At 50.2% G+C, this 243,793-nt stretch overlaps 26 protein-coding genes across 61 annotated transcripts; 12 read left to right on the top strand and 14 right to left on the bottom strand.

Moving 5' to 3' along the window:
- Nucleotides 1–858: 858 nt before the first annotated feature.
- On the bottom strand, nt 859–5,968 carry LOC128769294 (HERV-H LTR-associating protein 1). Its single transcript, XM_053882879.1, has 13 exons — nt 5,866–5,968; nt 5,648–5,776; nt 5,454–5,507; nt 4,271–4,351; nt 3,979–4,062; nt 3,839–3,922; nt 3,634–3,774; nt 3,495–3,572; nt 3,356–3,421; nt 2,600–3,280; nt 1,580–1,718; nt 1,417–1,499; nt 859–1,006 (listed from the first exon to the last, which is right to left on the bottom strand). The coding sequence occupies exons 2-13, from the start codon at nt 5,709–5,711 to the stop codon at nt 963–965; spliced, it is 1,599 nt and encodes a 532-aa protein (XP_053738854.1). The 5' UTR covers nt 5,712–5,776; nt 5,866–5,968; the 3' UTR covers nt 859–962.
- A 776-nt stretch (nt 5,969–6,744) lies between these two features.
- Nucleotides 6,745–21,636, bottom strand: kcnq3 (potassium voltage-gated channel, KQT-like subfamily, member 3). Of its 2 annotated transcripts, none has more exons than XM_053882877.1 (16): nt 21,376–21,636; nt 20,656–21,096; nt 14,231–14,321; nt 14,037–14,163; nt 13,797–13,969; nt 13,552–13,725; nt 13,331–13,441; nt 13,171–13,266; nt 13,012–13,106; nt 12,908–12,958; nt 11,735–11,931; nt 11,556–11,661; nt 11,229–11,360; nt 11,064–11,159; nt 10,861–10,948; nt 6,745–10,681 (listed from the first exon to the last, which is right to left on the bottom strand). In XM_053882877.1, exons 2-16 carry the CDS (start codon nt 20,964–20,966, stop codon nt 10,049–10,051), a joined length of 2,481 nt encoding a protein of 826 aa, XP_053738852.1. In that variant the 5' UTR covers nt 20,967–21,096; nt 21,376–21,636; the 3' UTR covers nt 6,745–10,048. The 2 variants fall into 2 exon arrangements, with proteins under 2 accessions (XP_053738852.1, XP_053738853.1); XM_053882878.1 differs by having other exon boundaries at nt 12,908–12,934; nt 21,376–21,634.
- Nucleotides 21,637–21,744: 108 nt separating this feature from the next.
- dnaaf11 (dynein axonemal assembly factor 11) lies at nt 21,745–27,295 on the bottom strand. Of its 2 annotated transcripts, none has more exons than XM_053882881.1 (12): nt 27,088–27,295; nt 26,813–26,980; nt 26,518–26,595; nt 26,210–26,382; nt 25,817–25,983; nt 25,610–25,747; nt 25,091–25,165; nt 24,183–24,248; nt 24,024–24,093; nt 23,645–23,740; nt 23,495–23,583; nt 21,745–22,272 (listed from the first exon to the last, which is right to left on the bottom strand). In XM_053882881.1, the coding sequence occupies exons 1-12, from the start codon at nt 27,095–27,097 to the stop codon at nt 22,101–22,103; spliced, it is 1,302 nt and encodes a 433-aa protein (XP_053738856.1). In that variant the 5' UTR covers nt 27,098–27,295; the 3' UTR covers nt 21,745–22,100. The 2 variants fall into 2 exon arrangements, with proteins under 2 accessions (XP_053738856.1, XP_053738855.1); XM_053882880.1 differs by having other exon boundaries at nt 21,749–22,272; nt 25,610–25,750.
- Nucleotides 27,296–27,436: 141 nt separating this feature from the next.
- LOC128769296 (zinc finger protein 432-like) lies at nt 27,437–29,213 on the top strand. 2 transcript variants are annotated; one of them, XM_053882882.1, is made up of 4 exons: nt 27,437–27,840; nt 28,031–28,104; nt 28,162–28,243; nt 28,305–29,213. In XM_053882882.1, exons 1-4 carry the CDS (start codon nt 27,645–27,647, stop codon nt 29,030–29,032), a joined length of 1,080 nt encoding a protein of 359 aa, XP_053738857.1. In that variant the 5' UTR covers nt 27,437–27,644; the 3' UTR covers nt 29,033–29,213. The 2 variants fall into 2 exon arrangements, with proteins under 2 accessions (XP_053738857.1, XP_053738858.1); XM_053882883.1 differs by having other exon boundaries at nt 27,442–27,840; nt 28,320–29,213.
- A 147-nt stretch (nt 29,214–29,360) lies between these two features.
- On the top strand, nt 29,361–31,512 carry LOC128769019 (zinc finger protein 26-like). The gene is made up of 3 exons (XM_053882249.1): nt 29,361–29,825; nt 30,048–30,114; nt 30,176–31,512. The coding sequence occupies exons 1-3, from the start codon at nt 29,541–29,543 to the stop codon at nt 30,841–30,843; spliced, it is 1,020 nt and encodes a 339-aa protein (XP_053738224.1). The 5' UTR covers nt 29,361–29,540; the 3' UTR covers nt 30,844–31,512.
- Nucleotides 30,995–32,460, bottom strand: epdr1 (ependymin related 1). The gene is made up of 3 exons (XM_053882252.1): nt 32,157–32,460; nt 31,492–31,700; nt 30,995–31,320 (listed from the first exon to the last, which is right to left on the bottom strand). The coding sequence occupies exons 1-3, from the start codon at nt 32,393–32,395 to the stop codon at nt 31,127–31,129; spliced, it is 642 nt and encodes a 213-aa protein (XP_053738227.1). The 5' UTR covers nt 32,396–32,460; the 3' UTR covers nt 30,995–31,126.
- Nucleotides 32,461–32,571: 111 nt separating this feature from the next.
- Nucleotides 32,572–34,093, top strand: nol7 (nucleolar protein 7). The gene is made up of 9 exons (XM_053882251.1): nt 32,572–32,667; nt 32,757–32,899; nt 32,981–33,041; nt 33,120–33,175; nt 33,252–33,274; nt 33,333–33,390; nt 33,476–33,597; nt 33,669–33,746; nt 33,823–34,093. The coding sequence occupies exons 1-9, from the start codon at nt 32,626–32,628 to the stop codon at nt 33,906–33,908; spliced, it is 669 nt and encodes a 222-aa protein (XP_053738226.1). The 5' UTR covers nt 32,572–32,625; the 3' UTR covers nt 33,909–34,093.
- Nucleotides 34,094–34,414: 321 nt separating this feature from the next.
- Nucleotides 34,415–41,648, bottom strand: ranbp9 (RAN binding protein 9). Of its 2 annotated transcripts, none has more exons than XM_053882243.1 (14): nt 41,073–41,648; nt 38,533–38,644; nt 38,202–38,254; nt 37,674–37,841; nt 37,502–37,524; nt 37,055–37,239; nt 36,854–36,966; nt 36,677–36,785; nt 36,453–36,607; nt 36,238–36,391; nt 36,043–36,161; nt 35,797–35,948; nt 35,141–35,252; nt 34,415–35,066 (listed from the first exon to the last, which is right to left on the bottom strand). In XM_053882243.1, exons 1-14 carry the CDS (start codon nt 41,287–41,289, stop codon nt 34,936–34,938), a joined length of 1,803 nt encoding a protein of 600 aa, XP_053738218.1. In that variant the 5' UTR covers nt 41,290–41,648; the 3' UTR covers nt 34,415–34,935. The 2 variants fall into 2 exon arrangements, with proteins under 2 accessions (XP_053738218.1, XP_053738219.1); XM_053882244.1 differs by having other exon boundaries at nt 36,043–36,158.
- A 498-nt stretch (nt 41,649–42,146) lies between these two features.
- On the bottom strand, nt 42,147–44,398 carry rnf182 (ring finger protein 182). Its single transcript, XM_053882250.1, has one exon. It carries the CDS (start codon nt 43,933–43,935, stop codon nt 43,159–43,161), a length of 777 nt encoding a protein of 258 aa, XP_053738225.1. The 5' UTR covers nt 43,936–44,398; the 3' UTR covers nt 42,147–43,158.
- Nucleotides 44,242–50,691, top strand: retreg1 (reticulophagy regulator 1). 3 transcript variants are annotated; one of them, XM_053882245.1, is made up of 9 exons: nt 44,242–44,828; nt 45,191–45,297; nt 45,362–45,386; nt 48,973–49,090; nt 49,206–49,290; nt 49,421–49,543; nt 49,678–49,748; nt 49,892–50,015; nt 50,087–50,691. In XM_053882245.1, exons 1-9 carry the CDS (start codon nt 44,509–44,511, stop codon nt 50,548–50,550), a joined length of 1,437 nt encoding a protein of 478 aa, XP_053738220.1. In that variant the 5' UTR covers nt 44,242–44,508; the 3' UTR covers nt 50,551–50,691. The 3 variants fall into 3 exon arrangements, with proteins under 3 accessions (XP_053738220.1, XP_053738223.1, XP_053738221.1); XM_053882248.1 differs by having other exon boundaries at nt 44,806–44,828; nt 45,362–45,634; XM_053882246.1 differs by having other exon boundaries at nt 44,806–44,828; nt 45,362–46,735.
- Nucleotides 50,593–71,090, bottom strand: LOC128769015 (disco-interacting protein 2 homolog C). Of its 9 annotated transcripts, none has more exons than XM_053882234.1 (37): nt 70,896–71,090; nt 61,172–61,243; nt 60,698–60,802; nt 60,497–60,622; nt 60,132–60,434; nt 58,921–59,082; nt 58,733–58,852; nt 58,388–58,585; nt 57,754–57,845; nt 57,581–57,691; nt 57,359–57,485; nt 57,175–57,284; nt 56,848–56,950; nt 56,727–56,791; nt 56,565–56,658; nt 56,386–56,505; nt 56,196–56,310; nt 55,956–56,113; nt 55,761–55,897; nt 55,491–55,699; nt 55,298–55,412; nt 55,028–55,229; nt 54,070–54,179; nt 53,928–54,008; nt 53,724–53,847; nt 53,498–53,619; nt 53,243–53,354; nt 52,989–53,098; nt 52,789–52,919; nt 52,521–52,722; nt 52,242–52,412; nt 52,110–52,171; nt 51,989–52,046; nt 51,858–51,932; nt 51,623–51,797; nt 51,417–51,540; nt 50,593–51,321 (listed from the first exon to the last, which is right to left on the bottom strand). In XM_053882234.1, the coding sequence occupies exons 1-37, from the start codon at nt 70,972–70,974 to the stop codon at nt 51,069–51,071; spliced, it is 4,833 nt and encodes a 1,610-aa protein (XP_053738209.1). In that variant the 5' UTR covers nt 70,975–71,090; the 3' UTR covers nt 50,593–51,068. The 9 variants fall into 9 exon arrangements, with proteins under 9 accessions (XP_053738209.1, XP_053738212.1, XP_053738211.1 ...); XM_053882237.1 differs by having other exon boundaries at nt 54,079–54,179; XM_053882236.1 differs by having other exon boundaries at nt 56,727–56,788.
- Nucleotides 71,091–71,727: 637 nt separating this feature from the next.
- larp4b (La ribonucleoprotein 4B) lies at nt 71,728–87,668 on the bottom strand. 4 transcript variants are annotated; one of them, XM_053883372.1, is made up of 17 exons: nt 87,166–87,668; nt 83,430–83,564; nt 80,965–81,097; nt 79,700–79,864; nt 79,539–79,617; nt 79,324–79,460; nt 78,926–79,029; nt 78,689–78,799; nt 78,443–78,496; nt 77,958–78,164; nt 77,782–77,888; nt 77,451–77,714; nt 77,098–77,143; nt 76,836–77,009; nt 76,564–76,751; nt 76,250–76,361; nt 71,728–76,121 (listed from the first exon to the last, which is right to left on the bottom strand). In XM_053883372.1, exons 2-17 carry the CDS (start codon nt 83,508–83,510, stop codon nt 75,807–75,809), a joined length of 2,277 nt encoding a protein of 758 aa, XP_053739347.1. In that variant the 5' UTR covers nt 83,511–83,564; nt 87,166–87,668; the 3' UTR covers nt 71,728–75,806. The 4 variants fall into 4 exon arrangements, with proteins under 4 accessions (XP_053739347.1, XP_053739348.1, XP_053739349.1 ...); XM_053883373.1 differs by having other exon boundaries at nt 77,098–77,122; nt 87,166–87,667; XM_053883374.1 differs by lacking the exons at nt 83,430–83,564; nt 87,166–87,668 and adding an exon at nt 83,042–83,261.
- Nucleotides 87,669–89,628: 1,960 nt separating this feature from the next.
- gtpbp4 (GTP binding protein 4) lies at nt 89,629–93,854 on the top strand. The gene is made up of 17 exons (XM_053883079.1): nt 89,629–89,790; nt 90,369–90,539; nt 90,602–90,705; nt 90,776–90,912; nt 90,977–91,077; nt 91,149–91,241; nt 91,400–91,591; nt 91,736–91,801; nt 91,871–91,960; nt 92,033–92,143; nt 92,253–92,330; nt 92,399–92,450; nt 92,528–92,628; nt 92,706–92,903; nt 93,003–93,068; nt 93,222–93,365; nt 93,508–93,854. Exons 1-17 carry the CDS (start codon nt 89,743–89,745, stop codon nt 93,658–93,660), a joined length of 1,905 nt encoding a protein of 634 aa, XP_053739054.1. The 5' UTR covers nt 89,629–89,742; the 3' UTR covers nt 93,661–93,854.
- A 314-nt stretch (nt 93,855–94,168) lies between these two features.
- Nucleotides 94,169–100,936, top strand: LOC128769982 (WD repeat-containing protein 37-like). Of its 2 annotated transcripts, XM_053884170.1 has the most exons (15): nt 94,169–94,313; nt 94,864–95,058; nt 96,277–96,373; nt 96,438–96,533; nt 96,646–96,710; nt 96,987–97,073; nt 98,250–98,385; nt 98,450–98,521; nt 98,600–98,644; nt 98,709–98,779; nt 99,032–99,272; nt 99,376–99,517; nt 99,583–99,717; nt 99,772–99,886; nt 99,942–100,936. In XM_053884170.1, the coding sequence occupies exons 2-15, from the start codon at nt 94,924–94,926 to the stop codon at nt 100,071–100,073; spliced, it is 1,569 nt and encodes a 522-aa protein (XP_053740145.1). In that variant the 5' UTR covers nt 94,169–94,313; nt 94,864–94,923; the 3' UTR covers nt 100,074–100,936. The 2 variants fall into 2 exon arrangements, with proteins under 2 accessions (XP_053740145.1, XP_053740147.1); XM_053884172.1 differs by lacking the exon at nt 96,987–97,073 and having other exon boundaries at nt 99,942–100,935.
- Nucleotides 100,121–105,162, bottom strand: LOC128769981 (double-stranded RNA-specific editase B2-like). Of its 2 annotated transcripts, XM_053884169.1 has the most exons (9): nt 105,085–105,162; nt 102,901–103,541; nt 102,699–102,810; nt 102,386–102,554; nt 102,070–102,221; nt 101,850–102,003; nt 101,587–101,768; nt 101,242–101,423; nt 100,121–101,153 (listed from the first exon to the last, which is right to left on the bottom strand). In XM_053884169.1, exons 1-9 carry the CDS (start codon nt 105,137–105,139, stop codon nt 101,010–101,012), a joined length of 1,791 nt encoding a protein of 596 aa, XP_053740144.1. In that variant the 5' UTR covers nt 105,140–105,162; the 3' UTR covers nt 100,121–101,009. The 2 variants fall into 2 exon arrangements, with proteins under 2 accessions (XP_053740144.1, XP_053740143.1); XM_053884168.1 differs by having other exon boundaries at nt 101,850–102,221.
- A 1,373-nt stretch (nt 105,163–106,535) lies between these two features.
- LOC128769892 (solute carrier organic anion transporter family member 5A1-like) lies at nt 106,536–114,330 on the top strand. Of its 2 annotated transcripts, XM_053883950.1 has the most exons (11): nt 106,536–106,608; nt 106,772–106,886; nt 107,647–108,841; nt 111,306–111,438; nt 111,504–111,724; nt 111,786–111,950; nt 112,018–112,216; nt 112,285–112,444; nt 112,531–112,775; nt 112,841–112,905; nt 112,981–114,330. In XM_053883950.1, exons 3-11 carry the CDS (start codon nt 107,905–107,907, stop codon nt 113,487–113,489), a joined length of 2,634 nt encoding a protein of 877 aa, XP_053739925.1. In that variant the 5' UTR covers nt 106,536–106,608; nt 106,772–106,886; nt 107,647–107,904; the 3' UTR covers nt 113,490–114,330. The 2 variants fall into 2 exon arrangements, with proteins under 2 accessions (XP_053739925.1, XP_053739926.1); XM_053883951.1 differs by lacking the exon at nt 106,536–106,608 and having other exon boundaries at nt 106,639–106,886.
- Nucleotides 114,331–114,559: 229 nt separating this feature from the next.
- stard3nl (STARD3 N-terminal like) lies at nt 114,560–117,657 on the bottom strand. Of its 3 annotated transcripts, XM_053883952.1 has the most exons (9): nt 117,536–117,654; nt 117,029–117,092; nt 116,708–116,952; nt 116,059–116,136; nt 115,718–115,795; nt 115,337–115,390; nt 115,151–115,268; nt 114,877–114,975; nt 114,560–114,725 (listed from the first exon to the last, which is right to left on the bottom strand). In XM_053883952.1, exons 3-9 carry the CDS (start codon nt 116,903–116,905, stop codon nt 114,673–114,675), a joined length of 678 nt encoding a protein of 225 aa, XP_053739927.1. In that variant the 5' UTR covers nt 116,906–116,952; nt 117,029–117,092; nt 117,536–117,654; the 3' UTR covers nt 114,560–114,672. The 3 variants fall into 3 exon arrangements, with proteins under 3 accessions (XP_053739927.1, XP_053739928.1, XP_053739929.1); XM_053883953.1 differs by lacking the exon at nt 116,059–116,136 and having other exon boundaries at nt 117,536–117,657; XM_053883954.1 differs by lacking the exon at nt 114,877–114,975 and having other exon boundaries at nt 117,536–117,656.
- A 519-nt stretch (nt 117,658–118,176) lies between these two features.
- Nucleotides 118,177–126,546, bottom strand: zmynd11 (zinc finger, MYND-type containing 11). Of its 5 annotated transcripts, none has more exons than XM_053884327.1 (16): nt 126,253–126,546; nt 125,051–125,186; nt 124,824–124,983; nt 124,485–124,508; nt 122,652–122,813; nt 122,500–122,577; nt 122,347–122,439; nt 122,131–122,218; nt 121,995–122,050; nt 121,853–121,930; nt 121,622–121,740; nt 120,310–120,631; nt 120,157–120,231; nt 119,735–120,013; nt 119,481–119,666; nt 118,177–119,415 (listed from the first exon to the last, which is right to left on the bottom strand). In XM_053884327.1, the coding sequence occupies exons 2-16, from the start codon at nt 125,179–125,181 to the stop codon at nt 119,293–119,295; spliced, it is 1,974 nt and encodes a 657-aa protein (XP_053740302.1). In that variant the 5' UTR covers nt 125,182–125,186; nt 126,253–126,546; the 3' UTR covers nt 118,177–119,292. The 5 variants fall into 5 exon arrangements, with proteins under 5 accessions (XP_053740302.1, XP_053740301.1, XP_053740303.1 ...); XM_053884326.1 differs by having other exon boundaries at nt 120,301–120,631; nt 126,253–126,544; XM_053884328.1 differs by lacking the exons at nt 124,485–124,508; nt 124,824–124,983; nt 125,051–125,186; nt 126,253–126,546 and adding exons at nt 123,029–123,192; nt 123,260–124,245 and having other exon boundaries at nt 120,301–120,631; nt 122,652–122,928.
- An 862-nt stretch (nt 126,547–127,408) lies between these two features.
- On the bottom strand, nt 127,409–136,139 carry vipr2 (vasoactive intestinal peptide receptor 2). 2 transcript variants are annotated; one of them, XM_053884332.1, is made up of 14 exons: nt 135,908–136,139; nt 135,522–135,833; nt 131,733–131,835; nt 130,955–131,068; nt 130,402–130,493; nt 129,877–129,974; nt 129,541–129,673; nt 129,332–129,482; nt 129,203–129,263; nt 129,040–129,109; nt 128,830–128,921; nt 128,551–128,680; nt 128,447–128,488; nt 127,409–128,385 (listed from the first exon to the last, which is right to left on the bottom strand). In XM_053884332.1, the coding sequence occupies exons 4-14, from the start codon at nt 131,049–131,051 to the stop codon at nt 128,221–128,223; spliced, it is 1,131 nt and encodes a 376-aa protein (XP_053740307.1). In that variant the 5' UTR covers nt 131,052–131,068; nt 131,733–131,835; nt 135,522–135,833; nt 135,908–136,139; the 3' UTR covers nt 127,409–128,220. The 2 variants fall into 2 exon arrangements, with proteins under 2 accessions (XP_053740307.1, XP_053740306.1); XM_053884331.1 differs by lacking the exons at nt 135,522–135,833; nt 135,908–136,139 and adding an exon at nt 133,480–133,723.
- Nucleotides 135,604–147,646, top strand: esyt2a (extended synaptotagmin-like protein 2a). Of its 4 annotated transcripts, XM_053884322.1 has the most exons (25): nt 135,604–135,729; nt 136,552–136,929; nt 138,364–138,405; nt 138,763–138,897; nt 139,482–139,558; nt 139,640–139,712; nt 139,787–139,876; nt 140,402–140,457; nt 141,381–141,501; nt 141,561–141,737; nt 141,810–141,892; nt 141,964–142,012; nt 142,080–142,169; nt 142,229–142,324; nt 142,533–142,634; nt 143,408–143,470; nt 144,487–144,561; nt 144,645–144,731; nt 144,799–144,948; nt 145,022–145,404; nt 145,470–145,568; nt 145,632–145,763; nt 145,841–145,946; nt 146,168–146,217; nt 146,276–147,646. In XM_053884322.1, the coding sequence occupies exons 2-25, from the start codon at nt 136,582–136,584 to the stop codon at nt 146,319–146,321; spliced, it is 2,730 nt and encodes a 909-aa protein (XP_053740297.1). In that variant the 5' UTR covers nt 135,604–135,729; nt 136,552–136,581; the 3' UTR covers nt 146,322–147,646. The 4 variants fall into 4 exon arrangements, with proteins under 4 accessions (XP_053740297.1, XP_053740298.1, XP_053740299.1 ...); XM_053884323.1 differs by lacking the exon at nt 143,408–143,470 and having other exon boundaries at nt 146,276–147,645; XM_053884324.1 differs by lacking the exon at nt 142,533–142,634 and having other exon boundaries at nt 146,276–147,644.
- A 134-nt stretch (nt 147,647–147,780) lies between these two features.
- On the top strand, nt 147,781–172,151 carry LOC128770078 (receptor-type tyrosine-protein phosphatase N2-like). The gene is made up of 23 exons (XM_053884319.1): nt 147,781–148,055; nt 149,415–149,465; nt 150,609–150,722; nt 150,979–151,093; nt 151,177–151,312; nt 152,006–152,255; nt 152,323–152,604; nt 152,665–152,705; nt 152,785–153,134; nt 153,341–153,427; nt 154,635–154,714; nt 160,884–160,948; nt 166,353–166,565; nt 167,356–167,553; nt 168,673–168,820; nt 169,466–169,539; nt 169,616–169,693; nt 169,756–169,875; nt 169,939–170,105; nt 170,901–170,954; nt 171,115–171,179; nt 171,264–171,337; nt 171,424–172,151. The coding sequence occupies exons 1-23, from the start codon at nt 147,977–147,979 to the stop codon at nt 171,493–171,495; spliced, it is 2,913 nt and encodes a 970-aa protein (XP_053740294.1). The 5' UTR covers nt 147,781–147,976; the 3' UTR covers nt 171,496–172,151.
- Nucleotides 172,152–172,658: 507 nt separating this feature from the next.
- On the top strand, nt 172,659–175,035 carry lactb2 (lactamase, beta 2). Its single transcript, XM_053882358.1, has 7 exons — nt 172,659–172,842; nt 173,252–173,412; nt 173,482–173,602; nt 173,753–173,931; nt 173,989–174,137; nt 174,198–174,285; nt 174,395–175,035. The coding sequence occupies exons 1-7, from the start codon at nt 172,721–172,723 to the stop codon at nt 174,433–174,435; spliced, it is 861 nt and encodes a 286-aa protein (XP_053738333.1). The 5' UTR covers nt 172,659–172,720; the 3' UTR covers nt 174,436–175,035.
- Nucleotides 175,036–175,148: 113 nt separating this feature from the next.
- Nucleotides 175,149–188,734, top strand: LOC128769066 (nuclear receptor coactivator 2-like). Of its 4 annotated transcripts, XM_053882350.1 has the most exons (23): nt 175,149–175,543; nt 177,174–177,230; nt 179,639–179,746; nt 179,811–179,983; nt 180,336–180,439; nt 181,055–181,232; nt 181,302–181,487; nt 181,558–181,659; nt 181,844–181,984; nt 182,769–182,916; nt 183,040–184,084; nt 184,153–184,336; nt 184,404–184,523; nt 184,590–184,763; nt 184,832–184,937; nt 185,791–185,944; nt 186,002–186,277; nt 186,348–186,410; nt 186,475–186,844; nt 187,008–187,188; nt 187,265–187,388; nt 187,447–187,515; nt 187,685–188,734. In XM_053882350.1, exons 3-23 carry the CDS (start codon nt 179,658–179,660, stop codon nt 187,694–187,696), a joined length of 3,999 nt encoding a protein of 1,332 aa, XP_053738325.1. In that variant the 5' UTR covers nt 175,149–175,543; nt 177,174–177,230; nt 179,639–179,657; the 3' UTR covers nt 187,697–188,734. The 4 variants fall into 4 exon arrangements, with proteins under 4 accessions (XP_053738325.1, XP_053738326.1, XP_053738327.1 ...); XM_053882351.1 differs by lacking the exon at nt 177,174–177,230; XM_053882352.1 differs by lacking the exons at nt 175,149–175,543; nt 177,174–177,230 and adding an exon at nt 177,547–177,706 and having other exon boundaries at nt 186,475–186,691.
- Nucleotides 188,735–190,307: 1,573 nt separating this feature from the next.
- LOC128769068 (ATP-dependent 6-phosphofructokinase, platelet type-like) lies at nt 190,308–197,614 on the top strand. 3 transcript variants are annotated; one of them, XM_053882357.1, is made up of 23 exons: nt 190,308–190,563; nt 191,716–191,789; nt 191,849–191,926; nt 192,060–192,249; nt 192,470–192,635; nt 192,701–192,745; nt 192,802–192,910; nt 192,985–193,080; nt 193,151–193,243; nt 193,353–193,478; nt 193,566–193,630; nt 193,715–193,784; nt 193,862–194,008; nt 194,358–194,428; nt 194,495–194,582; nt 194,886–195,038; nt 195,736–195,888; nt 196,242–196,406; nt 196,484–196,545; nt 196,607–196,718; nt 196,806–196,905; nt 196,966–197,071; nt 197,140–197,614. In XM_053882357.1, the coding sequence occupies exons 1-23, from the start codon at nt 190,455–190,457 to the stop codon at nt 197,294–197,296; spliced, it is 2,535 nt and encodes an 844-aa protein (XP_053738332.1). In that variant the 5' UTR covers nt 190,308–190,454; the 3' UTR covers nt 197,297–197,614. The 3 variants fall into 3 exon arrangements, with proteins under 3 accessions (XP_053738332.1, XP_053738331.1, XP_053738330.1); XM_053882356.1 differs by lacking the exon at nt 194,886–195,038 and having other exon boundaries at nt 190,309–190,563; XM_053882355.1 differs by lacking the exon at nt 195,736–195,888 and having other exon boundaries at nt 190,313–190,563.
- Nucleotides 195,682–203,867, bottom strand: pitrm1 (pitrilysin metallopeptidase 1). The gene is made up of 27 exons (XM_053882354.1): nt 203,703–203,867; nt 203,123–203,228; nt 202,937–203,043; nt 202,714–202,865; nt 202,506–202,620; nt 202,343–202,439; nt 202,122–202,282; nt 201,927–202,053; nt 201,765–201,853; nt 201,574–201,702; nt 201,400–201,513; nt 201,041–201,137; nt 200,374–200,508; nt 200,157–200,295; nt 199,970–200,086; nt 199,769–199,898; nt 199,576–199,696; nt 199,412–199,488; nt 199,183–199,348; nt 198,999–199,099; nt 198,819–198,939; nt 198,704–198,754; nt 198,529–198,641; nt 198,345–198,467; nt 198,141–198,286; nt 197,980–198,082; nt 195,682–197,913 (listed from the first exon to the last, which is right to left on the bottom strand). The coding sequence occupies exons 1-27, from the start codon at nt 203,732–203,734 to the stop codon at nt 197,820–197,822; spliced, it is 3,063 nt and encodes a 1,020-aa protein (XP_053738329.1). The 5' UTR covers nt 203,735–203,867; the 3' UTR covers nt 195,682–197,819.
- A 26,806-nt stretch (nt 203,868–230,673) lies between these two features.
- On the bottom strand, nt 230,674–239,971 carry LOC128769991 (Krueppel-like factor 6). The gene is made up of 4 exons (XM_053884180.1): nt 239,745–239,971; nt 235,904–236,471; nt 234,744–234,867; nt 230,674–234,026 (listed from the first exon to the last, which is right to left on the bottom strand). Exons 1-4 carry the CDS (start codon nt 239,844–239,846, stop codon nt 233,975–233,977), a joined length of 846 nt encoding a protein of 281 aa, XP_053740155.1. The 5' UTR covers nt 239,847–239,971; the 3' UTR covers nt 230,674–233,974.
- Between the last annotated feature and the right edge of the window lie 3,822 nt (nt 239,972–243,793).

Genomic DNA, 243,793 nt, shown 5'->3' with positions numbered 1-243,793 from the left:
AGTTCAGGACCGCTGGGAGGTCCTGGAAGACGGAGTGGAGCCAGCTGAAGCGAAGGCCGACGCAGTCTGAAGAAGAGGAGCAGCAGCAGGTGTTGAGATCCCTTCACTTCATGACAGAAGAAGCAGGAGAGAACCTCACCAAGCACGTGGTCTTCCTGCGGCTGGGTGGTCCCCGTATCCAGGCAGAAGAGGGAGCCAACTGCAGCGACTGGAGATCACGCAGATGATGATGATGATGATGAAGGTCCTAACAATGACTTGACCACATTATACAACCCAGCAGCTCCACTAACCTTGAGGCACAGAGCTCAGCAGGAACCAGAGCAGCAGCAGCAGCATTGTGTTGTCCACGATAGCGGCAGATCACAGCAGTCCCAGTTAGTGTGTGTGTTCAGAACCACACTCCAGTGGACTCCAACTCCTCCTGGTCCACTCACTCTGGACTCTGGTCCTGTTCTCTGACTCTTGAGCAGCTGCAGCGCCTCACTGCACTTCCTCTGATTGGCTTCTGCCCGACACCTGAGCAGGTCCAGAATCTGGACCACAGAGTAGTCTTTGTGTGATGGGGGGGCCCTGAGGGGGTTTAGGCAGGTGACCCAGCACAGCCTTATCTGATCCTTGGAAGACTCAGGGTCACTGACTGGAAGTGGGATGGGCCACTGACAATGAGGGGGAGCAAAAGTGGGGTCATTGTGTGGGACAGGTGCATGTGGAAGGGGGGGAGGGTGTTTCCCTCCACAAGAATGAGAAGCACACACTCGCACAAACACACAATTGAGCTGTTGATGTTTTTATTTGCAGCAGAAAGATACCTGCGCTCCATGTTGGTTGCCTCTAAACTTTTTGTGCGAATCCAAAAAAAAACAGTGTCGAGTGTTTGTCAGCAGGAAGTCACATGACCACCTAGTCACTGGAGCGAAGATGATGATAGCGGTGAGGATGAAAAGCTCTTTGTGAGTTGGTCACAGCTTATCGCACATTTTCAGCAAACACCTTTGCTTCAGGTCTGTGGACACACACACACACAGAACAGGAAGTGACATCAGAGCTGCAACCCTGAGAAAGCTGGCTCTCAGGACTAATGAGCGGTGTGTGTGTGTGTGTGTGAGAGACTGGTGGTCGAGGGGGTCACTGGCACAGCAGCAGACTTGTCAGACGCTGTGAGAGAGGTGAGTCTCAGTGACCTCTCCAGTCCGTCAGTCCCGAGCGCACTGGCGAGGAGAAGCTCTAATGAGGTCGGATGTCACGCTCACGTCAGTGCAGGTGAAGGACGGAGCCAATTTACTGGCGCTGCCACGCCCTCGCCGCTTCCTCATCCCTCTTCTCCCTGTCTGCAGCGCCCCCCCCCGAGACCTTCCAGACTATTCTGACCCTCAGCCCTCTGCGGTCTGAAGACATCACAGAGCAGAGACTCACTTCTGGAGACGGAGACCCTCCTGACACGGTGGCAGACCTCCAGCGTGTGTTTCTCATACCAGAAGTCGCTGTCGTCGCAGTATCTGCAACACAGGAAATTCAGACAGCGTGAAGCGATCCCCGCCTTCCACAGGAAGTTGCTGCCTCCTCTGAAATGTGGTACCTGCTCTTGGCGGCTTTGGAGTCCGGGCGGCGGCAGAGGCACTGAGCGAAGAACCTGCAGAGCTCCAGGACGCACGGTTGCAGGTTGTGGATGGCGGTGTCGGAGGCCTTGCTGAGTTTCACCCTCTTCCACACACAACCTCTCGACACAGAACAGAGGTCATGACCCGAAAGACTGACTGGCCTGACTGCTACAGACAGTTGCTAGCACCAGTCACTCAACTGAACATCACAAGTGAACAACTTGAAGGCAGACTGAACTCTAGCGACACAATGGTGAGGCAGATAACTGCAAGAGCTTGCGGTTCCTCCTGCTTACTCAGATATCAGTCAAGTCAGTCGCTGAAAAAAAGGACCTTTTGGATAATATGCATAATGTTGTTGAATGTTGAGTGCAGATTTGTATAAGACCATCAGCAGAACTGATGAGCAATGGCCACTCGCAGGTCAAAGGTCACTGACGGACATCTGAGGAACGTTTGAAGAAACGTTTGAAGACTCTGCAGCAGGACGCTGAGTCGCTGCTCGTTTCTGCAGCTGTTGCTAGGCAGAACATCAGTCCGCCTGCTGCAACCAGAACAACCAGAAGAACTTTAGCGCCATCTAGTGGCGTTGTAAGGACTTGCACACAAGTGAGTGTGTGTTCCTGAGTGTGTGTGTGTGCTTTCACTTCCGACTTAACCCATCAAAGCGCCACATTAAAAGGAGCCGCACCTGTGTTGCCATGGTAACACATTGATGCTAAATTTAAACACGAGTGAATCTTCAGATGAGAAGTCACGTGTACTTCTCTGGTCTCTGCCGCGGACTGACCGCAACTAAAGCACCTGGACAATCAATGGAACAATGGTTCTGGATCCCTTCTTGGTGACGTCACTGTAGAGTTGACAAGGGTTCAACTGGGATTGGAAAATCACCATCACCAGCACTAGTGCGGTAACCTGCGCTTCATTTGCGAGCCACTGAAGGGCGCTGTTGGACCGTGGCGATGGACCCACTCCGTGGACTTTCAGGTTCTTACCTGTCTCCACGGGGGCCTCCGTCACCTCGCTCGCTGGCCTCGTCAGGTGCTGAGGTCTGACCGAACCAAGAGTGGACACCTCAGCTGAAGTTGGTGTGGAGGGATGGCGCGCAGCTGTGGTCATCTGGGCAGGTGGAGAAGTGGACCTCTCGGGCGTCTTCAGATTCAGGTGGAGTTGTCTCTCTGCAGTGGGAGCAGACCTTGAGGGCGTCGGCCTAATCCACAGTGATGAGGTGGCAGGTTCAGAGACTGTAGCTCTGGGCTCCTGTGGAACCCACTCAGCAGAAGGTCTGGTCGATGTGAAGGTCTCTAATAGGGTTGAATGTGGGAGGACCTGAGTTGATGCGCTTTGGACCTGGTGTAGCTCAGGTGTGACGGTTTGAAGAAGGGTCACGTGAGTGGCACTAAACGGTGGGGTGTCCCTTGAGGCAGAGCTAACCTCTGGTGGGACAGTACCTGGCTTGACTGTAGAGGTCCAGTGAGTGGGCCCAGGTGCTGGAGTGGTCCAGGAACGGAGCGTTGAAGGTCCAGATGGGTCAGTAAACCCAGGATAAGATCCTGTTCTCTGGTCTGAGGTTGTCTTTGGTGGACTGACAGCTGCAGTGAGAGTGTGGACCATCAGTCCTGCTGATGTCTTGGTTCTGAGTGTGGGTGCAGGTTCTTCCTCAGTCATGGGCGAAACTGCAGAATCAGAACAAATGTTCTGGATCACCTTGTCCCCAGGAACTGGAAGGCAGACTGGGGTTCTAGACTCACCTGGCACTGTGGAGTGAACTCTGCTGGACCCAGACCAGGTCATGTGACTCATGTTGAGTCTCTGTCCTGAAAGATATCAACAAGAGACAAAACATGTTGCCATCCATCCAGCAGGGGGCGACAAACTCGGGCTGCTTACCCGAGGGGCGACCTTCGATGACGGTCTGGTTGAAGAGCGGGGTGACGGAGCCGACGTCCCAAAGCTGCTGCAGGTGTCCTACACACATACATGCACCTGAATGGCCTCAGCAGAGACTCCCCGTGGTCACATGACTCACCCGTGCGTCCGGCCATCACGCATATGTAGATGCACTCTGAGTTGTTCCTCTGACTGACCGACAAGATGGAGGCCGACTTGAAGATCTCATGCAGGTGGCTGGATGAGTTCCCCATGACGTCCAGAAGGACGGCGGTGAAGTCTGCGACAGCCGTGGTGGTCAGGTGACCTGAGCAGAACCATTCATTCCACTGGGTTTGGCTCACCTGTCAGGTCGTTGGTGTCATTGGACACGCAGTAGCAGAATCGTCTCCTGAACACGTCGCGCTCCACGGTTCTGAGGCTGGAGACTGAGCACACGTCTGTGAGTGTGTGTGAGTGTGTGTGTCACCACGACTGTGCTCACTGTTGTAGACGAGCAGTGTGAGTTTGTGTAGAGCCACTGAACTATACGACGTGACGCTGAGCAGTGAGAAGAGCTGCCGGGACCCTGCAATGACAGGATGTCGGTATCTGGACCAAACATGGCGGGTTCACTAGAGGTCGCCTGACACCTGTCGATACACCTGATGTTGGTCGTGATGTAAGGCAGGTGGTCACAATATTAAGGCAAACCTTCAGGTGAACCCAGCAGGTTGGACCCTCGCAGCAGGACTGATGACATCATCAAAGAGCGGTCAATCGTTATGACAACGTACCCGATTGGCTTGAATTTATTAAGGTATTGACAAGCGGCGTGAGATCGATGGCCGCGGGGTCGATGAACTCTGCAGGGAGTTCTGGGAAAACAAGCACAAAGAGTCAGCGGTGGAGGTTTAATCTCCACGAGCTGAGTCGGCAGATCGAGACCAGAAGCACATTATGAGCACTATATCCCAGAGTGCACATGTCCCGGGAGCGTTGAGCCTGGTGAACCGTGTTTCTGAGAGTGGCGCCCCCTGCTGACTCGCTATGATAGCAGTCTCTCTAACTAGAATTTAATCAACAGTTATCTGTGTGTGTGGCTTGTTTATCCTCGTGGGGACCAATTCTTGACAACACACTATCCTCGTGGGGACCTCTTGCCGGTACCCACGGGTCCAAACCCCAATTCGAGGAAGAAGACTTCAAAATAACTGGGTCATTTTAAATAGGTTTTAGTTATGTTAAGGTGAGCCATTTATTTTGAATGGTCAGGTTTAGGTTGAGAGGCTGGGGAAAAGGTTATGGTGATGAGAAACCTCACAATGTCCCCACAGGGGTAGCAATACAAACATTTCTCTCTGTGTGTGTGTCCACTCTAGTTGTTCAAATCTAAAATATTAAAAAATATTTTAAAAAAAAGGAAATTGAGTTTTACTGTTGTTAGCAGATGTTTTACCTGTGTACCTGATATCATTTGGCATTATAGGCCTTTAAACTATTTATTATTATTATTATTATTATTATTATTGACTCTTTAGATGCTCTGACACCACCTGAATGCAGCAGAAGTAAAGAGCCTCATCGTCTGCTGAAAAGACTCTCCTTTACCATTATACCGTATTACTTTAAAATTCTGGTTGCTGATATCTTGAGTTATCCTTATTTTTTATTACAACGGACTCGTGTATTTTTGGCTGTCATTGGTTTAGCTTTTCAATGCGTCTCTTTTTGTTTGTTTGAGGATTTTTTTCCTGGTATGAACAAGTCTTAGTCTTTGTACATTGTGTCTTGCAATACCTGTTTTTCCTTCTTTTTGTATTATCATGGTTTTTTGTTTTTTTTTTTAAGGGAGGAAAATGTTCACCTTTTTTCCATTTGTATATTGCTCTTATATTATTGTATATTGAAGAAAATCGAATAGAAAAGTGAAAGTAAAATCGTGACGCCAAGGAAGAGTTCTAGAGCGACAGACAGAACCTTCAGAGTCCAGCGGGTTTCCGGTGCTGGTCCAGTTTGCTGGGCTGCTGGAGGCTGGTGACGGAGAAATGCTGGTGTCAAACCTGCTCACGAAGCACCAGGTAAAATTTACGCTCACTGGTGACGTCACTACTCAAGACAGGTACTAGCGCGAGTGCCTTTAACTGACCAACAGGGGTCGCTAGAGCGCTCACCTGGACTGAGCAGGACCCCGGCGAGGAGCACGAGAACACGGCAGACCTTTTGGACCGAAGCCATACTGCTGTGGACCTGATGAGCTGAGACGACTCACCTGTGGAAGACTTGTGAGAACTGGACTCGAACTGGACGCCACGTCGTCGAAGGAAAACAAGAGCTTCATGTGATCACAAGTGAGGTGACGGTGCAACCCAAACATCAGATTTAAACCCACCAACTTGTGCAGAGTGGTCACCAGCTTTCAATCCTCTTCCGTCGCCACATCTAACTGACAGGCGGTCAGGTAACATCCCCACAGACCCCCCACTGGTGTGGGAGTGAGCCCCGGTGGCCCTCACACACTGTAAAAAATATCAGTCGTGGCTCTGTAGGTCTAGCATCCAGCAACCTTGGAGAGCTGGTGCCATGAGGAAAAACTGGACTTGCGTGAAGACCAGGTGAGTCATCGGATGGTGAAGTTGCTGACCCATGGCCCTGCTGACCTCTGCAGAAGAGTTCTGACAGAAGTTCGGATCCGATATCATGGAGCCACTTTGGACACTCTGCTGGGTCTGACTCTGTGAGGCCACCCATCATAATGTTGCTCAAAGAGTTGGAGCTCCTTTGGTCTTGGACGACTGGAGTCCTCACACACACAGACCCACACTGGAAGTTCACCAGTGTCAGCAGCTCAGGTGTCGCCGTGGCAACACTGTAAGAAGTGAAGCACAGCTGAAGCGGAGACAAAGGTCTTTTCTTCCCGTGTGAGTCGCAGAGGCTTGTGGGGATCTGCCACTGAGACGACCTGGACGGTGTCGGAGCAGCGCTAGCCGCGTAGCTAGCTGGTGTGATGTGACACGCCTTATATGCACACACCTCTAGCCTGGTTTCCATGGTAAGAACAACTGATGTTTTGTTTCAAGTCTGATGAAAGTGTCCAGCTCAATAGAAGCTCCACCAACTGCTTCAACTTAATTTTCTTCCTTGAAAAACTTTTTTTTCATCTCATGTTAGCATTTGAGCTAGTGATGTCAATGGAGTGAGGCGTTGACATGATGTCATCATGTGTCAAGGAAAGTGAGGGAAATCAGACAAGTGCAGACGGGGTGGCTGAGATGTCGTCAAAGTAGCACTTTATTGTTGACGGTGAATCGGGATGGGAACAGGTTTGCATATTTACTGGTTGAAACGAAAGGTGGTCGGACGGAGACAGACGTGATGTTTGAAGCTCAGAAGGCCACTCGTGTAAAGTTGTCCGACAACTTTTGCTAAAACAACTTTGAAATTTTTCCACCGCTGACGGCACGCTCGGGTCCGCCTGTCTGGAATATCGGGGCTTGCTGTCGCTTTTGTTTTGGCAGTTGACTTCCTGCCAACAGCAGGAAGTTGGAGAAACGTGGATCTTTGTGCTTCATTTTACGTGTCAGATAGCGTTAGCACGTGGTTAGCTGGCACGCTCGGCTGTATTTTTGGCACAAGTTTGTTCTTTTATGTCCGAACGTTCAGGCACATATGCTAATGTCAGCTAGCTTTTTAGGTTCAATAACAAACCAACAAGTTTTACGTAAAGTTGCTCTGTTGTCGGCTATTTGTTCTGCATTTGATGTCGGCTCAGTAATCAGAAACTGACGTTCCCATCTTGACGTTTGTCTGAATAACAACTATATTAGCCATAATAAATCAGAAACACATTTCAGGACAATGCTAAGAGGCTAAAACCTTGCACTGATGTTAAAACAGCAGACTGAAATATTTGCCTCCAGAATTGTAAAAAGGAAGCGGGACATCATTGATATTTTGCAGGTTGCGCCAGATTAACTTTGCTAGCCCTTTGAATCGCGTCTGAATTAAAGCGCCATTTGCTGTTACGGAACGTTCCAGGCTCCAGACTTGATGCACAGATGCAGCTCCGACAACAGCTAGCATGATGCAGATCCACCTAGTTGTGTCGACACACGACTTTCCGCGCAGATATTCCAGACAACAGAACAGTGACACACAAGAAACACAAAAGTGGGAAAAAGGCACAAAAATCAGCTGCAATCCAAACTTCTTGAACGTGGCGGTGCGTCCCTTGCACGGACAGAACAGCGACCCGCGGACGACAAACACACTCTCCCACTGCACCTTCAAACATGCTCAGTGGCACACACACACTGTAGAGGGCGCTGAAGCTTCAGATCATTTATGGCTTGAGATTCAGAGAGGCTCAAACTAAAGGTTTTACAGCTGTCAACTCTGACGACCCCAGAAGAGTTTAATCTCTCAGATTATCCAGACTGTAACGGTATTCTTAGTCGGCAGGACGTGTAAACCAGATTAACAGTATGAATCCGATTCAGTCCCGGTGTAAACAATAATCTGATTAACCAGATTATACCATGCATCGCAGGATTATTAACCAGATTATTTCAACACATGTAAACCATCTTTTGTCACGGTAATAAATCAGATTTTGAATGTGAATCAAGTCAATATTCTGGGATTATGTAACGTCAGAAGGTGAAACCAGGCGTAAACCAGATTAGGTCCATGCTTTGAATCTGACGGAACAAACTTGAGCCCAAGATGTTCTGCAGCAGACGGTTCTGGTTCTGGCTTGAATTCCTGAGGATCCCTTTCAGGTTAACCAAACATTGTGACTGGCGCCTTTCCTCTCTGACGGTGGGGAAGACGGACGTGGGAACATCAAGTCTGAGGACCAGAGAGAAGAGACGGACACGGTTGGCCGTGCTAGCTCTGTGATGACTCAGTCAGATGACCATCTCCTCAGCCTCCAGTTTGATGTTCTCCGAGCTGTCAGAGTCCAGTTGTCCAGGACGGATCCTCGCACCATCTCTCTCTACACACAGACAACAACAACCCGAAACAAACTTTACAAACCCGCTGCTGAAGTCCAAAACTAAGAGAAGCCTGATGTGCTGAGGGGTGGAACGAAGCCGTGGAAGGAAACCAGATTTTGTGGCCTTGCTGCTGTTGGTATGTTTCAGAAGATAAATAGTCCACTAATAAAGATTATAAGATTATCAAGAATATAATTGTCTGCATCATTTCCCAGTCGTGTCATAGCTTCCGTGCCAGACGCCTCCCTCGACTAGTTCCCACTGTCGCCAGCAGGGGGCTCAAATTTACTGGGTGTGACACCGTTCCTAGCTAGCTGGGGGTCTGCGTCTGACGTGGAAGTTCAGGACCAGACACTGAAGCTGTGCACATGCTGCAACCGTCAGGTATATCGACTGATACGTAAATGCAGGACTGTTCTGCTCTAAAGTATGAAACTCAGATCGGCTCTGGTGAAAAAATCGTCTGCCGTTTGAAGTGCTTCCTTTCTGATCTTGGCTCAAACATCCGACAGTGGCGACTGGGTCTCTGGTCTGGAGGGTTTTAAACTTCATCTTGGGACTTGTGTGGCGGAGGCTGTGAGCGGCATCAGCTGGAACTAAACATGTGAATAAAATGAATTTAGTTGTTGAGGAAATTCCAGAAGACGACAAGAATGTGATTCGTTCTGGAGGCCACCAAAGTCAGGAGCTGGATTCGCTATAACTTAAGGTGCTGGCAGAGATAGCTGAGTCATCACTAAGCTCACAAGCTAAAGCTAGCATTTTGCTATGCTACACAATATAAGGTACTGATCATAGAGGCTATCTAACTTAGAGTTAACAATGGTTAGCTTAGGGTTAGCAGTTGCTAACCTCCAGACTGACCACATGAGATCCAGGACATATGAATGTTGTTGAGCCAGACGGTCAGCAAACCCAGTGAGATGTCACAAAGGACCAGAGAACCTTCGAGTGTCGACTCCACTGTCGTGTTTGAGGCAACAGAATCGCCAGTTGTTTCTTTTTTTATGGAGACACAGTTCAGCGGTGAGACAAAAGATGACACACACATACAGACACGTACCCACACACGCACACAGGAGCTCCCCCTCACTCGGACCGGGTGGTCATGCAGGCCATGCACTAGGATGGAAATGTGTTGGTATAAAAAAAGATAGAAAACAGTCATGTTTCTTCCTGAACTGGAGTCCCGGCGTCACAGGGGCGCTGGAGCAGGTGAGAGACACAAATACAGTCAAAGACCAGGTGGTGGGAACCGAAACAGATGTGTGCACCAGTGCCTGTGCGCCCCCCGTGGCTCTGGGCAGAGTCTAGTCTAGAGATCGCATGCGTTTCCATGCAGTGCAGCGATAAAGCTTTCAGGTGGTTATAGTACGTGTATAGTCCCGGTCCCCCGGGCGACCCCCGTCCCCCGGGTGACTGGTGCGGCCGGTCTGCACCGGGGGACGGGTAAGACTCTGCAGCATCAAGGCAAATTACAGCAGACCAGATCACCCCCACGCGGTTCTGGATCTGACCCTTGTTAAAGGGAGGCGTTTGGTCCGATCTGACTTCCTGTGCAGGTTCCTGCCTTTGTCACGGCGGCGTGTTCCATACGGTATCAGCGAATCCCTCGCCTGTTGAGGAGAGCGGCAGAGGTCCAGCGCTCGGTGTAAAGGGATCAGTGTCTGTGTCCGTCTCCCCTTCGGCCAGGTAGCTGGGTCTTGGTCGGGTCCAGCTGCCCTCTCCACCAGCAACTGGTGCCCCCATAGAGGAGTTCCCCCCGTCCTGTCCTTCCCGCTCGCCCGAGATGCTGAAGCCGCTTGGAGAGCGCTCCAGTTCGTCGTGGTTGACCGACAGCATGGACAGCGGCGAGTCGGCACCCCGACCAGGACCGGTCCGTACAGGCCCAGACAAGTCCTGTAGGGAGCTAATGGGCAGCACGGTGGGGCGCTCGGTGTAGGTTGGAATCCCGGCCAGGGGAAGACCTGGCTCCCGGTCTCCCCGCGCCGCCGTGCTGTAACATGGGTTCGCTTTAGGCACCTGGTAGGACATGTGCGGGAACGCCTCGGCGTAGTTATAAAAAACCCGGCGAATCTCTCCATCGACCGTCGGGTGGCATGTTTCCAGGGTCATGTGGGCCGTTCCTGCTGAGTCCACCTGCAGATGCTCAGAGTGCTGGATGTGCATGTCAACCAGGAAGTCCAGCTTCTTCTCCATGTCTTCCACCTGCAGCGAAGGACCAGACAGGATGGTGACAACCAGCCATGAAAACATCACGCCCAGATGTTGAGGTGATTGTGGTTCTGTAAAGAACCTCCTTTTTCATCTCTTCATCTCAAACATCAAGACTGCAGCCTAAACCAGCTGTAAGTGGAGTTTAGGAGCCGCTCAAGTTTTGGTCCCACCTGTCTCTCCACCCGGACGAACCTTCCCATCATGCTATGGTCCTCTGCATCCTGCATTGCAGCAGTTTTGCCTGGGTCGGTCTCCAGCCTGGAAGAGATGCAGAAGGGTGAGAAGTAGTTCAGAGGGTCCCTAAAAGCTTGCCTCCTCAGCACATAAACTGCCTGAAGAGGGGGACTGCTGCCCTCTGGCTCAGCTCTGTTACCTGGGTGACTGGTTCGCTGGGTCGGCAAAAGGCGCCTTCTGAGTTTTCTTGTGTTTGGGTGTGAGGAGTGGGCCTGGGGCAAGGATCATGTCAATCCTGCGGAGAAGAGCAGGATGCCTGAGTTAGACGCGTGTGTGATCGTTCAGTTAGGTCACAAAAGTTCACCTGGTTTGGAGGTACTTGATCCTGCACAGCATGTCCAGGTGCCCGGCCGAATACTGCTCGATCACGTCCTTCACGTCGTATGGCCTCAGAGTCTCCTTGAACCTCTTCTTGTTCAGCAGGAACTGCATGATCCTGAAGACCACAAACCATGTGTATCATATCATACAGAACCATCCAGTCGCCATCTGACCACTGAACAATATGTTGAAAATCTTCTCCCATAGTTTAAAGCCCAGAGAACAATGGCCTCAGATTCAGAGGAGCTAATCCTCTCCTGTTTGAACCAGTGGACATGCTGGCTGGGCAGCAGTTTGAGGGGAGTATTACCTGACCGCCCGGATGACCAGCTTCAGCGTTGGGATCATGTCCTCCATGAGGATGTCGGGGGGAAAGCCCCGCTCCTCCAGGGCTTGCTCAGGCAGCGCACCAGCATCTGTCATGGAAAACAGATTCATCAGAACCAAGAAAGCCAGAAGAAGAATCGAGAATTGCCATGATGTCATCACCCTCCGAACTCTGGCGCAGGGTGTACGCCTTCATACGGAACGCCGTGCGGAAACGCTCCCTGTTGCTAAAGCCGGCCGGTTTGGGTTCTTTGGACGGACTGTCCTCAACAGACTCGTGTCCCGACAGCTTCTTCACCGACGATACCGACTGCCGAGCGTTCGGGAGGCGAACACGCTCCAGCAGACTCAGCTTCTGACTGCAAACAGATGAAGAGGAACATCAAACAAGAAGACCTGTGACTGAGCTGGAAGCAAAGTGTCTTCAGATCAGAGGACAAGTGAATAGTGGGACAGGACGACTTCGGCAGGTCATCAGACCCGTGATCCCGGAGCACAGTGGGTGTCTGAGCTATGACTGTGAGTCCCGGGACACCAGAGAGGAGAACAAGAGCGCTCCGTGCTTGAGGAGGTAAAGAGGCTGGGGGTGGGGGGCTGGTTTTGGATTGGGGGTAACCTGAGCCTGCGAAGACCGCAGGGGTCGCAGTGACTCCCACAGACTAACAATCAGAGGTCTATAACAGGACCAGTTCTGCTCCGGGCCCGAGACCCGGGCAGATAAAGAGCAGAAATTAGGAGTGATAATTACACACAAATACACACAAGTACACACACGCACGTCTGTATTTCTATCCTTGTGTGGACATTGTGAGGATTCTCATTGACATAACCCTTTCCCCAGCCTCTCAACCTAAAGATAACCATCCAAAACAAATGGCTCACCTTAACCAGGACCAAACTGAAACCTAATTATAATGACCCAGTTATTCTGCAGCCTTCATCCTCAAGTTGAGGCTTAACCTCGTGGGGTTCAGCCAAATGTCCCATACGGTTGTGTTTTATCAAGAATCAGTCCCCACAAAGTAGGCTAAACAAGCCCCCACACACACCTGTCCATTGGTGTTCAATTTCTGGCTGAGTTCCAACTTGTCACTTGTTTGTTCACCTCAGCTCTTCTCTATCTGTGAGTGTGTGTGTGTGTGTGTCAGCACAGAGTGGATCCCGCTCTGAACAGTTGGAGGCGTTGGCGAGAGACACTCGGCTGTAATGTCCAGCATCGGCACCAGGAGGTCCAAACGTAGTTGCCTTGGAAACATCAACCTTTCTCCACAAAAGAAGGTTGTGGCCCAGGCCAGGACTGGTTTGACAAATGGGACGGTCTTGTTTGTGTCTCACCTCACGATTACCTCCAGCTGGTCCTTCCTGGAGTCAGACAGAGAGACAGTTCTGGCTCATGAGTGTTCCACGCTGGTCAATACAAATGTTAGTGTGTGTCTTACCTGAAGCAAGGCAGGGAGATAATGGTCTCGTAGAACCTCCAGGTGGCGATCAGGTCCTCTCTGATGGGGTTGGTGGAGTAATACCTCCACGCCGACTGGGCAGAGAAGAGCCGTCAATCACCAATGGACTCCACCCTGCAACCGAGACTTGGATCTCACCTGGATGAGTCCGGCTGCTGGGTGTCTGCGTTTCTCAAAGTGCTTCTGCCGATGTTGCTCCTGGACCTTCAGGGCCAGACCAGAGCCTAGGATCCCCTGAAGAACAGGACCACAGTTATGAGTCCAGCTGGTGTCAGGTGACCTACGACTTAAGACTCACTGCGGGAAGAGCGAAGAACGAGACACCGATCAAGGCAAAGGTTCCAGCCAACAGCCTCCCTGCCCAGGTCTTGGGGGTCTTGTCCCCATAGCCGATGGTGGTCAGGGTGATCTGCAGAGGCACAGTGTCATGAACATAGATTTGAAGGTGACTCCAGACTGCCCTTTCCCAGGCCACACTTGCATCCATCACTGCATGACATGGGACCTGTGCAAACCTACCAGTCCCCACCAGAGGGCGTCAGCATAGGTGTCAAAGTCCTGAGACCTAGATGCAGCAGATGGACCATCCTGTTGGGACACATCCATCGACACATCATCCTTCTCCACTAGGTAGACCAGGAAGGATGCCAGGATGAGGGACAGGAAGCCAATGTACCAGGCTGTGATCAGTTCCTACGCTCGAAACCAGAACCAGTTCAGTGACCATCCTCCATATAAACAAACCAGGACAAAGGTGGTCCCACCTTGCTGTGAGCGTAGATGGCCGATCCCAGCAGCTTCCACGTTCCTCCTCGACGGTCCATCCGCAGCATCCGCAGGATCTGCAAGAAGCGCAGGCTTCGCAGCGACGTGGCCAGCACGTTCCCCTGGTTCCTCACCGCCACCACCGGCACCGACGCAATCAAAACAAAGATGTCTGCCGAGGAGACAAAGTTCAGGCCCAAAGACTTGACCTTCATGAGGATCTCCAGAGGTCACTTTACCCAGGATGCATAGCGGCTTGCGGGCGAACTTCAGTCTCCCTCTCCATCCTTTGTAGCGACAGCAGCAGCCAGCGGCCCAAACACGAAGAGCAAACTCAGCGCCGAAGATGAAGATGGCGAAGGTCTCCTGAGGAGGACAACACAAACAGGGATGATGCTGGTGGTGGCGATGAAGAGGAGGAGGGAGAACTCACCAGGACCACCAGCCAGTGAGCAGAAACCTTCTCGTGCTCTCTGAATGTGGTCAGGATGGCGAGGATCAGGCATCCGAGGACAATCAGGAAGCTGTGGAAACGCAAGAGTTGTTAGTGACCAGCAGGGGGCGCCACCGCTTGTTCATGCTTTGTTAATGATCAGCATGGCAGATGATGTCAGGGAAAAGTTGACAGACGTCAGTTTTAAAACCTGTACTTCAACTGAAAGTTGCCCCCTGAACTCCCCTGCAGGTGATGGACTCCGCTGTCTCATCTGGAGCAAGTTCCCAAGATAGAACACCTTGTCAGGGTCTCAGTGATGGGCAGATTTACAGACCAGCGAGGACCTGACAGACGGTCATGTTATACAGTGATGGATTACCCCCCCTTCTCCTGCCACCTCCCGAGAGAGGACAGCTCAGCTGAAGGAGACCGAGGTTGAGATTTGGGATCTGCTGACTGAGCAGAAATGTAACACCAGCACGTGAGTGTGTGACACTGTGTGCACATCTGTTGTGTGCAAGTGCTTCACTGCGTCGACGTGTGTATTGACGCGAGAGTTTAAAAATAGTCAGTGTGATTGTGTGCGAGTGGTTTTGCAGTGTGTCATTATGTGTGCGAGTGTGTTTACATGTGCAATACAACACGTAGTGTGTCTGCATGATTGTTACGTGTTGCACGACATGAAGAGACACTGATATTCGTTGTTTGAACACAACAAACATGCTTGTTTTACCTAACCATCGTGGAGACAGGAAGTTCTGATGCTTCACACTTGCTGGCAGCCAGAGACTCTGGCGCCACCTTCAGGTGAGAAACATCACTATTTTGGTAGCAGTGTGAGCAACATTTGCTCAGTTGACAGATAAGTTGAGAAATATTCCACCAAAAAGAAGGCATGACACACAAGCGTCTGAGCTGCTAGACGTGTAGCTGAGGTCTCATCCGAACACACACTCAAACACTCTGGTGAGCTGCCCTTGGTATCACATCTCCAGTGGTAATTAAGTGGAGATCTGCCGGCGTGTAATGAGGTGCTCTGCAGAGCCGCGTGGCCTCAGCGTGACGAACACTTGAGATGAATGCCGTCACTTTCTGGAAAGTTGCAGTCATAAAAAGACCCAGCAGAGAAGAGCGTGTCACTCAGAGGCAGGATAGATGTTCACTGGCAGGATGAGGAGGCCAGAGAGGAGCTGTTGTGGAGGTGGGTCGTGGAAAGAACCGCGGGGAAGTGGTACTGTGGTAGGTGGTCGAGTCAGAAGGTACTCAGACCTGAACATCTCAGATGCTTTTACAAACCAACTATGATGAAGAGTGAAAGAGAAGTGAAGGAGTCGGAGAGGGTGTGGGGGGGTGACACCTTCCAGAACACTCATTAGCGTGAAGCTGAAGAGACGAGGACGTCGGTTCCCGGAGGAAATGACGGGATATTAAATATGAACCTCGCTGGTTGTAGTCCAGCGTGAGTCATTTTAATAACACCGTCACGTACAGCATACGCGGGTCATGGACGCCATGTTTCTCACCTGCTGCTCTCTGAGGAACTCAGCTCACACGAACGCAGCATTGTTACAGTTTTAGAAACACAGCCATCCACCACTGAAGTTGTGCACAGACCGTGCTGGGTCAGGACCTCCAGCCCGATGAAACACACCATCACTGCTGCACTGGCACGCATCCTGTCGCCATGGCAACAACTGCTCATCCTCATGGTGCATCGTCACATTACCATGACGACAAGCCCCCTTCAGTCAGGGATCACCTCAGATATCTCATCTACGTGTGTTTCCATGGCGACGCAGGAGCAGCTGGGACTGGCTTTCTTAAGCACAGTGGGTCTGTAGCTCCAGGACCACGCATCAGTCCCGGCCAGCCGAGTCCACCTGAGTCCAACCGACGCATCATCCAAGTCAAGTCTACAATTCAAGGACATTAGGGTCCTAAAGTCCACTGAAGCTGCGGACCCAGCTCACCAAACGATAACAACACAAAAAGACAGAAATCTGATGGTTCTAAAAGCAAATTTTGGAAAGGAGTGTTTAAATATAAATACAAAAATCATCATCTGAGTTTCAGTCGTTTTATTTCCAACGCTGTTGCCGAGCAACCGAGAGTTTTCTATGTCTGTCTCAAACACACACACACAGCTCTCCACGTCAGCTAAAAGATGACAGAACCGGAGAGAACACAGCGAGTGTACCCAGACCAGTGCCATCCAGAGGAGTTACCGTGGCAACTGTCACATGGTTCCTGTGGTAGCGGTGTGAGTGCAGCAGGAGCAGGTGGAGTGCCCTCCTCAGGACACAGATCATGACCACGGTGGGCCAGTTTTCAGTCACCCTGCGGACCACGGTGACCAGACCTCTGGACTCAGGCATGAAAGGGACCTGAGTGAAGCCTGAGAGGAGGAGGACAGCCATGAGGAAGCAGAGGCGTCACAAGCACACAGAAAAAAAAATGTTCGTCCTTCAAAAAATGTTTGAAGGAAAAAAACGGCGACTCAGCACTCTCGTGTCCCACGGCGTCCAGCTGTGACGTCCTCCTTCGTCCTCAGATGTGAGGCTCCATCTTCTCCACAGATTAGGATGATTTATCCCGGGATGATGAAGAGGAACGTCCTTCTGAGCGACTTCATGGTCACCTGAGTCCATCAGAGCATGCTCTGCAAGGTAGCAACTGTGGCTACAAGGCAGGATGTCAGTGAAGTCACCAGTGCCACTAACGCTTTGTAACCCTCCTCCCCACCAGCTCCTTGGGGTAAACACCCCTGTTCTTCAGAGAAGGACCGGCTGAGGCCAGTCCTCCGCCTCTGAGGTCACAACATGGCCGACAAAAGCGGCATGAAAGAGACGAGGAAACATTCCAGCATCGTCTCCCAGGCGTTCAGCCACTGCTCCATTACAGCCCAGAGAGTGTGAGAGGAGGGGTGACGGGGGTGAGGAGGAAAATGTTTCCTGGTGCAAAACAAACATGAATAAATGATGAGAGAGTTCACGCAGCAGCTAAGTGCACTGTCAGCTCCGGGAGCTCCACCAGAGAAGCCCACCAGTTCACTCACTTCCTGTTCTGAAACGCTGAGGCCACGCCCCCCACTTCAAGGCCACACCCCTGAACAAAGGATGGACGACAACCTGGCAACGATGCAGCAACTGGACCACAAGCAGGAGTCTTTCGTTTGAGACTTAAAAAAAATGATGACTCATCATTTTCAATAATGATCACATAGAAATGGGATCTCGACAATAGCGCCCCCTAGTGAGCAGGAAGTGGGCTTTTTAGGATTGACAGTGAGTCTGGACACACAAGTCGACACATCAGCGACGGAGGCTGTTCAGTAAGAAAAATGTGACGCACCTGTGCGTGTGTTCTAGTGTCGTGCGACTCGTCGACTAGCGCACACACACACACACACACACACACACACACACACACACACACACACACACACACACACACACACACACACACACACACACACAAACATTACTTCAGGGCCAGCTGACTTGGCTGCTTCCTTTATTTCCCTGCAGCTTTGTTGCGGTCGTTGTGTTGGTAAATAAAGTCTGTAGCAAAACAAAAGTGATGAAAATGAAGTTTCGCTGCGACGTGTCAGCAGACAACAGCCTCAATCACTGCTAACAAGCTGCTAATGAACTCACGACTCATTGTCTCACACACTCTCCCACACACACACACACACACACTAACTTTGTTAGGAGTCTCTGCTCGACTCTGATTTGAGCAGCAGCTCGTCCATCACCAGCCAACTACGTCGCCAGGTGATGACATCACACCGTTTACGGCTTGTGTCAGAGTTATGAAAAGATTAGATTTAGCTTTGTTTTACCAACGTTTCCTCCCAAAGTTCTGATCTGATGTTATGTGACCACAGGGGTCGGGGGTCGGAGGGGGGCGAGGGATGGTAGACAAACCTATTCCACAGCCGGATCTGCTTTCTGCAGCCAGTAAGTTCATCCTCCTTAGGGTCCCCCTGCTCCCCCACTATTGATCTGTGCGAGTGTGTGCGTGGATGTGAGTGTGTGTGAGGGAGTGTGTAAGTCTGTGTGATCAAATTACGTTGCCTGTCATGTTGCTTCTGATAGATATCAGAGATGTGATCTGTTTACTGCTGCAACTCTGCAAGAGTGGGTGAGTGAGTGAGTGAGTGAGTGAGTGAGTGAGTGAGTGAGTGAGTGAGTGAGTGAGTGAGTGAACAGTAGGACTGAAGTGATGCCACAGACATTCTCTGACCCGCCACATGATCCAGATCTGACGGTGATTCAGGCCAGATCAGTCAGAACTCCATGTTCCTCGGTCGCAACTCGCTTTGCTCCCAATTATTTCTGCCAGAGTCATGATTCACCACCAGGTGAAGGACTCTTGATTTATAAAGCTGAACTTCGACACGTCCGCTCGTCCATCACCCTCGAGGTCAGCCCACTGGCTCCGCCTCTCCCTCGCCCAGCCTTCACCCTGGACTCACACCCTTCCAGCTGCTGGACCACGGGACACAGGCCAGAACGAGTGTCTCAGACTTTAAAGGACACAGAAGTCTCAGTTGAGTCTGATCTGAAACTGAGCTGAACTCATACACGCCCCCTGGTGGACAGGAGCCACGGTTCCTCTTGAGCTTTTTAATGTGAGAGACAATTTTTTTCAGGTCATTCTTCTCAAACGGATCTCTGAACCCGGCGTTGCCGATTCCCATCCATGACCCCGTCTCCAGCAATCATCTCCAGCTGTTCCCTGAGGTCCAGCTTGACACGTCTGTCTTCAGCAGCGATCTGTTTCCGGGAGGGTTTCCATCTGCAGCGTCTGCTCACACAGGCGCTAAAAAAATCATGAGCTGTTCAATTATTAAGTCTGATGTTCTTGTGTCCATCTGAGCCCTCTGGGAACAAAGGAACCAGATTTGGTTCTGCTGCCACTTGGACTTCCAAGGTCTCCAGGTGATTCGGACCAAGGTTCTAGGAGGATCATGCCACATGCTGATTCAGTAGATACAGAGAAGACTCAGACTGGACCCAAGAACCCGATTCACCTGTTCACAACTGCTCTACAGGAGAACAACATGAGGCAGCCATGTAGGAGGACTGGACTGAAAAGTGAAGACGCATGATGGTTCACTTAGCCTGAACACACACTGTGGCGCTAGTGACATCACAGAGCCCACCACTACAGTGACCTTGAGAGCGCTGCAGTCGCAGGTTTGAACAGATGTGTTCAGTCATCAGCGCAGCGACATTAACGTTTATCGCAGCAGCGAAAATAGCTACTGCTGATTCTGCAGATTCCCTCACACAGCCGAAACTCTGGTCACATGACATCACTGTGGCAATGTAAACAACAGTGCATGAGGCTGGCGATGGGGTCAAATGTCCAGGTGTTTTGAGTGGAGCTCACCTCACTTTAAGGCTTTTATGAAGGACGAAATAGGACTCAGGTCCAGCTCAGTTCACACTGAATACACAGATTTGAGTTTGAATCTCTTATTGCCCTTGAGCAATGCTTCAGCTCAAACGCTGACTCACGCTCGCCGCAGAGTCAACGTGGGAATGGCGGTGCTGGACGAAGCATCTATCAGACTGGTCTGGATGGCTGGAGGTCAAAGGTCACCTCCAAGCTGCAGCTGAAAACGCTGACTCGGAGGACCGCGGCGACTCGGCTCCCAGCCTGCATCAGGTTTCACACATCGTCATGGAAACCAGAGCCGTTCGGTAACGTTGCCGAAATTAACCTGTCAGCATCTCGCTGACAGGAAGTGATGTCAGCGCGATCTGTTAGATCGCAACACTCGGTGGGAACTTTTGAGAGTTGTGTTTGTTGTTGTGTTAAGATCAGCAGTGATGACATCATCAGCAACCTCACAGGAGCGCGGCACTGAGGTCGCACTCGGGCAGAGACGTGACAGCACACAGATGGAGCAGCCATGTTGGATCACGCATGTGTTGCTCTTCGCTGCCGAACGAGAGGATGGCTCGTGTGTGTGTAATAGCACAATTATAAACCGCTCACTCACTCTGACACGCCACGTGTGTGTGAGTGTATGAGTGTGTAGATGATTTAGTGAGTGTGTTTATCTGTGCGTATCCTTGTGCACATGTGTGTCAGAGTAAGAAACATCTACAGGGGTTGAACACCTTTAAGGTGTTTCCATTATTTTGTTCAACCCCAAACAATGTTTTAGAACTGCGTGTATGTGAATGTTTGTTTTGTGTTCCTTTAAAAATGTGTATATCACTCCCATTGCTGTTGAATAATAAGCATTTTTAAAGTTTGTGTACATTAAAATGGTTCTACAATTTTCGTGTTTTCCTTCAGTAGTTTAAATCTCAGTTCTTTGTTGGGTTCAGTATCTCAAATATGACTTGCGCGCACACACTCACGGTCCGAACCCGAAGTTGAGAGAAAAAGTTTGCACTCACACGAAGGCGTGGTACAGCAGTGCCCATCCTCGCGGACGCTCCAGAGCGTCGTACAGCTGGTTCTGGATCCTCCGCCTGCGGATGTTGGTCCTCTTGGTGGGTCTGCTGTAGTTGAGCGGGGTCTTGGCCAGCAGCCCGATCGTGAGACCCTGAGAGCCCCGCTTGTATTCATGGTGGCCCGGAGCCACCAGCAGCAGAGCTCCATCCTTGTCCGTGGGTACGGTTCCGTGGTCCGGCGCGTCCCCCGGCGGAGGAGGCTGCTTCCTCAGCTCCTCAGAGCCGCTGGCGACGGTCCTGGACCGGAGCCCCATCCTCAGTGCTGGAAGCCCGCTGTGGGCAGCATGCCATGGTCCGGGGGCCGGATCCGGAGAAACCCCCGTCTGGTTCTCAGCCGCAGGTCATTTGAGGATCCGGACCCGGTGAGAAGGGAGTCGCTCAGGACTGGTTCGGAACCAAGAGGAGGACGCGGGGATGGATGGGAGGAAGAGGAGAGACGAGCGTTATTTTGGGAAGCTCCGGCTGCGAGGTGCAGACAGACAAAAGCAGCGGCGAAAAACACCGAGTCATCCCCGAGTGGGTCCGAGTCATCGGCGACACTAAGTAAAGTCTGCGGGGCTGCGTGGCCCGTTACATCTCGAACCCACAGCAACAACTGTCCACACGCGCCGAGGACAAAGAATTCGCGCGCGCGCGTACACCACGCACGCGCAGACAACTCACCGGTAGCGGCTGCTCCGGAGCTCGCCTCATGTCTGCGAGGCTCCCATCCTCCATCAGCCCGCAGAGGCAGCGAGGAAGAGGAGCGGCGGGAGGAAGAGGAGGTCGGTGTGAGCTGAGGAGGAGCGGCGAGAGAAAGAAGCTCTTCACGCGACGTGCGCGCGCACGACGGGAGCGTGAGCACCTGTCTAGAGAGGAAAAACAGATGTCGCCAGGGGCGCGCGTGAGCCTGGTCACGAACACGCGCGCGCGCGCCTCCGGGCTCCTCAGTTCATGGCAATTTTGGTTCGATAAATATGACGTCAACGAAACGACGGTTCAGACGCATCTGACGCGCAAAAAACGGGCGTTCAAAGGCCCGAGAGACTCATCGCATGACGTCAGTCTTGATATTAAAAATTCTCAGACAGAAAATTCCACCAGAGCAACTCCAGCAGGACCCAAAGCACCAGTGAAAAGTTGATCATCAGCATCGCTCAAACAAGGGTGTGAAGATCTGAAGAACCAAGCTCATGATCACAGGCAGAAGAAGATGACAACTCTGAGGGGCAAGGTTTATTCTGGGAGGCTGGTATGGCAATGTTTTCATATACGTGTGTGTGAGTGTTCTGACCCACTCTGGTCATAATGTCAAGTAGTATGGTGAAAGAGCTCTAGTTTTGGTCTGACTTTCATATTTGAAGTTTCTTCAGAGCTTGCTCCTCCTGGTGTCCTGGCAAGTACCTGGCTCACATAAGCGGCGGGACCTCAGGGTCGTCCAGAAACCCCTCACTGTTGGGTCCAGGTGGAGCAGGTCTGGAGAGCTGGAGTGGACCTTCCCTGGTCTTCTGTCGGGGGACCACGTGGAGGTCCACGGTGGTGCGACAGCCCGGGTCCACTTCCAGGGTTTCCACTGTTCCTCTGAGGAAGGAAACAGCCACAGAATGAATGATACTATCCTTGTACCCTTGTGATGAACCAGAACCCGTCGGATGGGAGGCAACTGGATCCATTGCCCTGAACCTCCCCACCAGGACACTGTCCAAGCACTCGGCCAGATCGATCGCTAAAGCATCACAGTAATGAGGTCGCATCATCGATCGCTGATATGTTTGATCTGCCGTCACATGACTGGCACTGCTGCTGCAGACGCCCGGGGCCCCAGGTGACGGGACACGTCCTCGGTCAAAGACTGGAACAAGATTCAGTCCTCCCGAAGGACCCTGAGTTGCTGATGCTCATGCTGGCTGCTGAAGGACTCGCCGGTCAGAAGCAGGTCCGGTGAGGGACGGCGGTCATGTGATCATCAATCGACTTCTTCTCCACTTCAGAGTGAAAAACGAGGTTCTGGTCCAGGATGGGTCTCGTGTAAGCGCCTCACGGGACGGATGGCGTGATTAACGTGAGGATCCTCGCTGCTCCATCAAAGCGTCTGAGGTGCCCGAGGGGGGCGTTGCCCCGTCACAGGTCCAGAAACGTTTTAATGAGCCTGCGGAGAAGTGCCGACGCAGCAATATCGACCAAATCATCTCCTGGATACACGGCGAGGTCGTCGGAGGGGGCGGGGTCAGAGTTCGCGGAACAAACGTGCTGCGTCGGACGAAGACAATATGAGGTGCCCAAGGGCACCAGTCCAGAAGCTGGCCTCCAGCCAGAACTGCAGTGAGATTCAGGTGGTCATAATGTTATCACCATCATCTCAACATTCACTCCTTCATCCGCAGTGATGGTCCTCTTGGGTAGGAACCCGCGGAGCTGCCAGGAGTCAGCAGGAGTTGAGGATTTAGAGTCCAGGTGCTGCAGCGTCACTACAAACCCCAGATTTACTGCAGTCGCAGCAGATTAATAATCCCAGAGAGACCCGTCCAGATCCACTTCATCAGAGCCACTGCAGCTGTCAGGGGGGTGCGAACTCATGTCCTGCTGACAGGACGCGCTTCTCTGACACCAGAGAACTAACTCCTGAATAATTTTCTTCTTTGAATCAGAGATGATTCGGCTTGTTTGTGACTCAACTGAGCAGATATGAGTCTCCAGGAAAGATGATGTAAAATAGATCAGAGGCTCCTCAGAGAGCGTCACCGATGAACGTCTTGGACAGGAAGTCCGCTCTTCTGCCCATAACAATGCAGAAGTCAGTTACCTCTTCCAGTCCAGGGTCGAGCTGCTGCGGTCCCGGTCCTCCCGGGCAGCAAGGGAGACGGTCTTAGTCCTGGTGACTCTCCCATCAGCCTGAGAAACAGCCCAGTGACATCCATGTTCTCTGAGGAGCCAGAACAGGGTCCGGACCTACCCGAGGCATGGTGAGCAGCAGGTGTCCGGTGGTCTGGGAGCGCTGCGCTGCCGAGCTGTCGGGTTTCACTTCAACCGGCAGAACAATCTGGAATATCTGCAGAGTCAATTATCAAAGTTTAATTAGCAAGATTAGCGCCACGCTGATCCGCCGGCGCCGCTCGCCCACCGAGTCCAGCGACTTTAATCAGTCGCTCTTTTTTTAGACACACTCAGCGGACTGGTGCCGACGCTTCTGACGGAGAACATTCACGACCCGACCGCGCCTGCTGGAGCAGCGCCAAGCAAGCTCAGAACTTTCAGACTGGAAAACCAGAACCAGTCCGAGAGAGAGAGACGCGGGTTAAATGGAACATGAAGAGTGTCATGTGAGGACCGACCTTTCCCTTCACCGTCACCCGTGCGTACGTGGGCTGGACGTCGACGTCCAGCAGGGACGTGTCCAGGTGTCTGTGGAGAGGTGAGACAGACCCACGGTCAGGACTGAGTATCCCACTCAGACCTGGAAGTAGATTAACTGTTTCAAGGTGATTTCTCACCGGAACACCTGCAGCTCCAGGACCACCAGGCCCCGCTCGTCGTCTTCAGTCAGACTGAAGTCCAGTCTGCAACACAAGAACAATCGTTTTTTACTTCTCAAATGAAGTGTCAGTATCCAGAGCCTGGAACACACAGCTTCATCAGCAAAAGTTCACCACACACATCAAAAGAACACTGGGCCACTTTTGAACCGAACTCCATTTTTCAAGGACAGTGGATCAGGTGTGGGTCCTGGTTGTGCTGCAGGTCCAGGCCAGGCACGTGGACCCTCCAGAGAGAGCTGCTCAGCTCGCTGACAAATGAAGTCTGGCTGTGTTTGAAGGCCTTGACCCGCTGCGGCCTACACACGCTTATACACCGGATAATGGAGCGGCCCCTGGCTACGTGGCCCCCCCCTCATCACTGTGCCCCTCGCTCATTATGGCAGGCGGACCGATTCATAGCGACCTGAAGGCCATACGGGTCAAACTGTGAGTTGGTCATCACGGGTTTATGATCGCCGTCGAGTCAACAATGTCAACATTAAGGTGGTGTGTGTGTGTTTGTGTGAGTGAGTATGTGAGTGTGTGTGTGTCTGTGTGTGAGAGAGTGTGTTTGTGTGTGAGAGTGTGTGTGTGTGTTTTTGAGTGTGTGTGTGCATCTGTGTGTTTTTGTGAGTGAGTGTGTGAGTGCGAGCTTATACTGCATCAGGGGACCAATTCCTGACAACACAGGATGAAGACTTCAAAATTAATGGGTCATTATAATTAAATTTAAGTTTGGTTCACAGTCCTGGCTAAGGTGAGCCATTTGTTTGGATGGTTAGGTTTAGGGTGAGAGGCTGGGGAAAGGGTTATGGCAAAGAGAAACCTCACAATGTCCCCACAGGGATAGAAATACAGACGTGTGTGTGTGTGTGTGTTCATACTTTGGTTCATTGACATTCATCACTCGGCCATCAGCAGTTATCAGAGTCCTTCTCTTTGGCTCCTTCTCTTCCTCCCTGCAGAGACATGACACCGAGCCGAGGATGAGTGTTAGAATGGGGGGGGGCTCTCCTTCACCCCAAACTGTCATACAGTCATTTCTCTCTCTCTCTCTCACACACACGTTTTCTGAAATGGGTTGAGTACAATTGGATCCGCCCGGACCTTCTGCGTGAGTCTGTTACTGACACTGGAGCCCCTGACAACACAACCATGACCTGGGCGGTAATGGAGCCATTAACCTGGGACACGTCGGCGTCGAGCCGCTCCATTAGACCCGTTACTGGACCACCATAAAAGAAGGCAGTAAACACGTGTGGCTCAAAGGTCAAGGCAGACGCAGGTGAGCGTCTATGATGACATCGCAGAATCGCCGTCTGGGTGGTGGGTTTAGTGGTCCTCCTACTAGTTTGCTTCACTACGTAAGATTTGGGACGTGGAGTGGAACAGGTTCGACTTACTTCTCATTGGACTTTCGCGTCTCCTCCAGGTGGCGGTGAGTTTCTAGGCGCGACTCAGGGGTGAACAAACATGGCGTGTGCCAGAACTCCCTCTCCCGCTCCTCCTGGTTCCTCTCCAGGGGCTGCTCCGACGTCCTGCTGCTGCAGCCGAACAGATGACACCAGTGACACCTCAGCTACATGAGCCTGACAGTTTCTCAGTCCCACCTGCAGGTGTCGCCATCCTCCCATGCCTCCCTCTGTGACTCTTCCCTCTGCTTGGCCCTCTTCCTCAGATAGTCCCGCTCCTGGACCAGGACCTGCCTCCGGACCTCATCCAGTCCCTGAGACGCCCGGATCCTCTCAGAGCGGCTGACACGGGTCCCATCCAGCCACTGTGAATCACAACCAGAACTTATATTGCTTGATTACCTCTGTCCTCACCACATCACTCATTCACATCCTTCCACTCACGTATCCACGCACGCAGCCATCCAGCAAATCACGCATTCATCCCATACAGCGCATCTCTTTATAGTTGGCGCCATCTAGTGGTGAGTTATAGTATCACGACTGGTTTAGCGTTACAGTTGTGCTTTTTGTGGATGTCTCTGACGTCACCTGTAGTTGCGGCAGCGTGGCCACCACGTAGCTCCGGTAGCCCTGGAAGTCGGTGCAGGGGTTCCCCACCAGGAAGAGCTCGCTCAGGTGCAGGTTGGCCCTCAGCGTCTCCACACTGCTCAGCTGACCCACAAAGTTCACCGTTAGGTCCAACTTCTGGAGACTTTCACAGCCTGCCACATAAACATTCACATACATTATGACCACTCTGCAGTGGTCACTAGCCGGCGATCTTGTCCAGACACTCAGAGCGTCTCAAGAAGGTGGTCATAATGTTTTGACTGAAACAAAAAAGAAGAGCGACTGACCCTCCAGGTTCTCAATGACTTCGATGTTGTTAAGCGCTAGGTTCAGGTACTGTAGCTTCTTCAGACGGCCCACGTTCTCTGGAGGAGACCAGGAGAGTTAAGAAGGTTCCACAAAAAATCAGAAGGGCAGAGAGGGGCTAAGTTAAGGGGTCATCTCTCACGAGCCACTGAAAGAAGAGCTGAGCCAGAAGGGATGCACCAGATGTTAATGCTCATTGACCTCCTTTACTGCTGTCCAGACTACAGAGTAGAGTTTCCTCTGTTCAGGACGTCCTGCGACTTGTCAGAGACTCACCAATGCGTGGGATGAGGTTGTTCTGCAGGTAGAGGATCTTCAGGTCGCGGCACCATCGCTCAATGTGCTTGATCTTCTCGATGTCCTGCTGGTGAAGAGACACTTCCTCCAGAGAGAAGATCTCACACTCGTTGTGTTCTGCTCGCTTACGGATCAAGTCCTCTGTAACTGAAGACACGCACATACACAAATGGACACACACATACACGGTCCAAACTCACACAAGTACACAACAAGCATCGTTGTTTAAATTCAATTCGTTGTCGCTAACTTACTGTAAACCATGTTGGGCCTCGCGTCGTCATGGAAACACCTGTTCTTCTTCTTCGCTCGGATGTGTCAGACAACAGCGCTGCCGTACTTCACTGCCACCTAGAGGAGCCGCCATACTACGTTTAGTCAACTAATTCAATTTAACACCGACGAAAAACATTCTGTAAACGCGAGGATTGTTTTCGTAAGGTTGCGATGTGCGGAACAGAAATCTTCGTCCGTTGTTTCTGCTCGGACGGGTGACGCCAATGCACTGTGACAGTTTTGATATTAAAGTAAAACACTTTTGAATTCTTACCACTGCAGCAGAGTTTGTTCATACGAATAGGACTTCAAATGTCATTAACGGGGATAAAGTAACCGTTGTGAAATACTTCTTTAAGACGGAAGTTAATGATTTACCGTAGAGTGAGTCACAAACGACGAGGGTTTATTTTGATGTTTTGATCCGGAAGTGACGTACGGCCCTTTCGCTCGATCAACACAGCATCTTTCCGGTGTTAGGCACAGGTGGACCTGACCCGCTTCTTCAAGTTAAGCGTCTTTCGACTCTGCCACGATGGCGACCTACAAGTCGTTGCAGGTCCAGGTGACTACCATCATGGAGGCTCTGACCAGAGCTGCCGTGACGGAGATCTGCGGGCTGCTGGACAGCAGCTACGCCGTGTTGCAGCTGGAGGTCCGCCGCAGCCGCTCGGAGAACGAGGAGCTGAGACGGAAGCTGCAGCTGCTGGAGGGAACCCTGGACCCGGCAGGTTCCAGTGTCCTTTAGTACATTACAATTACACTTGACATGTATGTGAGCTATATTGTATTGCTTCCGCTACATTACATATACGCTAGGCGACATTTCGACCTACATTTCAGACATACTGAAAAGGAGCAGACTGTTGAACAGTTCTTGCAGTTCATATATGTATGATCTGTTTCCTACGTTCTCACCAGGAAGCACAAGCCAACAGAAGGAGCCTGAGCGAGGACCTGGACTCGAGACCTCAGCGAAGCGGGCCACCGCAGAGGTGAGATGTCGCTCTCGCTCCATTGGCACATTAAACACTCGGGTTTGTTCCCAGTAGAGATTGCGAGGAGAGACACCATGCAGCGAAGGCGGCTTGGTCTTCATCAAGAAGGAGGTGATGACAGAGGAGGATCAAGACGGTGAGTATGGGCACCTGTGATTTTTATCCCCAAGAGGGTCCAACCCCTGTATTTGGTACAGGTTTAGTTTCTGCAGGTTCGGAGGTCCGGTCAATCAAAGATGAGGGAGACGATGGACCTTCTATGACCATGGAGACGCCAGCTTTGTCAGCAGACCAATGGGAGAACTCGGCAGATCAAGTCCATTCTCAGCGGTCCAGAGACATCACCAGTCCTGCAGGAGGCGCCGCTGAGGTTTCACCCAAAATAGAGTTTGAGAACACGTCAGACTCAGGTGGAGAAGGTTCGTCCGGGGCTGTAAGGGAAGGTTTCAGATCTGAACAGGGACCAGGCGACTCGATGAACAGCACCATTGTTTATGAAGACCACGTCTCACCGTGGACCAGTACCGAGCAGCTCAGATTCCTCCCGGCCTCCCTGTGTCAGAACCTGAAGCCAGACCGCTACTTGTCGGACCGTGCGCTGGGCGTTGGTCCGTCCACACTGAACGTTGTGGACCTGGGAAGTTATTGCCAAGAGCGGCGTTTTGGATGCCGGTTCTGCGGCAAGCGCTTCACGTCGTCTCGGATCCTGGAGACGCATGTGCGAGTGCACACAGGCGAGCGGCCGTACAGCTGTGCGCAGTGCGGGAAGCGCTTCACTCAGTCAGGTCACTTGAAGACGCACCAGAGCGTCCACACCGGTGAGCGGCCGTACGCCTGCCAGCACTGTGGCAAGAGGTTCGCTGCCAAACAGAACCTGCGGATCCACCAGCAGAAGCACCACCCGGCTCAGCCTGGCGGCATCTAGAGCCGGGGGCGGTCCACAGGACGTGTAAGCTGTGATGCCAAAGATAATCTGGAGCACCGAATCAGTAAAATCAAGACAGTTCATGTCTGACCTCCAGAACCTTAAGTCCAGACACCAGATCTCTGCATTGTGTTGAGTTGTATTCTGGAAATTAAAACTCATCTTTTGTTGGGAGTTTCAATTTTTCTTGATAAATCTCTAAACAATGGTATCACATGGTGTGCTGGTTCCAACCCAACACAAGCCTGTATAGGTCATTTTCGTCGTTACTACGCTCACGAACTAAGACAAATGTCGACTCATCTCAACTGCCTTTTTTCACCATGTAGTTCTTAGAGTACTTCCCTAACCACAATGACATGCGGTTTTCCTCCGTACCACGCGGGGGCGGTCAAGCTCACCTGCAGTCAGACGAAGAAGTCGTCCTTCAGACTCTGGACCGCCAGCTTTTCTGGTTCGGTTTGGAGCTCATTGTTTCCACCAGGAGAGGCTCGTGTCCGGCAGTGGGATGTCCGTTTTGACCAGTCAGACTCTTCGGGACCAGCTGTCCGGGATCTTGGCCGCGCTAACTCGAGCGGCCGTGGAGGAGATCCTCGGGCTGATGGACGAGGGCTACGCGGTGCTGCAGACGGAAATCGCCCGGAGCCACAAGGAGAACCAGGACCTGAGGAAGAAGCTGCACCTCATCGAGTCCATCATCGGCCGCGGGACCTGCGGGGGTCTGCTGGCCGGGCCGACGGTCGTGGAGAAACAGCCTGAACCGACGAAACCTCAGCGGGCGGAGGAGCCGGAGGTAAACCTCACAAATAATAGCATGTAATCCTGATTTTGTTGTTATGTTACACAGAGTAGCGAAGCTTGATTTGTGTGAACTGGACTGAGGGAGTAAACTGGAGTAGCCGGAGTAACCTCCACTCAGATAGATTATAACAGTAAAGACAAGGACAAAACAACACAACATTGAAACAGAAAAAAAAAATTCTAGCGGTGCTGTACGATGTTCTCACTCCTGCAGCTTCCAGATGTGGTGTTGATCAAAGACGAAGACACGGACACGGACAGCAATGACGGCTTCAGCCAAGGTGAGTGAAGGAGAGCGACTTGGTCACCGACAGTCCAGTCACTGATGAACCCGTGTTTCAGAGCCGACACACTCTGACTCTGCGGTCAAGACCAAACCTGCCGAAGGAAGGAAGTCGCCGACTCACACCTCCACACCTGTCTACCAAGTGGACTCCCCTCGAAGTGAGCCCAGCTGCTCCACACCGCTCTGCATGGACACAGCGGGGGCGAGCCAGCTGACTCTGCACGGCAGTCAGATGGACTCAGTGATGGAGCCGTGCTCGGAAGGAGCGGAGCTGGACTCCACGTGGAGCAAGCCTTCCCAGAGTCACGTGACCTTCCCGCAGTACGGCCAGAGCGAGGACGGAGAGTCCTTCAACCTGGTGATCACAGGGGTCCGGGGCTCAGGCTCCCAGGAACCGCAGCTGTTGGAAAACACCACCTTTCAGTATGAGTTCTGCCGCGACTCCAAGTTTGGTGACTCGAGGACGCAACGCTTCGTCTGCGCGGTCTGTAACAAGACATACGCTACGTCGCAGAACCTGGCGGTGCACATGCGGACCCACACGGGCGAGAGACCCTTCTCCTGCACACAGTGTGGCAAGAAGTTCACGCAGTCGGCTCACCTGAAGTCGCACCTGAGCATCCACTCAGGCATGCGGCCCTTCAACTGCTCGCTCTGCTCCAGAGGCTTCATCTCCAAATACTCGCTGAGGCTGCACATGAAGAAACAGCACTCCAACATCTGAGCCCAGGACTCGGCCCACCTCAAGCCCAGCTCCCTAGTGAGCAGCAGCACCTTTTTTAATATGTTTTTAAATTTGGATGAGAAAGCTATGTTCATATCAACAAGCCCTCAGTTTAGCTCTCAGAAACTCAGAAAAGATTTTGTCCCACAGATTGACCCTCTCATACTTTTCTTCCGCCGGTTGTTTATTGTGATTTTACCGAGGGTCTGACTCCCAGGTAACCAGCTGAAGTGCATGTGCTCAGTCTGAATCCACTGAGCAGGAAGACCTCCTCCCTCTGGGGTCAGCAGTGGGACTGGACAATCAGGTGGGGCAGCGCCTCCTGGCAGGTGCTTGGTGGCGTAAAGACGTTGGGGTCACTGATGCCCAGCTGCAGGCTGAAGAAGCGCGTGGAGGTGACCAGGCTGCTGTTGAAGCTGTAGGTTTCCTGGACCGGGTAGCAGTCCTTCAGGGTGTAGACCCCCACCCAGGTCTCGTCTGAGGAGAGAGCCACAGGGGTTACAGCAGAGGCTGCGTCAAGAGTGATTATTTTCTCCACAATCGTGCTCGCTGTAAATGATGAATAAAATTTTTGAGACCTGTCAATCAACTATTTGGGAGCGCAGGTAGACTTCGTCCCCTTCAGGTGAGGCAGGGGGCGGGACTTACGTTTGCGTGCTGGCTTCCTGTCTGACCACTCCTGGACCTCCACACTGTCCCCGGGCCCCCCGATGAGGTACTGGTCCTCGAAGGTGGAGTTCAGTGGGATGTCGAACGGATCCCAGGCCTCAGTCAGTGCCACCTTGGAGCACTCCAGAGTCTTCTGGTCGATCTGGAACATCACCATGCTCTGGTACAGGTAGATGTATTCGAAGAACCTGAGCAGAAGCGGAGAGGTGGGAAACCGTTACACGGGCACGATTATTGTCATGCTGCATCATCGCCACCTAATGTTCAAAACCAGTACTGAAGTCAATCTCTTTCCAGTTATTGACTTTTTGAAATCGGATCAATTCAGCGTGGAGCCAAACTGGTCACGTGGCTCACTATTCCCTGCAGGTTTCTGACCGACGCGTTGTTCGAGACTCCTCTGGCCACTGACCACTGCAGGATCGGAACCCATGAGTGGAAGGGGTCACAACGTTTCGGCTCAGACCTACACGCTAATGTGCGTTTACATGAATAGTTTCGTTGAAGTGATGACGTCATCAACGCGTCTTGTTTGCTCCGGTCGGACCTGAAAACAAGTTTGTGGACCTGCAGGTGTTTACTCATAAACGTTAGAAACATAAGTGACGTCACAGCTCAATCTCAGCAAGCGGGTCCACACGAACCTCTGACACGGGGTGTGCTTCTTGTGCTGCTGCAGCACTCGGATCCTCTGGTTCTGGGCGTCGTAGGAGACCGCGGCCCGTCTGTTCCTCCCGGTACTGTGGTCGTACTGGACCCACCTGCCCTCCCACTGCAGCGGGGCTGTGCACGGATCGGCAGTTCGAGGCGCCGCCAGCGCCAGCAGGCCGAGAAGGAGCGGCCCTGCGGCGGCAGACATGAGAAGGAGCAGCAGTCGTGGCATGGTACGTGGTTCGGCAGCTCGGTTCTGTTGACCGATGATAAGCTGCCGAAATCCAAGTGCAATGAACTTCCGGGCGGCCCTTTCACAATAGAGGCGGGGTTAATGTAAAGTAGAAGGTGTCGAGAACGCAGGACACAGACAGAGCAAGCGTATTCGCCTGGCTGCAACAGAACCGACGCGTGCATCTCAGTTTTCGTGGCAATAATGTTTTAAATGATTATGAAAAGAGCATGCAACGACGACTCTCACCAGTAGGAGGCGCTTCAGCTGCGGTAAGCCAGTTCCGCGTCCGCCACGCACGAGACGAAGAAGAAGCAACATGGCGAAGAAACAGCGTGTAAAAACAAAAACTTTCATTCAGAAAGACCAGAACCGAGCTACGATGAAGGACTTGGACGCAGAGCTCGACAACAGCGACGACGAGGCGCCGGAAGAGGTGACGTTTGAGGACGCTAAAACCCAGGCGTTAGAAAGCGTCAAGGCGGCGCTGGAGTCGACGCTCAGGTAAAGAAGGCAAGAACTGGACCGAGGCCAGAGTCCAGAACTCTTATAGAACCTTTGCGTGTTTGGTCTGGGTGTTTCCAGAGAGAAGGAGCTGCTGAAGGAGAAGAGGAGAAGAAGAAACGAGCTGTTCCAGGAACAGAAGGTAGTCAAAACACAGCAGCGACATCGCGTGACACACAGCCGTTTATTCAATTCCGCACTTTCGTCTCCTTGTGTCCAGAAAAGGAAACTGCTGTCCGCGGAAGTCCTGGAGGAGATCGCCTCCTCCACTCAGAAGTGAGTTGTGATTTCGAGTGTGTCGCGACAATTGAACGTGGAACTTGAAGATACTAACCAGGTTTCTGCTTCACAGAAAGAAGAAAAAGGACTCAGAAGGTAAGCAGCCACGCTCAGACGTGTGTCGTCCTCATGTCCTACATCGTGTCACTCTTAGCACCTGGAAATGAGGCGCCAATACAGAAGAAGAGCAGCGTAAAAGCAGCATCCAGAAAGTATGTGTGATTAGCCCCGCCCCTCGGTGATTGACTGATGTGACGTCACAGCCCTGCTCACCCCAGTTTCTGCTCTTTGCTGCAGTCTGAAGGGAAACTACTCGGTCAGGACACTGAAGGCTCCAACGTTGGCGTCCCTCCAGCAGAAGGCAGCGGAGGACTTCATCCAGGCCAGACTGTACGGACCCGGGACCTGCAGAACCACCAGTGAGCGTGTAGTGGAGTTATGTGGCACATCATCTGCAGGTCGGTTCTTGACCCTTGACTTCTGCTTTCAGGCTGCGAGCTGCTGTCCCTGTGCAACAAAACGGCTCAGAAGAAAAGCGCAGCGGTGGATTTTGTAAAGAAGAGCTGGGGTGAGTCATGCTGTGCTGCTGCGGCAGCGCCTCCTGCTGGACTAGAACATCAATCTGAACCAGTCGTGTGTTGCAGCTCCCGCACTTAAAGCCAAATCTCAGAAGGAGAAGAAGAGATGGCTGCACAACCACCAGATTGCAGGACCTCATGAGGACCGCTGAAGAAGTCAAGCTGAACTTTTTTAAATTGACACCAGTAGGATGCCACTTCAGTTGCTCTGCCACTGAACCTGAGTCGGTGTTGCTCCTTCACCTCATGGTTCCTGGACTACTGGGCCTGAGCAGTGTGTGCTCTGGACTTGCTTTTTTTCCCTCAGTGTTTAGTTGGAGAAAATAAAAACAAATGGTCAGACTTTTCTTTCCTGCCTCTAGCTGTCACTCACCTGAGCTCAAACCACCTGATCTAAGGAGGCAGGAGGTGCTTTCAAGAGCTGTCAGGATGGTAGGAAACACCAGGGCTGACAGTTTTGGTTCAGGACACAAGAGTTGGAACTGACGTGAGCTGGTGGTTGTGGTCAAGTAGAAGGTTCTTCCTCCACTGTGAGAGCTGCATCACGCTCCTCTTCCTCGCAACACCATGACAACACTGTGTGAAAGCGCCTCCAGTCCAGCATGTTTGCATGCGGCGCGACTCTAGCTCAGAAACGCTGACACACTCCAGCAGGCGGTGAAATTGGGATCTTTATTTTCAGAAGGTGGAGCTTGCTGGCGTTCAACAAATATACTGTGTAAGCGGGTAACAATAATTAATATGGTCGTTATAAATCGTCTGCACGATGAAATCACCTGAAAACCCTAAAAACAAAAGTTGGGCGTTGCCCCCTTGTGGCCGCCGTCTTGAGAAAGGGAGTAAATTAAAAACGGAGCCGCTGGCTTCCAGGCTTCCGCAGAGTCCACCACGTGCACACACAAACCTGCCAGGGTACAAAGTCAAAAGGGGGAGGGGAGATGGGGACGCCATGCTGCTCGCCGTCTTTTTTCACATCAATGTAACCTGTCCCGAGTCACCCTGCGGGGCTGCCAGAAGTTCATCAGTCAAAGCAGCAGGTGGCGATAGCGAGGCCAACTCAGGAACACTTGATAAGGGAGGGGGCTCTTGACGCGGGAAGTGAGACACGAGGAGACCTTCAACTGATGAAGAAGCTGCTCCTGAGGAGTGTGTGTGTGTGTGTGTGTGTGTGTGTGTGTGCTAGTGCAGGTAATCCTCCACGGAGGCGAAGGCGCAGGATCCACTGCCCGTCCGTGCCATGATGGAAAGGCACTGGGCGGCCTGGCCGACAGCTTGGGCAAGGGGGGGCTGCTTGGGCAGGTTGTGAGTCTCTGCAGGGCAGAAGGCAGAGCAGGATGAAGGATCTGGGTCGGTCAGGGCAGCGAGGCGTGAGGAGGTCACATACCTAATATTGCACTGTTGAGGATGGAGCACACCGGCTCCCTCTGGATGGCGTCCAGCTGGAAGCCCACCGGGCTGCTCCAGGGGTCCGAGTAGGCCAGTAGGCTGAAGGCATCCTGAGGAGACATCAACGTCACTTGGGTCCACTGCGCTGTGCTTGTTTATATTGCCTCGTGGGGACTAATTCTTGACAACACACTATCCTCGTGGGGACCTATTGTCGGTCCCCACAGGTCCAAACCTCAATTTGAGCATCAAGACTCATTATAATTAGGTTTCAGTTTGGTTCTGTGTCATGGTTCAGGTTAACCATTTGTTTTGAATGGTTAGGTTTAGGGTGAGAGGCTGGGGAAAGGTTTATGGCAATGAGAAACCTTGCAATGTCCCCACAGGTATAGCAATACAAACATGTGTGTGTGTACTTTTACTTCTGTCTTTGTGAGGACATTTTGGCAGGTCCTCACTTTGTCAAGCCTCAGTTTGAGCTTTAAAACTACAAAATAACTGGGTTATTATAATTGGGTTTTACTTTGGTTGAGAGTAAAGGTTAAGTTTAGCCATTTGTTTTAGATGGTTAGGTTTAGGCGAAGATGTGGGGGAAGGGGTTATGTCAATGATGGTCATCACTAAGATAGGAAGACAAACGTGTGCGAGTGTTACCTTCAGCATCTTCTTGTTGGTGGAGTTCTTCCCACACTCGCGGCGCAGCTGCTCGCTCATGCTCTGCAGCTCTCGGCCGAAGTGGATCATCCTCTCGATGGCGGCCTGGCTGCCCCCACACAGCTGCCTCTTGGACTGGACCGACTCCACCTCTGCAGGAGCAGGTCAGTCATAAGGTTGCTGAACTAGTGTGGATGGAGCTTCTGCTCCGACTCACTTCACACTGACCGTCTCTCTCTCACTCACCCATGTCGGCGTCACAGTCGTCCAGCTCGGCGTGTTTAGAGCTGCCATTGAGAAAGCCATTCGAGGAGGACTCGGACACGCCGTTGGTGAAGTGATCCACCTCCATGTCTACATCGCTGCTAAGACCAGAGAAGACCAGAGACTCGCGTCACTGTGTGTGTGTGTGAGACAGGAGGGGACAGGTGTGACTTGTACCTAGACGTGGGTAGCTGGCTGTGGCTTCCATTTAGACTGACGTCAGCGCCTGAGGAGGCGGAGCCAGAGACCGGCAGGCCTGGCTTGTGACCATGAGGTGAGGAGGCGTGGCTCTTGTTCGTCGTTACGCCGTTGCAACAGTTGCTGTCGAAACCTGGAAGCAGAGCGGTGTCGAGTCATGCTGCGTTCCAGGTCAGAGGTGAAGGTGCTCCTACCTGTGAGGTAGGACTGGGAGCTACCGCCTTTGTGGCCCGGGCTGCTGAAGGTCCGCGGCGAGCCCGGGTAGCTGTCCTGTGACTTGGGGCTGCGACCCCCGAGACATCTCACCTCGCTGTCCGTCCCGTTCACCATCTCAATGAACTGCCTCACTCTGGCGGGCAGAAGATGAGCGACAACATCAGCGCCTGCTCTCGGGAGCCTCCTCAGACGGGTGGCTTACTTGAGCATGAATAGAAGGTCGGGGTTCCTCTCCAGGAGGTTGGGATACAGCTGCTGCGTGGTCTCGATGGCCTCGCCCATCCTGCCCGACAACACCAGCTTCTGGATCTCTGCAGGGCAGCGGGAAACATTTTCAGCCGCCGTGACTCAAACGTCCACAGCGGAGATGCACACTCACTCTGCCTGTTCTTGATGGAGGCCAGCTCCTCGTGCACGGCCTGGTCCGTAGACTTGGCGAAGGCTTCTGCAGTGGCACAGTAGCTGTGGTGCACCAGGTAAGAGGCCACCATCCTGAGGGGGGCGCCGGAGAGAACACAGAGGTGAGCTCAAGCCTGATCACATGGTTCAGCTGAGCCTCTAAAGCATCCGCGCTCCTTACTTCTGGATCATGGACTGCCACTCGCCCTCGCGCTCCCCGATGGGGAACCTGTCCACCTGTGCCTGAATCTTAGTCCTCCACTCTCGCATGTAGTCCTCGATGTCGAACACAAATGGGTGCTGGCCGAAGTTGGCGTCCACCACCTCGCCTGGAGTCTGCAGACCCACTGTCGGGTACAAGTTGGGCTGCAGAAGGAACAAGGGTGAGACTGAAGCTCAGATGGATCAGTTAACCAGACACATAAAACCAGTTCAGTTTCTCATTTAGATTCTTTTCACGCCAAGAACATTGAACAAAACAACAACATTCATAAACTCAATACAACAAACTGACTTTCATCCCTTTAACAAGCGTATAACATTTCATTCTCATTCAGTTGTGTCACAAGCTCAAACGTGTCAGTTCTGACTGAGGCTTAGCAGCCCACAGGTGTGAGGAGAGACTTACTGGAAGATCCGTGAAGGCGATTCCTGCGGACACAGAGAGCAAGAGTCAGTGGCCGACGACACAACTTCACTTCAAACACGAGAGTCAGTCTGAGCGGCAGCTAAATCAAGTCATTTAACATGAGTTTGAGTGACCACTTTCTCAGGTGTCAGCTGAGTTGGCACCGGCTCACCTAGGCTGTGTCCGTTCTTGGTGTAGAAGCAAGTGTTGTTGATGAGGTTGACGCAGCAGCCTATCACGTCGCCGGTCGTAAACGTGGGTCCATACGGCTGCCCGGTGCCGGACGAGCAGAAGGAGTGGCCGTCGTCGCCGTGGTAACCATACGAGTGCTTGTCCCAACCTGCAAGGTGGGCACGTGGGATAAGCGACCTGAATCAGCAGAGAGTCAAACACTCGCGTCCAATTTGTTATCGGCTCCTCCATAACATGAGTCTAACTTAGGAGTGAGGTGGGTGGAGCCAGCGACGGTTCATGACAACAGGGGGCCGAAGCTCAGGACTTCAGGAACCACTGGCATCCAGTGGAGCCTCAGAGCAGAGCGTCTAGTGCTGTTCACTACAAGGACCAGGCCCTGGTTCGCCTCAGAGGTAAAGGTGGAAACACAACACCAGGTCTGCTCCTGAACTACCCGTGATCAGATCTGACGGTCAAGTCTGACCAAGCAGGAAACACATCTGCGTCTGGTCACAATGAGCCTTACCTGGCAGTCTGTTCATGTTCACACCCTGAGCCGAGAGACCAATGCCCATGTACCTGAGAGACAGACAGACAGGCCGTTCAGTGAGACACAAAAGTGCAGGGCGACTCATCCAAACTAGCAGTCGCCATTTCAGTCATAGAAGACGCAGAAAAACAAGACACCAGGAAACTCATGTGTCCACATATCGTGGGAGTAGAAGAGCGAGAGCACATCAGTTGATATTGGTGTCTAATGCTCAAGGTGATTTGTGGTGGCAGAAGTGAGTCATACTAGGAAGTTCTCTCCCAACACAATCGTCCAGGAACTTGTGTCATCATTCAGCTTGACTTACCCGTCACGTCCTTTACTGATGATCTTCACCTCGAAGTAGTAAACCCCGCAGGCGGCAGGGATGGGGTGAGTGGCTCTGACTGACGCAGCATCTTTGGGAGTTTTTCCGTGACCTGCAGGAGCACAGACTGAAATCAGACACTTGGAGAAAGACTCCCTGAAGGCTGTGGAAGCTTCCGACACGTCCTCCTGCAGCTGGCCAAGGCTGCAGTATTGGGGCTACCTCACACATACAGAAGTCTTCCTTCATCTCATGCAGAAACAGCTTCTCATGCATCCAACTGAACCCAGACCTCAGAGCTCTAACTGCTCACCTCAGTCTGTGTTTACAGCACAGATTAACCAGAGCTCCCTCTATCTGCTGTACAGGGACATTTCTACCAACTCAATGACGGCGGGAAGCTTTTTCAAATGAATATCTGTCTGTGAAGTGTGGACATAAAAGATAAGAAAACCCTTCACCTATCTCACGGAAGCAAAGGGAGGGACGACTCCACGGGCCAAAATGTTCAAGCCGTGACACACAGACTTAAAAACCAGCTGCCTGACTTTAAAATTAATTAATAATTATGCACCATACAAACCATATAAGTATATGATCAGGAATGAAATTACTGCATAATGATATGTCTCTTCAGCTGTAGGAGGAGAAGACTGAATGTATTGAACACACCAGAGGTGTATCTGGAACTCAACGGCTGCTCACTAATGTTTGCATCACCTGGCAACTCCCTCCTTGTTTTCAGTTATACCTCAATTGAGGCCGTCCAATAGTGCCGAGTCATACCTCACATCTACGCTCCTCCCATCACCCTCAGCTCTTCCTCTTCCATCCAATTCACCGTCCACCCAGACATTTGAAACTTATTAACAATATTATCACGATGCTCACCACCACCAGAACTGATGGTCCCAGGACAGAAGAAAGCCTTTATTTAAGCGTTTATTCTCAGATCCGCATTAATTAAGGTGACTTTCTCAAAAGCCAGGAGGGACGGGATTCTCTGGTGACATGCGTGAAGCAGGGCTGTGAAGCAGTGCCAGCAGTGAACAAACTCTCGATTCACATCCTCCGCTAGTTAGTCCACAAGGATCTCTCAATCTGGATTGGAAAACGTTTGATACTGAGCCAGTCAGAGAAACTGTCTCACCGTATGGCTGAATCCAAGTCAAGAAGGAAAACATGTAGATTGTGTCTTTAACTTAAAATTACTGTCAGTAAAATCTGTCAGACTCAGCTGCCGAGACCTACAGTCCACAACAACTCAAACCTCCTGAGTGTCTTTTAAAATTATTTTGGCCCCCTACTGAACACCTTTTGCACAAAAATGAGCCAATCCAATGAAATGATTTGCTTCGTGAGAGCAGAAATCTCGCTCAGCTCAGCACCGCCTACTCCACTGTGATTGGTCAGGAGGAAACCTTCGGAACCGGCGGAACTCAGTTTCAGTAGACCGGAAAAAGGTGCTGGCACCTCTCCAGACTTTCAACTGGACACGCAGTGCGTGTTTATTAAGACCATGTCACTATGAAATGCTGAACTTATAGTCGCTCAATATGTGCTGTAATGAAAAGTATGTTTGGCAAATGTTCTTCTGGCTTTAATCTTGTGTCCACTATGAACTGTTCACATTCTTTTAATTTCTTGGGTCACTATGGCACCAGAGCCTCAGCCATTTCTTCTCTTTGTGCGCACACATGGAAAACAGAACGATTATGTAACAGCTATTCGACTCGTGTAATAGTCGATTGTAGTCGACAAGTCTGATAAGAAGGGGGGTTTGGGTTCAGCGCTGTGCTGGGGGCAGAGTCAAACCCACTGTGATGCAATAATGGGCTTTGTTCCGTAAATACATATAGGGGCAAAGCAATAACTTTAAAAGGGAGCATCAGCATGATGAAAAGTTAAACGCATGAAACTTATGAGTAAGTCAGGAAAGTTGGCCTAAGGTTGAATTGAGCAAGAAACGCGATTGTGACTGAAGAAAAAACATGAGCACACCCAGAAAACACACATCTTTCCCCACATTCCCAACCACTTCTTCTCAAGAAGGCCTGAACCCAACATCAACCAGTGTATCAGATTACCAGGAGAACTATAACAGTTCTATACAGAGGATAGTCTTCCGTCTGCTTTAACGTGTTACTTATATTCCTTTAATGTGTTTTGATCACATATATGTTGCTGGAGTGAAAGGGCACCGAACATTGAGCCTGAAATAGCGATCGTTTTGAAGATCGGTCAAACGACGACGCAGATTGATAACAAGGAGCTGTTGTGCGTCTTGACAACTGTCCCGTCGTCAAATATTGTCGGTTGTCGAATTGTTCCGATGGTTCGGGGAAGCTAACGAGCGTGTGGCTCGGTCCTGACAAGCAGACGAGCTCGCCAGCTGGTCGTGTTCAAGATGTCCTCTTGTTGTTGCTGGGCTGTTAGCTTAGCCTGCTTTGTTTTTAGCCGCAAGGTAGCTCGCAGGCTAACATGCTAACACAAGTTAGCCTCGATAAAGTACCAAAGTGGATCGGGCGGCGGTGTCATACCTTTATAATGGACGCGCAGGTTGTTCTGGGACAGGCCGATGTAGCTGAACTTGTCTTTCGGGCTCCAGGAGCGAGGAAGTGGGCTCTCGTTTTCGTTGACGGCCGGGTACAGTCTCCGGAGCCGCTGGCTGAGCTCCTTTTCCTGCTCGTTCAGAGTCGAGTCTCCGTGGACGACCACCGACATCAGGAAGCCGCAGCCTGACGACTGTCCGGACATGGCGCTGGGAATGTGGCTTGTTTGTAACAAGCCAAAGTCACCGCAGCTACCAGGACCGCTGGTGTCCGACAGCGCCAAGTTCAGAAGGGAAGACGGGGGGTTTTAGCCCAGCAGCAGCTAGCCTGGCTAACGCGCTCTGCTCGGCCACTGACGCGGAGCGCTGGTTCGGACTGCTCGACTGACACGGACCCACCGACACAGACGACAAGCCGTGTGACGCACTGGGTTAGAGGACACGGGTCAGCGGGACCACAGTGGCTGGCATGGGCGAGTAGAGTTCGACTGGACGGCTGAAGAGTGGAGGAGAGCTCGGTTAGCTTCGTCTTTGTTTGTTGTCGGAGCGGGATACGTGAATTTGATTGGCTGAGAGCCGCTCCATTCATTTCAACGACAGAGAAGTAAACAGACAAACACGGACTATGAAGCACATCCAAAGTTTACTTTCAACCCCAGGTCATTCTCGAACAAACTTTAAATGTTAATCATGTTAACACAATTGGGAAGCAGAAGGAGTCACGTGTCAGATAGATCCGCCTCTCACTGGAGTATTTTAGTGGTTTGATGGCTTGTTCGTGTCGGGAGGAGCCACAAGGTCATCAGTTTACACCGAGGATTTAAATTAACCAACAGCGAAATTGATGTCTGAGGCTCAGATCTGATGTTAATTTTGGCTCGAAAGGAGCTCAGGTGCCCATGAGACTCTCAGCGCAGAACCAGGCCTGCTTTTTCCAATGTTTCCGAGCAGCTAGGACAAGTCCACTGATCAGACCAAGATGGAGATGAGGGTGACAGTGTCTGCAGTCTGGAGCTGCCGTTAGATGTTGACACAATGCAAGATTCAAGAGCGGTTTGATACTTTTATTTCTGGACCTGTACCCTGCGATCACACCTGTGTTTCAGTTCAAGCATTTTCTCCAAAAACATGTTTTGGTTTTAGTGAAGATCCGATGACATCAACACTTAAGGTTTCTCACTCTCCGACTTGTGACGACATCTTCAGCGCCCCCATGGTCCGGGCTAACTGGGACAAACCAAAAGTGTCTAGTGTTCAAAATAACATACATCCACACAGACTTTGAACTGAACATTTGTCAAAATTCAGAAAAAGTTTCTATGACACAACATTATGTCGACCGGACTCATAGTGCCCTCTAGCAGCAGGCAGCAAACTTAATATACATTAGAATATTGCTGACTCCTGATTCTAAACTGACTAGCATAGATGCACATTTTTTGTGATATGTAATAAGTGTATACAGTATCATCACAATTGCAACATTTTAGAGAGACATACATCTTGAGTCACATAAATTCTGAAACATTAAATAAATATCATATGAGGTCAATTTTGTAATTCATTTAAAACGTTTTTTAGATTATGAAAATGTATCACTAGTGCCTATTGTAACCGACAAAATCACGAGACTGTGTGACATTTTAAATACATAGAAAGCAGAAGAAAAGAGGGGAAATAATTATGAACACAAAAAGATTAAAAAAAATATAGAGAGAGAATATCGTTGAATACAATTTAGATATTCACCTAAGGATTTGTTTTTAATTGTAAATAAAGGAGACAAAACATGAACATGAAATAAATGTTGCCCATATTTATGTAATTTTGATTCAATATGGACCTTATTGGGTCATCAACAGACCTTGTGTGGCCACCGGGCCAAAGCATGACTCCCGTTGTTTAAATGACAGATTTGGACATGTAGACCTTTCCAGAAGTTTTGGGGATCATGTGACCATGGGGGCCTGTAGCAGTTCGTCATTGAGCTGAAGGTTCAAATGAGAAAGTCTTCAACCTTCCATAGATCACTTGGTGCTCCTGACAGAAGAGATTCTGAGGGAGGTCTGCTGGTCTCACCTGTGGGACACACACTCCCAGAACTCCTGGCAGATACACTGGCAGAGCCCATAGACCAGGATGATGATAAGGCTAGCAGGGACCAGGCTCACCAGCAGGACCCCAATGGTGGTCCTCTGCATGATGAGAAGGTAGACCCCCATGGGCAGCGAACTGAAGTACAGAAGCCCAAGCATCCACACCAGAGCCCTGGCCAAGGTCTGGCACAGGAGGGCGGCACAGTTCCACACGGTCCACCTCTGTGTGACGGACGCCATGGAGTCCAGGCTGGAGGAACGGTGCCGTGATGCGTGAGGCTGCTGGTTGGAGGCTGGCGGTGGCTCCATGATGGTGATGACCACAAAGTTCGGAGAGCTGCGGATGGAGGAGTATGGAGTGGGGGGCGTCACAGGCGGACTCACCATCAGTGAGCTGAGGCGTCGGGGGCTCAGGAGCAGCTCGGCAGGGGGCTCCTGGTGGCGGTTCCTCTGGTTCCTGCTGCGGAGGGTGAGCACTGCCAGCAGGTTACAGTCCTCAGGCAGACCATCCAGGGCTTCGCCCGTCAGTCTGGTGGTGTAACGGCAGAAGGGGCAGACCACATAGTTGGGAGGAGACTCACCCAGATCCAGGATCTTGGACAGGCACTTGGTGCACAGTCGGTGGCAGCACTCCAGGACCTTCGGCCTGCGACCCCGCAGGTTGTAGGAGCAGTAGCATATCTTACACTCCAGCTCCTCCAGGCTGAGCGAGTCCACGCGGCTGCAGACATCGTCGCAGGTCTGCAGTTCGATCATCCTCTGGTTCACAGAGCCAGTCCGACCTCGTCGGCCAGAGAAGACCAGAGAGGCTCTGATCTGGTCCGCTTGGCAGGATCCCCACAGGCGGCCGTGATGACCAGCTTCTGTGGAGCTTCAGGGCTCATTGTGTGCATGTGTGAGAGAGAGAGACAGAGAGAGAGATTGCAAGGGCGGGAAGCCCCTCAAAAGTTCTGGTCTCTGGATCTCGCCTGCATTTGGTGCAATGGACTTTCATTCAGGGCGACAAAAGTTTGTGATGAGCGGGGTGAAGGGGTGGAGGGGGAGTAACTGTTAACACAGCACCAGGGGAGAACAAATGGCCCGAGGACAAAGCCCAGTCTGTACAAACCAGAGCTGGAAGCTTCTTTTGTTGCTCAGTCAAACTCAGTCCAATTAGTGGCCGGAACACACACGCACGCACACACGCACACAAACTCTCTCCAACACTGTGTTAGCTAATCATGAGGGCACTCGCCCAGAAGGGGTGGAGTCCACGGGGCAGACCCAGGAGCAAGCGATAGGAAGTATATAAAATGAGGAGATCATCAGAACTGCAGTCTGAGGAGGGTCATGAAAAGGTTCTGGTTAGGTTCCGCCCTAACCCCAACAGAACAGCTGAGAAACAATAATCTTTATTTTGAAAACCTCCTGCCGGAAGTGTATGTGCGTGCGTCAGCGCTAACTTCACGAGCATCAGTGAGTTGCGGTGCAGCGGAACCGGTCCCGATGCTGGCGTACCCTGGAGCTGGATCTGCGAGTGGAAGGGAGGCGGCTGCCGGGGAACCGAGCGAGCCTGGCAGAACTGAGGAGAGCTTCCCGGGACTGGTCGGCCGGTGGCGGACAACGAGCTCAACTTCGGCCGCGTCCGCTGCCGCCGGCGCGACGCTGTGGTGAGCGGCAGACGCGGCAGCATGACGCAGGGAAACTCAGATCTGAGTCTTTATTAAGTCATGACGTCACGTCACAGCTTTAATCAAACTATGAAAATGTTTAGTTGTGTTGAAGTTTTACTGTCTTGAACCTTGAAAATCTTGTGTGATCTAACAACAAGGATCACAGGATCACCGGCCTGGTTCTGACCCGGTTCTATTAACTGTTAATGTCGGTGCTTCCATCTAGCGGCCTGATTGAGCAACTGCATTGTTCTGGGCATGAGGCCTGGTCATCCAGGAGAGACTCAGAGCAGAGTAGCACCTTGTTTTGTCACTCTGTAGACCACTAGAACTTTGATCCATCCCTTCTTTTCCCACAGGTTTGTGTCCTCCAGCCCTCTCCGGGTTTACACCCTCCTGGCGCTCCTGCTGGCCCTGCTGGTTCTCGCGGTAGCCGCCAGAGACCTCGTCAGGTCCAGATGTGCAGGTAAAGAGCTGAACTTGTTTGACCTGAGAGCTTTTCTTTGACCGTGTTCTTCTGTGACCCACAGGAGCCCGGCGGCAAACAACAGACAGGTAGGAGCCGAAAGGCAGTTGGCTTTTTGTTTGTTGGCCGGGTGTCATGACGACCCGATGGGACGGTGTGAAGGAATCATGCCAGGACGGAAAAAACACATCAGTGTCGGTCCAGAACTAGTGAGCTGCTGACACACAGAACTCATGACTCTCCATGACTCCCGGTGGACACTGTGCAGGCCCGGGTCTGAACTATAGCATCCCAGCAGGACCTCCTGGACCAGGGCTCAGAAGTGGGGTGTCGCTTGGTGAGTTTGATAAACTAGCAACGTTCCATCTGTGAGAGATCTGGATTTGATCCCTGAGAACGATGTCTTCTCTACACCTCCTATTCATCCTGCCATCCTCCTGATTGTGTCCGACATGTGTGTCGCCATCACCTGCTGTTGTCCGTCTCAGGCTGGGGAGGGGGTGTGTTGTCGAGGTGTGAGACCACCTGCTGACCCGCAACGTGACAGCTGCTCCAAAGAGCCGACGCTCACGAGCCCTGATGAGACCTGTGTGGTTCTGATCCAGATCATTGTCTGGATTAAAGTCTTACGTGTGTCCATACAGATGTGTATGTGTGTGTTGAGTAGCTGTGATACAAACATGTTTGTGTGCCATCGACTTCAGAGAGAAACTTTCTCGTTTGTCCCCACAACATCTCAGGAGTTGTGTAACCCGAGAAAGTGTGTGTACCCCAGTGTGTGTGTGTGTGCGTGTGCATGTGACTCAAATGTTTTTCCACCTTAGAGCGACAGGCCGTGCAGACTTGTGCCACAGTGGGCGTGTCCCCTAGGTTCAATCTGATTGGTCCACAGGATGACAACGCGACACACGCGAACAAGCAGTGTGAGGTTTCTGGGGCCACGCTCGGATCAATGGTGTGGTTTCTGTTGTACACTTGCTCTGGGTGGAGGACCTGGGTCAGACCCAGGACACCCTGAAGAGGTTGGGATCTGAGGGAGGCTTCTGAGAAATGAATGGATGAAGCAGTTCATAATAATTCTTCCAGTCAGCTGATTTCTTCACTCCAGAAAGACGCAACTTAAGTTGTTGACGTGTTGAGACACAAAACTGACCCCCCCTCTTAACCCCCGCTGAACCCTCCCCTCTCCGTCCGAGTCCCTGACAGCCCGGCGTGTGCCGGTCCTGGACCCTCCTCCGTCACGTCGCTGTGTGAGCTGGTTATTTTTAGAGCGTCTCTCTTAAATACAGCGTGGCAGCTTCACGGAGGATAAACACTGGTCCCGCCACACTCTGAGTCTGTCTCTGTTGCCGGCTGAGCCTTTGTTCTGACTGGATCTTCTCTGGACCCTCGAGCCTCAGTGGATGTCCCCTGGAAGTGTGAGCCTGCACTACGACAGGTTGGTTTCAGCAGCTGACATGGTGAGGTGTTCATGAAGTCTGGGTCTCCATCAGAACCGTCACCGCTGCCATGTTGGTCCCCAAACTTCTGCCGAGTCATCGTCCTCTACTGGACGAGATCAAGGGATGTCTGTTGTGTTTCTGGTTCTGAAGGTCTGGGCTCAAGGGATGTGGAACCCATAACATGGTCTGATTCTGGATCTGCTCCTTGGACTCCTCTGTCCATCTTCTGTTAGTGGAATCGAAACAGGAGAATGTTTAAATTTGAGGAGGAAGAAGCTTCTAAAAGAGTGTATAGCATTTGGCTTGATGGCATCAGTGTGCTAATGGCTACTTTATGAACCCTGTTTATAGTTTGTACCTATTTTATTTCTTTCCTCCGATTACAAGCGTGATCATGTGACTTTAGCAGAGGAGCATGTGACATCATCCCTCTGAGAACTCAGCATGCTGAGAAACGAGAATGCGTCTTCTTGCTCGCTGCTGCGTCAGGATCACAACAGAGCGGCGTCATCGGCAGCTGTCGGCTCATGTCTTCACACCGTGGTAATCTGTGGAACAACACGGCGGCAGCGGCGGGTCTGAGCCCCTAACAAGTCCCCGCGGTAAAAATAGAGGCACAATGTGAGGAATGGAGGCGGTCTGCCACTCTCGCCCGGCGCCTCAGACCCGGGGTGATGTCACGCCGGCAGGGTTGCAAAACTTGGATGGGGTCGCCGTGTTTCACAAGAGACTGGCACATGACCCCCGACAGCACCACCTCAGGACCCTGCCGAGGTTCCTCGAGTGCCACGCACGCGTCCCTGGCATGTCACATATTTGGACTGGTGTCGTTCTCACAGCTCGTGGAGTCTCACAGAGACGCGCTGTAACTGACCCCACATGCCGGGTCCTCCTCCTGTAATCTTCTCAACTCGTCGGCAGCGAGAGCTGTGGGCCGAGTCAGTGTGGTCTCGGTAGTTAACAGGTTTGTTGTCCCAAGAAGTTGGATCATATTTGAGACATGAGTAAACGAGTAAAGAAACGTTTTCTAAATGTAGCCAAAAGCACAGCTGTGCTATCTGTGCGTCAGGCTGCAGAGAAGTTGTGTTGGGCCTAAGGCTGGACCTGGCTGGGTGAGAAGTGGAATCTCCAGAGCTCCCTCTGGAGGCCAGACGTGACTAGTTCCATCATTCGCTCTTTCATCTCGCTGCTGTTTCGGATGGGGCGCCGAATGTAAAAATGAAGACACACGTTTTTTTTCTCCTGATTTTAACAGAATTCTTTGGCAATATTTTCACAGATTGGGCAAATGTTTGTTACATTTGAAACACTTTACTTTAATGTTATGTCCCATTGTTTCATCTCTGTAAGTGCAAAATCTAAATATTAAATTTAAATCTAAATAATACATCTAAATCTAAATATTAAATCTAAATATTAGCAGAAGAGGGCCAGTCTCCACTTGGAGGAAAGGTGCATACAAATCCTTAAAAATGATTTAGATTTAGATAGAATATTTAATTTAGATTTAATATTTATTTATAATATTTACATTTAGATTTAAGATTTTGATTTATTATTTAGATAGAATATTTACATTTAGATTTAAGATTTCGTTTTCACACTTACAGAGATGAAACAATGGGACATAACATTAAAGTGCAGTGTCTCAAATGTAACAAATATTTGCTAAATCTGTGAAAATATTGCCAAAGATTTCTGCTAAATCAGGAAACAACGGGTGTCGTCATTTTTACATTTGGTGCCCCATCGTCATCAGCTAAGACTTGTGGTCATCAGACTCACAGAGGTTCACGTGACCCCTCCACACCCCATATCCATTACCTTCTCAGAAGAGACCCCGAAATGTGGTCTGCTTGGAACATGTGTCTCAGATTTGTCACCTCAGCTCCTCAAGATCAGTCACGCGTGGTCATCCTCCAGACGGGGGTCCCTCGAGCCAGATGGGGGCAGGGTCAAGGGTCAGCGGCGTGGATTACTCAGAAGGTCCTCGTGGCTTCTGGTGAACGACAGCAAACACGTCAACAAGCTGCTGCCTCAAATCTCGGGGTCAGGGTGAAATATTTTGAAGCTTTCTTCTGCTGTGGGCTCTGAACATCCTCACGTCCACTGGAGGTGTCAGCGTGTCCACGGACTCCACTGCAGAATTATTCGGAGATGTGCTGCGAACTGAAGGAGTCTGGCTCAGATTGTGTGTGTGTGAGGTTTAACTCCAGATGTTTCTCCTCCTCAGCTGGGAGATGATGGACTCTGGTCAACTTGCCAGGTCTGGACCTGGACTTCAGCTCGGAGACTCGCTCCGACTCCTCCTGAAGGAGGCGTCGGCATTTAAACAGCAAAACCCGGGCAAGGTGAGCAGACTGACTCTAATAAGTCACTGGAGCTCATGTTCCTCCTGGTGCGTGAGCTGATGTTTGACCAAGACCAACAACTCCAAATCCAAATGTCACGCTCTCCTTCCCTCAGTTCTGTCTCCTGATCTGCAGCCTGTGCTCCTTCTTCGCCGTCGTTGGACGCTACATTCCAGGCATCGTTCTCTCCTATTTACTTGGTAAGTTTTGAGGCGTTGGCCACCAGGGGGCGACCCTGTGCGAGGATATAGTTATGGACACTGTTCACCCTGCTGGAGTTTAGCAAATGTGCAGCCCAGTGACAACAACATTTCACTCTGGTCGTGGCAGTGCTCGGCGTCTTCCTCTGGCCCCTGGTTTCATCTCACGAAGTAGGTCTGTGGGTGAGGCCGGCTCTGCTCAAACTGGACTTTGGAATTGGAGCCTTGTACCTGAGAGTGAAAGAAAATCGAGGTGAGAGTGAATGTATGATGTGAGTTGACTGACAGATGTGTCGAGGAGCCAATAACAAAGCGGAAATTGGCATGTGAGCGGATGCTGGTTGGTCTCCATGGCAACGACAGGTGACATGTGGTTCCCTCCTGCAGAGAAGCGTCTTGCACAGACTCGGATTGACACAGAGGGAATCGAGTCAGATCTCTCTTCCATGTTCCCGAAGGTGAGCCGAGTCTCACAAGGTTCTCTCAGTGTGAGCGCCCCCTGAAGGCTGGCACGCTATAAACAAATGTTCAGGAACAAATGGGTGAACAAAAAAATACAAACAAAATCAAGGACACTTTATATACATTACTCTCTGTGCAGCTCGACTCGGCTGTTCGTAGAGAGATGTCGGTGTCAGACACCGAAGTGTCGGATGTGACGTGGACTGACAACGGAACCTTTAACTTGTCGGAGGGTCACACGCCTCAATCAGAGAACTCTGAAGGTACGTGAAGTCACGAGACCTCAGCCACATGTGACCCCATGTGTCACATGCTCCTTCTGGTTGCGTCACAGATCTGGACCGCGAGGAAGCCTTCACCGGTGGCCTGGCTGAGTTCCCATCCCTGGACAATGGCGCGTCCACCAACGGCGATGACGATGAATTCAGTCTGGGTCTCCCGCAGGTCAGAACCAAGGAGACTCAACTTTCTGTGACTGATGGACAATCTGCTGGAACCACTCTGGAACTGGTCAACCAGCTGGCTGGGGACGTCATCACGGCCGCGGTCACAGCCGCTATGCAGGACCACATCGAGGCGGCCGGCCTGACCCTGGGGAGCTGGGACCGGGAGAACCAGCTGCTGGAACTGGTCGAGGACTCGGATAGCGAGGTTGAGGACTTCGAGCTGCTGGATCAGTCGGAGCTGGAGCAACTGGACGGGGACGTGGCTGCGGTTCCAGTGAAGGAGGAAGCTCCAATGGAGAAGGGTACAGCGCCACCCACTGGGTTTTTCTCCAAATTACTGAGGCGCAAGTGAGCAGAGGAGGTCTCTCTGTGGCACCCTGAACGTGTAAATAGCTTTTTTAATACTGTTTAGTTTTTATTTTCTCTCTGTGCTAATAAACAACGTAAACAACATCTCACAGGTCTGGTTTTGAGGACCTGAAATGAGACACAAAACAAACGTCTCTAACTTTGTCAGTCAAACCATCCTGCAACTTCGGATGACCTCATCATATTCACGTAGACAACCTTGTCCTTCCTCATATAGAAGCATTTGGTAGTCTATGTCAAATATTTTATTCTGCAACCTCACTCACAATAATAAACGTCTTATCAAACAGCGGAACAGAAAATAAATAACAGGTTGTTTGTACATACTTACAGGTTTTGCTCATAAAACAACGGCGCTGAAAAGGTGACGTCGCTCTCTGACGTCATAAAACAAAGTGATAAAACAATCGTCTTTTTCCTCGACGGCTCCTCATAAACATTCGGCTTCACAAAGTCCAACAGTCGAGAGAGTCTGGGCAACACAGTGGCCACCAGGGGGCGCTACATGTTGTAGGCCACGTAGATCGGGTCCAGCTGATCCGCCAGGAAGCCGTCACGCAGGTGCATCCGCTGCTTCTCGCCACGCGAGTTGATGGGGATGACGCCGACGTCCACCACCACGACCACTCCCACGATCAGGTAATGCTCTTCTAGAACCACGTTGGTAACCAGTGGGACCAGATCCAGGGCCTCCTGCTCCGACCCGTCCAGCTCCACCACCACCACCAGCAGGTTAGTCCAGGTGAAGACGGCGCTGAAACCACAGAAGGAGAAAGTGTCACCGTTTCGATTGCCTCCAGAGGAACAGTAGACTGTTGACAGTGACTGGATTTGGACCAGTTTTCTCACCATTCCGTGATGCTCTTGTGAGTCCTGATGACCGACGTCTCGATGTCGATGGGGTGATAACGCATCCCTCTCAGCTCCATGGCCTCCTCCAGGGCGCCCACCACATACAGCGCGTCATGCCGCTCTACACAAACACATTTTTGTTTCGTCACGCACCAGTGGACGCAATCTTGCTGCAAGACTCAAAACCAGATGGAGGCACAAACCCCCGCTGGCATCGGTGAGCTCGGTCCGGCGCAGAAAGCCCAGGTAGCCAGTTCTGGCCCAAACAGTCTGTGTGTCCCCAAAACTGAGTCTTGAGGTGAAGTGGTCCGACTGCAGCGCCTCGTCCCCGTACACGCTGAAGTAGCCGCTGGCATTGTGTCCACTGTGGACCCAAATCTGTGGGGGCCGGGAGGGGGGTCATCAACCTACAATACACACACGTACATGTGAACCTACCTCGCCCAGGTGAGACTCTCCCATTGGTCCTTTGGTCTCAGGGTTTGCGATGATGATCCGGACTCCGGGCAGGATCTGTTGACGGAACAGTTCAGGACACGACTAGAACCTCAAAAAGTGGCAAGACTGACCTTTCCGGATTCCATGAGGGGCAAACTGTGGGGAGACCCCCGCTCCACAAGTCGCACCCTGCAAACACACACACCAGGGTCCGCATCTTGTGGTGAACCGGACAGTCGGGCAGCGTCTCACCTGTCGTGGCGTAGCGCCCGCATGTCAACGAAGACTGTGGTGGGGTCGGGTCCCGAGGTTCCCTGAGAGACGTCAGGCACGTAAGTCACAAGGGGTGGAAGGGGACTCTGGTCCCAGCAGGACTCTCCTCACCTGCAGACAGACGGCCAGGTTGACCCTGCAGCCGAAGGAGGTGCTGACGGCTCTCGGGTGGAGGCCCAGGTCTTTGAAGAGTTTGGAGAAGGACTGAGTCAGCGAGATCCTGGGTCGCTCCTCCGCCACCACCACGCAGGTGCGCACTCGAGACAAGTCCAGCCCCCGACACTGGGAGATAGTCGGAAACGTTAAATCAAAGTCCCGGGCCTGGAGTCCTCGTGCTGTCCCGAGACAGTCTCGCTCCAGAGAGCCCCCGCCCAGACCTCATGTGTTCACCTGTTCGTGACAGAGTGAGAAGCGAGTCGTCACCTTGAGCGAGTCCGTCTGCACCCCGAGACCTTTGGTGCAGAGCTCCATGACGCTGTAGGAGCAGAACGTGTCCCGCACTTTGTACTGACTGACCGCCGACAGCCACAGAGACGGGTTCACCTCCAGCTCTGACGGCGGGATGAGGATGGACTGGTGACCCGCATACACGCTGCAGACACAGGACGGGTCAGACGCCAGGTCACGAGGGAGAGCGGGCAGAACGCTGCGGCCTCACCTGCAGAGGCACCAGAGCACGAAGCCCAGGCCGCAGTACGGGTCCAAGCAGATGGCCACCTCTCTGGACGGGTACAGCTCACACTGCAGCTTGATGGAGCGACAGAAGGAGCTGGTGGCAGCATGAGACATCTGAGGAGGAGGAGGAAAAGGTCAGGCGAGTGCCCGACCAGGACACCTGCCTGTTTGAAGAGGACTGACCTTGACCCCAGCCAACATCCCAGTGGTGGACACGCTGAAGTCCAGGTAAGCCAGGTGATCTGGATTGGAGGGTTTGAAGAGCAGCGCAGGCTTTTTTTTTGGCAGGTCGTCTGAGGCGGGAAACAGGCGAGACGTCACACGTGTGTGTGTGTGTGTGTGTGTGAGAGAGAGAGAGAGTGCTCTTGTGTGTGTGTGTGTGTGTGTGTGTGTGTGTGTGTGTGTGTGTGTGTGTGTGTGTGTGTGTGTGTGTGTACCAGTGTCCAGCACCGGCGGCCAGCTCCGCAGGTCGACAGCAGCAGTAGCCTCTTTGGACCGCAGCAGTTTGGAGATGATCTGTGATGTCATCATGCAAACAGAGTGGCTGACCTGCAGCAGGGCACCAGGTCACAGTGAGACTGACAGTCCTCAGACCTGTGAGAACCTCAGGGAACGTTTTCAGCTAGAGCTGTGACACGGCAAGTCCATGACCTTTGACCTCTGTGTGACCCCGACAAGGAGAGGAAACCCACCTCCACGATCATCTTGACGGTGGGCAAGGTGGTGCTGATGTTCTGCGGGTGTGGCGGTCGCACCGTGATGGGGACACATCCGGCGTATAGGCACCCGTAGAACGCCACGATGAGGTCGATGCCTGCGGAGGAACATGTGCAGACATGAATGATTGGCTGGTAAAAGAGCCGAGGAGGTCTGACTGGAGAGCTTCAACTGTTGAGGGAAGGAAGCAGACGTGGTCACCTGGGGGATACACCAGCGCCACGTGGTCTCCAGCCTGCAGGTGTCCTCGCTCCGCCAACATGGCCGCCACTTTTTCTGCTCGTTTGTGCAGCTGAACACACGAGAGCGAGCTGGAGACTGTTCCCTGCAGACACACACACACTAAAAATATGAGTCTGGAAAACCTCATTTCTCATCTGTGCATGTGTGTGTGTTTGGTCTCACCCTCGAGTTCAGCAGCGTGTAGAGAAGATGGTCTGGAGAACTTTGCGCTCTCCACTGAAGAACCTCTGACAGGAAGAGGAACTGAAGTGGCAAACATAGAGTCAGACGACAAACACACACACACTCGCTCAAACACACACACCTTCCTTGCCTGGTCATGGTCTTCACTCTGGCCCAGGTCTCGCCCACTGGCCTGAGCAATCCTTTTGCCCGATACCAGATTCCCGACCATCACAGACGCTGGGCCGACCTCTGGAGGCGGGAGTGACACTTTAGAAGGTGTGTGTACTTCTATCTTTATGTGGACCTGTATGAGTGAGAACATTTTGGCAGGTCCTCACTTTGTTAAGCCTCATTTTGAGGGTTGAAACTACGAAATACCTGGGTCATTATAAATTGGTTTTAGTTTGGTAAAGAGTAACGGTTAGGTTTAGCCATTTGCTTTAGATCAGACCATGGCAAAGTGCGGTCTGGGGGCCATATGTGGCCCTTTTCCTGTGTTTTTGTGTCCCTTAGGAGGTCAGACTAAAACTATAAAATTGATAAGTCATTTTCTGTCTTTTTTTTAAATCCTGTTTCCGTTTTAGCCAGTACGAGTTCAACAGTAAATACAACACATTCATGACTTTCTTCTTATGTCATTTAAGTATTTTCCTCAAAATTAATTGAAAGAAAATTCAAAATATTTTTTTAAATAAATTGCTTTTTCATAATCTTTTTCATCATATGTTTGGTCCATAGTTGTATTATTTCTATTCAAATAAAATGCATATAAAATGATTTTTTATCGGGTTCATGCCATATTTACACTTTTTAAAATCATTGCTTCCATTGAACCTTTTACGGTTCATTTCATCCTCATTATTTAAGATTTTTTTTCCGTCACGTTTCGCAGTCTTTGCCGGCTTTCTTTTGGCATGAAGGCCCCGCACAACAGTTACAGTTTATTATGTGGCCCTTTAGGAAATGTAACTGCCAACCTCTGCTTTACATGGTTAGGTTTAGGGGGAGAGGCTGGGGAAAGGGTTAAGTCCTCACTAAGATACGAAGACAAACGTGTGTGTGTGTGTGTGTGTGTGTGTGTGTGTGTGTGCCTGAACCTGGCTGCTTCTGCCGAGGCTTGGGCAGGTTGGTGACGCAGGTGTGGGGACACATCAGCACGTTACAGGGGTGCAGCGCCCCCTCCAGGAAGAGCTGCTTGGTCTCTGACAGGTGGATCCCCCCGAGAGGGGTCTTCGGCAGGGTGTTGGCCGGCACCAGGGCCAGACAGTAGACCCCCACCTGGTGGATCCCGTCTATGGCCTGCAGAGGTCAAACGGAGCGTCAGTGTGTGTGCGCACATGTGTAGCACTGTGTGTGAGTCTGTGTACTTGTAGGACTCGACTCATCCACTGGAAACTGTCCTCCTCTGTCGAGTCCGGACGCTGCTCTGCCACGACAACGATCCTCTCGTCATGAAGCACAGAGATGGAGAAGACCGCGATCCTGGAACACACGCCTCAGTGTTAGCAGAAAGGTCGGACACAGAACACGGTCCAGATTTCATTTTCTACGGTTCCGGACCTCCCTCTGTAGACGAACTTCATGGGTTCCACAGCGAGCGCAGTGGCCACCAGGTCGTCGGCGTTGTGCCGCCGACTGCCCACCAGCATCAGTCCGTCCATTTTCCCGGCCACGTAAACGAGACCGCCTGGTCCGATGAAGCCCAGCAGGCCGGTTCTGGTGAAGGCCAACTCACAGATGGGGACGCCGCTGCTGCTCAGTGGGAAGACCTGCGGACCCATCAGAGTCAGAGCCTGGACCCAGCGCACAGTCCACCGCTGAGGCTCCAACCTCGAAGGTGTTCTTGGTCATGCCGCTCAAACCGTAGTAGGACGTCCCAGTGGCCCGGGTGCACACGCACAACTCCCCCACCTCGTCGGTTCTGCACAGTTGAGGAAGACCGTCCATCTTCACCACACACATGGTTGCTGGGAGACAGGGGCGTCAGAGACCGGACCTCAGAGCGACCCGCGGGCCTCGACTCACCTCCCGGCATCACAGACCCGACGTCCTGCAGCGTCAGTACCGACAGCTTCTCCTCCGAGTCCACCCGGATCACGCCGTGACTCAGACCCTGCATGGACAGAACCCCTCTGGATCCTGGATGGACTGGACCCACGGGCGAACCTCCCTCTTCTGCTGGTCTGTCGGACACATGACGACCTGAGCATCAACGTTTCGGCCACCAGGGGGCGCTTCGCCTTCACAATAGGTGTGTGTATGTACCTCTTCATGGCAACGGTTAGCGCCTCAGGTGAGCTGGCGCAGGGACAGATGACCTCAGGCTTAAGACCTCGGGTCTGGAAGACATTCAGGAAGGCGTCGCAGGAGGACACAGACCCTGCAGGGGGATTTTCAGGAGGCTCAGCCTCTTACATCGGGAGAAGATGGTCATAATGTTAGGGGTGGCACTCACAGGGATTGGAACCGTCAGCCACCACCAGCATGCGCAGGGAGCTCAGGTCCACGTCTCTCTGGTCCCGGTGAGCCACCAGAGCCCAGTGCATGTCCCGAGACTTCACACACGCCACCTTAGCTACACACACACGAGGAGTCAGTTCCAGACAGATTTTTTTTATTTTAGAGGGTCGCTACCTTTGAACTGGCAGACCTTCTGGATCCAGGACAGCGGGTTGACCTTCATCAGGGCATACGGGACACTGACCACATGCATCATGTTCATCACGCTCTGGAAGAGACCACCTGTCAGCGGTTCCTCTCACAGTCACACTGGACAAACTCGAGACCCCGACTCACCGTGAGGACTGCGTGCCACAGACCCACGTCCCGCTTGAAGTCCAAGACATTGACTAGAGTCTCTGCTGGAGGTCACAGACTCGTTCAGTCCAGAGCGATAGAGTGAGAGAGTGAGAGGTACCTTCAGTGTAGCAGCAGGACTGTGTGAGAGTCTGGCAGTGGGCCAACATGGACACCCGGGTCACTGTCACCCCCAGAACACTGCCATCCTGACAGGTCTTGTACTGGACACACGAGAAGGAAACCATCAGGGTGTGTGTGTGTGTACCTGGATATGCTATGCTTGTGAGGACCAATTCTTGGAAACACACCTCCGTGTGAAGGCATTTAGCTTTGTGGGGACATTTCTGCGAGACCTCACAAGGTTGAACAGGGCTATGGTGGGGCTATGGCGATGACATGTCCCCACAAAGACAGCAGTATAAGCGCGTGTGTGTGCGAGTGTCACCTCGATGTACGCCGTGTCGTGGTTGGCGTCTCTGATTTGGGGGAACCAGTCTCGGGACGGTTTGGACAGATGTTTGGACTCGGTGACAACCCACAGGATTTTGGGCCAACCTGGACCAGACACAGGTTCTTGTCACATGACGACCACGTTTGGCGAGCTCCGCAGCTTGGACTGTGTTTGTGACCTTTGAACTGCGGGATCTCTCCGGTGGGGCTCCTGGGTAACCCCTTATGACACACGTCGCTGGTCAGCGCGACGGTCACCCCGCAGCTGCCCAGCAGGAAGCCGATCTGCTGCCCGCCTGCATCCTGCTGACCAGCATGACAGTTAACTTGGAAGCAAGCGGAGCCCCCTGGTGGGCAGGGTGGTCACTGCATGTCGCTACAGCTCCGGTCAGGCGACTCACCTTCCTGGTCAGAGGCACCTCGATGGGGACGGGGACGACATTGGCCAGCAGGCACCCGTAGAACGCCACCATGAAGGATGCGGGGTCATTGTTCGGGAAGACCAGCGCCACCTGCCGCGAGACCCTGTTAACCTGGGAGGAAGGACTGAAGGACAGGAGCAGGTGAGACTCACCCGGTCTCCGGGTCTCACCACCGGCTCCACTTTGGTCCCCAGCTTGTGCAGCAGGTTGTAGGCCACTTTCACGCTCCTGGACCAGAGTTTACCTGCAGAGACGTGGACTTCACTACAGAGTCATTACAAAGACAGAGAAGAAACAAGCGGAGAGACTCGGTGCTGCCCTCAGAGACTGTGACAGCACGTGAAGAACTGTAGGAGGAAATCTGTCTGGACATCAAGCAGCACGCTTGTCCTTGTCAGCCTCCATCAGAGGCGAGAGAGAAGAGGGAGACTGAGCACGGCAAACACACACACTCACACACACACACTCCGTCTCACCACATGGTGGCCGCTCGGCGGGACGACTCCTGAGTGCTGGCTGAAAACATTTCACAGTCTAGTGAGCACTCATATCTCCTCTACATCATCTCAACACACACACACTCCTCCAGGATTCCTCAGTCTGACACTGTCGCCACTGCTGGTTGCGGGTGCGAAACCCTCTTGTCAGTTACCCAACAGAGCGTGTCAGGACGTGGAACAGATTTGCGATTAAACCCCCTGCACCGAGCACGTATGGTTCTGGTCCGGTTTGAACTTTAGTTACCTCCGACACAAAGGCGCAGAACCTGCCAGGGGAGGTTCTTACCGTAGGTGAGGATGGAGAGAGGCTTCCCGCTGGTGTCCACGGTGGTAAGGCAGGGAGCCTTGGGGGAGATGGTGCCCCACCGCTGCAGGGCCGCTTCCAGGGAGGGAGGCCAGTTGGTGACCACGCCCATCTGCTCGCCCTGCACTGCCACCATCTGGGCACCTTCAGCTTTGGGCTGGTTCGGGTCCGGCTGCTGGACTGTGAGGAGAAAAGAACCGAAGACGGAGGCCCCAGTTAGTGTCTGAGACTTTGAGAACCACAGCAGAACTTGTGACCAGGACGTTGCTTGGACCTCATTTGCATTTGGGTTTCTTAATCTCCCACAACAGGACTGGACCTGCTCACCCTCTAGAAGCTCCTCAAAGTCGTCCACGAAGAACTCTCGCAGTGGCGGCCGCTTGGGTCTCTTGAGTGTGTTGACCAGCTGCTGGATCTTAGCGGAGACTCGGCTGCTCACCGGAACCCCTGACTCACACACACGACTTGTTAGAGCTACACCCAGTTCTGACAGGCCCCTGCGCTCGCACCCTCACCGTCTCCAGTCTCCATCAGCTCTGCGTTGCCGTACTTAGGGGTCTGTCTGTGACCCACGGAGCCAGGCCCCGAGCTCCTCTCCACCTGGACCCCATCCACTGCAGAGATGTGGGACGTGTTGTTGGAGTAGCCGGTGACGTCTGGAGGTGTGGAGTGGTGCTCTGAGGAGAGGAGGAGGGTCAGGTTTTGATGGTCCTCCACACTGACCCACTTCAACACAACCCTTCTCATTGAGTCCGCGAGTAGTCTCTCAGCCTTTCTGCACTAAAAGTGGGTGACAGCAGGTGAACCCCCTCAGAGACACCTGTCAGCAGCGTTGTGTTTGCATGTTTTACTGGGCCCACCATCATGAGCACTCATCGGAGAGCAGGACGGAGCATTAACCAGATTGGGTCGGGAACAGGTCCAGCTGAGCGAAGGTGTGATCAGCTTCCCCCTGACAGTGATGGATGTGGAGCAAGATGCGCCGCTCTTTGTTCCCGGCAGCCCGGATCATTCAGATGCACTTCATCTAAGGAGCCAAGTATCGACCCTGAAGCTGAGTCCCGGGTCAGAACCGGACATCTGAGTGTCACGAGCGGTCCACAATGCTTAACAAGTCTTATGAGTGAACTTCCGCAGCATCTGGCCGAGTCAACAAGGTAAATCAACCGTGTCAGCTGATACGTGTGAGTCAACCAAGTCAACTGAGGGATCTGAGCCAACTGAGTCACGAGTCGCCTGAGTCAAACTAATCGGGTCTTCTGAGTCAGCAAAATCATCCTATCTCGTGAATCGACTGCAATAACCGAGTCAACCAAGTCATCCCAGTCATTTTAATTAAACAAGACACCTGAGGCGTCTGAGTCAACTAAGTCAACTGAGTCACCTGAGACACGTGAATCAACCAAGTCATCTGAGTCGTTGAATGTTACCTGAGCAGAGCAAGTCATGTGAATCAGCAAATCTAAATTAACCGAGTCATCCCAGTCGAATGGGTCATGTGAGTCCAAGTCGCACAAGTCAACTGCATCAACTGAGACCTGAGATAAAGAGACCCCACACACATACATCCCACGTTGGCGCTTGACAGCACTATAAAACCTTGTTTGATGCAGCAACTCATTTCACACACACAGACTCTATAAAAGTTTACGACGCTGAATGAAGCCATAAAAGTGGAAGTGACGTAAGCTCAGTCAAGCTTCTGTGTGACCCATGGATTTCTCACCGGCCCTGTGATGGTGGCGCTGCTGGCGCTGGGCGGAGATGTGCATGTGTTGAGCGAGGACGTCCGCCAGCCGACCGCCGGCCGCCCCGCTGCTACTGCTGCGTGTGGAGGAGGAGGAGGCCGTGGAGGAGGTGGTGTTAGTGGTGGAGGAGGTCGCGTGGATGGCCCGACTGATCCAGTGCTCCATGCTGACACTGCCCTCCCGGCTGGACGAGGTTCCTCCTCCTCCTCCAGCATCCTCCTCGTCGCCCCCCTCATCCTCCTCGTCTCCTTCACCGTCTCGCTCGGAGTCCGACGATGTGTCTGAGGGGAGTTAAACTTTTTAGTCATCCTGACCCGGGTCAGGCCCGGGACGAGGGGCTCACCAGGCGGTGTGTAGGCCTCCACTGACGTCTGGACCACCAGGGAGCGTCGCTTGGATGGCATCGGCACTGCCATCTTCCTCTCCTGGTGCTTGGCCAGCGCGGCCTGCACGGCCTCCGAGTGCACATCTGAACTCAGATTATAATCCGGATTAACAAACTGTGAACCAGGAAAAGTGGAGGAAACTGGCCTTCTCTTCTCACCTGATCTATAGCGCTCGTCTCTGGTTCCTGAGGAGCGGCGGCGCTGGTAGCGTGAGGACGAGGACGCAGCAGCTTTTCTGTCCTGCCCGTGGACCGGATCCATCCCTGAGAACGGAGAAAAAACATGAAATTACAAGGACATGATGCAGTTCCAGTAGATTGCCGGAAGTCATGAAAAACACATGCACAGATCAATATTTGTGATCACATCAGTGTTGTGTTACACTCTCCTCCTCGCCCATCTTCAATATCCCCTCATCAGATTAGCCGACTGGAGCAGAAACCACCCAGCAAGTCGGGGAAACTCTCGTCTGCTGAGTGGATATCCATCATATGAGACACTTCCCAGATCAACTCACCGCCGCCAATGACTTCCTGTGTTAGAGATGCTAACATGTCGCACACACACTCAAGCGCAGGCTAAAGCTAACACACAGAGACAAGCACGGCAAAGGAGCCATGAGGAGGACTCACCTGACGTCTGAGGGATAAATGCTCCAATCAGCTGTGAGCGTTTCTTCTCGTAGCCCTTCTGTGTGATGTCACCTGCAAGAGACAAGTCGCACATTCATGTCAACCCATGACCACACCAGAAACAACCCTCCCAACACCTGCCAACACAGCAACTTCAGAAGTTCTTTTGTATAAACGTAGCCCTACTTCTTCTTCCTGCTAAACTCCCAGCACAATCCTGAACCATTTTAACTTTCGATAAATCGTGTTCTGACTTCAGAGCATCAAGACCATCAGGTCTTCTAACACTGAAGACATTCAGAGCTGATGGTTTTCATTTTCTCCCCACACCACAAGTGAAGCTGGGACATCGCACATTTGCGTCACGCCGCTCATTTGTTCATCCGCGGCACATGCAGCAGTGAATTTTTTGTTCTACGTCTGGCGGTGCAGAGGAACTCCATCCCCATTTGTGAGGATTCTGGACCCCACAAATCCGACACTCGGATCAGGACGCTGCGGAGCGTGGACGTCACCGCTGTGACTTTCGGGGAATTAGCATTCTGAACCGGAATCTTGAGGCGGAGATGTGGGAGGAGACGCTGGGATTAGCGAGGATGTCTGGTCTCTGGAGCGCGTCATCTGGACTTCATTAACATCTCTGACTCCTCTGAGGTACAGAGTTGGGCTCCTGACCTGAGCATGTGACTGGTCACACTGCCCCCTGTAGGACTGAACGGGTGCATCATCCGCCCACAACACTGAAGCCTGGAGTTGCGGGACTTCGGGTGTTCGTGGGTCAAAGGTCATATAGAGGAAACGGCAGTGATGACATCATTTCCTCTCTCCTCAGTCCCGGTGTCTGTGGGTTCTGCTCCGAAGTGAGGGGACGACATTGACGTACTGCACGGACTGTGTCGTGTGTATGTGTGTTTCAGAGCTGGATCTCTGTGACCATATACAGTCAGAAGACACGGCTGAGCGTGAGAGGGAAACAGAAGGAACCAGAGAGTGAGATGAGATGACACACACACACACACACACACACACACACACACAGTTAGGCATGAGTTTACAGTGAAAACAAGCCGAGTCATATTAAACCCACTTTTACACAAAGGGACAACAATAACACTCACATGTCCCCAACACAAACAAACCGCGCTGATGTTAGCATGATGACTTCATCTATAAGCAGCGCTGTAGGTGTAAACTGTGAAGCTAACGCTAAACTAATCCACAAGAAAACTCACACTTACTGCAGTCATCTCGACAGACATCAGCTCCGTCCTGCTCGACACTTGATGGTGTGAAAACACTGCACACGAACCAGAAGCTCTACGACTTGCTAATGCGTGTGTGTGTGTGTGAGTTCAATCTGGAATCTCCCTGCCCCCCTCCCTCCCCCCCAGATGGTCCATACACACTGCCCAGCGACAATCATCAACAAAACAAACAATTTGAGTCAGCTGATTTCACACACACACACAACGCCTCCCTGATGGTTATAACGGTCAACAACAGGTGTGTGTGAATGTGTGTGTGTGTGTGTGTGCGAGCTTTGCTCACAGTCACACTGTCTTATTCACAGACTAGGAAACCCCCCTGGTGTGGTTCTGGGTCGGGGGTGCAGGTCATGGTTGATGTGTCGGGGATTTCTCAGCCGGGCACATGATGCTTCAAGTGCTGGTCACATGACCACCACCACTCCAGTTCAAACCAGCAACAAGATAATCCCGGGCTGAACACTGAAGAAGTGTCGAGTCATACACCCTCAGATTAGGATTATTGCAGAGGCACGTTCATCGTGGGATTAAAGCACAGACCGGATTTAAAATTGTAAGTGACGCATCATCGTTTACTACAGATCCTATAATCCAGCCAGATGTGGTCACTGTTGCTGTTTTGTTGGGGTAATCCAACAGATTACACGCACACAAATATAATCCTGACCGTCGCTTGAAACCCTGTTGGACTAGCCACTGACCACTGCAGACAGCAACATGAGGAGCTTGGCAGCAGTGGACGCTCAAGATAGACGGTCATAATGTTACGGCGGCGCGGTTGTTAAGGATGTGTTTGGAGTATCGGGGCGCTCCGCAGCAGGACTGTGGAGCCTGAATATGAATGAGAGTCTGCAGCACACAGAGCTGCTTCTGTTCCTGAAGGGGCTGTTTCAGGATCAGACTCACGTCCGGAGAGTCAGAAGCCTCTGCAGGCAAGTGACCGTCCCTGATCCTGCTGGTACCACACCAGCACACCTGGCCTTCCCCACAGTTCTAGTTGAGTTACTCCACCGGGACCACGACCAGCTCCGACGGCAGCTCCGCCTGGTGGTTCTGATCCACACCTCCCTCAGAACAGACCATCAACACAAGCGCACATTAGCGGTGCGTCCCTCGATCCGTTGCCAGGCCTCAACAACCAGATGATGTAACCGCTCAGACCAAACAAACCAGGAACCTGGCCTGGTTTTTGGCCGGCCCAGAAAGTGGGACAGCAAAGGCCTGCCCGTGCTCTCCGGTGTCGCCGCCTGGCCGGACCCGAGCGGGCCTGGTATTTGCATGTGAGCAGCAGCCAGAGGTTCTAGATTCCCCGCAGCTCCACCCAGAGAGGAAATACCAGCGTGACTGATCCAACAATGTGGTTTCAATCTGAGCTCCTCAAGTCTGGAGCTCCTCTCCTCACTGCTGCTCTCCCGGAACCACAGGACGCAGCCAGTAGGGGGCACTCAAGCGCCCATGTCGTGATGAGTTCATTAAAAACAGCAGAGAAAAGAGCTTTTGATGAGGGAGGACAGTGAGAGTGTGCGTGTAACTTGTGTGTAACAAGTCACTGTTTTCCTATGAGTATTTGTCGGTAAGTCCAGCTCACAGAAGTGAAATCTCAGCGGGAGTTAAAAAAAAAGTATTTTGCCATCAGCAGACATGCACTCATCCGGTTGTAACGGGACACCTGTCTATTATTTGTTCCACCTGCGGGGACACGCCCTGAATCACTGGCTCTCACCTGAGTCAGCACCTCAGCCAGCTCCATGGCGACCACAGGTGCCAAGTCAACCAAGCAGAAACGGGAGCCGAGTGAGTGGAACTGGCTCAGTCACAGTGACAGCACTAGCAGCTGAAGTCGATCGCACACACACGAGTGTGTGTGTGTGTGTGTGTGTGTGTGTGTGTGTGTGTGTGCGAGTTCGGTCAGAAATCACAACAGCTCCACTCCACCGTCTCAGGTTACATGTCCCACTTCCTCTTGAGGTCACACGGCACCGCAAATCTGGTGTGAGGAGGACCAAGCGCAGAAAAGTCATGTGACTGCTTTTGTTGACTCACAAACAACAACAGCTTCCATCTGGAGAAGCAGCAGAACTCCGGGTCACACACGTGCAGCCGGTGGCAGCAGGATGTTTGTTCAGTCAGCTGACGGCTCGCTTTACTTTGGCGGTTCCTGTGTTTGGGTTTGCTGCGGGTGAGACTGCTACGGGCTGACGTCTCACTGCTGCTCACTGTCCATGTATGGACCAGAACCAGAACCAGGACCGGGGGAGAAGTGGCGCCTCACAGCCGACGGGTTCTGGTTCTGACTGGTTTACACTTTCATGACTTGGATCTCCACCTGAAGCATCTGGCCCGACACACAGAACCAGACGGGTTTGGACGGTTCAGCCCGGCCCAGAGGAGGAACTACTGTCAGTCACAGTCGATCTTCATGTGAAACTGATTCTCCACTCCTGGTGTGTCAAAGATGAGAACAAAGCGTGGAAAACTTCGACTGTAAAGCAACACGCAGACACATTTGAGAACATCTGGTGTCGGTGCGACAGTTTGGCGTCACATGTTGTTGCAAACACACAATTCATTACTGAACTTGTTTTCTATCCACAGCAGATGTTTGACTGTGAGTGAGTGTTTGTGTGACTCTGTGTATGTGTGTGTGTGTGTGTGTGTGTGTGTGTGTGTGTGTGTGATTCCTCTGTTTAAAGTTGTCAAACAAAGCGCCCACATATGGATCACAAGTCTGTTAGAGTCAAGCTCTTATTTTGGAAACAGGAAGTCTCAGTTGATTCGCAAGTTCAAAATAAAAGCAACGCCTGGGAAAAAAGCACATTGATACTCTTCCTCTCTTCCTCCAGGGGGCGCTCATGTACTCGTGAGTCTGAATAGAACTGGTACTGTTCTGGGCTGTGAGGATCTCCACGTCCTCCTCATCAGAGTCCACGAGGGCCAGTCGGAGGCACACCAGTAGGTGGCGATGGAGGACAGTGAGACTAATATTCGAGTCACTACGACCACATAGGTTGTGATGGGGGAATGGTTACAGGGGGAGCAATGGGGGAGGTGAGTTGTGCCTGGAGAGCCAGAATATTTCAGCAAGTGTGTGAGCTCTTATCAGAAGGAAGTTCCAGGTGGGATCAGTGTGTCAGCTTCACACGTCTATTTATACACAAATATTGTGAGTGTTCAAGGGGCCATATTTGCATGTGTGTGTGTGTGTGTGTGTGAGAGAGAGAAGTGTGTGTGTGTGAGCATTTTAAAGTAGCAGCAGTTGGTTTATGCAAATGTTTATGAATTCAGGTGCGAGTGTGTGTGGCAGCAGCTGACGAAGGTCACATGACATGATGCCGAGACGACTATTGACTCACACAAACATAGTTGATCAGACTGATCATGTGACCGATCCAGCTCTTGGTCACATGCAGGGACGGGTAAAGAAATCGAGTCAGACAATGCTTGGAATTAATTCACCACCTGACCAGTAGGGGCGCTGTGCATGTGATTCACTGTTAAAAGAAGGACATTTAAGACAAAGCACTGCTGGGAGAATCTGGAGGTTTTGTTGACGGTCGTAGATTTTAACTGAATTTTAATACATAAAACTTTTAGCGATAACAGTGGCAGTTACCAAGACTCAATCTTTCGTGTGAACACAGCCAGAACCGAAGGGACTTGCGATCTCTGACTGGTCAGCTTCTTAGCTCGACGCCAAGTCAGGTGTGTGTCTTCACTGTGACCTTCTGGGTCAGAACTGTTCGTATGACAGGAATGTCTAACTGTCTTCAGCGTGTCAGGCTGAAGGACGAGCACATAACTGTGGAGTGACTTCACCGCGTAAATAGCTGCTTCTCGGTCGACTTAAACAGGTTCAGTGGGGACGCTTGAGGACTCGGTCGCTACAGGAAAAGATCTTCTGCTGACACACTGACCAACACTGGTGTGTGTGGTCCGGACGAACAGAACAACACAAACCTCAGCAGCACACCTGTCAATCATCATGGACCTAACCTTGGCAGGGATCTCATCTGAGTCTCAAACAGGTCTAAGGGTCTGGTCTTGTGCAAGAGCTTCTGCACCTCAGACGGAGCAGTGAACTGAAGTCATGGAGAGAAGTGCGATGTTTGTTTCTGGTTCTGTCGTCTCCTGCACTTTAACCGTCCACACTGCTGTAACAGAACATCGCATTGTGCTGACACACACACGCACACACACACACACGTGCACGCACAGCATCTGTCACTGGTCATCAAAGACCCAGAAAACACATTCCTCCACCAACACTAAGAAGAATGCACAATGTGTGACCACACAGACGCACAATTTGTCTCACTGTTACAACAGTATCGCACACATTCCACAGATCCAAAAACAGAAACAGTCGCCTCCCTCGCTCCCTTCACACACACACACACACACACATACTCAGATTTAAAATTGAAAACAGAGGTTTTTCAGTCTTACATTTGCGCAGTCAAGCAGGCGGTGACATCATCAACAGTAGTGATGTCATCATCCCGGGAAGGTTGCTGGTGCAAATCCCAGGTTGGTATTTGAACCACTACAATGACATGTGACTTCATCCGGTTGCATCAGGCTATGATGACATCATCATCGAGTGTCAGGATTTTAAAACTGAGATGGCGCGAGCGAGTCAGGACGTGAATCTTCTAGCTGTCGTCAGATCATCTGGAATGTGCCGCCACAGAATCTTCACTCAAACACATTGGACCTCTAACCCGTCTGCAAGTCACATGGACTCGGACTCGGGCCAGACAGCTTTGGCTGACGTCAGCATCACACAGGGAACAAGTGGGGTTAGTGTTGAACTCGCATGACTGCGGCATGAAGGGTGATGGTTCTAATCCCGCAGGCAGTGTGACGGGTTCAGAATTGATGTGAAGAGGAGCCAGAAAGTCCGAGTCAAGCTCAGGTTCACGTGAAGCTCCAGGTCTGGGGTCTGATCAGAGTCGACACAAGTGAAGGCCAAAACTCTGAAGGGTCTACTGTCATGGGGGGCGAGGGGAACAATGTCGAGTCTCAGCATGTGTCAGCCTGCAGCGAGTGTGACAGTCATAAGTGTGTGTGTGTGTGTCTCATGACTGCCGACTTCAGATGTGCGACGCCTCTGAACCAATCACGCGACGACTCAGTCAACAAAAACTCGATGAACCCGACAGACTTGGATATCTGACACGGGAAGAACCGGGTCTGGACAGCCAGTCGAGTCAGCACTGTGAAGGATGAGACTCGTCTGGCTCACCGGGAGGAGACCACGGGACCAGTCCGAAGCAGCTGGAGTCAGGGACGAAGTAAATGGCAGAGTCTGGTTCTGCTGGAGTTCTGGGAGCAATGACTCGACAGGAAGTCACATATGGTCAGAGCAGGAAGTCCTGCGTGGCCATGTGAGACCTGGTTCACGTGTCCTGGACTTCATCCAAGGCCTCGGAAAACCATCTGCTCCAGAACCTCCAGTGGTCGAGACACCAGAGTCACAGCAGTACCTCGATTATTCCAGGGGAGAGAGAGGGAAAGAGAGAAAGAGAGAATGAGAGAGAGAGAGTGTGAGTGAGAGACAGAGAGAGAGGGAGGGAGGGAGAGAGAGAGAAAGAGAGAGAGATTGAGCGAAAGAGACAGAGAGAGAGAGAGAGAGAGAGAGAGAGAGAGAGAGAGTTGGGGTGGAGAGTGTTGAGAATATCTCCAGCAGCTGTTGCACGAGGAAACGTGGGCTGAAGCAAAGTTGAGTCAAAGCAGCAGAGTGACTCTGACATAGGTGTGACTCAAACATAAATGAATCAAACTCTGACTCGAGCTAACTGGCTCACACACACGGCTGTGAGAGGCAGACAGGACTGGGACTTGAACCAAGATCCTGCTTGACCCACTTAGTTTGGGATGGATAATCGGCCGCTCCCGCAGCAGGTTAATCTCACCGCATCCTGGATTTACACAAATGACTCCTGACAGAGAACCGACTGGCTCCTGAGCACCGGCGGGGTGAGACAAGCCCAGACTGTCCAGACTGAGTTTGACTCAAAGTGACTCAGAGAAGGGACTCGTGAGTCCAGACAGGAAGTCAGCTGGCTCTGACGGTGAAAAAGGGCCAGGTCCAGCTCAGGTTAGCTCTTCAGGTCAGACGGGGATCTGAGGGATCCGGTGTCCAACCAGGCTTTGAGGGGACAAAGACTCGATTGACTCGGCAGAGAAACCCAAGACGTCCTGCCGCTGGTATGTGACCGCAGTGGGCAGGAGGTCGTGTGACTTGGGTCGGGCGGGTGTGTGGGAGGAGATGTTAGTCTTGGTCCAAATGTCAGAGCTCGTCTATGACATTCCCCTGCCAGAGTGGAGCGGCCTCCACAACAAATGGTGTGTTGTTGTTGTTGCAAGTCAAAAAGCATCTTGTTTGTAAACAAGTCAACAAGTCAATAAACAACTTGTTTCATCATCAGCGTTACCATGGTAACAACAACAACAGCCTTGGCTCCTCTCTCCTTCACAAATAGCTGAATCAACAAGAGGGTGGTACGAGTCCTCCCTCGAGCAAGGCAGCGTTCAACCGCCAACACAGAGTAAATACAGCCTCCTTAAATGATGAACGCTGTATCTGCGTGTGTGTGTGTGTGAGAGACAGTGGCCACAGTAGAGCGACTGACTCCCTACTACCCCCCGCTGACCCCCGCTCCCCGCCTCCTCTTCCCCGCGATGACATCATCTTCCTAAAAAGACGTTGGTGGAATTCTTTCCGACAGCCGGGACTCCACGCCAGGCGGTGGCAGCGGGATTACTGAGCTCCTCTGGTCTGTTCAGGAAAACAGCCCCTCCCCGAGGACCTGCTCCAGTCTCTGACCCCCGAGGTGAACCAGAACCAGCTCCTCAGAAGAGCATGGGTTCAAGTCTCAGAGCAGATCCAGCTCACAAGCACTGGTCTTTCTAAATGTCCCTTCACCTGGCCCCTGCTGTGACCCAGGTCCTGCCAGGAGACCATGAACAGGACCAGGGTCTAGTTTCTGGGGTAATCCAGCAGCAAAGACAAAGAAGAAGCTTCAGTAGTGAGTGACTGAGGGGGTCAGGCGAGGACGAGGGTCTCTGCAGGACCACGTCACCCAGGAGGAGATGTCGCCATGGCAACAGTCAGAGTGAAGGTGAGACAACAGACGCTGCAGACTGATGATGACATCCCTGCTCAGAGACCGGGTTCTAGTAAGGTCCCTCGTCTATCTGTGGCTCTGCTCTGAGTCCCGACTGGATGATGGCGCTCTCTCTCTCTTTGTTCATTTCCCTTTGTCGTAAGTTTGCTCCCAATGTTCCTGTAGGTAGTCATAATCTAATGGTCTCATGCTGATCTATATTCAGGGAGCAGAAGTTCTGGCAGCAGGTGGTCTGGGCCAGAACAGAAGCAGAACCGGGTCAAAGCCTCGCTCACGGATCACGTGACCTCGTTTCACTCCGACGCAGATCCTCAGGAATCTGTGTCACCTTTTTCCCATCAGCCCCTCGTCCTCCTGCTTTTGTTCTCCTGAACCCGGTTCTGGACCCAAACGGCCGGGAAGAGAGGGAGGCGGGTATTTAGAGAGAGAGGAGTGCTACTGAAACCCAATACTGATCTGCAGCGATGTGGCATCTGAATAGGAGGAGGGAGGAGTGTCGAGGAGGAAGAGGGAAGAAGGGAGAAAAAGAGGAGCAAGAGGAGGATGATGAAGAGCAGAAAAGGAGGAGGAGAGTTGAGGAGGAGCTGGAGGGCAGCAGGGAGAGACAGAGGAGGAGTGAAGAATGGACGAGGGGATCAACTCTTCCCAGCAATCCGGAAGAAAAGAGGGAATCTTGGGATTCTGTACGGGTCATGTGACTCCAGTCGCTGGATATACCGAGATGTTCCCGAGCCAGAGCAGAGATCTAGTTCAGCAAAGAGAGGTGCTGGTCCAAACATCCTCTTCTTCAGTCTTGAGATGTTCCCAGAGGTTCCTGGCTCTTGGGCCCGTGACGTCATAGGCGCCGAGGTCATGATCGCGCAGTTATGTCACAGGTGGTTCAATAAAACCAACGTGTGACCTCGTTTCCTTTGCGGGTCAAAACCTAAACAATGTCTGCAACACAACATTCGAAAGTTCTGCCGAGTCCCGAAGGTTCCGCTTAAGTTCACACTTGAGACACTTTCGGATGCAACAGCTGAGAATTTGGAAAAGTTCTTGCCTGTCAAAAGGGACTTGAACAGAACCGATCCCCAGCATGTCACGAGCGGTTCGGACACACCTGTTTACTCAGCTAACGTTTCCTCCTGCAGCGCAGACGAACCGTCAACTTCTGCGCGCTGTTTTCTGCGGCAACAAAACGAACCAGGTCCACTCCGGACCACTAGACGCAGCGGCACCGGGCCACCAGGTCCGTCTCCTCGGGCAGCGCCGACGCTCACACGCACAGAAGCGGCAGCGGAGTCCGGCCACAGCCGCCGCAGCTCCGCGGTCTCAGCGAGCACTCACCTTCGGACAACTCCAACTCCAGCTCGGCCAGTTTGGCCCGAACCTCCGCCGGGATCGGAACCGATTCCCGGTCCGTCATTCCGCCGTCAGACAGCGACGTAGATCCCAGTTTTCCCCGGCTCCTAGAGTTCCAGCCTTCTGTGATCCCGGGAACATCCAGAGTCCAGGAGCCGAGTCAAGCCATCTGGTGTGACGTTACACCACTACCGGAAACGTCGCGTTGGAAAATAAAGGTCCGGAAGTAGGTAAATATGAAAAAAATTGTACATGAAAGCATTTTTTTTACCACACTTTATTGATTTACCTAAATTATTATTGCCGTGAAATCACTAATTTATGTGACCGCCTCATTCATGTTATTTAAACCACGTTATTTACCACGCGTAAGCGACCTTTTTTTTATAAGTTCCGACAGTTGTTAACGTCTGACTTAAACAACTGACTTAAAGACCAAAAACAACACTTTCGCTTCATTATAATTCAGTTTCAGAGAAGTCGCGGGAGGCTATTGAGCGAAGATGGTTTAAAACGGTGTAATGAGACGTTGGCGCCCTCTAGCGGACACTTGGGTTGCTACAAACAAAAATGTATAAAGGAAAGAGAATGACGTCAGCAACACCAAGTGAACAACCTTGTTTTAAATACTCTAGTGGTGTTCACTATCTATCTGGTTTTAACACACCAAGTAGATATTTGCTTCACTGAGACTCTAGACAGACCTCAGACAGGTGTGTCCGTGTCCCAGACATGAATCATCGTCGGGGCCCACGGCTTTGATCTAGTGTCCTAGATCAAAACAGGAAATGCCGACAAAAGGAGCACGCGTCTCTGGTCAGTGCCTAAATCTTTATTTCTCAGTTAGCTACATGTTTTCTCAAAACTCGACAGCTCTACATCGTCATGACACAAGAGGAACTCAAAAGTGATTCCAGTCTCCGACCGACCAAAACAAAAACAAGGAGAAGCCCTCTTGTACGCTGCCGCCTCCGTCTGTTAGCAAGTTCCTCGTCGATTGTCCTCAGCTGTTAGCGTAGCGTGTTAACCAGTTAAACCACAGTGAGTCCAGACGGTTTCCAGTCGCTGGATGTGCATTTGTTAGATTTTTGCGTCAACCAAAGAGACAAAAAAAAAAAAAAAAAAAAAAACATTCTTGTGACAAGTTTCTTAAAAACATAGATGGCACAGGCAGCCGGGGGCGGGCCGATATGACCAGTGACGCCGCCTTGCTAGCGGCTAACCGCTAAAAAAGAAAAAAAAAAAATCCCTTGTGACGTACAAAGTTTATTTCAATAGTAGCGTCCGACTGAGCCGTTTGGACGAGTCGTGCCGAGTCACTCAGGAGTCATTTTCTGCGACCACAACAAAAGTTTGTTTGGCTGCGCGAGCAGCCAAGAGGCGCTGCAGACACACGCAAACATTCAGTTTAATGGCACAGACAAGTCAGTTTCCACGACAACAATCCAGTTCAGAGGAAAACAACAACACATCTAAATCAACAGGAAACAAACTAAACAAAAGTTGCCGCCAAAGTTTGCGCCAATTCTGTGTTTTTGACAACAGATTTAATGCATTTACCGAAAATGAATAACACGTTTTCTGCCTTTTTTTAACATGTAAAAATTTTCAAGTTTTTTCTTTTTTTTTATGCCGCGAGACGATTCAGATATGACAAAGTGCGACATGTTTGTTAAAGCTGACGTTTTATCCAGCTACATTCTCAGTCAGGCGTATATTGTGATCGCATTCTCCGTATCTGACTCCAGAGTCTACGTATTAAATGGACCACACAACAGAAACTCGGGACGTCAGCTCGCTTGCTTTGTCAAAAGTCATCTTTTGATTCCCAAGTTTGTGTTTCTTTTTGAAATTTAAAATGCTTCTTAAAAATTGTCGGCCTTTAACAAGTTCACCTTCAATTGTTTCGTCCTACTTTATTCCGAAACTGTCTCAAGGCCCAATTCTTCGTCCCTAGTAATTTAAAAATAAGAACTTCTCAGGTGGAAGAAAAACCATTGATGGAGGAAGTTAGTTTTTAGCTTAGCATTAGCGACACCTTCAGTGAGCCTGCTGTGTGTCTGAATCGGAAAACATACGTTTTCATACTAACAGCAAAAATGAGAGCGCGAACTAAAGTTGTTCGCTAGTCAGGGGGAAAGTAAACGTTTTCAATTTTAAAAAATAAATATGGGGGAAAATCAACACAAACACCTAGGTTAGCTTTAAAGTCTAACATGACAAACAAATGAGCGCTTACTCTGAACTCATGAAGTTACAATAAGACTTGCTTTTTAAAAAGGGAATAAAAAACCTTAACGCTAAGCTAGGCTAACTACAGATGAACTGAGCTTTTCTCCGACTTCTCAATGCACTGCATGTAAGCGGCGCAGGCAGCCTGAAGGGGGCGCAGCTTTATGTCCTCTAAAATCTCACTCCAGTTTTAGAAAACTTTAGTAATTGAACAGCAGCCAGTTGAGATGCTAACAGTCACAAGCAGCGGGACAGTTCATTAAAACCGACAGTCTGCTGTAACATTACAACCGCCTCCCAAACGCAACGTCGACATGTCTCTTGAGGCACCGTGGCAGCTCTTGCTCTGGCAGCGGTTAGTGGGCCTGGGGAATGAACCAGCAAAGCCGATACAGACGAGCTAATGTGGCATGGAAAATGTCGACTGGCTGGTGCCACAGAAACAAGTCAGAGTAAACTGCGGGTCACAGTTTGGGGGTATTGGGAGCTCAGAGACACTGACCACTGCGGCCACGCAGCGGCTGCCACAGCGGCTCAACAGAGGCGGTCACAATGTTTCGGCTCAAAGTTTAAAACTTAGTGTTTTCGTTTTGAGCACAGAGTTTCGACTGTCGCGGCGAGTGAAGGTGGAATGAAACATAAAAACAAACGACAGAACAGGTTCAGTCAGAAGGAACAAAGAAAGCAACATTAGGAGCCGACGTGCGGCTGCAGCCACATGAATATATTCTAGAATCATCTGAAGGTACCTCTTATACTTCTGAGTATTTACAACTGTACAGGTCGAGCACACCTCAAAGTGCATATATTTAATACAGTTTCCACTAGTTTGTCATTTACACGCTTGATATTTCACCCCGGAAACAAAGAAAACAAGAGCGCTCAGTAGCTGTCTCGTCGTCGAGAGCGTGTGGGGCTTTGTGTGAAAAGAAATAAACTCTTGTCTGTAGAAAAGTTAAGGCAAAGTCTTTTTCAAGTTTAAATTAAATTCAAGTTTCTCGAACACTGGATGGAAAATCTTTTATTTCAACAAAAGCTTGATTTCCTTTCCCTCGGAGAAAAAAAAAATCTCATGGAATTAACGTAACGATCCAAACCACCAGCGTGGGGCGCCAAACTCAAACCTTCCTTCGCAGAGAGGAAAAAAAAGAAAAAAAAAAGCGAGCGACTTCCCTTCTCGAGCTCTCAGTACCCACAACGCTTGTTGCTGCAGGAAGACTGTGGGGAGGCGTGCAGCCTGCAGCGCCCCTTGTTTAGAATACAGTGGTTATGTCTTCAGGTGGTTTTGGGATCTGAAAAGATTGACCCAGGTGCGTCATGTGGCGCCGCCTTGACCAACGCGAGCAGAACCAAACACTGCAGGGGGGGGACTGATGGTCGCAGTCGGTCCAAAGCTCGGACAGCACCACCGCGATCGCACTCAACCGCAACCAGCTCAGGAACGTCGGTCTCTCACGCCTCAATGACGGGAATGAGAACTGTTCGCAACGACATCACATCCCCATGATTCCGACTCAGTTCACGCGTCAGTCTTTTCAGTCTCGCCAGCGCTTCAGTTCTGACCCCTGCAATGACCCCGTCGTCCCCAACTCCAAGCCTTCAGTCAAACTTACTTCAATGCTCCAACTCTCACACACCACTACATCTTTACTCCAAGATACACAACTCCGTCATCCCCAGATTCACCTCAAACCAATACTTTACAGACACAGGTACTTTTGTAGGGGTCATCAGAAGGTCATCAGTGATGATGCCAATGAAGCGACAGCTATTTACCAGAAACCTCCATCAGCACAGACGAGTGTGGGCGAGTGTGCTCCGTCACCTTTCCCTTGGACAACACGCTGACACAGGAACTGATGGAGAAGACTTGCAGAACTCCTCAAATATTCACCGGCAAGATGAAGCCGCCGAACCACGACTCCACACCTGTGGCATCGGAATTTTCCCTTTTAGTCGCTTCAAGTTTGTGGCGAAGTTGCCTGCGGATCAGGGGTCAGCGCATGTGCAGGTTCTGAGTCTCTCAAGGGTTTGATATCTCAGTGGTCGCTGGTCTTCCTGTCCTGGAGTGTATGTGCCTGCTGATGTCCGTCCACTGTCATTCAGAAGGGAGGCGTGAAGCTTCTCCAGTCCCACGTCGCCCAGCGATAATCTAATGCCAGTGCAGAAGCAAGTCAAGGGTTAAAAGAGGTTGCAATTTCTACTTTGGTAGCCCGTTGTCCTGCTGACCCGCCACCAAGTGGGCAGCACAAAGCTGAAGCTGGAGGGTCGAGGAAGAGGCCCATGTAAAGGAGGAGCATCGTGACAACAGGGAAGCAGAGTCTCATCGTGTCATCGTGACTGCTGATGCGTGTCGCCTGGCCAGAAAACGAACCTGCCACTTTGGATGCCAAACAAAATGGAGTATCCACGCATCCCATCATGCAACAGTGCTGCTGCAGGTGGTTGGTTCCACAAAAAAGGAGAGATGAAGAAATAAATTAGTGAAAGACGGCGGTGCTCTACATGCACAGTAAAGTGCTGTTGGTCTGCAGCCCTGATCCAGAAAAGAAGGCGTCCGCTTTGCTTGTTTGAGATTCTGGGAGACGAGTAGCCCTGACTTTAGGTTTCCTTTTTTTTTCTTTTAAATGCATCTGTGCAGCCTGGACGCCCCAGGAGAAGCCCTTACTGGGGCGACTTGGGAGGTGTGTGGGGCTCTCTGCTGGGGGTTTTCCCTGGATGTGGTGGAGGGGAGGCCCACCTCCCGCCGGGTCTCCGGTTCTCCCGTGGAGGTCTTGCAGGTGGTGCGGATTTGGAGGAGTAAGTCTCTCTGGTCTTTGCCTCGGCTGCCATGATGGAGGATTCGGAGCACTTCCTCTCCTCGCCTGTGGGGGCAGCACAGGCTGGCTTGGTTTCCTTGGGTGCTGCTGCCAGATGCTGCGATGTAGCTGCTTCTTTGGCCCGCTGGCAGATCTCAGCGTAGGAAGGTTTCCTCAGCTCCTGCCAGGAAACACACATTATTAGGGCCGATGGACGACACTTGACTTCTTGTACATCCAGTGAGAGTCTGTGTGAGTGTGTGTGTGTGAGCAGGTGCAACCCAGATGACGGAACCCTTCCTTCCTCACCGTTGCAGCACCATTGACTTGTACCGACTTGCTTGTGGTGGACAGAGTTCCAGAGACTCGCTCCACAGACGGCAGTGCCTCCTTCGTTCTCACCTCCGTCACCTTGAGCTCCCTGAAAACAAACAAACAACTAAGAAAGATCTAGATATACAAGTTGAACTGTCTCTCTACTGCCCACTTCAGGTCAAGTTTGAAGTTCTTGGTTTGTTATATTATGGAGTACTGGTGTCACTGCTTAAAAGCTCTGTGATTTAGACGCAATAGACTATATAATAATATTTTCTGCCTTGTCATGTTTGATGTGCAGCTCTCACGTTGTTTGGAGGGAGGAGGTGGGGCTGAGCGTCGACACGGCCGCTGGTACCAGTGCTGAAGCCGGTGCAGGAGTTGTTTGCGAAGGCTGGAAGGTCGAGGGCATTGGGGACGTGGAGGAGCGAAGAGGCTCTTTGGAGGCCACTGGGGAGGGGCCCCCGCCTCCAGAAGTGGACTCCACGCTGAGAGGCTGCAACGAGACGTTCAGAGTCAGAGACTAGTCTGGAAGTACAAAAAATAAAGGTGCCTCTCTGAGGGCTCGGCCTGCAGGTACCCGCTCTTTGGGGGTCCCCACAACCACGCTGCTGGCCAGCCGGTTGTCAAATACGTCCTCGGTCTTGAGCTGCCGGGTCGCCCCTGGCAACGGAGGGAAGCTAGAGAGGCCCAGCTCAAAACTGGGTGATGGAGGTTTGGGAGGTGGCGGTGGCGGCGACTGTGGTGTCACTCTCTGTGAGAGGACAGACGGAGGACACACGCACAGAGTTTCATATCATCGCAACACAAACAACTTTGGGGAAGTGTGTACTCATACTCACTGTAAACTTGTCGTCCCTCTTTTTCCTAGAAGCAGAAACATTTTTCCTTTAAGAAAGAGAACAATTTACAAAGAACCGCCTGCGCTACAGCTACATTTCTGCGACGCATCTCATGCTTCCGAACTAACGCGACAGGATTGAAGCGATCATGAGTTCACTGTCACAGAGCTCTTAAGACTTTTCATTTATAACAGATTCCGAAGTTCGCTGGGTCTCACTGAGATCAGAGCCAGACTACCATTAGTCCATAGAAACGAGGACCAAGAAGTTTTAAAACTACTGTGAACCTTTTTTCCATAACCCAAAAATGTCTCTGTGCGCTCCTACCTACAACTTCTCTAAAACACTCGTACCTTCCTCGGCCCATGGCCAGAGTGTAGTCTGCGGTGGTGGGCTCTGTCACTCTCCCCGTGCCCACAGTGTCTCTGCGGGGGAAGGCTGCGGTGGAAGGTAACCTGGTTCTGGGTTGGCTGGTGGAGAGTCTTGTCGGTGGGCTATTGCGGACCCCGTTGAGCCGCTCGCTGGGGAAGCTAGGGAACAGAGGCGGGCTGTCCAGGAGGCCGGTGCAGCGGTCGGCAGTGGGGACAGTCGGCCTCATGTGAGGTTTACTGTGATTCCTGCAGAAGGACAAAGAGTTTTCAGAGTGGGTCTCAGGTCACCACACCAATGGTTAGAGAATCTCACCTGTTCCTGGGTGAGTAGTGCCGTATGGTGAGTGGTGCATTCGCTGGTTTGAAGCTGTGTGAAGTGGTGAATCCGTTGATGAACTGGTTATTATGAAAGTGGCCCACCTGAGAAGACACAGCTTCAAGTGAGCAGGAGGCGTGAGACCTAAACACCAAAGTCAGGGGTTAACTCACCAATGTGGGGTCGATGAAGCTGTGCGTGGTGGACCAGGCCTGCGGTGTGATGAGGCTGTACAGGGGGAACTGTTGCTGCGGGCTGTAGACCGGCGGGATGTAATAGGACGTGTAGCGCTGCTGGGCATAAGGGTTCACCTCCACCGGCCGGTAGCCGTTCTTTGGCATGAAAGTGTTGATGGCGATGGCCTTTGCCTTGATCCTCGCCTGAGCACAGCAACACCATTCACATTACTGCTCACACGTTTGGATTTCTACACCAATGGGTCAATTAGGGAATGACCTGAGGGTGGTTACCCTCGTGTGAAGTTTCGGTCAAACAAATCACCCAGAGAAATTGGAGGAGAAAAATCCATGTGCTGATTACGTTTTCATTTACTCCTTATGTCACTTTGACCTTACCGATGGAAAGTTTTCATTTATGCAGGCAGAAACAGTGTGAATTTTAGGGACGTAATGAGAGATGGTTGCTCAAGTCCTCTCACCTTGATGGGCTTCCCTTGGAAGGTCTTCACCTCCTCCCGGAGATACTGATATGCCTGAGAGAAGACAAAGAAAACATTGAACACGGATGACTGACAGACAGCGAGAGGAGCATCACTGTCAATGCAATCAGGAAGTCCAAACATACAAAAAAAGTTGAGACTTAATTGAAGTTTTAGCTCCCTCTTGAGAAGACATGGCTGATGGCAGCAAGCCGCCACTTCCTACATGTTCTTTTGTGTATGTACCTGCTGAGCATCTGCTTCCGACTCAAACGTGATGAACCAGTTGTCATTGTAGGCAAATTCACAGTTGATAAACTTGGGGAGGTTGTCTCCTTTGAAGAGCGCCTCCACTTCCTGAAAACGCCAGCAGGTTTTGGCTTTAGTGTCATTAAAGCGTCAAGGCTCTGGACCATCCGACCCGGGCTGAGCCAGGATAACCTTATCATCAAGTCTGCGCACGCTCTTCCTCTGTCCACTCACCTCCATGGGCGTGCTCTCCGGTACTTCCCGCAAAATCACAATGCAGCGGTTCTGATTGGGCCGCACCTTCTCTCCCTTCTCGTCCACTTGGACCAGTGGCAGAGCTGCAGGCGACCAATTATCACACTTCAATCAACATCATAAACCAGTGAACAAAAAAACTCACTGATGTCCCATTCAGGAGTTTTCGATTGCTCAAATTCATTTCAATCCCACACAACAAGGTCCACTTTCACTTGCCACTGTGCACAACATTTGCAACATAAGAGGACCAAAAGGTCGATCTGACTATATGCAACTATACATTTTCTCTCTAGGGCCATACTGACCACAGGTCCTTGTGAGGGAAGCTAAAGTACCTTTGAGCAAAATCATGTACAATTTTTCTTAACACTCACATCGTAAAATGTCCACGATCAGATCGACGTCTGTGCTGAGCTTCTTCACATGGTCCAGGTTGGCCACTGTGACGATTGGCACATACTGATCGCTGTCCATCTGAGAGATGAGGTACATGTCACTGGCCAGATTTTCCCTGAGAGACAGAGAAGCGGGTCAGGTGACAGGCACATGGTCATAATGTGCTGATACAAGTATTGGCACACAAACTCACCGTGAGAGACAAAATTCCAGAGTTTTCTTTAAGTGTTCCCGCAAGCTCTCTTGGGAGTTTTCGTGGGGAGAATCACTTCCTGTAGGCAGAAACACTGAGTGACATGGTTTCAGCTTGCTATATGAGCTGGAGCAGCTCATCTTCAGACGAGGCCGCCTCACCTGTTTGCCCGGACTGCACAGACTCTGGAAACTCTGTGTAGGTGGAGTCGGAGCACTCCAGGGTGACGGGAGCCGGCTCTGCCAACATCACTGGGGCTGGTGGGGGCTCATCTGGGTCTGTCAGTAAAGGCTCCTTGTAAGCCTTGTCCTCGTCTGCCTCATAGCCTGAAACGTCAGCAGTGACTCAGAATTAGTTTGCATTCGAAGACGCCGACCTCAAGCTACTGCCTCAAAGACCAAAACACTGCAGCTCCTTTTATGGTGGGCCGGTCTAGCTCCCAGGTGCCGCTGTCCGCATCAGCTCACCATCATCATGTCCAGCTTTCACTAAAGAAGACCAGACCGAGGCTGTCTTCAAGTCCAGCGACAGGACAAATCACAGCTAATGTGAATGAAGCATCGAGCAACAAACCTTTTGGTAAAGCAATGGCGGGCACTGCCCCAGCAGTTCAAGAGGCTTCATTTGGCTATCACCACCACATTCTGCCTTTCAACAAAACCCAGAGTTGAGTGTTGAGAGCAGCAATGATGTTGCAAAGGACAAAAACAGTCCTCTTTAGTCTTAGGACATTACGTCTGGTGACTCATAACGTCCAATATTCGCTTCACAAAAGCAACAAAGCCGCAACTGGAGAAGAAAGTCGCGCATCAAAAACCAAAACACCCGTGGCACTTGTGAGAATTCAGCCCCCAAATATGAATTTAAAAAAAATGTTTACTTGCAAGTACAGCAGATCATTTTATGTTAAAATGAGATACAACAGTGCCGCAAGAAAAGAATATTTTGGTCAACTAATCTTGAGTCAACAGCTCAGCTAACTGTGTCCAGTTAGTTGCATGTACAGCATGCTATTAACCACAGAACCTGTGTGAGTGTGACAGGCAACCAGGAAGTAAAATACGGTGACAAACAAGACTGACTTGTTCGTTTTCGGTAGTGATGTGCCTAAGAGAAGATAGATAGATACATAGATACTTTATTGATCTCTGAAGAGAAATTCCCAGATGGACAGAGTTCTGGCATCAGTCCCTGTGACTTTACTGTGTGGCGCGTATGTTTCAAGTTACTTTTTTTACAGGCAGTAACAGACTGAGATACGGGGGTTGGACAAAATAATGGAAACACCTTAAAGCTAAAAAAAGCTTTAAGGTGTTTCCATCATTTTATCCAATCCCTGTATGTGCGTCAGATGACATGAGTTTGTGGTGCGGTGAAGGGACAGCATTTCCATTGGCCACTGTGGCAAGTGATACAGGTGACTAACCTAGAGAGGTGGCATCGTCCTTCCATGATTGCAGGGCAGCAGTGGTGTCAGAACTCCCGGTGGGGTCCAGGCTAAACATGTGGTTGGCCCATGCTTTCGCATTGGGGTTGAGGTCTGAAACCTTGGCGGATTCCTAGAAGACAAATTAAGATTGTAATTAACTTGATAAAAACTATTGAGAAGTGAGGCATCATAATAGTTTATAGACCTGCTTGGTATAAATTGCTTAGAATTTTCCCCCAAAGAGGTTGTTCATTTCACGCATCCCGTCACAACAAATGCTAACATTATGAATCATTTATCATATCAGTAGCGTTTCTGCTCTCGGGGAAAAGGGTTCGAACAACGGAGAAGAAGGTCAAGGTCCAGTGCGACTCAGAAACAAGACCAGTCATGGTGGTACGTTCAAACACCAAGCAAATGTTGAGTGTATGGGTGTTTAGTTACGCCATGTTGACCTCTGCAACAACACTGGACATGAGGTTCATCTGCTAAGAGAGAGCAAAATGATGGGGCACCATCTGCTGGAGCACATTTTCTCCTCACTTGATGACTGACTCACAGGTATTAAGAATGATTTAAGCAAGAAGGAACTTCCGTGACCTCCACGTTGTTCTACACACAGTGGTTCATTTCGCATGTCTGACAGGGCAGCAGATAACTGTTCAGAGTCGACGTCAGCACCAACGTCTCGATTAAATACGTCCTCGTCAACTCCATGATGAGCAGACACAGTGAGGACTGGTTAGGACTGTTGGGTGTAGAGCGTAACCAGCGCTGCATCTATAACCGTGGTATAGTCAAGTCTGAATGTGATGAACGGCCGAGGAGGTTTGAGGACAACGATGTGGACAGCTGACGTCTCGGGAGCTGACTGGCTGCTGAGGGGTCGTCGCTGTGGCTCTGACTCACTCTTCAATAAACTCTGGGGGAAGGCGCAGCAACGTTGAATGCTGTTCTTGAACACACCAATTCTTATTTGCACTGCTCTTGACATCGCGAAAAGTCCACTGGAGCTGAAGAGGGACTGTTGATCTTGTTGCACTTAGGCGCACATCAGCCAGCCCCAGCGTCTCAGGCTCGTATTTCACAAACCTGCGTTCTGCCAATAATCCAACCCTGCACTAATGCAACGACTCCCACTCCCGTCTGAGCGGCTGCCATGGAAACGGCTGCTGACATCACAGGAAGTGATCAGCCTGGCCCTCAATATTTTTAAAATGTTCCCTTCAATCTCACAGAAAAAAGGTTAACCCGCTCCCCGTCACCCGTATAGATGGTAGGGGCTCCAGTCATCATGATGCTACCTGTGATGGCAGCTGACGTTACAGATGACAGTGGCCCTCGACAGGCCAGGAAAACAGGTAGACGGTGCCAGAGGTAAAATTAGTGGAGGCCTACTTAAGTATGAACAATAAATAAAGAACATTTTAATGTAATATTGAGAAGAACCATTCTGGCAAAACAAAGTAAAAATACATTTTGTCAAGTCAATCCAAAATGAATGTAAAACAGTCTGTACTCCTCATAAAAAGAACAAGTGAATGTATATAAAGAAAACTCCCTCCACTAGAGACCATGTTTTCCGTGTCAAAGGGAAAAATGCTTGACGCACAAAACTACTGAGAGACTGTCAAATGGGAGTTCTGAAAAAAAAAAATCTGAAGCACAGTTCGACCTGGTTTTGAGATTAAATATTATAGCAACATATTCACACAACAGAGCCATGCTTCAGATTTCCGTGTGTGTGAGCCCCAAAACATAACACATCTGTAGCTCTGTGGTCATTACCATGACAAGTCAGGTTTGTGCATTTAACACAGACATCGACAAAGACGCAAAGACCATTGCCACAGCCTGCTAAACACGTGTTTACACAGCTTCAGATGACCCGGTCGAATCTGAATCAAACCAATCCAGGTAGTTCAGTGCGAAATTGTAATACTAAATGAAACTCTTATTCCTCCTCCTACCATGGTCAGACGGAGCTGTTAACACTTTTTAATTTTAATAATCCAACTTTAGCTGGACGGTAATAATTTGCTATTCCAGGGCGATATTGTGGGACTGGACTTACAGAAAGTTTGGTCAGTAAATTTTCTCCATCAGCAGAAGTTCAGTCCAAACTTCTATACTTGTTGATGGCAGTGGGGGAGAAAAAAAGACGATGGTCTTTTTCCATTTCCTAATTTTAAACCTTTTCTTTTGCCTGTAGGCCTTCCGCTCACTCGACCCATTTCTTAAGCGGCACATTCTTTCCCATTTTAAGAGGCGATGGAGACCAGTCAGGGACGAGTCCAGGTTCATTATGTGCAACAGACGCACGTCTTTGTTCAGATATTCAAAGTAAAAGTTTAAAAAATATGTTGTTCAATCGCCATGGTTACAGCACCTCAGTCATCATAGTCATAAACATTGCCACCGGAAACATCACACAGGTGGCCAGACGATTCAGTAGAACTTACCAAATGGGAGTTTTCTTTTGCCTCTTGCACTTGCTGCACCTGTGGTTCAGCTACAACTTTTGCGTCCTGGTCAGAAGTCATGAGCCGTCTGCTTCTAGGCTCCTCAGGGAGAAGTCTCTTGGTCACCAGGTTTAGCTGCAGGGGGGACAAACACGTCAGATCTCACCAGGCCTAGCACAAATGTCACATGTTGTAGCAGAGAGTTTGACCAGCTCAAAGAGGGGGGTTCAGTCGAGATGCAATGGAGGACACTGATCAAACATTGAAAACCAAATATCTGTGTGTTAACCGAAACTCAGTGGAGACTGATTAGGTGCAAGGATATTTCTAACTCTTGATGGCTGGGGTTTTCTTTGATTGCAAGTTTGCAGGTTCATAGGTAAAGTGTGGCACAGCCTGGCAGCAGATCCCTTCTAAAAAAAAAAAGAAGTCTTCGTAGCAGGACCTCAAGTAAGGAAGTTGTCTTCATAATACAGTAAAAACAAACAAAATTCACAAGACCATCATTCCATAAAGCTCAGTTGAATGCTTTATCCGGAGTGGTGTGTCATCAATCCCATAATCCTTTGCATGTGTTAGACAAATGTGTTTTGTGCTTCCTGATGTCAGCACTCCTGAAGGCAGAGCAGATCTGGCTAAGTGTACTGGTTAGGCTGTTTTCAAAATAAATTACTCCTAAATGTATGACCATCTTTCTATCATGTTCTAATACTGTATATGTTAAGGTGACATTTTATCCTGCCAACACAGAAGATGAGTCTTGTAAAAACATAAGGCCCATACAAAGGGAAATTCTGTGTTGTCATTCATTTGAGTAAACGGCTTGATTGAGGAAACACACTTCCCATCAAAAATGGATCTGCTATTGCGAGAACAGTTACATTAAGAACATCACAACTTATGTCACAAAGTCCTCGACTACTACTAAGACAACAAGCTTCATGAACTGACTTCTGTGGTTTGTCAGTTCACTAGTATTAGAAGCTGGTGAAACAGTGAAATGACATCACATGTTGTGGCTGTAACCAACAGTAACCATTAAAAGGAGATGTGACTTTCAAGACAAGCTTTTCTATACATTGACTACTTTAGCTGAAAACCATGACATCGACGTGAGTGTTCCTCGTGGTTCTTTTTTAGGTCTCCGGCAATTCAACCTGTGCATGCCCGCAGTAAGCATCCCCCACCAAAGCTTAGCTAATGACACAAATCTACTTATCAATGCAGTCACATGACCAGAAACCTCCTGTCCATCATCAGCCAGAACCACAGTGCAGCCTCGTTTCCTTCCACTGATCTAAAACCAAGTCATATACAAGTTGAGCACATGAAAAGGACAATTGAATGACATTTCAAACAACCAAACTTGAACCGCACCGGCTTCAACCCTCTAAAAACAGATGACAAAAACAGATCAAGATTCACCATTGACTGTCTTAAATAGACAAAGCTGCCCGAATCCACAAGGTCAAAGGTTATCATTAACACAGATCATTAACCCAGTCAATCAAATAATCAACTGCAAGAGCTCTGTCACTTTTTATTCAGGCAATACAGATTGGGAAAGGTGTGTTTTCAGTCATTTACTTCCCTGTCACAATGATAAAGGAGATGGATTCTAAATCACTATATGTGGTTGTCCAGGCAGCTGGACACATGTTTTAAAATGTGGTGCTACACAAGCTGCTGGTTGGGCTTGGCACTGCACTAAAGGATGAGACATGAAGTTTGCTGCCACTTCACTTTAATTCACACCCTGTTATCAGCCACCTTCGCTCCAACTCTTCATATATCTGCCATATAAACTTCTTGGACCTGGACTGAAACATGCTTCACGGATCGTTTGACAGCAAAGCTAGAGAATCCGGCCACACTGATACGCATGTCGAATGACGCTCTCCTCTGCGCTCTTTCAAAAGCTCTACAAATCCCGCTCAACAATCAGGGGCCTGTCTCTGACACTTGTGTTTGCACACAGGGCAGAAAAGAACAGTGAACACTGACACACACGGACGCCTCCACACCAGTTTATCAGCAACAAACCCCTCGCTCCAGAATGAAACAATAAAAAAGGGACAGGGCTGATTTCTCCTTACAAATATAAACATTTCGGTTCACAGGCTTTGATGGATATTGAAGTTACTCTGATATGTGAAGTGTGTCAGGGTTCTCCCCAGCACTTTAGAAGCATTGGGGCCCCCTACGTCAGGATTTCAGAGACGAAAGACATATAAATCACTATCGTTTGTTTCCCCAATGCAGTGAAAAAATCCTGAGGACAACCCTGTTCGCTGAATATATACATAATCCAGCGATTCTGGTGCTTCCACATTGAGTGCCGACCTAGCATTTTAGCAACGCACCCAAAAGACTATTAAACGCCTAGTCCAAGCACAGCATTTCTACAGGAATGACACTTTGATCTGAATGGGCAAATGATACAAGCCAAGTTGTCACTGCTGTGGTTGTGAACAGGTGGCATGATTAGATTAGACCAGATTAGATGAGAAAGGTTACAAAAATGAAGTAGAATGATTAAGATTCAATAGTGATTTGGAGGAAAGAATGAATATAAGAAACTGAATGTGATGAGTAACAATACATCTGTTACGTCTGTAGCCATTAGCACTACAGTCAGCAAATAGTCTGCGTGTGGCCGTGTGAGATCTCTACCAATGTCAATGAAATAGACAGGGCAGTGTGTTCACTCTAAAACAAATGTTCAGACAGGATGCCTCCGGCTAATATTTAATTTTGGGAGGAAATTTTGGACGTTGAGGCTGCTGTCATAGAACTTCAATGAGGCTGAATGTTTTTATTTTGAGGACTAAACACATCCGGGTCAGGTAAATTTTTAAATAAAAAGTCAGAACTCAATTATGCAAAACACTGGTGTACAGGCTTCTCTTCTTTGAATGGAATAGCAAATGACTCCGTGTTTTTAAAGGAAGACAAGTGTGACTTAGTTTATGTGTTTAAATTGGGACACATCAGGTTTGTGTCCATTGAAATACAATAATGTGAGTGTGCTTTGGGCAACAATTAACATGTGTTTGCCTACTTGAAACAGGAATGGTGATGTTTTGACTATCACTCAGGGAAACATGGCATGAAGGTTAATAATGCCAGATTGTGTGTGAGATAATGTAATCATGCAGAGCTGATTGCGAGCCACAAACAAAAGTCTGGCAGGTTTGTGTGGGATTTTTAACCTGTAATCACATCAGTCAAAAGAATGTGCTTCAGAGACAAATGAAGATTTCACCGAGTGTTGTGACAGCAAATAGGCTTATGGGGCAGATATGGACGGGTTTTAAGTCACATCAGCACGATTTGGAATTTAACCAAATGAGGTTGTTGAGACGTAGATGGTCTGTTTGTTGTGACAGAGAAGTAAACCATCGTCAGGCTGTCAGGACTCAACCACACCTGCAGCGAGCCGACATCTCCGTCTGGTTCAACCTGCCACCGAGTGGTATGTTTTGGATGAACTGGCACTTATAGGAAGTCGAGTTATAGACAAATGTGAGTCAACCAAGAGAAAACAGCAGCATTCCGTGAAAGATGGCGACCTCCGGCGTGATTTCGCAGATTCCCCAACCCCCTTCCATCTGATCGAGCTAGCGTTTAGCCAACGACTGAGCCACCCGGACATTACAACATGATGACCAAAGGTGATGGAGACTCAAACATAATGCCATATTGAGCATAGATTGGGAACCAGTCAGATACTCACCTGTCAAGTGTCACGGTGCGGCAGAACTCCGGTGCTGGTTCGGCTGGACTGAGGCCTCGATCTGGCTTCCAAGCTAAATACGCAAAGTATTAGCCAGCAGGCTATATCAAGCACGCTAACTGGGTCTAGCACGCTAAAACCTCGCCGCAAATAGCCTCCGGATTCCGGGTGAGGGGGGCAACGACCAGCCGAGGTGCAGTGACAAGACGACGCCCCTGAATGTTTAATGCTCCCGAGACGAGCTGTTAGCAGGACGGCTAACAGAGTTAGCCAGCTAGCTGAACAACTTTGTGCAGTCGGGCACGACAAATCTGGCACAGGAAATTCCAAACAAGGCCAATTCCTCAGGGTTTAACAGCGGGTCCCACGGGCAGAAAAGGGAGACAGACGGCCAAAGAACCCAGAAACCGAGGAATAATCGAGTCCAGGCGTCCGCTCGGTCACACCGTCGCTGCTGCTGCTTCACAGACGAGTCGCCGTTTCCTTTCCCTTTCGTGTGCAGCACCGAGATCCTCTACAACAGCAGGACGGCTCACTCTCGCGTTGTGTTGTGAGTCTCGCAGCATCTCGCTCCGATTCATCGGCAAGTCACATTTTACAAGTTTATTATGCACAGTGCCGTATTTTTGTAACCGTTTTATAGTGCCCACAGATAATTGTTTATTTTGGATTAGTTTGACAATAGCCCAATAAATCAGGATGGAGGCTATATTCAAGTTTTTATATCACCTTATTTAAACTAAAGCTTTTTTTTCATGTCTTTAAAGTATTTTTATAAGAATTTCAATTTTATAAGAATTTCAAGTCCATTCAGAGTAGTGGAAACCCTGGCCATTGAGTAGAGAAAAACCTCCCTGAACAAAAGCAAACAGATGCTTTTGTTTGCTTTTGTTCAGGGATTCCTCCATGTTTGTTGTTGTTGTTATCATCCTAGCTGCTACGTGTCTTGTGCATCAGTGTAATCAGTGGACCAGGAAGTCCTGCACTTACAAAGGTTTCCTGTTGTCTGGAGAGCAAACTGTTCAATTAAATTACAGTAATTGAAAGTTGTAATTAATTAATTGTAATTATCTTGTTAAAGTCCCACCACTGTGTGTGTGTGTGTATATATATATATATATATATATATATATATATATATATATATATATATATATATATATATATATATATATATATATATATATATATATATATATATATATATATATATTCAATGTCCCTCACACCAGGATTTTTGCAGCATATTAAACCAGAATGAATGACCCTAGACAATCCATGAGGGGCCCGACGTGGAGGCCATTGATGAAACACACAGGACAAGATCAGACAATGAATTAGAAATTAAATATAGTCCGTTGTCAGTCCCACAATGGGGAAATTTGGACATGAAACATTAAAAGACACGTTGACGGTTGCTGACTCCATCAGCACCCTGATAGATGTCGCGCTCATCCTAGAGGTCTGAGGTCATGTCAGCAGAGTGGGTGAAGGTAAATAATACCTTCTGATCCTTCATAATAGCACGAGTTTATGGACCTCCATTTATTGAACTGCATAATGCAAGTGACATCTCCTGAGTTTCGGCTCACTTTGCTCAATGTCAATGCTCTGAAGCTCCAAAAGAAGCAGGGTGATTATATCAATCTTAGAATTTTTTCAGTATTCAGGCTTATTTACACTTCCGATTTAAACAGTAAATGGACAGCTATTCGTCACCTTAAGTGAGACCTCTTCGCGATGGCCACCTCTCTGCTGCAGCGCTCAGCCCGCAGCTGTCACCCGGAGCGCGAGCTGCGGCCCCTCCTCCTCCTCACGCTCCCTCGCGCTCACAGCGGCGCTCCTGATTGGTGGAGGCTGACGCTGGCCGCACGCGGTGACACGCGGACTCACTCGTGATCAGCTAATGTGGACGGGGCCTAAAGTCTGCGGCGGCGCTGATTGGCTGTTTCACACTCACAACAAAGATGACGCGGAACATGTTGCGCCTCTTACACATCTCTAAATATGTTGTCGGGTTTGATCGGCTATTGTGCGGTAAACATGAGAACGAACCGGAAACATTTTAAATGAATAGGCCGGGGCATTATAGTCACATAAGAAGGATTTTAAAGGGTTTCTCTCAGTGGCCCGCTTTTGCGACTCTTGTTGAGTCATGTACGAAGACACTGCTCCAGAAGTGTCTCCAGTACGTTGAACTTTAAAGTCCAAACTTCTCGCTGCGTGCGCCCAAATAACGTCAATCTAGAGGGATAATTCAACTCTCGGCCCAGTTGGCTACAGATCTAAAGTAGGAAGCCCTGAAGCAACTATTTATTTCGTAATATTCCCACATGGCTTGTTCTGGAATAGTTTCAGAACTGAGGAAGCCGAGGGAAGGTAAATTTGGAACAACTTGAGGGAACGCAAATTCATAAAAATAAGATCTGATATTGAGTGAAAGAATATTCTCTCGTGCAGTCTTTCCGTGGAGACACCAGGGGGCGACATCCACAAAAGTTAATCTTTTTCCTCGGCGGCTTTTCCGGTTCCATCCTTTTCCGGTGTCGACGGTGGACCACAACGTGTTCCGTCGAAATGGCACTTTATAATTTCAAGAAAATCACGGTGGTTCCCACCGCCAAGGTGAGCTACCTCACTTTATTTACGTTTTAAACGCATTAGTTTGCAATGACATTGGTCGGGGCTCGGTTGTGACCCTACCCGAGAACTGCTGGGAGGGAGACACGTGTGGACGGAGCTCAGTGGGATTTCACTTCACTCCGACTGACTTTGGGTCGATCAGTAAACTGCGTTTTTTGTCCAAAACGAACTGTGCCGTGTCGGTGAACGCGTTGCCGTTTCACGCAAAATATCTGAAGGCTTCAGATGTTCCGGTCCCTTTAAACTTCAACATGTGTGACAATTGTACCGGATCGACGTCAGTGTCAGGATTTATTAAATTGGATCTTTGCGGTCTTACGACCTCAATTCCTCATCATATGTGCTTAAACAATTGTCTTCCTCACGTCATTTTAGGGAAGACTCATAGATTCCTTAACACTCCCAGGCTTGCTGTTATGTCTTTGTATTTTCACTCTTAAACTGTCCATGAACTTAACATCTCCTGCAGTGACTTACTGAGCCGCTGCTCCTTCTTCCCTGAATCTGTTGCGTCTCTCTTGACTCGACCTTATTCCGTTACTCTTGACGGTTCTTTACAGGATTTCATCGACATCACCTTGTCCAAGACACAAAGAAAGACTCCCACGGTGGTCCACAAACACTATCAGATCCACCGCATCCGACACTTTTACATGCGGAAGGTGAAGTTCACGCAGCAGAACTACCACGACCGGCTCACGCAGATCCTCACAGACTTTCCCAAACTGGACGTAAGTCAGCAGATTTAGTGCATTCTTCAGCGCAACTGCTTCAATGTCCCCATATCTTCCAGGACATCCACCCGTTCTACGCCGATCTGATGAACGTCTTGTATGACAAAGACCATTACAAGCTTGCTCTGGGCCAGATCAACATCGCAAAGAACTTAATTGACAAGTAGGTTTTACCAGTTGTGATGCAGCAACACAGAGACTCTGGTGGTATATGAACGTGTTTCTGCCCTCAGTGTTGCCAAAGATTATGTGCGTCTGATGAAGTATGGAGATTCTCTGTATCGCTGCAAGCAGCTGAAGCGGGCGGCTCTTGGGCGGATGTGCACCATCCTGAAGAGGCAGAAGTCCAGCCTGGAATACCTGGAGCAAGGTAGGGAGCCTTTCATCCAGCTGTAGTGGCGCCTACGAGCGAAGCAGTAACAGTCTCCTGACAGTCCGCCAGCATCTGTCGCGTTTGCCGACTATCGACCCCAACACCCGGACCCTCCTGCTCTGTGGGTACCCCAACGTGGGCAAGTCCAGTTTCATCAACAAGGTGGGTTTGATTCTGGAGATTCCTGTGTGTTTGGAACAACGTGCCGCGACTAACTGACATTTCTCCGACAGGTGACCAGAGCTGATGTGGACGTGCAGCCGTACGCCTTCACCACCAAATCTCTGTTTGTGGGTCACATGGACTACCGTTACCTGCGCTGGCAGGTGAGTGACTTGTCATATGTTTGGTGTTTCGCACATCGCAATGGATTTCTTATGATGTGGTTAGTCTTTATTCATTCTTAATCAAAAACTTGAGAATCTCCTGCTCATTTTGTGGCCACACCTCAGTGTCTGACCCTGACCATGGTCTATCTGTGCAGGTGGTGGACACTCCGGGGATCCTGGACCACCCCCTGGAAGAGAGGAACACCATTGAAATGCAGGCCATCACAGCGCTGGCTCACCTGCGAGCGGCCATCCTGTACGTCATGGACACATCAGAGCAGTGCGGTCACACGCTGCAGCAGCAGCTGGAGCTCTTCAGCAGCATCCGGCCACTCTTTGCAAACAAGGTCCGTTCACAGACCCTTGGGAGCTCTGACCCCATTCTGACTTCCTGTTTCATTTTGCTCCTGGTGTCCTACATTTCGTCTTTCTCTTTCATCCTAAAATATAGTATAATAATACCCTCAACTTTCTGTCGTCTCTCTGTGCAGCCACTCATTGTGGTGGCCAACAAGTGCGATGTGAAGAAGATCTCAGAGCTGCCTGAGGAGAGCCAGGTCAGTCAGAGAACCTTCACTTCTGACTCTACCCTCCAATGCAGTTGTTCACATATCTATCTTCTGCAGAAAATGTTTGCCGACCTCTCTTCTGAGGGAATTCCTGTCATAGAGACCAGCACCCTCACCGAGGAGGGGGTCATGCAAGTCAAGAATGAGGTGAGAAATGAGTACGCCTGAGATGTTCAGAGAGCTTGGCCTTCATGTCGGTATGGTGTTTGTGTGACACAGGCCTGTGACCGTCTCCTGGCTCACCGGGTTGACAACAAGATGAAGGGGAAGAAAGTCCACGATGTTCTTAACCGCCTCCACCTGGCCATGCCCACTAAGAGAGACCAGAAGGTACCTGGCATCAGAGTGACTTAGATGATTCTGAGTCGACACCTCAGCGCTCTGAAGCGCACTTCATATTCAGTTCCTGAAAGGTGTCAACGGTAAATTGTCTTCTCAGGAGCGACCTCCGTTCATCCCAGAAGGAGCTCTGCAGCGCAGAAAGGCGATGGAGGTGGACGCGCCCAAACGCAAGCTGGTGAGTGCTACGCGGTCCCGACCCTAGGCCATGTGAACCAGACTTGACTTCTTATGCTGGTGCGGCAGGAGAGGGACCTGGAGCTGGAGCTGGGAGACGACTATGTCCTGGACCTGCAGAGTAAGTGCTAGCCGTCAGAGCAACACTTTGTCTGGTCCTCTGACTTGACCCCAACATGACTTCATGTGTGTTTCCAGAATACTGGGACCTGATGAACTCTGATGAGAAGAACGACAAGATCCCAGAGGTCTGGGAGGGACACAACATCGCCGACTACATTGACCCAGACATTATGAAGGTGAGTTTAATGGGGCCCTCTGTGTTGCAGGGGCTCCTGGGAGTGTGTGTGTGACATCTTTGTCTTTGGACCGACAGAAACTGAAGCTTCTGGAAGAGGAGGAGGAGCTGAAGGAGCGCGCTGGAGAGTACGATTCTGACGAGGAGAGCGAGGATGAAGAGATGCAGGAGATCCGAGTTCTGGCCAAACAGATCCGAGACAAGAAACAGTTGATGGTTCTGCACTCCAAAGAGAAGGATGTGCATGGACCCCGCATGCCCAGGACTGCCACCAAGGTACACACTCTTAGAGTGACCCACCAAAACAGCAGACAACAAACATGAATAGTCAAGTTTCTTGGGTGGAAATGTGAATTCTCGCCTGTGTCTGCTTAGGTTGAGAGAAAGAAGCTGGAGAAGGAGATGAGTGAACTCGGTCTGGACATGACTGACAAAGATGAGGCAAGTGGACTCTGCTGGTCCTAATCGCATGATGTTTTGGAGAGAGGTTGTCGAGGATCAGATTGTTTTTGTTGTTTAGACTCGGTCATAGCTGCAGACGACCTCATGGTGGCAACTTCAAACGAGTCACTTACTCCTGTTTCCTCTCTGCAGAGTCACTACGCCACTCAGGCCCGCAGGTCTCGCAGTGTCACCAGGAAACGCAAGCGAGAAGCTTCGGCACCTCCCACTTCCAAGACACGCAGCCAGAGCGCATCCCGTCCACCTCGCGACCAGTCCGGGCTCCGTGATGGGAAGGTGAGTCGTAGCTTGGTTCTGGTTTATCATCTCAAACACTGGCCCGGGAGGATGGATCTAACCTCTGCAGGGCTGCAGCTTTCATGGCAGATGGAGAATGTGGTCCAGGTGCTGGTTGCTAAACTAACTTTGCTTCCCTCAGATGGTGAAGAAGGCAAAGAAGATGATGAAGAACTCCCAGAAGGGCATGAACCGCCAGGGCAAGAAGGGCGAGTCGGACCGCCACGTCTTCGATCTCAAACCCAAACATCTGCTGGCTGGCAAGAGGAAGTCAGGCTCCACCGATCGCAGATAAGATCATTGGTGTGCAGATCACACCTGGTCTTGGTAAATTCAGAAACTCTGTTTGGGTGGTGCTTCACCCTCGAGCTGCAGCTGCTGTAACGCTGCGGTCGTGCGTGAGGGTATGAGTTCCGCTGACTGCTGTCGCCACGTTTCTCTGAAGAGGACGGCGGCGTTTTTCCCGGAGTCTAATAAACACATATCTCATATCAATGGCTGTCTACTTTTTTTACGTTTATAATGATCTGTTTATGACAGTTCAATGTGATGCTGACAGTTAGCTCCTGCAGGCCTTCGCATGTGGAGATGTACTACCACCCATGTTTCACTCTTGAGCAATTATTTTGAACTCCTGGTTTCAAGTTCAGTCCTGCTTTAGTTCAACCACAGAGTTGTTTTTTTGTCTACATGAGTAAAGCTGGCTCAGTTAAAACTTGATATTGGTGAAGGTTTTCAAGTCGCTTATTTATGACAATGCCGAGGTGCTTTCTGACTTTTATTGTGAAAATCTCGCCGGAGCTCGCTCGTTACCTCCTCCAGTGGTGCTCAGCTGTCAGCGCGGATCTGGATGAACCTTCGCTGTCCTGACGGATCCTGAAGGCAATGTCGACGACCAGACTCCGAGAACCGGGCCGGAATAAAACTCTGAACCCCTAAACTTTGGAGGTGAGTTCTGGTCCTGATGTTAGGGCCGATTTCCTCCTCGTTAGCCTGTTAGCATCAGTGCAACGAGAGCTAACCACGAAACCGCTAGCTGATGTTTCGCTTCACTTTATGATGTATTATTGTTTATAACGCTGAGAAACGGGTGCGAGTTGTTAACTGAGACGGAGATTATATGGTTTTACCTTTACAAAGACCTGTTCGATTTGTGAAAAGGTCCTCTCTTGTCGCTGAGAATACTACGGAGCCCCGGAGGTGACAAGGATGAGTTTATTTTTTTATTCGTGGGATAATATCTTGATTTTATGTATCGCGTCATAGTTTTTCTTAATCTTGTGATCATTTGTACCTTTTCATAGTTTGTATTTCGTCATAATTTCTTCATCTCCTGATAGTTTAAATCTCGTGATATTAATTTTTTTTGTACGGTCACCGACATTTATTGTGTCTTCCGTGGCCTCGTAACTGTTCATTAGAGCTGAGGCAGAAGGACGGATTTTGTGTCAGAAATATGTGACCACTTGCATCAGCTGTCTTTAATTTTGTTTTCCAGTTGCCGTCCTCCTCGCTGCCCCACGTCCAGGCCGGGGTCCAGTCGGGACTGGAAGGAGTGATGCCTGTAGAGAGCAGCAGTGTCACCGCCCGCCAGGCCAAACAGAAGCGCAAGTCCCACAGTCTGTCCATCCGCAGGACCAACAGCACGGAGCAGGAGCGGTCTGGCCTGCAGAGAGACATGCTCGAGGGACAGGTGACCCAAACCCCGCCGTCTGAAATCACAACCATGAAAGCCCAGTCAAGACATGATCTGCATATGAGTCTGACTTGATTTTATAGTTCAGCCTCTGACTTTTTCTTCTTTTTTTTGTATTTTAATTCAAAAAGTGCGGTCCCCGTACTCCTTTATGTATAGTGAGTTGACTCCTGATGGTGGAGCCCCCTTCAGGACCACCTCTGCCTTCTAAATCACATTCAAATAAAGACAGTCTATTTTATTGCTCAACAACTGGTTAAATCTCCTTAACACATCGTGTCGGCCTCCAGCCTGGTCAGCGATCTGGCTGTAATCCCAATCCAATTAGGACCGAAGCTGCGGGGCTCACCTCAGTTTTGAAGAGGTTATTTTTAACTCGGTAGTGAGGCGCACGAGCAAGCAAGTGTTCGCGTCTCTGATGTTGTCACCCGTGTGACCAACGTTCTTTCGCCAAAACAGAAGCAGTCACTACAAGTTTTGCAAAATCAGATTCAGTCCACCATAACAACAAAGCATCCTTGTAGGTTGATGACATCGTAGAGGCTGCCGTGTAAAGTTAGGCGTGGTTGCAATAGCAACAGTCTTTCACCTGCTCAGGCAGCACAGCAGTCTGTCGGCCTAACTTCACTCTTTCTTTGGCCCAGTCCTCCGACACCCTGGAGTCCCTGGGTAGACTGGAGGTAAGTGTCAGGTGTGAAGTCCTGAGCTGTGGTTCAAGTCCTGATCTAGTTCTTAGCACTAGCTCTCCTAGTCCGTGTTTGATCCCCATTAAAGCAGGTCTAGACTGACTCTCTGGACCCCCCAGTCTCTTGAGCTGGTGTGTGTCTTGTTACATCCTCCTCCAGCGGTTTACATTGGTGTTGCAGGACTCCCTCTGTAGTGTCCACCTGCTGTCACTCAGGGCAGCCATCATGGACTCTTATGTGTTACCTCCCTCACCATGAAGCCAAGTCTTGGCCTCGTTGGCTGCATCCCTCCCCCACCATGGACACAAAAGGACCTCTCGCAATGTCCTGGAGGCAGAAGACGCTCCAGTCTCTCTCCACCAGATTCAACGCAGAACTCAGATTCAGTTTGTGCAAGAGAGTGTGATCCTCATCACAAGAACACAAAGCTGCTCTGCTCTGATGCTCTCACGTGTCTCTCTGGACTCCAGGTCACGTCAGAAGTCTCTCTGAAGATCAGGGTTCTTCAGGTTTCTGTGTCTCTCCGCAGGACTCCAAACTTCCTCTGCCTCTGAGGAGCAACCTGCTGGACCTGTTCAGTCAGATCGAGAGAGAGTTTGAGAACCTCTACATCGAGAACCTGGAGCGTAAGTCCTGCTGAATCCACTTCCATGTTGAGGTCTTCATGGGCTGAGCGTGTCGTCACTTCAGTGCGCAGAGAGATCGAGACGCTGAACGATCGCCTGACTGGAGATGGACAAACGCTTGAAGGCGCTGACCTGGCCAAAGGAGCTCTGAAGACCAAAGGTGAGTGGTCACCTCTGAGTCCAGCTCGTGTCACTGGACATGTAGATCAGGAGGTGACTACTTTGGAGAAACTTTAACATCACCGATTGAAGACCGGTCCTGTTTCCTGCAGCGAGTCACAGCACGAGTCAGCTCTCCCAAAAGCTCAAGACGACCTACAAGGCCTCCACCAGCAAGGTAGTGGTTTCTTTTTGTCTTTCTTTCTGGTGAAGGTTCTGTTCCAGGCGCAAGTCTGGATGTTGAAGAATCAACTAAACACAGACGAGTGTGTGACAGGTCTGAGAAGTCTTTCTTAGGTCCATAATCTTGGTCCCTGAATCTGAGTTACAGTTCTGGTCCTCACTTGGCAACAGGTGAAGCCCATAAACCTAGTTTTGGACAGACTGGGTCTGAGACCTGTACTGGATTTCGACCTTGAAAACGTCTTTTGAAACGTGTCTTTGGTCCTCGTAGCCCCGTTCAAATTCGTGCCACGCCAGAGTAGGCGGAGCACGCCGCTTCAGCAGGACCGGTTGGGAGTTGTGGGGCGGAGACTCATGGGTAACAATGTTTTCTGCACCCCCTCCTTCTGTCTTGCCACGATGCTTGAACAGCTGGGCCCGCGGGTCGAGCCGCCCTCCTCCAGCGACCTGCTCGACCACATGTAGGATATTGATGCTTCAGTAGTTTCCTGTGGGCGGGGAGTGAGGGGTGGCGGAACCAGTCGGGTCTTTGGTGTTGGGTCAGTGAGTGGGTCTAGGATCAGGAGTAGACTGTAGCAGGGGCGGGGGGAGTATCCCATCACTGACCTCCACGCAAAGAGCAGACTGGTTGCCATGACGACAGCATCTTAACCCATCTAGCGCACTTCACCTGGGACCTTCGCGGTCACATGACTCAACCAATTACCCTGTGACTCATCCCACTGTTCCTGACTGTGTCCGGAGAGGGTGAGACTGAGACCTGCCAGGACGCCATGCTGACCCTTCACCTCCACCACAAGCATTGACTGTAGTGACGTAAGATGATAGCTTGGTGCATCAGCTGCTTCTCATGCTCCTCGGGTACTGACCACTGCTGACCCAGTCGAGCACTAGAAGATTCATCAATCCTCCTGTTGTTTTTGTAATCGCATTTAATAACTTGAGTTGTCAACAACATCATCATCATCCTCATCTTCATCACGCCCATCCATTTGGATCCCTATTGAACGTCTCACAAGTCTGGTTTGTCTATTCGGATCTCCTCCTCTTTTCTATCCTTCCTCCGCCTCACCTCTTTATTTCTCTTCTCATCACTTCCTCCTTCTTCTTTGTCTGCCCGCCCCCCTTCCTTCCCTCCAGTTGGAACTCGTTGGCCGGCTTGTGTCCCTCCACAGACCAGAGTCTCGTCTGTATCGTTCCGATCTTCAATGTAAACGTCCCCACTTTCTAGATATGATACCTTTTACTGAAGCTTCTTTGAAAGCGTTTTTTTAATCTGAGTGGCTCGGTGACTTCAGCGACTCACGGCTCAACCCCACGCTGCTGCAGTTGACCCCGCTGACCCTCCGTCCTGCTCGGACCTGCTGACCAGCTTCGCTCCTCTCTGGGCTCCTACACTGAAGTCCACTTGAGTTTGAGACTAAACCTGGTTCCAGTCAGAAGGTGTAGGAGCCCGGTCCGATTAACGCCGTGACCCCCTCCCCCTCCTCCACACCTCCACCTCTCCGACTAACCTGCCGTTGTCGGTGTCCAGATCGTGTCCAGTTTCAAAGCCACCACGTCCAGAGCCGTGTGCCAGCTGGTCAGGGAGTATGTGGGCCACAGAGATGGGATCTGGGACCTGAGCGTGACCAAGACTCAGCCGGTGGTCCTGGGAACCGCCTCAGCAGGTGAGCGTCTCCTCGGGGGGTGAGGGGATCCCAGACTTCCGTCTGATTCATGTCCTGGCCACAGATCACTCTGCCATGTTGTGGAGCATCGAGACAGGCAAGTGCCTCCTCAGGTACCTGGGTCACCAGGGTTCAGGTGAGTCCAGGTCTGCTGACTCCTGAGAGGAAGCCTCCATCGAACCTCTCCAGTGAAGTATGTCTGATCTATCCACAGTCAATTCCATCAAGTTTCATCCCACTGAGCAGATCGCACTGACAGGTAACACACACGCAGGGAGGCGCCTCCTCAGAGCCGTGACCTCTGACTTCTGGCGTGTCCGCAGCCTCAGGTGACCAGACGGCTCACATCTGGAGGTATATGGTGCAGCTGCCGACACCGACCACAGACATCAGTGTGAGTATCTCGAGCACACACACACACACACACTTGTATTTCTATCCTTGTGGGGCCATTGTGACGTTTCTCATTGCCATAACCCTTTCCCCGGCTTCTCACCCGAAACCCAATCATCCAAAACAAATGGCTAACCTTAACTAGGAACCAAAACTTGAACCCAATTATAATGACCTGTTGGTCCCCACAAAGTAGGGTAAACAAGTCCTTAACACACACACTCACACTGTCTTTGTCTTTACATCTCCACAGCAGACGCAGCCCCCCGAGGAGGACCCAGATTTCTCAGACAAGGACGAGGCGGACGGCGAGGCCGAAGGCCCCAACGACTGCCCAACGCTCCGTGTGGCTAGCACTACCCTACGCAGCCACCAGGGGGTGGTGATCGCCGCAGACTGGCTGGTGGGGGGCAAGCAGGTGGTCACGGCCTCATGGGACCGAGCCGCCAACCTCTACGACGTGGAGACCTCCGAGCTGGTCCACTCCCTCACTGGTAGGTCTGCTTGACAATCGGCCATAACATTACGACCAGCTGGACTCCTGCAGCAGCTGCGTTCATGCCTCAGTCGCACTGCTATATGTTTTGGTGTGTCCAGGTCATGACCAGGAGCTGACCCACTGCTGCACCCACCCGAACCAACGCCTGGTGGTCACCTCATCCAGGGACACCACGTTCAGGCTCTGGGACTTCAGAGATCCGTCCATCCACTCGGTCAATGTGTTCCAGGGACACACAGAGTCGGTCACTCACACACTCAGTGGGAGTTTCTTAGTTCGCTCACACCCCCTCTGCTTCTGTACAGCACGGTGACGTCGGCCGTCTTCACGGTGGGAGACAACGTGGTGTCTGGCAGCGATGACCGTACCGTCAAAGTCTGGGACCTGAAGAACATGAGGTCGCCCATAGCAACCATCCGCACTGACTCTTCTGTCAACAGGTGAGAGACCGAGGACTTGTGTGTTCCGGTGTTTTCTGACTCTCCGGTCTCCAGGATCAGCGTGTCGGTGACTCACAAGGTCATCGCGCTTCCTCACGACAATCGGCAGGTCCGACTCTTCGACATGTCAGGAGTGCGACTGGCTCGGCTCCCGCGCAGCAACCGACAGGTGAGTGACGCAGTCGATCTCCGTCCGTCTTGACCTGTCACACATGTCCTCACAGGGTCACCGGCGGATGGTCTGCTGCTCCGCCTGGTGTGAAGACAACAACTCCTGCAACCTGTTCACCTGCGGCTTCGACCGCCAGGCCATCGGCTGGAACATCAACGTCCCGGCGCTGCTGCAGGACAAATGAGCCCACCACAAGCCCCCACCCCTTCTCGTGCCCCCGCCGTCGTTCGTGCCTGTGGTAGCCGACATAGACGTAGAAGTATCAAGCCGCCCTGATCCCTCAGAGTTGGGGTTACACTTGCACCTGTTAGGGAGCCACCTGGTGTGTCCACTGAATGAATGAGCGTCTTCTCTTCAGTCATGTGACCAGGTCAGGAGGTCAAATGCCTGATCATCGGAAATTGTTGGAAGACTCGACCGCCAAAATAGAAGCACCAAACCTGACTTGATGACTGACTGGCGCTGTTGGTTCTAGTTTGAATCATCAGGAATGAGTTGAGAAGAAGAGCTGGCACTAACAACTTTAGATGTCGTCACGTTTGTTAACGTCCTTGAACGAGTTCAGCCTTTCCTCTAACAACTTGTCGAAGTCGGTTTCCCAGTTGTGAACACATGAATTTGCCCCATGTTGACGAAAGTCTCCGGTGATGCCGCTGGAGAAGCGATAGTGTTGCACACGTGTGTTGAGCAGTGCTGCGCCAGTGCGCCCTCTACCCGCTGCTCTGTGAACTACCACAGAAAACAGTTTAAAATTGGTTGGTAATTTACTTCACAGAACTTTAGTTACTGTTGTACATGTGCAGGACTCGCTCTGTCGTTGACAGGTGGGCAGTCGCTGGAATAGAAATAAGTATAAACGATAGGTGAGTCTATGTCTTATGCTCCTGAGTGTGTATAGGTGTGTGTGCGTCTGTGTCACTGAAGCACATTTAAAAAGACTAACTCGTGACAGTTGCAGCTTCTCTCCGTGTGTCCTTCAGAATAAAAGCACAGTTGTTACTCTGTTGGGAAATAAAACACCTGTGATGGACATCTGCTTTTGTGGCTCTGAACTTTGACCCTCCAGGTGTTTTGTGTGCCGTGTCAGCATGTGGTCAAACAAGGACGCGTGTGTGAACAGTCAGAGCTGGTTGTGCCGTGTGGTTCTGGTCCATTGCCCGAGTCCAGCCTGTTCCAGTGTTGTCCTGAACTGCTGCACAGCTCTGTGGTAGTCCTGTGCGGCCTTGGATCCCGCATGAGTTTTCTGGTGGTGATCCGGTCCTGGCTGGAGAGACAGTCACTGATCAGCCAGAACATTATGACCAGCATGTTTGAATCTGGAACATTACGAAGACGGTATGATCTGGCCTCACCTGGACCCGCAGGGCCCGCCATCGGGTGAAGAGAGACCTCCTGCAGAGACGTGATGGCCCCCCTGTGTCTCCCTTCCTCCCAGTGGAGGTGCTGACCTCCTCAAAACTGGGGTCTCCTTCGGTCCAGTTCAGACTCACTGCTGGAGCTCTTCCTGGTGGACGACTGTTGCTGCGGCTCAGACCTGCAGTCCAGACAGGTGAGTTACCTGTGGTACCATGTGACCTGTGCTCAGCTGCCCTGTGTTGACCGGAAATGACCTCCTAGGGGTCTTTTTCTCTGAATGTTTCTGAAACATTCTTCGTTAATGGTGATCCGTTTACAACCTGAAATGAGTTTGGACTCACAGCCGAGCAGGAGCCGCTGACGTCGGTATGGCGCCACCAGGTGTCTCACTGGCGCGAGGCGGCGGGCAATTGCTCCGCCCAGGTGACCCGCGTGACTCAGCGTCCCCACCGTCAGGCTGTTAAGGTACACAGGCTGGATCAGGTGCGACAGCAGCGCCCCCTGCAGGCCTACAACGCACCACCTGAGGAGTGAGCGGCGGGAGTCAATACTCAATACTACATCCTTTCCAAAGTGCCTCTTTAGTTCACCAGTGCGAACTGACTTTGCTAGCTTGTCAGTGCAGGACATGCTGGCGCGACGCCCCCCCGGTGACTCTTGGACCCTCTTCAGACCGGCCATCTGTGACGGGAGCGGCAGCGTTCCCTCGCCTCCGTCCACCTTCACCCTGAGGCCGCCGCGAAACCTGCAGCAGAAATCTGGGAGAAGACACTTTGACTGTCTGGAGTTGACATGATGCTGACTTCTTGGAAGCTCGGTCTCACCTCTGGCCACCGTCTCGTACGGACAGTTCAGTCGCGCGTCTCCGCACGGCGAGCAGCTGATGAACATGTGGAAGTGGACGTCGCTCCGCAGCTGGAATCGGACCCCGTCGTCTGCTACAAAGATGCACGACCTCGAGGCTTCTGGTGAGGAGCTTCAGAGAGGAAGGTGTCAGTAAGCATGTGGGACTCTTCTCTGCATTATGACCACCTTTTTCTTCACCCTCCCTCGCCTGTCTCCCTCCCCGCTCTTTGTCAGGTTTACAGTGAATGAGTGAGGTGGTCATAATGTTTCCATAATAGTGAAGTTGCTTTATACCAGAGCAGCAGTTCCAGCTGTGCATACAGGAATCGGACCAGCGCTCTCCTGCACATCACCTCAGCATGACAGTCCTTCACGGTGGAGTACGGGTCGCAGATGTGGTTTGAGTTCACACATTTGGTCCCTGTAGCCAAACACAGCACCCTGGCTGACTGCAGGTCCAGTCCTGCAGGGACAGAAACCGGGTCAGTTAAGAGACCTGACAGCACCTGTCGAGCTAGTCTTCCCATGTCTGATCCAGTTCTCTATACCAAGACTATCCACAATGAGCCTGTGACCGAGACTGGACCTGCTAGTCTCTGGTGCTCACCTCGCGTCATCACGACACCAGCTAGGACTTTGTGACGGGTCTCCAAAAAGCACTGACCCTCCAGCTCTGAGAACTTCTGCATCACCAGACTGAAGACGGACTCTGCAAAGACCTGAAGGGGAAACAGAGACTTCCTCACTGAGCTGCTCAGAAGTGAAAACTACAGGCCGTGAAGCAGCATGTCTTGGCCGCGTCTCTGTACCTGTGGGAGCCGGTTTCGGGCGCGTCCACCCTGCGCGGTCCTCTGTGGTCCCAGACTGAAGAGCGTCCACAGAGCTGCTGCTGCCGCCTGAGCTTTGGCACGTCTCTTGCTATGACCGCAGCCTTCAAACACCCGCCCGTTAAGCCGCAGCACCATCACGAACCTGCTCCAGGGCCGACCCGGGACCCTCTCCTGCAGGCAGGCGTATCGGAGACCCGGTCTGAGAGAGTCCAGCACCCCCACTGGGCTGACTCTGAGACGCGGCTCTGCTTCCTGCGGAGACTCCAGCTCTTCTGTGGTGAAGTCCGACTCTTGGTTCTGAAAGATCTGCTTGTCGTCCTGGTTTGGGAGGAAGGTCTGAAGAGTGGAGTCTTTCACCCTGCTCCAGTTCTTCTCCAGTCTCTGATCCAGCCAGTGGACATCCTTCCAAAGCTCTTGGTGACTGTCTATCTCCAACTGCAGCCTGGACACATGCTGGTCCACCTGGAGCTGCGAGATCTTCCAGGGCACGTCTGTGGTCCAGGACCTCTTCTGTCCAACCACTTCACAAATGTGGACAGAAGTGGAGGGTTCAGGCCTTTGGACTGGATGAAGGTCCACCTGTCTCTGCTGGTCCTGGACCTCCCTCAGTCGGCAGGTTCCTGCAGAGACACCAGATCAAACAGAAGACACCATCACCTCAAGATCCAGACGTTCAATCTCTCAGCTGCTGGAGTCTAAAGCAGCTCAGATCCTGGATCTTCTGGTCACTAGTGACCCCTGATGGCAATCTTCTCGCTGCTGCTTCACACGGGTCCACCACAACTGCTCCTCAAGGTTCTGTCCGAAGAGAGCATCAGGGCCGAGGCTCGGCTCTCTCTAGGCATTTAGGTGAATGGTGTGACCCTCGGCCCCTCGCCTGCGGACCTCCTGCGGCCGGACTCCTGAGCACGGCGAAGGGTCTGAGCTTCAATCTCTTAACGTGGACCGGAACATATTGCCGGTTTGGGATGAAGTCCATCAGTGAAATGAAACAAAAGCGGGGCTGTGAGCGGCCAAGTGGCACGTCAGCAGCTGTCCCGCTGTAATCCTCCACAATCATCTCCGCTGCTCAGATTTACAGACAGATGGAGCCCAAAACTGACCCCGCCTCAGTCAGGACCCACCTTGTCTTGCTGGGACTCAGAGGACGTTCGGTCAGGTGACCAACAAACTTAAGGTGACTTCAATAATGGAGTTGAATAGCGCATATCATAACCAAAGTCACCAAAATTAAACAGGAAGTGATGATAAATGTATATCAATAAAAGCTTATTAAAAAATGGTTGTAAGAACTGACATTGCAGATTAAAAAAATATATATTCACATTTTTATGCTGAAATTAAATGAAATTTAAGAACAAACTTTGAACCACAAAAAAAGTTGCACAGTAAAAAGGAGAGTGGAAAAAAACATCTTAAAATGATACAGAATTTTTAATGTGGTGAAACTGGACAAGCCATCCGTCAGAACCTGTGGAGCTCCTGACATGACGTGGATTCTCTTGGGTTTTAACAAGCACGTCTTGGGCGGGGTCTCCTCACAGCTGGGGGATCAGCGGCGCACAAAAGGCCGACGTCCATTAATGAAAACGACAAACAGCTTAGCGACTGTGAACAACTTTGTTGTAATCTGCTGCTTCTGAGATTAGAGCTCAACAATCGCCCGTAATCCAGGATGACCTGTTGACCTGTAATTATGATGGACTCCTCTTCATCACCATCACCATCATCATCATCATGGTCTTGATAATCATGCAACCAAAATTACCGTGTCACATGCCCAACCTTCATCATCACCTTCATCATTTTCCTTCCAGAAAGTTCCCCTGATCTCCAACAAGTCACCGTCCTACTCTTCATCCTCCTCATCATCGTCCACCTTCTCTCGCACCTCATCGTCACCACAGCTTTGTCGTCATGAGAAAGTTCTCAGATGACCTTTGACCCCCAGAAGATGTTTTCAGATCGCTGTATTTTCAGATTAGACTTCCTGGTTTAAACGGGTTCTGCTGATTGAAGAGCGGATCTGTGCTCCTGCGGGACTTTTGAGTATCAAAATAAATAATCCATCACAACCGTGCGCAAACATCCCGTAATCTCTGCGACATGAGGAAACAGACTGGAAGGTTGAGGGTTCCACTGAGCGATGAGTTCTGAACTTACTTCTGCTCCTCCGGCTCCTCCGGCGCCTCCTCTGGGTCCAGTGCTGTTGCTCCATGCTGCTGCTGCTCCTCCGGCCACAGACACTCTGCGGCGGGAACCTCCCCTCCCAGGAGATCCCGGTCCCACCCACCCCTCCCTCACCCCTCCTCCCCTCCACCACTCTCAGTATTAAATGATTTCTGGATTGAAGCTCTCACACGTTTATTTTAGACAGAGTGCTGGATTAAAACCCAGCTAGAGACGTTCCCTGAACCTCAGAGCAGACGTCGAGTTGCTCCACTGGGATCTCAGTCGATGCGGCAAACAAGACAGAAGAGAACGTAGCTGTACTTCTTCTTCCTGCTAAAACAATCCATCGGTAAAGCTCAACTGACAGAGACTTCAGTTTGCTCTCATCCTTGTTCCAGTGAGGTGACTGGTGTTGTAACCTCCTCCTCCTTGCCATCACACCCACTTCTTCACACACTGACAAGTAGAACATTTCCAAGAGGAACTTTTTTCATTCAGAACTGTGGATTTATTTTATTTATTTACAGCCAGCGAGGCAACAACACACTGACAAAGACTGAGGTCTCACAGTTTCCTCCTTCATGCTTCCATCATCTTCAATGGGAAGACCAAGAGGCTGCTCGCACATGCAGCCATGACATCATCAGCAGCGCTGTATTGCACCTGGAGGTGAGAGGTCTTGGATGGCGTCACTCAAGTGTTGATCTCTAATCATTAACTGAGACCCCAATGATGAAAAATGGACGGTTTAATTTCCAAGTAAAAAACAGTCGCATGTATGCCGGTCCGCGAGCGCCCTCTAGTGGTCCTTAATCACAAACGTACACGTAAATTGAGCTCAATTCGTGACATATATATATAGAAGAGGATTAGGGCCAGTGAAGAAAAAACTTTAACTTTGACTTTAAAGTGACAATTCTGAGATTAAAGTCAGAATTCTGAGATAAAAACTCAGAATTGTGACTTTAAAGTGAGAATTTTCACTGTTTTTTAAAGTTTTTAATTATAATATAGTATAAATTATATATTTATAATTATAATAAGTATAAATATTTTTTTTTCTTCACTGGCCCTAATCCTCTTTCGTACATATATAATAGAAAATCGTTAAAACAAAATAAAATAATGCGTCGAATACTTGTGTGTGAAATTCACTTGCACAAATCCAGATGGTTCAAAGTTATTGTCCTCCAGTTTGTGCCGCAATCCCCAAGAAGAGGAAGGACAGCAGCTCCACTCAGAATCAGAATCAGAATCAGTGCTTCGAACTAGCAAGTGCTGTAAACAAAATTAAATAAATAGAAAAATAAAATAAAATACTCCCCGCAAGTCCTGGTTCATCTACTCTAGATGGCAAGAGGAAAACGCAGGATGATTCTTTATGACGTCAGAAGAACAAAACAGAGAAAAACAGAGGTCGTGGTCCTGACTGAGACTCCTGACCTGTGACTCTTGAGAGAGGTCGCCTCACTCTGCCGTCACGTCAACATGCGTCACTCACGTTGTCCACCAGAGGTCAGTCTACACACACGCTTCAATAGCGGCTTTGTTTGACCCAAACTGACTAACATTGTTCCAAACGTTTCCAACATGAAGAAAACGTCGTGTCTTTAGCTTGTGTTTTGTGCCGAAATTGTATTTTTATTGTTCTCCTCGTGCGCTCGTTTTATTTTCTAAGCGGCTCACTCCTCTTCCGGTGCCCCCCACCCGGCCCGTCCGTCTGTCCCCGCGGATCCTCGCTAGTCCGGTGTAGGTTGACGGTGCGAGTCCAGGTCGCCGGTCCCGAGTGTCAGGTGAGTGAACCCTCCGTCGACCACTCGGTTCTTTTTGTCAGGGTTACTGCGGTTTAGCATCACGGCTAGCGCCGTCACCTTCAAAGTAAAAGCCTGCTGTGTAATGGCGCACAATGCGGTATTTTAATTGAATTTACGCCGTGTGTGCCGCTGTCCAGCCAACACAATCGCTCGGACTGTTTCACCGTGACCGGTCGGAACCAGAGGCGAGTCTCAGACCTCAGGAATTCTCGTTGACACATGTGTAGAATGTGTTCCAGTGGAGGTCAACAGAAGAATGACATCAACGACGAATGATCATGTCGTGCTTGTTATTGATCCCTTTTGTCGTCACGTGATCAACAACTCGCCAGCGACTCGATTCATCAATAACATGTTTGCTTATCGCCCAACACGTTAGCGGCTCCTGTCTTTTCACGTTCTTTATCACATTGGTTTTAGCGGTTCGTTATTTCTCGCCCTGACGTCACTATTCCCACTTCATCCATCCTCAGACGGTAGATTTAAACTAAACTGGTGCTCAGCAGTGACACGGCTTTTATTCTGAAGTGTCTCTTCCGGTGTCGGTGTTGTTTTGGTAGCAGCACTGCGGCAGCTCCTCCCGCGGCTCTTCGTCCTCGCTGACGGTCGTCTCGAATGTTATCGCACGCCGGCAGCTGGTGCGGCGATAACCCCGGCTGAGATGCCCTTGACTGGGGGAGGAGCCAGGAGGAGCGGGGGGACCGTCGAGCTGGTCTGACCGTGCGGTCTTCGTTTGCAGGGTCGCTGGGATGCGGTGCGCACTCGTCAAGTGGACTCTGTTTGGAGGAGCAGCAGAGAGGACCTGCTGACAGGAGGGAGGGAGGGATGCCTGCTGGTCCTGGACTGGTGCTGGTCCAACGATGAGCCAGAGTGACAGAAGACAATAAACCATCATCTCCGCCAGCGTCCCTGGATGACCCGAGTCTGGATGTTGTCCTTCATTATTCATGTGACGGGCAGCTGCCCTTGAAGGTTCCTCGCTCTCAGCCAGACAGAGATGGAAGACCACGAAGAGGCCGAGCTGTCCGAGTCCCTCCGGAAGGAAGAGCTGGAGGATCCGGGGGTGGACTTCAAGTCGAAGAGCCTGCCGGTGTTGACCGAGGCAGAGCCCCAGAAGGAGACGCTGCTGAGAAGTTCGGTGAGGATGTCGATCACGGCGGAGGAGAGCGCCGAGTTCATTCAGCTCCCGGCCACTGCCGAGTCCCTGCAGGCCGACTCCCCGGCAAGAACAAGCTACTTAGCAAAGCCGGGGAAGTCGGCCTTGAACCGGCCCAGCTCCAACACGGAGACCAGCCGGAGCAAGAAGGTCGCCAGGAGGAAGCCTGTGGGGTTCTTCGCTGCCCAGATGGCTAGACTGAGGATGCCCAGCAGGAAGTACCTGTCCGTGGTGCTGCAGGACTCTCGCTGCTTCCTGTTCTGCATGTGCTACCTGACGTTCATCCAGTCGCTCATGGTGTCGGGCTACCTCAGCAGTGTCATCACCACCATTGAGAAGAGGTACAGCCTCAGGAGCTCTGAGTCGGGCCTCCTGGTCAGCTGCTTCGACATCGGGAGCCTCCTGGTGGTGGTCTTCATCAGCTACTTCGGGGGGCGGGGCCAGAGGCCACGATGGCTGGCGGTCGGCGGGATCCTCATCGCTGTGGGCGCCGCGCTTTTCTCCTTACCTCACTTCATCTCGCCGCCGTACCAGATTCAGGAAGTCAATTCGTCGTTGGCCAACGAGGGTCTCTGCATGAACGGCAACACCAGTGGGCGGGACCGGGTCGACATCACTTCCTGTCCCAGAGACCAGGAGGGCAACGAGCACAACGTCTACGTGGCATTGTTCATCATCGCACAGATCCTGGTGGGCATGGGCTCCACGCCCATCTACACCCTTGGACCCACCTACCTGGACGACAACGTGAAGAAGGAGAACGCGTCGCTGTACCTCGGTGAGTTGCCGAGTCTGCCGCCCCCTTCTGGTGTCTCACGTAAATAAGTTTCATGCTCACGAGAGCATGACCTGTGTGTGGGTGTCACAGTGCCACTGCAGGGCTGGAACTTACATCGCATTGTTTTGTCTTAACAGCCTGAAACTGAAGAAGCATTTGTGAAACAGAAATAGATGCGAGTCAGGCGGGGCTGGGCGGAGGCAGGGGGGGTCTCTGGGATGTGAAGCTCGGCAAGTTTGAGTCATGGTGCCGTCACCAGCAGCACCTGATGACTTCACCCCACCAAAATAGCTTCACCGTCGGTGGGAGGAAAACACTTTATTGTGGAGTAAACTCTAAGGGAGTACCCAGAGGTGATCCTGGCTCAGAGGCGCTCTCTCTCAGCTCTCACAAGTCCACATGTTCATCTGGACCCGTCCCAGAGCGGCTCGGCTCATCAGTAATCTGCTTCTGTAAGAGCGTGGAGGCTTTCCAGCTGATGTTGGACTGGGACTCGAGCCCGCTGAGCCTCACACAAGTCCGACTCTGGTCCCGCCGCCTGACTTTGTCTCAGTCCTGGTCACGGCAGGAGTGTGAAAGACGTCTCGGTTGTAGGAGTTGGTGTCTGTGAAGGTTCCATGTGAAGAATCTCAGCGGAACCTCATGTCTGCAGGACAGAAAAGTGTGCGGCGACGTGGACCCCTGTGACCCCAAACCTCCTCCTCACGTGTCCTCAAACCAGGATGGTATTTACTCACAGAGATCAAATGCTGACTCTAGCGTTCCGCTTCTGCTTCCACCTCCAGACACTTTTACTCAGAAGATTAATGGAGGAGTCGAGTCAGCAGCCGAGTCATAGTGACTTGTCAGCTCAATCATTCTCGGACACTGAGTCAATCACTAAAGTGACTCGAGTTATTGAGTCAGTATCGTCAAATTCGATTTTTAAATCTCAGAGTTGTGTTTGTTGTGGAGTGTCAGTGCTGCTGTGTGTGGAGGGGGTTAAACCTGGTCAACAGTCGGAGACCTGGGTCTGGTAGGGTCGCGTGACTCACCTTTAGAGTCTCAAGCGACCACCCTCCTCCTATTTGACCTCACACCTGCTGGCCACCTGTGGACTGATGGACCAGCAGGAAAGCTCATGTTACGGCTCTTGTTTCCGTGGCGACGGCTTCTGTCAGAATCAGACCGTCGCAGTTTTCGGTTTTGACACCAGGGTGCCTTCAGCTGTGGAGCAAACGTTCCGCTCCACATGTGTTAGCCTACTTAGAGTCCTGCCTGGGGCCATGTCAGCCACCCGCCGCAGAAGGTCGCAGAGTGACACGATTGCGGGCGCCTGAATGGGTCCATGTTCACTCCATCCCAGCCTGCCGGGGTCACATTCAGACTGCTGAGCGGCGGGAACCAAGCAGACAATGATGAGTCAGCATGTCGCCATGACAGCAGCATCAGCCCTTTCATGGGGGGCCTGGGTCAGGGGCGGCCGTCCCTCTGTCTGTGGGCGCCTGGTCATGTGACTGTGTAGGACAGAAGTGTAGTAGGAGCAGAGCAGGACGAGTCTGTCACAAGCCTAATGTTCCAGGAGTGCGCTCAGCTCTGCAGTGGTCAGTACCCACTCGGTCAGCCCACTGAAGCGCCTGCTTCTGTTTCCTGGTCGTCTCTTAAATCCCTCAACACACGCCGCCACGTTGCGTAACAGGGCCGTCTGCCAGGGCAGTGCCTTCCCTTGTCTCCAGCGGGACGGGATTATCAGGAGCCGACTGCAGGGTCCAGACCGTCCCGCTCTGATGATGTCACCAGACGAGCGGCTGTGGCGCCTTGTGTTCCTGAGCAGATCCACTGAACCCCGAAGTGGTGCTCACCTGAGAACTAGGCCGATTTCAGACTACCCCTTAGAAACAAGCCCTCATGATCTGCTTCCTTCAACACACATCAGGAAGTGGTGGTGGATGATAGTAGCAGCTCTGATTTGGTCCCAGCGGCTCAAAGCGCCAGTTTCCGTACAACACCTCCAAAGGTTCCCAGGACTCTGGCAGGTTTTCGAGTCACGCCAAGCGACTTTTCCTTTCAACCGCTGCCAAGAATGTCGGACTTTAATTCCTCCTAATTGGAGAAATCTGCCCCCTGCTGTCGGGTCATATGACCGGCCCCATGACCCGTACACACAGCTCTTTGTGCCGTTAATGCCCGATTAGTACGATTTCGGGGAGTTGCATAAGGTTGCTACAGGTCACTGAGGTCGACTTCAGTGGTCCGAGTTTTCTCCCCACAGTGAGCAGTGGGTGTGAGGACCTCAGGCTTGGTCCCTCTTGGTCTCTCTGTGCCAGAAATGGTGTCAGAAGTAGACTACAGTTCTACATTCTGTTGTCTGTGTCGTGAGCCCAGGTCCAGGTTCTGGTCCTGCCCATGAGGGAGCCGGCTGACTGTCAGTTCTGATGAGCAGTAGAACTGGACTTAGACTTGACTCGTCTTCTGTCTTCTCCAGCGATCATGTACGTGATGGGTGCGCTGGGACCTGCAGCTGGCTACCTGCTCGGTGGAGTCCTCATCGGTTTCTACGTGGACCCCAAGACCGCCGTGACCATCGACCAGAGCGACCCCCGCTTCATTGGGAACTGGTGAGATTAGCCAAGGTTGCTTTGTCGTCAGAAGTCCAGAGTCCGAAAACGCTTCCGTCCCACAGGTGGAGCGGCTTCCTGCTGTGTGCCGTGGCCATGCTGCTGGTCATCTTCCCGATGTTCACCTTCCCAAAGAAGCTGCCGCCGCGACACAAGAAGAAGAAAAGGAGGAAGAAGCTAAGTCTGGACGACCTGTCGAGCGACGACGATGTCCTCAAAGAGAAGAGCAACAACAGCAAGAGCCAGCAGGTGACCTCCTCCATGGGCTTCGGCAAGGACATCAAAGGTACTTTGGTTCTGTGGGCTGGGAACGGTGTGGATGCAGAACTAACCCTCTGTCTTTGCAGACCTTCCCAAGGCAGCGGTTCGGATCCTCAGCAACGTTACCTTCCTCTTCGTCAGTCTGTCCTACACTGCAGAGAGCGCCATCGTCACTGCCTTCATCACCTTCATACCGAAGTTCATCGAGTCCCAGTTCGGCATCCCGGCATCCAGTGCCAGCATCTACACTGGTGAGGCCGGTTTAAACACGGGATCGAGTGTCTCTCCCAGGCTCTGACTGTCACTGTCTCACCGCAGGTGTGATCATCGTGCCGAGTGCCGGCGTGGGCATCGTGCTAGGCGGTTACATCATCAAGAAGCTGAAGCTCGGCGCTCGCGAGTCGGCCAAGCTGGCGATGATCTGCAGCGGTGTGTCACTGCTCTGCTTCTCCACGCTCTTCATCGTGGGCTGCGAGAGCATCAACCTGGGCGGCATCAACATCCCCTACACCACCGGGTCGGTACTTCTGACTTGTCGACTCCTAATGTGCCCTCTTCTGAACTTACTGTGTCCGGGTCCGGCAGGCCGACTCTCACCATGACTCAGAGGAACTTGACCGGCGGCTGCAATGTTAACTGTGGCTGCAGGATCCACGAGTACGCTCCGGTCTGCGGCTCTGACGGTATCACGTATTTCAACCCGTGTCTGGCCGGGTGCAGCAGCGTCGCCAACGACAGCAGCGGGGTGAGTGTCCGTCGCCACAAACCTGAGTTGGAATTGACCGGCGTTCCAAAGGTTCTCTCAGAAAACAGGCCTCTTTTCCATTTTAGATCCGGAACTACTCGGACTGTGCGTGTGTCCAGAGCCGGCAGGTCATCACGCCGTCGTCCGGCAGCCAGGGTGGGAACCAGCTGCAGGTGGTCATTGTCAAGACCTACCTGAACGAGAACGGCTATGCCGTGTCGGGGAAGTGCGATCGCACCTGCAGCACGCTCATCCCCTTCCTCATCTTCCTCTTCATCGTCACGCTCATCACCGCTTGCGCTCAGCCGTCCGCCATCATCGTCACCCTCAGGTAGGACGCTCGTGGAGACCGGGGGTTCAAGTCCATGTTTCATGACCCGGTCTCTCCGTCTGCAGGTCTGTGGCGGAGCAGGAGCGACCCTTCGCTCTTGGGATGCAGTTTGTCCTCCTTAGGACTCTCGGTAAGCCCCGCCCTGTTTGACCCGGTCTGGTTAGCGGACTCGCCTCCTTCATGATCCTCCTGCTTCCTCCCTCAGCTTACATTCCGACCCCGATATACTTTGGCGCCGTCATCGACACCACCTGCATGTTGTGGCAGCAGGACTGCGGCGTTCACGGTTCCTGCTGGGAGTACGACGTGACCTCCCTGCGCTTTGTTTACTTCGGCCTCGCCGCCAGCCTCAAGTTCCTTGGCTTCCTCTTCATCTTCCTCACCTGGTACTCCATCAAGTACAAGGAGGAGCGAGTGGAGCGCTGGCTCAAGCGCCACCTCATGCCCGTGGACACGGTAGGAAGCCTCGTGTGCCACCCCGGGGGCCACAAGGGACACGCCCGCACCCGCTCCTGCCCCGTCAACATTCCCCGCAGTGACCACGGTGCTCTGCTGGCTAATGGGCCCCCACGTGCTGGCGCCCTGAACCGCGGCGTCAGCACGCAGAGTTGCCCCGGCGATGAGCTGAAAGCAATAACACCACCCCCTCCTGTGGGCACTGCGGTGCCCCCTGGCCCGGCGCAATCCCTGGAACATGTCTCAGTCAGAGTCTGAAAGTCCTATTGGACCTAGTCTTGGGGTCACCAGTTATCCACTTGATATTGGATCGCAAATACTGGTGGGACAATAGCGGTCTTGAGACTGCGAAGACCAGAAGGCGTCAGTTATCTTTTGGTCCACCTTGCCGCAGAGCCCCCCACCCACCCACCCCTACGGCAACATGTGCCTTCTGTCACAGTCGTCACTTGTACAGGACATGGACTCTCGGGGCGGCTCTGAACAGATACCTCAGCATCGCGTCACCCTCCCCGCCCCCCCAAACCCTTTGCCTTTTTTAAGAAATAAAGAAAAACGTGAAACACTAGACGTGTTCAGGACTGGAAACCGATGGCATGGTGCTACGTGAAAATGTCTCATGGTGAAGAACTTTCCTGGACGTCTCGGCAACAGTCCGAGTCTCTGCTGGACGCTTTTGCCAATACCACTCTGAGTCCCCGAAACCCTGCCTCATCAGTAGTCTGGACTCCAAACCACAGTCCAGCCGGGACGATGCGCCGCACAAACTCCTGCTTCAAGACGTCTTGTTGGTCCCTTGTCGTGCGGTCGGAGGTTCCTCCCTGCTGAGCTGTGGTTCTGGATTCAGTAGTTCCTCTTCATGTAGTCCACAGTTGGTCCCCACAGTCATGTAGACTAGAATTTCATCATCTAAAGTTGGGAACGCTGATCCACATCGAGGTGACAGGAACTCTGGTTAGTCCCAGTAGATGTTGGTCCTCTGACCGCCGGCAGCTCGCCGACTGTGGCGCCACCTGCAGGAGCGACCGAGTATTTTTATCGAACACGACTGAATTATTTTGTTTTTGACTCTGTTGTCGAGAGAATAAAGCTCAACTGAGACCAGGTGTGTTTGTACCGCTGCAAAAACATTATGACCACCATCCACAAAACGAAGTAGGAATAATACTAGTAATTGTAGTGCAGTAGTTATAATACAATTCGGACGTTAATTGGAAATGATGTAGATTAAAGGGTAAAAATGTAGTTCTGCTAACTGTAAACAGAAGTAAACAGAAGCAAACCTCCACACACTTCTTCCGGATGAAGAAAGAAGTGACTCATTGATCTGAAGCAGCTTTTATTTTAGCAAGTGGGAATCATAAAACTGGCCAGAGATGAGGAGGAGAGCGCCCCCTGCTGAGAAAGAGGACAAAAGGGAGGAGGCTGTGAGGCTGTCGGGTCAGACCAGCACCTTGTCTGGGTCCAGTTTGATGTCCAGGTCCTCATCAGAGTCTGAGGAGCAGAGGAGGAGCAAGAGAGAGACAGAACATGACCACCTGCCTCATATCGTGAAGGTCAGTGAGCCTTGGCTCGAGTCAAGACTGGGGCAACAGTTGGTTCAGACGGTGACAGACTCAGAGAGCATGTGCGGCGGTGGACTGACCTGCGACGGACTCTGGCGGTGAGTAAAACTGTCCGTCTGAAAGTGGGCCGGCGTACATGAGAGGCGCTCGCTCAGCGGCGTCCAGCAATGACCGATATCCTGAGACCAAGTGAGGACGTTTGAGTTCTGGTCCCTGCGCTCCTCTAGAGGGCGCTAACTCCCATGTTCGCAAATAACTCGTTTTAGAACATGAGTCATAAAGTGCCGTGGTGACACCTTGTGGTCGCGGACTGAACTGCAGCTGAATCTTCCTGCAATTGATGACGTCACTTACTGTTTTCCTCCTCGGCCTCCTGAGGCAGAACCTTGAAGTCCAGCAGCCAGGTCTCGATCCAGGCCAGCACGAAGGAGATGATGGGCAGCAGGTAGCCGAAGGCCCCTTGAGAGAGCAGCTGCGCACACACACACACACACACGAAGTCTGACAAGATGGAGGTCAGCGGAAGAAACAGAATCTCACCTTTGATAAAATGACTTTGACGATGAGGAAGGCGCAGCTGACCGCCGTAGTCATCTGTCCGAGCAGGAGAACAACAATGTCACGGCAACATATAAATAAAGTTAAATATCTGATGGTCAAGCATCTGATATTAAACATTATTTAATATTGAATATTAATGATCACTTAATGAAGACCTTGTATTGCTTTTTAAGTGCTTTATAAATAAATATGGTATGGTATTAAATAATACTAATAATATAATTTATATATATTCCAATATTAAATAAAATATATAACATAATTGAATATTAAAATGATATATGTGCGAGTAAAGCTTTTCTTAATTAAACTGAAGGAATAGTTTTGACACGAAGAGTCACATGACCCCGACAAACGTACCGCGATGGCCCACCAGTGGTGAAGCCTGCAGACGGCGTAGGCCAAGATGAGGACGGCGAATCTGAACACCGCCAGGAGCTGCAGAGAGGAAGGCAAGAAGTCAGCGCTGCAGAGAAACGTGAGCTCCTCCCGCCTCCTCCTTCTATTTTGCAGCGCAATATCCACTTGTAACACAAGGAGGCGCTGTGCTACCGTCTACCGCTGTCAGACAGAAGACGACGAGGAGTGTTTGTTCTGCAGAGGAAACCAACTCCGACGCTGGTTTAAACCTGGTTTTCTCTTCCTCTTCCAGAACAAGAAGTGAAACACGGTGAGACTCGAGTGTCCGAGGTGGGACTCACAAAGATGTCAAAGAAGGAGGCATGGTAGTCATAGTGCAGCACTTCTTTGTCCAGCTGTGTGGGAATCCCTCCGTTCACCTGCCACACACGCACAGGTCACATGACCACAGTCAAAACATCGCGAGACTGAATGACACACACAAACAAGATTCAGAATCACATTTCACCGCAGCGCTTTCTTGAAACGCTCATCATCACCTACTGCGTTTACACAGGAAACCTGTCCTGCTCAGGCGTGTTCTGAGGATCAGCCGAGTCATGAGACAAATACAGCAGCTTTTATTTGACTGACGGCGAGCCATAAAACCGATATGGGTTTCGCTCGGCAGAAGAATCAGATCACTGAGTCACTGTCAATGAATCATTAACAGTTGCTATCACAGCGACCTGAATATCACTGTAGTTCTCTCACTCCTCGTACCCGACATCACTTTCTGTTTGTATAAACACATGAGAAGCTTCTAGAAACATAGAGGTTATTGTGTGAAGAAAGTTAAACCTGGTCAACACGGTGAGAGACTCCGGTCCAGCCGAGTCACTCTTGGCTACAACTACTAAATGGATCAAAAGCGCCCTCTGGTGGACTGCAGGACTCTCAAATCAATTGAGAACCTGGGCACAAACCAGAGGTGAAGGTCAGACAACTCACGTTGAGCTCGATGATCCAGAGCAAGCTCACAAACAGGAGGTCAAAGGTGACGAAGAGGCAGAAGGTCCTCCTCACGTCTGAGATGCACTTCTTCTCCCCGAAGTCGTAGGACTCGGCCCGGACAGAGATGGGCGTCGTGCCGGCGACTCCCCTGCCGGTGAGCCGCGAGTCGGCGCTGCTACTGCATCGACTCGCCATGTTAGAGTGGCGCCATCAGCGGAGACTCGCAGGAGACTTGAGCATCACTGCAAGGAGCACCAGAGCTGTGTTCACAGTCTTCACGACAGGGAGGTGCGACCTCTCCGAGTCACTTGAACTCACCAGACTGTGCGACACCAACTGGTCCAGAAGGAGCATGAACGCACCACCGATACCACGCTCTGTCCTGAATAAAGAAACAGTAAACACACCGTTAAACAGCGCCGTCATTTCAACGACATTATAACCTCGCAGCCCCACATCATCAAGTCCACGGCCGTCATCAGGATTTGGTTCAACCGGTAGAGATGTGACTTCTGAAGGCTTGTGGTTTCAGGGCTAGTTTCGATTGACGTTTGTCTGCAGCTGCTGCGGGGAGGCTAACGGAAATGCTAACAACAACGACGACAGAATTTCTAAATGCACCGAATTGAACGGATCTAAAGTCTGTCTGGTGTTTAGATTTTGAATGAAGAATGCAGCTAAACAGCAGGTGTGACGTCATCCGGGGACAAACACTGCGGTGTTTTTGTTTATCCTTACATTTAGCCTGCGAGAAAACTCGCCATTTGTTCACGACAATGTTAGTGTTTCCGGAAGCAACAGAGGAGTCTGAACAGTCACACTCACCGAGTCCAGTGAGGACGAACCAGCCCAGAATCTGAATGTTGAAGTCTGCAGGTGCGAAAGTGAAGCTGCTCCAGCAGTCTCGGGATCGGAAGTGGCTACCGCAAAGGCGTCTGGGACTTGGAGTTGGACGGTGAGACGACGTCGGCAAACACGCAATGGCGTTGCTTTAACAGACAACACGTAGCGAGTTCGAATAAAAGTTAAGTTAGGGACGGTTCTTTGCGTAGAAAACCACTTTATATTGACACCGACTTTAGTTGACATAAATAAAAAGAATACAAAAAAAATACTAAAAAATATAAATACATGCAACAAAAACCATACTAAATTAAAAAAAATAATTTTCTAAAAAGCACAAGGCGTCTATTGTTTGCCATATCACAAATGTTCAACCCATATCGTCACACCATAAACAATGCTATAAATTTTAATATCATTTGTGCACTCACACAGACTTTTATGATGACATCATTCATTCAGCTCGGATAAACATCAGTGTTAGCTTTACTTGGCTTCGCAGCAGCAGAGAGTTGGGGACAGAGAGAACCCCAGATTAGAGACTTAACTGTTGGAGGAGCTGGACCTCCTGCATGACTGTGTGTGTGTGTGTGGAAAAACATGACCAGGCATTGTTATATTTATACATCACTTTATTCACACATAATTATATACGTATAGACACTCGACATTCAGCGCAGGGAAATCTGTTAAAAAAACTTTGATCGTTCACATTTGCATAATATCTCGTATTGGTCCGTCAGTCCGCCGTCAGACGTGGATGAAGATTATGGATATAAAAAAGTAAAAACATGCACGTCAACGTAGAAACAGGCCGAGACCACCGACCTCTTAAAAAAAAAAAAAAAAAAAAAGAAGAAGAAATAAATGAGAGGACGCCATGTTAAAGGATTCAGGCAGCACTCGGCGGGATTCTCCGCATCCATCTTGAGAGTACGTTTGGCAATATGTCATGTATGTACGTGCAGAAGAGAGCGGAGGACGGAGATATGACGCGTCTCGCCGAGCGTTGGCTCCGAGGAACTGCTCTTCCTCACACCACGGCGCTGTCGACATGCAGCTGAACAAACGTGTCAATAAATAAAAGGTTGTCGTGCGGACCAAGTTTAGTGATGAACATTTCCTAAGAAAACATCCGTGACCAAATCCATTCGTTAAAAACTGACTCCCATGTGCACTACCTCAGCAACAAGTGATTAGAAATACAAACAGAAATGATTAGTCAGCGTTCCTCAAGGCCGACGTAGTGACCCTGTTCCGAATAAGTGAGCGAGGGAGGAAGAGATTTCAGTACGAAGCCATGAACAAAAGGAAGGTGCGATCAACAAGAGCGCATCGGCGTGTGGTCCAGAGCACGTAACAACGTCGCGACGCGGTCGCCGTTGGTTCACATTGATTCCTGCGGCTCCGGTGAGACACGGGAGTCTACAAGGGTAACACTCACCTGCGACAACAAACTTAAATAACAACAATCTTCCACAGTCAAGAAGAAACTGCTCAGTGAAATGTCCGAACGTCAGAGCCAGAAAAGAAATCACAGAAAAAGAGGAAATTAAATAACAATAAAAACAGATGCTGTTTCTCACACAGGAAGTATGTCCAGGAGGCCGAACGCAGGAGCTGTGTGTGTGTGCGTGCGGGTGTTCGCGCATGTGTGTCGGACACACTGACTGACAGGATAAGAGATGGCTGTGAACCAATGGCGTGCTGAGGGGAGAGGGCGAGGGGGCGGGGCCGGCTCATCTCTTCCTGCGGCAGGTTCGTTTGTGATCGGCGTGCCAATGCTCCTGCTGGCACTTGATGGAGCAGTAGGAGGTGTTCCAGCAGCAGTGGTACATGGCCTCCTCCTCGCAGTTGTAGCACTGGCGACGACACACAAGGATGAGTCCACACTTCTACAGCCGGCGAGGAGCCGCAGCCAACTCACCCACTGCTTTTTCTTGGTCTGGGAGATCAGCTGTTTGTGTTGTGTCACCAGCTTCTTCACCTCCTCCACCAGCTCCTCTTTACACTTCTCCTTCACTGTCTTACACTTGCGCTCCATCTCCGCCTGAGCACCGGTCACCGCCTTGCTCACTGCCTGCCGCTTCTCCTCCTCCATCTCTGCCCGTAGCTGTGACCACACACACAACGCTATGAGGACACAGCTTCCCCCCAGAGAGCGACACCTCTCAGACTCACCTTCTCCAGCGCCTCGCGGACCACCCGCTCCGTCTCCCTCTTGTGGTCGGCCTTCATCATCTCCTTGACGTCGTTGAAGACCTTTGTGTACTTCTCGCGGCACATGTTCTGACAGGCGCCGTCCGTGTTGGTCTGCGTGCCGCGGTGCAGTGTGCGCGGCGTCGAGCCACTGGCCTTTTTCGTCTGCGTGGACACCGACAGCTTCTCGGGCTGCGGGGGCGCAGACGACACCGGGATCTCCTGGCTGGAGCTGACCGCCTCCATCTCTGGCTCTGGGTCCTGACAGACAAAAGAGCTTAACAGTCAACATGACTTGTTTCTGAAGTTGAGGAGACCAACAGAGGTGAGTGAGTCTCTGCGATGTTCCACCTCGTACTGACTGACATGATCAGAACCTTGTAGATGGTGAAAATCAAACTCACGCTGGCCTCTTCTTTCAGCTCCACTTGTGTAGTTCGACGACTCTTCTTGGCTTTGGGCTCGTGGGCACCTTTGAGCTGTGGGCAGACAGGAGTCATGTGACATCAGTGGGCGGATTCTGACAGGGTCCATGCTCCACCACTTACATGTCGGACCTGCTCATTGCTGGTCGACGAGATGCTGGACTCGGCCTCCTCGGTGCGCTCCAGCCGCTCCTTCCTCCCGCTGCTCTCCTGCCCTTCCTCCTCCTCCTCCTCCTCCTCCTCTTCTTCCTCTGGCTCTGGTTTGCTTGATGGCGGTTTCTGTTGTTGCTGGCTGCCCTCCTCCAGTTTGGTTTTCCACACACGTCCCTCCCTCAGAAACCTCTGGTAGACTTCCAGCTCCTCGCAGGCCTTCTTCCAACCGTTGCTGCGCTTCACCTGCAGCTGCTGGACGCTCACCTTGATGTCCTGGATGTTGTCCGAGGGGATCCAGGCTCTGGCCACACAAACAGGAGAGTCAGTTTAGGCAGCAGTATATGACTCCCAGGATGACATTTTTCTGCCCTGGTCTTGGTCTTGATCTACATCTGAAGACGCACCAACATCCTGTGGCTTCCAGTACACAAGCCTGAACCTGTGAGCCCTCAGTCAGGGGTTCTTAACCTGTTTGATCTCGGGGCCCACCTTTCCCAGAAGATGTGGGGCCCGGGGCCCATTCATCAGAACTCATTCATTACTCTTGATTTCATTTGTGATCAACAACCATATTTAATCTACTTATACGTAAACAAACCAAAGCCTTGTGAAATGACATGTGATCATTGCAAAGATATTTGTCATTGAAAAGTCCAACCTGCAGCAGAAGCAGGTGCAAGTCATATTCATCAAATTTACTAAAGAAAAAAGAAAAAAAATACACTTGATGCAAACTGTTGAGAAAATTGGAAAAACTGAATAAAATTTTGAATAAAATAAATAAAAACCATGTCTAAATATCCTAAACTAAAATTAATATATTTCATTTAAAGTCCAAAGAAGATTTAAGTATCAAAAAAAGTATTGCCAAAAATGTTCTAATTACTTTTCAAAACTGCTTCAACAGGTGCTTTCATGAAGAGTGTTTACTGTTGCCACTTTTAACGGTCCTCTAGGAGGCGGTAGCGGCCCAACCATGGGCCCCGGCCCTTTGGTTAAAAATCACTGCCCTAAGCAACACCCATCTGCAATACTGTTGCTGGACCACACGTCTACACCTGACTTCTTCATACATCCACACCAGGCCAAGGTGGTGAAGGTTTTTGTTCCAACCAGTCAAGCACACAAAGGTGAAACAATCCAGGGTCCGAAGCTGCTTGCTTCAGGTGACACCTGATTGGTCTACCTTGCTGGTTTGGAACAGAAACCGGCATCTCCTTGACCCTTTGAGGACCCATTTGAAGATCCCTGGTCTACACTTTGTCTTGTATCCCCAGAAGCGGCTGCTGACCTCTGATGCTGGTGGCCAAAGAATCGGACGTCCACCTGGTTCTCATCTCTCTGGAGGACTTTGGCGGGCCAGTAGCCAAACCCTTTCATCTTGGCCCAGACCAGGTCATGACTCGGGGTCTGGAACAGAACACAGCTTGACTAAAGATCAAATCCAACAGAAAGCAGACAGCAGTACAGAAAGCAGACAACGATGGCCAAACATCGGTGTGTGCCGGGGAGTCGTACTCACACAAGGGTAACAGAACCAGTTGTCCGGCCGAGCGTTGGACAAGTAGAAGCAGTTTTTGCACAGCAGCAGCTCGTTGAGCTGGAGAACAGGACAGGTGCATTCAGATCGACCCAAATAAATGAATCGAGCCCAAAGTGTGTACCTCGTGACACGTGTCACTGAAGAGCAGTCGTGCAATCTCTGCCTGGTCGCTGTGCACTGGAACCACAGACACAAATCACCTCTGGTGTCACATTAATATAAACACCCGCCCCGGCTGCGGCATGTCAGTTACTCACCTCCATACAAAATGGCTGTGTTGTGAACAATCAGCTGGGCGTCTGCTTTGAACTCCTCAAAGTTCTTGTACTTTCCTTCCGACAGATTCTGTAAAAGAACCAGACGTGAACCTCTGATGACCTACAGCTATCAGACACGTGCCCAAGAAGATGGAGCTGACTCTGATGGACACAGAGGAAGTGGAAGTGAGGCTCAGATAAGCAGAATGGTCTGACCTCTTGGATGTGGGACACGTCCAGAGCAGTGTGGATCAGTCGCTTGTACATGGGGTGTTTAGTGTCTTTGCCTTTTTTGTTCAGGTCCACAGCCTGGAGAACGACAGCACCGTCACACCTGTGGGTCTGAACATGAGGAGCGTGTGCACTCACCCTCTCCTTCATGCGCTGCACGATGAAGCGCAGGTATTTACACATCTCCTGTTTGTTCAGGTTCTTCTTTTTGCTGCCCTGCAGGTCAAAGATCCACACAGAAGTTCCTCGTGCGGCCCAGCGCAGACCCTCACGTGAACAGTGCTACCTACCCTGCAGACGACGCACTGCCAGAGCGAGCCGGCGTCTCGCGGTTTGCACTCGTCGGAGAGACACTTGAGGTGGAAGACCCGGAAGCAGTTGTCGCACGAGAGTACGTCGCCGGGCAGGTGGCACTCGAAACAGTACCAGTCGTGACTCTCCGCCTCCCACTCCTGCAGGGAAGACACAGCACAGCCACATTTAGGTGACCCCCCCCTTCCAACCCGCCAGGCCACAGCAGCGGAGCGCAGTGGTGACGCAGCTCCCTCTGCTGAGGGAAACGATTCACTGCAGTCACCAAGAAAACCAGTGAGGAGACTCGGTTAAACATGCAGAGTTGATCAGAATTTTAGTCTTGTTAGAGACAGCCTTCACGCCAACATCACACCTGACAACTTGAACTTGAACTTCACCTCCTGGAGACAGGATCATTGATGAAGGACACTTTCACAAGTTTCCTCTCCTCCTCCTGCTGCGTCTGACTTCATTCCAACTTCTCCCACTCAGTCTAACCTCAGCTACATGTCGATCCTGATCTCTTCGCCATGTGTGCTGCCGTGACGGTTAGAAGAGCAGCGACTGAGTGACCACACAGGCTTCCATGCGACCAAATACTCACTGGTGTTGTGTGTTTTCTTCTTACTACAACAGGGTTGAATACAATCTGAACTTTTTGCACAAATTCAACGCAAAGTCGATCACAGCTCCATGGTAGTCCTGGGACGCCTCCTGCAAGTTCCCCATGCTCCTCCCTGCCAGCACATGAACTGAAAACATCAATCTTCAAGCATATTCTTCAGCGAGTGCACTGTCCCTACAACAGTCGTGGAATGTGGATCCTTCATTCTGCGATTAGTGACGACAGCAATGATCATCACCTCCAGCATCCCTGTGTGGTTCTCTGCTGCAACTGTCATGAAAAAGAGCTGATCTTCTGGCTCTTCCCGAGTCCACTGGCAATATTTTATTTGATTTAACTCAACTGGACATGCTGAAATAAAACACAATCTCTCATCTCATGCAGCAGGTGCGTTACTGCACTTACTTGTGGGAACAACATAAACATCTAAAAGGCTGACTGTTCTTGAGGGTCACAGTGAAGATGAACCTTCTATGTTTGTTCTCCAAGAAGAAAGAAATACAGGGAGAAAAGCATGCCACAGTAGAGAGACGGACGTCTACCACAGACTCTACCAGGCACGACTGCTCGCTACAGACCTGCAGATGGACTGGCTTGCTTGATAAAAATTGATCACACTCATTCCAAACCCAACCTCTAATACACTACGAGGTGCTGAACCTCATCACATCACAGTGTAATTTTAATCCAAGCTAGCAAGAAAAGGTTGAGTCTCAAAAGTAGCCCGGAGTCCTGACAACCCCAAGCACATCCCTGTCATCCCCACTGACCACTGCCGCCTGGAGTAACATGGTAATCAGGCAGGTGGACATAATGTTAGCAAGCCTGGCCACATCTGCAGGAAGATAGCAGGCACGTGTTTCATACAGGTCAGAGAGAAAAGATGTCGTGCAGCGACCAAAGGCAGATTTCTGTGTCACGGTCTGCAACTGCCTTTTCTGTTTTAAAACCAGAGAGCCAAAAACAGAAATCTACATTCTTAATTTACAAGCCACACCATCCCCGGAGCCAGAGAGGGTGGTGACTTTTTTGGCAACAACTTGAGTGCTTCAGCGAGTCGGTTGACTTCGGGTTTCAGACTAAAAGCTTTCGGTGTTTGTTTAGTCGATTGGCTGTGGTCAGACGCTGCACGATGTCTTTCCTCGCGATCACTCGAGAGAAGAGAGCACACCCTGGTGGAGAGGAGAAGCAATGCAGCACTTACCTTACTGCCCTCGGCTCTGGGGTCCTGTGATTGCAAGTGAGTCAAAGAGTTGTGTTTAAAGCTCTGAAATGTGTCGCCCGGGAAGCGATCATGATTTTGGATCTCTTGTGCGCTCAGGTGTAAATGACTCGTACACTTGTTGGATCACTATTGTGTGCTTAGTTACAACTTTCAACTTCACCTTTTATCAAACAATAATCACAAACTTGAATAAACAGTATTCTCAATCTCAGTATACTCAATACTCAAGATAGTCTGAGGCACTATGGGACAGTGGAGGTGACCACCGCCAGTAACTGATCTGAATCTAAAAATGCGAGTTGTCACATCCCGACTCACCATCTCGTCCCCGGGCAGCCAGTAGCCTTCTTGTTCGATTCCCGCCTTGGAACCTTTGCAGCCAACAGTGAGGGTCTCCACCACCAGCCCATCCTTCACAGCCAGACTCAGCTGTCGAGCCGTCTCCTTCGGGTGCATTCCATACATGCGACTCAGATACCTGAACAGGGGAGGGGGTGAGTGATCAACACCAAAGTCCGGTGATGTGATGCTGATGATGGACTTACTTTGAGATGCGGTCCATGTTGGCAATCTGTTTCTGGTTACGGATGACCTCGATGGCAGACCACACATATTGGACCACCTTGGGGTCCGCCTGTCGCTTCTTCTCCACACGTGACATGATTTCCTTGTTCATGACAACTGAGGGTAACACAAGGAATACACATTAGCTTCACCTTGCTTAGTCAGGCAACAGAAAATCTAACTACCAACACAAAAGGTAAACAATTTTTCATCTTAGATATAAAGGTCAAAATCAATATAAATGTCATGTTCAGAAGGGGGGCATTACTTGTAAAGTAACTTGTAATCTAACTTGGTTACTTTTAAATTCAGATTAGCAGTAGAGTAACTAAGTCGTCAGATAACTTTTTTTAATGGTACCAGAGAAGTAAACCAGACTCGGAAAAACTGTCGTGAGAGAATTAGTGTCCAACAGCCTTGACTATAATAAAAATTAATAACCACCAGCTTCAGCGAGGAGGCGGAGTTAACCTGCTTGGGTCACCTGTCAAACACGGGTTACCAGCGGATAAACAAACAGCATGTTACCCCTGTCCGATGATGTCAACAGGGGAGCGAAGTGTCCGGACTAGACCAACAAGCAGAGACAAGAGAAGCCCAGACAGATGGGCCCGCTGAGATTTGACCCCAGACAAGAGGAGACAGCGACCGCCGAACCACCGAGCCGCGCGGCGCAACGATAGACAATCGTGTTAAAAGAACATTTGAGCAGAAGAAGTGGGTTTGTGTTTTGGTTTGACACATGACAGCAGACAGACGTTTAACAACAAAGAGACTCGCAAGGCCACAGGCTGGAGTTAGCACAGACTGATGGGCGCATCAAACCACGAGAGTCCCTCTTTCTCACGAATAAAACGCCCAATTCACGCATCCATGGCGTCTACGGCAACATTTAACGCCAAGATGGCAGACATTTGTTAGCAAACATGCTAGCAAATGTCTGCATCGTACTTGTAGATGCTAATGCAGTCGGCTGCTAACACTAGCAGGCTAACAGTAAACAGAACCGAGGAGGAAGCTTTTTAAACCACAAAGTTGAGGTTTCTGAGTCAAACCGGTGTGTTTAGCCGTCAGACAACACCAAACACATCCGCTGTTAAAGTTCTTCGCTGCAGCTCGCCAGACAGCCGCGGCTAAGCTAAGCTAATGTGGAGGCATTTTATACCAAAGCGGAGGAACTCACCTGGTTCGGTGTCGCCAACTCACAGCGCTGCGGAAAACCCAGACGAGCAGCTCACATCGGTGGGTCTGCGGTTCCGACGAGCTGTGGACGGTGGTCCGGGTCCAGCTGGCTTCAGTGCAGCAGCTCCGGGCTGAGGTAAACACAGACGAGCACCGGGAGGACTCTAGTGGTGGAGTCCGCCTCACTGCACTTCAGCCGGGAGAGCGCGGCTCCGTCTGCCAACACTCAGATATCGGCTCGGTTTGTCTGCGTGGACCCTCGCCGGTACCCATCAGCAAAGTACAGGTCGTCTCAGGTACACACTGCGTGTGGTCATGCAAATCTGTGATACCCTTTCATGGTTCCGTAATTTATAACTGCTAATCTGTTGTGTGGACCCTGGGTCATCTTGGGTCATGATTCTGGTCGGATTCAGGTTGGATTATAAATGTTCTGACCAAGACAAGATGACATTTTCTTTCAGTCAGTTCTAGAGGAGAAACAGCACATCACGTCCTGATTGTGAAATGACAGACCAGCAGATCTCATTTTGGAGTTAATGGACTTCTGTTTTGGTTAGTCTTCAAAACCTATTGCTCCTTTAAAAGCAGGTTTGACTTTCCACAGGCAATATAATCTAATCTAATGTGATGATGACCAATGAAGACATTTGGAGTCAAGCACAGAGATGTACCATCTGCCTCCCTAGAACCCTCAGCTAAATGACTTCCACTGTGAGGCCGGTCTACTGTCAACCTGTTGCTTTCTCCATCACAGCATGAAGCTATAGAAAAGTGATGCCACCAGACCACATCCTGGACTGATGAGGCTTCTCAAGGTGGACCTCACTCTGGCCTCAGAGCCAGAGCGTCACAGACAGTGTCACAGAGAGAAGAGATCTTGTCGAGAGACAACAGAGAGTCTTCAGTTCTGGTCTCCATGGTGACGAGTCTCTGAAGCTGCTCTCCATCTGCCCACTTGTGTCTGGTCGTCTGTGTGCAGTAAGTGCTGAAACTGAAGGTGTTTCTCTCCTCCAGGGTCTTGCCAGAGAATCACTGGCTACTGGGCTGATCCAGTTGGACCTCAACTGTCCAGCCAGTTATCTTCTTCATGATCAATCTTGATTACAGTTTGGACCTTCTGATCTGATGAGGACACATTTATGTATAAATCTTTATTCATGTTAACACTTATGGATTTAGAAAAAATGTTGAGGAAAAAAACGTTCAGCAGCATGTTTAACAGATTAGTCATTTGTTCATTTCAACTTGCAGTAGGTTCTGTAGTTCTGCAGTGCTGTTGACAATACGTTTGAACATCATTACAGCCAACCACCACTAGGGGGCAGAACATCTTTACTTGAAACTGCAACACTTTGGCCACACTCTTAATATGATCGTATGACCAGGTAAACTATGCACTCATATCATTGGTCGAGGCTTCCGTTCCCCCGCAACAGTCCACGAGGCCGATTATAGTGGGGCCTGTTCCCGTATGAGCTTCGGTGTTAAGCATCATGGCATCTTTGTGGCCCTTCAATTCACACATTGTCATACTGCTGAAAAAAGGGTCCGCTCATGAGCCTCATTGTTGAGTTCATGTGTGAAGTTCCCAGAACCAGATGACCCAGTTCAATGAACTTCGAGGGCCACTAACATGTTCCTGGCTTGTTCAGTGTATTCATCAGCATCAGAACAATGACTGTCACCACAGATTTCCATGCCAATTTCGCACCAGTGGGACAATGGACTTAGCAGCACTTCTCAGGAAGAGTCTCTAGGAGGATGTCGTGTTTATGTCAGATTGACGTTGGGGAGATGATTGAGTCCAAGTGCACAAACTTGAACTATGTTATCATCTAGTATCTGGTAACCGTTGGGCTTCAATTCGAATGGAATATAGACTCGGCAGGAGAACCAGTCCTGACTTGAAGACGTCCCACCGACCTTCAGTCATGAAGGTGAAAACAAACTGGCTTGATGCCTTTGGTCACAGCACTGTGGTCTCCGACTGGATGATGGACTGGGTCCCTGAGTGGAGCTGCACCGGGAGCTCCAGTCCGTTCTGGACCACGACGTTGTTGAGCCGGCGACTTCTGCTGAGACGGCAGTCCTGACAAATGCTGCGCCATTTCCTCTTGAGCTCACCTTGAACCTGTAAACATGGTGCAGAATTCAGCCGGGTGAGTGATGAGTGTAGGTAGAGGACATCTTACTTCACTGTTGAGGAAGCAGTAGAGGATGGCGACCACCAAACCCTGTCGAGTCAGAGAGGATAGTTGAGCAAAGAGTCATGTGACCTTTGTGGGGCCTCACGTACCTGAAAGGAGCCGAGGGCGAGGTCGAAGAATATTTTATAGTCCTCTGCGATGGACTCGGAGGGAGAGACAAAGACCACATAGTGGATCCCGAATAGTGGGATCAGTAGAAGCGTGGACTTGGCCAACCGTCTGAAACACAAACAGGCAATGACTCAACAGATCTTCATAAACCAAACGGCTGGATCCTTCTTCCGCAACCTGACCAGGGTGAACCCAATAAACCAGAACCAGGTAGCTAGGTGTGGTCCGGTACTGTGCTGATGAGATAAGTTTGTTACCTGTACTGTGATTGGTCGCTGCCACCCATGTCAGGACAGCGAAGCTTCTGGACCAAGATACGAATGATGCTGATGAAGAGGATGAAGTTCACCTGAAGGGACGAGGCTGATTCAACGATGGATGCAGAAGAGCCAAAGTGGAGATACAATCTTTCCACCTGGTCCTCGGTCGACACCATAGAACCCTTCGACAGATGCAACTCAACGTACCAGGATGGAAAATCCAATGGGTCCGTTTATGACCAAGTTGGGAATTGTCCTGTCGTTCGTCTCCCAGCACCTGAGGAGAGTGCAGATGCAACTCAGTGCCCTCTAGCAGGTGGCATAGCAGGTGGCACTACACCGATTTGGTGGAGACAGAAGTTGAACTGACCCGGTGTCTTCCAAGAAGATCCTGCTCACAACCCAGGCAGAGACGAACACCATCGGGATCCCTGCATCAACAACATTTTTGACTTCATCCTTCATCATTATCATCACTAGTCACTGCAAATCTACACACCCCATCCGATCAAGGCGTAGAAGGAGAAGTGGCGGTTCTCTGAGACGAAGACCACCAGCAGGGTGTGGAGGTACAGACCCTCCACCAGCAGCCAGAAGAAGTTGGCCATGATAAAGTACTGGAAGATGACCAGACTCACCTTGCATCCAACCTGCAAACATAGAAGGTGTGACAGGGAACCGAGACGCGAGTCCTAGACTGGACCTCACCAGCGACGGCTGGCTGGAGCACTTTGCGGAGTGGTTGAAGAGGATGTGGTCCTTCACCAGCACCGCGACGGCCCGCAGGATGAAGGAGAGGAAGAGGTTGAGATGGATGTAGTTCCTGGTGCAGTGGAGCCTCCTGCAACACAAGTCCAGTCAGAAACGACACAAACTGGGACTTTGTTTTGTGGGTGTTTGGTGGCGATGAGATTCAGGTTCATTAACATCATAATTACACATCATCACATTTTAATCCCAAAACGGATCAAGAGATTATCCACCCACGTCTCTGCCTGTCAATCAAGAGAGAAGCATGCAAGTCTTTGTCTTGGGTCGACTCACCGGAACAGACAGAGGATGGCGCTCCCGGTGGTGAGAGCGACCAGCGACAGGCTGTGTCCGAGCGTGTAGAGTGTCTGAACCACCAGGTAGAAGAGCAGCTGAGGACCAGAGGTTGAGAGTTTGAAACCTCAGATGATTCTAATGAAGCATAGAAAGTAATAAAAAAGGAATCGTGGAGAGCTGAATGATCAGAGGAAGTCTTGTTCATGAGTGAAGGGAGGCTGGTGAAGTAGCCAGAAGGTCAACACAAAACACAAGAGCCTGTTGAATAGCTAATGAGGGAGCAAGTGGTCCGGACCCAGTGTCACCCACCCTGACCTGCTCTGACTCACAGACAGCAATTACCAGCACCTCCTATGACCCCCGATGCCCAACTTGAATTCCTTCCTCATGGTTGAGTGGTTCTGTCACTCTGACTTCAGTCCTCCCATCATGCATGAATAAGACCTTCAACTTGACCCCTCATCCTTGGCCTGGATGAGCTCCGGCCCCAAACTGTTGCATGTGGCTCAGCTCCTCTCGTACCTTATCCTGGTGGGTCTCCGTCCCACACGCACTGGTGATGTTTGGGAAGACATCGGACCATCCCGAGGGGGTGCAGTTCCGGCTGATGTTACCTGGAATCAGAAGACCACAGCAGCCCACCTGCATGTTAGAGTCATATGAATCCTGATATATGCAAAGCTACACTAGTCAGCACTGATCAAAGAGGACCAGAGAGCAGGGAGCGATGAGGTCTCCTGTCACAACACAACCCATACTGCTGCTCCCTGCTCCCACTCATCAGGTCAAACTGGGTCTTCAGCCAGCTGGTGATTCACAGCTGAAAAAAACATTGTTAACTAGTGACGCAATGATTTGGACCCAGAGGTTTTTGGATCTCTGGAGACTTGGATTGGGCCCAGACAGCCAAGCGTTAGCCACCTCAGTGAACAGGCCTCCGGGCAATTACGAGATGTTTAGTCATCGACCTAACTCGGAGCTCGCGGTCGCCATCTGCTCCAGAAAACACTCCCAACAGTTTTGGAGGAAGACACCATGTGATGTAACCTCCATGCTCACCGATGGACAAACTCACCGTTCCTGCCGAACACTGTCTTGAGAACTCGGGGGCAGGCTACCGTCAGCGTCTCCCCGGTGCTGGTCCACCTCCAGCACGAGATGTTGTCCCACATTCCTTTGCAGCCGCCAACTGTCAAACACACGTCGGGAAATGGATGAGAACTTTGTTTTCTCAAGTCCATCTCCAGATCCAGGGGCGGTCCTTGTGTCTCAGCTGGGGTCATGGGTCATTTCATCACCATGAAAACAATTTGCACAAACAGAAAAACATTCTGCTGAGACAACCGAGAAGAAAGTAATTGAACAGGGTTCCGATTTCTAAAGTTGATTATGGTTGAATAGCATGAAATAAAACAGACAAAAAAGTATAGCAGGTTTAGCAGGTGTCAGATTCAGTATGAATATTATTTCAATTTTTTAAAATCTATTTTCAGATGCTTTACGAACTGACAAAGCTGGTGTGGATCACAGAGCGTCCATCGGAGGACCACATGTGGCCCGCGGGCCTCACACAGCAGCTACTCACAGGAGCGAAGGAGTAAAGTCTCCAGAACTAGGTGAAAGCAGGAGCGGACAAACGAGGACGACACGAGGAACAGATGTGTTGATGGTTGCACAGCTCCAGGTTTATTGGTGCATAAAGAACCAGAAAGAGATCGCTCTTGTTCCAGAGAGGGTGAGACATCTGTACCCCTGCTGTTGAACTTTTAAAAGGCGACCTGAGTCGACACCAAAACCTCTCTTCCTGTACGACTAAGTTCTGGGTCAGTCTCAGGTGCTGGATCTTCTCTCACCTGTCCCCCGATTTGCCTCGTCCTCCTTCAGGCTTCGCCTACACTCGACCCGGTCTTTCTCCAGCTCCACCAGGAAGTTGCAGGTAGGATGTCGACCTGAAACCTGCAGAACAGTACAGCCACATAAGAACCAGTGGGAGCTCCAGGAACCTTTAGGGTCTTCACATCTGCTCTACAGGGATCTAATCATGTGACCAAGGTTTGAATCACTGGACTGACTCGGATCTTTGACCTGGTCAACATGAGCATTGTTTTCTGTTGTCACATAAGAACCAACTATGCTGGAGTTTCTGAACTGAACTAGTAGTTCCTGTTTCTTCAAGTCAGTCATCCTGCAACGTAAAAGTGTGACATGAAATTAACTGTTTATTTCTGTGTCAATTGGTGCAGAGCAAATTCAGTGCGACTCTTTAGCAGTCGACAACACTCAACAGAGGCAGAAAAAAAGGTCATCCACCACGAGTAAAAACTGTAAGACTATAACAACAATATTTCTGAATTTAATTCACTCTATTTTAACATGGAATTGAAGTTTTGTTATTGAGAGAAGCTAACTGGTAACACCTCTCACACTAGCATTAATAACGGCTAATAGAAAAAAAAAATTTGAAGCTTAGGAAAAGGTGGCGAGTTAAAAATCTTCTGGTCCTTGTGGTTGTGGGGGTCCTAGTCAGACTTGAGCACTTGACGGTTCTGGTTTGTTCGCTCGTCGGACTCCTCAAGTGCCCGGGTCATGGAAAACTCTGAGCGGATAAACACCCGAGTGAATCATCCACCATGACAGCTGTTTACACCAGAACCAGTGAGAGCCAGATCAGAGCGAGCTGGCAGTTAAAAGACCGGGGTGTGGACCAGGTTCTGGACCAGTTAGAGTCAACTGTCACAGATGTGGATTATATGATCCGTAGACCATCAGGACCTTCACTCGTGATTCACTGTCAGTCATTGCAAACTGTCCGGCGGCGACGGGCAAGAGTCCTGCTGACTCAACGTCCTCGCCGGCGCCGTTCACTCTCATGCTGCGTCCTTCGGATTCAGACTGATGTTCAGAGAGCAGATGAGGAGCTGAGTCATCCACCTGAGACTCATCACAGAGCCAGAGCGGAGACGTGGGAACTCCTCTTTCTGCCCTAGGTCTCGACCTCTGTGCCAGCCACTGAAAGCTAAGCAGACCATGTTGAACTATATTGCAACTCTACTCTGAGTCTCTGCTGGTTGTCTTGCTCATAAGCATGACACACACTAAACACACGATCAGAAGTAGTCATGATGCGTCCTAAGGGCCTCGTGAGGCCTACAGTCTGCCCTCTGAGGTCACAGGTAAGTGTCATTTTATCAGAATCTGTTTTCATAAAACATTCTTTCAAAATGTGCATCCATTTTTTTAATTAACTTAGAAACTTGCGGTTTTATTTTCTAAAATACAAATAATTTAGTAGACTTTATAGTAGAATTTATTTTATTGTTTAGTATTTCATCATGAAGAGGAAACAGTTGTATTATATTTCCTATTTCCAGACTTAAGATAGAGTAATAAATAGAGGATGTGAATGTTGTCTTTTTCATCAAATAATGTTCTACAATTTTCCACATAAATAATCAAATTACACATTTGAATTTTTTTTGTAATTTTGATATTTTCCTTTTAAGCCATGCAAAATGTAAACATATTTCTGTTTGCTTGTTTTTCAATTTAGGTTAAATGATGTTGAAGCAGAATCGGTCTGTCCAAAACAGCAGAACTCACCGTCATCGGGCGGCAGGACAGAAAGACGCTCACCAACAACAAACTTCTCATCTTTCTCTTCTCTTTAAATCCACTTTCGGCTATTCAACTTCCGGTCCATCGCAAACGAGAGGCTGGAGGAGAAGATCGCCTCTCGTCTCGTCTCCGCTCTGAGCGGACTGAGCTCGCGTCAGTTCATCCACTCAAGTTATATTTGCTTAACACTACCGCTTCCTGGCGGTTGTTTTGGCTTGTCTTTTATTTTGAAACCGGAAACATCAATCGCCCTTCCAAAAGGCTTCGTTTTTTAATCAGTTTGCACCTTCTTTTCTTTATTATTGCATAGGAAGTATGAAGAATAACTAGGAATAGTATTTGATTCTATAAAGAAGATGAAATAAATATATAGTCATAATACATTTTACTATTTCATTCTGGTCACCTGGTGTAACTCCTTTTCACTCAAATATATTGTTTACTATTTTGAAACTTTTGTTTTGTTTTTTTTTGTTTTTTTTAAATCACAGTTTACCTCAAATTATTTTGCTCATCCAGCTTATACATCATACAGAAGGTGAAGACTTGATGATCTGTTGCTACGGTAATCATACTGAGGCATGACCTGCAGCTTCAGGAGCTTTAGAAGAACCTGTTTTTCTGTTATGTGCTGTGAGAAGCAGCGGACTCCCTGGAAAGGACTCCAGCCCATCACATACAAACCCTCACTCCCTCCCACAGTTTGCACTCATCATTTAATCGCTGTGCTTTTGGACTGTAGGAGGAAACCTGAGTGTCCGGGGGAAGCTCTCACAATGAGCGGCACCCTGACCTCAGCTGACGCCTCGTGTCTCCTCTTGAAACACTGGCTTGTTCCTGTTGCCACTGGTGCTGCCAGCAACACGAGCGCCAGACAAAAGCAGCTTCTCAGAGCCAACAGTGTTCACCAGCAGTTCTGGGTCATACCGGTGCGTCCCACCAGTTCAGGTCAGCCCAAGTGTGAAGCCAGTCTGCTGACACACGCCACGGATGGACATTGTCAACCAGCAAGCTTCGGTTCACGTCACAAGAACAAACACAGAACTGCTGTGAAGGAGCTAACGAAACATTTCATCAATTGTCTCTTGTGAGGCGACTCTTCGTATTCTCTGGACCTTGTTTACGCTTCATCTGCTCCATTAAACTGGAGTTGGTGACAGGAGCTCAGGACTTGGCTGGCACTCGTACCGATAATTGTTTACACCAAGTGCAGGCGCCGTGGAAACTCTGACAGTGGAACGTAAACCATTGGCTGATCTGGTGGTGGTGGAGTGGTTCCTCTTCCTGACCCCAGTGACCTCGGCCTTGTGACAGTTGCTGATCATCGTGATGATTCATGCTGAGGTGCTATCTGTTCGCCTGATGCTTCTCTTGCACAACACGAGAAATGAAGGACTGATGAATGACTTTATCTTTTTATCTCGTGATTACCTCCTGATGGATAAAAAACCATCGAGAGAAAAAAATCATAGATAAAAAAAATCATCGACACGACAACTCCAGGAGTAGATTAGCTGCAAACCAAGAATCAAGAATTCCCTAGTCCAGATAAACAAAAGCATGAAGAATATCTTTGCCATCTAGTGGTTTGTTGTCAGTATCTTCGTTTTCTTTTGAATCAGAATCAGAATCAAATTTATTGCCATGGTTAGCGGGGAGCCCACCAACTAGGAAAGTGTTTTGGAATAAAGTGCTGACAAAAAATAAAATTAAATTAAATTAAATAAACAACAAAGGCTGTTCACAAATTCAACAGTCTGACGGCAGATGGGAAGAAGCTGTTCCTGTGAAAACAAAATATTAGAGCAAGAACGAAACATTTGTTTCTAAAGTGAAACTTTAGCACTAAATGATAATAATATTCTTCCACAGCAAGTTAATTATTTCAGTTTCAAGAAACTTTCACGGAGTTACTTAACAGCAGATTAGCTGTATGTTGAGTTGAGTTACAAATATCTGTAAATCTGTGTTAAGTCTTTATCAATACTACATTATACTTGTACTTATTGCATTGTAAATTACATTACCAATGTGTGAATCGTTTCTCGCCACCGGATGTCGCTGGTGCACCACGTCGTTTTGTTGACCTTTTCGAAGTTCCCGCTCTGAGTTCTCGCGATGACAGCTGCTGAAGGAGAGTCGACTGTCGGAGTTGCACAGGACGGAATGTCGGGTCTCGCCTCCTGAGGAATTTCATCGTTTTTGTCGCCAAGCAGAGAGCGTATGTCTTCACAGGTGAGTTGGTCGAGCTGGAGAACAACTTTGTGGGTTCGGTGTCTGTCGGCGTCACTGCAGCTCGAGCCCTTACGTGTCACTCTTCAAGAACGTCACACCGGAGTCTGCATGAAAAACAAACGATTTAGAGTCTTTAATGCTTCACTGACAGTATGTTCCGATCTAAACAAAGACTGACTGGGTGTTGACACAGCTCCGCGTGTCGACTTTAATTCGGCTTCTTGACAGCCTCTGAAAGCCCGTTTATTTATCACAGAACGCGATTAGGAGACTTCATCTTCCTGCCAGTAATCCGCAGACCGACTTCTGCAGCTCAAGTTAAAGTTCTGAATCCAAGTGATAAGGGTTTTATTCCACGCCGAACTGTTGTTGCGTCTTTAGGGCTGTATATTTGTTAAATGATCACCTTTTTCCTAGGCTTCTAAGAGTTTCGTACGACATCACTGAGACAGTTTGTTAATAAAATTTTATTTTGATGAGCACCTTCAAAAGGAGGCGTGGCTTATGTCAAAAACCTTAATTATCTCTTTACACATGACAAAGCCGCTAACTGCTCGTCTCAGAAATGACCGGATTGTGGGCTTTGATGGTGCACAGTTCTGATCTATGTTGTCAGTAACCCTCGGGACCTGTGTTTCATTTGTTGCTAGACCAACCGGGCGACCTGTTTGCTGTCAAACAGATCCTAAGTGAAGATAAATTAAATCCCACGTAGAATAGTTCCTCTCCTATTGTTTGGCTGAGCTCTTTTTGTCTCTGAACAACAAACCGCGAGTGAAAAATTCCGTTGTGACTTCATTTTTTTCAAAAATGCTCCTTCAGACGTAGGTGAGCAGCAGTGCTGGCCCCAGGATGGCAGGATCCGCAGCACCAGACGCCCGCTCCAATGGACCCGTACCGGCCGCCCGCCCCAACCTGGGGCCTCCCCCGGACGACCTGGACGAGCCCCAGTCCTCACTGGCAGACGTTACCCAGATGTGGATGTCGTTTGGCAGGACTTTTGCCATCATCTTTCCCATTTACGTCCTGGGGTACTTTGAGTTCAGCTTCAGCTGGGTTCTGATCGGACTGGCGCTACTGTTCTACTGGAGGAAGAACTATGGTGACCAAGACTACCGGATTAACCGGGCTTTGAAGTACCTGGAGGTGGAAGACAAGGTGGTGAAGAAAAGCATTCCGACCACTGAGCTGCCATCGTGGGTGAGTCAGTCGTGGATGGTGGGATGCTTGTCATGGTTCTGGTCATGTGACTTCACATACACGCCCCTTTAGAAAGCAAAATCTTTCTGGAGTTGGCTCTCCCTTCGTGACCCTGATCTGTGTAACTGCGCAGAGCTCTTCCTGCTTTCCTACATGATCCCCCCCATCACTCCTCCCCCTCCTGCTACGACATGTCCCTGCAGTGGTGTGTTCGTCTCAGCTGAACTGAGATCAGAGGTTTCAGGAGTCGGCAGCATTTCACATTCTTTCTGTTCGAGTCACAGGAGATGTTTGAGTCAGAGGCTGGGAGGAGGCTCGACGTGCCCCTCCCGACTGAAGGGTTACAATATCTTGTGGTGTTCTCCTCGCTCTCTGCTCTGGGTGTGGCCTTGTGTTAGCTGGCATGCCAGGAGGGCGGCGCTCTGCTGCCCTGAGTGGAAACAGTATGCAGAAACGGAACAGACGTATTTCTCCTCCCTGTCAGTGTTTCATGTGTTCACCTCTCCTCAGTCCTGGTTCTCCAGGCGAGGGGAGCAGGGGGAGTCCTGGGTGGACCCAACAAATCACAGGGCTTATTCACAGAATGATCTTTATCTGACTCTTCGTCAGATCGTGGTGAACTCATGTCCATATACTGTATACTAGTACAGTAATGGAGTAAAGAGAGTCAGGCCATACTGTGATCAAAGCTGGCCTGTGGGCTACTCGTGGTCCTGAGACGGTCATCGTCTGGCAAAAATACGTGTGACTCTGACAGCTTGACTCAGTGACTGTGTGATTCTCTGACTCTGTCTCTTGGTCCGAGTGTCTATCACTGTCAGACTCACTAACTGTGTGACTCTGTCTCTCATGCGATGCTCTATATTCTCAGACTCGTAAACTCTATGAGTTCTTGACAGTGTGACTCTCTGGCTGACTCTTTTTGACTGTGTGACTCTGACTCGGGCGTGGCAGGAGAAGAAGGTCAGGATTTCCAAACAGCTGTCACGCTGATCCCCTGACGGATTCTGACGCGGCGGAGTCTCAGTCAAGCGTAACCAGTTCAGCTGATCCAGACCGGTTCTCGATGCCTCGGGTCTGTTCGTGACTGTCGGTCGTGTTCCATCTCACAATCACAGATCTGCTGCGTCGAAGTCCAGATCCTCAGTGAGACTGATGAATTATGAAACGCATCTAGCGTTGATCGATATCGGCGGCGTCATATGGTGTTCATGAGTTGTCAAGCGTTTCTCCCTTATCTTTGCTGCCAGGTGTATTTGTGACTGACAAAGAGGAGCTGCAGCGAGGCGTCACTCTGTCTGTCAAATCATGGCCAGCTCTCTCCTCACTTGTTATGTCATAAATACATTGTTATGGATCATGTTCTGAAGTGGACCAGCTCAGTGTCCTTCATTGTGATGTGTCACTGTTGTTGACCTCTGACCTCCGTTCTAGGTTCATTATCCAGACGTGGAGCGTGTGGAATGGCTGAACAAGGTACACACTGACACACACTGACATTAGTGTGCATATACACAGTGTTTCGATTTGTATTTATCTTGGTAGTGTATGTTCTTGTTCCTTTGTTTGTGTGTCAACATTTTGATTGTGCGTGGTTTCTGTGTGTACGAGGGTGCGCGCTTGGGCTGTGGCTTTTTTCTGTCCACATACTTGCATTTGTTAATGTTAGGCTTTTTGTGCGTGTGCATGTGTGTGCATTTGTTTGTGTTGTGTGTGATCGTTTGGATCAGCTGACATTTTTATCTTCCTATGAAACTCTGATGGTCTCTTGAAGGTTTTGTGACTCGAACCTCAGACCCGCTGACCTGAGTGTCTCGCTCTCTGCCCCCTCAGACAGTCAGACAGATGTGGCCCTTCATCTGCCAGTTTGTGGACAAACTCTTCAGAGACACAATTGAGCCAGCCGTGAAGGGAGCCAACCCCTACCTGAGCTCCTTCTGCTTCACCAAGATCGACATGGGGGACAAGGTGAGACTACCCGCTGACCCTGGTGAGAGTGAGACCACCAGAGCGAGACCCAAGTCTGTGACTCGGCTACACGAGCGCAATGAATTCAATATTTTCAGATGATATGAGTGAGCCCCCACATGTGTTCATGAGTCCTTATGACCTCATGTGTTCATGATTTCACCTAATAGTACTACAGGTTTTAGTTGCAATCGTGTAAGTCATGACTTCATGAATTCATATTTGTAATGTCTCATGTTCATGAGTTTATGACTTTGTTCCCAACTGTAAATCGATTCATGTGTTCACCTGTCTGTGACTTCATTCATTTGTGTACAATTTATATACTGCCATTATACTGCATTTTTTCTGAGTTTTTAACTTCATGTGCTCACATGTTCACGAGTTAATGACTGTGTTCATGAGTTTGTGACTTAATGTGTTGCCATATTCATGGGTTTACTAGGGTTAGTGTGTTCACATCGTCATGAATTTGCGATCTTCATGAGTTCATGACTTGATTTATGGGTTTGTCTCTGGGTTTGTCTCTGTCTTTTCACACCATCAATGACTTCATGTGCTCAAAACTTCACATGTTCCCTCAGCCACTGAGAGTGAACGGAGTGAAGGTCTACACAGAGAATGTGGATAAGAGGCAGATCATCATGGACCTCCAGATCAGGTACCAACTCACTTGTTCACCATTTCACCTAAAGGAATCTCCTCATGTCTTGCGTGTGAGAACTTGGTGATTCTCTTCTAGTTTTGTCGGGAACACAGAGATCGACGTGGACATCAAGAAGTTCTACTGCCGGGCTGGAATCAAGAGCATCCAGGTAGCACTCACTACAGCCGGCATTCATGTGATCACGCGGCAGATCCGTGAGGGTGATGATGTCACTGTCTGCAGCTTCATGGAGTCATGCGGGTGGTGATGGAGCCGCTGCTGGGCGACATGCCCCTGGTGGGAGCCGTGTCTGTCTTCTTCCTCAAGAAGCCGGTGAGGGAGTGCAAGCACATAAACCAGCTTCATAGTGATCACTCAAAAGAGTCATGATACGCAGGTTAAAGCACTGACCCAACTTTATTTAACGAGTCAGTATTTATTAGCTATAGCTCGCACCGCTGTTGTCAGAGACACGCTGTCTCGAGTTCCACTCGCCTGTGTCGGTGCATGTTGACTACGTGTTTACATTTAAATAAACTCTCACGAGTCAGGTATTTGCTTGAGTCAAACACACGCATTGAGTCAGAGAGCTCAAACACCGCTGGGTGTTTTGTTTAACCGCGCACCATCGTGTTGCTGTGGAGAACAGGAAGTGGTGGCCAGCAGTGAGAGTGAGCAGTGCCACCGCAGAAGGAAGCTGCTGGATGTACTGTTTCCTGTCGTGCCATGCATCCCCTGAAGCAGCTGTGGCACTGCGAGCCTCCTCACATAGCTGGGGAGAATCCGAAGGACACGGACTGGGTCTTGGGGTTCGCCTCATCTATGATGTGTCAATCCATTCCCTGCTTTGTCTTTCAGCTGTTAGACATCAACTGGACTGGACTTACCAATATGCTGGACATCCCCGGCGTCAAGTGAGTCTCCATGATCCCTCACCCTGGCCCAGATCTGAGATGTTTGTGAGCTCAGATCTGGATACAGAATCAGTACACGCCAAACTACATCAGCTCAACCATGGTCATTTGATCAACCGGGGAACAGCTAAACTGGTCCTGGGTTTCAGGTGCTTGAGAGTCAGAGTCTCGTCATTAGCCTGAGAGGAGGAAACGGGTTGAATCTAAATATACAGATCCAGATCAGCGACACTCCTGTAGCTCTGATCCCAGAGGACTAGAACCAGAACCAGCCCATGTACAGGAAACATTACAACCATTATCTCTTCCCGCTAATTGAAGCCTAAGATCTGTGTGTCTGAATGCGTTTGTGTATTTCTTCATGCATCAGTTGTAGATGTGTGTTTGTTTTTTTGTGTGTCAGTTTCTATCTAGATACACATTTGCTTCTGTGTCTGTTGTTGTGTTACTGACCACTGTAGGCCATTGACATCACGTCATTATTCATGCAGGTGGTCATAATCTTAGGACAGATGATTGTGAACGTGCTCCACATTGTTGTGGTTCCGTAGTGTGACACACTTAAGTGCTGGAACACCTCCAAGCCGCTTTCTCTCCACCCACTGCAATGTAGCTGCCCTTGTTGGACCAGTTCCCCCACCCTCCTCTCTCACTTGTGTGTGTGTGTATGTGTGTGTGTGTGTGTGTGCGCGCGCGCATGTCTCCCGTTTGGGTTTCCCTTTGGCCGGCTTGGCACAAAAACGCAGACGTGTGTGTTTGTCCGCTGCTGCCCCCTGCTGGACAGAAGATGGTTGTGTTTCGCACTTGCGGCACTTGTTTCACTTCACATTTTGTGACATTTGCCGCCCAATTCTTGTGTCCAAAGATTTGTGTTGTTTGCTTTGTGTTAATGTATGTCATCATCATTTGACTGATGTCCTCAGTGGTCTCTGCGACAACATCATCCAGGACATCATCTACTCCTATCTGGTTCTGCCGAACCGGATCACCATCCCGCTGGTGGGCGATGCTCAGATGGCACAGCTGCGCTTCCCTGTTCCCAAGGTAACGCGCTGTAGTGCTCGCAAGCATGTCTGTGGTGTGACACTGGTGTGTGTCTCCAGGGCGTCCTGAGGATCCACTTCCTGGAGGCCCAGGACCTGCTGGGCAAGGACAAGTTTTTGGGCGGACTCATCAAAGGGAAGTCCGACCCGTACGGCGTGATCCGGGTTGGGAACAAGCTTTTCCAAAGTAAAGTGATCCACGAGACTGTGCATCCCAAATGGAACGAAGTGTACGAGGTGAGGTTGCGTCATGTGACCTGTTGTTGGCTTTTAACTTCCTGGATTCAAACACGTGCGTGATGTCATCAGACGCAGATCTTTGAGCACAGCGGTCAGAGTCTGGAGATCGAGCTGTTTGACGAAGACACGGACAAGGACGACTTCTTGGGGAGGTGAGCGTCCTCTTGAGGCCGGTGTTTTGAGTTGATTGAAGCCTTATGATTGACGGGTATCTTCCTCCCAGTCTGATCATCGACATGGACGAGGTGGTGAAGCAGCAGAAGGTGGATCAGGTGAGCGTAGCGACGTGTGATCCGGAGGACGAAGGCCTCCGTCTGACCAGACTCTGGGCTGTTGCAGTGGTTCACGCTGGACGACGTCTCTTCGGGGAAGCTGCACCTGAAGCTGGAGTGGCTGTCACTGCTGTCCACGCCTCACAAGCTGGACCAGGTACTGCTGCTGTCACTCTGACCTTTGACCTCTGACCCCTCAACTTGCTCCCTCTCCAGGCGCTGACCAGCATCCGAGCTCACCACGGCAAAGCCAACGATGGCCTCTCATCAGCGCTTCTCATCGTCTTCCTGGACTCTGCCAGAAACTTGCCGGTGAGGATGATGATGATAGTGATGATGTTGTTGACAGTGATTGTGATGAGAAGCTCCTTCAAGTGAGTGGTGTGCGAACAAAGCTTCATCTCCTGATGGAGGTCTATACTCAGGTTGCTGATGACTTTCCTTCCTAGCTTCTCACCTTCCTCCTTTCAGCCTCCTCTTCCTCTCTCCCTCTTCTTCCTCCTCCCACTGCCTACTGAAGAGTGTGTTTGAGGGGAACTTGGGCTCGGGCTTCCTGCAAGAGCGCCGCTCCTCGGGCCTGGTGGTCTGTGAGAACACGTCGTCCCTGTACCGGACCTTGTTTGTGAGTGTCAGAGAGTGTGATGGGGACACGGGCCTGGATAGCACGTCTCTTGCTGTCGCATGAAGTTCTACCGCATGGATCCCCCTCAGAACCTAGATCCTGGTGTCCACCAGATTAGGTTCTGATCCTAGCTTTAGAGCCCCATGAGACCTCGTATGACCTCCTTTGTTGTTTTGAAAATGAGCCAATTTCCTTGTGTCTTGAGCGGGACATGCTGGAACTTTCTCCATGTCAGCGTTGGTTCTCCTCTCCCTCTTTCCCAACTCTGGCTCAGGAATGTCTGGTGAAACAGTGAGTGCGGATGAATGAGTGAAAAATAACTATACTCCCGATTAACCGCTATGTCTGAATATAAATGTTGTGATTTGTTCGCTTCTTCCCTTCCATAATCATTCATGCCAGCTCCCTCTGTTGCCGCCCTGCTGGCTGCATCTAACATTACGGCTGTTCTACTGAAGGGCAAACATGCTCAGAGTTTCTGTGACGTTCCACCTAGAAACTCGTCGTCCATGGTGACGCGACGAGTCACAATTTTACACTAGTCCACAAGCCTAGTTTCATCATGGTTCGAATAGCACCGCCTTTTGGCCATCAGTTGACTGTCACAGCAGCTCCAGCTCATGTTTGTTTCCAAAAGAAATCAGTATTAACCATGTGATCATCCATGTTGTCTCTCTGTCTCCTTGTTGTGGTGTCTCCCCCTCTCTCCCTGGCATGCTTCCCCCTGACCCAATAACCCCCCTCCCCGGTGTGTTTGTGCTCTAACCTCGTAGCGAAACCCATTAGAGTTGAACCATGCAGGGCTGAAGAAGTCCTCGATCAATAAGGCCATCAAGGTAACAAGTGTGTCGGTGCTAGTCAGTCGCCTCACACGACACACTCTGCACGCTTTCACGACACAATGCTGACTCACTCTGCACCTGCGCTAGTCCCCGTCTCAGACCGACGACGGAGCTTCAGGACATAGTGAGGACGCAGTGTTTTTGTTCACAAGACTTTTCTATGTGGACTGTCAGGAGATCTTTGCTCAGCGATCGATTTCTTTGAACTTCAGTTATTGACCAGCCTTGCTTTTAACTGAATTTATTGACCGGTGGTGCTTGAAACACAAGTTATTAATCAATGTCACTTTTGAACTTAAATTATTGATCAATGTACTCTGGACTTTTGCTATTGATCCATCTGCTTTAATCTTCAATTATTGATAGAAGATATTTCGAACTTAAATTACCAATGGACATTTTTTTTTATTATTTATTTGTTTGTTTGAACTTCAATTATTGTTATTTAGAATTGTAGGTAATTCAGGGAACTTTAGCTCTTGATTCATATACTTTAAACCTTAATTATTCATCAATGTACTTCACTCATTGATCCACTTTATTTTGAAGTAAAATTCCCAAATTGCATTACTTTGAAGGGAGTGACATGATGCTCATCAGATCTAACATTCTCTGCAGATGTGCGCAGTCCTAAACAATAATGACCGAAAGAAAAAACAATAATGACCGAAAGAAAACCTGTTGGTTTGATTTATTCTTGTTGTGATCATCTCTGTGTCTCAATAATGATCAATAACAGCACAAATGTCCATCTTCAACTCTCATGTGCTGGTTCTGATCCAGGTCTTTCACTGTACTTTCTGACTAGTTCTCGACTGAACTGGTCTGTTCCAGACCGTTTATCTGAGCCAAAATGCACTGTACCGGACGACGTCTCTGCTGGGTCAGAGCTGACTTGACTTTACTGGACTGCACTTGGTTCGAGGTCTCAGTTCTGCTTCACACAGACTTGACCACAGGACCTCACCAGCGCCACTAGCACCCCCTGATGTGTTGTTGTCTCCCTGCAGTCTGCAAAGAAGGTGACCAGTGACCCAAATCCTGCAGTCCAGTTTACTGTTGGGCACCAAACATTCAAGAGCAAGGTGAGTCCAGCTCTCTGTGAGGTGTTGGATCTGAACCGGACTGCGTTAGACTGACCAGACTTGTGGTCTTCTGTGTCATGCAGACGAGGTATAAAACCAACGAGCCGGTCTGGGAAGAAACGTTCAGCTTCATGATTCACAACCCCCGGGCCCAGGACCTGGAGGTGGAGGTACGTCTGGTCCAGGGTTAGAGTCCCGCAGGTGGCCCGCTCCTGACTGACTGCTGGAACTGCCCAGGTGTTGGACGAGAAGCACGAATGCTCTTTGGGGACACTAACGTTGGAGCTGAAGCGCCTGCTGGAGGCTGAAGACATGACAATGAACGAGCGCTTTCCCATCCGGACCTCGGGAGCCAGCTCCACCCTGAAGATGAAGATCGCCCTGCGGGTCAGACCAGGTTCCTCTGGACTTGAAGACTAAACCTGAACTGTTTTGATGAAGACTCTCTTGTGTGTTTCAGGTTCTGTGTGTAGACACAGACTCGTCCTCAGATGCTACTCCATCCTCAGGTGACCTCTGCAAGTCCAGCTCCTCTGACCCGACCCCCGTGACTCCAGCTGAACGCACCAGGCCTCCGGCCACGCCCACCCATGAGGCACCAGGGTCCACGACCGTGTCTGCCCAGGACGCACTCAACCGCAGGAAGCAGTCGGAAGATGTGGCGAGGAATCAGGGCCGGAGTCAGAACCTGGCGGACATGGGGCGCAGCACCTCCAACTTGGCCCTCTCAGGCTCGCAGCTGCACCTGGCTGATGGCAAAGAGCCCACGCCAAGCATCGCCTCCGACATCTCCAACCCGTTTGCCACTCAGGAGCTGCAGAACAGGGTCCAGCAGCTGCAGAAGTACCAGAACCCTCAGACTTTGCCGACTCTGCACCAGCTCTTGACCCATCTCTCTTTCTCCACAGTGGTTCTGGTCATAACTACTTCTCTCTGGGTGAGATCCAGCTGACAGTGCGACACAGCTCGCACAGGAACAAGCTGGTGGTGGTGGTGCACAGCTGCAGGTAGCAATCGATCTGTGACGATCATGTGATCATCTTCCCATATGACTCTCCCGTCTGCCGCAGGAACCTGATTGCCTTCACCGACCACGGCTCAGACCCGTATGTGCGGCTCTACCTGCTGCCCGACAAACGGCGATCCGGTCGCAGAAAAACCAGCACGGTCAAGAAAACGTTGAACCCGGTTTACGAGCAGACGTGAGCGTTGTCTTAGTTACATGACCATGTTAGAAGGTGGAGAGGAGGCCAGGGGTTCTGACGGTTTCTCTCTGCAGCTTTGAGTTCAGCGTGTCGTTGGTGGAGCTGCATAGAAGAACTCTGGACGTAGCGGTGAAGAATGGCGGTGGGCTGCTTTCCAAGCACAAAGGCCTTCTGGGAAAGGTTGGTTTCCTCATACGCTCATGAGTGTTCGCTGCTGCCGCAGTGGTCAGTGGTCATCTTAGGCTCTCCCAAACCTCTGGTTCTTGTTTTCCCCCGGGCCCCTTTTGCCTAGAACTGACCGCTGCAGGCTGAGATCACGCTTAGCTTGTGAGGTGGTCATAATGTTTTGGCTCCTGCAAACACTACTCAGAAGTGACTTACTGGGGAATCTGTTCCATCAGGTTCTGGTGGATTTGATCCATGAAGACATCAACAAGGGCTGGAGGCAGTGGTGAGTCACACAGACACACACGCATGCACACAGTGTTCTGACCGCCGAGTACTTGCAGGTACGAGTTGAGTGAGGATGGTCTGGCCAGGAACCAGCAGCTCTGATTCGGGCCTGCTGAGGCCCGACGCTCGCGCAGCTTTCTCTTTACCAAGGCAAACCTCCCTCCGAGGTGAGTGAGGGAGACGTAGCTGTGTTCTAGAAGAGTCTGCAGCTGTAGAACCCGGACTGTAAACACGGGCTGCTTCAGTTTGGTTTCAGTCAAAAGGGAAAAAAATGCCAAAGAGATTTTTTTTTAACAGCTTTATTTTTTAATTTAACCAAGATTAACTTTTGTATTTGTTTTTATATACACATTAGTTTGTAGTTGTTCTAGTTTTAAACATGTGGGGATCAGCTTTCAAATGTTTTGTTCCTGCTCTCATCTTGGTGCACGCCAGCTTTCTCATGGTGCAGGAACGAGACTCAGCTCCAACCAACGTACCAAGATCATGTTCGCTAGCTATTATTTCTGCTTTGATCAAACGCGAGAGGATGTCAGTGCAAGTTAGATAGGTCAAGTATTTTGAATCATGTTAACACAATATTGTTCATGGAAATGTTGTTGTGAAAAGATGCGAATGAGAAAAGATTATGGATTTATATTTATTTGATGTGTATTTAAACAGAACAAACACTTATTTTTGTTTTCACTTCCGAGCGCCACTTGTGGCTCCTAGATCATACACTACATACACAGGTGTTGTTGGCAGACATCAACTTGTTCTCTACTGACTGGAGTCCAACACGCAACCTCTCACCAGTGAGCACGTTTCTGCTAAATGTATCGCACACTTATTTAGCGGTGATGTCCGAGCACAGCTATTGAGTGAATCCGACATGATGCTGCTTTGACTCCGCTGCTCTTCTTCGCTCACTTCTCCTAGTTACAGTACAGTAACGCTAGGTTTTCTGCTGAGCTTAGCGCATTTCGGAAGGGTGTGTGTGCCGTGGGTCGCACACAGTACAGTAGGTCCAAGGGGCGGTCCTGGTCCACCACATTACAAACTACATTGTGAAAGAAGTTCAGCTCTAGTTTTGCTTCACACCAGCGGGAACCAAGAGAGCACAGGCAGTGGGACCAAATCAGAGTTTGTGAATGCCTTGTTTTTTCCCCAGAGAGACGTCCTCCACTTTGTTTCAGCCATCTCCTTATTGTTTTGTACTCAGCTTTCATTCCACAACTGCAGAGCTAATAAAAGCTTCAGCTGGAAACTATGGTGTGTGTCTCTGTCACCATCACTGTCTGGGGCTTCGGCCTGTCCTTCCATGGCAACTCTTCGATGATGTCACAAAACAATATAGACCAAGAAGTGCAATAATTTTCCACCTCCCTCTCTCCTCTATTCCTCGTCTCTCCATCTTTTTATTCAACAAAATCATCAATTTCCGACAGGTGAGAAAACAAAACAAATCCACCAAGATTAACCACGCCTTTTCCCCCTAGTGTTATCGTTTTCCTGGCTGGATTGGTCGTCCACAAAAGCCGCTGCACACTAAAACAACAAAATAAAAGCCTGCCGCACTATTCTGAAGCGCCTTACCGGAAGCTCTTCCTCGCAGCGGGCGCCTTGACGCTTCCAGGTCGAGCATCCTTCCTCCTCCAGCTCGTCTCCGCTTCTCCATCCGAGCAGCGACACCGTGAAGCGGCCACGGGACGACCCGAGCCCGCTTGGAATAAACATGTATTTTTAAGAATCTCGTTGAGCCCAACCCAGTCGATATGAATCAACTGTGCATCCGCCTACTGCTGCTGGCCGCCTGCCGGAGCGTCTTCTCCGGGTCCGCGGAGCGAAGAGTCGGTGAGTCAATGAACCGACCGTTCGTCTGTAAAATGGCCGCTCCGGAGCTGCATCTGGCGGGCAGGTGTCCGCCGCTGTCCCGCTCCTCCCTCTCGCCGCCGGAGCTTCACCTGCGCATGACACCTGCCGTCGATAGTTAGTAACGAATGGTCACATTATTATATCATCTGATAATGTAACTGATTCTGATTAATGAAGCTAATTGATGCTAATTAGCCTCAACTTTCTCCCGCAGGCCTGAAAACCGTAAACTATCTTTATTAAAACATGATACATCACACCGAGGTGACAACAGAGAAACGTGTTTAGCGGATAAACTCACTGATAAAACTGATGTGCAGAAGAGGATATTGACTGAATCAGGTGCAGCCAGAAGCATGTTGACACTGGGGTCCAGTCCATCTGTCTCGGCTGTGTTCGTGAGGTGCGTTAAAATCCGAGGTCATGCACTGTTCCATCCCAGACCATTTCAACAGTTACCGACTGCAAAAGACTTTGTGGTCATGGTTTTCAAGGCAAACTCCTCACTGTAAGTGATACAGGAGAACCTGCTGTGTTCATGATGTTTATTCACATAGGAGTCTTCTTTGAAAGAGGAACCGGGCGCACATGGCTACATTACAAAAACATGTTTGTGTTAACAAACACAGAGGGATTGTCATATATGTCTGATTTGACTGTGTCATGCGATGCCACTGCCGACAGAGTCGAAGGCATGGAAATGATTTGAAAGTCACTGAGATTTCTGTTTCTGTACCTGCTCACCTGTTGTCGTAACATGTGTCTCACTGAGGAGCAGTGGGCGACCGCAGGTGGCCCCGGAGCCTCGCATTGTCTACACCAAATATGACATCAGATGAGAGGAGATCGGGTTTTACAAACAGACTGCAGCTACACGCTCGGATCAACAATCTGCGAGGACCGGCGGACATGTTTTCTAAATATAGCTGATATTTAATATTCCCTCTGCTAATGTGAGCCGGAGGGAAGACGAGTTGTGTGATGGAGCAGGAAGCTGGTGCTGAGAGGGAAAGAGACGGGACCCTCCCCGTCCCCCTCCTTCTGCTCCTCCTCTTCCTCCTCCTGAGTCTCCTCTTCTTCTCGAGGTTACATAACAATCTGTGTCGTGCTCTACTCACGGTGAGAGCAGTGTCGACGCTCCCTGATCACCCCGGAGTCACAGAGGATCATGGTAGTGTGTGGACGGTGTTGCTATGGCAACCTGAAGGGGCAGGGCTTGATCCAGTGTGAAAACATCAAAGCCCAGACGAAACCTCCACTGATGGTTCTGATGATGAGCATCTGGCCTAAGTGACATAGACGTGTTAAAGATCTCACTCTGACTTTCTGTCTTCTCAGGTTGTCTGTTCGAGAAGCAGCTCTGCTCGTCATACGAGATCTGCGTCAACGGTGAGATGATGCTTGTCTGACCTCTCAGAGTCCTGGATCTGAGGTCAGCTGACCAGAACCCGCTGAGGTTCCAGACTGGTGTTGATGCTGTCTATTCAAATCACAACAGTTTGAATTGCCACATAAGAACTGGAATGGTTCATGTCCCTGTTTCATCATTAAATATAGTTCTCAGTCTTCATCTCTTTGCTGGAGATCTTCATCCATTTGTTCTCAGTAAATGAGCTGTACAAGATTAGAGGCATGAACATTTAAGTTGTCCATCCCTACTCACCTGCTTCTTATCAATAAACATCGAGTCTTAAGTGGAGGGAATCAATATGACTCAACTGGAAGTGAATCGGACTCATCGAGTCTCACAGACCTGCGTGAGTCTCGACTTGTGTGTGAGGAGAGGTTGGTCCTGAGGCCCCGTCCCCCTTTTGATGAGCTGCCGGCAACTAATGACACTCGCTGTGGTTGTCATGGCAACAGGCCTGAGGAGACTGCTCGATGTGAGCTCCTGTGGACTCGGAGAGTCGACACCTCCAACACTTCCGGGTCCTGAGGTCATGACTTTTCCACCAGAGCATTGTTGCATAGACTGACACTTCTACAATTCCAATCTTTGTAGGAGATCAACCCTCCTGTAATTTCTCGCTCATAATGGGTCCATTTGAAAACTTTCTTCGCACAGGCAGTTGCTCGTGTCAGTTCTCCACTAGCTAATGATGCTATTGATCTTGTGGAGTTCTCCTCCGTAATGGAGTTGGTCTTGAGAGGCTGCAGATGCATTAGTAGCTCTGTTCCGGCTGCAGCTCCAAGCGAGCTGCTCTCAGAAACAAGGTTTTCTGTGTGAAGAGAGAACTAGAAGTGGGCATGGTCATGTGGTCCATCTTTTAGGACTTCTGAAGAAACAAGATCGAAACATTTGAGCATCTTTGAGCGTCCTGAGAGTCATTCTGCAATTGAAATCATCACTCATCCTCCAGCTGTGGGACCGAGGCGTGGGAAAGTGACAGTGAACCTTGCTGAGTTGTAACTGGCTTCTTAGTAGCTTGATAATTTCAGTGATACGTAAACAACTAATATTTATTCAAGTGATTAAAAAAAGCAAAAAAATATTCTAATATATTTGAAAGACTTAACTGTGTTTCTTGACAGATGGGATGTTTGGGCGCTGCCACGCTGTTCCTGTGAAGGAGGTTTACACCTATGACGTTTCCTTGCCAGTCGTCCAGCACTTCCGGCTGCTGCTGGAGAAGCTGTCTCAGTCAGGTGTGTTGCTCAGTGGCCGAGTCCTGACCAATGCTCACTATTATTGTTGTTTTCTGACCAAGAAACACCTGGGAAGTGAGGATTTACACGCAAATATGGAAGTGGTCATCATATTTCTGTAGTTTTTCCATCTGCCACTAGAGGGAGGCATAGCAGCGCGAGACCCAACATCACTTAACGGGCTTCAAGTGAAGAGACAGAACCAGAACTTCAGGCCCAGTTAAAAAAATAAAAGTACCTGTGTTTGTCTCTGTAGGACTCACGTGGCGGGACGACACCACTCAGCAGGTTCTCTCCAAAGAGCTGTCCAAGCTGAGACGGGTTCCTCACCGGCTTCCTCAGAACAGACCCGTCTACAGGACTGACAGCAGGTCAGAAGTTTGGGAGCTTCCCTCACATCTGGAACGATTCTGTCTGAGTGCCAGTTACAAACACTCCATAATGGTGTTGTCAGGCTGGTGGCGATGGACCCGGTGGATCAGCAGGTGAAGCCGGTGGAAGAGGAGCTCGGCCGGAACCTTCAGATGTACCTGCAGCGGCTGGGACTTCTGCCGAAGCCGCCGAGTTCTGCTGTGTCAAATGCTGACGCGGTAAGCATCTTACTGTAACCTTTGCACAGCCTGATACGGATGGTGGAAGGACGAAGGTACTTTCAGGAGATCCAAGAGAGGAGGACTAAACCAGAGTCATGTGACCTGAGTCAGACACACTTGGATACTAATGTGTGTTCGTGTGAGGCACGAGTGTTCAGTTGAGCGTTATAAAACACCAGCCTCACACTTGGACTGCCTGCACTTGTTGAAACAAAAACTCGTCCTCACTGAAGGGAATCCCTCTCCTGCCTCCCCCTACACTCCCTGTACTGCCCCCCTCTGACTGATGGTTCTCCTGTTATGAGGGACATAATACAAGACGTGAGTTCACGAGTTCACAGCTCTGATGAATGAACATGTGACACCTCAGTCCTGCTGAGGGATTCAACCAACGAATCCTTGCAGGAGCCTCCAGGCATTGCTGCAGGGTCTGGGTGGGGGGATGCGGTGGGATGGCCCCAGGAATCATACACACAACTCACACTTCTAATTCTTCTACCTGTTGCTTCAGTTGTTGCACACTAATGCATGTCCAAACAACTCATAGAACATGGCGTCCAAAATGGTGTCAGAAGTGGTATGTTCTCTGCAGAAGCGACCCATGAAGTAGCTCACTTTCTCACAATGTTGGATGGAAGCGTTTCCTGGTTGAAGTCTAAGCAGTCCTAAATGCTCCACTGATGTTTTTAGGGCGCCCGTCTTCACTCTGCGGACTACCCGGGCTCACGGACCTCAGACCCAGCTCGCCTCCGTCAGAGACCCCTGAACCAGGACGACATGCTGCTCAACCTGCTGAGAAAGTTTCTGTCCCGGCAAACGTCCCTCAACACCGGACCACCGGCACTGCCTCAGCTCAGACCCCGGCCCGAGGATGCTGGGAAGTCCAGAACGTTCAACGTGGGAAGGACTCAGAGCAAGGAGCCGCTGACCTACGTGGATGGTGAGTGAAACCTCAGAGTCACAAGCAAGTACGTTATTCTGTATGATAACACACATTGCTCCTGCAGAGAGATTCATCCAGAATGTTCTGAAGAACGTCGGCCGGCAGCACCTGGACCTGGACAACCTGACTCCACATGATGTGGACCAGCTGTCCCGCCTCATCACAGACGCTTTGCAGGTTGTGGATCGGGACCAGGAATCAACCGGTGCCCGGTTCAGACCCGGTCCGAGAGATCTGGAGGAGCAGGAGGAACCTCAGGAGGGTGACAGAGTTGAAATTGAGGGGACAGAGGAGGCTCCCACAGTGCTGCAGCAGGAGAGTGCAGAGAGTACTGAAGCACCAAAAGGTGAGGGTCCATTCTGGAGCGCACAGGACGTCAGTCTGACTACTGTGTTTATCCCGCCAGAGAGGAGTCCAGACTCCGGAGCTCTTGATGTCAGCATGAAGGTGAGGGTCCACCTCAGAGTATTTGCTCTACTCTTGTGTCGCACTCATGCCTGAGCCACACCACCACTTTCGCCCTCAGCCTGGAAGCGGCAGCCTCTTCACCAAGCTCCTGGCTTACCTGGACAATGCTGCCTTCACGACCCCCCCATCACCCCAGATGGACCGAGTGACCCCGGGGGTCCGGCAGGTGGGTTTGGAGAACGTGCAGAGCCGGACCAGTGCAGCCGGGGCCCGGGTGCAGAAGAAGGACGCTACCCAGTCCGTGGAGGAGGTGTCGGAGGTGGAGGGCTGGATCAAGGAAGTGGCCCCTCCCCCTGCCCTGCTCCTGAACACACAGCTGCACAAGAAGACACTGCACGTACCTGAGCTGCAGCTGGACGTCAAGAAGACGGATGATGACGTCTTTGGTTATGTCATAACAGACACAGAGTGAGTCTCAGCTGACCTGTTTTCACAACCGGTCCGTGCACCTGCTGAATGTGTAATGATGAATGTGTAAACTGAACATTTGATGAGGGCCACCGGAATGATTCATTAACACAGTCTGCTGTTAGAACTTCACTTGAATTCAATTCAAAACTCTACGACCTACTCGGTCCAGTGTCAGCGTCCTGACTCCTCTGTGTCCTCCTCAGCCGCCTACAGACAGACCAAGGCCTCAACCTGATGCGGATTCTGGCTCACATGTCCAAGATCCAGATGGCGGACTTCACTCAGCTCTCGTACGTATCACAGTCACGTCTCCACACTTGCTTCCTCTCTGCTCACCGACATGTGACTCTGTCAGTTGTGATGTCAGGTTCTTTAGAAAATCCAATCGTCTCATGACCGTGAGGTGTTGAGGAGGTGATCGGTCATTTTGGTTCTTTGCTTCGTCTCCATCTGTTGTCCTCCTGTGAAACAGTCAGCCGTTCAGAGTGATGGATCAGGCTGGAGAAGCAGGAGAGCCCTGGGTGCAGCGGCTCCGCAGGACGAGCAGCACCTGCTGTTCATCAGAACCACATTCTTCCCTTCCTCGCGGGCATGGAGAGGCACATGAGTAGAAGCTCAGATGTTCGTGAGCTCTCCAGCTGCCTGTGGGTCACACCGCGGCTGCTGAGTGTGGAGCATGGTTCTGAGTCGTGACAACTCCTGGTCAGTTAGATGACGTGTCGCTCCTGATTAGAATTGTCTGCTACAGCTTCAGAGCTGACACAGATGTTGAACCTCTGAGAAGAGTAAGCGACAGACTCTCAGGATGCGTGCGTGATTGCTGGCATTGTCTATTGCTGAAAACCACGGCCTCCACAGATCCTCAGTGACTCGTGCTCACATCTGTGGGTGGATCTGCAATCTTCTGAGAAGAAACGACAGAGGTTGAGTCACAGAGTGAAGTGTTAGCTTGTGGTGATGTAATGTCTGTCTGCACTGCAGTGCCCTTCTAACAGTCGCCTGTAGGGGAAGAATAAAATGCTGAGTAAACAGTGAATACATCATATTCAGCGCCACAACAGTGAAGAAGAACTCTGAAGTCTAACTCTGGGTGGAAAACAACACTTAAGATATGTGTTCAACTGAAGTACAAATACTAAAAATAAACTCTTTGATCAGCGTCTTGGCCACACTGTTCCTGGGAGTTTAGCACTCGTGATTTGGAGGTCACTGTGCAGCACAGCACCTTCAGAGGTCTGGAGGACTCCTGCTGTGTGGTGAGGCAGACGTTTGTAGCGCCTCTGCAGAAACCTTTGTCTCCTGGCAGCAGCCAGAAGTCCAATCGCATCAGGCGGCGACCACCCAAACCCTCTTTTCATGGCTACACTTGGTGTTTTCAGAACTTGACGTCAAGTTTTACTGGAGTTAAAGTGACCTGTTTGAGGACCTAACGCGTCACATGAGTATCTCATACATCTGAAGGTGGAGTCAGTGGTGAGTTGTGTGTCTGTGTTTCAGGGTGGTGGGCCCCGCTGTCACCTTCAAAGTCAGTCCCAACACGCCCAACGTCAGCACGGCAGATGTGGCCAACGTGGCGGGTAAGTCTTTTTACAAGTGAGGTGCGGGAGGTCTAGAAATCAGTTTGTGTTCTCAGGTGCTGTGGTCCATCTGGGGACGCTAACCCAACTGTTTGTCACCATCATTTTGTGGGCTTGCTTTTTAGTGTGTTGAATATGAATGGAATTCATTTTCAAATGTTAACAGACAGCTGTAGTACTGCGGTTTCCCTGTAGGGGGTCCTTTATTCTGATGCCAGGTCCATTATAAGATAGCGAGAGGCCACTTGGGGGCGCTAGAGGGCATTTTCAATCCTCGTGTGTGAGGGTGTGGTGTGTTCTACAGAGGAACCTGCCTCCTCCTAGTTGGGTGCTCCTCCTGATCAGCTTTTGACCACATCTGGTTTTGATGGCTGGGAAGAAGAGGATTTAGATGTCCACGGCTCTGGGACTGTCTCCGCCTCTCCACTCTTCATCTCCTTGTATTGCGGCTGAGTGAATTAGCATAGATCTCCATGCCGACAGTGCTGACCTTCTCCGCAGCTAAACACTTGTCAGATGTAATTACGGAGCTCTTCAGGTCAAAGTAGTGTTTCCTCGGACCCTTGTGCTTCTCCTTCTGCTGTTTCCGTGAGCTGCAGAATAATTACTAATTTGTGAGCTAATGTGTTTGAAATTGTATGTCAGCATATAGAGCCGTTAATTTACTATTGAACTGTCACGCGTGGTCAGCGATGACAAGTCTCCTCCTGACTACTGTTAGACCACAAAACCAAAGCAGACCCATGGGACTGGATGAGAAATGTGGAACAAATTCAAACTATGATGGAGTCAAACATAGAGAGGGCTTGTTGGGATCGTTGCGCCATGAAACTCAGCACTTCCCGTAGGGTTGTGTGGCCCAAGTGGGGTCATCAAGACACTTAGGCACTAGACCTGAAGAAGAGGTTCTCCACGATCTCGATCGTGAGTCGCTTCTCTCCGGATTCATTTAAGTCAGTGAAGGAGGAGATGCGGGTGAGGAGTGGGGAGGAGGCAGGTGTTTTGCCGAATGTGTGATTGTGTAGCGAAGCAAGATGTTCCCGCAGCCCACCAGCCAGCCCGACTGTGTGCTGGCACCAGCCTCCTGGCGCTTGCAGTGGTTTTGCATCATAACTTCTTCAGACGACTAAGGCTGCCGTCAGTCAGTGTTCATGACCTGCAGCCTCCCTCTCTCTCTCTCTCTCTCTCTCTCTCTCTCTCTCTCTCTCTCTCTCTCTCGCTCTCGCTCTCTGCTCGAGTTTATTTACTTTCACACGTCACCGGAGCATCAAGCTGCCGCCTCCTGCTCCGGTGTTTCAGAATATAGATGTGCGTAATTGACCCACAGCTTCTGGAACCAGTCCTTAAACTTCCTGTGGAGTTGCTGATCCAGTGATTCCACGACACAGATTTGTAATTCATGCTCAGTTCTGGATCATTGTACTGTCTCTGTAAAGCAAGTAAAACATGTTAACATTGAGTCGCCTCCACAGTGGCGCTATGATTCTCAGCTCTCACTCCGGAGACAATCCTTTTTTAATTCACAGCGAGGCAGCGAGTCTCGCCCGACTCTGGTCTTTATACATTATTCACCATCTAATTTAATCTCACATCACCTGTAATTCATATCTGGCTAGCTCTCGCTGTGCCGGAGAAACGGCTTCCCAAAACGGCAGAAGGATTATCTCATTGAATTTTTTAATATCCTCTGTCCAAACGAGCCTGTCGGTCTGACGGCCACTCTTAATTACAACTTCCTCAGCTTGCCTGAATTCCTCCTCCGCGTGTATTTTCCTCCTTTTTGCCGACGTTGAGAGTTGTGTAGTAATGTGTCATCTTGGAGGGCGTGTGGTGTGGGATCATGTGGTGGATCCGAGGTCCTCAGGTAGCACACCAGTCCAGTCCAGAGATCGATCTTCATGCATGAGTAGTTGGTCATGAGAAAGTTCCTGAACTCTCCTCATCAGAGTCGGAGCGCGGTCGCCGCTGCTCTCTCGATGCCACTCACGCTCGCAGGCTCATTTTTAGCCGCCTGATGATGCCTGACGAGATGTGGAGGCTGACGGACGGATTGATTGCCGCTCTTGAGCTCGCAGACCTGATTACAACCGCTCTCCATCTCTCCCTTCATCTGCTGCTCTCTAGCCTGCGTCTCTTTCAGCTCAGTCAGAGAGCAGACGGAGGCAAGGACTGAAGAATCGAGCTTGTCTCTCTAGAGCGGCCGGGTGGAGCCTCACTTGCCGGGGAATGAGGTCATGCCAATATAGCCTCGGAAGCACAGATGATTGCTTTGATAGCTCTTGTTTTTGGAGTCAGATTCAGTCTTGGTAAAGACTGAGTCATTCGAATATCCTGAAAGGCTCATCTTCTTTTTCTTTCGGCTTCTCCCTTCAGGGGTTGCCACACCGGATCATCCTCCTCCATCTCACCCTGTCCGCTGCTTCCTCTTCTCTCAAACCTACAAACCTCCTTCACCACCTCCATCAATCTCCTCTCAATATCTCCCTACCAATGTACTGGCTCTCTCTCCTCTGTACATGTCCAAACCATCTCCATCTAGCCTCTCTGACTTTGTCTCCTAAACACCTGAGCACATGTGCTGTCCCTCTGATCTACTGCTTCCTGATCCTATCCATCCTGCTCACTCCCAGAGAGAAGCTCAGCATCTTCATCTCCGCTACCTCCAGCTCTGCCTCCTGTCTTTTCCTCAGTACCACTGTTTCCAAGCCATACGACATTGCTGGCCTCACCACCCTTTTGGACACTTTCCCTTTCATGATCTGTAAAAAGACTCACATTATGCTCGGATGCAGGACACGTTCAGTCCAGTGGACACTTCCTCCCCCTGTCCCCTGGCTCTGTCCTGGTAAACAGCTCCGGTCCCCGAGTGGATGCGCCTCCTGCTGCTGCTCCGTTTCATGTGTGGAGCAGTGAGAGACAATTGTAGTTCAGAACTTCAAAAGACTGCGAGTGACATTTAGTGCTGCGTATCTTCAAACGCTGGCTCGACTGTAGTCCTCGCTCCTCTGCATAATTGATGAGGCTGTTTGAGCACCGCTTCCTTCGTGCAGCGAAGAATTCGAGCACATGTGAAGCGCTGAGCTGACGACTGCCTCCTCACTCACTGACTCTCATGCACACTCACCTGGGTCTGTGTTGGTTTGAAGCGTTGTTTTTGATCTGGTTAGGTGAGAATATTACAGGTGAGAACAGACAGACATTATAGTGAAAACAAGAAAACATAGCTCTGCTGCTTCTTCCTGGTAAAGTGTCGAATGTCGCGACGTTACACCTCACCTTGTATACAAGCCCTCTTATTGGTCAGCCATAGAGGTACTATGACATCACACCTGTCTTTGGTCGGAAGTGAAGCCTCCTCTGTTCTGGTCAGTTATCTTCCGTCGTGAGATTGATGCTGGGGAGTGACTCAGAAGTGGTCAGTCTAAAGCTGTGTCCCTCAGGATTTGTCCGGCTACAGGGAGGAAGACTATCTGCTCCATTATCAGCAGACTGTCCCGCGGTGCAACCCCCGCATGCAGCTTAGCCACCGGTCTTCTCGCCAGCTTTGCTTCCGTCCCGCAGAGGCGCAACTACGATGTCAGAAAATGCGTTTATTATTCTCAGCTGGCGGCTGCAATTTCGTCTGAGTTCCGCCTCCGCTTGTCTCCTGTCCTCTCTTGGTTCATTCCTCGATCCTCCTGCTTAATCAAGAATCAAACCTATCTCTCACCGAGTGTTCTCCAGCCAGAGTGTGTGCATTGTCCCCTTCACAATCCCTTTCCATGAGTCACACGTCTACATTTCTACCAATCCAGATTCACTGCTCACGAGTCTTTCAGGCGCAGGATGGAGGGACCAGGTCTTTGTGATCCCACTTCTGATGACATTTGTCGTTAAGAGAAGACAACATTGTCCATTTCAGGACCAAACCCATGTGATCCAAACAGGCTCACCGTGTGTGCAGCCTTATACCGCTGCATCCTGCCTCTGGAGAGATCTGGTTTCTTGATGTGGAGATGTTGACGGTAACTCGCCATCAGTAGCTGTTGATCAGACAGCAGCAGAATGAAGTCGGCTGAATTATATCTCCTCTAAAGGTCATTCATCAGAGGATGCTCAGGGAGCATGGAGGGAGTGGAGACGGTGAGGGAGGTGTAGAGCTTCACCGTCCATGTCTGTGTTTGGGTTGGGATGTTAATATGTTCCAGTGACGCTAAGCGGGACTAGACTGCTCTGACTGTAGGTAACAAGTGCCACCACTGTAAATATTCCTGGTGTGGTGTGTTGGGAACATTGATCCAGTGATCTCCTGCTTCCTTGCCGATAGCCTCCTGCCACCAATACATTCACGAGCAGAGGAGACCATAGAGGGACGTGAATTTCTGGTGTCACTTTCTGATTTTGATCAGTTTGTCCACCAACATGTCCTGTTCCTCAGTGCCCTATTGTGGAGAACCTATTTCCCCCTAATCCACAAAGCAGGTCTAGACCAGACCCATGGTCGTTTTGACGTCCGTGGCCACTCTTGGTGCACATCAAGCTCTTTCTTCAAACATTTCAATCACCATGTCCGGGGAACAAAAGTGATGCACCAGCTTCCTTTCACCCTGCAGGTGTGGGCCAGGCCTGTAACTGATCTTCCTGCTGGGACCCCCGGTGTCACCCCATTTTAATGAATTGTTTAAGCAACGGCACCTGAACAGCTTGAGCTAAGCGTTGTTGTTTAAACGCTCAACATGTAGAACAGACATTGTTATTGTTTTAATCCAGGAGGCCAGTCTGAAGTCAGTTTCACTTACTCTAATGCCGGTGCACAAACGTGGAAGGTTTGTAGGATAATAAGTCAAGTTTCTTTTTTTGGTTGTGATGTGATCAATGAATGAGTTTGCTCTTCGGCATGAATGAGCATCTCCGATGTGGTGCAGGAATCAGGCTCGGATGTCGCAGTCGCTGGACAACAATCCATTTTAATTTGTCGGGGATCTCGTCCCTGTGATCTAATAATGCGATTACGTCTTGTCCAGCGTCTCTGCCCTGCCGCTCTCCTGCCTTCCTGAAGGATGGCTGTTGCTTTTCTTTTTTCACTTTATGGGTCCAGAAACAGCGGGGAGAGCGGGCGGCGCGAAGGCGCTGGCGCTGGGAGTGCTTAATGGTAGAAATAATGACCCCTCAGTGCGGCGAGAGCATCTGTTCTAGTCAGCCTGGGTCCAGTGGAGCCGACCGGGGCCTTTCCCCTTTGTCACCGGTGAAAAATGACGCATCTCTGAATCGTCAGCGCTCACCGGGTTCCCCTCACGGCGCCTCAGATACATTGAGTTAACATAAAGCAAAAGCTCAGTGCCGGTGACAAATGAAGCTGCTGTGTGTTTTGGAGGGAAAATAAAGGGGGCCCTGATGTAGAGAAGAGGTCCACTTCCTCCCGGCACAGTTGCACCTCAGTCTGTCACACTGGAGCCGATGATGATGATGATGATGAAAAGGAGAACAATAGCTCAGCCTGTCACTCATCCTTCACAGCCGACTTCACACGTTACCTTCTAGAACACGGAGGGGTGCCGGTGTGCGGGAGACTCTGTTCACAGTGCCGCCACAGTGCTTCCCCTGGTGTCCTGGGTGGCCCAGAGATTGTAGGGTTCCTGGTGCGACGCCCAACAATGAGCTCATGATGTAAGTTTTCATTAGACCAGGTCCGTGGACTGCTTGGACTCCTCTGGTTCTCAGGCCTCTGTGAGTCAGAATGCTTGAGCAGAACTGTTCATACTGAAGTCTAAAGGTATGTTTGGGGCTCTTGTCAATCTAATGCACCTGAGTGGTTATTGGTTTGCGCAGCCAAAAACAGCGTCCTGATGGTTCTCAAGTGGTTTTGAACAAGTAGGTCATTCTAAAGTAAAAGCCTCTGGGTCCTCTGAGTCATGGAGTCCTGCAACCGCTACTTTCTTCTTGGTGATGAATTTTGGCTCTCTGCATATGTCAATGCAAAATCTGGGATCTGTTTGGTGAGCACACCATGAATTCTTGCCCAAGTTTTCAGCTAGATTCTGCAGTTGTCGCCTCAAATACGTCGCACCCCCGTACCCTTGCGGTGCCAAACTTCTCCTTTATCTGTCCATTGTTTTCATGGATCTGCCTTACTGAGTCCATGACGTTCTCATGCAGTTGTTAATGTGTGTTCTGTCGACTTGTGTTGCAGTGCGGCAGAAGGCGTCTCTGGAGAAAGAAGCTAAAGTTGTCATCCTGGAGGCCGGCGTCGCTGACGTGAGTAAAGCTGTTACGTCAAGACAGCTCCTGAATTTCCCTGAAATGAGGTCGCAGATCATGGAGTTTGAAATGAAATGATGCGTTATTGATGTTTAAAAGTGACTCTTGAGATGGTTTTCTCATGCTGGAACTGGATCTTTAAAGCGTGTTTGGGACGTGACGTCGCAAGACAAGTTTACGTTGTTACTTCAACCTTCAGATCAGCTGGGCTCTGGATGTTTGGTGGAGGTCGTGGAGAGACTGCCAATGCGGTGAAAGGTGTGTTGAAAATACTGGAAGTAGTAAACTGGGCTGGGTGCTACCTCCGGACCGTAGCTTCTCCTCTGCATCAGCTTTTGGTCGTGGAGAGTCTTGGATTGGCCGACTGAGAATCTGCAGCTTGCTCATCACTGTCCTTGTTATTCTGGGTAAATAGACTGCTGAGCGTCTATTGATTCTGGTTGAGCTTGTCGCTCACTGCACTTATCACGCAGCGGAGTGTGTGAGAGGGAAGGATGGATGGAGGAGATTGTTGTGGGGAGCGCGGAGAGGGTGGGGGGGTCGAAGGTGTATCAACGGGATCGATATCCTGCTGCCAGCAGAAGCCAATCATCGACAATCGAAGCACCTGGAGCAGAGAGAAGCAGACTCTTTCGGTCGCAGAGAAACCAAGCATCTATTCCTAAATATCCATTTGCACCCGGTGATTATTGGGGTTTCATCACCCGAGTGTTAGCATGCTACGTCACAGCCGACAAGAAGTAGATGCACAGCAGGGCAGGTCTGCCTCATGGTACTTTATCTGGACTGGTGGAGTGGCAGACATGGATCAGTGTCTGGTTTATTCATCTTCAGCTGCTCATTGAAGGCTCCACCAGGGACTTACGTCTCCTCCCAACCTGACTGTCCTGCAGACCTTCAGAGGAATGACACACACTTTTTAAGAGCCAAAGTGTTTTGTGGCAGTTTATAGTTCTACCTTAATATGGGTGCCAGCATTCACAACACCGACCGTATTGCAGCTGAACTCCACGGCTGTTGACTTGATGTTCAAGGACCTGGGACCTCCCATAGACGGTTGTAAGGCGAGTGTCCATCATGTCAGGGTGTGGAGCAGCTGGGCCGAGTCCTCCTCAGGTTGTCTTCTGTGACGCTCTTCTGTTGACTTTATTATCAAAAATTGATTTGTTAATTGGTTTTGTTTAAATCCAATTAAACTCAGTTTCCTCAGTCTGATCCTCGTCGATTCGCGTGGCCTCCTCGCCGGCGTCCACAGAGAACTCATCACTTCCACGCTGACAGTCTTATCCAATTAAGAGAATGCCTGTGTTGGTACAGAGGGAAAGATAAGGTTGCCGTGGCAGCGACGAGATTATAATTGTCCTGGAGTGCTGCTAATCCTCCTCAGTCCTGACCGGCTCGCTTTGTTCGCCGCACTTCAAGGCGCCTCCCAGGGCGAGCTTGCCAACAGAGGGAGGCGGAGAAGGAAGCAAATATCTTTTCAAGGGGTTAACATGGACGTCACACGCAGTGAAACGGGGGAGGACTCTCACCATCTGAGGCTGCCATCTCGATTCAACTTGAATGGAAAATCTCAGATTACTGGGAGGGTGATGGCGGTGGGCGGCTGCGGCCGTCACGCTGTCAGTGGCGGGTGTGTGTGAGGCGGTACAGGGTTGTGTAGGTGAACCAAGCAGCAGAATTGGGCCCCCAAGATGTAGTACGATTTCAGAGATGAAGGATTCACTTTTCATGTCACCTTGTTGAAAGCGATCTACTCTTTGACCCAGATGGTGAAGGAGGTCTCGAGGTGCGACCCAGGCCAGTGTCAAGGTGTGGGCACCTGGGCAACCTTAGCCTGGAGGTCACATGGTCAGGTGCCTGGTTGGAGCATTAGGAAGTCAAGTGTCGGTCCCCTGACTGGTCTGGTATGATGATGTGACTCGTGTTAATGTTTAGAAGGTCTACATCAGCCTTTTGAACTCTCATTTCTTCTTATTAACAAATGCACAGTTGGCGATTGTAATCTCTGTAATCTGGCCCAGATAATCCGGATAATTCACTTTCTTGAGTCTGTCCACGCTGAGAATATACTTGTGAGAGTCCTCCCCCATCTGTAGTCCAGGACCTGGTCGTCCACTGTGATAGCAGAGGTGGCTTTCTCCCGCTTCTTCGACGTGGAGATGTTGGAGCGGCTACAGTCTCCAGGGTGTGTGGCGCCCTGACTTTACTGTGGACACGCAAGTGTGAAAGGTTGAAGCTCACTCTCTGTCTTTTTTGCTGTGGTGCCTGAGAAGTTGTCCCTACACGGCCGCAGTGAAATAGTAGCCCAGAATTTATTTTGTGTGTGTGTGCAGCAAAAGGTTTGCCATGGTCTTGAAAGGAAACGGAAATTAAAAATTGGCGCCTTTACTCTCTCTTCCAGTTGGGTTAGCGCATGCAATCAGGAGGAGGGTCTTGTTGTAGGGGGGTCGTGAGGACTGAAAGAGCCGGTGACCCCCCTACTCTTCTTGCAAACCTCCATCCATCGCACACACACACATACACACTGCCACCTCCAGCTGCCACAGGAGGGGACAAAAGAGTGTGTGTGGATGTGTGTGTGTGCGTGAGGGGGGGTTGAATACAAAGATAAACTCAAGACCCCTTCCATCGTTTCCTGCACACACTCTGATACACACACACTTCAGGTCTGTGTCATCTGCATCAAGCAGCATCTTCTTTTGTTGGATCAACAGTGCATGGTGACACACACACATGCCACACAAGCATGCACGCACGGTGCACACTGACATTCTTGTACTGTCTTCCATTTTCCTTAGTATTTCTGAATCTATTAATTACTTGACGTCTTTTAATATTTTTCTTTTTTCTTGCTGGTGTCTAGCTATCATTTGCCTCATGATATCTTCTTAATTTTGGGGGGTATTTCCTTTTCTTTTTTGTATGACTGACTCATCATATACTTCTCGGCTCTGTATTGGCTTGATTTTTACTTATTTCTTTTTCCTTTTTGGGGGAATTTTTTTTCTGTCTCTCTTTTTTTTTTTTAAGGTTTTCCTGCTGCTACTTTTCTCTTTTTTCCCCGAAAATATACAATATTACCTTCTATGTATGACTTCAGAAGCTGAAATGTAGTTTTAATGAAAAAATAAATGTCACTTAATAACAATGATTTTGACAGAACAAAAAGTAATAAAAAGTCATGTGATTATGAAGACAAATGAAACAAAACATTATAGCTGCATTCATTACAAAGAATTAAAGTATAATAAAATATAATTTTTAGGAAAGAGGAAGAAAGAAAGAGGAGATTATTTCATATGTCATATTTCATAATATGAAATTGAAAAAGTAGACTCCAAGGTTCTGTAAATGTAACACCTGTAATAAAAAATAGTAAAAACTACATACTGCACAGTTTCAGTTGAAGTGAGGAACACCCCCCACCCCCGCCACTCACCTCTCATCCTCCCTCCTCCTCTTCCTACTCTTCCTCCGCCCGTCGGCAACATGTGGAGCCGTCGTCATGGCAACCAGGGGAGGTGACATGTGCTGTCGACAGGCAGCGAATGGAAGGAGGGAAGGAGGAGGAATATATAAGGAGGAACCCCCACAGCGCACTTTGTAGTGTCTCTAAAAAAAAGCTTCTCATTTCGGGATGTGGGCTCGGAGGCGGCGTGCTTGTCTTCTCGCCGTCCCCCGCTCGCCGCTTCTTTCTCATCGCAGCATCGGTGGAACGAGAGCGGAGTGATTCTGGAACTTTACTTTTTCTCTGAGAAGGAAAGGATGTGCAAGGATGCGACTCTTTCCTTCCTAGCCGGCAGAGCTGCCGGTGCGATGCCGCCTCCTCCAGTCTGCGAGGGAGCGGGATGGAGGCGTGGGATGCAGGACTGTCGGTAGGATTCATTCCTAATATTTTCAGGATGGCTCGCCCCCGTGCAGCCGGTCTGGCTTCCAGTCTCTCACCCAGTCCGGAGAGACTGGTCCTGACGTGGGCGCGTCTCGTCCCAAACCACCTCCAGCAGGAGTTTAGCTGGTGATGCTGCGTTTGGCTGCTGCAGTTCTGGCTGCAACCAGGTGTGGCGCAAGCTTCAAACTCGAATATTAACTTCGCTGAAACACACGAAAAGACTTCTGTATCGGAGACGTTTGTCCATCTTCCGCTGTAGAACCCACGCCCCCCTTGCAGTACAGGTTTGAGTCATCCGTCAGTTCTGAACTCACAGGTGTTCAGAATGTCCTCCTCTGGGCCCATTTCTTTTCATAGTCTGAAGCAGAGGGCAGCATGATTCAAGAGTTGGATTTTACCAGGTTCCTTGAACACCCCTCCATGTGTTGTTGTGGGTCGGAGCCAGTGATGATGAAGAAACCTCCCCGAATTCTTGTCTCTTCGTGTTAACAAGCTCTCCACAACTCCTGCTCCGTCCTGCTGACCTGAGGAACACAACGGTCTCATGTCTGCTCAGATGACAGTCGTTCATCTCTGGAGCTGTTGTTGACGCTTGTCAATCTAAGTGTTGACTGTAGCACGAACAAACCTGCAGCTGACAGGCTGAGGTGTTTGAACAAGTGTTTGCTTCAGCTGTCGAGTTCACTGTGAGTTGCGTTGCTCATGCGAGATGTTGGATTGAGTGGGACGAACCTCCACAGAGACGGATGAAGCCGAGCTCCAAAGCTTTGTCCTCTCCGTCAGGCATGGAGGAAACAATGGCCGCCGCTTGCCCTTTGACCTTCTCTCCACCAAAGTGAATTAGCCAGATCCGTGCAAATCCATCTCCCTTTTGTCTCCAGGAGCCAGGATAATCCACACTCCCCAACACACCGGGAAGCCCCCCCCTCAGTCTCCAAGCTAACCATAGTTTTGCTCACAAGTTGTTCGGCTGACATCACGGCACTGCTCCAGTGAACCGTGGGCTTTGCTCCACTCGAGTCTGGAGGACAGTCCTGATGGTCGGTTCACCAGAACACGTTCCTTCCTCTACTCTTGCTGCTGCTGTGAAATGAAACCTGGACGTCCGACTGAGCAACTGTCTGTACTTGCTATTAATGGTTTCAATAGCCCCCTGCTTCGGGACAATCCACACCCCCCGATCCTCCCGCCTCCCACGGTTTGCTTGAGCTGACTCACGCGCTGCAAGGACAACCGCACCCCCTTTTCTCTCAAAACCTCTCTTCCATCATCCTCAACTGTGACCCCTGCAACTTGGGACCCAACTCCTCTTTTCATGTCGGGTGTCCATCCATCTTGTCTTCTCAAGTTCCATCCAGTCTTTGAGGTGTTGAAAAGTTGAAGCTGTTTGTGGTGGATCGAGTAGCTGATCTGTTCTGAGAAACATGAAAAATAAAGTCAGTGTTGGACTTGAGGTGTAGATTTCCTCTAGAGGATGTTTGTGAACTCTGAAATCCTTGTTGTTCACAGGGGAGCCAGATCGACCAGATCCCGGGCAAGTACAGCCAGGCCGAGTCCACCAAGTTCCTGGTCCTCACCGTGGTGTCCATCCTGTGTATCGTGGGCGTGTTGCTGGCGTCCACCGTGGTCTACTGCTTCCGCCACCGCTCCCACCACAAGCTCAAAGAGAAGCTGACCAACCTGGGAACGGAATCAAGCGGTGACTCCACTGCCACCTATCAGGTAAAGGGTGGTACTGCACTTTAGAAATGGGTTTCTTAACATTTGAAATCTATTGTTGTGAATTCGCGTCATTTATCGTCAGAGATGTATCTAGTAGAGAGCTCTGATTTCCTCCCCGCCATAGACAACGAGCAGAAGTGACTGGTAGAGGAAGTTAAAGTCACTCAGAGCTCGCAGAGTGAGACGACACCATGTCTCCAGCAGACATTGGTCCACAGCTGCCTACAAAAGTGACCTCAACCTGAGTCTCTTGCTTCTGCACGTCTCAGCCTCCCCGTACTCAAGGTGTTAAACCCGAAGACGATCCTGCGAGCATTGATTTTACAATCAGCCCAGCGTCATCTAAGTGCTCTCGTTTTATCTTCCCCCTCACCTGGGAGTCGTCCGGCTCCGGAAATATACTGTCAGGGATTTACCTCATCAGATTCACGAGCAGCAGGACAGTAGAGGGCGCCGACGGGAAGAAGGCAGACAATTATAGAAGGGACAGCATGATGACAAGTGTTTCAGGGCCTCTTCCCACAGCTGGGTGAAGGGGATTTTTATGACTGTATCAGGCAGAAGAAGCAGAGCTGATGATGCTGTTCAATTCCTGTGAAACGTCAGGACTAAAATAAAACAGAAATTTGTTATAATTCACTTCTCACAATGAGTCAGATTCAACACTCAGCTGCTCATTAAAGTTGCTCCCGGCAATCGAGCGCGATGCGGTCGCTGTCACAAAACCAGCAGACGGAATCTGACGTCTGACGCGCTTGTGTCTCTGATCACTGACTCTCGGGTCACACAGGACCTGTGTCGGCAGCGGATGGCGGTCAAGCCTCCGGCCGAGCGAACGGAGCCACTCTCGTCCAGGATCAACAGCGTCTCGTCTCAGTTCAGCGACGCCGGCGCTGCCATCAGCCCGTCGGCGCGCAGCAGCGTCTCGTCCTGGAGCGAAGAGCCGGCGCACTCTCACCTGGACATCTCTACCGGTCACATGATCCTGGTGAGCATCAGTGTGCCAGTGTGTGTGTGTGTGTGTGTGTGTTTGCTGGTCAGTCTCCTGCCTTCAGTTCCATCTGCGCATGACAGTCACCTGATTCAGACTGGGATCAGGCTCCTGGTCCTTCAAGTGGTGAAGCAAACCTGTCGTCATCCTGTGATAAACGCAGCGTTGGCAGGTCGGCGCCACTCGGCTGTGACATCATCGCTCACTGCGGTTAATTTACTGCTGATGGTGACGGCAAGTCTCTTCTCAGCTGGACCTGCGGAGACACGCCACCATCCAGGCTAAACCTCCAGTTGCTAAAAGACTTGTCGCGTCTTGATTCTTGACACGATCTTGGCGCCACAGACCTGGTGGTCTCGACTAGCGAACCTCTGGGCTCCACACACACAGTCCTGCAGCAGGTGTCCCACTCACCATCACCCCACTATCTCCGTGGTAACGGGGTGTTCTGGATGTCTAAGGGGATTATTGCAATCCAATCAGGAGGTGCTGAGATCCCTGTGTGGCGGGCAAACACGGACTAATCCTCGCTGCAGGACGGCTCAGTGAACAGGCCAGTAACCAGCCACCGCCCTGACTGGCCAGCAGGAGGAGCTGACTCCGTCCTGGATGAGGAATGTCTCTGGTCTGTACCTCCTCTGTCATGAGAGCGTCCTGGACTGGTTCTATGTGGTCCAGCTCGGGTGATTAAGACCAGCCTCTCAGTCGTGACTCTCTCTAATTATCCCTCAGCCGTTTTTAACCAACTTCTTTCGGTCGGGCAGAAATCCATTTGGGCTTTTTACGGAAGCTGGCCGTGATTAAGAACCGGGTGCATTAGTTACCGTCACCATCCATCATTCGGGGTCCTTCATAGACACCAGCGGCTCATCATGGCTGCCTGCACAGTTTCCACAGAGCTCAACTACGACACCTGCTGGCTGTCCTCACTGTCTCATCCAGACGTTCCTCCCAGGAAAGCAGGGATGGAAAGTGAAAGTGAACAATTCTACATTAGTCATGTGCCTGAGATATGAGAGAGATGTGTGAGACGTAGAAGAGGCCGACGTCGATGAGCGTCTGTGGGCTGTGAGTGTGAATGACGTTTGAACCGACTCACCTCTCTCTCTCCTGTAGTCCTACATGGAAGACCACCTGAAGAACAAGGACCGGCTGGAGAAGGAGTGGGAGGCACTGTGTGCTTACCAGGCCGAACCCAACGCCTGCACCGTCGGACTGAAGGACGGGAACGCCAAGAAGAACCGGTCTGCTGCAGTTGTGGCATGTAAGGCTACAAGACACGTGGTGTGGAGGGAACCTGTCCATCAGCTGTTGGAAAGCTGAAGAGTAGGCACAAGCGATAACTTATGGTACACGATATACCGCCAAACACAATCTCCACGATGACAATTCTGCATCTCACGATAAACACGGGACTCACTCGCTGCATTGGACTTGCACACGTGAACATGATGAGACCGTGATGGCGCGCCACGCTCTCCAGCTCCGCTGCATTTGACAGCCGACACCGGCGTGTGACGGTTGTGGAGAGTGTCGCAGGTATCTCGCTGTGCTGGCGCCTCGGCGAAACACCCTGGTGAAAATGGTTGGATATTGGACGGAGCATGTTTCACCAAACAACAACAGTTTCAAGAGGCTGTAGTGTCCAACACATGGAATAGAACGAAAATGGATTTAACTTTTTTTGTCCACATCGGCTGTAGAGTAATATTTCAGTAATAAATGAGAATTGTGAGTGCTTAATAATCGGAAAACAAAGGAACAAAGAGTGAAAGTAAAAATGATGGAGGGAAAGTAGACGAGTAGAGGAATAAAAAGATCAAAGAAGAGTGTAGAGAAAAGTTGAGGAGGTTCAAGAAAGAGCAGGATGAAGAAAGAAGGCGGAGTAACAGAGTGACATTTGTTGCAGACGATCACTCCAGGATCACACTGAAGAGTGAGCACAGCCACGAGAGCGCCAAGTACATCAACGCCAGCCCCATCGTGAGTATGGTTCTGGCCCAGTCTGGCTGGAATCCAAGTAAAGCTCAGCGTGGCTGTTGGAACCTTCTCTCCTCAGATGGACCACGATCCCAGAAACCCCGCCTACATCGCCACTCAGGGTCCACTGCCCTCCACCGTGGCCGACTTCTGGCAGGTACCACTCCCTGATGTCACGTAAAGGTCGCTCCGGTCCGACCCACTTGTTCCTCCGTGCAGATGGTCTGGGAGAACGGCTGTGTGGTCATCGTGATGCTGACGCCGCTGGTGGAGTCCGGCGTGAAGCAGTGCTACCACTACTGGCCCGACGAGGGCTCCAACCTCTACCACATTTACGAGGTACACCCCGCCCCCGCCGCCTCTGGCGACTCCTGTCACTGACGCAGCAATGTGTCGCCACAGGTCAACCTGGTGTCGGAGCACATCTGGTGCGACGACTTCCTGGTCCGAAGCTTCTACCTGAAGAACATGCAGACCAACGAGACCCGCACCGTCACCCAATTCCACTACCTGACGTGGCTCAGCCAGAGTGTTCCCGAGAGCAGCCGCTCTCTCCTGGACTTCCGTAGGTAGGCGCCACGACTGTCCAGCAAGGCGTGGGAAGTGGCCGTGACCTGAGCTCATGGTAGATGAGGCGTTCCTCTGGTTTGTGCTGAGAGCTGTAGCGCCCCCTGAGGGTGGGAAGTCAGCCATGGTCTCATTGTTCTGCTCCTGCCTGCCTCACCAGCTAACCAACGGTTGCCAGTGTCATTTTTGTGACGTTGCAGCTCGTGATATGAGCCCAGTTGCATAGTCACAAAAGTGATCATTGGAGACTGTGATTCTCCGCGGAGCCCCCCACCCTCTCTCCCGCCCATCAACCCCCCGCCGCCCCCCCTCCCAAAATGGTGCTCCTCTCTGATCCGCCTCCTGCTGTCCTTCTTGCTGTCCTGATGGTGAGGCCTACAGCAGAACACTAGGGGGCGCTACAGCTGCAGAGAAGGATGGAATCTTGATCAAAGATTCCTGGTCCTGATGAGTCATCAGATTTCCCTCTGACTGGAGAGACAGGGGGTGTTCCTCCACCCTGAAACTAGCAACTGCTGTTTCCATGGCAACGTCGCTTTTTGATGTCTGCAGTGAGCTCTGACTCCGGTCTGGGTGGAGGTGAATGACTTGGCTTTCTTGGACTGTGAGTGCGAGCGCTCAGATGACTTGTGTGGTCCGAGTCTCAGCTGCTCTACTCTGTCCCGGTTTCATGAATGGTGTAGCCATTGAAGTCCAAACCATCAGAGTCAACCGCCGTCACTGTGGAGTCTGGCTTCTCACTGCTCTGACTCAGACTCGACTGACTGTGACTCCAGCTTCTTCTTCTTCTGTTCCAGGAAGGTGAACAAGTGCTACCGTGGTCGCTCCTGTCCCGTCATCGTCCACTGCAGGTGCGAGTTTCAAAAGTCCACACTGACCCACAGGTCCTGGTCCTGGGCTGCCTTGAAGGGAGCCAGCTGAGACCAGATGGAACCGGTTCTAAACTGACCTCTTTAGTGTTTTTTCAAAAATCATGATGTCACTTCCTCCTTCTCTTCTCCCCCTCTGCAGTGAGGGAGCAGGTCGGACTGGGACATACATTCTGGTGGACATGGTTCTGAACAAGATGGCCAAAGGTGAGAACGACGTCTGGACATTTGCTCAGGTCCTGTTGGTTCTGGTGGCCGCAGAGTGAGTGTGAAGACTCGCTGTGATTTCAGGCGCTAAAGAGATTGACATTGCTGCCACGCTGGAACATCTGCGTGACCAGAGGCCTGGGATGGTCCAGAGCAAGGTGAGCTTTGACTTTGACTTGGTCACCCTGGCAACAGGGTCTGCCCGCAGCCCCTGACCCAGGACTGACGCCGTCTCTCACTGCAGGATCAATTTGAGTTTGCGCTGACGGCTGTCGCGGAGGAGGTGAACGCCATCCTGAAGGCTCTTCCACAGTAGATCACCCCCGAGCCCCTCTTCTTGTCCCTCATTCTCGCAGATCGTCACCTCCGTCTCACTGTCCAGATGAACAGATGAAGTGAAATGTTGAGGGAAAGATGAGAAGAGGGTGAAGGAGACCACCATCTGAGGAGACGTTTGAGTGAGGATAATACACAGTTGAAGTTGATGAATCGTGAATTTAAGTGGGACCGTGAGAAGAAGGTGAACTTAAGTGGAAATTATTTTCAGTGAAACGTAGAGTGGATGACCCGACAGAAGGTTCAGACACTCAAGTCCGACCATCACAAAAATTATTTCAACTGTGTTTTTTGTGTGTTTGGTCATCAAAGCAACAAAATAGATGTTTTATTTGTGATTTTAGGACCGTCAACATTTATAAATATGATCAGAGAGATGTGATATGAGTTTATTTATTAGTCATCAGCCGCAAACACTCCAGGACCGGTAATGTGACGGCCGCAGTCATATGACCTGGCAGATGTGGCAGCTGCATGTGTGTGTTTGTGACACCTGGAGAGGAAAACTATGGAGTGCTGGCCACGTCGATCTTCTGTCGTCTATTTGGCCGGCTGTGTTGGTCAGATGACCTTGTTGTAAAAACTAAAGATGTTTCGATATTTTGGTTGTAAACACGTGATCAATAAAGTTGTTGATGCTGCAGCCGGTGTGTTACTGTTCCATTCATTTCACAGAGACCACTTGCGTTGTCTTTACCACAATAAAAGACTGAAGGGGCTTAGAGGGACTCGCAGAAGCTCAGATGTTCATGAGAGAGTGATGCAGACTGTAGACAGAAATGTTATTCAAAATTATTGTTTTTCACGTCATCAATACTTCCTGTAAATAAACAAGCGCTTTTTTTTGTTTCGACGGGATGTACATGCTGCTCTGGTTTCCGTTGTTTCGCAGACATCGCTGTAATGTAACATGGCAAGTGAGTCAGGAATGCTTGCGCTTGTTGATGACGTCACGCAATGCAGTTTCCTTCGATGATTTATTTTTTCATTGTTGAATCAAACATAACTTTTGTTCGTTTGTTTTGCATATATGTTTATGGGTTAGAGATACGGATTTTAAAATTTGAAACAAAGTCTTAAAGGCTAAAAATCCCAGGGCGATGGCCCTAAATGAGACGTCATCAACACGCGGCAGCCCGGACACATTCTCCAACCCACACTCACCGTTCCTCTGCGAGTTCGGTTCAGTTCGGTCTGCGTCCGACATGACGTCCATCATTCCTCGGATCGAGCAGCTGTCCGCCCGTGTGGTTCGTGTCTTGGGCTGCAACCCGGGACCGATGACCCTCCAGGGAACCAACACCTACCTGGTCGGAACCGGCGACAGGTCAGTGACCCGCCTCCAGGCATACACACGGACACACTAATAAGCGAACCCTCGGGCGTCAGTTCGAGTGTTTGCTTTGCTCTAAGTGGATTTATGGACTGGGAGACGGTTGATGTGATCAAACCTGCAAACAGACTTCAACTTTCACCTCCCGAGTCTCCAGTGTTTCTCCGCAGCTGTTTGTTGATCATTTACATGTTCAGAGTCTCAGCAGTTTCACGCAAACGCGAGTCGAAAACAGACGTGTTTTAAATAATATATGAAAATAGATGTTACACATAACACTACGCAGCTGAAGTTCCGCCATGTGACAAGGGGAAAGTTCAGTTAGACGGAAGAAAACTAAAGTCCGATCTAAGGTGACGTGAGGGAGGAGAGCGAGGACCAATCAGATGTGTTTATTCCCCAGACGGGTCCTGATCGACACTGGCGACCCGGCGGTTCCAGACTACATCAGCAGCCTGAAGCTGGCCCTGCAGCAGTTCAGCACCAACATCCAGGAGGTCCTGGTCACCCACTGGCACCACGACCACATCGGCGGCGTGGAGGACGTCTACAGGGACGTCACGGGTGAGGGCGCCGGTTTCCATGGTGACCCTCGGAGACGCCATGTTGACACGCCTTCCTGACCACCTGCAGGACCTCAGGTTCTGGTCAGCAAACTTCCTCGAGCCACCAAAGTCCAGGAGAGTGTCGGAGGGAAGAAGCTCAACTATCTGCGCGACGGTGACATCATCAGGACTGAAGGAGCGACGCTCAAGTGAGTTGACCCTGATGCTTCCTGCATCAACAGTTCCAGCTAGTAGCTGCTGGAGCTGCGTTTGTGCCTGACCAACAGGGGGCGCTCTGAGGTCTGTCTGTCTCGGACTGCCGTGGTGCTCCTGAGCAAGAAGCCTTGCTGTCTCCCCAGAGTTCTGTTCACGCCGGGTCACACCGACGACCACATGGCTCTGCTGCTGGAGGAGGAGGGGGCGCTGTTCTCGGGCGACTGCATCCTGGGCGAGGGCACAGCCGTGTTCGAGGACCTGTACGACTACATGAGGTCTCTGAAGATCCTGCTGGACTCCAACGCCCAGCTCATATACCCGGGTGAGTCTCAGCACACGGGTTCAGACTGAATCCTGGTCTAAGGTGACCCCTGCTTAGGTCACGGGCCGGTGGTTCGGGATGCGGCCTCCAAGATCCAGCACTACATCAGTCACAGGAACCAGAGGGAGCAGCAGATCCTGGAGGCCATCCAGACGGGCAAAGGACGGTCCTTCTCCTCTATGGAGCTGGTCAAGATCATCTACAAGGTGAGGTCTGGTCCTCCACAGCAGGGTCCAGAGGGTGAGACCAGTTCTGTGGTGTTACAGGAGACGCCTGAGTATCTTCATGGGGCGGCCAATGTCAACCTGGTGCACCACCTGAAGAAGCTGGAGAAGGAGGGCAGCGTCACTCTGGGTGAGTTGCACCAAAACTCTGACTGTTCTTCCTGGACTCCCAGATGTCCTGCGCTGTTCTTCGGATGGAAGGAGCCGTGCTGTCGGTGACCTGTTGTTCTCACCCTCAGTGGGCGACTCGTCGAATGTCAAGTGGAAAAGCAACCTGTGAACTACTGGAGCGGATCGGAAGACGAGGCCATGATAGTTCTGGAATGTAGCACAGCAACGCTGCAGTCACATAATCAGTGACTGACTCGTCATGACAGATTCTGAATCTACACGCTGATGAGGTGATAGATGAGCGAGATGGAGCTGCAGATCACCAAACTGACATCACCGGTTCTTTAACACGAACCCATCAAATGGATCCAGCTGAGTCACTCAAATGACTTGTCAGTGCCTCAGAGGACCTCGTGGTCAAACAGCCTTTAGTAACAAACATCAGACTCATTCAAACCCCAGGTTTCAGCTACAACCTCTGACTGTTCACTGAATCAACCATTATTTATTTCAAAACATTTGCATTTCTACTTCTAAATAACTTTACATTTCTACTTCTAAATAACTGATTTCAAATTAGTGCAATTCCAACTTCAGCCACAAGATATCGCTGTCTTCCTTCAATAAAACGACGAGGACTCCGTGAAACGCAGCTTTACTGCGTCACTCGTCTTACTTTTGATGACAGTTGTTTAATAGTTACGATTCCTGACGTTAATCATTGTTGGTTGATCTGTTTGTGTAAATAAAAAAGCTTATATTTATTTAATACTCCTAAAATGTTTTGTGCAATTCTTCTGTCCGCCACTAGGTGTCAGTATCAGGAGATGATTCAGATTATAAAACATCAAGTTTCATGGTTTCATCAAACTTATCATCTTCAATGTGAGTACATCACATTATGGTCGGAAGTGTGAGTTCAGGCGGAGCCGGTCCGCTCCACGTCCTTGTCACTGGTCCTCGTGAGTCATAAATCATTGCGACCAACGCGAACTGACAAGTGAAACAGGACGACGAGTAAACAGGAAGCAAAGTAATATTAACGGGGGGCGGCAGGTACTGACCACTGCAGCGCGCGGGTGGACATAATGTTGACTCAGAAATACGGGCTCCAACAACTGTTGACTGATCGAAGGGACGTTAGTGAGGAAGAGGAGGGTGAGGAGGAGGAGGAGGAGGACCAGCGGAGCGACACCAGTGAACATGGCGGCTCCGCTCCAGAACGCCGTCGCCGCCGCTGCTGCTCCAGCTGACCGAGCGTCGCGCACCGCAGTCGGGTAAGCTCCCGCTCCTCCGCCGCTCCTCTGCAACCTGCTCTCCGGAAGCCCAACAGTCGTTCACCTGCTTCTCTGCGACAGTGGTTCCGGTCCACCTGCCGCGGCACCGTTATTTGCAGACCCGGAACAAGTTGTTTGTTCGCCGCTTCCAGGAAATAAACAGTTACGAGGAATGTCGAGCCGCGCGAGCGCCTCTGGTCGAACTGGGTTTCACCGACGAACCGGAGAGACGTCGCGGAGTTTTGCTCTGACGTCATCAACGATCGAGCGAGTAACAGAGGAATGAAACTTTTCAAATGTAATTGACGTGAATGTGAAGCTGTTTCACGCTAGCGATTAACCGCCTCTGGCGTCATCGCCGCGCACGCCCGTATTTAGTACATCGGTTTATTTTATTCGTCAAAGTTTGGACTGAAATACTCATTTGAAAGTGGCGTTTGTCGCTTCGCCGTTGTTATTACGTCAGCACTCACGGTCGTTTCACTTCCGGTTTCAAAATAAACGAATTTATCAAGCAAACCTCACTCAAACTACGTTATAATGTTATATTCAGCCAACAGTTTTATTAAAAAGAAAAAATAGTGAAGATAACAGTAAATCATTTTATATATTATATTACATACATGGTAATTTTAATAATTTATTGATTTTCTGTATTTGAGTATAATGGATTTCTGAATGATGATCAGGGTTCTGGTTGTAGAACATTTCCGACCTGACCGGGCCCGAACTCAGCAGAACCGCTCTCCATATAGATGCACCTTCAATGCTCTGCGGTTCTGCAAGTGTTGCCCTGGTGCTGGTTCTGTCTGTATTGACTCGGCTCAGTCTATGTTGACCTGGTGCTGGTCCTGTCTCTGACCTGGTTCTGTCCTCCCTCCCGCGGTGCCGGTCCTATCTGTGTTTGCCTACGTGCCTCAGGCGGCCCTGTTATCGTTCTGGGTCTGAGTGTTTGCTCCCCCCCCCACTCCCCACCGTGAACTTTGCAAACCGTTGCGACATGGTTCAGGACTCGGGCCTTCAGTCCATGCAGACCCAGGTCCAGAGCTGGAATGTATGTAAGAGCTAAGCATGTGACCTGCAGCTCACCAGGTGACCAGGCCTGAGTGGCTCCGGTCCAGAGAACCACGTGAGGTTCTTTAATTCCTGAGGTGGGGGTGAGGGGGACGGGGTTTGCTGCCTGGTCCAAAGCAAAGAAACCACAACTACAAGGAGGAGACCATGGGGCCGACCCAGGACCAGTGGGGACTGGCAACAGATCTGTGATGAGAAAGTGCATTACAGATCCGAACACTGTCGTGAACCGGTCTCATCAGAGACCTTGTTGAACCTGGACCGTCATCGACCCAGGTCGGCCTCACAGTGGGAAGAGTCTCGGGTTCCCACACCAGGGTCTGGGAACGCAGCAGGTCTTGCTGTTGTTGAGAACTCTCAGAGTGAGGAATCCACTTGTCTGGCCCGGACCTCCAACATCTGTGCCCGAGACTCACGTGAGAGTTTTCAATCCGACCCTGCCACTCCCTGTGGTAACTCTTGTGTCTGTCACACCTAAACTAGTCCAGGTCAAGCATCGAGTCCCACATTCCCTCCCACTGATCTGTTGCCTGTTGTCCACTTCTGGCTATTTCAGACTGAAGCTTCAGCACGGAGCTGCTGTGGAGGTTTCCCATCATGCTCTGCTGTCCAGGTATGTCAACTCTCAGCTGGCTAGGATGTGTGGGACTCAGTTGCGCAATGAGTTGGACTCAGACCAGAAAGCCATTTACAAATGGAATGTCGAAAAAAAGTTACACAAAGTGAAGATCAAACTCACTAAGTAAGCATCCAACACTGGGGTGAAATTCGTCCACCATCACTGCCGAGCAAAACCTCCATGTGACAGCTTGTTTTGAGTCTCACACTCTTGGGCCCTGCTGTTCAGTGGGTGTGTGTAGACGTGTTGTGGGAGGAGACAGGGGAGGAGTGAGCCGGCCTGTGTGAGGGGGGAGGGGACTGAGGGAGAGAGAGGATTTGTGGCATGTAGTTTGTCAGCTGTCATTAGCACGGATGACACACACACACACACACACTTGGATGTAATCGCACTCAGGGAAAACAGAGATGTCAGTCCGGTGTGCTGACCCGGCTGGACGGTCCCGGTCGGCCTGGAGGAACGTGCTGGAGGTGAGTGACAGAGAAGCTTGACGTAGTTCTGAACGATTGTAGTTGTCCCGGTGAGCTGGGGCGAGGGCCGGCACTCGGCAGGTCGTCGAACATTGGGAGCAGTGTTAGCCCTCATGTGACCGTCGCTGTCTCACTTGGACTTTGTGCTGTGGAGAGTGTGGGGGGTAGCTGCTCCGGCAGCAGGTAACTGCTGCGTCACCTGAGGTCTAACAAACATCTGAACTCTCGTACCTGATCAGCTGGAGCATTATGACCGCCTGCCTCTGCTTGTCGTGGAGGGGGGGCGGGGGTCTGATAGGAAGGGGTCAGAGGTCAGGCTGACCGCACGGGCAGATGATATTCCTCAGTCAGAGTGGAACTCTTCATATCATTTGTGTGAACCCATATACTGGTTCTGCTAGCTGTGGTCTTTGACCGGGTCGGGCTCGCATCAGTGTTCACTTGACACCATCCTGTTCTCTGCTGCTCGCTGAGGCTCCGGACTGCTTTCACTTTCCTTCTCCGGGCCCCTCCTCCTCTCACCTGTTCACCCTGATTCATTGTAACCCTCTTATATTGTTGCTGCAGAATTAATTCGTTTTTGTTGACAACATGGCTGCCGGACAGGTAGTTAGCAATCCCTCCCTCTCTGACACCAAGCAAGCAGGTCAGAGTGAAAGCGTCCTGCTTGATTCACACCTAAATGCCACTTTGATTGTCGGCTCCTGGTTGAGAGTGTCGGGGTCAAAGGTCAGCGTGTGTCAAGGAAATTTCTTACTCATTCACAGATGCAAGCGTTCAAACAACAACCACTCGTTTCACACGTTGCTCGAGAGCTGAGGCGCTCGGCATGTGAACCTTCACCCCGATGAGTCAGCAAGACGTCTGTTCCGAACTCAGATTTCTTCCCACTCATGTGGTTTTTCTCAACTCAAGTCCGGACTAGTTTGAGGCGAGTCGATGTGAGTCCATGCTGTGCGTGCGTGTCGGGCAGCAACATCATGATATTGATTTTCCTCTCCACCATCGATCAGCCGCTCGCATTACAGGAAACAACAAACTCCAAACTGGCCTGTTGTTGTTCCCGCCGTGCGACAACGGCCGGTCTGTCGCTCAGGATTGGAAACACCAGGGAACTGACTCAGTTTCCTCCCTGCTGGCTTGTCTTGCAAAGTCATGTGAAAAGCAGCGGTTTTTGTTCTCAAACTATGGTTTTCCAACACTGTATTTTCATTTCCCATTCAAATGTTTTAGTTTTTGTTCCTTGTTTCTTTTTCCTTTACTGTCTGATCTTGAGTTGCGGCTTGTTAGCGGTTAGCATGGCTGGTCTTGGCGCTGGTTCTCTGGTGACACTCAACGCATCTGGGCTCCGGCAGATGTGCCAATATTTGTCTTCCTCTGCGGGGTGTGAGGCGGCCGGCAGGTCTTCAGGTCAAGACTCAAACTTGACTCTGCTGGTGTGCGAGCCAGAGCGCGGAGATGCTGCTCAGCGCCTGGAGGAAGAGCGTGTGTGTGTGTAAGGGTGAGTGGGGGTGGGGTGGCTGGTGGGGGGTCAGCCAATAGAGTGAAGTGGGTCAGTGGGAAAGTGCTCAGCGCAGAGTGACTTCTCAGTTTGCTCTAAATTCCGCCGGGTTGTTGTCGGCCACATTTCTGTACACAAGGGCTCCGCATGGCGGCGACGGATCAGAACCGAGCCAGAGAGTGGCAGGGCTCTGTGTGTTCTGGTCCAGCTGAGGTGAATTGATTCTTCCCGAGCGCCAACGCCGCTGATGTCATTGGTCACATGGTCAGGAACCGCGGTGGAAGCTCGGCTGGTCTTTGTGAGGGTTGGCTGTCACAAATTTGACTCTGGATCAGGAACATCTCGTGATCCCTGAAGTACCTGCAGCAACACGGGTTCTTGTTGACAGGTGATGGCCATGAAAGAGGTTCAGTACTGTCGTGTCTTTCCAGGTGCTGATCTCCTATAAACATGAGTAGCGGGCTGGACGACCTGGAGCCCCCCGGGGGGGCAGAGTCTGGGAAGAGGAAGGAATGTTCTTCGGAGCTTCACGGGCCGAGGTGAGCGTCAGCAAGCTTAGCGGGAACCTTTCTTTCAGTTCTTCACTTGACAATTGTCCGTCAGCCCCAAGCGCAGCAGCGAGCGCAGGAACCGCGAGCAGGAGAACAAGTACATCGAGGAGCTGGCGGAGCTGATCTTCGCCAGCATCACCCACATGGACGACCTGAACGTCAAGCCTGACAAGTGCGCCATCTTGAAGGAGACGGTGAAGCAGATCCGGCAGATCAAAGAGCAAGGTCAGTCTCAACTCCACGTAACCCTCCACCAGTCACATGACCGTTGGTTAAATCCAAGTTCAACCACTAACCACTGCTCAGTGAGACTCAACACGTTGCTAGGCCTCCTCACTTTGTCTGCCCTGCAGTCACACGCTGCACGCCGTCCTTTCAAAACAACAGCTGAGAACACACTGACACACACACTGTCACACTCTCACCCGCTCGCTTCATCACCGCCGGCTCACAACCTGATCTCCTCTGATGGATCCTAGCTTGGACACCATTTGTAGCTCTGAGTGGAGGAGCCGGATCCAAACTGTGTGTGTTCTCAGTGAGGTTCTTATCTCCCACTTCTTATCTGCTTCGACAGAAAAGGCTCCGGAGGCCGACACGGAGACGGTGCAGCAGGCCGACGTCTCGTCTACGGGACACAGCGTCATCGATAAAGACAGTCTGGGACCGATGATGCTGGAGGTGAGTCCAGTCTTATCACCGGGGCAGAGGGTAGAGGTCAAAGGCCTCCACACGGTGAGGGAGAAAAGAGAGGGGCTTACTTAGCAGACCACCACTAGGGAGGAGGTCCTTGGGACTGGAGCACAGGTGGATCCAGGTTCGGCTGGTGTCTGTTATGGCTCAGAAAAGACAGCTAATGTGGCGCATCGCACCTCCCTGGTGACCTCTGACCGGGTCATGGATGTTAGCCGCTGCGTTGAAACTCCGCCTCTGTGACGAGGGGAGGACAGAGCCGTCGGGCGGCAGGATCAGTCTCCTTACAGGGAGGGGTGACAGGTGACTTCTGCAGCGTCATGCTGACTAGGACACGTTTGGTTGCACGCTGCGGCGCTAAGAACATTAGCAGCAGTCTTCTCTGTCTCAACGGGATCAACCCCAGATCAGTGACGTCCACCTGAGGGTTCGACACCACGAGTAAAAATACCTGACAATCCAGATTAGAGGAGACGCACATGTCAGCACACACACACCCTCACGCTGCAGGGAGGGGAAAGTTCTCCTCAATTTGATTTTGTTCTGGAGTAAAGGGCCGACTGTTCAGCTCACTGTCTCCCTGCTCTCTGGTGCTCCCTGCAGGCTCTGGATGGCTTCTTCTTTGTGGTCAACATGGAGGGCAACATCGTGTTCGTGTCCGAGAACGTCAGCCAGTATCTGCGCTACCAGCAGGAGGAGCTGATGAACACCAGCGTCTACAGCGTGCTGCACGTCGGCGACCACGCAGAGTTCATCAAGAACCTCTTGCCCAAGAGCCTCGGTCAGTCTACAGCCTCAGCTTCAGGTCCGGACTCCTGCTCACAGTCTCCCCCCGCTTCCTTCTATCCAGTCAACCACAGAGGCGAGGCGTCCAGCAGGAACAGCCAAACCTTCAACTGTCGCATGTTGGTGAACCCTCACGGCGACGGTGACGCGCGTCCACCGGCCGACCAGCCGGATCCATCTCAGCTGAAGTACGAGACCATGCAGTGCTTCGCGGTGTCCGAACCCAAGTCCATCAGAGACGAAGGGGAAGGTAGAGTCACGTGAACTGTGTGGGTCAGGTGACTGGTGCGTGTCTCGCTGACTGGACGAGTCTGATGCAGATCTGCAGTCGTGTCTCATCTGTGTGGCCAGAAGAGTCCCTGTCAAAGAGCGGCCAGCGGTGGCTTCATACGAGAGCTTCACCACGCGGCAGGACCTCCAAGGTAGCCAAACATCTGCTCCTGCTTTCCCACCCAACCTCAGGACACACTGGGCTCTGTTGATTCTGTTGCTGGTCCAGTTCACCTTCGGCCGTAGTTTGTGCCGCATTTTTGGAACAGTAACTTGCGGGTGCCGTTGGAGTAAGAACACTAGTGCAGCTCCTTCATTCGCTTGTTTCCACCACAGGGAAGATCACCTCCCTGGACACCAGCCACCTGCGTGCGTCCATGAATCCGGGCTGGGAGGACCTGGTCCGGCGCTGCATCCAAAGGTTCCACCTGATGAATGACGACGAGACGTCCTTCGCGAAGAAGCACCAGCAGGACGGTGAGGAACGCAGTGTTTGGCCTGCTCAAGTCCTCTAGATCAGGGGTTCTGAACCTTTCTGATCCTGGGGCCCGCCTTTCCCAGAGCAAATGGACCTGGGGCCCATTCAATAGAACAGATTCATGACTCTTGATTTCATTTGTGATCAATAACCATATTTAATCTACTTACACGTAAACAACACAAAACCTGGGTAAATGACATGAAACCATGGGATCATTGCAAAGACATTTATTTATCATCGAAAAGGCCAACCTGCAGCAGAACCAGGTGCAAGTCATGTTCATCAAATTTGCTAAAGAAAAAAACACTTGATGCAAACTGTTGAGAAAATTGGAAAAACTGAATGAAATTCTGAATAAAATAAATATAATAAAACCATGTCTATCATTAAATAAAAATAATATATTCTATTTAAACTCTTGAGAAGATATAAGTGAAGTGTAAATTAAAGTATTGCCCTAAAATGATAGTTAATTTTCAAAACTGCTTCAACAGTGCTTTCATGAACAGTTTTTGCTCTTGTGGGGGCTGCATCACTTTCTTTATCATGTTTTCTTTTCAAGATCTTCTCCATAGTTGGTGACTTGACAGATTTGCAGCTGTCAAGTCAATTCAGTCACACACTACTGCCACATGTATTAAAACTGAGCGTCTTGCGGCCCTCACGACCCAAAAACGAAGAAACTTCTAGTGTCCCTCTAGGAGGGCCCCGGCCCTGTAGTTGAGAATCACTGCTGTAGATCTTCAAACTTCAGCTTGGACTTGTGATTTTTGTCTGCAGTCATGAGGAACGGCATCGCCTTCTCCCCCCTGTACCGCTTCTCCCTGTCAGACGGAACCTTGGTCTCGGCTCAGACCAAGAGCAAGCTGGTCCGGTCCTCGGCCACCAACGAGCCGCAGCTCTACATGTCGCTGCACATTCTACAGAGGTAGGTGTCCATGACGTACCCCGCTGTTGCCCTCACTCCAGCCCACCTGGAGGTTGAACTCTGGCACTAAAGTACCGTCACCATGTCAGTGGTTCTGGTCTTGATCCTCTGGTTTCCTCCCAGGGAGCCAGTTGGCTCTGCCTCAGACGTCTCCGGTGGAAGCCACGGGGCAGCTCCTGCCGGTACTTCACCAGAAACCAGCGTCTCCAGCAACACCCCGCCCACAGCCACCAGCACGGCCAGCCACAGTTTTGGGTGTCGCAGCTCCGCCTCTGCCCGGGCGCCCACCCCTCAGGGAAGCATTCACAAGCTGGGCAGCCCGGCAGGTCAAGGGAGTCCCAGTGTCACCTCAGCGGCCATGTTGTCTCCCCGTCCTGTCCGCAGTCCCAGCAGCCCTCAGCGGCCCCCGAACCTCCCCGGGGAGTTCTCGCCTCTCTCCGGCCTGTACTCGCCTTGCAGCAGCACAGGGAACCGCTTCAGCGACTCCCTGCAGGCGCTGCAGGCCCTCAGCCACAGCGTCACTCAGGGACCCCTGGAGAGCTCCAACCCTGAGGCCTGTGGTCTTCAGAGCAGCAGCGGCCAGCATGCCAAAGACGACCTCAGCTCCAAGGCAGACTTGACGGACGGTGAGCGCAAGGACGCTGACAGAACTCTGGAGGAGCTGCACGACTCCAACTGTCTTCTGAGCGCCAAAGGCCATACCAAGCTGCTGCAGCTCCTCACCAACAAGTCAGAACCTGAGCCGTCCTCGCCGCCCGCGCCCGGTGAAGACCGCGGCGCCAAGGATTTGGAGGACGGAGGCGCCGGCGCACCGGCCGGACCCGTCAGTTCCTCCTCACTGAAGGAGAAGCACAAGATCCTTCACCGGCTGCTGCAGAACTGCCCATCCCCGGTGGATCTGGCCAAACTGACGGCCGAGGCCACCGGGAAGGACCCGGCTGGGCCCGACTCGGCAGCTGAGGACAACATGGCCTCGCTGACTGAACTAGAGCTGAAACAGGAGCCGGTGAGCCCCAAGAGGAAGGACAATGCCTTGCTGCGCTCTCTGCTGGACCGGGATGACAACGGGATCCTGGACAAGGTCATCAAGACGGAACCGACGGACGGGCCGAAGCTGTCCACCGTCAAGACCGAGAAACAGGAAGTTGTTTTCAACATGGCTGAGCAGGTCAGTTAGTGTGGGAGTGTCTTGACTGTGTGCAGGTGTGAGGCTGACTCGGTCGTGTCTCTCCTCAGACCAGCGACCTGGACGACCTCCTCCACGACCTTCAGAGCGGCGGTCAGCAGCCGGCGTTTCCCCGCGGTGCTACAGCCTCGTCATCAGACAAACAAGTGGTCAGTGACTTCATGCAGATGATGGACGGCAGCCACAGTCGCTCCCCCAGCCAGCAGAGGGCGTTTCCTCCTGCGGGGCCACATGGTGAGTTTGGAGTGGAGCTGTGATCTTCAGGTCTCTGACTATTAACTAATCACTATTGTCTCAGCAGGGTTCTGCCAGCCGCCGGACGCCGGCATGGCTCCCTCTCGTCAGTTCCACAGGAACAACAGCTACTCAGGGACGCAGCCGCAGGGCATGATGGGAACTCTGAACCAGATGAGCAAGCAAGGTGAGAAGGAGATGAAGCTCCCGCCTCTCTCCACGTCCATTGATCCATTCTGCTCTTCTCCTGCAGGCATGCTGGCGAACACGCCCTCTCGAGGGTCCATGCAGCCGGTCTGGGGTCCACAGGTTCCTCCCGGGACACCATCAATTATGGGGTCAGGTCGTGTGGTCCACAACATGAACCCTGGTATGAACCCACGAGGCGGCGCGGGACCCGGCGTCCACATGCCGATGATGGTCAATGGTGAGTCCACGGAGGCCCGTGACGGAGGATGGTCGCAGGTGTTTACCTTTTCGGTATCGACCCATCAGAGATGGAGATGACAAGCCACAGCTACTCCCAGCACCACGGGCCGCCCAATCAGACGGCTCCATGGCCCGATAGGATGATGATGGATCCCTATGGTGACCAGAGCAGGTGTGCAGATCAGTTCCCTGTCAGAAGCCACGCCCCTTTTTTCTGCTAATGTTATTTGCCGTAGCACCCAGCGTTTTTCAACCGGGGTGCCGGTGCTCATGTCTCCGGAGATAGAGGTGGGCTATATGATGACATTAAATCATGACAGTTAGAAGGTGTTGAGGAGCAGCCAAGGTGAGGAGATCACATGGATTCACTGACATTCTTTCGCTCCACTCTACTGTAGAGCTCCAGTGTGTTGATGCGCTGATCTGTTGCTCCTCTTCCCACACACTCACAGCCAAGAAGCTGCTCACATGCGCAACTTCCTGCTGTTTTTAGACCGGATGCGCCTCTAACTTGACCGCACACTTTCACCACAGAACCATGGGGGGAGGGAGGGAGGGATCATTGTCGCAGCCACCACACCAAAGACTGTCTGCACCGCAAAGCTAACAGAGCTAACAGAGCTGACAGAGCTAACGGCTAACGTGATGCCTCACTGCAAAACTTTATTGATACTCATGGACTGTCAATGTTTGCGAGTGTCAAAAGTTTGCTTTGTGGTTTAAAAGTAGGCGAAAAACTAAATGCACAGCAAAATATATGTGATCCAAAATGTGAAGAGAGAAAGATTTATTGTTTTTATGAAGCAAGTTCAGGCAAAGAATGCTAAGGAATAGTCTGGAAACTGCAATAAAATTATGCAAAAGAGAAGTGGCTAGCTAGCCGTGGCTAGAAAGAGGTTGAAAAACACTGAGTTAAGCAATGCTCCAAAGATGCTTGAAACATTAGCACTTTATTTGCCTTTTTTCTAGTTAATACTTTTATTAATTGTGTGTTGTTCAACGTGTCTAACCCTGAGTGTTGCCAGGTTCGGGGTCCATCAGGAGGATGGGATGAACTGCTGCGCTGAGGTCCAGCCTGATGAGGGGATGTTGCTGAACCAGCTCTGCTCCGTGCTGAAGGACTATGAGGGCTTGGAGGAGATCGACAAGATGTTGGGGATCCCTACACTGGCGGGACAGGTGAGCCGGTCTCCTCCAGTCAAAAGTCTGGAGTCTCTGACGTGTTTCCTCTGACAGGGCCCACTGATGGAGCAGGAGCAGTTCCAGGGTTCCTCGCAGATGAAGTCCCCCATGTACGGCCAGCATCACGGCATCCAGCCGGGGTACGGGGGTCTTCCTGCTGAGGGGGGTTACTATGGCTCCTCCATGGGACAGCAGAGGATGTCGGGCTACTCACAGATGATGAGGGCGGCAGGCGCCTCGGGCCTCCGACCTGCCGGGATCAGACCAGGAGTCACGACCCAACCTAACACCCTGAGACTGCAGCTGCAGCACCGCCTGCAGAGCCAGCTGGTGGGGACGCCTCTGTTGAGCGGGGGGTCCAGTTTGTTATGGACTCTGTCAAACTATTGTGAATTTACAGAACCGGCAGCCGATGATGAGTGACAACATGAACCTACCGCTCCGGACCAACGCCCCAAACCAGGTCTGTGCCTCACGATAGCGGGAGACCGCCCGGCGGGTCTGTGACGGCTGCTCTGCGTCCTCAGAGTTCACTCAACGCGCAGATGTTGGCCCAGCGCCAGCGTGAGTACCTCAGCAACCACCTTCGCCAGCGGCAGCAGCAGCAGCAGCGCGCCATGATGATGCGGGCGCAGGGCCTCAGCGGGGCCAGAGGGGGCGCCGCACCCATCCCAACACCCGTTGGAGTCACCAATCCGCGTCTGCCGCAGGACAACCAGTTCCCCTACCAGAGCTCCAGCTACGGTACCGGCCTGCCCTCGCCCCCTCCGCCTCACCCCACCTCCTCCAGCCCCTTCACCTCCCCCTCCTCCCCTGGCCATCAGCTGGCTCCCCAGGGCATGATGGGAAATGTAGAGTATGGCCCACCCTCACAGCATGCAGGCTTCCTGTACACAGGTACTTGAACCGAACCAGTGGTTCCTCTCATGAACTTGTAGCCTCTTGTGACCCGGAAAGATACAGAGCTATGTCGCGCCAGGTTCCGCTGGAACTTTGAGATCTGCTGGTTCAACTGTGGAGGATCTTTAGAAGAGACCAAACCGCCATGTCTTCTCCACAGGACCGTCAAGTCTGAACCAGCAGGATGCAGTTGCAGGTTTCACCTGTGGGGGCAGCACCCCTCACAGCCCTCTGATGTCCCCCCGGATGGGCCAGAACCAGCACCAGAACCATCCTCCGCCCAGCTACCCGGCCCGGCCCGACATGAACGGCTGGTCGCCACACACCAACATGTCCGCTAGGTAGAGCCTGTCCCTCCATTATGACCCCTTTTATTTCACCGTCTCCAGAAACCAAAAGTCCAAACTATCATTCCAGCATGTACCAGCAGCCTCAGTTCTCCACGCGCTCCGGCGCAGGAATGTACCCTCACAGCGGTAGCATGAACATGGGCGTCGGAGGTGGTATGGCCCAGATGTCGGGGCAGATGAACCCAGAGCAGGTGAGTGACTCTGCTCTCAGTCTGTGAAGATGGAGTGTGACGGTGTCCTCTGGCGCAGGTGAACGACGGGAGTCTGATGATGGAGCAGCTGAGCTCCATCGACATGCTGACGCAGGAGACCGACGGCGTGAGTGACACTCGCGTTGCACAACATCAGGTGTTAGAGGGTGCTATGCCGCTTAATACTGCTCAATAGAATTGGAAATGATCGTCAACTATCACACAGAAGAAGAAGAAGAAGAGGAGAGGAACGTAGCGACAGTATCACAGTTGTCCTGTTCCTTCTTCATTTGTAGAATTTCTGCTGACATCGGTGTTGATGAAGAGGAACCATGAAAACGCCTGACATCATCAGCCCAGCATGGAGCCGTCGTGTGAGCCAAGACGGACGTCCTCGCTCTGACTCAACTGCTCTTGCCTGACTTCACCATGGTGGGACTTGAACCCAAAACCAGTTTGTTTCTTCAGGAGAAACTCTGTCGACTCCCCTGCTGGTGTAGAGGTTAGCAAAAACACCTAGCTGGATACCAGCGTTGTGCAAATGACTACAGTCAAGAATCTTACTCCCTGGATCTCAACTTTCCCCGACGGTAAACAAATATGGTCACGTGACTTCGGACGTGAGCTGATGCTGGCAGGTTGTTGGGTGTGTCCACTCAAACAGTGACACAAATGTACATTTCCTGGTCAGAAGACGTTAAAAAACTCAAATGTTTTAACAGGAAAATAAAGTGGGCGGATCCTAAACCGTGCACTGTTGTAGCTGAGCGACAATCAGAGTTCTGAACTCTCTCTGTCAGGGCGTCGTTTCATGTGTCGAGTCAGAGTTCCGTCTCCAGATCGCAGGTACTATTTAAAAAATATAAACTGTAGCAACAGGAAGTCGCTCTTCATCAGTCGACAAATTCAGTCTTGTTTGAAACCTCCATGCTTCTACTGACTAACAACATATGTTGCTGCGTTTCACTGTGTTATGCTAATTTGCAAATGTATTAGCATTTAGCTTGTAGCATCACTTCATGGCCAGTTAAGTTCCTGCAACTTGTTTCTGTAGCTTTGTTGTGGAGCGCGAGAGCGTGGAGCCAGCAGGTGTATTTTGGTACTCACGTATCCATAGCGTCGATAATCATCCTAAAATCGCTGACATGAATGTGATCTAAACCCTGATTTCCTCCCGATCAATCTGTCGTGTATTTATTTTAGTTTTTAATATATGATGTCAAGAGATAAAAATGTAAATGATGATTCCTATTTTGGTCCACAAGACGATCTGAGCGACACGTTTGAGCCTGATGTCACTTTGTGCTTGTTAATTTATGATCCTGCTGTAAATAAAAGGTTTTTATTCTTAACTTGTCGTCTCATTTGTCGCACGTCGACTGTTGCGTGTTTCTGGATGTGGTTGTTGACATTATTAAAATGAAGGCATGTTGCTGGGCGAGCATTAGCTTGAAGCTAACATAGCTTAGCCTGTTTTTGTGTTGAGTTTTTTCTTTTCCAGAACTATGCAACATTGTTTTTATTTTTATGTGATCAATGATAACCTAGGAGTGACGCAGATGCGAGATAAAAAGGTCATGATGCCACCTATCGTCATAGAGATGTCATTACATAATTCTGTTCAGATTTCCACTGTTTCCAGACGATTCTTATATTTTTGTATACATGACTTCAGTTCTGTCTTTATTTCAATTCGAAGATGTACGTTGATCTTTAGGTTTAAATGATGCAAAATTTAGACATTCGAAAAACATACACTGATCAAACATGTTAGATTTTTATTTAACTTGAATATTATGATGCAATGTCATTAGGATGTGACATTTTAAAACGTATTTTAAATGTTTAGAAAATATTTCCATTTTAAAATATCTCACTTTGCTCACAAAACATCCCACCATATTGTAGCATTTAAAAAATTACAATAAACATTTTATTTTGTTTATTTTATTTTTTGCACTGGCGGATTATCAACAGAAAAAAAACCCAAAACATTTTTCTATTTGTTTTTACCCTATACTCCTAAATATGTGTATATAATTATAAATATTATAATTATTTTGGTTTATTTTTTATTCTTTTAAGCAGCGCTCGGCAATGGAAGGCAAACCTGTTTCCATCTGAAGCAGATGCATCTTATTAAGGATGGTAACCCTGGGTCCGGGTCTGGTCTCGGTGGCCTCTGCGTGGCCCCTCCAATCTAATCTCAGCTGCCCGATTTAGCAAGGCCCAACGAGCGGTTAGGAAACACAGAAAAAAAGAAGGCGGCGATTAAATGGACGACAGCAAACTCAAATGTCACGTCACAATTGTGTTTCAGTGAAGAACGACACGGGTGACGTCACATGTTTGCCCTGAGCCTGTAAGTTCTCCGTCCAGAAAAGTTAGTCACCGAGCAGCGCTCCTGTAATTTTGCCTGTCAGTTCGCCCCCTAGTGGCCAGTGAGTTATGCGTTAACAGATGCTCTTCCTTTTTTTTTCCTTTTTATGCTCAACTTTGGTCATTTGGTCAGAACAAGCAACAGAAGAAGCAGTGGTTAGTTGACTCTGCTTATTAAAGTTATTAAATAAATGAAGTAAAAACGTTATTCATAGTCATTTTTTCACCGCACCATTTTTATTAAATCTTCCACATGAGATATTTGTGTGATGAGTCATTTGTAGGGAGAGTTTAAGTGCCTTGACTGAAGACCCCATTATAATACATTAAGCAGTTAAAAGGCACACAAACCGCACGCTCTCACTTCCTGTTAGTTCCAGAGAAACTGTCGGATCCAAAGTTAGACCCGACCGGAAGTTCAGTCACTGCCGTATATTTATTTAATGTTTGAAACGGGGACACTTCAGTCAGTCTCTTTTTTTTTTGAGCATCAACCAGACCATCTGCCGTTGCAGCCGGAGTGAGTCATCAATAGAGGATCTTTGAAAGGGGCGTGTTGGAGCGAGGGGGAGTCTCCCTCCGCTGCGATCCCTCACACAACTAGCGTCGCGCTCCGCTCGCAGACACTCGGACCTCACCTCCGTCCCTCTCTCCGGCCTCACTCGAGCACTGACAGCGGCGGCAGAGATGTCCGGGGCGGTGGCACCGAAGCGGCAGGACACGCGGAAATTCTTCGAGAACCTGTCGGGGGACGGCAAGTCCATCGCGGTGCTGACGAGCGGCGGAGATGCTCAAGGTACCGGAGCACTGCCACACACACACTCAGATTTGTTGATTTATTTGAGCGATATTTGGTTTATTTCCGGGTTGAATCTGAACAAAACAGCCTGCAATTGATTTGTCTTAACATTTCCGCTAAAAAAACTCAAACTCTGTTTTTCATTTCCGCTGTCAACCGACCTTCAACCTATTCATTCAACTTCATCTGAAAATCTCTCCTCGAGCCCGTCAGCTCTTACGCAACAGATGGGTTCATCCTCACGGATGGTTGATCAGAAATAACTTGAATGAAAGCCAGGAAATGGCAAACTTGACGAGTAGTTAACGCGGGTTCTGATGTTTGTCCGCTGTTGCATAGTGAGAGTTCTTGACGTGATTTTCAAAGATTCTCTGGTAAAAGACGGGTTTATTTGTTCGATCAAATGCTCTCGACTGCACCAAATCGTGAGAAATATTGCTACAAATGTTGGGCCCCAACGTTCCGATGGAAACCGTCACAATAAAAGTGTGGCGAGAGGGAAAAGGGCGACGTGCTTTTACTCTGAAGCATCTTCCGATTGGGAGCGGTGGTGATGGCCGGCAGTGTGACTATGGCTTGAGGCGCCTACGTGAGGAGCAGCGATGCTGCAGTGATGCTGAGAACGGACCGGAAACTTCAGAGTTACTCGACGGTCCCGCTCATTGTGGAGCAGAACAGAGAACATGTCAGAGTTAGGGCCTGAAACCTCCAGGCCAGAAGGTTTCAGGAGGTCTTATTAGAGGGAGGTCTTGATCCAGTCTGGGTAGTACTGAGCCAGTTCTCACCCAGTTGCACCCTTGAAATAAACTGTCCCACACTAGAACTTCAGTCTGAGAACTGTTCTGCTGGCTTCATCATCTTCTCAGTTGTGGTTCTGACCCAAACAGTTTTCAGATGAGCTGTGTTTTGACGCTTGTTCTGGAGGCATCTTAGGTTCAATTTCCAGTGTCCAGGACTCACATTGGTGTCTTCTTGTTGTGACCTTGGTCATGATCAGAGAGAACCAGATGCCATAAGTCTGGTTCTTTCCAGAGGAACATGGCTCTCATGTTGAGCAGCTCTGCGGAGTCTGAGACTGGAGCTGTCGGAGCTCTGGCTGTTGCAGACTCTCAGTAGGACTCGGACCTCACTAACTACTTCCTGTGGCAGGCATGAACGCCGCCGTCCGAGCCGTGGTCCGGATGGGCATCTACGTGGGAGCGAAGGTCTACTTCATCCATGAGGTGAGGAGCGGTCTTTGCTGTCGCGGCATCTTCGAGTGAACATTTTCTCTCTCTCTCAGGGCTACCAGGGGATGGTGGACGGCGGCGACAACATCAAGGAGGCGACGTGGGAGAGCGTCTCCAGCATGTTGCAAGTGGTGAGTCACATGACCTCGCCTGGATTCTCTTGAGTTTGGCCTGCAACTCGACACCGAGGGCTAACTGCATTACAATGACTGATGTTTTCCTTGTGGGCTGAGACTGTAAAGATCCTCCATCCCGGCTCCCCAGGGCGGCACTGTGATCGGCAGCGCTCGCTGTAAAGAGTTCCGGACTCGAGAGGGTCGACTGAGAGCTGCGCGCAACCTGGTGGAGAAGAACATCACCAACCTGTGTGTGATCGGAGGAGACGGGAGTCTGACCGGTGCCAACCTGTTCAGGGAGGAGTGGAGCGGCCTGCTGGAGGAGCTGCGGCAGCAAGGTGGTGCCGACTGGTCTCCGTGAACTAGATATATAATTTATATTTCAGTGTTATTACAAAGAGCAGCAGAGAAGTAGTGATAGTAACTACAACACTGTGACAGTGGAATGTGTGGCATCATGCCGCTTCACCACTGAATCATGAGAGCGACGTGAATGAAAATATAACATAACAAGTCACTCCATAATCTCATGCGGCTCTGAATCCTGTTCACCTTCAGGTTTGATCGACGACGACACGGCGTGCAATAACTCGGTGCTGCACATCGTCGGCATGGTCGGCTCCATCGACAACGACTTTTGCGGCACCGACATGACCATCGGCACCGACTCGGCGCTGCACCGCATCATCGAGGTGGTGGACGCCATCATCACCACGGCACAGAGGTGAGCTCACGGGTTAACGGCGGCTCGCCGACGTTTGACGCCGAACCTGCCGTTCTCTTGTTCAGCCACCAGAGGACGTTCGTGTTGGAGGTGATGGGCCGGCACTGCGGGTGAGACCTGAGCGGCTCTGTTTGAGAGGCTGTGGATCACAGCGCTGCGTGTGCAGGTACCTGGCGATGGTCAGCGCTCTGGCGTGTGGCGCCGACTGGGTCTTCATCCCAGAGATGCCTCCAGAGGATGGCTGGGAGGACAACATGTGCCAGAAACTGTCCGAGGTAAAACTGAGAAGTCCTTGTTGCGACGGCGGGCGTGGAACACACCCACACTCACGGCTGCTGTGCCGTTCCAGAACCGGCAGGAGAGGAAGCGCCTGAACATCATCATCGTCGCCGAAGGAGCCATTGACAGCCACAACAAGCCGATCACGCCGGACTACATCAAGGAGGTGACGACAGTTGGTGCTGTGTGTCGCCATGAGACGGTGAAAATGATCTTTCTTGGTCATGTGACTCCAGCTGGTGGTGCGGCGTCTTGGCTTCGACACTCGCGTCACCATCCTGGGCCATGTGCAGCGTGGAGGGACGCCGTCTGCCTTTGACCGGATCCTGGTGCGTCCCACACCTGATTTTGCTAGCCTTGCTAACAACAACACTTCTGTTTCGCGTGACACTGTTGCGGGACTTTCATCATTTGTTTTGACCTTCAAACGACCTGCAGGCCAGTCGTATGGGCGTGGAGGCGGTGTTAGCGCTGCTGGAGGCCTCCGCCGACACGCCGGCGTGTGTTGTGTCTCTGGTGGGAAACCAGGCTGTCCGACTGCCCCTGATGGAGTGTGTTCAGATGGTGAGTGTGCCGCCTCTTCACCAAACCTTTGTAGAATGGGAGGAAACCAGAGCTCGACTCGACAAACCAGATGTGTTCTGTTTTCAGACCCAGGAAGTCCAGAAGGCCATGGACGAGAAGAAGTTTGAGGAGGCTGTGAAGCTGCGCGGCAGGTGAAGTCCCCACCTCTGTGAATACATCCTGCAAACAGTCCCTTGCTGAGGGAGAATCCATCCCTCATTTCTCTCTCATCCCAGGAGCTTCGAGAACAACCTCATCACCTACCGCCTCCTCTCAAATCGCAATGTTGATGCTGAGCTTCCAAATGTGAGTCAATGTGGGGTCGACGCGCGTGAACCATCTTCGGGCCTTCGCTAACTCTGGGCTGTGGGTTTGATTCCCAGAGCTCCTTCAATGTGGCGGTGCTGAATGTGGGTGCTCCGGCGGCTGGGATGAACGCCGCTGTGCGCTCGGCGGTGAGAGTAGGAATCGCAGAGGGTCACAAGATGTTCGCTGTGAACGACGGCTTTGAGGGATTCTACAAGGGACAGGTGAGGCTAGCATGACACCCTCGGTCCACGTCCTGTTCGCCTGTCTACTCAGTACAGTAGGAGTCTGCGGGTCCGCAGGTCGTCTGTTTGGGACCACGTTCAAGCAAATTCCTTCCAGAAGATAAGAGCATTCCGCTGCGGTCGGAGTGACGCGAGACACTCGCGAGTGTCAGATAGCAATGTGTCGCGTTTGAATAGCCGCCAAAATTTCTTTAAAAAAAGTTTTGCTGGTGACGTTTTGCAATAACACTGGTGGAGAAACACATCCAGTGAACAATGGTGGCAGTTTGGGACCCGGACCTGGGTCACTTTTGAGGCAGGGAGCGTGTCTGAAGGTGTGTTTGTCCAGATCAAGGAGATCAAATGGGGGGATGTCGGCGGCTGGACCGGCCAGGGAGGCTCCCTGCTGGGCACCAAGAGGTGGGAACATTAGTCAGATGATGAGCTCCCTGTGGCGCCCCCTGCTGACTGGTGTCGGTCTTCCAGAACTCTTCCTGGGAAACATCTGGACCAGATAGCGGAGCAGATGAGGATCAACAACATCAACGCTCTGCTTGTCATCGGAGGCTTCGAGGTAGCGAGGTTCCAATTCTGGTCTCCCACATTCACCTGCCATTTTGTTTGTGTCAAAGTTCCAGTTCGTGTTCCCGCCCACACCATCCCGCTCGTGTTCCACGTAGCTAGCACGGTCCTGTCTGCGTGTTCCCGCCCCGTCCTCCCATCTGCACCTTAGCTTCCTGCCTTGCTCATTGGCTCCTGCTGGCGTGTTCCCAGGCTTACGCTCCCCTGGCACTTGCTCCCATCCATCGTGTGTCCTGTTTCCATCCACACGCTCCCTGACTGTCGAATATGAGCGATAAGTCTCTTCCTGCCGCAGGCTTACGTGGGTTTACTGGAACTTTCCGCGGCCAGAGACAAGTACAGCGAATTCTGCGTGCCCATGGTTATGGTCCCGGCCACGGTTTCCAACAACATTCCCGGGTCCGACCTCAGCATTGGCTCGGATACCGCTCTGAACGCCATTACTGATGTAAGTGCGCCAAGGTGGAGGAGGGTTGTCGGGGGCAGGGGGCAGGCAGCTCGCTTCCAGTCCGGATTACAAGACTCTTCACGAGTCAAGATGCTTTTAGTTGATGATTCTGGAAAGCTTTCAGTCGGACTCCCTGGATAGCAAAGTTGGATCGTGAGAGTTCGCCGTCCCGGCGCTGAGGAGGGAGGTCACATGACCGCAGCATGTTGTTGTTGGACTCGACAGGCTCTGTTTGTTGTGAAAACTTTGCCCCGGTGTCGTCTTCGACCTGAACCACCGGGTCAGGACACCAGCTCCCCACGTACACGTTGTCACCTGACCTCGATCTGCCAGCCAATCAAAAGCCGCGGAGCACACACCTTAGCTTGGGTCCACTGGCCTTAGGAGCCGCCTGGACTGAACCAGAACTCTGTAGTCGTGTCACATCACCGACCCAGTTTCTCCTCTTCAGGGATTAGTGCTGGTGTCAGATTAAGGCTTTGCGAGCCAAAGACACTCCACACAGAGAGACACAACACTATCACCAACAAAACCTTTCATCTTGTGTTGCTAACATGGCGCCACAAGAATATCGCGATTTACCGTCGTATTGCTGCGATAACCAGACACAAACGTCAAAACAAACGCAGGATCAATCCCATCACACACGCATCACCACCCCCCCCCCCGGGGTCTAACTGTATCTGGCGACCATCAGGCTCTAGAGTGTCTGCTGGAGCTGTACGAGGCGCGAGCCAACTATGAGGAGTTTTGTGTCCCGATGTGCATGCTGCCCGCCACCATTAGTAACAATGTTCCCGGCACTGACCTCTGTCTGGGCGCCGACACGGCCATCAACACCATCGTGGAGGTAAGGCCAACTGCTGACTCCAGCCAACATGTCCTGCGTGATCACTAATATTTCCAATATCTTGAGATGGACTAACTTTTGAGAGATTATTTCTGAAGGAGAAAAAGTTGTTTGACAACAGTTAGCATTGGTAGCTCCAACATACGAAACAGTAACATACAGACAAGGCTTCTAAAATGATCATGTTAGTTTGAAAGCTTCAGGTTTGTCACAATCTCCAGCGGCTGCACAGCGCCCCCTCGTGTCTGTGCTGTTGAGGGCCATCGAGGACTCGGGTCTGGACTTTCCAGAAGATCAGTCTCGATGACCCTCAGACCATTTCCGGGTCGCCTCACCGTCTCCTGTCCCTGCAGACGTGCGACCGCATCAAGCAGTCAGCTAGCGGCACCAAGCGGCGCGTCTTCATCATCGAGACGATGGGCGGCTACTGCGGTTACCTGGCCACGGTTGGGGGTCTGGCCGCCGGAGCCGACACCGTCTTCATCTACGAGGAACCCTTCGACATCAGAGATCTGCAGGTCTGAGCTCTGTACATGACTCTGGGGGCGACATCACTGCCGCAGGAAGTTAGTGCTCACCTGACTTTCATGTCCAGGGTAACGTGGAGCACCTGACTCAAAAGATGAAGACGAGCATCCAGCGAGGCTTGGTGCTCAGGTGAGAGACGTGTGTGTGTGTGTGTGTGAGGAAGTGTGTGTGATTTCTCTTTCATTTTCAGAAACGAGAACTGCAACGAGAACTTCACCACCGACTTCATCTACCAGCTCTACTCTGAGGAGGGACGAGGCGTGTTCGACTGCAGGAAGAACATCCTGGGACACATGCAGCAGGTGAAGTGGGGGGGGTGAGGAAAGATGAGAAAGAGAAGAGAGACTCAAGGTCAATACTGAACTGGTCACTTCCTGTCCTGGCCACAGGGTGGCGCTCCGTCTCCCTTCGACAGGAACTTCAGTACCAAGATAGCGGCAAAGGCGGTCCAGTGGATCACCAAGACCCTGAAGGACTCGATCAAAGGAGGTGAGCTTGAACCAGGTTGTTCGCTCCACCAGGTCACATGACCGTTCCCTCTCTCTTCAGGGCGGGTGTTTGCCAACTCCGCAGACAGCGCCTGCCTTCTGGGGATGAGGCGCCGCGCCCTGGTCTTCCAGCCCGTGTCACAACTTCGGGACGAGACCGACTTCGTGTAAGAAGCTTCGTCTGCAAAGGTCAACCGTCGCCAGGTCGTCTCACGGTTCTGTCTCCTCCCCGCAGCCACCGGATCCCGAAGGAGCAGTGGTGGCTGAAGCTCCGCCCCCTGATGAAGATCCTGGCCAAGTACAAGACGAGCTACGACGTGTCTGACTCGGGCCAGTTGGAACACGTGGCCCGCTTCAGAGCAAAGGAGAGTGACACGATGGCCAGCATCTGAACCGTGGGACCTCCGAGACCCGACCCAAGTCTGATGAGGGGGCGGCGGAGGTGACTCCTCCGGACCAGACCCGGCGCCCGGCTCAAGTCCCAGACTGGGGGGTTCTAAATATTTAATGAATATATAAACTAGAGTTTAAAATATTGTCAGAAGGTTTCATGTTCAAGTCTCGTGTCGCTCAAACGTCCGCTGCTTCATGTCAAGACTGTTCTGCTGGACAAACCTTCGAGCCGTCTTCGTTCGTGAGTCCACCGCTGCTGTGGTGATCATGTGACTGTGTGTAACTTCCCCCGTGTGTCTCAATAATAAAGTGTTTGTGTCGACATGAAAACAAGTGTGTTCCAGAGAGAGACAATGTTGGGTCAAAGAGAGCGATGAAGAAAAACATGAGTCGGGATCAGAGTGTGACTTATCAGTCATGTTAGCATGAATCCGGCAGAACCGAGCCCAGTCGGGTCGGGTCGTCTCTGAGGCAGTGGTGCGTCTGTAGAGTTGATATAACAGGGTGAAAACTAACGGAGGATTACTTGAGGACCCAGGACGGGTCTCTGCTGATGGCCTGGTTCTCTGGGCCGAGGATGGTGACGCCGGTGGTCTTCTGACCCGCCCCCAGATACCTGCGCAGAACCAGACCCGGTGAATCCCAGCAGGACCGTGACGTCGCAGCGTGGTGGCGGACTCACCTGTCGGCGGCGTCCAGCAGGTTCTGGTGACTGACGGCGAAGAGTCTCTCTCTGTGTTGCTGCCTGATCTGGTCCGTGAGCCCGCTGAAGAACCGGCTCATCCCTGGCCAGAGTCCCAGAGTCAGAACCTCAGGAAACAGCATGACATGAGCGGCACTCACCTTTATCTGACGGGGCGACAGGCGAGTCCACGGTGGAGAAGACGGACAGTTTGGCTTCTTCGATGTCCTGCTGGGTGAAGTGACCAGCCCGGGCCCAGTCCACGCCACGGCGGAACGCTGAGAGGGTCTGAACAGAGTTGGGGTCTCTGCAGAGCGGCGGAGAGTGAGGCGGCGGGTGAGACAGGCAGGCGAATGAGAACACACCTGTACGAGTAGAAGGAGAAGAGGCCGCCAGCCATCCTGGCCCCGCCACCGTAAGCTCCGCCCTTCTCCCGGATCTCTCCGTGCAGGAACTTGGCCGTCATCATCCTGGCCAGCACGCAGAGGCTGCAGGGACCAGACAGCAGCTTCACTACAGCCTCGGTTTGAAGAACGCCGGCGGCCTCACCTGGCATAGTCCTCATGGCAGAAGGGAACCGTGCGAACCGTCTCGCTGACGAAGTTGACAGGGAACGGCAGCTGGAAGAAGGTCTTCATGGGACACGGCCGGAAGTTGGGCTCCTGGGACGGGAGAGACGTTGAGGACAAGCATCCTCACCCCCCACAGTTGAGCTGGGACTCACCGAGACCAGACTCCGACTCATTCCAGAGTTACCCTGGGGGTCCAGTGGGCGCTGCAGACGTCCACAGAGATGGAGTTATCTGACTGGAGAGTAACTCCGACCGCTGACCGCTCACCTGCACGATACTGGGACGCACAGGTTTGCGCAGCTTCCTGTTTCCAGCCACGTCTGTCATGAAGGTCTCCAGATGCCCCAGCGAGTCGGCCATCTTCTGAGGCGTCGCGTTGATGGAACATCTGGAGGAGATACAAGTCAGTAACATGACATCAGAGGGCCTGTTGAGGACGCAAGTCACCTCATGTTCTCGGGGTTCAGGAGGTGCTTCTTGATCCTGGACAGTGTTCGGGTGACCTGACTCAGGTCCGACATCTCCGCGACCCGCTTCATGAACTTCACCTGGAGGAGGAGAGCAGCTGTGAGAGGCTGAGGACCAGGAGAGACACTTCTGCTGCTGCATCTGGGAGTCTCATGGTCAGTACCTGGTCCATCCCGCCGAAGGTCTCCTGCAGGTCACCTGCCGGGGTCAGGTGACGGCCTGCCCGGGTCATGGCGTACATGTGACCAGAGTAGGAGATCCCGTTGGCCAACTCCTGCGCTGACATCATCACCAGAACACGGAGTCGCTCCACGTCCTCCAGGTGGGGACTGAAACAAGGTCAGGGTTTAGACAATGGTCCAGGAACCGGGAAGAGCAGCCGCTGAGGTCACCTGTTGAAGATGTCTCTCCAGAGTCCAAACATGTGAGGAAGGTTCTGGTCCAGGCAGGAGGAGAAGAGGACCACCCCCTGGAGCACAGATGGATGCAACAGCTCTCGATTCAAAGTCTCTGTCCAGACCCTGGTCTTCTTTTAGTCCTGACCCAGTTGACTGACCTGCTCGTACATGTCCAGCTGGGTGGAGTCGGGGATGACCTGGGTGGAGACCGACATGCCACCGGTCCTCAGCTCCATCTGCTGGGCCTGCTGCCTGTAGTCCATATCTCCAGAGCCCATCCTGAGGAGGAGCAGCAGGACTTGGGATCAGGGAGGAGTGAACAGGGCGAGGAGGTCTCGCACACAAACCTACTTGGTGATGACGCTACAGAAGAGCGGCACGTAGAGCTTCAGGTCATCGGACAGGGTGTTGAGGCTGCACATGGCCCGGAAGTAGACCAGACCGTTGGTGGGCTGCTCACACAGCTGGACCGGAACCCCTCCTGCGGTCATGAGAACGATGCCCAGAGCTTCAGCATGACACAGGGGCACTGTGAGCGGCGGCGGCGGGAACCTGCGGTGCTGATGTGCACGGGAGTGAGCGGGATCTCCGGCTGGATGTCGGAGAGCTTGAGAGCCGGGAGACAGGAAGCGTCCTGAGGTTTACTCTGGAGCTCCAGCAGCTGCAGACCTGCGAGAGACGGGGACACGTGAGGAACAGCAGGAGGCGCTCATGGTCACATTTCTTCTACGGTCCTCACCCTTCTCGTAGATCTCCTGGCGGTCACTCTGGGACAGATCCTGGACCTTCTTCTGGAGCTTCTCCTCTTCTGCTCTGGCTTGTTTGTCTAGGAAGTTTTCATCAGGACTCATGGACAGCGTCAGTCTGTGTGTGTTCTTCTGCAGCACAAACCCCAACAACCTCCATGAGACTGACGACAAGTCACAACCTCAGATCCACAGCTCTTAACTGCTCACCTTGAAGTAGTGCGCCACCTTCTCCTGGAGGAAACGAGGGTTCTCCTTCAGTGCCCCCCGGAACTTGTCCACGCTCTGGCTGATCTTCAGCAGCTCCACAGGGTCTCCATCGTGGTTCCACGGTGACGCGATGTACTGACAGACAGGACAGAAGTCAGCGACTGTGTGACCTGCTCTTCCTACAGCAACAATTCACTAGTATGCTCCACTCAACTCTGCCCTCTGCTGGTACAACTCTCTCGGCTACGCATCAATAAAAGACAAAAAAAGACTTCAAAAACTCCAGATGAAAATGCAATTAAAAAAAACCTTTAAAATGTTAATTAAAAATTACACAAATAATAAAACAATGTTTAGTCTTTAAAAGGAGAAAAAAAACTTTCAAAATAACTGAAAAATATACACAAAATAAAAATGTAAAAATACGGAAAAGCAGTACACAAAATAAAATAAATCAAATAAAAAAAGAATAGATAAAGAATTTGTCAACCTGAATATTAACAAATACAGAATAAAAATACAGATAACAATAAAATAAATAAAAACTCGAATATTCAGATGAACACCCCAAAATCGTATTGCCAGGAAAAACATTAAAATTGAAGAAATTGGAGTGTCCTTGGCCAGTCTAGCTACTAGCCAGCAGATGGCGTTGTGTGCAGCTCACCGAGGCCAAAGCCAAGCCGAAGTTGGTGGACTGATGCTTCATCTGGATCTCTATCTTGTGCAGCAGCGCCTCGATCTGCTCGTCCTCGAAGCCATTCCTGAGAGGAGAAGCACACTGTCAGTGAGGCAGAGACAGAGACGGGAGAGGCAGCCAGAAGACTGGTGACAAAACAGTCAGAGATTTAACAGCACAGATGGTATAATCAAACAGGAGTCCTCACTCCTGCCGTGACAGAAACAGTTTAGTTTTACTTCTCTAGAAATTGTAACAGAGTGAGCCCTCGCTCTTTTTATTGCTCATAAAATCCAGAGCTCAAGCTCTTGCTCCTCACTGGCTGTCGACTGGTGACGGACACTCACTGGATGATGTCGTCCAGCGTGCGGGAGATGATGTCTTTGACCCGCTCGCCGTCCCCCTCGGCCATGCCCTGGAGCCCGATGCTGAAGGAAGCTTCTCTGGTGCTGCCGTCGAAGCTGCCGTGCGACACGTCAGTCATGCGACTGTCAGCGACGTGTTGAGGCTCGCTCACTCACCCGACCACCGAGGAGAAATCTGTGCCGATCTTGGGCTCGATGAGCGCTCGGTAAAAAGGCGAGTTGGGGCCGGAGATCATCAGAGAGGAGAGCAGGTTGAGAGTGAAGCTCTCGAAGGTGTCGGTGATGCTGATGAGGAGATGAGATTTTAGGGGACAGTAATGAGGAGGTTGGGGTGGTGGGTTTCGTACTCTCCCAGCAGGTAGCTGACACACAGCGTGTTCTGTCGGGCCGGGTCAGGAGCCAGAGCGTCGGGGTTGCAGGTCACATGGTCTTCTCTCTGCGAGAGGAGGATACGGCAGGTGAGACACGTGGCTCAGGCTTGAGTGATGGAGTGCAGCGAGGGTGCAGACCGGGCAGCTCCAGCGTGGCTGGTGAGGGACCTCAGTGTTCGGGTCGATGCGGTGGAACTTGGAGAGAGCCTCTTCGTGGATCTGCTGCAGGTGCTGCTCCAGAGGCAGGTCTCCGTACGTGAAGAACCTGAGGAACATGTCGGCTCATCAAACCCACTGTGGAGGTCGTGAGCTGCCACCACGGAGGGACCAAACCTGGCGTTGCTCGGGTGGTAGTGGGTGGCATGGAAGCGTCGCAGCTGCTCCCAGGTCAGGTCCGGGATGGCCAGCGGCTCTCCTCCGGACACCACCGAGTACGTGTGGTCGGGATGCAGCTTGTTCTGCAGGTGCTGCGCGTACAGACTCTCATTGTTGGACTGGAAGCAAAGACATCATCACACACCTGCAACCCACGTGGCAACCGAGCGCAGACCTACAAAGGCTCCCTTCATCTCATTGAAGACCACGCCCTTGAACACCAGCGTGGACTCGGGGTCCGTGGGGTTCTCGTTCTCCAGCCTCCAACCCTCCTGCCTGAGGGCCGCATATGCTCACATCACCAGCATCCTAACACCCGGGGCTGAGCACAACTCCACTCACCAGAAGTCCAGCTCACGTAAACAAGGGAAGAACACTGCGTCCAGGTAGACAGAGAGAAGATTCTGGAAGTCTTTTCCGTTCTGAGTCGAGAAAGGATACATGGTGTAGTCGCTGGCTGCTCCGGAGAAACACAGCATGAGAACCACAGAACCAGCACTTGAGCAGTAGTTTTTCATGAGCTTCACACACAACCGTGCAGGAGGACAACCTGTGAAGGCGTTCATGAAGGTGGACAGGGATCTGTTGAGCATCTTGAAGAAGGGGTCTCTGCAGGGGAACTTGTGGGAGCCACACAGAACCGTGTGCTCCAGGATGTGCGGGACCCCAGTGCTGTCCATGGGGGTCGTCCTGAACTGGACACTACACACCAGACCAGGAAGAGAACCTGAGAAAGGGCAGGTCACATGACCCCTCATCTGTTGTCAGCTCACCTGAAGAGGTTGTTGGCGTCATCTCGGGCCGCGTGCAGGTATCGAGCTCCCGTCCCATCGTGACTCAACTTCACGGCGGCCAGGAACAAGTCTGGCACTTGGACCACCTGGAGGTCAGAACCCACACATTAGCTCTCAAGAGCCAAATGAGCCGAACCTTCCGAGTCAGAATAATTCCATAAATACCTCTTCAACTGTGAAGCCGTGGATTTTCTGTCCGCACTGATACTGCAGCGCTCGCTCCACAGCAGAAGTGCTCTTGAGCCTGCGTGACGCCAAACGTCGGTGGAAACTGCAGGAGAAACAAAAGGTTGGAAATAAAAACACCTGACTGATTCATGAGAATCAAAACCACGTGAAATGTTTGAATAAATGAACATCCTGCTGGAAAAAAAAATCTGTCACTCTGTCACACTAAACTCAAATAACAATAAACTCAAATAACAATAGCAAATGTTGAAGCTTGAACATGCATGAATGTCATATTGAAGCTCAGTTTACTGTACAAACCTTTCTTATTAAACCCATCGTTGGATAAATTCAATACATCATCGTGACTATGACTAAAGTTCGGATCAAATTGACAGAATTCCAAAATAATGACATGAGTCACGTGACCCACATAACCGTTAGAAACACTGAAAGAGAAATACATCTCCGTGTTTATTTGACCGGAAAACCGGTTCTCAGCGGTGACACTTGGAGGACTGATCACGTGTCTGAGCAGACTTTGAGGGACCCTCAGGTGTCAAGTTCGCTAACTCACCTTTGGATGAACGACTTTGTTTGCCGTAACATGTCTGCGTCCCTGGCGATGTCAGTCTATGAAAACGAGTGTTGTCGCCGCATGAACGAGTCGTTTCACAGAGTCCAGAGGAGTCACTTCATGATCTCGCACCAGTCCTCCGTTACCAGTGATGCCCGGCGCCCGGTGATGACGTTTTAGAATGCGAGCGGCTGGGTAGCAGAGTGATGACGTAGCACGAGTCTATTGGCTCTAAATCCAAGTGTGAAATAGACGTAATTTTAGCGCCAATTTGGTTCGTGACGTAGCAGATCACGATTGGTTATTAAAAGTGCGTCTGTACTCCACTGTAAACAACAGCGTCACATCAACTCCGGCAAATTATGACGTTTAATTCGCCAGCTACAGCGAAGCTACTTGGTCTGACGTCATCATCAATCGCAGGACCCCGCGATGAACCGACCACCCGAGCAAATCGGGCAGCGACACCGGCCCCGGAGGTGGGAGGGGGTGAGGGAGGGGGGGTCAGATGGTTTGGATGTCGGTCCGGTGAGGTGCGACGATCGCCGGTCCGCGTGCGTTTCTCTCCGTCACAGCCGCACTCTGTGGTCGCGGACTGTTTAAGTGTTTGTGCTGAATTTTTCTCCACGTGTTGGGAATGATGTTTCCAACAATTCACACTTTCGCAGTTGGGACTCGGGCGAAGATGCGAGATGGTTCCAGAGGACGGTTCGCGCGCGTGCGAGGGACGAGCTGACGAGCCCACGGCCGGTGAGTTGCCAGCTCGGGATGAGGAGGACGAGGAGGAAGAGGAAGGTACTGACTGCGGGAGGATGTTGCGCACTTGTATTTACCTCCCGAGTGAGTCACTGCTCCGCTTCAGTCTTGTGTTATCAAGTTTAAATCCTCAGGTCTCCGACAGGACCGGACGAGACCAGCATGGACACGTGATTCATCTTAATGGTGCCGAAGTGTGTTGTTGACCACAGACGCTGACGCACGAGCGTGTTTACTTCGCCGTCGCGTTCTTCTCCCCGCGTCACGATCAGAACTGCTGGAGTGTTTCTTTAGCTGTCGTGTCACTGTGGAGGGTCGAGGCCCGGAAGCTTCCATCTTTCCAGAAGTTTCTGTTTCATGCGCACTTTTTATTCTGATGTAAACAAACCGCTCCAGCTGCAGCGCGCCACTTCACCGCTGGGTGTCGTCATTTCACACATAATCCAATTAAATATCAACCTCAGCGCGTTTTTTTTATATTATTCGATTCGATTGATTATATATTGTCGATTGCGGAGACTGTGATTAATTTAGGCAATTAAGCAAAACAATGTGGATAAGTGAATGAATATAAAGTTGTTCATCATTTTCTGATCTTCAGAAATACCGTTTAGAAAATGCTAAATTGATACGAAGAATGAGACACGCTTGCTAACGAATTCCACAAATGGAAACCGGTTTATTATTGTACTGCTTTTTTTGTCAGCATCAATTAACTGCCATAAAACCCTGACAGCTGTCAATCACACGTCTCCTCACTTCTCGTCCAGGCCGTTCAACAGCGCCCTCTGGAGGAGCTGGTTTCAGCTGGTGGCTTAGAGTATGTCACCTGTCTAGCACCATCTGAAATCAGTGTTCTCCAATTGGGACGCTCCTCAGGACACGACTGAGATGTTGGTGCCGATGTCCCGACAAGGTTGACCGGCTTCATCTGGTGCTCAGAGTGAAGCAGGTCTAGCACCATTTGAAATCGGTTACTGTGGCGGACAAAACTCTGCGAAGAATCTCGAAGATATATATATATATATATATATATATATATATATATATATATATATATATATATATATATATATATATATATATATATATATATATATATATATATATATATATATATATATATATACACAATAGCAACAGTTGATGTGGTACTTGACATTAAGATGGACATCTGTGAGGTCAGCCAAACTGTGACAATAAAGAGTGAAACTGTTTCGATATGTTTTCTTTCTGACCTGCGCATATCACCGAAATCTGGGTGCGATTAGTAGCTACTGAATTGGGGAATGATCCAATGTTTCTGTATTATCATCTCACATATTTATTTTTCAAAAGCGCAACTCGATTGGTGACGTTGACGTTGGGAATGAAAAACTGCACGTGATGTCTCCGGCCTCTAGATGTCGCCAAAAGATTGCATTAATAAGAGACGTTCGAACCAGTCGGACTGCAGCACGTTTAACGTCACAGCTGCGCGAAAGACGTCAGTTTGTACAGACAAAGAACCATGTACCTGAACGCAACATTTTTTACGGGTAAATCTTCATTTCCATTTTCATGTCACGTCATTAATCCTACTCAAACGAGCCTAGGACCGCTATAGTTAGAATTTTCAGTTCAGAAACAGGTGACTCTGGAGCGCCAGGGAGGCTCCAGACTTGGGACTGAAACACAAACACAGTGAATAAATATTCCCTCATTAGAGCGCGGTATCAGCGGGGGGAGCGAGGAACCGGAGTGGAGTCTGGTAGAACTGGAGCGGCTCCATCCGTCAAGACCAAACATTCGTTTTGCATAGCTGACGCTAACGACCCGTCGTTGATGCTAAATGGCTTCATATTTTTGCTAATTGGACGAGTGCGTGCAGCTAATTAATGAGCAATTACCTGCTAATGAAGCATATTGATGAGTCAGCCGGCAATAAATGCGCCGCCGACTGTGAATTAGCATGTGAGGCTTGTTTCCTCTTTCATTTGGGCCGACCCGACTCGACGTGGGCCGCGTCTCGGTGGAGGAGAACAAGGCGAGACAGACTCCAGACGGCATTAAACTTACATGCAAGACATGACGACATCAGCATGAGGTCAGCTCAGCTTTTAGAGAGACGCTATGAATTATTTGGCTTCTGTGTTGAAGACAACGTGACCTCAATTTGAGGTGTTTTCCAACTCGGTGGAATTCTCATTCTTCCGCACTGTTTTTGTCATGTGTTGTGTCATTTCTTTGTTATTTTTTTCTGAAGGCTTTTCTTTTTAGTTTGTCAATTAAAAGCCATATATTTTTTCCCAGCTGAAATTGTTTACAACCCAACAGTCTGTCATCGTATTTTCTATTGTGTCTGAGGTCACATGATCATGTTCGCTAGCTAATAAGCTAGCTGTTTCAGGATGTAGCCATTAGCTCATGAATTCTTTCCAGCGAGGTTGTGGGTTCCATTCTATGGAGGGATATCTGAGCCATCGAGATTTGAATACAAAAAAACAAATTCGAATTCGAAAAAAAAATAATAATAATAATAATAATTCACAAAAATGATGTTTTGATGCCCTATTAATAAGGTTTGAATACAAAAAATGTACGTAGTATTTTAGAAGGTTTTCAATACAGCATGAAAATTAATAATTATATTCGAGTTAGTAATATAAAGTCGTTTTTTATGGTTTCACATTGTATTTACGAATTTGTGATCACAGAATCGTATGGTGTTTGATGGCAAGTTGCACCTTAAACAGCATGTAGACTGGAGCAGTGTGTTGTATCTGCACTTCCATCCACCTGACTAATCCACATAGTCGTGTGTTTTTACAGCATCACAACATCCGTGTTGCCAGTAAACATCACACCTCAAACAGTGGTTCTGAGTGCTGTCAGTCTTGATTCCTGACACGCCCCCAACGCCATTTCTGTGCTATCAGTTTTGAACTGGTAAAAAAAGAATTTGTAATCATAAAAAAATGGAATCTGAAAAAAACTTAAAATACAATTTGAAACCGAAAAACGACTTCTTTATTTTACATGATATTTTATTTTGTAAATCCAGTTATATAAATCATCACATGTCTCATGTGTTTGAAAATATCGCTATCACTTAGATCAAATTATAAATTTTCATACTGTATTGAAAACTTTTAAAATACTATGTAAATCTTTTTTTTTCTAACCTGAATAACAGGGCATCAAAACATAATTTTTCTCAAAGGATTTTTTTTTCGAATTCAGTTTGTTTTTTGTATTCAAATCTCGATGGCACAGATATCCCTCCATACAAGTCCTGTCTTGTTGCTGCTTCGACATTTTTTTTTGGTGGGTGAACTGGACTGAGAAGAGAAGGGAGAAGGAGCTCTCAGTTTGATTCCTGTGCTCTCCAGCGAACCCTTCTTCCTTGTCAGCGGCACGTGAGCCCTGCAGGTCTGGAAAGCTCCAGAACCCTTCAGCTTGATGGACGACCGCAGGAAGACTTTCTTCCTTCACGCCTCTCCTCTCACTCTTCTGCAGACGAAGCCGATGTCGTTCCTCGGCTGCAAATAAAACAAATAAATGTATTTTCTCATCAAAGCAATATGTAAATGACGGCGCTCTCGGGACGGCGCCTCCTGCAGGACTCTCCAGTTGCTCCTGCAGGCGCCGCTGAGGCGCGAATTTATGCCTTTAATTAAGAAAGTAGTGCGACCTCAGAGGGAAGTTACTCTGCTGCCAGTCACTCCCGGCAGCCGGGGGCTGAGGCTGGTGTTGGGGGTCGAGTGCGTTCACGAGGGTCTTGGGGTGCGTTTGAGGAGGGAAGGAATTCAAAGAGATACGGAACCTATAAAGATAAGAAATGTTCCTCCTGAGTTCAGTGTCAGAGGAGGAGAAGAGGAGGGGGTCGAGTGAGAGGAAAAATGGAGGACGCAAGAAGAAAACAGGTTCCAGTTGAGGACTGGATTTTGTTCTGGATCCTTCTGAGTGAAGCGCATTTCAGAAGTGAGCGACGAGGTTATTAGCTGGTCTCCCCCTCGAGAGAACTTAAACAGTTTTAGTTGGGGAACTCTTCAAACGGCACGCACGGCGCCACACCTGCCGACGCACTTTTGATCAAACGCTCCAGCTTTAGAGGCACGATATCAAATAAAAGGAATTATTCATAGAGAATGACACCCGAGCTCCAGCGGCGCCTCGCGCTCCTAACGAAATGTTGGCTTGTTTGTGTTTGCCATCAGCGCGCGACTCTTCCTCGCCACCACCACGCGCTCACTCGCAACCGCACATGCCTCAGGCTCATGTGGTCGCCGTGGCAACAGCAGATGCACTCAGGCTCGCATCCACACAGCTGGGACTGCTGCGACCCCGAGGGGGGTGCAAAAAAGGAATGGGGGGGATCAACATGAGTAGATATTTATCTTCTAACAGAGAGAGTCAAGTCTTGTGTAGTAGCCTTGTCTTCACCCATCGTTCATGATGGGACCGGACAGCTTCAGGTTGCTGGCCACGTTCAGCCCACGAGCCTCAGATTACCTTGAGCTGTGTCCGTTATTTCAGTTTTTTTAAATCCATAATTTCACATTGTTTCGGGAGTCTTCTCTGCTGGAATATATCATTTTAAATATTCCAACTCATATTAATATTCATATTCTCCTTCAGAGCGAGGAGTCAGCGCCCGGAGGGGCTGATGAGGAGGTGTTGAAGGATGAAGGTCTGCCTTGGAGGACGCGTGGACTCTCGTGTCACTGGCGCTCCAGTGTTCAGGTCAGAGGCCTCCAGGAGAACATCAACGGGGGCTGACACTTGTTTCACCAACACGTCCTCTGCTGCCGGACTGCCCGAGGAACCGACCCACTCAGGCTCCAGGAACCGAGGGGCCGGAGGCTCCAGAGGACCAGCTGTGTCCTGAGACAGACAAATGTGTCCCACGGATTCCCTGCTCTGCTGGGTTGGACCTGCTTTTTCTTTCTGTACCAGATTCGACAGGTGGTCATAATGTTCTGTCCTGGCTAGCCAGTCAAACATCAGCAGTCTTGAACCTGAAGATGAGGGAACTCCATTATCCGTCTCTTGTTGACCTGCTTCCTCTCCAGAGGCTGGAACTCCATCAGCTTCAGGTCCAGAGGGACCTGAAGCTGCACTTGTTCTTGGAGGGAATCGCTACATTGCCTTGGTTTCCATGTGTTGCCCTGAGCTCCCCACACATGTTCCACAGTGTTCGTCCACCGCTGACTGACACATTTGGAGGGTGATTAATAGTCGAGAAGGTTGTGGGTTCGAATCCCTCAAAAGCTACTGCTGCCCATCAGCTTGCTGTGACTCACAAATCTTTGTTTTGACAAGGAAAAAAAACACAAGTCTCTTCCAGACCAGTCGGGAAGGAAAAAGCAAGGAAACAGTGCAAGCTGAAGTGAAAAGCAAAGAAAAACCATTATGACCGTTGCAGCAGAAATAAATAAAAAGAACAGAAACCATTAACCTGAAACTCACCTAAAATTCTCTAAAATATTAAGCCTCTCTTTTGCCCCCCAGTGGTTGCTTTCGGTATCAACCCTGCCACAGTGTCCTCGAGCAAGACACTGCAAATAAAACTTGTGACTCTGACCTGCAGTTTTCCCACCGGGATCAATAAAACAAATATATTTGATGAAATTAAACGCGTGTGTGTGTGAGTGTGTGAGTCGGAGCGAGCCCAGCCTCGCGGGACTCTCCGTCTCCACTCAGCAGTAATGAGCAGCAGAGCAATATTTTGCTTATAGGCTCATAAACAATGCACTTATTAAGATGGAAGTCGCCGCCGGCAAGCCGAGCTAATTTAGATACATATGCAGCCGTGATGGTGTGTGTGTGTGGGCGGCAGCGGCGTCTATCAGATCCCACACTGCGATGACAGGCAGAAGAGCCCGGCGAGGGTGGGCCTCCATATTTGGTGACGGCGCGAGCGAGGAGGACGCGGGCGAGCATCAGTCACGTAAAGAGACGGACGGAGGGCTGGGAGAGGAAAGAGGGAGCAGACGGACGGAGGGATTAAAATAGAGAGACAGTGAGTCAGAGAACAGATGGAAAGAGTGAGTCACTGAGGTAGAGAGTGACGGGGAACAATCAGACAACTCCTCGCTCTCCGGACGGTGGAGTGTCTCTCTCAGTGCGAGGACGCTTCCTGTCACATGATCCTGAATGGGACCAAGTTAAGAACAGAGGAGGTCATGAAGTGACCCGGGGGTCGCAGAGTGATGGCCCTCTGAGGGCCACGTTTGGAAAGAAATCGAGCCATTTAAGATGCGTTTGTGTGTCTGACTGATGCTTTTACACACAGGTGTGTGTGTTTGTTCCTGAGACACCAACGTTCAGAGGAACTAGAAACAGAATTGTGTATTCAAAATACAAAGTTAAACTTTCATTTATCATTCAACCAGACTAGCTGTTATGTGTGTGTGTGTGTGTGTGTGGGGTTATGTGGGGACCAGTTCTTGACTAAACACTACCGTATGACTTTGTGGGGACATTTAGCTAGACCCCACAAGGTTAAGCATCAATTTGAGGATGAAAACTTCAAAATAATAATCATTATAATCGGGAGTAAGTTCGGTTTTGGGCTTGAATATGGTGAGCCATGTGTTTTGGATGGTCAGGTTTGACAAGCCTCTCGATGTCCCCACAAGGACAGTAATAGAAGTATAGGTGTGTGTCACGCTGCTTTAAAGCAAAAGATATGTACATGGAAGACACACACTTTCCTCTCGTCACACACGTGGTGCTTGTTTCCATGGAAACCTGAGAGAAAGGTGTTAATGAAGAACTTTGCGATTGTGTAACCATCACAAATCGCACTGTGGCTCAGCCAAAACATTATGACCCGCAGGGTGTAAAACCGTCCGCGGCAGCAGTGGTCAGCACCTGGGGTCAAGCTGACCTTCATCCACTGCTAGAAGGGAGGATGAGGTCGGGGCTGGGGGTTGGTGGAGATTCAGGGGTGAGGTGGTGGTGGTGAGGGGGGGCTAGAAATCTGGCAGTCAGAGGAGCCCCAGTGTCTTCTGTGACAGGAAAGGTTGAGTGTTCAGCTCCTCCGACACTTAGTTGTAGTGACACACACACACAAGGTGCAAAGACAAACCAGCACGTATATTAATAATTGAAATACACACACACTCTCCTAACCATCTACATAAAGCGCAACACCAACTCTGGCTGCTATTTAAAGTTGTGAAACATAAACACAAGAACGGAACATGAGCCGTGACGTCTGCACAAGTTCTCAACGTAAACATCTGAGGTCTGTGTGAGTCTCAGATGAAGATGAGGATCGTACTTGTGTGAGGTTCTCGCACTGGGCTGATGAAACATGCATGAATCTTGAGATACATTTTGGGCACCCCTCACCGCCCGCTCCCTTCTGTTGTCAGACTACATCATCATATTCCGTCCACTGGAGCAGGATGAATAATTTAAGGTCGTCACAGCAGTCGGATGAACTCGCTTACGTTGAGGCAGCAGGAACTCACCTTCCAACTCAAAGACAAGGCAGGAGTTTGTCATTGACGTTTCAGCAACCCTGGAGAGGAGACACAAGCTAGCGGCTAACACTACCAATAGATGCGTTGAATGGTGGTAGAAAAAAAAGGTTGATGGAGAGAAAAACCAGGGTAACCAAGTATTACAGAAAATAGAAAAACAATTGACAATAAAATCAAAAGAAATATTAGCAAAATATAAAAAAATGATAAATTCAGTAAAATAATTTTACGAAAAATGTATAATAGCTTGCAAAAGCAAGCAAAAAAAACCCCCCATTAAAACAGATTTACATTTGAAAAAAAAAGTTAAAAAGTTAAAACTCTACTGGACAAGCACCATTTTACACGGGCCACTCCAGCTCAGTAGAGGGCGCTGTAAACACAGACAAACTGAATTGGGCCCACGTTCTAGCTGAACATTTAAGCGCAGAGACAGTGGAGGTCTGAAACAGATCATACAGAACCCACCGGAATACCCCTGTAAATCTGACCTACACACACACACACACACACGATGACATCATGCTGTATGACATCAGCGTCTCTAACGCACCCCGCCGCCTGAAACAAAGGCAGGAGCTCATGAATCATAAATGTGACGTCACTCCCGATTTCATCTCTGGACGTGGAGGGAAACAAACTCATGCAAAAATCATCAAGACACGACGTTTTCATCTGTTAATTAGAGTAGAAGAGCCATGGAACCTTTCATCCCTGAACACTGCGCTGTGTTTGTCAACACTTAGCGGGAGTTGTTTTTTTATATCTTTCTCTTTTCTCCAACTTTTGACTGACATTTTTTAACAGTTTTTCCCAGCAAGCTCTGAAGTTTACATTGGTTTCTCTCAACTTTTATATTCATTTCTCTCTATGGACTTTTTTCCCTTCATACTCCTTTGTTTCCTTTGTACAACTGGACCAACTCCAACGCAAAAGTTGCGTAGCATCGATAGCACCGCGATATGAAGCGCTCAAGAGAAGCTAGCAGTCAGCCTGACGCTCTACAGCATCTCAGTCTTCACAGACCAGTGCGGAAGTCAGTCTCCTCTGACCTCCGCCCTCACCTCGCTGTGAGGTCACAAGAAGCATTCACACTCCACAAACATGGCCGACATCGTTTACGCTCCAATAAAAGCCTCAGCGGCGTTAAATATGAAGACAAAGAAAATCTATAACGTCATCTTGGGAAATGTCACGCACACGCATGGGCCGGATCGATCCCAGCAGGTAACTAAATTCACCTGTCAGCGCGACGCCTACGGCGACGAGCTAATGCACCTCAGTGAGCTGATATACGGCGAGCGTGGCGGGCGGCGAGGCGGGCGTATCAAGCCCGGCGTGTCGGCGGAAATGTCACATGAATCAGAAGCATGGGGTGACGGCGCTTCTGCTGCGCCGGCCTCGTAAACAGCGAGGTCAGCGCGGCGTCGACGCAGATATAAATGGGTCGTATATATATTGTAACAAGGCCGTGGGGTCACATGACCGTGAGCCCGACCTCGGTGCTCCCCTCCTCCCCCACCAGAAACATCATTTCAGACGCCTTTATTGTGGTTTCCATGGCGACGCCGGCCGCAGCTTTTTATCAGTTAGCGGCAACTTGATGATGTTTTTATGGTGACAGGCGCCGACGGCTCGTCTGAGATGCACTTTCCTCCCCGGAGCATTTCATTCGCTCGCCTGCACCCCTCACGTCTCAGCCCGTCTCAGCTCTCGGGGCAACCCCGCCCTCCAGGGGCCCCCGGGTGAGAGCGCAGACATTAATTGGCTCCAGTTTATCGCAGCTGCGTGGCGAGTCTCCGAGTCAGAGAGGTTCTCTGGTGGCAGCTGTCCTGCCAGGGTCGATGAGGCACAGCGACCTGCAGCCACCTCTGCATCAGGTGTGCGAGATCCTTCTCTGCTGGAGTTTCTGACCCACATATTGCTGCGCCTCTGGGAGAGCTGTGTCATTGGAGACTCGTACTAGAGCGGCTCATAACTCACGCTGTGATTTTCAAGACCACTCTGGGGTGCGAAGGTTCAACAGGTCGTCCCCTCTCTCCGCTACACTGTTGGGATGGTGAGAGTCAGAACTCAGAGGACTCTTCCCTGGACTCATGGAAACTGAAAACGATGCGGCGGAGAGATCTGATCCAGGCGACAGAAGAGCAGCCGACACGGAAATCTGAGTTTGATTTGTGAGAACCGACGTTCGTGGAGAGCAACATGTTCTGGAGCAAGAATAAATTATCAACACTCATGCATGAACACACAACAACACATTGTGTTTCCAGTGTTGTGCGTCCATTCATCCAGAACTCTGTGTCTCACACACACACACACACAAGCATCAGCTGCATTCATCCTGTTTACGACTGCAATCTTTTGTTTTCTCTCTCTTTGTAAGGTGATGTGTGTGTGTGTGTGTGTGTGTGTGTGTGTGTGGAGGAGGGAGCCCCCTCAACCTTGACCGGCTCCTCTGTTATGAGCATTCTTCTCAGCTATTGGACGGTGGTAAGCACGTCCTGTTCTCCCCAAGATTTGGAATCCTGTAAGTTGTTCATTCATATTTTCTCACGAATCAAAAAATGAGTTTCGTAGCTGAGGAACGATTTAAATAATCTCACACGCACACGTTTGTATCTCTCTCCTTGGGCCCTCTCATTGCCATAACCCTTTCCCCAGCCTCTCTCCCTGAACCTACCCATCCAAGACAAATGGCAAACTAAACCCCAGTTATTTTGACGTTGTACCCTAAAATTGAGGCTTGGATTTGTCCCCATAAGCAGGTGAGTTTCCAAGAATTCGCCCCCACAAGGAGAGCTATACAAGTACAGACACAGGTCGTTGTGTGTGACAGTGGAATGGCAGCAGAGAAACAGCCGCATAAACGCGACAGAAGCGGAAATAAATGCAGGCGGTAACCATGGCGACGCACACCTGAATAGAAAACAGTATTTATGATGATTAGAATCTCATTTAGCCACTCGCGCCCCCAAAATGTCGCACTATTGAAAACAAGAAAACAAAAAACTAAGACTTGGGATGGAAACGTGGAACTGCTGGACCATAGCTGTGGAACTTGAGGCTCAGGGGCCATAACTAGCCCACTAGGTCATATTGTAAGGCCCTTACCAAGGATGGGTCAAATTCATGTACGCTCAGTTTCCTGAAGGGCGCCTCCTACAGGGCTCAATAAATGTGTGTTGCTCTGTTTTTAGATCCCATTTTTACGCTAAGCTAACAAATGTATTAACGAAAAGAAACTTCCAGAACCAGGTGGAAGGGACTGTGAAGACAGAGTAAGTTAGTTGTGTGTGGTGTGCTTCTCGTTGCAAGGCGAGGTCGCTGGTGAAGGAGGACTAAGTCAGTGTTTTGACACGAAACATGGAGGAACTGTAACAAAGAAAAGTTCAGAGACTGAATGAGGCATTGTATCCTGATTGACAACAGCTAGTCTCAGACTCTTCACTTCTGAATCCGTGTACCTTTCGTTCATTCATTTTTTTGTTTCAAAGTTTTGATTTGTTTTGAAACATAAATGGAAAAACTAAAATCTGAAAAACCACGAACATTATGAAGGCCACACTTTGTCTGTACTATGAGCTGATAAACGATCTTTTTAAAATGGGAAAACTCCCACTGAACAGAATGTACGTCACCATGGTCCACTGAACTTTTTTCATTCTCCATTTTTCTGTTTCAACTTGTAAACATAATCACGTTTTTTGTTTTGTTTCTCCGTATTTCGTTTCATTGCGGAAAAACAAATCAAAACTTGATTTGATTTTATTTTGAAACAAAAAAATGAATGAACGAAAGGTGCACAGATTCTTTAGAAACTGCTGAAAGTTCAGTCCAATTTGAGATCGAAAGTGTGTTGAGTTTCAGTCAAGCTTTGGTCAAGAATAAATCAAAAGTTTGATTGACAGGTTGTCAGTAATAAGAGTCAAAATATCTGGCCGCGATGCCGTTTCTATTTCCACAGCTGTCGGTTGATCAGCATCATCAGCTGCCCTTGGCGCCTCCACACGTCGAACACTTTCACCATTTCTCGGGCAACAATATCATGTTCCAGCCGGATGGAAAACACACTCAGCTCAAGAGATACAAATTGCTGCTATTTGCTCCCAAAAACATCCATCATCTTCCTCTCAGAGGCGAATTATCCAATTTAGCACTTTCGCAGGACCAGACTCCAGAGCGCGGCGCCGTCCTCTCCACCATGGAAAGATTATTTGTGGATTCAAGAGCGGAGATTAAGACCCAGGACCAAGTGAGACAAGGTTCATCGCACAGGTGCGTGAGGTTCAGGAGAGCTTGTCGCCAGTAGCTTCTTCTTCGCTCGCTCCTACAACAGGAAGCGGAACTTGTAGCCTCGGTAACCAGAAGCGCTTAAAGCGGGTCGCGCTGGTTCGAAGCAGCGAGGCGGCTTTGTTGCACCCCCTCACTCTGAGAGAAAGTCCTGCAGGATCAGAACCACGTGGAGCTCAGCGGGCCGGCGCTGATGAAGGAGGACTGTAACACTAAACTCTGGCACAGAAAAGAACTGGAGCAGCAAAAAAGCCGAGCAGCGCCGTTATATAATTAGTATGTGGAGCGCCGGGCCCAGCGGCTGAAAATAGTCCCCCTGCTCGGCCGGGGGACCTGTGGGGGGTGTTAAGGGGGGTCTCAGATGAGAGGTGGGCGGGTGGGGGGGTCCGGCTCTGCTGTAACAATAACGCCGGCGGAGGATTTGCGGCGCGTACGGAGCGTAATCCCTCACACAGTTGGCAACAGTTCGCTGACACCACAACCAGAAAGTAGGAAAGTGCTGAAGCGCGGATTCTGGACGCTGGACCGCTTGACAAATGAAGTCTGCAGACGGTGATGAGAACTTTTCCCTCCGCTGATGCTGTTGAGGGAACCGAGCCAAAGTGAAAAAAATCAAGAATAAAATATGGAGTTGAGGGATCACAGGCCAGAGCTGGCGGTCGTGGCGTGGCCCCGGGGTCACACAGGGTCGTCTGATGGCACTGTTGAGTCACGACACAGAAGTCCTCCCTCAATTTTCATTTGTCTTTTGTGAGTGTCACATTAAAATTTTAAATATAGTTTAGTATTGTCTTCAGAAATATTATTTAAAAAAGTGAGTATAAAAGAGTTAAAAACTTAAAAATTAAAATATATTTTTTATTGTATTTTTTATTACATTTTTTCTACATTTAGAATAACACACTTTTAAAAATTATTTAATATTTATTCATTATTTTGTTCCAAGTTTTGGTTTCATTCCTTTTTCTTTATTTGATTGATTGATTTTTTTTTTACTTTTAGACTTAAAATATTTTGTTTGCAATTGTACATTTATTTTTGTCTGTAGTTTTGGATTTATTTAAAAAATGTATCTAAAAGGCCAACTTTCTATTGGATTTTAGATGACACTTTCTCGACATGCAGCTTCCCAGCTAAACTCCAAGGCCGTCCATCTCACCCGTCTCTGTCCATGTCTACGCTCCAGGACTCGAGATGTTGACGTCTCTCCTTCTGACTCCAGCTCCAGAGACTTTGTCCAAAACCCCCCGCCCCACCACTCACCCCCCTCCCTCCCTCTCTCCCTCTGAGAGAGCCGGACTGAGACCACGTCAGATCATTGTTGGGATTATCGTCTGTGGAGACGGTGATGGAGACGTCTTTCCTCTCGATTAAGCGTGACCCACTTCCCCCCCTCCCTCCCTCCCCTTCCTACCTATATATCTCAGCACATGTAGCGCTCCAGCGTGGAAGTCTCTCACACACACTCACGGTCCGGACTATAAAGCGGCTCGGCGGCGCTCTGGAGACTCACAGATAAGATGCCGTCGTCACGCCGACTTCACTCACTTTGTGATGCAATTTCCTGCCGCTGGCCCAGCACACAAATGCCATCAATCAAAGAGCCGGGTCCCAGAGCGCCTGCAGGATTTCATTTGAACCCACAGCGACCTCTTTGACGCTCCACTCCAAAGGCACCTTTCCCTCCTCATGAAGCTGCAGCAGGAAAGCCTCAAATGTCAGAGCAGAGAAGAAGAAGCTCCCGTCTCTCTTCAGATTAATTGACCAGGTCCATGTCTCTCTCCTCCATGTTCCTCCTCTCCATGCGAGCCCACTCCCTCCTCACCAGAGGAAATGTTAGAGCCGAAAACTGCACGACCTGGCGGTCGGTGAGGAGCTGGACTCTTAAGAACGTGACAGTCAGTAGAAGCAAAAACAGGGCTGGAAGAAAGCAGGAGAGAACACAGCTGCCCCAAACAAGTCAAGGGCGAGGAGGTGCTCGATGACAGTAAAAACAAGTGGGAGAAAAGTGGAAAGTCGTCAAGAACCACTTGGTAACACAACCTTTGTCATCATTCTGGAGAACAGTTTTTCTCGACCGGAACTGTTCCTGGTTCCTCTTCATGACTCAGAGAAGTTGAAGATCTTCTTAAACCTTGGGATGAGCTGCAGTGACGAAACGTTCCCCGCAGTAAGGGACGCTAATGTGACATTTCACATCTGATCTGAGAGCCGTCGGAGAGGGACGCAGGCGGCGCCGGCTCTGATAAGAGCTTCCTCCGGTGGAAATCTGTCATGAAACCAGCCATTCCTCTTGTCGAGTCAAGATTTCAGTTTCTGACGGCGACACGACGCTTTCAGTCATCAGCGAGCGAGAGCCTAATAACACGGCTCTACGCCGCCCGCGGCCACGAGTCCCAGCACGTGGCGGCGGCTATAATATCTTCTCCACAGGTCAACACGCAGGCTTGATGCGGCATAACAAACCTGTTTCAGAGCCATTTTTCTGATCCGCTCCCTCGGGAGAGTGTCGGTAACACGCACCATTAGCTCCGGAATGTTGAACATAACTACATCGCTCGGGTCCATCGGGGCAAATCAAATAATTCCCGTTTACAAGAGTCGCTTCTGAAGGCAGACCTGAGTCGGGATTTACACCCGTCGCTGGAGCGGAGGAGAGAAACTAAGACGCCTGGTGAGCCTGGGTCGGCCCTGGGTTCTCCCCCTGGACAGGTTCAGAAATGTACAACTCCATCTTTGATTCTCACCAGCTCTTTTATGGAGGGATATCTCTGCCATCAAGATTTGAATACAAATAACAAATTGAATTTGGAAAAAAAAGAAATCTAAATTTTAAAAAATTCATTCCGAAAAATTATGTTTTGATGCCCTGTTACAAAAAGAAAAAAATATTTATATTGTATTTTTTTTTGTTTTCAATAGAGCATGAAAATTAATAATTTGATCTAAGTTAGTAATATAAAGATTTTTTTTTGTTTCAAAATGTATTTACAAATAAAAAAAAAAAATTCAGATTCAATTTTTTGATGATTCCAAATCTTTTTTTTTTACAAGTTCAAAACCGATGGCACAGAAATGGCGTCGGGGGAGTGTCCTTGCTCTGTGGGCGGAGCTGAATCAAGACTGACAGCACTCAGAACCGCTGTTTGTGGTGTGATGTTAACTGGCAACACGGATGTTGTGATGCTGTAAAAACACATGACTATGTGGATTAGTCAGGTGGATGTTGGAGTAAAAGTGCAGATACAACACTCCAGTCTACATGCTGTTTAAGGTGCAACTTGCCATCAAACACCATATAAAAGAAGTAAATAATGCCACGCTGTATGATTCTGTGATCACATTTCAAATGTCCAATTTCCTCCAACGATTTCGTAAATACAAATTGAAACCGAAAAAACTAATCTTTATATGACTAACTTGAATGAAATTATTAATTTTCACGCTGTATTGAAAACTTCTTAAAATACGATGTACATTTTTTTGTATTCAAACCTTAGTAACTGAGCATCAAAACCTTTTTCGGAATTATTATTATTATTTTTTTTTTTTCAAATTCATTCATTGTTTCTTCTATTCAAATCTTGATGGCAGAGATATCCCTCCATACAGTGGCACCTTCAGCTTGACTTGACAACAGGAAGTGTCTGGAAACCAAAGGGAAAGAAAGGTTGGGTCGTCTGGGCCTCACAAGCCGACCCTCCGTACAGTAGAGCTGAGCGGTGATGAAGGTGCATTAGCGAGACGTCCCACAAATGAAGATTAATTGGATAAAGAAGGGCTGGCGGAGATGAACGGCTGCTTAAGATGCAGCTGCTTCGGCGGCGTAATTAGAACATCAGTCATTATTGATCATCGTCACTTCGATAAACTGCGCCACACTTTGGCGACGGTCGGAGGAGTGAGGGAGGACGAATGGCGTGCGTGAAGGGGGCGTGGCCGCTTTACAGCGGTCGCTCCAGGAGCCGCGGCTTTTGTTAGCATTGCTGTGACATCGCAGTCGAGTCCTTCTGAGATGTCTGGAAACACAGGTCACCTCAGAGTTGGAGTCTTCCATGGTTTTCTCTGCCACTGTTCGCCAAACTCTTCACAGCCAGCTCAAATCCAACGTCACGTTTGTCAGGTTGAGTCCAACAGAGGGAGCAGGTGAGGTGATCTGGGATCCTCCATGACTCCTGAAGCTCTCGGGTCTGGGCCTCACAGGCTGAGATACTGTGTCTGATGGGTCCAGGTCTGATTCTCCACCTCTGAGCCTCTGGATCCGAGGTTCAAGGTCCAAATCTCCATGTCTGAGGGTCCATGTTAGAGCATAAAAGTCCAAGTCTCTTAAGTCTGGGTCTCAGGATTTGAGTCTAGAGCCTCCAGGTCAGAGCTTTCGGGACGGGGCCTCACTGGCCGAGATTCTGTGTCCGAGGGTCCAGGTCCAAACCTCCATGTCTGAGGGTCCATGTCAGAGCCTGTGTTAGAGCCTATGGGTCCAGGTCTCTGAGTCTGAGTCCAGGTGCCATTTACGAACGAGTGTGTGGTTCAGGTTTTTTGTGTTTACCAACCTTCCCCACAAAGTTTCAGGACTCCTGCTCCAAAACTCTATCAAGTCCATGATCCCGCAGGACAGGCGACAACAGAGGGCAAATCACAAAACAGTAACCATGGCAACAGAGACCTGACAACAAAAGAGTGGCTGGCTGAGTGCTGTGTGATTCTGCGGCAACTTTGGAGGACAGAAAGTTTCTCTCCACATCTGGACTCGACCGTGACGGCATCCAGATGGCTTTTTATTTTTGGGAGGGGAAAAAAAAACACAATAAAAAGAAACACCTGAGCGTCCGTGTTCTGACCATGTCCTCCGCTTCTCCTTGTCCTCCTGATTCATTTTCAGGAATTGAATCCTTCACAAAGGTAAATAGAAATGGTTTCCTTGAAAGGAGAAGCGGCCGAGGAGAGAAAGATGAAAGTAGGTATTTGAGTGAAGAGAGCGAGCGTCACATGAGCCTCGACACACTGAGAGAGGGATGCGGATCAGCTCCTCTGAGTCTCAGTGGGATCAGGATGGAGCTTGTTGTTGTTCAGGTCCACCAGAGGTCTTGCCAGCGGCTCCATCTTCTAACCCTCACAACTGATACCAGAACCACACGCCTGGCCCGAATATGACAAGGAGAACCCCACTCCAGTCGAGGAGAAAGTGCGACCCTGAGGGGACACAAGGCCTAAAATAAATCCTCAGCGATCACACATCGGTTTTAATTACCGCATCATGCACAAGACTTCATCCTCCTGCCATGTCACAGGAAGCAACTGTGTCAGAGAGATGACAAGAATCTGCAAGCTGAGGATCCAAATGAGGCTTTTTGTTTCCCTCAGCTGTTGTTCTTGACAGATGTGAGTGATGCAGGTGAGACAGGCTTCCTGGACGAGCCGCTAACAGCTTCATTATCTCTCACGGCAAAGAAGAAAACCTCGATGGAGTGAAGATGAATTATCTCCTCAAGCGCTTCGAGGGCTGAGATCCTGCGGGAACAGCAAGAATCCCACAAGGCTCCGTTTAAAAGCAGCGGCGGACGATGATAACAGGCAGATTTAGTGTGCGTCACTGTGGTGTGCAGCGACACGAGTCGTGTGTGGTGCTGAATCTCGAGTGCAGTCCCTCTAGTGTCCACCGACTGGCACCAGGTGGGCTGCAGCAGGTCCACCTCAGATCCCCACGCCACCCCCACTGACTGCTCCATTAATGTCTGGTCAAAGGTCACAAGTTTGACAATAATTAAGAGGCAAACCTGTCGGGAAAATTGTCGTCCATAAATCACGTTCCCCAGAAATGAAGCATCGATCCAGCTGCTCTGACGTTCTGATCATCTTCAGATGTTAGCGATCAATGCTAACCGTGACCCTTGACTTCTGATGCTTAATCAAACGCAGGCAGAGATCGACAGTATTGATCCCACACGGAGCTGCGTGTTGGTCCCGCGCAAGTTCTCAAACCAGCTGCTGGGCTTCAGCTAGCTGGAGGTGCTCCTCAGAACACGTCTCATATCTCGACTCTAACAGCTTGTCAGGGTCATGTGACCCTACCATTCATAAATGTTTAATAGTATTTAGGTTGTGGAAAGTCTCAGCAACGCCCCCTGGTGATGTTGTACAATGTACGATTTCCATGTCAGAAGATATGTGACTCCTCACCACCCTGAGTCCACAATCCAAGATGGCCTCCTCAAACAGGAAGTAGAAGTTTTGAATCAACTCAATGAGAAAACAAAAGAAACACATTCAGCGATTCGTGTTTCCGCTTCCACGGAACGTGCTTATATCTGGACAAAGCAGGCGGAGAATAGCTTGATCTTTTGTTTAAATCACTGTGACGTCATTCCAAGTCCGACTATCATTTTACACAGCTGGCAAGTCTTTCCCCTTTGTCACTGTCTGATGTTGTCCTCCAGAAATTCTGGTGCTGGAACCGGAAATTTCGTATGTTTTACCAACTGACGTTTACTGGTGAGTGCATGCGTACATGGTTATATCACGCAAAGGTGATGACGTTTTTTTACTTATTAAAATATTTTTTTACTTAAAATACTCTAGATTTTCAAGTTGTATGTTTTTATGTAATATTCTTTTTTTTTAATCCAGCATTAGTGAATCAATAAACATTTCAAGCTCCTCCAATTCATTTGACCTGCGCAATGTACTGCTTCCAATACATATCATTATTGTATGGGAAACATTTGTTTCAAGTAGATTTAACAGTAGCAGGAGTGAGCACTTCTGCCCCTGGACCAGGTTTATGTCTACTATGGTGCTTGAGTCTGTTTATGTTGTTGAATAAAAAAAAAAGAATATCAGATAAAAACATACAATTTCTAAATCTATACTATTTTAAGTTAAAAAAAAAAAATGTAGAAAAACTTCATCACCTTTGCGTGAGCACCAGAATTTCAAGCGGACCAGATCAAGCAGTGACACCCTCATGATTTCCTCATGTTTTGAGCTTTAAAAAACAAAATCAAATTTAAGAAACAACATATTTGAAACTACCAAGCACAAAGAATCGAACAAAGCAGAGAATAAAAACAGCTTCTCGAGCAGGTCTGAAGTCAGTTAGCTTGACAGTTACCCTGATGCTAAAATGTCCCTGATGTTTACAAGTTGACCTCCATCCACAGAGTGAAGTGAAAGAAGACGGAGCACGTGTCCGGTCGGATGGTGAAAGTATCCATTTTAATCTGTGTGTTCGCTCCACAGTCTCACTGCAGTCAGCGCCAGCCGTGAGGGAATGAGGTCGTCTGGTGAGGAAGTTTCTCCTCGGAAAGTTCAGGTGATTAACAGGAAGTGGAACCTCAAAGTTTCATGAGACATGTTTGGCAGGTTAGCTGTCGGATCTGAAGTGTGTCGATCGTCTCTAATTAGCTCGGGCTCTTCAATGATTCATGACCTGTCTTCTTTGTTCGTGGATAAGTGGAGAACATCGCCGCAGCTTCTCAGGTCAACAGAACGTCCTGGATCAGCCCCGGCTTCCATCAGTTCACGGACTGGTGAGTGAACACCAGTGTCTGGGAGAGATGTGGGACGTGAAACCAACCTGAAGAAAGGTGAGTTTTCAGCTCCAGAAGTGGAAGATTGGACTCGGTGAAGGGATGTTCTGAAGCGAGACGTCCATCGTTTCAATAAAGTTTGAGATGAACATCATTGTAGCTGAATTAAAACAGGCTTTTATAACTCTGAACATTTATTCATGTTTAACATTTAACATTTAACTAATGCTCAAGTACATTTATTTGCTCCTCCATTAGATTTTATGGATTAATTTTGTTGTTTTCTTAGTTCCAACTTCTTTTGCACTCATTTGAGTTTTTCTTTTTTTAATCGCCCCTTTTTTAATCGCGCTTGCTGGAAAGGAGTTGCTAGCTAACTGTTAGCGTGTGTGTGCTCACAGACAACACTGGAGTGTTTCTGAAACAGGTAACACTTTATTGAAGCAGAAGCAAGCGTCGGGTAAAGAAACAGATTCATCAGTTGAACGCGGTCGTTTACATGGACCATGTTCAGGCCGGAGTCTCTTCCTGCCCGTCTGATGCCGGAGACAGCTCGGACATCTCCAGCTCCTCCACCGGTGCCAGGTGCTGCTCGCCACTCCTGCTCCTCCACACCAGCACCAGCACCAGCACGGCAACAGTAATAACAACACACATCATCACCAAGAGCGCCACACTGACCAGCACGGACCTCACTAGCTGGTGATCAAACTCTGGTTCCCCGAACATCAGCAGGGTCTTAGACATGAACACGCAGGGACGGCGTTTCATAACGGCCCACCAGAACTCGCCGCTGAATTCCAGGGTGACGTTAGTGATCACCAAGCTTTGGCCTGGGAGTCGACACCGCTCCTCCAGTTCTGTTGGACCTTGTGAGGTACATGTATTAGTTGATCTCATCCGTCGGGCTTCGGTCTCCACACTGAAGCGTGACGTTTTCTCCCTCAGTGAAGAACAACACAGTGGGCGGGCAGGCTGGGGACACACTAGCAGGTGGTACCACTCACTATAGACTTTACTGAGCTCACAGATGCACGGACCTGTGTGGTTCAGAGTCAGTGATGGGAGCATCAACGTGTAGTTGTGACTCTCGTTCTCACCCTCCTCCACGGAATTCTTCATCCTCCACAGGTGTGGCTGGTTTGGCTGGATGTCAGAACAGTTCAGCTCCAGACTCTCTCCCACTGAGCGGAGGACATACACTGGTGGTACATGAGCTCTGAAATGGTTGTGAAGGTGACAGCTGCTCTGCTTCTTCTCCAGACAGTAGTAGACGAAGCCATTTGAGTAGACACTCGTGGCTGTGACCAGAAGAGATGATTGGTTCTGCAATAGATCACGTTTCAACAGCGGAGATGATTCGTCGTCTATCAAAGCTAATTCCATATTTTCTGTCTTCTGGTTCCAAAATTGGAAGGCCCACTGCACACTCTGATTTGGTCCCGCGCTGTCACAAGTCAGCTCCAGTGTTTCTCCAAGATGCAGGTTCAAATGCTTGAATTTGGTCTGCTGTTTGTCACAGATGAGCATAGTGTAGTTGCTGTGGTGTGTCACGTTGCCGCGGGTCCAGCACTGCTCCTGGTACAGACCCGAGAGTGAGGTATCCAGGCGGAAGTTCAGGTGATGTTCCTTTTCATTGACGTCACTGGTGTTCATCCAATGTATTGTATCAGACGGATCAACATAGTCAGGAACGTAGTCGACAGGTTCCCCCAGGACAGGGTCTGACGTGTTCCACAGAAGCCTCTTCCCCTCACCGGTCCACCTTGAGATCAAGCAGAAGTCAGCCGTGGTGTAGGGGATGAAGCCATATATCTTCCCCTCTGGCAGGAGGACGTCAGCGTGGATGTTGTTGGACAGGAGAGACACCAGCAGCAGGACCCCGGGAGCCACAGCCATCGTGTTGTCTGTGAGCCTGACCCAACTGTTAGTGCTGCTCTAGCATCTCGATCTCAACACCATCAGCAGCAGCGTCCATTCCTGAAACTGTAGAATTTTTAAGCTTCCTGTTGGCTTTATCAGGTGTGAAGAGTCGAGGAGCTGAGTCTTAAAAGTGACGCAAATGAGCCGCAGTCAAGTGCAGCAGAGGAAATAGAGGCCAATGAAAATAAACTGTGAAAACGCTGATACATAAATGTATGTGAAAGTGTCTGTATGTGTGTGTGTAAGCACCAATCTTGACCTTCTTGTGAGGACGTTTTGGTCTGTCCTCACAAGGTTGAGAGCAGTGTTTTTCTACCATCCTTGGAACCTAGACCATAGCGCACTTGTGCTTAAAGTCCAATAGAAAATCCTTATTCATTTGTGAAAAACTGTAGCTACTGACACTGGGTTGTTATTTTGCCAGGCTATTTACAGAAACAAATTGCAGAAAATGTATTTGTTTCAAATGTGTCGGGCAATATGGCAACAAATATCATTATTTATTTATTTACTTTTGTTTTAAATAAGTGTTTGGATTTATCACTTCTCTTTTGCATCATTTTATTGTAGTTTCCAGACAAATCCTTAGCATTCTTTGCCTGAACTTGCTTCATAAATTATTCTTTCTCTCTTCACATTTTGGAGCACATTTATTCTGTTGTGTATTTAGGTTTTCCCCAACTTTTAAGCCACAAACCAAACTTTGGCAGTCCACAAGTATCAATAAAGTTTTGAAGTGAGACGTCACGTTAGCCGTTGGTGCAGACAGTCTTTGCTATTGCGGGTCCGACAAGTATCCCTCCCTCCCTCCCGCCATGGTTCTGCGGTGAAAGTGTGTGGTCAAGTTAGAGGCGCATCAGGTCTAAAAACAGCAGGAAGTTGCGCATGTGAGCGGCTTCTTGGCTGTGAGTGTGTGGGAAGAGGAGCGCCGCGCACCACAGCAGCACTGCTTTGACTGACGGACAGATCAGCGCATCAACACACTGGAGCTCTACAGTAGAGTGGAGAGAAAGAATGTCAGTGGATCCATGTGATCTCCTCACCTTGGTTGCTCCTCAACACCTTCTAACTGTCTTGATTTAAGGTCATCTATCTCCGGACACATGAGGTGAAACAGCATCACTTTCCCACGGCACACCTGACACTCTCTCACAGCACCCTAGTGTGGTTAAAAACGCTGCTTTAGAGGGTTAAAACATCAGTAAAAAAAATCATAATTGGGTGAAAGTTTAGTTCAGAGTCCTGGTTAAGGTCAGCCATGTGTTTTGGATGGTTAGGTTTAGGGTGAGAGACTGGGGAAAGCAATGTGTCAATGAGAGGTCCTCAGAAAAACAACACAGTGTGTGTGTGTGTGAGTATACCTGGTTTATCCTTAGCCCCTTGTGAGGACCATTTGGCCTGAATTTGTGGATGAAGAAGTCAAAATAACTGGGTCAGTGTCAGTATTAAGTTTATATTTGTTTTGGATGGTTAGGTTGAGGGGCTGGGGAAAGCATTATGGCAATGAGAGGTCCTCACAAAAGCAGCGAAGCAAACGTGTGTGCGTGAGTGTGTTAGAAGCGTTTGTACTGCTCTTCACTCCTCTCGCCAATTAGATGACAGTTGTTTTATTATTCTTTTTTAATAAACCTCGATGCCGAGCATCAACAGAGGAAGAAGCCCCTCGCTGCGCATCTGCACGCCCCCCACCCCCCTCTCCACACCCCCTCACCCCTCGTCAAACCTCGGGTGGTTAACTCAGAATAACTTGGTGATCAAAAGCCGCGACAATGACACGTTGTTTACAAGCTTTCAGCTTCCACTTTCTTGTCGAGGAGCGGCTGGTGTGTCGAGGGAGGGGGGGGGCGGGGAGGGGGAGTCGAGGAGGGGGGGGGAGGGAGGACAAATATTTGGAGCACGGGTGGGCGGGAAGCATGTCAACATGTGGCAAGTTTTCATGAACAATTCATCGGCGCTGCGCAAGTGTGTCAGTCAGCGGCGCTGATGTGAGGTGGGTGTGTGTGAGGCATCTTCCAGGGAAGACGAGTGGGACGCGGCCGCTGACCTTTAACGCCTCTGAGCAGCAGAGTTAAACACTGATATGATCAAGATGTACTGGTCTTTAAACTTAAAAAGGAAGACCTGAAGATGGAAAGAAAATGAAGCAAAATGCTCAGGTAGTCGATGCACTACGTTCCTCTCCTGTGTGAGCATGCTATCTGACCAGGGGTTCTGAACCTTTTTGACCTCGGGTCCCACCTTTGCCAGCACCAATGGATCCAGGGCCCGTTCAAGAACAGATTCATGACTCTTGATTTCTTTGGTGTTCAATAACCATATTTAATTACATGTAAATAAACCAAAAGCTTGTGAAATGACATGAAACCATGTGATCATCGCAAAGATGTATTTGTCATCGAAAACTCCAACCAGCAGCAGAACCAGGTGCAAGACATAAAAAATATATATTTTTTAAATACACTTGATGCAAACTGTTGAGAAAATTGAGAAAATTGTTCTGAACATAATGAATATCATAAAACAATGGCAAAATATCATTAAATAAAATAATATACTTTATTTTCAAAATCAACTCTAAAGAAAATGTAAATGTGTAAATGAAAGTATCGCCATAAAAATTTCAAATTCATTTTAAAAACTGCTTCAATGGATGCTTCCATGAACACTTTTAACTCTTGTGGAGGCGGCATTACTTTCTTTACCTTTTTTTTTTCATTTCAATACTCGGTAACTATCATAAATATGCAGCAAAATGACACACTATTGCCACCATATGTGACAAATGTCTTAAAGCTGAGCGTCTCACGACCCAGAAGTGTAAAACAAAAAACTTTTAGTGGCCCTCTAGGGGGCGCTGGCCACCCAACCATGGGCCTATGTCCCTATGGTTGAGAATCGCAGCACTAGGCGATAGATGCCGTTTCATTTTGGACTGTGTCGCTTTGTTTCTGTGCTTAGCTTCAGTGTTGGTCGTCTTGAGGAGAGAGTATTCAAATCTTCCTCTCAACTCTCCATCAGTAGCTCTTCAGTTTTGTGAGGATTTAAACTTCAGATCCAGCCGCCGCACAAATCCCAACACGCATCATCTGCTCAGACGAAAGTTGGTCCGCGATAATTCGCAGTCGGAGGCTCCAACAACAACTCCAGAGTCTTCAGGTCGACTCGTAATTGGATTGTGGGACTGATGTGCGAGTCGGGACAGTTTGCATCTGTCTGCGTGCGCGGGGGGTCTGTGTGTGTGTGGACAGGCAGAATGAGAATGGATGGGATTGTAATTACTGAATGGAGATATCCACACAGTGTGAAATTAGAAAACGCAGGCTGAAATAAAAAGAGAAACTCCCAGAGGCTGCGGTGGTAAAGAGAAAGCAGTTGTCATGGTGATCACCGAATTCAAACAGAAGAAGCTTCAGGAGAGATTTGTGTGTGTGTCGTGGTGAGGGTGGGGTTGGGGGGTGTCGTGACCGTGGTGCCAACTTCCAATTTACAACGTGTTTGAGAGAAGCAGAGTGGGATGCCTCAAACTGTAGTTAAGCTAGTTTCTCATCAGCAGGGGGCGCTTCGCTTGTCCTCCTCCAACACCAGCGCCTATTGCTACCGTATGCTAGCAAACAACAGACTTTAAAGTCAGTAGCATTAGAAGATGAAGAAGACTGTGGAATGAAGACCACTCACCTATGTGAGAAAGCTGAGGCCTCACTTTCAAGAAAAAAACATGAATCACATGCTTTCGGTACCACGATGGCGTTAGCTTCAGTTAGCATTGGCGCTCTCCTTCCGGTGTCGGTACCAAATGTGTCCACTGGGGGCATGTGCCTCGATGGTCGGACTTCACAAGTCAATGAAAATTCAAACAAAGTATTTGAAGACGCTTTCTTCCTCACGCAAAACATGAAGAGGGTATTGCTTTGAACAAAACAAAAGTCAGAATTGACTTTTAAGCAGACAATTATGCATCATGGAAGATATATTTATACATTTATAGGGAAAATTTGTGTCAGTGAACAAACCTTTCACCCTCACGGAATGAGTCCAGGCCACTTCCTGGACTGACGCTTAACATGTCAGCCAATCACAATGCGTTCGTCGGCAGACCAGGAAGTAAACCGCACTCATTCCGGAAGGGTGAAAAGTACGCACATTTTTCCACTATAAATACAAACAAATCTTCCGAGGGGAGTAAATGTCTACTAATAAGATGTTACTCATTTAAACGTTTAAAGTAATCTGATCAGCAACCGCTGGTAGTGACATCATCACTGGGAGACATTACCTTCACTGGCAAACCACCTTTGGAGACGAAACAGGAAGTGGACTTCAATGGTGTTTCTCACTTTATCTCCCCCAGATTTGGCCATACTTGCAGGAGGAAACCACTAGAGGGCGAGTTTGGTAGAACTCACCCCAAAAGTTCGCATCTGCGCTCCAAGTGACGCGGGAGTCAGAGGACTTGCAGCGATAGTCGCGGGTCGTCGTTGTGCCAGAATCTGCAGCGGCGGCCCGTGAGCCTGTTGCATAACCGGACGAGGACGAGTCGACTGGAGACCTGATAATGGCCGTCTGCTATCAGAGCTGCGGTAATGAGACTGTTCATCACCTTGGCAGAGAGGGGGCGGCGGAGAGACGGGGGGGCCGAGGAACGTCCATCCATCAGAGGCAGAGAGCTCCAATCCTGCCCGAGAGTCCGGCCCACTCAGACCAGCAGACCGCTCCATCATTGTTAGCAGCAGCTACAGAAGTAAGTAGGTCTCCTCCAGGTTTAATCCGAAATAGACACGGAGCAGCCGGAACATTACGACCACCTGCCCAATACAACAAGTGCCCTACTTTTCTCAACCTCACATCCCAGGAGGAAGAGAGTTTGAAACCAGAGAGAAGATGAGTTTCCCCTCCTCCTGCAGGACAAACTGTGTTGACCCGGACTTGAGGTCGACCAAGTCGTCAAGTGATCCGGTTCTTTGTAAATGAAATCACCTCCAAACAACTTCTGGAGTCAAATTTGTTTTAATTCCTTTTTTTGTTTACCGCCAATAAAAAATACATTCATACAGAAACTTTACAAAACAATTCATTTAAAAAAAAAAAGATCAACAAAATAAAGTCACATTTGTGTGGTTCTGTTACAGACATCCATCTCCATGTCCGGGGAGGTACGGAAACCAACAAGTCGAAATGAAGGTACAGTTGAAGTGATAGAAACGGTGTCGAGATCTGAGCTCAGTTTGTTCACCAGATGTGATGACTGCGACAAAAAAAAACGTGATAATGAGGAACGATGAGGAACGTTTTCTGGTGCTCAACTACGTCACATGAACAACAGATGTTCCTCTCTATGGATCAGTGTGAGAAGTGTGACGTCGTGAAAGTTCGCTAACAAGAGACAAAAAACGGAGCTTCTGGGCCAGATATTCTGTTCTCCACCTGTCTCACGCAAACTTCTGCTGACCCTCCGGATCCATCGGAGATGATGGTCATGAGCAGATGTTCTGCTCGCCAATGTTCCATCTCAAAACATCACTAAAGGAGGTGCAAGCTTTTGGGACTCAGTGAGGGGTGTTGCTGCTACAGCTGTGGTGAGGAGCTCCGTCAATAGACCCGGTCCTAGAGGGACCCTGTGGCAAAGCTTCACTCTACTCTCCACTGTGACCTTGCCACCCCTGGTACGGTCCGAGTAGTCATCCCCAGCTTTCAGGGTCCCTGGTAGGGCTTAGTTGGTGGAGCAGAACCAAGAGCAGGCCCCCAGTTATCAGGTACAGCGACACTGGTCCCTAGTTTCCCAGCGAAGAAGCGCTTCAGGTGAATGTTCCTGTACAGGTGTCACGTTACGGCAGGCAAACAGAAATAAATGAAGGTTTCGGGGAGAAACCAGGTCACCATGACGTCAACCCAATCGAACAGTTTGGCATTGAATCTGAGACCTGGACGCCTGCAGCGCAGCAGGGCTGGTTCGACCAGTTTCACGCTGCAGCTCGGATCACGGGATGTTTGAGAGAGCAAAAGTGCCGACTCAGCCTGAGGGCCGACGCGGAAGGTCTCAGAACGTCAACAAAGCATGAGAGACCAGGAGGCAAGATTTGAATGTCTCCATGCAGCGTTAGCTGGGACACCCCCAAGGGCCCACCGCACATCATGAGGTCAGGTCGAGCGAAACTCAGTAGCTTTTACAAAAACATGTGATGCATTTCCACGACAGGCCACCAGGGGGGCGTGACAACAGCGAAGGACCTTCGTTCTCATTGCATGTAGAGTTTAATAGACTAAGTCTATTCAATAGACTATAGTCAAAGGAACAAAATCCTTGAACTGGACCTTTAGACCATGACTTTTACTGTCACCAATGAAAAAATCTAGGAGGAACTAGGAAAGCTAGCTTTGATGAAAGTCCAGCTCATTGTTTAGCTATGCTAAGCTAACAACCAGGCTTTATGGAATTTTATCTTCCATTTTTTTAAGTAAAGTTCATTTATCGCAACAAAACTATTTTTAAAAAATGCTCTTTTTAGGCGTCCAACTAAGTAACTCACTTCTTAACTCACACTGCGGTCACACATGGAACCAGCTGACTGAGCGTGTGGCTTCAGTCGTGTCGCTGGTTCGGTGAGACCTTCTCCCCTCTCTGCCCGTCTGGAGGTTTTGCTCTCGAGTGAAACACCAAATGAAAAACACATGGATGTAAAAGTGACTGTGAAGCTGCACGTTATTTTATTGTTGTCATTACTCAGCAATTTAGAGGAACATTAAAAAGAAGAAGGTGCCACAGTACGGATCTGAATAAAGCTTTCGATATCTGCACCCCCGCCGTGTGTGTGTCTGTGTGTGTGTGTGTCATAACAGGACAAGGCCACTTACATAAGGCATCAGTAAGGTCAACAGTGCATTTACAGAGAACCAAAGAGGTGAAGAAGAGGAACGCATCATCGAGACAGTTGCTAAGCGACAGTGGCATCCCCCGACATTAGAACAAAAGAAATCACGGCCTCATGTGACAACAACACACTGATGATGAGAACATGAAAGTAGCTGCTCTTAAACCGAGTCCTGGTTCAGACCAAACTGCTCGCAACCCAATTTAGACAGAAACCATCCACACGAGTGCAGTTGTGAGTTTTCTCCTGGTTTAGATTTGAACGTTAGGATGTTGCTTGAGGAGCATAAAACGACAAACTAAATCTTGACTGTTCTCTAAAGGCAGTCGACGTCAAAAAGTCATGTCAAAGGAAGAGCCTCTCTAGCACCCCCTATAGGAAGCTAATAAATAAACTGCCACATTACGTAAAAAAAGACCAGATAAAATGCCATTATAATTTAATATAATATTACAATGTAGTGGCACTGGCTTTGCTACACTTTAACAATAGTGTAAACGGTGGAGGCCTTAGCCTCTGTTAGCAACACCTTAGCGTCAAGCTAATTTGGCACAACTGTCACAAATAATAAGAAAAGAAGCGTTTTTTTAATCCACCAATCTTCGCCTCCGACTGGTTGGTCGCAATGTTACGTAATTCAACATGGCCGCCAAACTCTGTTTTGCGAATCAGAACATTGAACGGCCGAAGTTTGTTCACTCACAGCTGCACTCGCCGAGCTTGACTTGTTAGCAACAAATGGAACCAGAACCAGAACCAGAAGCCAACGATGTGAGCGCGTCCTCGACCTCATGCACCTTCTGATGAGAACATCTGAGCCGCTTCATCTTCTTCAAAGTCTGACGAGCTTCACGTGGACGACGAATGAGCGTTAAAGTTTCCAGACGGTTTCACATTGCACATTTAATAGCTGCACCAAACAAAAAGACCTCCCAGTGAGTCGGGGTCGTTCGAGACTGACGTTCTCTCAGCAGACAGGAGGAACACTCGCCAGCGTTCATTCATACAACAGACCCCCCCCCAACTCCCGCCCCCCAGGATCGTCCGGGTGCTCCGCGCCGATGCAAGCCGCATCCGCTCCGGAAATCCGGTCCAGGCGTCCGGTCGCAGGCACTCATGCGCTCAGGCAAACACACTGTCAGCGGAGGCTCCACACCCGAGTCCCATAATCCTCCGAAGGGGAAAAAAAAAGCATCGGACACCCGAAAGTCGCCTCTGGATCTTTCCCGCTCCCCCTCCCTCCCGCTCCTCCGGTTAGAAAAAAAGAGCAGATCTCGCAGCGAGACGTTGGAGGCACTAAGTACGGTGCAAATAATAGCCTGCGTTGCTTCGTGTTTCGGGAACACCGCCGCGCTCCGGCTCGCCGATTCCCCCTCGCGGGTCAGGACGACCAACCAGAATCATCCCTCTGGCCCTCGAGCGCCGGGACGTCCTCAGATGTGTCGCTTCATGTGCAGCGCCAGGTGGTCAGAGCGAGAGAAACATCTGCGGGGAGGACAGGAAACGGACTTCAGTGACGTATCGACACTCCACCTGACACATGAGGCGCTGTGGTTTATCCAGAACCATTATTATACTTTTATTTTATTTATATTCATTAATTTAATCATTTATATTTTCTATTTGACAGGTTCTGTGGCATTTTTGTGGCAACTAAATATTTTCTTCTTTTCCAAAACAATTCAGTTAATTTCTCTCTTGCACCCATTACATACAACAACAAGTTCAGACACAATTGACTATTGTTTACACGGATGTGATCGCAGCATATGTTTTTGCTGCCTCATGCTAGCTAGCTTGGACACTTTTGTCGTGTTCCAGGTTTGTTTCTCTGCAACAAATCAATAATGAAATTAGCCTGGTGTGTGCTTCCTCCTCTGATTTCAAACTCATAATCCAGTTCTCTGTCCGGAGTCACATGCTCACCACAACGTTCTGAATTACCCAACTGTGTATCACATTTATGCCTTTAACGTTGTTTTGTCACACAAACACTGACTGCAAACATTGTTGGTCTGCCGTCACAGCACTTTATTTCACTGTTGCGGACCCACAATAGTGTGAGCGACTGTCGCTGTCACTCGGTACAAAAGCAAAACGTCAACTTGAAAAAAAAAAAATCTGGTCGTGTTACCATTTTGGTTGTTGAATTCGTTTTTGTCGCCCTCTAGTTGCGATCGCTGTCACCAACTAACCCCTCACCTGTCGCAGTGGCTGCATTTGAAAGGTTTGGCTCCGGTGTGTTTCCTGAAGTGTCTGGTGAGCTCGTCGCTGCGGGCGAAGCGCCACTCGCAACCTTCCCAGGAACACCTGTACGGCTTCTCACCTGCAGGGCAGAAGACATGAGATCTGTGAGAGCCGCTCTTTGGGACTCTAGGTTTTAAAACGACACCCCAGTGGACAGGCCAGGTACTGCACTTGTTCACACTCACTGCCTCCGCCAAGAAGGAACAAGTCATTCCATTTTGGGAGCAATCCGGATCATTTTCTCAGTTCAGGAGTTTAGTAGAGAAGATATAGACATTTCTGGGTTCAATTCCCGGTCAGAGAATACAGTTTAACTTCTTTAAAGCAATCTTTACTGGCGGAGGTTTGTGGGTTAGTAAATGTGTCGCGACACCCAGCGTGTGTGTGTATTGTCCTTCAGGAGTGAGCGCGCGTTCCTCTGTAGATTATCTCCGTGTTTGTGAAAACAATCCGACTCCCGGAATCAGATCTCGTGCAGTCGAAGCAAAAACAAGGTCTTATGTAACGAGTGAGGGGGGGGTGGAGGGCCTCCTGACAGCCCTGGAGCCCATTAGCCGCAGCTCCACCGCGAAGGATGCCAGGAATGTGGCGTCCTTCGCTAATGGCCGGCGGGGGTCGCAGGTCACGAGGGAAACGGCTCACTTCTGAACTCCCCGCTGGAAAAAAAAAACCGAAATGTCACTTTCCCATATTTTTTATGGGACTGTGAATGTTCGAGTCGTTCCCATGGAGAAACTTGAGAGCTTGTTTCCAGGATCCACATCCTCTGCCACCCCCCTCCTCGCCCTCCCTGACCCATGTGATGTCACATTCCTCAAATTGGGTCATAGTTGACTCGTCCTGCGAACAGTGGAGACGATTTCATTCGAACGAAGAAATCTGGCTGAGACATGAGGACTTGGGTTACACTGTCAACTCTGAATTTTCTACTGTCAGACATCACAAAGATCTTGTATTTGTGTGAGAGATACGGCATCACAAGCAAGGAATGTTCCTAAGGCAAATAAAATTTGAGATTACGCAGCCCACGTCACGGAGAGGATGTTTTTGCGGAGTGAGTCACCTGACTTTACGGCCTCTCTCTGTTCAGATGCCGAGTTAAGTGCGTGACTCACCTGTGTGCGTGCGCTGGTGAGCCTTCAGGTGCGAGCTCTTGGTGTAAACCTTCCTGCAGCCGTTGAACTGACACCGGTGCACGCGCTTCCTCCCGTCCGGCGACGCCTCTCCGCTGTTGAGTCCCAAACGCTCCGAGCCACCAGTCCGTACTTTCCCCGGCGAGTGCAACGCCGTCGTGATCCCGCCCCACGCCTGACCCACCGGGCTCTCCTTCAGCTCTGGCGAGGACGGCGGCGTGCCGATGATGCCGCAGCCCAGCTCTTCCCCGCCATCGCCCAGAATGTCAGCCAAGGAGCTGGAGGGGAAGTCGAGCGTGGGCGAGAGCTCCTCCGAGCTGTCGGAGGCCTCGCTGCTGGCGTCTGAGCTGAATCCGCCAGCGTCCAGAAGCCGGACGTCCTGGCTGTCGTCCTCCTCTTTGATGCGCCGCAGTTTGGGATCCGTCTGGTCGGACTTGTCGCCGCAGGCCAGCATGAGCTTGCTCCACAGGTCCTCCTGGCTCTCGAACTTCAGGTCTGAGGCTGACACGTAGGGCTCGCTCTGCAGGTAGCGCTCCAGCTCCAGACACGTCTGCAGAGAAGAAGCCAGGTCAGGAACAAACCCAGCCCAACAGAAAGAATCTCAAGATGAGGCTGAAATCGAATTGTTGTTTACGGCTACGGCATTGTTTGCTACGAAATCTCAGTCGACTCTTGGGTTGTTTTCCACTGGTTCCTGCAGGAACGACTCAATGTTCTATGCAGACTCAGAAGTGGAGCCCTCAAGAGGCCACATCAGGGAGCATTACACCTCACTTCCGACCTCTAACAAAAAAAAATAAAATAAAGTAAAGTGCTCTTTCCCTAGGCAGCTTCGTGGAGGGTCATGAAATTTACATACGGCCGAGAGACAGAGAGGAGCTTGTAGATCTTTTAAATTGATCAATTATTCATGGTAATGTGGATTTAATAATGCATCGTGAGCCAGGGCCTGAAATAACGCGGCCCACCGGGGGCCCGAGAGCATGGGGGGGAGGGGGCAGGTTCACAGGGTCCATAAAAACCTGCATGAATACTGCAACATCAGCTGCGGGCTTGTTGGAGAACGTCTTGTGCAGGAAGTGAGAGTGCACTTCCTGCAGACCCAGATGAGGTCGCGGTTTTACTGGTGAGGAGGACGACCGCGGCTACATTTGATTCAATGCTGCCGTGATTCCCTCACAGTTTTTCACCTGCTTTATGTTGAAATAAAATAGAACACTGGCGGACAAAAAATGTCTCCATAAAAACAGACAGAAATCTAGACCTTCACATAAATATGAGCAATAACCAAAGACAAAACTTTAAAAGTAAAACTATGTTTGACAGAAAAAATGGTTCTCTGCGACTCTTTATAAAGAACTTAAATGAAGAAAAACAACAGAACACAGACAAGACACAAACATCTCATTTCCGTGCGACGCGTCTAAATCATTAATCACCACCCCGGGGTGATGCGTTCAGTCGCACCTTCGGAAATTCAAGCTTTTTATCCCTCTGTTTAAGAAAAAACTAGCAGGCTTTGCGTCAAATTGTACGTCAAGTCTTTTGTTAGTTGTCTTTTTTTGCTGACTCGTCACTTTTTAACAGGCTGACTTGGACATAAGACTAACAGAGGCGATGGTAACACGTGTATACGCCATAACGGAACGTCTGATGAGCTAACCAGCTGAACCACAGATGTCAGGGAAGTGTCAAATCAGTTCCTTCTCTCTTCCTCACGAGAGATCACTCGCGGAAAATAAATCTGGTCTCAACGTGTCCACACTGAAGTGGTTAAAGGCCGACGTCGGCGACATGCAGGTCTTTGCTCAGTTTCCAACAACACAGCTGCGCTACAGTTCGCGTGTTGAGTGATTCTCAACATCAGCTGCTAAGCGCTAACACTTAGCAGCAGCGGGATGGGAACCAACCAAATGAGACGGAGACCAACTCCATAGGAAGCTAAGATCCCACTCCTCTATTCTACTTTACCTACAAACTAGCTTCTTCATGGAAGAAATTTGGAGAATTTTCTGGGTTGTTGTTGTTGCCGTGACATGCTAAAGCTAGCTCGCGTGATGCCAACAATACAGGATGATGTCATCGTCACAACAGAACTAGGGGATTTGTGAAAATGTCACGCGTTTGATGTTGAAATGCAACACTTGCTTCAACATGTCCGTGACATCGCCCTTAAAATAACGGTATTTGAACCTTGGACCGGATCCAGGAGCTTCACAAGAACAAGACAGGAAACAATCCAAACTGATTTTATTTGGAAAATCTGTGCTTGTGTTTACGACCTGAAGAGCTCAGCTATTCTGTGACATCACCAGGTTGAAGACTGAAGGGCGAAAAAGGGAAATAGTCACTGTGTGTGTGTGTATGTGTGTGTGTGTGTTGATCAGCCAGTCTGTGACCAGAGGCAGAGTCACATGCTGCCACTAAATTTAAAATGTTTGTGCATCATGCAAATCCCCAGGTTTGCTGCTCTCACACGCTCAATCACAATTTTCTGCAGCAATGTCTCAGCACAAACATGTGACAAGATATGAGCTACAAAAAATGAAAGGGTGTGTGTGTGTGTGTGTGAAAGTCAGAGGAGGCAGCAACATCCAAGGACACGCCATTCCATTACCAAAAGGATCAAAACACCAATCGATCGGTAGAAAAGAGTGTGGAAAATAATGGCACAACAACTCACAGGAATTTGAATCAAAAGCGTCTAAACTAGAGGTGTCAAACTAGCAACCCGTGGGCCACTTGCAGCCCTCAGGGTGCAGTACTGCGGCCCGCCACTGGGGGCTCAATTAAATAGCATTGGTGTGACTCAGTGTGAATGTGGGAAGGTTTGAAAACACTTCCTTAGAATCCCTGTTAGCTTTATCTTGGAATAAAAGGAGTCTGTTCCATAGAGCTTCAATAGAAGTTTCATCAAAATCTCATCTATTAAAGCGAATAAATAACTGCATTTGATGAAGAGCCCAGCCTCAGACTCAGCCGCCCCCATGAGCTCATCTGATGGATCAGCGAATATCTGAGCTCAAACTCCAGCAAAGTGATTGGAAAAGCAAGTTTGTCGTGTAATATTTTTGAAGTCTTAACTGCGTCCATAGAAAAATACCATTTTCTTGTGGACGTTACAGTTGTTTTTTCAGAGTGAAATTCTCAATCCATTCCTAGTTTCAGTCATTTAACGTCAGTGAAACGTCCAAATTTGAAATAAAAACGACGGAAAAAGTCAACGTCTGAAAGATTGACTGAGACGGGATGACACTGACAGTGAAGCCAGAGTGTGTGTGGGTGTGTGTGAGACAGAGAGCGAGAGGGGGGGGAGAGAGCTACAGCAGAGGAAGACAGACTTGGATGCTGGTAACGCTCAAGTTGCACATGTAAGAGCGTCCAGAGTGCGGGAGTGATTCAACTCTTCTGCGCCACACGCAAGAAATCACTCCAGATTCCGCAGACAAATACAATGTCTCACATTTGAGGAACGTAATCGGAATGTCCGGACTCGGAATGTCAGTGTCAGAGGAGCCCGTCACTCCGCTATGTGTGCGAGTGTGAGAGGCGCGGATTTACCCTCGCGCTCTCCTGCACCGCTACATTTGCGCACTTGTTGTTTCCTCCAACGAAACGATCTCAGCTCAGAATAAAGCGCGTGAACTTAATGGCCACTTTTGCGCCCCGAAAACTGCAAATTGCGCTCGAACTAAAGCCGCGCACGTGACCACCTGGAGGCGCACGGAAGTATTTGAGGCATTCGAGGCCTCGCACCGACAACTTTGCGCTTCCGCGCACGGAATTCCAAAGAGGGAAGGGAAGCGCGGTCCGGAGATTTTACCTGCTGCCAATACTCTTCCAGCGACGGCAACGCCGAGAAGTATCCGGTGTCGTGCACGATCTGGAGCTCCTGGAAGATGCTGCACATCGGGATGACGTCCATCTCCGCCGCGAGGAGAAGCGAGAGCGACCGAAGCGTCGAGGAGCGTTCGCGTGTGGCGAGTGGCGGAGCGAGAGCGCACAACACTCAACTCTCCAAAAGTCCGTCAGCGCTCTGCCTGCACACTCCCCCCCTCACACCTCACGCCCCCACCGTGCTCACGATCACACACACGGCCCTCCCCGTCGGGTCACGTGACGCGGAGCTACGCTCGCCAATGCGCGTGCAGCAGCGCACCGCCCGCCTCCAGAGCGCCCGCCGGCCAATGCGCAGACGCGGCCGCCTCTCCGCGTCTGCAGCGGTTGGTGCGTCCTCCGCCGGCGTCTCCCTCCGCGATTGGGCTGCGCGCGAACTATTTTTAGGTCGCTATATAAGCAGACGCGCGCTCACCGATGAGCGCCACAAAGAGGAAGTGGAAGACGAGTCCGGAGCTGCGGACCGGCTCTTCTGCTCCATCTCGACCGAGTCCAACTCCACTTCAGCTCTGCGCTCCGACTCGCTTCATTTATACTGTGATACATCTACACTGGCCTCATGAGTGACTCTGGAATAAACAGATTTACTTCAGCTCATCTTCGTCTGGATTTCAAATAAGTTTCCAATACTTTCCTTCTGTTTCTCCCCTGTTTTCTCTAGATTTTTTTGACGTTTTAATTCTTTCATTTTTAGATTTTCCATTCATTTTGCAGACTTTGATTTATTTTTTTCCTTTCTTTTTTCAGTTTATCGTCCACTAGTTTGACATTTTTAGATCACAAAATAAGATCCCGGATTTATTTAGAATTATTTTCTGATAATTTCCCCCCCCAATTTCATTCTATAATTTGATCTGGGAGTGTGTTTTGTCCAGCCATTTGTTGTGATATTAATTATGTGATATTAAAGTGCTTTTGTCGCATGTCAATCATTTTCTTGCAGTCACAGATCAGGAATTTCGGGTTTGTGACCTCTCTTGTGGTGAGGGGCTTTGGGGGCCAGGGGGGTGGACCTGGTTGATGGACTCATGGCGTGTTGTCTTCAGGACGTGTAGAAGCCGTTGCATGAGCCCCACATCACATCTGAGTGATTTATGAGCCGAGTGAGTCGCTCCGACTCGTGTCCAGGTTTGACTTCCTGCTGAGAGATTTGTCACAGATCTGATAAACTGCTCCACTTGACTTTTTTTTTTTCAATGAAAAAAAAAATCTAATTTTCCAAGTACAATATTTTACATTTTAGTTTTGACATTTTAAAATGGAAATAAAAGAAACAGTTTTCAAAGCCTGCAGATCTCGGGCAGCCTGAAAGTCTGGACTCATGCCAGGACTCGTCGCCATGGCAACACTGAGGTCCATCATCTTCTCCATCATGTCGTGAAGACACATGATCAGTTCCCGCACTGACCACATGAGTTCCATCATCTCCACGGAGTGTTCTGCTCAACACCGAGTCGTTCTCCGGTAACAAGTCCTACACCCTGCCTGACTCCTGCCGACCTGTGAGCTGCTCTGACTCTTGCTCAGTGAGTACAGACCTTTACTGCAGATTATTCCAGTAAAACCGTTGAGTCAGCAGATCAGCAGATTCAGTCTCCACTTCGGCAGAAGTGGGTTCCTCTCAGTTGGCGGCAGAATGCTTGGAATTCTGGGAGAGTTCTGCTCCCACTCAGCAGCTGTGGAAGTGATGATGGGAGCGAGTGACCCCAGAGGACCCAGATCCCCCTCCTCTTCCCCCGCTCCATCCTGTCATGCCATAATGCGAACAGGAACGTGACCCTTTCCTTCCCACAGTAACCCAGTCGTGGAATCCAACCTCCCCGACCCCCCACCCCTCCATTCCTCCTTCACCCACCGAGGGAATCCTCCCGCAGAATTCCACTTCCTGTTTCACTGAATCACAGATTAGAGGCTCAATACAGAGCATAAAAGAGACAAACATGAGAAAATATCATTTTAGAATTCAGGAAAAAGAGAAAACAAATATAAAAAAATAAGTAAAATAGATAATTAAAATGTTAATGAGCATTTCCTCACATAAAAAAAGTAAAATAATAATTGTTATAATGATATTCATGTAAAAATAAAATATGACAGTAATAACATTACTAAATAAATCATAAACATGGCTTTAACTGCCTCAAAAAAAGCTTAAGTTCATTTAAGTGTTTGAACTTTATATACAGTATGAAAGTTGCAGGTCCCGAGTGTCTGCTCTGGTCATGTGACTCCTCTGCTGCTGTGCCAGAGGGTCATTCATCACCAGAACTTAAAATGTCACTGGGATCTCAGGAGCAAGTGAGCTGCTGAAACAGTCGCCGCGGCAACCAGAGCAACTTCAGCAACCACGGATCTGTTCTGATGTTGCTGCCTCAGTGGGCATCTGTGGACGTTTCGGCCTCAGGAGGACATGGATGTCACCTCCAAAGGTGCTGACTCAGGAGGTCAACTTGTAGCCAGCTAGCTCCATATAGAGAATCATCACTCATATGTTTGACTGAAGGAGACCAGTGTTTGAACCGACCCTGTTGGACATCTAGAATTGCCAGATTACAGTCTCCGGCCCACACTGTTGTCCGCAGTGGAGAATTCATTTTGGGCCTCCTGCCGTCGAGTCGTGCGGCGAGACTCACGCTGAGCTGTGATGTCGCTGCCAAAGTCTGGCTGCGTCAGTCTGTCACTTCGTCCGGATTCTGCAGCGCGTTCACACCGAAGCTGCGGCTCTTGTCGCCTACTGAAGTGTGAAACGCTCGGCGGCGTGCTCCTCGCTCTTTTCACTTCCAGTCTTCATCCTGGGTCTTCGGACAAAACACAGAATTTCAGTGATGGAGTGAAAGATATGTCTCTCGTAAACACGCGGTCTCGCCGATATCAACCAGTTGGTACCAACGAGAAACGATGATGTCATCACGAGAACCCCTGATTCATGCAAAGATTTGTGGGGAAACGATACATATGGGGTTAAAACTGACCCAAAAATACAAAATGTATTTGGACATTTGGAGAACCAAATCTTCTCTGCATCGCCTTCCTGTAATCACGTTACTAATTTGAGGATGAAAACTTCAAAATAACTAGGTCATTTTAATTGAGTGTAAGTTTGGTTCAGAGTCCTGGCTAAGGTGAGCCATTTGTTTTGGATGGTTAGGTTGAGGGTGAGAGGCTGGGGAAGGTGTTATGTCAATGAGAGGTCCCCACAATGACAGGAAAACAAACACTTGTGTGTGTGTGTGTAGGTGTGTGTGTGTGTGTGTCTCTGTGCGTGCCATGTGGTGGATGGAGGTGCCAGCGAGGATCAGCGCAGGACGGAGTGACACCGGCGGCCGGCTAATGACACGAGCCTCAAGCTGTTCTCACACCTGCCACGGACCCGAGTCGCTCGCTCCACTTTCATTTTCAGCAGAAAGAGGACACTCACACACAGACACACACACACACACTGTTGCACCCTCTTGATCGCTCGCACAAACAAAGCCGTCCGCCATTATCCTTGAGCCTAATTAGGCAGCAAACGAGAGGCGAGTTGTTGGAGAGAAACACGAGTGGACGAGTCAACTGACAGGTTTCTAAGTGATGTGAACATGTGACGACTCTCCAGTGCAGCATGAAGCCCAGACTCGCTTCAGTGTGACTCGACTGTCTTGAATGTTCCATCCCTCTCTCGTGGATCGTCTGAGAAAGAATGCCATGACTCAACAAAGACTCGGTGCAGAGCTCCGGGACTCTGGAGTGAGGGACTAGAACCCGCCTCCTTCTGCTGGCAGCGGCCGCTACTCGGCTTCATGAGAAAATCTGCAGCGGCGACGGCAGCCAAGTCGAGTTTTGGCAAAAGTTTCTTGAGGACAAGTTACATAACCTTCCTTCTCTTCTCTCCCGCGCTCCTTCTTTCACTCGTTTGTTCTGGTTTTGGCAGCGAGTCCTCGTTCTCTCTCTCCCTCTTTTCTCTCTCTCCCCCTTCCATGTCATCTTGGATTG

Source organism: Synchiropus splendidus, chromosome 13 (assembly GCF_027744825.2).
Source record: "Synchiropus splendidus isolate RoL2022-P1 chromosome 13, RoL_Sspl_1.0, whole genome shotgun sequence".
NCBI classification, from domain to species: Eukaryota; Metazoa; Chordata; class Actinopteri; order Syngnathiformes; family Callionymidae; genus Synchiropus; species Synchiropus splendidus.
The sequence above is the reverse complement of the archived record's forward strand: the minus strand, read 5'-3'. Positions and strand labels throughout refer to the sequence as shown.

What these genes read in the sequence shown, in the direction of transcription:
- LOC128769019 (XM_053882249.1), top strand. Translation starts at nt 29,541, where the DNA reads ATGTCCGTTTTGACCAGTCAGACTCTTCGGGACCAGCTGTCCGGGATC. An exon ending in AGCGGGCGGAGGAGCCGGAG is followed by an intron (nt 29,826 to 30,047) that starts GTAAACCTCACA and finishes TCACTCCTGCAG; the next exon opens with CTTCCAGATGTGGTGTTGAT. An exon ending in CAATGACGGCTTCAGCCAAG is followed by an intron (nt 30,115 to 30,175) that starts GTGAGTGAAGGA and finishes CCCGTGTTTCAG; the next exon opens with AGCCGACACACTCTGACTCT.
- LOC128770078 (XM_053884319.1), top strand. Translation starts at nt 147,977, where the DNA reads ATGAATCAACTGTGCATCCGCCTACTGCTGCTGGCCGCCTGCCGGAGC. An exon ending in GAGTACTGAAGCACCAAAAG is followed by an intron (nt 152,605 to 152,664) that starts GTGAGGGTCCAT and finishes TTATCCCGCCAG; the next exon opens with AGAGGAGTCCAGACTCCGGA. An exon ending in AGATGTGGCCAACGTGGCGG is followed by an intron (nt 154,715 to 160,883) that starts GTAAGTCTTTTT and finishes CTTGTGTTGCAG; the next exon opens with TGCGGCAGAAGGCGTCTCTG.
- esyt2a (XM_053884322.1), top strand. Translation starts at nt 136,582, where the DNA reads ATGGCAGGATCCGCAGCACCAGACGCCCGCTCCAATGGACCCGTACCG. An exon ending in CCCTGTACCGGACCTTGTTT is followed by an intron (nt 142,635 to 143,407) that starts GTGAGTGTCAGA and finishes CTAACCTCGTAG; the next exon opens with CGAAACCCATTAGAGTTGAA. An exon ending in AACCCGGTTTACGAGCAGAC is followed by an intron (nt 145,764 to 145,840) that starts GTGAGCGTTGTC and finishes TTCTCTCTGCAG; the next exon opens with CTTTGAGTTCAGCGTGTCGT.
- epdr1 (XM_053882252.1), bottom strand. Translation starts at nt 32,395, where the DNA reads ATGCCACGACTGCTGCTCCTTCTCATGTCTGCCGCCGCAGGGCCGCTC. An exon ending in AAGCACACCCCGTGTCAGAG is followed by an intron (nt 31,701 to 32,156) that starts GTTCGTGTGGAC and finishes GCTTCTGCTCAG; the next exon opens with GTTCTTCGAATACATCTACC. An exon ending in CAGGAAGCCAGCACGCAAAC is followed by an intron (nt 31,321 to 31,491) that starts GTAAGTCCCGCC and finishes CTCTCTCCTCAG; the next exon opens with ACGAGACCTGGGTGGGGGTC.
- zmynd11 (XM_053884326.1), bottom strand. Translation starts at nt 125,181, where the DNA reads ATGAACAAGGAAATCATGTCACGTGTGGAGAAGAAGCGACAGGCGGAC. An exon ending in AACATGGACCGCATCTCAAA is followed by an intron (nt 124,984 to 125,050) that starts GTAAGTCCATCA and finishes TCCCCTGTTCAG; the next exon opens with GTATCTGAGTCGCATGTATG. An exon ending in TTTGGCCACCAGCATCAGAG is followed by an intron (nt 120,632 to 121,621) that starts GTCAGCAGCCGC and finishes TTGTGTGGCCAG; the next exon opens with AGCCTGGATCCCCTCGGACA.
- LOC128769294 (XM_053882879.1), bottom strand. Translation starts at nt 5,711, where the DNA reads ATGGCTTCGGTCCAAAAGGTCTGCCGTGTTCTCGTGCTCCTCGCCGGG. An exon ending in CGTGATGGCCGGACGCACGG is followed by an intron (nt 3,573 to 3,633) that starts GTGAGTCATGTG and finishes GTATGTGTGTAG; the next exon opens with GACACCTGCAGCAGCTTTGG. An exon ending in TCCAAAGCCGCCAAGAGCAG is followed by an intron (nt 1,500 to 1,579) that starts GTACCACATTTC and finishes CCTGTGTTGCAG; the next exon opens with ATACTGCGACGACAGCGACT.
- nol7 (XM_053882251.1), top strand. Translation starts at nt 32,626, where the DNA reads ATGCAACGACGACTCTCACCAGTAGGAGGCGCTTCAGCTGCG. An exon ending in GAAGAAAAAGGACTCAGAAG is followed by an intron (nt 33,275 to 33,332) that starts GTAAGCAGCCAC and finishes TGTCACTCTTAG; the next exon opens with CACCTGGAAATGAGGCGCCA. An exon ending in TTTTGTAAAGAAGAGCTGGG is followed by an intron (nt 33,747 to 33,822) that starts GTGAGTCATGCT and finishes CGTGTGTTGCAG; the next exon opens with CTCCCGCACTTAAAGCCAAA.
- stard3nl (XM_053883952.1), bottom strand. Translation starts at nt 116,905, where the DNA reads ATGGCGAGTCGATGCAGTAGCAGCGCCGACTCGCGGCTCACCGGCAGG. An exon ending in ACCACTGGTGGGCCATCGCG is followed by an intron (nt 115,391 to 115,717) that starts GTACGTTTGTCG and finishes CTGCTCGGACAG; the next exon opens with ATGACTACGGCGGTCAGCTG. An exon ending in ACCGCCAGAGTCCGTCGCAG is followed by an intron (nt 114,726 to 114,876) that starts GTCAGTCCACCG and finishes TCTGCTCCTCAG; the next exon opens with ACTCTGATGAGGACCTGGAC.
- gtpbp4 (XM_053883079.1), top strand. Translation starts at nt 89,743, where the DNA reads ATGGCACTTTATAATTTCAAGAAAATCACGGTGGTTCCCACCGCCAAG. An exon ending in AGTCCAGTTTCATCAACAAG is followed by an intron (nt 91,078 to 91,148) that starts GTGGGTTTGATT and finishes TTTCTCCGACAG; the next exon opens with GTGACCAGAGCTGATGTGGA. An exon ending in GGCCACTCTTTGCAAACAAG is followed by an intron (nt 91,592 to 91,735) that starts GTCCGTTCACAG and finishes CTCTCTGTGCAG; the next exon opens with CCACTCATTGTGGTGGCCAA.
- ranbp9 (XM_053882243.1), bottom strand. Translation starts at nt 41,289, where the DNA reads ATGTCCGGACAGTCGTCAGGCTGCGGCTTCCTGATGTCGGTGGTCGTC. An exon ending in TCGCCTTCACGGATCTTCCA is followed by an intron (nt 37,240 to 37,501) that starts GTAAGTCTCTCC and finishes TTCCTTCTGCAG; the next exon opens with CCCAACTTGTACCCGACAGT. An exon ending in CCTCAACAGTGCAATATTAG is followed by an intron (nt 35,067 to 35,140) that starts GTATGTGACCTC and finishes TCTGCCCTGCAG; the next exon opens with AGACTCACAACCTGCCCAAG.
- LOC128769015 (XM_053882234.1), bottom strand. Translation starts at nt 70,974, where the DNA reads ATGACGGACCGGGAATCGGTTCCGATCCCGGCGGAGGTTCGGGCCAAA. An exon ending in AGAGATCCCGCAGTTCAAAG is followed by an intron (nt 57,285 to 57,358) that starts GTCACAAACACA and finishes TGTCTGGTCCAG; the next exon opens with GTTGGCCCAAAATCCTGTGG. An exon ending in CTAACCGTTGCCATGAAGAG is followed by an intron (nt 56,114 to 56,195) that starts GTACATACACAC and finishes TGTGTCCGACAG; the next exon opens with ACCAGCAGAAGAGGGAGGTT.
- larp4b (XM_053883372.1), bottom strand. Translation starts at nt 83,510, where the DNA reads ATGACTTCTGACCAGGACGCAAAAGTTGTAGCTGAACCACAGGTGCAG. An exon ending in CGGAGAGCACGCCCATGGAG is followed by an intron (nt 78,800 to 78,925) that starts GTGAGTGGACAG and finishes TGGCGTTTTCAG; the next exon opens with GAAGTGGAGGCGCTCTTCAA. An exon ending in AGAGGGACGACAAGTTTACA is followed by an intron (nt 77,010 to 77,097) that starts GTGAGTATGAGT and finishes GTCCTCTCACAG; the next exon opens with AGAGTGACACCACAGTCGCC.
- LOC128769981 (XM_053884168.1), bottom strand. Translation starts at nt 105,139, where the DNA reads ATGGAGCAACAGCACTGGACCCAGAGGAGGCGCCGGAGGAGCCGGAGG. An exon ending in CCCGAAACCGGCTCCCACAG is followed by an intron (nt 102,811 to 102,900) that starts GTACAGAGACGC and finishes TTTCCCCTTCAG; the next exon opens with GTCTTTGCAGAGTCCGTCTT. An exon ending in TGGTGTCGTGATGACGCGAG is followed by an intron (nt 102,555 to 102,698) that starts GTGAGCACCAGA and finishes CTGTCCCTGCAG; the next exon opens with GACTGGACCTGCAGTCAGCC.
- retreg1 (XM_053882245.1), top strand. Translation starts at nt 44,509, where the DNA reads ATGAAAAGGTTCTGGTTAGGTTCCGCCCTAACCCCAACAGAACAGCTG. An exon ending in AACAGCAAAACCCGGGCAAG is followed by an intron (nt 49,091 to 49,205) that starts GTGAGCAGACTG and finishes TCCTTCCCTCAG; the next exon opens with TTCTGTCTCCTGATCTGCAG. An exon ending in TCTCTTCCATGTTCCCGAAG is followed by an intron (nt 49,749 to 49,891) that starts GTGAGCCGAGTC and finishes CTCTCTGTGCAG; the next exon opens with CTCGACTCGGCTGTTCGTAG.
- vipr2 (XM_053884331.1), bottom strand. Translation starts at nt 133,530, where the DNA reads ATGAGAAGTTTGTTGTTGGTGAGCGTCTTTCTGTCCTGCCGCCCGATG. An exon ending in TGTCCTGCCGCCCGATGACG is followed by an intron (nt 131,836 to 133,479) that starts GTGAGTTCTGCT and finishes ACTGTTCTGCAG; the next exon opens with GTTTCAGGTCGACATCCTAC. An exon ending in CGGAGACCCACCAGGATAAG is followed by an intron (nt 129,975 to 130,401) that starts GTACGAGAGGAG and finishes TCTGGTCCTCAG; the next exon opens with CTGCTCTTCTACCTGGTGGT.
- lactb2 (XM_053882358.1), top strand. Translation starts at nt 172,721, where the DNA reads ATGACGTCCATCATTCCTCGGATCGAGCAGCTGTCCGCCCGTGTGGTT. An exon ending in CGCCCAGCTCATATACCCGG is followed by an intron (nt 173,932 to 173,988) that starts GTGAGTCTCAGC and finishes ACCCCTGCTTAG; the next exon opens with GTCACGGGCCGGTGGTTCGG. An exon ending in TGGTCAAGATCATCTACAAG is followed by an intron (nt 174,138 to 174,197) that starts GTGAGGTCTGGT and finishes GTGGTGTTACAG; the next exon opens with GAGACGCCTGAGTATCTTCA.
- LOC128769066 (XM_053882351.1), top strand. Translation starts at nt 179,658, where the DNA reads ATGAGTAGCGGGCTGGACGACCTGGAGCCCCCCGGGGGGGCAGAGTCT. An exon ending in CACACCAACATGTCCGCTAG is followed by an intron (nt 187,189 to 187,264) that starts GTAGAGCCTGTC and finishes CTATCATTCCAG; the next exon opens with CATGTACCAGCAGCCTCAGT. An exon ending in GGCAGATGAACCCAGAGCAG is followed by an intron (nt 187,389 to 187,446) that starts GTGAGTGACTCT and finishes CCTCTGGCGCAG; the next exon opens with GTGAACGACGGGAGTCTGAT.
- LOC128769982 (XM_053884170.1), top strand. Translation starts at nt 94,924, where the DNA reads ATGCCTGTAGAGAGCAGCAGTGTCACCGCCCGCCAGGCCAAACAGAAG. An exon ending in ACAAGGCCTCCACCAGCAAG is followed by an intron (nt 96,711 to 96,986) that starts GTAGTGGTTTCT and finishes TGGTCCTCGTAG; the next exon opens with CCCCGTTCAAATTCGTGCCA. An exon ending in TGTGGGGCGGAGACTCATGG is followed by an intron (nt 97,074 to 98,249) that starts GTAACAATGTTT and finishes GTCGGTGTCCAG; the next exon opens with ATCGTGTCCAGTTTCAAAGC.
- dnaaf11 (XM_053882880.1), bottom strand. An exon ending in ACGCGAAAGTCCAATGAGAA is followed by an intron (nt 25,166 to 25,609) that starts GTAAGTCGAACC and finishes ATGTCTCTGCAG; the next exon opens with GGAGGAAGAGAAGGAGCCAA. An exon ending in ATGAATGTCAATGAACCAAA is followed by an intron (nt 24,249 to 25,090) that starts GTATGAACACAC and finishes CTTGTGTTGCAG; the next exon opens with ACTGGACTTCAGTCTGACTG.
- kcnq3 (XM_053882877.1), bottom strand. Translation starts at nt 20,966, where the DNA reads ATGGGGCTCCGGTCCAGGACCGTCGCCAGCGGCTCTGAGGAGCTGAGG. An exon ending in CGTTCTTCGCTCTTCCCGCA is followed by an intron (nt 13,267 to 13,330) that starts GTGAGTCTTAAG and finishes CCTGTTCTTCAG; the next exon opens with GGGATCCTAGGCTCTGGTCT. An exon ending in CAGCAGCCGGACTCATCCAG is followed by an intron (nt 13,107 to 13,170) that starts GTGAGATCCAAG and finishes TTCTCTGCCCAG; the next exon opens with TCGGCGTGGAGGTATTACTC.
- rnf182 (XM_053882250.1), bottom strand. Translation starts at nt 43,935, where the DNA reads ATGATCGAACTGCAGACCTGCGACGATGTCTGCAGCCGCGTGGACTCG.
- LOC128769892 (XM_053883950.1), top strand. Translation starts at nt 107,905, where the DNA reads ATGGAAGACCACGAAGAGGCCGAGCTGTCCGAGTCCCTCCGGAAGGAA. An exon ending in CCCCGCTTCATTGGGAACTG is followed by an intron (nt 111,439 to 111,503) that starts GTGAGATTAGCC and finishes TCCGTCCCACAG; the next exon opens with GTGGAGCGGCTTCCTGCTGT. An exon ending in AACATCCCCTACACCACCGG is followed by an intron (nt 112,217 to 112,284) that starts GTCGGTACTTCT and finishes CGGGTCCGGCAG; the next exon opens with GCCGACTCTCACCATGACTC.
- pitrm1 (XM_053882354.1), bottom strand. Translation starts at nt 203,734, where the DNA reads ATGTTACGGCAAACAAAGTCGTTCATCCAAAG. An exon ending in TGGAGAGACATCTTCAACAG is followed by an intron (nt 199,349 to 199,411) that starts GTGACCTCAGCG and finishes ACCTTGTTTCAG; the next exon opens with TCCCCACCTGGAGGACGTGG. An exon ending in TGCGTCCCAGTATCGTGCAG is followed by an intron (nt 198,755 to 198,818) that starts GTGAGCGGTCAG and finishes GGACGTCTGCAG; the next exon opens with CGCCCACTGGACCCCCAGGG.
- LOC128769068 (XM_053882357.1), top strand. Translation starts at nt 190,455, where the DNA reads ATGTCCGGGGCGGTGGCACCGAAGCGGCAGGACACGCGGAAATTCTTC. An exon ending in GTGATGGGCCGGCACTGCGG is followed by an intron (nt 192,746 to 192,801) that starts GTGAGACCTGAG and finishes CTGCGTGTGCAG; the next exon opens with GTACCTGGCGATGGTCAGCG. An exon ending in CAGCGAGGCTTGGTGCTCAG is followed by an intron (nt 196,546 to 196,606) that starts GTGAGAGACGTG and finishes TTTCATTTTCAG; the next exon opens with AAACGAGAACTGCAACGAGA.
- LOC128769991 (XM_053884180.1), bottom strand. Translation starts at nt 239,846, where the DNA reads ATGGACGTCATCCCGATGTGCAGCATCTTCCAGGAGCTCCAGATCGTG. An exon ending in TGGAAGAGTATTGGCAGCAG is followed by an intron (nt 236,472 to 239,744) that starts GTAAAATCTCCG and finishes TCTTCTCTGCAG; the next exon opens with ACGTGTCTGGAGCTGGAGCG. An exon ending in AAATGCAGCCACTGCGACAG is followed by an intron (nt 234,027 to 234,743) that starts GTGAGGGGTTAG and finishes TCCTCCCCGCAG; the next exon opens with ATGTTTCTCTCGCTCTGACC.
- LOC128769296 (XM_053882882.1), top strand. Translation starts at nt 27,645, where the DNA reads ATGGCGACCTACAAGTCGTTGCAGGTCCAGGTGACTACCATCATGGAG. An exon ending in CGAAGCGGGCCACCGCAGAG is followed by an intron (nt 28,105 to 28,161) that starts GTGAGATGTCGC and finishes TGTTCCCAGTAG; the next exon opens with AGATTGCGAGGAGAGACACC. An exon ending in GACAGAGGAGGATCAAGACG is followed by an intron (nt 28,244 to 28,304) that starts GTGAGTATGGGC and finishes TATTTGGTACAG; the next exon opens with GTTTAGTTTCTGCAGGTTCG.